Raw genomic sequence first — 232,097 nt, forward strand, 5'->3', positions numbered from 1 at the left:
GGTCACTGTAAAGAGTATTTTTGAGAAGTCAATAGACTGCCAACAGTAGAAGACACTCCTATGTTTTCTGCTATATTTGAATCTGAACCACGGATTCAAATTGAAAGTATAGGCCACGCGCAGGTTAAAATAAAATATATTTAGACATTAAAGTGTTTAAAGTTTAACAACACAACAGTGTTTAGAGATAGCGCTGTTTGTATTAGGACGTGTAATTGGCAGAGCAAGCCAGGACAGTAAAGGTTGTTACAATGTATAAAATAAGGAAACGTGATCCAATTCAGTTAATTATTTTAAACTTAAAGTAGGGACACATTTTCATTTCAATCGCCCTCCAGCAAGCTTTTATATATAAAGACAGTCCCGTAACTTTTCTTTGTTGAAACTATTTCAGTCATCTACCTGTCAGCGCATTCAGCAAAAAACAAAAAAAAACCAAAAAACGGAATTAGTTTGCCTCAATAATACAGTCTGTGACCTGTTCGCCTTTCTCAAATTTCTGTTGCTACAATTAAGCGGACTTACAAGCTGATTTACCGGTAATAATTGCCGTTGTAAACAACAAACACTCTAAGTCGCCAAAAGATCAACATACTTGAATTTGGTTCGAGTAGGCTCTTGAGTGCACGACTGTGTTCCCGATGTAAGGTATGTCTGAACCTTCCATGTCAATTCAGGAACGAGAAAGATAAGGATTATTTCAGGGGTAAACTTGGTCAAGTCGGCGAAATGTAAAAACAAATATAAAAGGGTTCGCACCAGTTTCTCTTCCTATTTCATACAAACCTATTAAAATTTGGCAGGTCAGGTTTTCCAATGGATTGAACACATTACCTTTAAGTCTGCACTGTAGTAAGTTATTTTCTGCCGGTTCTTGTGAATTTCCCCTGTATTGTGTTCACGCCACTCATTGTGTTTCATATGAAAAAAGAACTATATTCATCGCGTTCATTACTCTAATGCCTTCACAAATCACAGACTTGAACAGGGGAAGTATTATCTTAAAGTGGAATCACACCACGTTACGGTACGACATGATTTAGGGTAAAGGGCTGAGCTGTAGACAGGTGAGATTTAAAAATCACCAGTGAAGCTAACGTGAGTGGCGTATTATCACAGTCCCTATAGCAGATGGACTGTGATATACGATTTCCTTATTTTCTGTGATTCGATATGCCTCTTCATTGACCACAACACATAAACAAAGTTAAATTCGATGCGTACAAGTTCTACCAACTTTCATCAGTTCAAGGTAAAACTAGTGTATACTGTAAAGGTGCTGAAGAGGTTATGAAACATTAGATTTAGAGAAAACAAGTGTACACAGGTTACATTTAACATCTTTTGTATACCTGAACTTTGAAATGTGTGAAGAACAAGGACCTCTCTGACCACTTTATCATTCGTGCAATTGCAGTTTATGGTAGGCTATATATAAGTTAATGTCATATGACCGTAATATATTTGGTTTCTCAATAAATGAAACTGCGATCAACTTGGTGGTTTCTAGATACACTTGTCACATGTCACGTGTGTGACGGCTGTGGTGTTGACTGAATCAATTAATCCACTGATACGGACAGCTATATAGCAAGTTGGCAACGTTTGCGAAGCAATTACGGAGGTGTAAACACATGTTTGAGAGGAGATATGGACTTGTAGTAATAAAGAAAGCAGTCAGACGGTTTGGAGTCGAAATCTTTTTTTTAAATAGCACAGTCTGAATTAATAAAATCAAATAAGTATAGCGTTGCGTTGTCCCTACTGATTGTAATTTTTATCGGATTTAACTATTTGGTCTTTTCCTCCGTAATGAAAACGTTCTCCTGAAACCCATTGCAGTGTTGATGACAGCACGTGAATTATAAAGATGTAAAATGCGTATTCTGAGTTTTATCTCGTACTGAGGAAAGCCAGTCACAGAGACGTTCCACGTCTTCTTCTTGTTTTGCAACCCATTTCTTTGCGTAAGCTTTGGTAGTGTCTATAATAATTGTAAAATTTAGAAATTAAAATATCAAATCAAATATACTCAGATATATACAGCATTAAGTAATCGCTTCAACTACTGAATTTCATACCCGATGTTTTGTAAACACTGTTTTTATCTTACCTTTCTAGATTACAGAAGTATGGCAAATAAAGAAGCAGATAACCATTGTCTTCCATCGTCACCAGAAGACTGTGGTCACTTTCATCTTCCATTACTTCTACTGACTGAAGACATTGACAAAGGCTCAGTAGATTCGCGTTATAAAAGTATCTCAGAGCAACTTGTCAACGAAACTGGAGACTTCCGCCACTCTCTGTCCAACATGTTGGGGTTGATTGAATTCAAGAAGGGGGAGGCAACCAAAGCTTGTCAGAAATTCACGGAAATCTTAGAACAGGATCCGATCAATCTAAATGCTCTGGCCAACTTGGCGCACGTCTACGGTCGCATGAACCGAACAAGTAAAGCCGAGGAGTACAGCAGTAGACTTCGTGAAGTCTTTGAAGGGCACGGAAACATCTCTGAAGAAGAGAAACAAGTCGCTCTGATAAGATGTCTGGCAGAGCAAGGGTATTCTTTGGCTTTTGACTGTTACGACGAGAAGACCCGAATGCCACCAAAGTGTGACGAAGCTCATTCCCTGTACGCATTGGTTCTAAACGAGTCTGAAAATATTACACCATTGAAGAGCGAACGATTGAAGTGGATGATGTGCCTGGTAGTAAGTCGGTACCGTCAACTGAACAAAAAGTATCTTTGGAATAAAAGTGGTGAGGGAGACACCGACGTTATCGACGAGGCTGTGGCTCTACTTCAGCGCCTGAAGCATATCGTGGATCACTCTGAGGATGGATTCTATCAAGCCCAGTCCTGGTGTTACATAGGAATGCTGCTGATGAGGGGGAGATACTTGTTCAACCAACGGAAACCCGATGAACACCGATCAACGTTGGAGGAATTGGATCTGATAAATTGTCATGGAAACCCCATGCTCTGCTTTCAAGCTGCAGAGACATGTCACGAGCACAGCTGGAAGTTGATGGTCAACTCTGCCAAGGCGTTTATTGATGATAAGCGTTTTGACGATGCATTGAAGGTGATTGAAAAGTCTCTGTCCATGAATCCCAGTATGTCTAACTGGCATGCTTACCAACAGAGGGCTAATGTGTACATAAAAATGTACGACGAACAGGTACAGAAAGGCAGGAGAGTCGACAAAAAGTCTCTACGGCAAGCAGCAACTGACCTAGATCTGTGTCTATCATCATCGCTGGACTACAACCCAACGATAGTTGTAGAAATGGTCAAGGTACAAATCCGCTTAGGTGCAAAGCCAAGGAGGTGGCTTGCCTATGAAGTTGAAGATATGGATGCCATCGGAAAGGCCTTGGACCTACTTACAAAGTTACAAGATCAAGTCGAAGATGACTACAATAATTACCTGAAGCTATACGGAGATTGCTTGATGTACGTCGAGGAATATTCTGAGGCCGCTGTCAAGTATGAAAAAGCACTGCAAGCAGGCAATGTCAAGTTCATGCCGTACTCTAATTTCGCATGTCTGATCACATCCTTATTTTTTCGGCTTCGTCAATGTCAGCAAACCGGTGAATCCTCCGAAGATTGCAAGGCGGCCATTGTCACAAAATTCAAGCAATACCACGCCCCCTACGACAAAGGGCGAGTACAAAAAACCTTGGGGGACCTGTCAAAAAACTTCAGAAGAGAGTTTCCTGAAGTGGATGGATATGCGGTATGGGAAACCGGTATGAGCCTGCGCGATATTGCTGAGAGATCCGGAGCTTCCTAACAAAATACACTTATCCCACACTAATGAAGTTTATTATACAGATGGTCCAGCTATTTTAATTTGACTGTCTACCACAAAACAAAAAAATGACACATCAGCACAGATGAAGACAATTGAGTGCTAGCAACAAACTCAAATTTCCCATGAGGTACGACAACGACAAGAAGACGGCAGGAATAGAGAGCACACATGAATGAAAGAATAGAGGAAAATTTACAACCTAGATCAGAACATTGGAAATAATGTAATCGATGTATGTTTTGCGATGTGCGTGAAAGCTGTCGTCCAGAAATGATTGCCTGTAGTCGCCGATATTTGTTCAAAAATATAATATCCATTATTTCAGTTGGTGGCCACTTTATATCATGCAAACATTTTTCTTCGCTTTAAAATATCTAGTATACTACCATAACATTGGTCAACTTTTTTCAATTCAGTGCCATACATATATTTTGCTATATATACTGTTTTTTGTGTTGTTCCTTTTTTGTACAAATGATATACGAACAAGGTAATTTGAACTGAATGTGTACGAGATTTTAACATGTAAAACACGGCTACGACCATGATTCTACGAGTATGAATGGTAATGATTGTGTTTTTCTCAGAGCTTGTTAGTACATTACAAAAACAATGTATATATTTTATTTCATATAACCATAATTCGTTTGGGTCACTGACATAGGCACAACATTTAGTTTGAAAGCTTAGTTGTGAATCGAAGATTAATGTCATTTACTGTTTGTAAGAAAGCTGGTCATTTTTTTTTTGTTTTTTGTTTGTGAGAACTTGTGTTCGCCATCGAATGTCTTAATAACCATTATTTACAAATCTGACTAGTATATATTTGTGATATAACGTCTAAAGTACTAAAGTATATCTTGTTGTCTTTAAGAAGCACACCTGCTTAATCAATGTTAGAGAGATCAAACTCTCGCTGAATACAAATTAAAGCTATGCATCCGACAGATATATATTCACAGCAAGTATAATTTTGTTCTACCCATTATTACTCACCAATGTACACCGGTAGAAGACTTTCAAAGCAACATATAAGGCAATTTTTAGAAGGTATCAATACGTGCGAGTTGTGTGATTTCATGATATTTTGATTTCATGATATTTTGAAGTTTATTGATATAACGAATATATAACCATGTTTATAGGATTCCTTTATACACGTTTCTTCTATATAGGCCTATCCTCATCTGTATTTTAAGGAAATGAAAATGTTTATTTTAGGTGTCAAAGTTAAATTCCCGATACAATGTTTTGTTGAGTGATCAAATTGTGCTCTACGGACATGATGTGTAATCACGCTTTCGGATATCGGTATATGTAAGAAAATGAACTTTATTCACGAAGTAAGCTAAAGAATTGTGTTCTGCCACAGTAGCTTTGAAAACATCAACACTGGGCAGTAGCCTAGCTGGGTAGCTTTTTTAAATAAAATAAACAGATAATTTTTTTTGAGAGATTAAAACTTTGCGATCTATTTATGTCTACCGCAGAAGATTTAAGAAAGGATTGCTATGTCAGTTTGAATGATGTAATTAAAGTATGGATATTCAGAACTGATTTTCTTTCAGTGTTAGATATTATATTATATTATAGCTTTGTCAATACCGGTGAATTTTGTGACGTCATTCCCACAGAGTATTACTAATAATGTATCCGATTATCCAGAATTGTTGTCCTAATGTTTTCTACAATTGCAAAGTCACTGGCATTGCTTAATCTTTAAAGTAAAAGCAATTTATTATAATGTATCCCTTCCCGGCTCATATTGGACTCAAGTAAACTTTTTCACTTCATAATGACGTACAAAGTTTGCCTTCGACCATTTCGGGCGGGGAGCAAGTGCAGTCATAAGTATTGATATTAGGATCTGCAAACGAATTTATATATCTACGTCTATTACAATGACTGGTATTTGTCACTCTTGTTACATCTTATAATAAACGAAGAAGCAGTGATACTGTGCCTCTGTTGCTGGTATTACACATCCATGGCTTACACACATTGGATTTCACATTTGGGAAGGTACCAACTTTCAGTGAACGTGTGCGAAGTAATGCATTAGCATAATGTTTAAGACACTGTTGTCGGGCGAAAACATGACAATAACGGCAACCGTTTATTTTGTGCTTTGGTAAATAAATAAATAAGTTAATGAAACCTGAAATCACTTCACTGTTGGAATAGGGTGAATGCAAAACCACACGCCCATCGGTGTCTCGCTTACTTCTGAGCACACTCGGCAATGTGCTACCTGACTTGAAATGTCAAAGGTGAAAATCTCTGTCTTGTAAATATTTTATCTCAAAGCTCCCCGCACGTGGCCAAAGCTTGTGAAGATTGGTTCAAGACCATATGAGGAGATAGGAAATAGCGTCACACTTTTAACTAATTACTTAAAACTTGAATGAGAACAATCGAGAATGGGATATTCCCACGGTGTGATCTTGTTTAATTGTAAGAAGAATCGAAGACTGGCGGAAATTTCCATGTGATGACCATTGTTTAATGATGATAATTTTGTAGTTATGTATAAAAGTATAAAGCTTTGAAAAAAATTGTACAATGACGATCAGAATTTGAGACCCGGAACGTCACATTGCCATCTTTTAATAAAGATCTAAAGTGGTTCTACAGTCAACATCTTGGTGTATCAGCTTCTGTTACTGAAAGCATTACGATCCAGACTGGTACCTCACCTCGTAATTCCCTGACTGCTAGTGCGACAAATTGGTGGAGAATCCGGGTATACTGAAGCAGCACGGCTATAGGATTCTGAGATCTGGTAGAGTCAACATAGCGACGTGTACGAGAGTTGGCAGAAACAGCAAGAGGACCGATGAGCCAGCAACACGACCGAATCTATGGTAATATGTAGCTATAGATAGATAGACAGGCTATCAGGCATGCAGGCAGACGGACAGACAGGTAAGTAAGCATGCAGACTGTTGCCCATATTATAGTAATGGTAGGCTAAATGTCTTGATAAAAGAATGTGACAGTCCTGTGGAAATGATTATGAAGTATGAACAGATGTTACTTTGTGCTGATAGTGACGATTATGATTATCATCATAATGTCGACAACAGCGACGACGATGCTGGTGGTTGTGGTGATTCTTATCTAATAATGATGAAGATTTAGTAATGGTAGGTGCATAGAAAAGGTTTTGTGAGGAAAATGCATTCAAAAAAGCGATGTACAGATTTGGCCGGAGAGAGGAGAGAAATTAACAGAGACAGACAGACAGACATAAAGACAGACAGACAGACAGACAGAGGTTAGCGAGAATACAGCGATAAGCAGAAAGGTTGTTTAAATCATCTCAGAGAACAAAACTCAGTTTGCTGGCGATACCCGTATTTTTTTATTTATTTTTATTTTTTTGCACTTTTGCTTGTCTTGACAAGTTATAAACATTACATCCAAAATATACAATGCCCTTGTGACATGTATTGGTCATTCTTCGGGGAGGAAGTTGGTTCTAAGAAAATGAAAACACGTAATATGATGCTGGTGCTGTGCCTATGTTTCCAAACTTATATAGTGCAAAGGCGAAACTCATTGTGGGCATATGATATCAAAAATATCAGAATTTCTTGAAACAGCAGAACTTGAATGTGTGATATAATTAAGTTACGATAACGTCACTACATCGTTCACTATCGAGATAATTGTTTGGGGGAGAGCAACGTCATAAACCTTTGCTCAAAGTCCCCCATGGAAATGTTAAGTACCGCTTGTTTGGTAGAGATTTGTGAACTAACAGCCTACCGAATATTAATAATTGACACTGTGCACAGTGTATAGAAATCGCATGGCAGTAGCCTTAGAGCTACTTATAACACGCCACATGCTCATTCCTTGTCACGATTCGCCAGAATACATCACGTGACGAGAAAATAGATACATGTAGTCCCCAATGAATCGACAAAAGTGACGTCAGAGGGTATTTTTTGTTAGAAATGTCTTTCGCAGGCCAGTGTTCCGGAAGTGAGAACCACCATTAAAGGAGTTTTACAAGCCTGAAAGTCTACCCTTTAAACTGTTGATTACTGCGTGAAAATTGCCCCGAAACAAACTTTTGGCATGTATCTCCACGACTTGATTGTATCTTACTAGTAGGCCTCTTATCCCTAGGAACCTGCACAACGAAATTTAATCTATCGAGCATTTTCGGAAAAAATGAGTTTCGAGAAGGAAAAAAAAAGAAAATTGCCCCCAAACATATGAATATGTATATATCATCAAGATTTCATCAAATACGGCCAAGTTTTTTGAAAATTAGGTTTCGTTACAAATTGGGTTGATTGTTACAGATAGGGTTGACATGTTACCCCTATTTGTAATAATCAACCCAATTTGTAACAAAAGCAGTTCCGTAAAAATGAGTTTTGACAAGGAAAACAAAAGAAAATTGCCCAAAAACAGACAAATATGCATATTTTATTAATATTTCAACAAATACGGCAAAGTTTTTTTGAAAATTAAGTTTTGTTACAAATAGGGTGGATTGTTACAAATAGGGGTGATACACAAGCTGGCATTTGACTAAACCACGTTGACAATGACGGTTGAGGCATTTACATGTCTACTTTCAGTTTGATTTAAAATTTTTGGGCGAAGTAAACGATATGTGAAGTACAGCCATCTGTTGACGATAACGTTGATTGTGGTGATCGAATGGGGGCGTAGTGTTTGACCTGATTGACCTCGTACAGGTCACCGGTCTGTTCACCATTTATCAGTGCTGGTACTGGGATACAGAGGAATTAGCATATCTGCATTCAGTCTTCAAAGTGGAGCCCTTAGATAAATTTAAAGGTGAACGCCTGATGCATCGTTGCACACACAAGTGTGCAGCTGATGCCTTATAAAGGCTATGGGATTAACGTTTGAAATACTTTGTGAAGTATTATAAGAGTGATTAAAGGGAGGAACAGGGGAAGGGTTGACTTTAATACAGTTGAAAGGATTGACTACAACCAGGCAATTTGGTAGATAGAGCTGGTCTAAGTCTGCAATTGAAGTCATTCCTCGTGTATTGTAGATCATTTTCGCGAAATCGTATGAATGACGTTAATACGATTCATGAATCCAGGACTAATAATTTGGATTGCTTTCAGCTCAACTACACAGGATTTTTTGAAAAATTCGCAAAGAATTGTGCACTTATCATAACTGTACTCACAAACACCAGATATTTTTGTGTGGAATGTGCACATATACATACCACTAGAGATTTGAAAATGAACGTCATAAGTTACCCTCGCCCACTCACCCACAACAAAAACATGAAGCAGAGTTTCTATCACCTGGTGTTCCGTAACTGTTAATTCAGACACTTACTCTGCATTGAAGGTTGAATGAGCCTCGGGGGCAGATGTTTGGACTCAAACTTTTCCAATTCTTTTCTGATCTACATCTTGTAGGGGCTCATTTTGAAGCACTTTGAATAAGAAAAAACTTTCACCGTCTTAGTTTTTTGAAAATCAAAAATTATATTTTTCTCCATAGTGAAAACACAGGGATGGCGGCCATATTGAATTTCAACTACCGGTAAATCTTTGGCAATTTGATTCTCTTGTACCAAATTTGCACAGTGACCCCTTATTTTTTTTCTTGATTTTGAAAGTGAACGGTTGACAGAATCCTTGGGGAAATTTGAGCGAAGGTTTACTAGGCCTAAGTCTTTCACCTTCGACGCGCATACTACCTTAATATTGATACAAAAAGGAGACAGATTTTCCTGACTCTCAAGCACACACATAATAGTACAGTCATTATATGCGAATATATGCGGCTTACTTATTCTGAGTGTCTCGACCGAAATCGTTACTTAGAACCAGCGACAATTGAACACAACCTTCGTATCCGGTAGTGTTTCTATGATCTATCATCTGTCAATAAGGCTACAGTGATTATCAGTAGTTTACTAAAGAATCACCCTTCTCAATGCTTCATTATTGAGTTGAGAAGCTTTCAGACAGACATGCGCGCATGGGTATTGGAGATCTGCCTATGTTTTTTCAACCATGGCGCATCCGCTATGAGCGAAACAAGCCGTGTATGCAATCTCTTATCACACTGTAGTTTTGAATTGTGACATGTCTACTTCCTCATCGCTAGGTAACCTACAAGTGTAGTTTTGAAATGGGCGGGGTGTAACCTACGTGTGTCGGAAAAGTCGATGTGCTTTTAGTGCTTTTATCTAAACGTAACTAATTTCGGTTCTTCTGGACAGCACACGTAACGAAAATAGAGAGACGCGAAAGCTGGGGTACGAACGTGATAAACAACTGCTTGTACAGAATGACGTCATTCACATATAGCAGGCTACATCCCTAAACTCCGTATACGACTGGAGGTGTGTGGTGCCTCATGAGTTCGTTTACTGTTTTCTGATCACTGTGCGGTCTGTTGACGTATAATTCCTCAAGGCGAGATTGCACTAAACCGAATCTAGTCGACAATTCCGATTGAGGCATTTACATCCAGTTGGATGGAATAATTTTTGACAAAGCGGAGGATATTCGAAGTACAGCCATATGTTGACGATAGCGTTGTTGGTGGTGACCAGGATGGCGGTGTAGTGTTTGACCCGATTGACCTCGTTCAGGTCACCGTTCTGTTCGGCCTTTATCAGTGCTGATACTGAGATATGGAGGAATTTTAACACCTGAAATGTGTTGATAGTGTCTATGTTTATTAATACCACTAGACTGGAGCCGTTCAACATCGTAAAGTGATAAATTTGGGTTAACCCCTGATACATGCCGTGGTAGTAGCCTGACTGCTTATCACGGCTAAGGTTTATAATGCAAAAAAGCTGAAAGATTTACCAGCCTCGTACATGTACACACATGATCGCATAGTTATTGCACTAAGCTGATTATATGCGGATAACTAATCGTGAGTGTCTCTTGTATCATTCAAACATCATTACTTTGAATCAATGACAGTTTTGACACAACGTTTGCATTCTGTATTGTGACAGCGACCTTTCCTCTGTCAATAAAGCTACAAATCATGATTATAAATAGTTTACTAAAGAAATGCATGGATGTTGGATCTTCCCATCGCTTCATAACTCAGTTGAGAAGCTTTCAGAGAGATAGTAGGCATGCATGCATATTGGATCTGCCTATAGGCTTTTAAACCCAGCCGCTGCCGCAATTGGCTTAACGAGCCGTATTGCAACCCCTTATCAAACTACAGTTTTGAAATTAACGGCGGGTAACCTACATGTGTCTTCAATGACTATGTGCTTAGCCAGCTACAGACTGCTTATGTTGGTGCACTCATCATTGAAATACACAACTTTTGTTGTGTAAAAAATTAAAACCCGAAAATTTTAAATACAGCCGATTTCAATTTTACTGGATAGCATCTGCAACGAAAACAGAGAGCCGCGAATGTCGGGATCAGAACTCAATAACAATCAACGATGTAATAGCTGGCTACAGGTTTCCTTTAACCAACGGTACGACTTGAAGTGTAGAGTGCTTTATGAGCTCATTTATTTGGTTACTGTACAATCACTTTATTGACGTAGAAATCGAGGAGACAAGTTGTACTAAATCATGATCCCTCATAGAGGGACCGTGACTAAACCAAGCCGAGAATGCCGGTTGGATGGCAGATTTTTTTGTCAAAGTGAACGATATGTTAAGTAGAGTCATCTGTTGACGATAACGTTGTTGGTGGTGATCAGCATTGCCGTGCTGTGTTTGACCCGATTGACCTCGTTCAGGTCACCAGTCTGTTCAAACCTTTATCAGTACTGATACTGAGATACAGAGGAATGTGAACACCTGCATTCAATTAAAGATTTCTACGTGTGCCTAAGTACCGCCAGATTGGAGCTGTCAAACACCGTGAAGCCATCATTGCAGGAGTTATAGATTGATTCATCGTTGCACCAGCCTGACTGTTTATGGCGTCCAGGATTTTATATAAACAATGTTTGACAATTCCGTGAAGTATCATGAGAGTGTTAACAAAGAGAGAAACAGGAGATATTTAGACTCTGACATACTGTCGAAAGGATAACAAAAAAACAGCCACTACCGGCTATTTCAGTGGTAGTTCGCACAGATGTGGTTCAAGTTTAGATCGAATTCATTCCTCTAGTATTTTTGACCATTTGCTTGAAAATGTAGGAATGGGGTGAACAAGATACGTAAAAACTACTTGCATCGCTTTCAGCACCACTGCGCATGCTCTGGTTTGAAAAGTTAACCAAGATATGAATTGAAAAATGTTGCTCACGAACTCTATATTTTTTGTGTGAAATATGCAGATATACATAAATAAACAGCGATTTGAAAATGAACATTATTAATTACCAAGGTCCACTTCCCAACAACATAGTCATGTTACCCACTATGTGAAATAGTATGTGTTTGGTAACTTTACATTCTGACAATAATAGCCGTATTTACTCGTGAAGAGAAAAAATTATCTGACTTTTATATGTACACACATGACCACATAGTTATTCAACTAGGCAGAATATATGCTGACAACTTATCTTGAGTGTATCGTTGTTGAATTCCAAAATGATTACTTTATATCAATGACAGTTTGACACAACGTTTGTATTTCGTTGTGTTTCTGCGACCTATCGTTTGTCAATAACGCTACAAATTGTGATTAATTTTTTTTGTCAATGCTTCATAACTGAGTTGAGAAGCCTGTAGACAGACACGCGATAGAGAGAAAAAGCACTTGTAGCTCGCATAGATCATGTTCAAGTCTGGGATTTGAAGCCATTCTATATTTATTTGTGATCATTTGCATATAATGCACGAATGGGGCCAACACATACGCGATTCAAGGACTAAATAGTCGCGTCGCTTTCAGCTACACTATGCTGGCTATAGTTTGAAAAGTTTTTCCAACAATTGTATAGTGATAATAATTTTACTCAAGGGCACTTTTTATGTTACGCATGTAAATATGCAGATATACATAACGTCAGGAATTTGAAAGTGGACATAGTATGCGTCGACTTTCCAGTAATTAATATTTAAGTTTGGTTACTCTATATTCCGACACTTACTCTGTATTTACTTATGGAGACAAAAAGGAAAACGATCTACCTGACTCTCACATGTACAACCATTATCGCACAGTTACTACACCAGACAGAATATATTCGGATAGGTTACCCGGAGTATCTCGTTTCACATGCTAGTATTAATATCATTTCTTTGAATCATCATTCTGTATTGTTTCTTGCCCTATCCTCTGTCATAAAGTCACTCACAATGATTATCAGTACTTTACTAAAATTTCGTTTCTCAATGCTCTTATAAATGAGTTGACAAGCGTTCAGACAGACAGTGTGCATGCACATTAAAATTCTGCCTAGGTTTTTAACCCTGGCGCTGTCCCTACGAACGTATACAGCCATGATGGCAATCTCTTATCAACCTATAGTTTTGAATGTAGCGGCATGTAACCTAGATTTGTTTTAAAAATCGGTGTGCATAGTGCTTCCGTTGGTGTATTCATCATTGAAGTAAACAACTTTGTACTAAACCGAATCGAGAATGCCGGTTGAGGTATTTACAACATTCTCCTTCAGTTTAATGGAAAATTTTGGGGCAAAGTGAACGATATGCATAGTACAGTCATTTGTTGGCGGTAAAATTGCTGTTAGTGATCAGAATGACAGTGTATAGTGTTTGTCCCGATTGACCTCCTTCAGGTCACCCATCTGTTCGCCTTTTATCAGTATCGATACCGAGATACAGAGGAATTGGAATACCTGCATTTAGTCGACAAACTGGAGCCGTTAAACATCGTAAAGCGATAAATTTGGGAGTTAACGCCTGATACATGTCGTTGCATAGGTTTGATTAAAGCCTATGACAGCCTGGGTTTTATAAAAGCAAGGTTTACAATACTTCATTAAGTATCATGAATGTGATAATTACAAAAAGAGAAACAGGGATAGTTTGACTCTGAAAATGATGAAACGGATTCAGATAATACAATTAGGTTATTTGGTAGTTCTGGTTTCATCTGCGATATAAGGTATTTAGAGTGTATTTACGATGATTTGCTTGAAGATGTATGAGTAGGGTGAACGCGGTACATGAATCCGGGACTTCAAATAACATCACCTTTAGATCTACTGCGCATGCTCCAGTCTGCAAAGTTGCGAAGAATTATTTACTGAGAATAATTGTGCTCACGAGCGCCGGATTTTATTGTGTATGAAATTCGGAGATATACATTACAGGCGAAAAGGAACAACTGAGACGTATGTTTTCTTCACCGATTCAAGTAAGTCTACAGTCTGCATTTGTAGACTGATGGAGCGACCGTGATGACAGCTTAGTACCTCTTTCTCGATTTTACACCAGGTGACGACCTACCTCTGTCCGATTGTGTGCGCCGCATTAGGTACCTTGATTGCTGTTTTCAGACTGGCCATGGATCATTATACTAGGTAGCATGGTTTATCTTACCTAATACGTAAAAAGCATTGATTTTTTGTTGACTTTGTGCGTGATTTGCTTTCAAGACATTTCGAGATACTCCTACAATGTTTTCTACATTTAAACATGAAGAGACCTGTCCATTTAGCAAACACTTACCGAACAAAGCTTATGCACCATGAAAGAACGAAATGCAGCTACAGCAAGGGGGAAGCTTTATGGTACACCACAGTCTAAAAACAATAATAGACACTGGCATGGAGTTTGCAAGAGAGTTGTCAAATGTATTATGGAACCTTATATATACGTTTGACTGTTAAAAAATAGCATGTGGAAGAGGACATGTAAACTATATTGGCAGAGTCTCACGAAATATGTAATGAAATCATTCGAAAATTTGAAATCAACCATTTTTGAACAATAATCAACTTCCCCAAATGTTTAATATTGTAAGGCTGAAGTACATCGTCTTATTCTAGCCAAGTTTATACATGAACTTTCCGTTTCTAAGTATTTAAGTAAAGTCATGGTGACAAAGCCTGTGTTGTGGTCTGAACAATTGAATTCTCATTTAAAATTTCCCGAGCAAATTAGTCTCATCCTCTATCATACGATGTGCAGATTAATGCACCTTGGAAGCACCCTCGACATTGCTGTCATTCAAATCCTTCATTCTCATCTCGTATCACTGTGTATTGGGACTGAGAGATGAGTATTATTGAAACAATAGTCTTTATAAATCGTCTAATGATCACAAAGACGATGATGTTGCTGTTGTTGTTGTTGTTGATGATGATGATGATGATGATGAAGATGATGATGATGATGATGATGATGATGATGATGATGTTGTTGTTGTTGTTGTTGTTGTTGTTGTTGTTGTTGTTATTGTTGTTGTTGTCGTTGCTGATGATGATGATGATGATGATGATGGTGGTGGTGGTGGTGGTGATGGTGGTGGTGGTGATGGTGGTGGTGGTGGTGGTGATGGTGGTGGTGGTGGTGGATGATTTTGAGAGGAGGGGTCTCGGAGGGATGAAGAAATGTAGTGCAGCAAAGATTGACAATGGTAGAAAGAGAGTACATATTCATTGGTAATTAAAAATTATAGTTTTAATAGTCTCTGTTTAATATTAGACAGTATCACTGGGCAGATGAGTAAAAGGCGATCCATAAAAAATTGTGTCTAACACCTATAATGGTCAGTGCCCCATCCATTTTAGCTGTTACGTTTACAAAATGCACGTGCTCGAACATATTTAAAATTTAAACGAACAGAAGTGGTTTGTATGTAACACTATTGTAAACATGCTCGCATAAGAATGTGTTGGCTACAGACCCCATATTAGGGTGACGAATTGCGCCAAGTTGATCTGACAGTCTGTAGCCGCTGCGGTAATTCTCAAATTGACAATAAGATTCATTAACACGTTTCGTAAGATTTATTTTGCAGCTCCGATAACCTTTAATACTTGTGTCACAAATACCTTTATACTGCCAATTATGCACGCAAGCGCTGCAGTGTCGTTGGTTTTATACTAAAAATACAAAAGTTAATAATTAACAAGTGCCTTTGTCACGAGTCCTACAGCTCTAACACCGCTGGGTTTTTTTTTTGCGTTTCTCCCAGACGTTTCAGAGTTATCTTTGATCAGTATTACGCCATTGTAGAGTGCCTCGGCCACTATTCACCGTGAATTTAATTGGCGCAGACTCCGAGAAGGCATGGCAAGCTCTGACGCAAGACCAAGTTCTTCTGACAGCAGACGGGGTGTACATGCAGAACGCCTCAGATAGTAATGGCGGCCGACGTGGCAGTGCAACGGCAACGAAAACCAAAAGGTAAGCACTCCCGGAAAGCGCAACCGACGCTAAATAGTAAGGTAGTAGGCCAATACTCCGAGCTTTGCCAATTGAATCCAGGCGTATAGACAATTTACATTGCAGGACATAAATTTACTTGGGGTCGTAAACAATCGTGTGAAATACCTGAGAGCTGCAATACTTTACAAGCCAGGAGACATTATTGAACTATTTGGCTTGGCAGTTTCACAGCGACAGGTAAGGTGACACCACGCCCTCTATAGTTCGATGTGAAGAGAACAAAGATGCAATCTTATAAACACTTTCAATTGTTTAGTACTTTGTTATTCTAATACGAGCTTTACCAAGTGCTTCAAAAGCAACGGGGTGATTTGCTGTCTATCTTTGCGATCGATCGTTCACAAAAATAAAATGTTCACCGGATTTAAGTTGATGGCTGTGAAGTGTCACACCGCCTGACAGTAATTTATCGCCAGGTTCTGCTGAATTCTGGAACTTGATGATGATTTGTTCAAGTTACGAACTTTTACAACTATCTTTACTCTACATCTATAAACGACTTGTGTGTTATTCCGTTCGCTATAAAAGACTTGTAGATCACAAATTTGTTTATATTTTTGTTTTGTTCTGAAGTTAGCGCATGATTAAGGTATTGAACGATTACTTTGAAATTGGGTTGCAGAGATAGTGAAACAAAGAAAGAAAAATCGAGCCAACATTTTGCTGCTGTCATCTCCATATAAAACTCGGAATAGCGGCACTTTTCTTATTGTACTAATGAAAACTACGGAAATAAAGTGGTCAGCGAGACTTTTCAGCTTGCCAGGTCTGAATTACCACCGCGTCAGTAGGGTTAACAAAAGTGTAATGAAACGCGATACCCCGGATGTTCGATGTAACTGAGCGGAACATTGAATTTTATCCGAAGCCCTTTGATGTATCTCATTATAAAATATCAAGTTGACAAGATAAAGACAAGATAAGTTTCAGTGTAGGAAACACGTATTTAGGCAATGTGACATCGGACTGTGTTGGCACTTTTTGATGTTTTTCCTGTAACAGTAAGTATATTACAGAATTATATACATTTTGCAGCTCTGATGCGTTGCAATACACAGGGCAAGGTGTTTCGATATTAAAAACATGCAAAGATGGATGGGACAACAAAAACGTTTGCTTACCCTGTCATTAAATAAAATAATCATTAAATAAAAACGACACTTGTGTTTTGGTTGTCAGAAATATGGTAAAAAAGGCATTGATCGTAAGTGAACGATGGGGACCATCAATTCATGGAGGAGTCACCGATGGTCTTCATCTGGTTATCAGACTACTACAGGACATGGGAATATCTGTCCATTGTACTGCTCTACAAGCAACAAAGGAAGAGGAACGCGAAGCAGAAGAGCTCGGTGTCACCCTTGAACTTCCGACGAAGGAGGGCTTATTGGAATTCAGAGAGCCACATCGTGACTGGTTGATGTGCCCCGATGAATACTTTCCAAAGTTAGGAAAGTTGACAAATGTCAAATTCGTGTTTGGCTTCAGTGCCTTCACTTCAATACCTGCCTTTAAAATCCTGAGTAAGGTGTTTCCGAAGGCGTCTTGTTATCTGATCAACCTCTTTGATAAAGATGACATAACGCCTTTGATTGTAGGTTGTAGTAAGGAGGAACTGGAATTTCGAAAGCGAATCATGTCAGATGAATTTAAGAATGCAAAGTGTTCATTTTCAGTCGGAGAAAGAGTTTACGCACAGTACAGGGGACTTTACTATGATACTAACCAACGGCAGCTTTCTCCAGTGCTGTTCGAACAATACTTATCGTCTTCGAGATCAGAAAAGCCACCCATTCTCGAATACGAAGCATTCCAAATTCTATCCATCGTCCAAGAATACGAATTCGAAGATCCAGATAAACTTGATGTCATCATAAACGCCATTAACACAGTCGCTAAAAATCTCGACCAGTTTGACGAAACACCACCGGCATGGAAAATAATAGGAATACCACCAAGTAAGGAGGAAGATATCGTTGAAAAGCTGCAGAGAAGCCCCGCATTGAAGATCACGCCTACTTACGTGACAACTACTGAGGAATTTAATCGCGAGCTGTTCTCTTCTCATCTTGTACTAATACCGCCTTCTCCAACAAATTATACAAACCTCACTCTGGCAGCTATGTGCGCAGCAATACCTGTAGTCTACCCTGAGAGATCACACAGCCACGAAACAGTGAATAAACACATGGTATCATCGAAGCAAAAGAATGTGCCATAAACATGGATGGAGATCCGGCAGAGTTGTCCACGAGAATAACGTCCGCCATCCGGAAGAATCCTACGGCATTAAAACGTGCGAGGATGATAAGACAGCATATCATAGAAAAGGTTGCTGGGGATCTTCAGGGCATCAATGAAGATTTCATTGCAACTTTGACAACCGATATGCAAGACTCCTCTTCTGAAAAGAATGAAACTGTAAGGGAACCACAAACTCCTGTTCACCTCAAAGGTATGCGAACACAGACTTGAGTGCATGAGTAAGTGAGTGCGCGCACGCGTATGTGTATAGTATGGGCGTGTGTATATGTGTCCAGGCTGTCAAATAAGATTCAATTTTGCGAACAGTTGAGCGATAAAAGGAATGATACAGGCAGTCAGAAATTCAGGCAGTAAAGTGACATGATAAATAATAATCCGACATGTCGATTCTCGTATATTCTCCTCCAACCAGATCGTAAGTCATCGGCGGCAGAACACGAAGCAGGAACAGCAGGCAACAAGGAAAATAATTCTAGTTCGTCTGGCAATCAAGAAAGTAAAGGTAAGATATAAGGGACCACGACCTTGCATTACAAACAGCGGCATAGACTGGTTAACCGTCGTAAAATGTCCTAACAATAAAATGATCATAAATTATATTAACTTTCTCAATTTGTTCTCTTTGCAGAAAAACAAATATTTCTTCTTTCCAAAGCAAAGTAGGCATACGAATCTCAGACGCTCAAGTCTGAATCACCCCTATTTGTAACAATCAACCTATTTGTAACAAAACCTAATTTTCAAAAAAACTTTGCCGTATTTGTTGAAATCTTGATGAAATATGCACATTTGTATGTTTGGGGGTAATTTTCTTTTTGTTTCCTTGTCGAAACTCATTTTTTTGAAAATGCTTAAATTTCGTTGTGCAGGTTCCTAGGGATAAGAGGCCTACTCGTAAGATATAATTATGTCGTGCAGATACATGCCAAAAGTTTGTTTCGGGGCAATTTTCACCAATTTCGGTCAAAAATGTTAAGAAATCTTGTTTTCTGACAGAAATCATACTAACCCTATATGGGGTTAACTTTTGTTACAAAGTGGGTTGATTGTTACAAATAGGGGTGACGTGTCAACCCTATTTGTATCAACCCCCTATCAACATGATTTTTTCAACAGGTGACGAAGACACAGGTACAGAAATCCAAGAAAGCTCGACAACATATGAGCACGAGCACACTGGTCATGCCACATCCGACCAAGGGGGAACACCTGCCCTGAAGACGGAAGGTACTATTTGTGTGTGTGTCTGTGCGTGTGTGCATATATATACATACATATATATATATATATATATATATATATATATATATATATATATATATATATATATATATATATATATATATTATATATATATATATATACACATCCTTTGTTCCTTTGTTTGTCTAAATCGGATACGACTGTCTTTCATGAAAACATATGACTTAAAAACGAAGACGAGGGGTTGAGTAAATTGCAAACAAGAGCAAGGGAAAAGGAGTCAACCCTAATAACATAATTCTTAGTATATCCGTGTATCTTAATACGGCAAACTCACGCTACTACGATGGTTCGCTCACTTTCACTAACCATGGTAGAATTTGTGAAGTAGCATTCATTTGCCTTACATTTGGATGCGGTCCTGCCAACTGACTGTACATTGTACAAAATATCGATTGAAAAATGTTACAGCTTCTAAATATTAATCTTCAATTAGTTTAGCTTATAACGCCCTCTAATCTGTCTTTGGATTACTCATTTAGATTCCTCTAATCATCATGGTATTAAATCGTTAAATTAAGAAAATATAGTGAAAATAATCCTTTCCCTGTAATCCTGGCGCTGCTGGAAATATCCCGTTAGACATTATTTCATAAAACTTTCTTTCTTAGCGACATAAGTGAACCGGCAAAAAGGAAATAAGCGAAAGCAAACATAGATGGGTGGGTGGGTGAACCTAGGATTGTATTCGCATAAGTATATGTTTATTTGCATACGGTCATTTACAGATAAATTTCAAGTGTGTCAATGTTTTATTTTTTTGGATCCATAATTTGTTTTCCTTTTCTTTGATCCAGTTACTTATAGCGTTGTAAAAGGCACTTCTGGTGTTGTCGCTGGTCAAGAAAACACAGGCATGGCAGGTAAGAGAAATATATTTGGAAGAAAAGAAAACACAGTGTAGGTGCAGAGGCAGATGCAAAATACAGGTGTTTAAACATTAAAGTCACAAGTGTAGCCTGGATATCCTACACTCGGATGAAGAGGGTGCACTCTCACAGTAAATGTATCATTGAGTTGACAGTTCTTATCTGTTACAAAATTTAGTCTTGACCGTGCCAAGTTCAAATATTTGTTACGTTTATATTATACGCTAATGGATTATTTATCACGTATATCTAACTAAAATTGACATGATTGATTAATCGACCGACTAAAATCGCTTTGATATGCTTGAATTACTTGCCTCCATATTTCTAAATTGCACAAAGACATTCTGCGTAACAGGCATCAGGCATGCATCGCCACTGATTCATTGCTGTTGCATACACTTTCAGTAAATACACTTCTGATAAGTGAAACGAAAGTTTTCTACACGTAATCTTACATGTTACGACCACAGCAAAGCTCTTTTGTTAAAACGTTTCGCATTAACTTCTGATCTATCGTTAAAAACAAAGGCGATGGCTCTTCAAAAACCGAAGGGAAAAAACACAAAACCGTTTTGTAATTTCCATTACTTTGTGTCTCAAAACGATGATTTCAAATTTGATATTCACTGCTATGTTAACGTTTGCGATTCCATACATGAGGTTCGTTTGTAAGTTCAAGTACGGAGATGCTATATACAACACGATTGGAACTAATTTGGGAGCATAGGGTATTGTAGTAACGTTTGTTTACTCAGCAAATTTAAGCTGCTCTGCTTTTCTGTTTCTTTGCTATTCATTCGTTTTCACTACTTTTTTGTTAAATGGCAACTTTCAGCTATAGCTCCCCTAACACATTTGATAGATTTGAACAATTAAAAGACCATATTCTCCCCTAAACGTGTTATACGCCATTGCTCTGATTTTACAGCAAAAAGAGCAAAGACGTACGGAACATCGATTTATGCCAGCCCGAGCATTGGGCGATGGAGAAAGCGACGTGTCTCTCAGTTATAAAGAAACTACTGGACGAAAACGACGGCAAGGTGAGAGAGAGAGAGAGAGAGAGAGAGAGAAGAGAGAGAGAGAGAGAGAGAGAGAGAGAGAGAGAGAGAGAGAGAGAGAGAGAGAGAGAGAGAGAGAGAGAGAGAGAGAGAGAGAGAGTGTGTGTTACCGTATCAGTTAAACTCCGAATAATGAATTAACCAAATACTCTATTTCACTTTTGATATTACTACTTCTTCAGATGGTGCAAACAATGATGACAAGTCATGCACACGTAAAAATGGCGACGAACTAAAACTCGATCATGATGTAAAGCAAGCAAGAAAAGGAGAGGAACAGAGTACAGGTAATTACGATATGTTGAATACGCTTACGTACACCATTGCAACACATGCAGGACGTCAGACAATTTTAACTCAAAATATGAGATGAAAGTCCAAATATAACATTGTGCACGTGCGCATCGTCAATATGCCCTTGATTCTGTTGGATTATTCATATTGCAATCTCTATGATGGCATCATGTCAACATTCTTTTCAGTTATTGATTTTTCTTCAAAGGTCATTTTGTTATGAAAGTGCGGACGCTTACAACTTAAAATTGTCCACATCTGTAAATGAAAGGACAAGATATAGCATCCAATTATGTTGACTTTATAGAGCATAATATACACCACTGCGATAACGATCAATATGCTTTGTTGAAGAAATATCAACCAATATTTAGGGGGTAGATTTGTATTTCTTCAGCGAGACAGTCATCCTCGAACAATTAAGCACTGATTAGTACCATGGGAGTAAGGAGAGCCAGTAACGTGATTGAAACTAATTTATGAGAATAGGATATTGTAGAAATGTCGGTTTAATCAGCAAATTTAAGACTATCTATTGCAAATTTCAGCTACGGGGCATCTAACGAGATTGATAATTTTGAACAATTAAAAGATCCAATTCTCCCAAGTTAGTGCTAGTAGTGTACAGTTCATATACATTAGCCACTTGGCTGCTGTCATTTGTAAGAATCAAGTATTTGGAAAGAATAAGAAATAGATGCCAACACAATGTAATGAGCAGAGCAACACAAACATTCAGATACACTTAATACCATGAAATGCTTTGACACCTATATTTAAGTCGATGAAACCTAAGATCTCAGCTTATTCCTCCTACAGTTGATAATTTCGACCTAGAATCTGGTATGATTTATATTCTAATCAGATTGAAGAACTACCTAGGCATCTTAAGTAGACAGATGAGGCATTGTGAATACATCGATTGGCTCCGACAAAGAACCTACATACACAGATATGTAGGGGGTGTTGTAAAATCTTAGTAACAGCAATCTTTATTCTCATCAATTCAAAGCTGGAATTGAACTTAAATGTTTGTATTGTTTGGTCTATGCCTCTGACATAAAAAATGCACGTGTTTTCCAGGCAAACCGCCCGTCCAAAAAACTAAACGAAGGTCAAGAGACTCTCCTTATCACCAGCTTTGGTTGAAGAAAAACAAGAGGAAGCGCATGCCACGTAAGGATATAAAATTGTAAATGTTATCTAAAATATACTATAACGACAGCGTAAAATTCATAAGGGTACAAAGTGTAAGCAGCTTAAAAAATTAGTCGACTGGGTGAGATAATTATATAACTGTGTTGTATGATGTTTCCCTGTAAACCATAATTGTCAAATGTAATTATTCCCCACGGACACCGTCCGGGTGGACTTATAGGTTTGGTCATGTCCGTGCGTGCGTGCGTCCGCCTGTCCGTTCACGCAGATATCTCAGAGATGCCTGGAGTGACTTCATTCAAACTTAATACAAGGATTTCTTCATATGTCATACATAAACACGTCGATTTGTTTGTGATACGATCCAAAATGGCCGCCATGCGGCCCTTTTTTGTTACGATTTTTTCATGTACGGAACCATAACTCACCCACATCGCAACCGATTTTATTCAAAGTTGGTACAAGGACATTGACTTATATCATACATATGCACGTCAATTTGTTTCACGATATGATCCAATATGGCCGTATGGCGGCCATTTTGTTACAATTTTTTCATGTCCTTAGCCATAACTCAGGACACGTCTCAACCGATTTTATTGAACTTTGGTACAGGACATTGACCTATGTCATGCATATCCACATTGATTTTTTTATACGATCCAATATGGCCGCCTTGCGGCCATTTTGTATTTTTTCATGTACTGAGCCATAACCCAGGCACATCTCAACCGATTTATTAAAGTTGGTACAAGGACAATGACCAATGTCATAAATATGCATGTCAATTTGTTGCACGATCCGATGAAATATGGCTGCCTTGTGGCCATTTTGTTATGATTTTGTCATGTCCTGAGCCATAATTTGGATTTGTATCAACTGATTTTTTCAAAGTTGGTACAAGGACATTGACCTATCATGTCATAAATATGCATGTCTATTGGTTTCACAGTCCAATGCAATATAATGGCTGCCTGGTGGCCATTTTTGTTACGATTTTTTCATGTACAGAGCTATAACTCAGACATATTTCCACCAGTATCATTCAAAGTTGGCACAAGGACATTGACCTATGTCATACATATGCACATCAATTTGTTTAACGGCATGTAGCAGTATCATGTCAATTATTGAATTTTCGTAATTAGTCTGATATGTCAAGAAATACTGCATCAACTTTCATGAAACTTGGTACAGATGTTAAGCTCACATTGCTTTAACAGTGAAAAAGACATTTATCAGTGTCAAGTTAATTAATTTGTAATTGCATATGTAATGAACTTTCCTAATTAGAGTGATATATCCACAAATACTGCGTTAAAGTTGAAACTTGGTACAGATTTTGATCTCATAGTGTTGTAAATACAAATCAATGACACTTAGTGGTATCATTTATATATATAAATTAATTGCTAGTTTGCATTTACATAATGGATTTTTGTTTTAGGGTGAATGACCAAAATACTGAATCAAACTTTATTTAGGATAGGATGCACAAATGTTTGGCAGCATCCTGTCAATTAAGCGGTAATTGATTCATTTTATTACATTTTGTAATTAGTATGGCGGCTTACATTGGTTTTATGTTTTCACCACCATGGAACTCATTTTTGGCCACTAAGCACCATCTGTATTGCAGTATTTTTAATAACAGACCTAATTGATGAAGAGGACTCTTTCCTCCTAGAGGACTTGTAATTAAAGTACAAGTGGGGACTGTGTCATTGTTAATGACTTGTTAAAATTTAGAGTTGCATATGTAAGACGTTTATTCACAAAGTGTATTGAACAATTGCAAACGTCGATTATGGAGACATGTCCCATTACAAATTACATTCACAACAAAACAAAATGTGTGAAATAGGACTGGGTTCCCCTTTATTACTTGATATAAAATATTGAATAACTCAGCTGGATATGCATTGTCACAATGAGAAGATTTTTTTCAGCGTAGAAACCTTTGGGACCAACTGTCTGGCCTGATTATAGCTTCTATTTTGATACAAACAACAATTACGGGTATTGATTTTACCAAAAGAGCATCTTTTCGCCAAGTTCAAAATAGCTCTGCTTTGCCATTTCAGGCCAGATTGAAATAAAAGTCAGGCTGGATGGAATTATTCCAAAGGAGGGCAAGCGTGTGAGGGAAGTTGATGCCGCCTTCTACGCTAGCAAACGAACACAAGAAAATGCGATACTGGTTGGAAAACAACTAGATCAGCGCAGAAAAGGTACAGAGTTACACCAAACAGGTGAAGGAAGCATTTCCTATATCATGGATTGCCAGTCATTGGAAGCCCTGGAATCATTGATGGGTGACTATTCAAGTCGAAGTCTTCACAGGATGGTGAAGAGTACATTCCTGTCTGAGAGCCTGCTGGATGAGATTGGAGCTCTATACCTGTCCATAGGAACTTCGATAGATTATGAAGAGTATCTGCTATGTAGGGAGGAATTAGCAGACACTGAAGGTATGTCACGTTCTTATGACATACATGATCATAGTATGAAAGGGTATGGACAGCTAATGTTTTTGATGTAAGACCTCATTTATATTTACATTAATAGATAGGTCACGCGTCTGTCTCAATCTCTCAGTATGGGAGATTAGTAATTGTATTTGGTAATTGGATGTGTAAAGTAAGTGTTACTGATGCAGTAAGGTAGTGCCTAAATTGATGGACTGTTGTATTGTTGATAGATGTATAAATATTATATGTTATGGGGAAAAAAACGATATGCTGGTACACATACGACTTTAGATGATGTCACTTAAATAATTTTGGCATTGTAAATATAACTGATTTTCAACGAGAAACAAATGATCACTTGACATTTTTTATGTGAAAAATATGTTATCACCTAAACTTTTTATATGAAAATCATTGTGGCTATCCTTAATGCTCAGCAGAACTGTTCACCCTTAGCCGACATTTTAAAATACTGCAATTTAAATGTCATATGATATGATTAGACTCTTGCAGTCCCCTCTGAGGGGTCTTGTAGTTCACCAGGAAGCAACATTATGTTAGTTGTTTCAAACGTTTATTATAGTGTACCATTAACCTATCATTAATATCTGTATTTAGGTAAGGACATACACCAACAGCCTATTGAAGCCATCGAAGAGATGAATGAGAAACTCGAATCCGACATTAAAAGAAAGATGGCCGCTGTTACTATAGGGCAGGTAAAGACAAGAGAGAAAGCTAGAGACAGAGATATCCTAAGGGGAATGGAAGTGGAACAAGAGAGAGTTAGAAACTCTGAACTTGACGAACTCTGGCGTGAATGGGTCAAGATAAAGACAGAATTACAACAATTGAACAACACTCACTCTGAATTGGTTTTTGACCGAATGGAGTTCGTCCGAAATACAGGCGCTATAATCGATGAAGTAGATATTCCTCTAGAAATAAAACAAGAATTAATGATGGCATTCCAGAAGTCCCTGCCTTTAGGTCCAGACAAGACTGGCAAGCCTGATCAAAAGCTGGTGATAGAGGGCGATGTACTCATGGAGTATGTTGAGAACATCGTTCATGACTTTGACATTTCTACAGAAAGGAAACAAGATGTGATAGAGGGGTTCAGACAGTTGGTTCAGACAAAGTCAAGGAAGACGACCGCCAAAGCCAGTTTGACTGCAAAGCAAGATAGTCTACGGGAGCGTATCCAGGAAATCCTTGATAAGGCCGATATCCCTGATGAACAGAAAGAAATCTATCAACAGTTGATGCGGGTTGAAAGAGGTAGGTAATCCGTGTAACATTGACATGTTTGGAAAAGTGAAACAATTTTATCTTGTTCTTTTATCTTGTAAGCCATTAGAAAACTTACTACACAGATGTATCTAAGAGCGAGGGAGGGAATAAATTGTCGGTTGTGGGGTCCCGAAGCCTGTGTTTCTTTTGACGTTGGGGTCACTTGCTGTACTTAGGTAGTGTTCAGTTATTACGGCCGGGGGCGGTCCGGCAAAATCCAGAGGGGTCACCTTATATTTGTAAACTGCAAAGGGGATCGTATATTTTTCAAACATCACAGAGGGGGGTCTCTTTATTTTCATAAGTATCCATCCCGTCAAAGAGCAGTGTCAGTGTTCAAAAATATTCGGGGAAACAAGTCATCGTTGATGACACAGTCCCCGCTTGTCCATTTTGTTATAATCTTTGGTGTCTAGGTAGCTGTGGTCTAGGTAGCTGTGGAATGACATTGATGCAACGGGTACATCAGGCCCATGACTTGCATAATAAAGTAATCTGAGGAACGTTCAATAAATGACTCATCTCTGCCAGTAATGACCATTGAAGGAACTTTTGATTACATCACACATAACGATGCCCTTACTGCCTCCAGTGTCATGATGGCACATACTATACACATGGTTTGGTGGAATTTTCAAAATGGTATGGGATCGGTATGTTGTTGTAATCAGCCATTTCAGATCATATAGTGAAACAAATTAATGTGCACAAGAATGCAGCCATAGTATTTTATCTTCCTATCACGTTTGAACAAAATCAGTCCATGGAGGGACAGTGGCCTATGTTTATGTTTCAAAGACAGAAAAAAATCACACCAAAATTTTAATCAAATGGCTGTGTATTGACCATATGGATCATAGCACAAAATTACATGCATATGTATGCCTACTTTATCTTTGTACCAAGTCTCAACAACATTGGTTAAAGAATATTTGCATATGATTAAGCCTCAAAGACATGAAAAAATCCAAAAATGACCATCTGACAGCGATATTGGAAAAAAATGACAATCTGGCAGCCATATTGGAACATGTCACGAAGTAAATTGACATGTATATGTATGCCATAGTGCTTGATCTTTGTGCCAAGTTTGGACAAAATGGGTGTAATGACCTTTGAATTACGATTCAAAGACATGCAAAATTCCAACAAAATGGCAGTTCTGCAGCCATATTGGATCCTATCGCAAGCTTAATTGATACATGCATATGTATGCCATTGTGCTTTGCCTTTGTGCCAAGTTTGAACCAAATCGGTTCAAGGATGTTTGAGTTATGGTTCAAAGACATGAAAAAATCGCAAAAAAATGGCCGCCTGTTGGCCATATTGGATCATATCACGAAGTAAATTGGTGTTCATATGAAGGACATAATGTTTTGCTTTTGTGCCAAATTTGAACAGAATCGGTTCAAGGATGTCTGAGTTATGGTTCAAAGACATGAAAAATCGCAACAAAATGGCCGCCTCACGCCCATATTGGATCGTATCGCAATATAATTCGACATGCATATGTAGGACATAGTGTTATGCCTTTGTGTCAAGTTTGAACAGAATTGGTTCAAGGATCTTTGAGTTATGGTTCAAAGACACGAAAAATCGCAAACAAAATGGCCGCCTCGTGGCCATATTGGATTGTATCACAAAATAATTTGACATGCATATGTAGGCCATAGTGTTATACCTTTGTGGCAAGTTTGAACAGAATCTGTTCAAGGATGTCTGAGTTATGGTCCAAAGACATGAAAAATCGCAACAAAATGGCCGCCACGCGCCCATATTGAAACATATCGCGAAATAATTTGACATGGATATGAAAGCCATAGTGTTATGCCTTTGTGCCAAGTTTGAGCAGAATGTGCTCAAGGATGTCTGAGTTATGGTCCAAAGACATGAAAAATTGCAATAAAATGGCCGCCACGCGCCCATATTGGATCGTATCACAAAATAAATCAACGTGCATCTGTAGGTCATAGTGCTATGCCTTTGTGCCAAGTTTGAACAAAATTAGTTTAGCAGTGTCTGAGAAACTGTTGATGACGGACGGACGGACGGACGGACGGACGGACACACGGACGGGACCCAATCTATAAGTCCCCGCCGGACTTCGTCCGCGGGGACTAATAAAATTGTACGATTTGCTGCATGATTTAATTCTCTGAAGTCATTTCATTGTAAATGTGAATACAGTATAATTAACTGTCACATGAACATCTTGGCTTCTTGTAAATCGAGCTCACTAAGGGTAATGAACAATTCCTATTACTTTCATATTAGAGATATAGCAAGTTTTATCAGGAAAATTATTAAACAGTTACCTGTAGACTACCATGAAAAGGGAAATAATACTTTTAGGTTAAATTCAAATATCATAATTATTGTTCACATCTGAACTTTGAAACACCCTATTTGAATCAAGTTCATTTGTATCAATAATCAACGACTATAAAAGCACAGATTTAGCTAGTTTAGCATTGTAAAAAATATTCATAGTTTTCTCAGAGACTCAAATGTACAGTGAATCAACATTTCCGTGAAATAGCAAGTACAATAATGTCCACAATCCATCATCTATATATGCAAAAGTACAGCAATTTTGGCATTCAAAAAAGAACTTATTCAGAGTTTTGTCATAGACTACCATGTATAGTGAATCAACATTATCAATTAAATCCAAATATCAAATTTTTGTACACACATGCACTTTTTACCTGCCACTGCAAGCAAACTATACTTACATGAATCATCAAACATGTGTAAATGTACAGATATAGGTTGTTTTTATGGGAAAATGTTAATAGTTTGCCCAATAGACTCCCATGTACTATGATTTGATATTTTAGGACAAAGCACTATATCAGCCACATTTTGCCTTCTAATAGTTGTGCAAAAATGGTTGCCCTCCCAAAAGGCATGCATGAAATTTCATGATTCTTCAAAAATGCATGCGAGAAAAAAAATCGTGATCCACTTGTAATTTGTTTCCAATACTTTTAAGGAAGATTTAAAAACTATAGCATGTCAGAAGGGGAGATTTGAAGGTTAGAGCACTGTGAGTTTCTTAGGGGGGCCAATTGAAAAAATCTGAGTCTTTTTTTGAATTTCATTGCTCTCCCTCAGGAGGTGTTTGTGTGTGCAGCTTTACTCAAGCAATGAGGAGGGGGGGCATGATTTTCTTTGTCATCTGAAAAGGGGGTCATCAATTTTGTGGTTCAATGAGTAGGGGGTTCACTTATTTTGACTGATGCACAGGAAGAATTTGCCGGCCCACCCCAGCCATAATAACTGAGCGTTCCCTTACATAGAGCAAGCAGTAAGACAAGATACATACATCCAAAACACACATACATACATACATAAATATATATATATATATATATATATATATATATATATATATATATATATATATATATATATATATATATATATATAGATAGATAGATAGATAGATAGATAGATAGATAGATAGATAGATAGATAGATAGATACATGCATACATACATACATATATGCATTACATGTATACATACTTACATACACACATGCATGCATTCATGCATGCATGCATGCATACATACATACATACATACATACATACATACACATACATGAATGGTACAGGCGGACAGAAAGACAGACACACTGACGCCAGACAGATACACATCCCAAAAGCGCCAATAGACTATGTAGCTTAAAATTTTGGAACAGTAACAATGTCATTATTTTACGCATATTTATGACATTTTATTGCCTAGACATCACCCTAATTATAAAAATTCATCAAATATGCAAATTAGCAATTAATTTGTGCAATACTGACATATGTCAATGTGTGATATTAAAACTCTGTGTGAAAAACATCTGTACAAAGTTTCATCAAATTTGGCACAGTCGTACCAGAAACAGTGCTCTAATCCCAAATTATGCAAATTAGCACTAATTATGCATGCCACACCAATATAAATGGACCTGCATATGTATGCCATAGTGTAGTATCCTTGTACTAAGTTTAAAAAGAATTGGCACAGGCATATCTGAGATATCTGCATTCATCAGCCCCTATGCATTGACATAGCATTATTCTTTATTATCTCTTAATTGGCCATCCTTGAGCCCCTGTGGATGAATCCTGTAGACCCTGTGGATGGATATCAAATACAGGAAATAAAATGGCTGTCATCGGATCATTACACAAATCGGCGTGCGTATATATGATATAGGGATTAATATATGTACCAACTTTCAATGCAATCGCTCCCGGCATCGCTGAGAAATTTACGTGAATGGACGCAAGGTTATCAAATATAGGAAACAAAATGGCCGCCACGCGGACATTTTCGTTCAGATCTAAACAAAAAGCAATGTGCATATGCATAATATGTGGAGTAATCCATGTACCAAGTTTGAATGGAATCGCTCCCAGCATCACTGAGAAATTTGCGTGAACGGACGCACCAACATCAAATACAGGAAACAAAATGGCCACCAAGCAGCCATATTGGATTGGATCACAAAACAAATCGATGTGCATATGTATGACATAGATAATAATCCTTGTACCAAGTTTGAATGAAATCGCTCCAGGCATCTCTGAGATATCTGCGTGAACGGACGGATGCAGGACACACGGACGGACGCATGGACGGACGGACGGACACGACCAAACCTATAAGTGCCCCGGACGATGTTCATTGGGACTAACAAGGCATTAAGTAACTTTAGAAAATACTATAGAAGTCATGTTAATGATTTGATCTCCAGTCCTGGCATATTCAAGCTATATTTATAGTGATTATGTACAAAACACCTTGATTGGCTACTTGTATTTCAAAAAGATGGATATGTCTTGAACATTACAATGACCTTCTACTTCTAAGTAAAAGTAGTATACTAAGACATGAAAACTACAATGATGACCTCACTCATATCGCGTATAATGACATGCAGTGACATCATCATACAATTGTCAATATTGACTAAAAATGATGCATTTGAAGTATAATACATATCACAGCATATCTTCAGTAAAGTTGGGAGTGAACATGAGCCCTAACAGTTCATCTTGTATTAAGGTAATATGCACCTCGAAAGTGAAAGACTTAAACTTTTGCTCTAACTTTCCTCAAGGAATCTTTCAATCATTCTCTTTCAAAATCAAGAATAAAAATAGGGGGTCACCGCACAAATTTTGGTACTAGAGAAACAAATTACCCAAGATTTACCGATATTAGAAATTCAAAATGGCCGCCATCCCTGTGTTAACTCTATGGAGAAAAACAAAAATTTTCGAATTTCGAAAAACTAAGCCGATGAAAAGTTTTCTTTCACCAAGAGCTTTAAAATGAACCCCCACATGTGGTATATCAGAAGAGAATTGTAAAAGTTTGAGAGTCCGAATGTCTGTCCCCGAGGTGCGTTCTACCTTAATTAAGCATACAGAAAATCAGTATCTTGTATAACACACCTCATCTGCAGTCTGTGTTTTGGTCAATTGATAGTCATGTGAGATACCTTATTTTTGTGCTGATCCACGTAAACGATATCAGGCATCATTTGTTGCAACTGTTGCCTGCCAGGCAAAAATGTTTGCAAAATGATGCCCGTTGACTTCAAAAATGACATTTGCGCATGTGCAAACAGGAATGTAAACAATGATATCTACAGCCGAGCAAAACGATGTTCGAGAAATTTCTCGGTTTATCCTACTTTTTGAAGAAGAACTGAATGCTCTGGTTTCCAACAAGGACTCAAAACAAATGAAAATGATAATCAATGGTGCATTGAACATTTTGCAGAAGTATTGCGACACTGTCAGTAACAACTTTCATTGCCGAACCACTCCAACATATTACATTAGTGCATGGACGTAAAAAAGACTTCCATGATTAGAGTAGACTACATGTGACAAGTTTTGTGTATGCTATGTTTTCATACATGACTGCGGATGAGGTGTGTTATAAAACACATTGACTGGCCATGAGGGCAACAGCATACGTCTTTAACCCCTCAGGCAAGTGAGTCACCCCTCAGCCTCCGGAAACAGTCTGTTTTCTGGGGTGACTCACTGTTCCTCGGGGTACAGACGTATGCTATTGCCCTCATGGCCAGTCATTGTGTGTAAAGAGACACACGTATTGCAAATGATTTTCACAGAAAGAGACTTTGACCCTTTAAGACCTGCATGGAAAGTAGAAAAAACTAGGAAGTGGAGATAATAGGAAAACGAAAATGTACTGAAGTGACAGTTTGAGATTGTCAATTTCTCTATTCTGTATGTTTACATGTGAGGTACAGCTCTTCACTTTCTTTCCTCTCTATGATGGCATACACTGTCTCTTTAAAATGTACAATTGATCAATCTCATTTTACAGTGTGATTTTTTTCTTCAAAGCTATGAGGTTTTGATCACAAATGTCACCTTCATTAGAGCCATGAATAGTGGAATGTCTTTGGTTGTGAATGAGAGTGTCTTGATCAGAATATCAATCACTATCAGTTTCAAATGGTAGCAGTTGTCATTTATTCCTTGGTCGCCATCATCACTATACTGCCCTCTGAATCCATGAGAGTTTCAACTCCAGATTTATCATCACAATTTAATCAGAATATCCATCAGAAGCACCATAAGATTCAAGACTCTGGCGGCTAGCTGGCATTCTTTCCATGGTCACTATCATCAATACTGCCCTCAGAGTTCAAGTTGAATGTCTACTGCAGATTCATCATATATGGAGCAAGTATCAATGCATTCGTCTTTACTGTACTGCAATCATGTGCTCATTTCTCTGAAAGACAAACAAAATGTGGTTTAATAAAATTGTGCATAATGTATTACATAGTACACATAGTTTTATAATAGAAGAATTTCAAATCTCCAAAATTACACCTACTGCCCAAGTAAGGACAACAAACAACTCTCTGGCAGTAAATTGGAAGTACTTTATTAAGACTCCAACAAAGATGACAAGCAAAAGTACACGGTTTCGCTGTCACCTGTTCCAATTTTGCCACAGTTACCATGGCAAGAAAAATCTAACCAATCACAGATTTTAAGCAGGTGGCTGCATTTTAAAAATAGCGCCCTCACATGGGCATTTTGAATACCAAGGAACGCTCCTTTCAACATAAATGGGCATATTTCGATTACAGGTGACTGTATACCTTTAAGTAACAAGACAGGTAAAATAACAATACAGCGAGCGGTGGTACTTGAAAAAAATGATTGAGAAGGGGAGCTGTAGGTGGGCTTGAACAGGAGAAGGTGAGCGCCCTGATGGAGTATACAGCAACTCTGAGCAAAGAGGAATGACCATGCGCAATAATTTGATGACAGAGGGCTCACTACGCTTAGGTGGAATTAACTACAATGACACACTAATAATTTACACCTACTGCTCAAGTAAGGACAACGAACAACTCTCTGGCAGTAAATCGGAAGTACTTTATTAAGACTCCAACAAGCATAAAGAAAAACGGCCAGAGAGTTGAAAAAGAAAAAAGAGAAAGAAAGAGAAAGAAAGAAAGAAAAAAAAGATACAATGCACATGAACAAATTGGATTGAAACATTGAGAGAAAAACTGTAATGCAGCTTTGAAAGTGAAGTAAATAACAAGTGCGAAGACATTAAAAAGCACTGACAAAATGGCAAGGCGGTAAATAAAACATACTAAACTAAGTCTTCTGTCAAAAAAACCAATGCGGAAATAGAACGAGGGTTTAAGGCAAACTAGGGGTCTGATGAGAGTACCCAAGATCACAGTGAAAAATAAAAATACTGAGTAAATGTTTCTAAAACTTGGCAAAGTGGAGGCTGACCTCAAGGCAAGCAACAAATGATGTATATGAACGTTAACTGCAACAACAAGCGATTCATCGGCATTGAAAGGTGGTGACACTACTAATGACTGGCAATTTGGGCCATGCGCTGTGCACGTATGTTTTCGGCGTGAATTGAGTTTTGCGCATGCGTCAACCGATGCGCGCTTCAACGCTTCCATCATATGCAAATTACATAGCAACCACTCTTAGCAACAGTTCCCTGCCCTTACTTTAACCAATGGAATAAAGTTATCCGTATATGGTAAAGGTCATTTGAATACATAATGATGTTTACACACATGTCTTCTTATTGCTCAGAAAAAACGGGACGAAAATCGCATTTGCTGTTGATTTTACCGAGCGAAAATGGTGTAACGGTCATATTTTGAATTTTTTGAAAATTCATGAGTATCATCGGTAAATAAGTTCACGTTCTTGAGTTTTTGGAGATGAAGACATTGTGACCTTGGAAGTACGTACGACAGTGTTGCTGTCTCAACCAACCACATGCGCGGCTAATTTTTTCCTTCGCCGCTGCACCCCTTGAAGTTGGCGTATAATTTAGGTAAGCGAACAAGTCTTCGGTCTAATTGTTGTGCCTAGTCATCATTTTATCACGTAGAGCAACCCGTTTCTCTCGTTTTACGGGATGATTGCCTTCTCTTTTGGTTCAAAATAAGTCTATGATGCCATGCAGGCATGTCATGGATTGATGTCCAACACTGGGGTCACTCATTGGGCATGTCACCGACACATTAGTGCACGGTACGGCTTGGCGATCGAAAACCGGAAGTGATTATTCCTATCGTTTATTGGTAAAACTGTGACGGCTTCGGTCAACTGCCCTCTGTAAAGCGTTCAAACCTTCACTTTGTATTCTTCTCGGTATTTGAGAAGTAAAATATAGGGATTTTCTCATATTTTAGGCACTCGAAAATACGGGCTGCTCGAGTCAGATGCCTTCTATATTCTTGTAGATGTCCTCACTGTAACTCAGCACGTACGTAGTGACAGCAGGTCCCGTACGTTTTTCCACCATGGGTTAACGTGAGTACAAGCATCATGTTTTTATTTTAATACATGTTTTGGTCATGGTTTTCATCAACCTTGGAATGCAGTCGATATCAATTAGTTCAATTTGCCGTACAAGGGATATTAAATTGCAGTGCACCGGGGAAACTCAATTGAACATACATGTGTAGTACTAGTAGAAGCAATTCATATTGTAGAATGATCATCACGGCAAAGGGTCAAAACACAGACTTTCATATGATTTTTCTTTTTTTACAACTCGACCCCCTGACTTGCGCAATTCAGAAACGTTGCTGATATGGGATCAAGTTGACCAGTGTGTGTGTGTGTGGGGGGGGGGGGTTCAACTTACCTTTCACAGACCCTCCCAGATCTCCTGAAGGTGTGCATATGTGAGTGTTTGTGTGTGTGTGTGTGTGTGTGTGTGTGTGTGGTGAGGTGAGGCAGATGTATATCTGACTAGTTGAAATGACACGCTATGCACTTATTTTTTATAATGTGTTAAAGGGACAAGGTCGCCCATTTTTCATGAATTTTGTTTGATACAAGATACTACTTATATTGTTTGACATGTAGAAAGATACTGAATGAATGGTGACCATGCATATATTAGACCCCAGTTTTAGACACAGTACATGAAACCATCGCGAAAATGAATTAATGGTCATGACAATTAATTCATGTTCGCACTGGTTTCGTTTAATTTGTCTAAAACCAGGGTTGAACATATGCATGGTCACCTATTCATTCAGTATCTTTCAACATGTCAAACATGTACAATATAAGTAGTATCTCGTATCAAACAAAATTCATGAAAAATGGGCGACTTTGTCCCTTTAATGATTTGTCATATACAATCCTATCTCCACTAGCTTGGATGACATGCAACTCCCTGGTTATTTTAATCCTTGAGTGTAATTTTATAATGCATGATTGTACTATGTTCCATCATTGTGCAATCATGAATCATAAAATTACACCCAACAAAAATAACCAGGGAGTTGCTTGATATCCTAGCTAGTGGAGATGAGATTGTCATACACACATGTTTTTTGGGTTTTTTTTTATTTCAGGTGACAAGACTTGCATTGGATCGAACAACCAGCCTACTCGTTCTTGTTTGGTAGTTACTGTCAGCCAGTTATAGAGTTCAGAGGAGTTTCTGTGATATTTTACTATAGTCCTAGACTGTGGCTAAAGTACCAAAGAAATTGCTTTGAGCTCTTTGAGGGTAATTGTACTGAATATTGAATGGCAGAGTGCAAGTGTATAATCTGTATGGAATGGTTCATCGCAACGTCATCCAGCAGGTAAGTTACTCATCAACATTTATTGATATATTATAAGTCATTGTGATTCAGCCAAGTTCCGGTGGAATGAATAGAAAACAATGATATGTTTATTCCTATCACAGAAATAGATATTTGCATTATTATTTACAGAATTTGAACAAGAATTTTCAGTTATCAAGCTCTGGACCTGTTACACATTCATTTACAGTACCGGTAGTACAGTCAGATGATCATCACTGAGCTAGAACTAAAACTTCTTTGAAATTTTCTCTAAATCAACAAACAACATCCTCAACCATTCTACCGTAAGCACTACTTCTCCAGAAAAGAAGCCCTTTCTTTTGAGTTTCATCATTATGTTTACTTTTTAGTGCTTTCCGTACAGTTTTCGGCTTGTACTTCTGAGTCAATGGAGATACTTGCGTCCAATGTTCTTTCATCAGACACCTAGCTATTTCAAGGTCATCTCTCAACCCTCTAATGTTATATCTAATATTATTCAAATCAGAATGTACATGTTCTCCTCCTTGCTCCCCATGAAACCCACAGCCAAAGCCCCATCTGCGTATCCAGGGAACTGTGTGGTCCTCCAATATGTGCATTTTGGGAGACACTCTGGCACTAGGAAATTCCTCCCTGTAAAATGCCATCAGGCAATCAATGTTATTTTCTGAAACAAAAATGAAAACAAGTCTTTATCATTTATGTATTAAGCAAAGAAAACGTTGAATCTCAACTTTAGGTACAATTGTAGTCCAATGTGTAATTATTAAAGTATGCATGTTCTTATATTTGATCCAAATGTAACTGCCATCTAAGACATAAAGATGTATGAGATAAGTGAGCAGTGTACACATTTACTGATATCATTTTGAAAAAAAAAGTCTGAAATAATCATTGGACAACACCTTAAATTGTGTTATACTCAGATGCTTCTGTAAATTGACATACCCAACTCATTAATCTCTTCTGATTCCATGTAATCACATTTGCTGTAGCCAGCATGACATTTAGCAAACATCTTCATTAGCTTGTTGTACTTCGTACATATAGTAGTAACTTCATCTTGATAAGCAGGACTAACCAGTTTCACTTCTTCTATTGCAGCATTTGTTAAGAGGTCAATGTTACCTTCCTGCCAGAATGAAGACCATAGGTGATAAAGAAGGTAAGCTGTTTTGCATAATTTGCACATGTTTCACTGACTTGATATATAAGAGGTGAATGACTGCATGAGTGCTTGTTGTGCAGCACTTGTGTACTTGAAGACGTTGCTACTCACCTGCAAGCATTTATGGACATGATTTCCAACAAATGACTTGCCATGGTAGGCCTGCCTTTTGACATTCATCCTCTGTAAGGTTTTATCAAGGGTTTGTACTAGGTTTAGGTCACCACTTGCGTCTATTTTCTTCTGTAACTGTTCCACTTCATTCTCGAACATGTTGTAGAACCGTAAAAATATACCAAGATCCAGGTGTAAGCTTGGCACACATACCTAATTGTGAAAACCATCGAAGGTTTATGAAATTACAGAAATATTTGTACTTATAAAAGACTTGTTATCTGTCATCTTGATTAATGAGCTAGCTCTCAATATTTTTTTTCATAACCATATTAATGAAGAACAAAATGTTTTTTAACAGTGTGCCTTGTTTACCTGTGATATTGGGATGTCAAATATGACATTGTTGATAGCATTGTTGTACATCTTTGCATTTGCAAGTTTGCCTTTGCCTTCACTCAGAAAGTCAGCATGGTCTTTGATGAGGCCCTCTATTGATCTTGGTTGGGATGCTCGTAATTTTCGAGGAATCTGTGACTGGTCTTGGGTAATAAGGCACCACAAACAAAAGTGCCTCCCACCTGCACCACTCAGGCCATACATTTTACACAGATACTCGTAGTCTCCGAAGCCAAACAGACGGAAGGTTTTGTCTCTGACAGAACAACAGAAAAGAGGGAGTAGATAGATTAAATAAATATGATGAAATATTTAAGAAAGAGAAGGTCACTGATTGATTATCAATTGGAATAATGTATTATCTAGTCCAGTGTTTATGCACTACAAGGTAGGTACAAATGCCCCTAGAAGCCTAAATAAAGAAAATTCATGTAAGAAAATGTAAGTTAAGTGCTGGAAAGTCAACTTACTTCCAAGTCAGAGCCCTTAGTTCTTGTAGCTGCTCCCTAAATCTATCCAAAGCTGTACTTAGATTTTGGAAGGTATCTCCACTCTCAAAAAAGCAAAACACTACTGTGTTCTGTTTGGCATTTGGGTGGGGGACATTTCCGAGTTGAAACATAGCTTTGAAGCTCCCCCACCCTTATCCCCTCCAAGTTTCACCCATACTTCGTCCTGGGGGATCTTCCCTCCATGCCAAGACAGTAAGTTTAGTCTACAATAAAAAAGAACATTAAGGGTTGTGAAAGTTCTGAATACAGTGAATAAATCATAACTGCTAGCTAGACTGGTGAAGTCCAGAATTCAACATGGAAGCGGCTCAACAAAAGTTTTGGATATACCGGTAAATGTACAAGGAAACACGAGTCACACTGTACCAGTATGTGTTGATGCACATGTCACATGATTGTACAGTACACACATTCATTTTAGATTAGATCCATTACCAGAAACCAAAATAATTCTTATAAACTGTTTGGACATAAAGGTTACTTGCCTATCATTTTCATCTAGTTGTTGTAGCACTTTCCGTGGGAGACTGTCTGCGTAGACACAGGGAGCCAGTTTCTCAATTCTTCCTTTCTCCTCAGTGAACAAGAAAGGCAAATTTTTAGCCACCAAATTGTCACCTATAATGCTTTCTTTATCTCTTCTCATCTGCTGTTCTCCACCACTTCTGACTCCCCAGTGGTTGAACCATCTGGTTAGATAAAGAAGGTACATGTATTAAAGGGACATACCTGTAATTGTGGCCAGTGTTTTGGCATTCTGGTTCTGTGTATCAACTGCAATTTCTTAACCAACTCCTTACAGCGCACAAAATGCCCAGTATTCCGTGTGTCAACACAGCTTGCGTATGTATAATGACTGTTATTGTTGACAACATGAATTCTAGTCCAGGCTTGAATTCAATTTTCAACAATAATTATTCTCACTACACATATGCAGGCTGTACTGTTACACTTAATTCAGGGTGTTTCATTGTGCTTGAGGGATTCACACCAGAAACTGCAGTTGATACACAAAACAAAAATACTGAAAACATGGCCAAAAGTTGCAGCTAATGGAGTTTTAATAATACTGTTAGTGCAAACAATATTTCCTGTGTAATATCATTTGCAGATGTCATACATGTAACATTTCTTTTTTTTTTTCAGGCAAACATAATAACCATAACTAACCTCTTTAACTTTCTGTTTGAGTTCCAGGTAATACCGAGATCTGACTTTACAGCTAGTAATTCTTCACTACTGATAGAGACCCGGGGAATCTTTGCAAACAGTTGGTCTATGCGTTGCTGCTTTGCTGCTATTTTTATTTCATCCTGCTGCTGTGTGCCACATGACCCCATGCTAATTCTGTCTCTTTTTTGTTTTTGCAGATAATTGGAGCGTTTTCTTATGGTGCTTCTGGAGGCGGTAATGGTGGCGACACGTGGCTGGTGGCTCTGGACAACAACAAGTTTCTGAACAATCAAAGCATTTGTGTATTAGTAAATTACAAGCTGAGGATGCATGCCAATATGATTAGCTAATAAAATAATATACAACTATACAACGAATGCAAGTGATGTGCATTTGCAATTTAAGTGGAATAAAAAAACAACTTCTTGACAAAAGAATGTGTGTGGTCAGTTGCCATTCAAAATACTAGTTATCTGAAGATATAGTGTTAAACTTACCGGTCCACCTGTTTTATATATGGCAGTCTTACCATCTGCAGACTGGTTCAATTTAGTCTTGAGCAGGTGGGTTGCCATTTTTTCCAACTCAGGAGTAAGGGGTAACTCCAGCGGCCTCTCAAGAATATCAGATGATGCCTGCCTTGGTTGTGATGAACTTTCAGCATTTGACTTTGCCTGACCCGGTTGACATGTGTGTTCATTGAGGTGAAGGAAATTACAAATTTGCGCACATGTATGCATTGCATTGGCAGAGACCGTAAAATATTCAAAAAATAAAGTTTTGCTGGTTTGACTGAAAAACAAGAAATTGATTCTATACAACATGGGCAATTAACAAATAATTTATTTTCAGTTAAAAATACATTAATTATACAGTCACTGCAATAGATATGCTGGCAAGGAGTTTCCAGTGGCTTGGTAATAAAGGAAAGGCAAATACTGCATTTTATGTCACCCTCCACGTCAGGCATTGGACTAAAGCTCTTGGGCCAATCAAAACTGGGTGACTTTTTAGCCTGCTCCTGTAAAAACACTTTACCCTCCTCTGTTAGTATTGTCGCAATGGTTGTGTTATTCATATCATCAGTATGAGTTGCATGGTCTTGTTTTTTTGTTATGGGTCTGCCCCTTTTCGCCCTCCTAGGTCGACCCCCTTTACTCTGTTGTTCAAAATGGGAGCAAACATGGCATATTCCAACCCTTGGGTGGGGGGCCCATTCATTTTTGAAAGTCTCCGCAGAGTAGACACTTATATTGAGGAGACGTCGATAACACAAATAACATATGTGTTTGGGATGAACGTCTGCCTCATCAGCACCAATATCAATGCCAAATGTATAAGAAATCTGATCCCGGTAATCACTACACAGTTTGGGTTTCTTTTCCTGGAGGTCAGCCACTGAATTTTGGGCCCTAGACCCACAGACACGACAGAGTTTTCCGAGGCAACATTGGTGAAAATCAAAACCCGACATAATTTTTAGACAAAACAAAGGAAGATTGGCGAAAATATTAGGTAAGTGTTTGAAAAGAATGGAAAAAAATTGCCTAGATTACGCTGAGGTCGAAGTAATAAAATGAAATCGATACCCCAAAACAAATCGCGTACTTGTGAAAGTTGCCTAGCAACGAGAAAACTGTCGGCTGCACTGAACAATTTTTTTTCCAGAAATTCCTTTCAAAAAAATTAGCCTCACAGGAACTAGGTACGAGTGCAAAGTAGGTCACTTAGTCTAATTGTCTAGCTGTATGAAATTCGCTGAAAAACTCAAGAAAGTGAAAAAAATTGCTGTCTAAATTCTACCTCACGTCTGTCAACATCAGCTGTCACCGGGCAAGGCGTCTGTCTGGCTGCATCGCCGGCTTGGTCAAATTTTCGCGCCGATCATGTTTTGACGGCAAAAGGTCATTATTATTCATGACTTCACATTCTGAAGAACACTTTGACACAATATTGATATGTCTTTGATCGATTTTATTGGATAAAAACCGGTAGAAACGGATGGGGGACGGCTGGTTACTAGGGGGTCGCGTCTGTGTTTTGCATACAGTCACGAGGACACGACCTCTGATTTATGCTAATTTAACCTGCGCATGCGCACAACTCAATTCTCGTTATCGGGCAAATAAAACATACGTGTGTGACACTGACAGGCCCGCATGGACAAGAAGGGAACCTTAATATAGCGCTCCTATGCATCTGAACGCAAATCGCCATGTAGTTTAATCAGGTCTGTGGGAACCTATGCTGCATGGGCTGAGGGAGGCTCCACCCCTGCGTAAACTGTGCACTGAATGAAGGACACTATCATTGTTAACCCCTTGCAAAATTTTGCTCAGAGCTGATGAAAACGATGAGCAAGCCAGTGATACTAACTTCCCGTTACAAGGGTAAACAAAAGCTGGCATATCTCACGCAGCAGGTAATGAGGAGAGCATATGTGACTGCCAACACTGGGCAAAAAGGACTGCATGGAACAGCCGCTTATGGGATACATAAAGTATACGGATATGCTCGTGGTTAAAGTTTTGGACCAGCGCACTGCTGAGTGTTGAAGCATAACATGCTAATTGTGAACTACAATATCTTTCCTTGTAAGATGGTGATTGTGGTCAAAGGCTTGCTTAGATGGAGGAACATTAGATTAGATTTCCTCAGGAAAGCAAAGAAGTCAATCAAAATTGCACACCAAACAACTTGGTGAAACTGGCTGGAAAAATCAATGAAGGTGGCCATTTCTTTAAGCATTCGAATAGTAATAGGCAATCTTTACACTGCTTTTTCTAATGCCTACGCATTCAAATGCCTCAAGGCTATAACCGGTCAGAATATGCAGTGTTTTTACACCTGAAATATAATTGGAAATAGAAAAAGTACTGCGGAAAGACACTGCTCAGAAACTGGGCATACAGGGCTAAAACTGTAGAAGTCGTTGGTAGTGCTTGCAAACCGTAATGAAGGGAAAAGCTGAGGTAAGAGCAAAACTGAGTATGCAGATTCTTTCAGGTGCCAGGAGGAAATGCTGCCAGCCGAGAATTCTTGACCTCCTGACTAAGTACGTCCAAATCCTGTTGGATGGCTGTTGATAAATTAGAATGAATCATTCCGTGTGAACAAACAGTCAGGCACTGACACTTCCTGAAGTGGGGTGCTTCTTGTGAGCTCGTCAAATGAGTCCGAAAGATGCTGCTCAGATGCCAGCAGGACAAGCCATCTACAAGCTGATTGTGCGAGCCAGCAAGATGGTGCAGTTTAAACTCAAAGTGTTGAGTGGTTGCGATAACAAAAGCCCTGCGCCGCTGACGACAGGAAAGGGTTAATTGCGGCCCCTCCCTGCATTTAGGACACGTAACTGTGCTTGTATTGTCACTGTACACCGAAACACACAAGCCTTTCCATTTGTCGCCTCAATGGCGAACAGCCACTACAACCGCCAACATCTTAAGGCAGTATATTGGAAGACATTGCTGTAAAATAAAGTCTGGAAATGGTGTGTGGAAAAACTGTGATCTTGAAAATCTGCTGCAACCTGTAAGGCAAGTGTATATACAACACTGTTAGGGGAGGATCAGTCCATGTCTGGAATAACAGAAACCTCATTATATTGAAAGAAATTCACCAGTTTAAGTCTTTGTGGAACTGTGAGTTTAGTAAATATAATGATGTGCAGACTGAACAGAAGGAAGGGTGTCGAGCATGCGGCTGATAAAAAGGCGCCCTGCCCGGACACAGCAAGAAACAAATGAAAGATTGCCAATGAGGACTTGCAATTCATGCTGGGTTGCCTTCTTCTTGCTTGACCATGCAGCTGGAAAGAAGCTCAGAAATTTCTGTTAGTCTTTCTTCTCAATCTGATAAGGTCATTGTAACTGTGTTCACTTGTACACCTAAAAATGACAGATATGTTATAGGGGGACTGCTTTACTGGAAGCTTCCTCAAGGCCCAGTTCAAAGAGCAGAGACCAAAGGCCAGAAATTTAGGCAGACTGCGATAGTGCCGGTTTCTCTGCTCCACAAAAATCATTTAAAAAGTTGACTGCTCTAAAGCCTTAGCTTATGCATAGAAATAACCATGTTAGCTGTGGCATGGCCTGGAACACACGCTAAATGGTAAACGCAGGTCAATGAAAAGCAAGCCGCGCCAGGTGTATCTGAGCAGGTGAAAATCATGAGGATCGACAGGGAGCTGTCTGTACGCCCTCTGCAAACCAAGTTTGAAAAGATGACAACCAGGGCCCAAGTCTCTAATGAGGGACACTAAACTATCAATATGTGGATAGCGAAGTTTGAAAGGCTGTTTGAGGTAGGAGAATGAAGGGTATACCTGCATTGACTGAACTAAGTTTGGGAAAGCTAAGATCCATACTTGTTCGTCTGACTGATGATCCCTTCTTAGGAACAGATGAGAGAGCTCAGAGTTCAAGTTGAATTTCAACAGCAGATTCATCATAGTACCATTAAGTATCACTGCATTGATCTTTACTGTACTGCAATCAGATGGTCTCATCACTCTGAAAGATATAAATAAAATGTGGTTTAATAAATATAAGTTTTTTACTATAACCCAAACGGGATTCGAACCCCCACACACTCACGGCAACATCGCCTAGCTGATAGGCCTCACACAAAACCAGTCGGCCACTGCTTCTAACCCAAAAGAGTTGGTCACTGTAACCGACTTAGATGTTGCAATTCTGTGCGCGACCGAACAACACGGTGTGCGTGGAGCAGACGACACACAGACACAGTACACACACAGACACAGTACACACACATATAGTAATCGGAAAAATTATGCATGATGTATTACATAGTACATATGGTTTTTTGAAAGAAGAATTTCAAATTTCCATCTTCCAAGCAGTAAAATCAGTGTCCCCATTTCTGACAGCAGCATGCATGTCAAACCAATACTTTAATTAATTACTACAGTGAATATAGATGATAGTTACTTGTTAACAATGGTCTGCATCCAGTACATAACAGTGGTAAAGCCTTCATCAGTTGCAGAGTGGTACATGTACCACTTCTGTAATAATTCATAGTAATAATTTGATACAGACTCAAATATCGACACAAGGAACAGAAGATGGACAAGCAGCTTCTTCACCTGTTAATTACCAAATAAGACAAAGCTGTGACAAACTGCTCTACTGTCATGGCTGTTGGGACTTATAAATGTATAAATATGCAGCATACATATCTGTTGGTCAGTTTCTTTAATTTGACGGAAATGGTAAAAACCACTTAAATGTTCTCATTCATTGACAATATCACAAGGAAAATAAAAACTTCAAACACTTCTAGACTTAAAAGCATATCAGGCCAGCAGCATTCTTGAAAAATATATTCATTGATAAAAAAACAAATACGGGCCTAAGAACTCAAAATAGCATCGATGAGTAATGACACCATGCTCCCATTAATCAAGACATAAGTACGTTAAACATACCAAATATGAAAGCTCTCAGATCAATCATTGGTATAGATAATTTGGGTAAAAATAAGAAATGTGGCGAAGAAAATGTATATTTGCAAATTTCAGGAGGTATATATGACACACAGCCAGGCATCAAAAGGCATTCTTAGTGTAAACTGAATTGATACCATGTTCATTTGTGTCAGCAATTATGTAATTTGAATTCTCCATTTGATTTCCCCTTTGTCATAACTGATATAATAACAACAAGTTATATGTCAGTTCTGACAAAGTGATGAGATGTATGACCCCCTCCGTTCAAAAGTAAAATTGTACCTGTGTAGTGACAATGGAATAATCCTAACGAGAAAATAAGTACTTTTATTGCCTTCAAACATTTCAATTAATAATTAGTAAAAATCTATGGCAATGGTATTCTGAGTCAATACTGATATATTAATATAGCTTATTATTGCACGTATGGTTTATTGTCTCTTCACTTTTGATGCAAGGACCATTGGTCACTCGTAAGGTTGTCCTTAGGGAGCCAAATTTGAAGTATTGAAGTTAGGGGGCCGTAACTTACAAAGAAGCATATCTGATGAAAGCTTATAAAGTGGAGTTTCATAATATATCAAAATCTAAAAACTTATCTTTTTGTGTTAATGGACTCATATCATTTTTATGGATACTATTGGATAATTATTGTATTATCAGTCAGATCACAGCGTTACTATAGTGATGTCAGACTTTGTGCAAAATGTGTGCAGACACAAGTTGTAAGTCAAAACATGGAACCAAAGTCTGTGACATTTGTAAAACACCATGAGAGTGAAAGTGACAACAGCTACATGTATACAATTAAGGGCTCTGGCATTGTAAATGATTTTATCCCTTTGTTCCACTCCAAAAGATATTCAGCTGCTTATCATTTGTTTTATGAACACTACTTGGATATGCATCATGGTTATTATTCTTGACAATTGAATTCAATTTATCAATATCAATGTGGCTACATGCACAGGGGGTGTTATCAAGCTAAATATCGGTCATTTCTAAATTCTCAACCTTTGACCCAAATTTCCTCTGTACTTGGCCACTCTACCATAGCAACCAATGGAGTTGAATTAAAAGTGTGGTGGTGAACGCGTTGTAATGAAAGACAATGAAACTAGAGAGTGAACAAAAATACTGAAAAAAATGAAACATTGCAGATTCTTACAATTAAAATACATATTCTTCACTACACGTTATCAATTTGTATTAATTAATCAATTATACAGTCTACATCAACTTTTTACTGTGGTCAGAACAACAGACGCCAGGAGGGCAAATTGTCTGTTGCTGCAAGGGCACATAAACCCATGTATTCAGGCAATAATATTTTTATTACATGCCTCTTCATAGTTAGTTAATACTTGCAGGGCATTCTCAAACAATTTTACCATTATCGACCAGCATCAAACAGATTTTAAGAAAGTCAAAATAGCAGTGCATGCATTGATAATTTACATCTAGCGTTAAGCTTCTTTCTAGAGGGCGCTATTGTAATGGCGTACTGGTAGGATGTGCCTACACGTTGCTCCGGAGAACACTAAATTATTTCTGCTGAAAACTTAAACTTTCTCGAAAGTGTGCTACAAGCAGAGTGCATAAGTTCAAGAGACACCGACGAGTACAATTTTGACAGGATGGAGAGAGGAACTCTAGCTAAAAGCAAGGCATAAAAGGATAGAACTCCTGCCACAGGAAAAACAGATACGCAGCCATCAATTACGCAATACGTGGCAGTATGCGACGACGTGGAAGGTACAGGTGCAGTTGCAGACAATGAGCGCAGAGTGAAGAAGACTTTCGGAAATTCATGAGAGATGCCATTCTGAGAATGGACAACAACCTGAAGAGACTGGTAGGAGATATCGCTAACATGACAGAAAGAGTGGTTAGAGTGGAAAAAGAGTTAGAAGAAAGACAGGTAAACTTTGACGAGTTGGTAGAAACGCAAAAGCAAAGCGCCCATGCATTGACACAAAAGCTAACTGTGCTGACGTCAAGAGTGGAAACACTGGAGCGAGAAAACACAGAGTTGAAACAGAATATGCAGAAAATGAATGAAAAACAAAAGAGCATGGAAAGACACAGTAGAGGATACAACTTGCGCTTTGGTGGGCTAAAAGAGACGGAAAATGAAAATTGCAAACAGATAATCGAGGAATTGCTGGTTGATAAATTCAAGATGGCACCAGGTGTGGACAGAGTCGAGAACGCCCATCGAGTACGAGGCCAAAGGAAGAAAAATTCTCACAGATATATCATAGTGAGATTTTACAGCCAACCAGTGAAAGAGAAGATTAAAATACAAGCAAGAAAAGCGCTTAAAGAAACTGGTATTTTTGTAACGCAGGACTTAATACAAGAAGACTATCAAAAGAAGCGGTCTCTCGGCGAGGTCATGAAAAAGCGTACGCTGACGGGAAGAAGCCGTCTTTCCGGAATGGAAAACTGTATGTAAACGGACAAATGTACTCTGCTTGAACACTCAAAATATCCCGATAGTACTATCAACAGCATTTCAAGTTTTGTAAATTGAAAACTGAAATTTGTTCTCCGGAAAAACTTTCCGGCTGCCTGTTTTTTTTTTCTTGAATTCATTGTTTGGCAGCATTTTGTGTTCTATTTTGTGTTTTTTTTCTTTCTTGTTGAATGTCTGTAAAAATTGTTAGTCTTAATGTACGAGGTATAAGGGAATATACTGAACGAAAAGCTATTTTCAGATTTTGTCGAAGACAACAAGCAGATATTATCCTGCTGCAAGAAACCCATAGTACTTTGGAAGTTGAATGCAAATGGAAATCGGACTGGGGTGGTGATATAATTTATTCGCATGGGACAAATAATAGCTGTGGTACTGCTATTCTTTTTCATAGAAAGTTTAAGTTTCACCTCAACAGTGTTGTAAAGGATACTTTTGGTAGATTTGTATATGCTGAAATCGGTATTGAGGACTTTATGATTGTTATTGCAAGTTTTTATGTCCCAAACAAAGAACGTGAGCAAATTGAGTTTTTGGAAAGTGCATCAGCAGCTTTCCATGCAAATTTTCCTCACAGTAAAGTTATTGTAGGGGGTGATATTAATATTACGTTGGATCCAATAATGGACAAACGAGGAGAGACTCTTGACACTAGAAATGTTTTTAGAAGTGAGGTCCATAAATTTATTGACACTCTTAGCCTTGTAGATATTTTTAGAATACGCAATCCAAACGCTTATAGATTCACATGGAGAAGGGGCAACTCGGCATCCCGTTTAGACTACTTTTTTATACCTTCTTCAATTCAGAAGCAAGTAAAACAGTGTGATATTATTCCTAGCATCAAATCAGATCATGATGCAATAACGCTTACATTAGAGATCTCAACAAGCAGAAGAGGCCCAGGTTTTTGGAAATTTAATTGCAGTTTATTAGAAGATACACAATACACGCAAATGATGAATACACTGATTACAGAAACAATACATGAGAATGCAAACTTAAGTGATAGTGCTCTTTTTGATTTTTTAAAATATAAGATAAGGGATTCAACAATTACATATTCAAAAAAGAAAGCCAGAGACAGAAAAGATAAGGAAAGAGAACTTTATATAGAATTGCATAGATTGGAAGAAAGAATTGATGATAATCTTAATGAAGGGGTTCTGAATCAATATGAGTCTGTAAAAATAGAATTAGATAAGATAACAGATGTAAAGGTGAAGGGATCAGCTGTCAGATCTAGAGAACAGTGGTATAAAGAAGGTGAAAAGAGTTCGAAATATTTTTTAAATTTAGAAAAAAGAAACTATACTAAGAAAACAATAAGTCAACTGAGAGTGAGTAATCACCTTATTCAAGGTGAAAAACAGATTTTGCATGAGATAAAAACATTTTATTCCAACTTGTATTCTTCGTCATCCGTAGATTTGGATACATCTGATGATTATGGTTTTTTTCAATCATTCAAATATTCCAAAAGTGCCTCCAGATAAAGTTCATCTGTGTGAAGGTCCCCTGACAAAGGATGAGATCTTTAAAGCACTAAACGAGCTCCAAAAAATAAATCTCCTGGTAGTGATGGTCTACCTCCAGAGTTTTACTTGTTTTTCTGGGAAGTAATTAGTTTTGCCTTGTTAGCCTCTCTGAACTTTGCTTATAACAGAGGAATGCTCTCAAATTCACAAAAACAAGCTGTCATTACTTTATTACCAAAACCTGACAAAGACCTATCCCAGCTTCGTAATTGGAGACCAGTATCTCTGCTCAATACTGATTACAAGCTGGCTAGTAGATGTATTGCCAAAAGATTGGAAAATGTTTTGCCGTTAATTATTCATGAGGATCAGTCCGCATTTATCCCAGGAAGAAAAATTGTTGACAATATTCGCTTAATTTCAGATATTATAGATTTGTGTGAAAGCACTGGGCAACCAGCAGCAATGATGTTTATCGATTTCACTAAAGCGTTTGACACCTTAGAATGGAATTTTTTGAACAAAGCCATTGATTTATTTAATTTTGGAGATTCCTTTAAGAAATGGGTATCTGTATTTTACAATAATATTGAAAGCTGTGTTCTTAACAATGGTCACTCTACTGGTTGGTTCAAATTACAAAGGGGAATTAGACAAGGTTGTCCCCTGTCTACTGCACTTTTTGTGATAGCAATAGAGCTACTGGCTATAGCAGCTCGCTCCAATTGTAATTTAGAAGGTATAAGACTACCAAATGGGCAAAAACAAACCATTTCTGGATTTGCAGATGATACCACTTTAATTTTAAAAGATCAAAAATCTGTTAAAATTGCTTTGTCAATGCTTAGCCATTTTAAAGGCTTTTCAGGGTTGGAAGTTAACTTAGAGAAGACAGAATTATTGCTTTTGGGTACTTTGAAACATCAGTGGAAAGCGATGGATGAAATAACACCCACAAATGATCCAATAAGGTATTTAGGTATCTTTCTAGGCCACAATGTCTCAAAGAATTTATATCTTAACTTCAGTTGTAAAATTAAAAAAATGTGGGACAAGTTAAATATTTGGAAATCAAGAGATCTTTCTATTAGAGGAAAAGTGGTACTTTTAAAAGCTTTTGGAGTCTCAAACTTACTTTATGTTTTGAATTCGATTTCAATTCCAGATAAGGACATAAGTTGTACAAGGTCTCATTTGTTCAGCTTTTTGTGGAGGGGAAAGAAACACCATATAAAAAATGACTCGCTAATTGGAGGGTTGGAAGAGGGTGGACTACGTATGATTGACATTGAAATTCAAAATAGGCCTTCAAAGTAGCATGGGCCGTACGTATTGCTGAAAGTACTGCTTCATGGGGAATAATACCCAAATTTTATTTCCGTCCTTATGGGGGATTGAAATTTTATTGAAGTGTAATTACAATATTCATAGAATGCAAACCATCATCCCCTTGTTTTACAGGGATGTTCTGAGATTTTGGAAAGAGTTACAAAATTATAGTTTACCTACAACTCCTCAAGATGCTATCTCAGAGATAATTTGGAATAATGAGAATATTCTAGTTGAAGGTAAATCAGTTTGTTATAATAAGTGGATTAACAAGGGCATCGTATATATTCATAATCTTATTGATGATGATGGTAAATTCATGTCATATGCTAGCTTTATTAGTAAATATAGTGTTTCCACTGATTTTGTAACGTATTTGGGCATTATTAATGCCATACCAAGAGAATGAAAGATTTAATTTTTGCTTGTAACCACATTTCAAATGTAGATATTTGTGAGAGGATTGTTTGTGGATATTGGTAAAGGTAAATCACAGGACTTTTATAGTTACTAGTTAAAAGAAAATTTGTAAGACCTACTGCTGAGATTAAGTTTGAGCAAATGGACTATGTTAAAGATACAGAAGTAAACTGGAAACAAATTTGGCATCTTCCTTACAAAGTTACCAAGGAGGAAAAGCTTAGAGTTTTCCAGTTTAAGGTTCTTCATCGTATCATAGCAACAAATCTCTTCCTTTTCAAAAATAAAGTAAGAACTGATAATACTTGTGAACATTGTAGCCAGATTGAAACTGTAGAGCATTTTTTTGGCATTGTGAAATTGCACAAACGTTGTGGAAAGCTATAGAAAATTTTTTGAAGGTCTATGTAAGTGTGTCATTTTCATGTAAGACCATTATATTAGATTCTCCAAGTGATTCTAATGTACTGAATCATATCATACTTATGGGAAATATCTATTGTATGCAAGCAGATATACAAAAATTACACCATCTTTAATATCCTTCACTAAGAAGGTAAAAGAAATAATGGCCATTGAACAGAAAGTTTTAAGTGAAACGAAATTTAATACGAAATGGGGTATGTTTGTGCCCATAGTAATGTAAGCTTCTTTACCTCGTACACCTGTTTTTTCTGTGTTATGTATTGTTTTGTTGTCGTTTTGTGCGCTTTTTTTCTTCAAAGTAAATAAAAATTTAAAAAAAAAAAAAAAAAAGCTTCTTTCTACTTTACGTTGAAAACGTCGAAGGCTTTCACCAGACCGGGTAACTATGGAAACCAGTCCGTATATCTTTCACACAGCCCACTATCTCCCCGGATGTTCCCATTCAAATCAATGCACTGATTTTACTCAAATCGAGGTGGTAATAAAGAACTCTAGCTAATAGGTGCATGGACTGAGTAAGTTGAGGGAAATAATTTTCTTGATAACTGTTGCAGTTGTATGAAAGTGTTTGTGCGATAGGTAAAATCTGGAATTTGAATGAATCATGGTGCAAACAAAACCAGGTCCATAAATGCACTCAGAAATATATGTATTTCTAACATGCGTTGTACACATGGCCGAGTGTTAATTTTTAGGATAGTATTGACCAGTTCAGTGGTCTTACAGGAATAAAAATAATTTTTTGTAACATTAAAGGTTACACAGAGTTCAAATTTAGAAAAAAAAAAAAACTATTTTATTTTGCATTATCTATCTTTATTATAAAAGGCAGGGTGGAATGATTGAAATTCAAAAAAAGTTATTAAAATCATGATCAGCAGAATTAAAATGTCTCTTCTTCAAAATGTAAGACATTTGTTGCCAAAAATAGTCATTTTGTTATTTAAAGAACATAATGTGAAAATGTCAGAACATTTGACCCAGCCACAGTGGAATTACATTCTTTGGTAAATCTTGAAATTGGGAGAAAATACAAGCAAGGAAATCAGGTGATTGCATAAATTTACATAAACTTGATAAAGCTCCACTTATTTCTCATCCAACATACGACTGCTAAGTGCTTGATAAGCTTAAAAGGTGAACTCAGCCAATATTTAAATCTTGGGTAAGAAATGATTTCAAATTAAAAGGATCTAGCAAAAAAGTTATTTTGAGCAAAATACTTCAAGCAAATTACACTCAACCATTATTGAGAAAGGTGCAGCCTTATTACCTAAATTCATTAATTATGCAAATTACTAATTACTACAGAGACAAAATTCACAGGACAAAAGGCAATGACACTCCCATGACTTCAGAAACTATTCCACAAAGTTGTAACATTTTACACTGAACCATCATTGAGATAAAGCCTAATTACCTAGATTCATTAATTATTCAAATAAGTCATTATCGTAGAGAGAAATTTCACTGGACCAAAGCAAATGACATAACCATGTCTTCAGTGAAAATTCCACAAAATTATAGCATTTTACACTGAACCGTCATTGAGATACAGCCTAATTACCTAAATTCATTAATTATGCAAATTAGTAATTACTACCTAGAGAAAATTGACTGGACAAAATGCAATTATACTGCAACCAATACGGTAAACATTCCATTAAATTTTAGTATACTACATCAAACGGTCTTTGAGATACAGCCTAATTACCTAAATTCATTAATTATGCAAATTAGTAATTACAACAGAGATAAAATTCACTGGACAAATGCAATGATACTGCAACAGATACAGTAAAAATTCCATAAAATTGTAGCATACTACATCAAACCGTTATTAAGATACAGCCTAATTACTGAAATTCATTAATTATGCAAATTAGTAATTAAAACAGAGAGAAAATTTACTAGGCGAAAGGCAATGACACTGCCAAACACTGGCATCATTACTGATCAACGGATCAACAACAAACATTCATTGACAGCTGAAAAATACATTTACCAGCCTCAAAATATTGTTCATGGGTGAATTATAATTAATTATGCAAATTAATAAAATTTTTAGCATGTTAATTTGTCATTTCCAAAGAATTTTTCAAGAAATTGTCACCTTCATGTCAAAAAACCATGTTTCAATGGCAGTACTATTGTTTTATCAGCTGATGACCTTTGACCTACATTTGTAAATTGTTACCTTACACCTATAGGTACACCACTGTCCAACACTGTCAGGGTTTTATTGTCGAGAGATGGCAAGAAATCATCAGGAGAAGTCTTTGACCCATGGGGATTGACAATAAACCAGAATGGACATGTACTTGTCTGTGACATTGGACATGGCAGTGTGAAGACAGTAACAGCAGACACTGCACAGATTCTAACATCTGTCACAGTTCATGGCTTACCTCACAATTTCAAACCAAGAGACACAAAAATGGCAGACAATGGTGACTATTACACAGCGGATGTCGGCAACCAATGCATTGTAGTGAGTGATGCAAAGAGTGAAGTGAAACAAATAATAGCAATGGGTAAACTGAAACTCCCCACTGGTGTATTTGTTGATAAAGACAGAAATGTTTTCATAGCAGACTACGATGCAGACTGTGTAATCAAATGTAATGGAGATGGGGACATTATTTCAAGTCAACAACTCAGAAAGCCCAGGTCTCTGACCATGAATAGCAAATATCAACTCATAGTGTCATGTCCGGGTGAAAATTGTATCTATGTTTTGGACAGTAATCTTGAAATATTGAATCAATTTGGAAGTGATCACTTAGTGGAACCATATGGAGTTACAGTTGACAATGCAGACAATATTTATGTGGCAGATAGATGGAAGATAGTGAAATTTGATAGACAGGGTGAATACCAGGAAACTGTAACTGTAGATGGATACCCTTAGGACATTGCAGTGTTTACAGACGGTAGAATAGTTTATTCAGATTGGAGTGATTTCACTGTCAAGGTCATTTACAAGTAAGAAATCTGAGAAGACAGTCAATGCAAATATTGCAGCCAATACAGCTGTACAACTGAACAACATGCAAACACATCACCACCATAACTGACACAATTTTCCTGATTTTCTCCTCAAAACTCAATATTTGTCAGCCAAGTTTGGGTTAGAATTTCTCGTTATGATGTCAGGAAATGACTCCAAGTGGAATTGAAACCCTTGGATGAAATTTTGTATTTTTTTCAGAGTGAATTTTGTTGTAAAATGTGAAGAAATTGTAATCCGCTTTGTTTTGATGCCATGAACAATGTCAATAATTTCATTTTTCTCAGAAACTATTCACAATTTCCTAGTCATGTTGGGGTTAGAATTTCTCATCTTGATGTAAGGAATCCAATAATGTTAAAATTAAAGTCATTGGTTGAAATTTTGTATTATTTTCAGAGTCAACTTTTTGTAAAATGTGATGAAATTGTGATCACGTTTGTTTTGATGCAATTGTTTTGACACAGAGAATACAAATAATTTCATTTTTCTGAGAAATGTTCATAATTTCCTGGCCATGTTGGAGTTAGAATTTTACGTCTTGATGTAAAGAATTCGAAAATCATAAAATTGAAGTCATCGGTTGAATTTTTCATATTTTTTAAAAGAGATATTTGATATTCCTGTAGACTGAGTCATGTAATTTACAGTACTTCACATTCAGACTCAATCAAATTTTGACATGATTTTCATATTTCTTTGTTAATATTCAGATTTTCCTGGTCATGTTTGGGTTAGAATTTCACGTTTTTATGTAAATAAGTTCATAAAGTGGAAATCAAAGTGATCGGTTGAAATTTTCATATTTTTTTACAGAATACATTTGTTAATTCTGTACAGCATTGCAATGACAGTTGTATTCACTGTAAACATTCATCAAAGCATCGCTGTGAAATCTTCTCATATTTGTTTCGATTTCAAGAAAGAAACTCATCAGATCTTACCTGAACAATGTACGTACCTTGTGCTATTAATCCTGGTCAGGATAATTCCTTCCGATTTCTTGTAACATCGTCAGATTTATAAAATTCCAGGAGTAAATCCACACATGACTTCAGCTGGCAATCTGTCAGCTGTGTTTTGACTGTAGGCGAACGCTTTACTCATTAGATAACTTGGACCATAGAAAATGTAGTCCAGTACAAATTGTCACCGTTCAAATAAAAAATTTGTGAAAGCCTTGATTTATTATCACGGATTAGGAAACTGTGGTATTTCTTTCAGGACTTTTTAATTGACAGAATTCTCGGAGACTTTTGTATTTTTATGAGATGCACAACCAACCGGCTCACATCACTGTAGAACTCTTTGCGCGTTCACATTAGCCGCTGATAGGTGGCGCTATTGCAATTTCTGCCATCAGGCAGGCCAGGTAAATACAAATATCTGCTGCAGCGCAGGGGTACTGTACGTAAAATATTAGTATTTTGCACAATGAACTGTATTTCTTAGTTTGACATTTTTATCTCGATTCATAAAAATGCTGTGACTTAAGCGTATAGTAAAGTATTTTATTGGATTGTTGATTTTGGGGGGTTATATTTCAATTTAATTTTTAGTTGTGTTGCACAGCGAACTGTTTATATTCATCGTTACGAAGATATTGTGCATAGAAGTATTGTATTCAAAAATTAAACTTTTTTGGTCACATGTTTACCCGATATACTAAACCTGCACGTTGTCTCTACTGAACTTCGCCATGTTTATTTTAGAAATATTGAATTGTGTTTTAGTATTTGGTTTTTCTCATTACACACCAATTGGGCGGCGTGTACATACTCGTCTTTTTTAACGCAATTCTGGTTACTCGGTTACTCGAGCCAGGTTAATAGGTATACGATAGAGTTTGTAGGATTGTTTTAATCAGTGATAAAAAGTATCCGGAATCATCACAATATTATGACTCGATATTTTAAGTACAGCATTTATTTCCAAATATTGTAATTTTGGACTTTCATGTATTTTACGGACTGTATTATTATGATAGCCTTCTTCTGAATTTGTTCTCTTCGACTATCGAAAATGATTTGTTGAACTTCTCATCATTTTAAGACGTTCTCCAACTTTGCATTGTATTTTCCTGTTGTATTTTATTTTCAATCATGATAACACGTATGTGCCTTTTTCACCAATATATTTTTGTAGTTTGTATTTTTAACAAGTCAATCGCAATTTTGATTTCACAGCAATACTAGTGACTTTAGAAAGCGTAATGTTGAATTATTGAAAGAACGACAAGTAGCTTTGTTTCATTATCTCAGATATGAAGATGTAAAGTTTTAATGTTCTGGACTTAAACGTATTTTTGTATTTCTTAAAGTCAGGGCGTTTACACTTTCAAAGAATCAAATCAGCCATCTATACACATAAATACATTTTACTTCATATCCATTATCCATTGTTATCTGATTTTTCTTCCTTTTAAGAGTTTCATGTTCATGGTTAACACGCTAATTTTGAATTTTAACGAATATAGGCCTACTCAGTAGGCCAATTTATTAATTGTACTTGCCAATCAATCGTCATTCTACTATAGCTGGTTTTCGCATTTCTTTAAAAAGAGATCTTGTTTTTTCACAGCATATGTCACGTGACTGTAGAATGAATATAACTGCTTATAAGTGCAAAGTTAGACAGCTGTCTGTTTGATGTGTTTTATTATCGAAGTACGTTTCTGTATGCTATTTTATACACTCGCCATATTTTTAATGTAAGTCGGCAAGTAGGTCATGAAGATAACTTTTGACATTGTGGAAAAAGCAAGTTTGTTGAATTCCAATAAAATAGTAATTTTGCATGATTCTATCCAGGAAGTGAATTTTCTAGTCATTTGACGTCAATAAATGCAGGTCATAGCCTTGGGAGAACGGTATATAGCATGTGTAGTGGACAACGATGACGCCATAAAGTTTGAGGACCTATTCACACATACGCAGAGCTTATATGCAAATTTTGATGTTCGCCATGACAACGACTTTTCATCAGCACGTGTAAACATAACATGGCTAAAAATAGATTGGCTATGAATTTCAGGATGACAATTTGGTACAGTCATGTTCCCAATTTTTGGATATATTTTTCCACCATAGTACACTATCATGGGATGATCTCGTACACTTCGGAAAGCGTAATTTATGGATGGCCCGACAGCTTTTTCTTTGCAGTTTGAATCAACATCATGTCGCCCACTAAGTAATTTCATGGCTCAGGCTTTGGTAGTCCCTGTGGGCTACCATTTCATGGATTTTGGTAGCCCCAGGAAAAAGTTTGTAGTCTGTGGACGCGGGACTACTGCTAATTTCGAGCCCTGTATGGCCACTTAAGCCAAATAAATAAATAGATAAATAAATAGATAAATAAATAGATCAATCAATCAATCAATCAATCAATCAATCAATCAATCAATCAATCAATAAATAAATTGTGCTGTTCCGATAACATTGTTTTCAAAAATAGGGTAGGTAGGTCGGCAGGAATTGCTTTTCCAAAATATTTTTATTTTTAAATATGCATTTTTCAGGGGTTCAGGGCGGTCAAACACTGGCCACAACATTTCAAGAAAAATGTATCATACATATAAAAGGAAAAAAATGCCAAGTAACGAACACGTGATTTTACTGGGGTTTTTTTCTTTCTTTTTTCACGTCCGTGTTTACGTAGCTCTAAAAAGTTTAGGGTCGGCAGGTGAAAATAGGGTAGGTCGGGTTATCGGAACAGCACAATTATTTTCGTTCGGCCTTAGAGGAAAAACCTAAGCTTGATGGCAGACAGATTGTCTTCGATATTCAAGTATTTGTGTTTGATTTTTTTTTATAAAAATTGGAACTTTTAAGGAGCAAATATTGTACTGGCGACAGTGCCCTCTGTTGAAGTGCGCCCTCTATCATTTACGGACATAATTCATAGAGACAAGGTTATAATAATCCGGCAATTAAATTAGAATTAAAAAAATCTTGTGCACATATGGAGGATTACAGATGGTATCCGAATGTTTTTGTTCAGCATGTTTTGTCGTGTTATTCGACATTTAAGGTAGAATGTGCCCCGGGGAAAGCTGTTGGGAACACGTGTTTTTTTTTTACAAAACTTCTTGTGTAGACTTACTTTGAAGCCCGTTGACTAAGAGTTTACACACAAAGACGAAATCTAAAAATTTCCCTCATAGAGTTGACACAACGTACATCGCCATTTGTAATTCCAAATATCGGTGAATTTACGTTCATTTGTTTCTCTAGTCCAAAACTTTGTACAGTGCGTTGACCACCGTTTACATATGAAAGAGAATGGTTGTTAGTTTCGGCAAGAAATTTTCACACTCTATGGACGCGCGTTGCACCTTATCTACACAACTTTGCTGTGTCGGATATACCATCATTCTATAACTTCTGATTGCCACAAGTCTTCGTCTATCATGCATTTCAAAAAGATTTTTAAGGTTAATTATCCACAAGTGAGAGAAACAAAATTCTAGATTTGACAGCCTTGGTGGCATTGGTATATGGCACAAGACTACTAATTGATCTCCCATAGGCTATCACAGTAGCGTTGAGCTCAATTTTCCTATTTTAAAACATTCAGCGGCACGAATCCTCTTGACAGGTGTTAGGTCAATGTCAGCCTGACCACTGATGAAGTTTCGTGTGGGCAAGTCCACGGTAGTTTAGAGTCAGTCACGAAAACAGCGCCCTCAGTGGTGTTTTGCAGAAATTCATACCAATTGCTATGATTTCCATGGGCCTTTTAACTCCCTATAACCACAGAATGCAACATCTTTCACGACACATTGCATTTTAATTCGAGCAGACAATTCTTTGCCAAAAAAACTTCAAATCAAAATTTAAACCAAACAAGCATCAATGAAGATATTAAAACTAAAGGTCGGAACTAATTTCCACCTGAACTATCTTCGTGGTCTTGTGTACCATATCTATCCCACATCTACTGCCATTCAGGTAGAGTAACCCTCGGGAACAGATTCACGACTCTGTATTATGTCAAGACTGTTCTGGCCTACAGTTGCTGGGGGTCATTTTAAAGCTCTTTTGTAGTAAGAAAAAATTGACCGTCCTAGCTTTTCAAAAACTGAAACTTTCACCTGTCCCCCGAGAGTTGCCACTTTGAATTTAAATATCTATGAATGTTAGAGAATTTTCCTGGTAGCAAACTTCGCATCCTGACCCTCTATTTTTATTCATTGGGCATGAGAATGGTTGAAATTTTCACTGATGAAAGTTTGAGCAAAAGTTGAAGTCTCACTTTCAAAGTGCATGCTACTGTAATATATGGGGATTGTTTCAATAGAGAGATTTGCATACTTCGGAGAAAACACTGGTAAAAAGACTCCAACTTTGAGTGACTTATGTGAAGATACAGCCTCGTCTGTGTCCAAAACTCATCCTGCTACTAGCCTGGTAGCATCCTACACACCGTCCAGTATCTCAGCATGTGCATCAAATACAACTTACTTCTTTCATCACAGAAGAGCACAGGACAACTTTATGCAGGGAATGGGTTTGCAGATTTATTGAAAGCAAAATTGCCAAGATGAAGGGGTACAAAAAGAGAAGAAAAGCTGCCCCAAAAATTGACATCTGAGGTACAACTGTTGCAAAGACGCTCATTTTCTCTTGACGTAAATCCCACACAGATTGTTTTCTTTCAGCGGAAGCTCGGGATGGCGGAAGACACAAAATTGAACAGTAAATTAAAGTTGGGTTGTTTTTAAAAAGACAAGAACTTAAAAGTGTTGCAAAAGATATAATTGCTTGAAAACAAAGTTTAACATGTACCCTTTCCCTGCAAATTATTTTTTTATTTTTTTTCTGCTTTATTCCATTTTTCAGAATTCATCCTGACAGTGGAAGAAATGTTATTCTTGAGTCTTCTTCACCACAAGAGGGCGCTTCACAAATGCCACTTCTCGTGTTAAGAAGGATGCCATCAAAATGTGGTAACCCAAGGAGTGACTGGCATTTGTTGGATATTTTTGTTGGACAGGGTTGCGGATTTCTGGAAATAAGCTGCTAGAACAGCGCCCTCTTGAATTAAAACTAACAGATCACAATTTCAATTGACTTTCTTACAATCTTTTGAGGTGAGCTTCACACAAGACTTCAAAGAGCTATGCATGTTACTTCTTTTAAAGGCGCCCTTCTCAATCCCAGGTTCTCGCATTAGCAAATGTGTCAACAGCCCATTAACAGTTTGTCATTCTTTTGTTTTCCATTGAATATTTTATCAAGTAAATAATATTTATATTAGATAAATCTGATAATTGAGCGGGGGCTTTAAATCACAACACAGATCTTTGAATTAAAATAAAGTATTATCCTTTACAAGTAAACTTTCAATCAGTTGCATGTTTCTGCTCTTGGATGACACTGCTTTCTGTATCTTAGAGTGAAGTTACACTCAAGCATTGTAAGAAAGTAATCGAATATGAAGTGAATGCGTTTACACTGAACAAATGAAAACTGTCAGAATGAAGTCAAAAAGGAAATGCTGTGGTTGAGTTAAGAGACTGCTGCTCTTCTCCCAACCACAGCCTGAGGAAACATAATTTGCTAAAAAGCAAAATCAATAATGGTGATCTTGAAAACCTGTTTGCACATTGTCACCAAATCAGCTGCCTTTTGTTCTGAATACCATACATCCATGATTGAAAAAGCGACTTCCCATATATCAACCGTTCTGCAGCAGAACAATGCAAGCATCACATTGTTGCTGGCAAACATCAGTTGTAGCCTGACGGCCATGGAGAGATTTAATCCATTTTCTATTTTTATGGAACCACAGATGGTTCTCACAGTTACTTGATGGAAACATACAGATAGAACTGGAGGTACCACAATGATCATGTTAGTCTTGTCACCGTCAGTTGTTAGCCCAAGATGAATGCTGTCATTGGTAGAATCGGTTTTCACATGCACCAAAGAAGCAGAGGAACAGAGTTCTGGGTCTACACAAAGTCACATCAAACTCAAAACTCTCAAGGATTTTTTCAGCAAGTTTTGATAACCTTTTTAGGTCCTCCCCAAGATCATTTTCAAGATATCATTTTTACGATATCACAAGCGATCATCTTTTCATTTTTGAAAATTGCAGGTGGATTATCAATTTTCCAGGACTGTTTTGGAGTGCACAGACCCTGACAGTTGCATCAGGCATTTGATGTACGGAAAGGTGAACAATGACAGAATATGGCACACACTGTAGGCTTTGTACTGGGTCGTGGACTGAAAGAAATACAGCTGTACTCTTTTGCATTGCAATTTGAATTTGGATTTGCAATTTGAGAAAACTTAAATGTGATGTAATCTGGAACAACAGAAATTACTGCTTTCTGAAATAGGACAGAGCTCTTGTCAAAAGTTAAATTTAATTGGCCACTATGTCAATAATTTTATGGTCTAAATGTTGTACGTCATTAAACTTGGCTGTACTCATGTTTAATAAATCTGTGTTTATACTTTGATTGGATCAAAGTCTATTGAAGTCGTCCTATCTTAAAAGAATTATATAGCAAGAAGTAAATTCATTTTTCTCAGAATAATTCCGAACCCTCTTAAATTCATTAAATGGTCACAGCTCAAAGCCGGTGCTTCCTTCAATTTGCATCATCAAGGAAAATTGCAAAATACAACGGAATAAAATCAAAGGACTTCCACGAGGTCCTGCTTTCTTTTCATGGAATAAAGCAAGTAAATTTTGGTTAAATGTTTTCTCTATTTGAAATCTCCTGAAGATATTACAATCTGTGTTACCTTGTCAACAACTTGCAATAGTAATAATACCCATGCATGTGAAAACACCATCGATGCGAACAGAGTGGTTGATATATGAAATCAAATGAAGCAGGGGAAAGGACAGCTTGGACTTAAAAAATCTGCTGTATACTTGGGCATACTTTCATGACAATTCACGATAATCCCTGGGGGAAAACGGGGTTGCTACATTGCTGATTAATTTGGAATACTTTGCTGCTCAGATTAAAGGTATACTGTCACCTGTTCCAATTTGGCCACAGTTACCATGGAAAGAGAAAATCTAACCAATCACAGATTTTAAGCGGGTGGCCGCTTTTTAAAAACAGCGCCCTCACATGGACATTTTGAATAAGAAGGAAAGCCCCTTTGATCAAATATGGGCATATTTAGATTACAGATGACTGTATACCTTTAACACTGGAGTTATACGGTTTGGGTTTCTTTACGTAGGATACGTTACATGATATTGATTTCCGTGCACTGGGACAGGACTTGCCAAATGTTGCAATAACAAACATACAAATATATTTTCAGGCAGCTTTGCAAAACAGTACGTTTTCTGAAACCAAATTGTCAGTATCATCAGAGTTTTGGAAAAATTGGTATTTCCAGACTTGATAAACCTGTCTTGTCTGCTGAAACTCGTCCTCAAACATCAGTGTTATCATACTAACAGGCCGACTGGCACCATTTTACCTTGTTTGCATGCACTGTTATATTGTAATCACAAAGTTCTGGCTCTGATATGTACGAGAGGGAAAAGGACTCAGAGTACAGCAGACAGCCAGTCATCCAGTCTGGTCAAAAATTCCCATGAGGGACAATGTGCAAACAAGTTTGAACAGAAAGTATTTGAAAAGAAATCTGTAATAGGAAACAAAACACTGCATAAACTGAACATTGCTTTTGCAAGCCATTTGAAATATGTGTTTCTTGTGTAATCTTCTACAAGACCGTGACATCACCATATGGGGGGGGGGGGTCTGGGAGGGTGGCTGTCTAACAAGTAAGATTTGCAGTTTTCCTTCCTGCCTCAAGGCAATCTTTGATTCAATCTGCATCATATTCAATCTACCTAGTGTTTCCAAGATGAGAGACAAAGCTCACGACAGTGATAGGATTTTACTACAAAACTTTTTTAAACTTAAAAGGGCTGAATTCTTTAAAGTGTAGTATTTTCACATGGTGGCATGCAGTTTTACCTAGCACTGTTCAGTTTATGCAGTTCTCCTGCAACCTGGCAGTTAAAAGGAATGATAGCGTCTTGGCAAACAACAAACTTGTACTCATTAGTCTGTGGCCCCCTTTCTACCTCCAGAACAATCTCATCATTTGTATTCAGTATCACAACTCCACTATCACTGTGCTTCCATAGACAAGAGTTGTATTTTTGTGCAAACGCACACGGACCAATGTTTGAGGTCCCATGCACTCACTCCTACTTTTGAATTTCTCTCAAAATTACGTTTATTTAGTGATTTTACCCAAACTCGAGCCACCAGATTTTCAGCTCTTTCTACAATAACTTTGAATCAGCTCTGAAACAAAACTCCTGTACTTCATATACGAGGGCTGTCACTGGACTGATTTCTGACCTGGCAAAGACTCTTTGTGATTCAATATTGTCAATGTGCAGGCAATTATTGACAGCACGATAATGGCTTAGAGTCGAGTTGAAAACTGAATACACGTTAACCAGTGACGGTCAAATTTTTGCAGAATAAAGAGTGGCCGTCAACAATGAAGAGGTTGGTTGTTTGCCACGACAATTTCTGTATTTTTTTTTCCCATTTCTGATGCAAGGGGAAAACTAAACGGATGTTATTGCACCAGGTTTGCTTACTCATACAAACTTTCTACAGATCGAGATATTGTCATTTTTGAGTGAGCATACAACTTACCAATACAGCATACAGCAGGAGATATTTATCCTGTTTGACAGAATGCTTTGCTTGATACAAACGCACTCAACATGTATTCTGTGCCACAACAGGAGAAATGTCTCCCACTGTAAGCGTCTGTACCTTCATATTACATACCATGGCATAGATGAAAAAAACCAATGTGCCTCTCTTCAGTGTGCCTACCGAACACACAGAAAGACACGACATGTAAATTTTAGTACTCTTTGGATTAAGCTAATCCATGGACGTGCGCCTTGTGATGTCATATTTCGCAGTTGCTAGTGTCCTCCACATGGATAGTGTAAGGGCGGCGCAAGTCAAAGCTGGTCACTAGACTGCAGGCAATTCGAAGTGTGATGGACTTATTCCAACACTTGCAAATCATATTTGTCGTCTCCTTCATAATTTGCATTACATCTTTCTTCCATCTTCGTATAGCACTCCATATCTCTCAAGTTCTGTGTCAGACTTTTTTCTTTCACCTTCATCTCCACAGTGCACAATACTTGTTTTCCATGATACTGAGAGACATTCTTCCCTTCCACTAAAGGTTCACGTGGGTTGCCGTTTTTCAGTGCACACAGCAATCTCAACGCGGCATCTCTAGTAAGTCCCTTGTGTCGCCGCCATTTGGTAAAGTCTCAGATGAGCTGTGGATAAGCTTCAGTCTCCAATACTCTGCAGCTACCATACTCTTCTTGATTTGAGTGTATCTTTGAATCCACATGAAATTGCGTCCACATGGCACTTGCAATGGTCGACTAATTTCATTCCATTTGTAGCCACAGGTCTCGCAACAACCTTAACTATCTTTCTGACATTTTGATCACATGGATCAAATTTCAGTTTACTTGGACAAGTCATCGAAACATTCTCCACGAACATGCCACATGTTAGAGTCCAGTTCTTTTAAACCACTGAGGTCAAGAGAGTCGGCGTTTCTGTGTACGGAAGACTCTTGTCACAGTGGATCCTGAGACTGGTCAGGTTTCAACATCTGTCTGCATGTACTGTCCATTGCAGACACACTGTGGATGGCAGTCTGTGTGTATAAACCCCACCCACTCAGAAAGATTCAAATTCAGTCCATTTTTCTTGATCAAACATCCCCCCTGAAAAGCCCAACCCAATCCCAATGCCCCCCTTCCCTCATGAAACTCTCCCATCCCAGCCCTCACTCCCATCCCACCAACAGTAGACCCAACTCCCCCCATAAATGTCCCTAATTATAGAACCTGTCTAAAACCAGAGAAACTTTCTTGAAAAGTTTTCCCCAAAATATATATCGTTACATCCTGCTACTGCCATCTTGCTCTGAGAGTAAATTTGTCCCATTTGCCTTTACAAGACAGCAGTAAATACAGTTTGACATGAACAGAAAGATGACAACCTAACTTTCACACAATTGTACAGAAGTAACAGACCTTGATAAGAACGAAAATAAACATACTTCAAAATATATGTTCGCAGCTTGCCCATTTTCAAGCCAAGTGAGAGATGACAAGCCCCATATAGTCTTGTATGTACAGCGTGTGAGTGGAACCTAACCACAACACTGCTATTTTCCCTCAACCTTTGCACACTCCCTTCAAAAATTCTATCTATAAACTGTAAAGCAAGTCATAGTTCCCTGCGGAGAGGTTAGGCGCAAGACGAGTGAGTTGAGGGTCACCCATTCTACCACTCTATTATGAGGCACACAACCCCAATGATTTTGGGGAGAAACAAGTCTTGACCTCCTTACTTGGACTTGAGGGGTGAAAGGATTGAAATTGTTGATGGCATATTCCCTCCTATGTAGCGACAAATAAAACGACAAATTTCAACATTTGAGCTTATCATTAATGTTGAGCTTACACAGACTTCCATGACGAGCTGTAGCTCACGGTGCTTTAAATGGGAGTGTCTCAGGCTTGAAAAATTTGAAGATCTTACGGTTTACTCTTGTACACCCTAGATCCCGATTGCATCAAATAGTCACAGGGGTTACGACAGTTCTCTTGGACAACTCTCTCCGAATATGAAGTGGGAGTGGTTTCTTGTTTTGTTTTAAGTTTTGTGAGCCATGGACAAGAAACCTCAAACTTGAACTCCTCATCTTTATCTGTGACGAGTTGTCAAATTATACCGATTCCACAGTAACTGTCAAAAGTGGCTATTTGCTACAATCTAAAATTCTGATGCAAGACCTGCCAGACTTACAGATTTGCTAGAATTGTCCATATCAGACACTCCTTGTGGGCCACAGTGGTCGTTACAGTTGAAATGTTTTCCTGACATTTGTAAAATATCCAAATTAGATCATAGATTTTCTCAATATAAACGAACAGAGCATGCACATTTGCTTGTATTGGCCAGTAATCTCAGAACTGATTCTTTTGTATTCAAAGTCTCATTTTTCCATTCAAATTAGACAACTTCCTTTTTAAAATCCTGCTGGCCACTGGACAATTGGAAATATGCTGAATCTCACAGTGCTATATCGCATGCTGTATCAAAGTAGGAGGTAACGTCGCAGATTTGAAAGAAAGCTACGTTGGTGATGATTTTTAACATGACATGTAATTTGCATGGCTAGGTGACACTCAGAAGCACTAGCTAGCAAGCTGTTTATCATTTGCACTGATCACTTTTGAAGCTCTTATCTGGAAGTCTGTGAAAACTTGTGGCACGTCTCACAAAATGGACATAAAGCAAGATTAACATTTGATGGGAATGAACAATCCACTGCAAAAAACTTCTTTAAGCTCGAGAAAACATACTATCATATTTACACGGTCACTTTCGTTCGATTGCGACAACAGTGACCAAAAGACGTTTGTAAACAATGCTGTCGAGTGCAAAAGACAAAAAATGCAACCAGCCTGGGCTCTCCCGTCAAAATTTGACATGAAAAAATGGCACAATCCAGGGGAGTAATACATATGTTGACAGGAGAGACCACTGATTGCAAATTTTGATTTTTGTTTTGGCAGACACAGCACTTGATTCTCACTGAACTGATCTTGAGAAAGTCACATTTCAAACAGAAGTCATCTTTTTGTCCAACAACAAGGAAGCAATAATACTAAAACCTTTTTCTGACAGCGGGATTCTAGATATGCTATCTATTCTCATACTTTGGGAGAAGGCACTGTTGAAAATAAACATTTTCATGATCACGTTTCTTTTTTTAAGATTTTGAACTCTACAAGGTCAGCTCAGTGCGATCAGTGCATGGTTTCCACATCCTCAGCAGCCTATATCTTGTTCATCATAAATAAAAAAAATTTCCCAACCCCAGTCTTTTTCGGTAAGAATACACGTTTGTCGTCTTTTACCATCCCAACCCAAAACCTTTCTCCCTCTTAGATCACATAAGTGTTTTGCCATAGTGTCGTCCTAGTGGATTCCTGGCTGTGCGTTCGACTAGTCCAGGGGATCTATTTGCCATCTTGGGTTGGCTCTTCGTCCTGCTCTGCTGGGACAGAGTGATACTCGGCCACATACAGGCTCTTGTCGATACTGCCTGGGATTGGTTTGATCTCTGTTCCGAGCTCCCGCTCAATCTGGTACAGTGAAAATCTGTCCTCGTAGGTGATCAGGTTTATGGCGATGCCAAGATGGCCGTAACGGCCTGACCTGCCGATGCGGTGGAGGTACGTCTCAGCGTGTCTTGGGAAATCAAAGTTGATCACAACGTTGACAGCCTGGATATCGATACCTCGAGTGAAGAGATCTGTATGAAAAATTTCAGAAATCTTGTATGACAGATCTCTAAAGAAATGTTTTGCAAAATGCATATCCTTTGTTTCCATGTTGAATTTACAGTCCTATACCAACACTCCTAAAAGTATAACTTAAAGCAATCATCATTTTTTTTCCTTCTAACAACACAATGAACCACAAACTTTACCATGAATATTGAGCATTGGATGCGTAAATATTACAGCCTATAGTCTACAAAACATTTCATCACTTTGCTATGCGCAAGAGCATCATTTCATCCAGGATAGCATCAACAGCGTGCGTTTTCCCCTTTTTCCAGAATATTTGTTCTGCTTGTTACTCTAAGGTCTGACTGGCACCATTTCATGGGGGGGCCTGGTGTCCCCCCCCCTGACAAATTACTAGGGGGTGCCAACATGTCAATAGAGGGGGAATCCCCAATCCCCATGTCTAGATGAAACACTGCAACCGGCATTGAAATTTCCAACTGAATTGATATGAATTGTCACATGGATAAATTTGAATGATGGTAAATGAACATGAATTCAAGATCATCCCCAGGAAGCTGTTGAAGGCAACAAATGTATGTAACTGTGCAAAAGTTATCCCGAATCTCACACATGAGATGAAAAATATACCTTACAAGGCAGATACAGGGCATAGTGAAGTCTGTAAAAGCTCACCTGAACAAACAAGGTTTCTGCAGGCACCGTTACGGAAGTCATGGAATATTCTATTCCTGTGTTCCTGCCTCATTTTTGCATGGATGTAGAAGCAGGAATAACCGAGCTCTGTGATTTTCCTGGCAAGGAGCTCCACTCGCTGAGTTGAGTTGCAAAATATGATTGACTGGTTGATTTGGAGCTGAGAGAAAGAGAAAGAGAAACAAAGCCATTGAAACATTTCATAGTTTTAACTTGGGGCAATGTAAAGACAGACATAAAAACCGCGACTTGGGAGACGTACGTATCTTGGACAATAAACCTTTCTTGTAAATCATTGTACACTGTACTAGTGCTGGAATGAGAGACATTGTCAGAGGAATGTCTAAGCAACCATGTTATATGTGAGTGGATTGCCCCCCTTTCACCATCATGGTTTGTCAATAACCCACTGTTCTCCTTGGCGAGTGTGAACCTGTTTATAAGGAATTGGAGCTGAACAGGTTAAACAGAATGACTGGACATCTGCCCCATTTTTTTGTCAAAACAGATTTCACAAGCAAACAGATATGACAAAGATAGAACGTATACTGAAGTGCATTATGCTCTTACCTTAGAAAATAACGTGTTTAGACAATGTACTTTTTGTTTCTCCTGAACAAAGGCGTAATATTGTGTAATACCTTTCAAAGTCAGTTCATCCATGAGATTAATTTCATAGGGTTTGGTAAGATGTCGGGTCTGCAAAGAAAACAGTAATTTATAACATTAATGCGAGTCAAGACCAGCCAATAGCAAGATTCCACACATTCAATTTGAGCTGTATTACAAGAATTTAATCTCATCCAGAAATGTATTTCTGTTTTGGCAAAAGTGAATGTTTCTGTCCAAAATATCTCTTTTGGCCAAAATGAACATTTCAGTGTGGAACGTTGTTTTACATTAGTGAGTGTATTTCTGATATCGATGGCACTGAAGAGAACTTATCAAGTCAGATAGAATTTGTGGGAGATATAACAAACTTCACTTACACACAAACTTTGAACTACAGACATTTCCGACTAGCCACATGGTTGTGAGCTCAGGAGGATGAGAGCTGTCTTCTGGTTTGAGCTAATTTTTGACAAGCAGCTGTGACTTGTCTGGTCAACGGCTGGCGTATGAAAGTTACAGACATGGCAGCTTGGTACACTTACCATGAATTCTTGTACTGTCAATGGAAACGTTGCGGAAAACAGCATAATTTGTCTGTCATTCGGTAAGAAGTTGATGACCCTGTCCAACATATTCTTGAAATCCTGGGACAACAGTTTGTCAGCCTATAAAAAATAGATGTATTGAACACTTAGAAACATGCAAACAAATCTATGATTCACAGCTCAACCTGTTGATCCTTATTCCTTGTAAGCAGGTCCATACTCACTATCGTCACCAACTGGTTTGGGCCAAACCATAGTGTTGAAAGGGCTCCTGCCACCACCATGGCTTGGCCCCAAACACAATAGTTATCAAGGGCGAATGTGGACCCATTACAGGGAAATAGGCGATAAGCAGGTTTCACTTTGGTCACAGTATCAACTAAATATAAACAATAACCTTCACATTAGAAGGGACTGTAACCTTTGTTGTTTTTATTATCCTTGTTCAATAAAACCAGAACATTCTCTTATTTCCCTACCAACAATGATTTGAAATGCAAAGTGTTAGCCTTGCACACACACACACAGCACTGTGTATAGATGCAATTCTACTGTTGACACATGAACAGACTATCAGTTACAAACCACAATATTGGACATTATATGCACACAGGGTGTTTTGATGAGTTGAGCAACGGGCATTTCAACATGGGTCTGAATTTCACAGACATGGGAAAGATGATGATCAACACAGTATATAGATAATAGAGTTTTAAACAGTTCATTCCTATTTCTATGTATGAAGGTTGATCAGACCCATTGAAAACAATATTACATCACAAAAAATCCCAGGAAGGGCTTAATTTATGGCAAATTTCAAAGATAGTAAAAAAATTACAAATGGGTTTGTGCAAAATCAGAAATTTCCAACATTACACCTTTTTTCTCCCCCCCTCCTCTTTCCCCAGCTTTTTTGTATTGAAATGGGTATAAATGAGAGTTGTACTTACTTCATCTAATGTCAGTGTTCCGCATTTACTCATTTTGGCCACTCCTTTTTCCATTAAGTCCAGTATTCTCCCTGGAGTGGCTATTACAATGTGCACTGACAAAAACACAGAAGGGTCAAATTTGTGATACATTGCATTGTAATCTTGACTGGAGATAAAATTTTCCCATCAAATTTTATGACCGGCAGCTATCAGGTCATTACATGAGAGTAACACTTGCAGTTGCAATTTTTGATTTTTCCTTAGTTTTTGTAAATGTATGTCGATTGGAAGTGCTTGTTCTACTCCCTATAAAAACAACTTCAAAACGCCAACTAGTCAGCATGCCAACACGGCCAGTGTTCATACACGCATAACATATAGATGTTGTTTACATTTGAATTTCATTCTGGACGTGAACTCACTTGTCAGCAATAACAATGCAGTTTGAATATGTACAGACAGAGTTGACAAGCTGAATACTACGTATCTCAAAACACTTTAGCAAGTAGAACAAGAAACCATATTTGACACACAAAACAAAAATAGTGAAATGATCATCAAACGGGGCCGTTGGCCCTTTAATTGACTAAGCCTAACCCAAGTAGCATGTCCTTGACCTTGAGATTCATGAATGTTTTTTTTTTTAATTTTGAGTTTGCCATATACTAATTGCATACAACACAAAGTTAACACAAGGGATATAGAATATTGTGTAAGTGATGCACTAAAAGCAAGTGTTTCTGGAGGAATATTCAGAAAAGAAAATTCTGTATACAATGACTTACTACAAAACAGACCACAACAATGCACAAGGTTGCTGACACCACATGTTAATTTAATCACGCTGTAAATCATCTTGGGAGACTTGAATTTCTTAAGTACCACTTCCTTAAATTTAACCTGCCTGGAGATTCAGAGACTTACCTGGTTCATAAAGTCTCATAATATCGTCTTTGAGGCTGGTGCCACCAGTGGTCACCATGACTCTAGCACCCGTGTGTTTGGCTAGCTGCTTGCAAGTATGACTGGTCTGCAGGGCCAACTCTCTTGTAGGGACGAGTATCAAGGCTGAAACCGAAGACAACAGAATATGACAGTCATCCTGAGATACTGTGGCATTCAACTATCAACTTTACTTTTTTCACATTAAGGTCAACAGCACCTCCAGCATATATTCAGACTCTCAATCTTCTACAATTTTTTTCTGATAATTTTAAAGCTCTCTGAGTAAATACAATTTTCTGTCTTATTTTTGTGAAATGTTCAATATGTTAGAAGCCTACACAAAACCTTCACACTCCATTCATTTCAATTCAAACACAGTTGTTTAAACTGGAGGCAAATGCTATTAGATAGTCCTTCAACTGTATCATATCCTTCTGCAGACAGGAAGCTTTTATCACTTTACAGTGCCTACATGTGGTAGATTATATTAACTGTAAGATAATTACCCAATAAAACAACCCAAGCGACAGTAGACAACAAGGTTTTGACCAGTTCACGACCTATACGTACAAGCGATAGCCAGAGCGTATATGGAGTGAACTGGTCAAAATCGAGTGATATACCGTCGCTGGGTGTGATTTATTTCTATTATATCATAATAGTACAATGAAATGCTGGCTTGGAACGTGGTATATCACAAATATACCATGGCTCTTCTCACGTCTCCCCATCAATCAGATCGCTGTATTTGTGCCATCAATACACTGGTATGATATAATACATCACAGACAGTACTTAATCATGAAGTGAATGCTACAATCTCAAACCTAGTTGTCGCAGGGCCATCCTGTTATGCACTGGTGATTATTTGAGGGGGGATTCTGATTAGATAAAGGGGGATTCCCACAATTAATTGCCTGTCCTGGGGAAACCATTGAATGGCAGATGAAGCTATGTTACCAAACAAGGGCAGCTTTACGTTTCTTCTTAGTCTGTGTTACTGTGAGTATTTATCACTGCTGAGCATGTAAATATGGAAAGAACTGAGATCAAAACACAAATCTAACTGGTATCGCGTAAGGTATTTTGTAAAACAGACAATATTCTATGATTGGAGTTATGACAAGCAGACTACATGCTCCATTCCTGAACACATAAGCGTGAATGTTCATACCATGCGGCACAAACTAATACTTACCTTGAATGTGATCTTTTGAATTATCAATCCTTTCAAGCACCGGTATGAGATATGCTGCAGTTTTTCCTGTACCGTTCTTTGCTCTGGCTAAAATGTCTCGGCCTGAAAGTGCCACAGGAATGCTTTCTTCTTGTATGGGTGAGGGCCTTTCCCAGCCCATCTCGAAAATACCCATAAGTAGTTCTCGCTTCAAACAGTAATCCTCGAAATCATTGCCTTTGGTTCTTGTGACATCCTGGAAGATCAGGCCAGAAAATTTCAAAGATCAAGATATGCCAAAGCTTAGGACTCAAATATACAGAAAGAGGTTAAAAACCACAAACAACTTTATTACATGTCTCGATGCAGGAGTGCACTGATTTGAATAGGAACATCCGTGGAGTTAGCGGGGTGGTGAACGATGTACTGACCGGTTTCCATGGTTACCCGGGTCCAGTGAAGCCCTTTGACATTTTCGACGTCAAAGTAGACGCTTAACGCTAGATGTAAATATCCATCCGTGCACTGCTATTTTGATACTGGAGGACAATGGTAAAATTGTTTGAAAATGCCCTGCATGTAACTAAATGTCACATAGCATTAACTGTGAACACTGTGAAGAGGCATGTAATGAAAATATAATTGCCTGAATACAAGGGGTTTATGGGCCCTCGCAGCAGGTGGCAATTTGCCCTCCTGGCGTCGGGCAAATTGCCACCTGCTCTCGGGCACATAAACCCATCTATTCAGACAATAATTTATAGTGTTACTTTGAACACTGGCATTGCAATGTGGACTCTAATCAATTAGAAGGCAGTACACAAAGAGTATTCCCATACTAATAATCAAAGATCCAGAATTACAAACACTTTCACTTCCACCATATGAAGCGCCATTCTGGCAGATTTCCTTAGAAAGTGAAATTCAAATAGTAGGTGGTGCAAAGACAATGTTGACATACAAGTATTGAACTTCTAATTTGTGACTTTTATTTGTCAGCCATCATGATTCCGAATGCTGTTTGTCCACTGAACACTGCACTCTAAAGCTAGCTCCACAGTCATCAGATTTTACAAACTTAAGATTGTCGCTACTGTACACTAAGCATACTTGACTTCTATGGGGAAACTTGAAGACCATTTAACAGGCAACATGACACTTGGTTTTGACTGGTTCATTTATTTCCTCGATACACAAGACATGTCAGACAATTTGGCCCTCTCGCCAAAGTAGTCAACTTGCAAGAAAGCATAACACACCCCTTTCACAAGGTTAGCTTGGAAAGGCATAGAATTAGAAAACTTACAGAAGTTTGCACTCTTCTGTCACGGGGAGGTATTTTTAAACTTTTCTTCCAGTCCTCCTCTCTGTTGATGGTAAGAAAATAGATAATCAACAGATTAGTTCATGTTTGCATGTTTGTCAACAATATACTTGTTAGCACTCACTAAACCGCAATATACATCTGTTTACATTTATAGATATATGTATGTTTGCATAAACAACTATTCCACCAAGTAGTTCTTAAAATCCACTCCAGGTCTTCAAATTAAATAACACACTATGAAAGTCTTTATTTTGCAAGTCAGAACCAACTGTGATATTTTCAATTGCTCATACTGTTTAAGGTAAATTTATATTCATCAATGCAATGCACAAGGTTTTACTTTTAGTCAGGTTTTGTAGTCCTGCATTTTGTTTATCATTCGTTTTCCAAAGTTTGTCTATGGAAGCTGTAACCGGGTGAAAGCCTACATTCTCCTTTGACATAGAAACAAATAAGACCAAATCATTGCATAAAGCTCCATTAATGTAGCATGGGCTTGCTGTCAGTGTCCTTCTGTTAGTCAACTTTTCAAGGAAACAGTTTTGCCCAAACCTATTGTTATCAACTGTGATTGTTGACCTGTTTATAGGATATTTGGAGTGAATAGGTTAAGTTGGTAACTTACTGGCTGGATATTAATATGGTGTTGGAAGGTGGCAATATAACACATGAAATGTAGAATGTACATTTCACATATCCCCTCCAAAAAACACTGATAGTATTCAACAGTGCTGTATGACCTATATGCACAGAGATTGAGACGAATGGGTTTTAACTTTTGTAGACACTTACTTGGCAGGATTTGAATTCGGAACTGTCCCCGGCCTTGCTGAGCTTCCAGTGTGATTGGCCATTGGGCCATCTATCTTGGCAGCTGCCATTGCTACTCCTCTCTTCTTTGTTTAGGTTTTTTTACAAAAATCACAAATAAAAAATCTCTAATAAATCGCCCACTAAGGATAGGCTGAACAGTCTCTCTCTGTACAATATAGAAGTTCGATAAATCTTCAAAAAATGTGTGCGTAGAAATATAACTTTACAAATATCAGCAGAGTCCAATGAAAATCTCGCTTTGGTACTGCAAAGTCACTTTGGAAAATATTCTCGATCTGAAAGGAAAGAACAGAAATAATGATGACATTTATGTTGAATAATCTATATGACAGACACCTTCAGCAACTGGTATGGTATTTAGGATAGAAACTGTCCCCAGTTCTTAATATATTCAAAAGTCAACAACTCAGATGCACAGATGTAAGACTGTGTTTTTGTTAAGAGTAGCAGGTCAATGTTACCAGGGATTTCACAGTCATTTCACAAGGGTTCCCCCTTGGTATATCTAGCAAGAGATTACAGGTCGTCAGAAATGTTACCCTGTGCCAAAATCATTCAACAATGTTTCCCAATCTCAGGAAAAACACTGAAAGATGTCTGTCACTGTTATAACTGTTAGGATGCAATGTCAACCTTGGAATAATTTTTTGTACCATGTCTGGGACTTTTCTGGCCTACTCACTGATAAAAGTTTAAAACTGTCAAGAGTGGGCAAATCCAGTTGTTCTGCCTATTTTGGTAGTTTGGTGCTCAAACTTAGCAAAACGCTGATGATTGGACCAATACAGAAGTCATCAGAAGGCTACAGTGAAAGGGTTAAAACATGTACAGGAAAACAACTGGTGGGTGGTATTGGTCAGGTTGCAGATGATCAATGGGTTTGACCCTTCCTTAACATAAGTTCAGTAACTCTCCATCATTTTCTGATGCAAAGTTTGACCTCTATACTGGGAAATGGGGTAAAAGGGTCGGTGTCGGTACACAAACTCTAGGCTTATTCAGATGTCAACATGTAACATTACGCTGCCATACAAAAGATTCAAACAGATAACAACGGGAAAATGAAGGCAGTGATCTTGTCTCCTGTGATGATGTCCTGCTAATAAACAAACGCTTCTTCTGATTCAGGGATATTCAATCACATGTATTAGTCAGGGCTGAAAATTCAGGCACTCATTACACTGCTGAGTCAAGAGACCTTCTATTAACATGGTGGCATGCAGCATAGTTTTAGCTCACGGGACATAATCTCTTCAGTGGTTGGTGAAGTAGACTGATCATGCCATGTACAGTGATAGGATTAATATAAAGTGGTAAGAAAAAGGAGTGTATGTGAAGCGCGACTCAAACACTTGTCATCTGGGATTAGACACTTCTGATCTCTGACCTCAGCCACCATTGTAGTGAACAGATACGTCTCTGTAAGCAGCATTGATCACAGCAAGCGGCAGAGTGCCAAAACAGATGACACACACAAAGGCAAAGTGTTCCTTAAAATAGTGATTTTTCCAGATCAAAATCTTGCGAATATTTACAGGTCTAAATCTTGAGACTACAAGGGTGAATAAATTTAAACCTGAAGAGTAAGTTTATCCTGTTCATGGCTGGTTCTTTGTCACTATGAGGTCAAGTTCAGCAAGACCAACTACACAGAATCTAAGTGCCAACTTTATTTCTCATGCCCTGCGTCACATTCCTGATAACACTTGATACTATGAAAACCCCCAAAACATGCTGTTACATGGAATGATTTTTAACAACACTGTCTTGCTTACATTATTCATGATGACTTGAAATAATTCAGCTCTGATCACATTGATGTACAAAGGTGAAATATGGTACTGATTACCCTTTGAGAGCTGTAATTTTTCCCACCAAAATTTCAGTGTAACATTTTACCAATCTTTATGAATTTTTCTGTAATTTTTTTACAATTTTGGACCAAATGGATATAACATTTCAATGGCTGCAATTTTTGACCAAAATTTTGGGGAAAATCTGAAAAAACTTGTCTAGATCTGAAAAAAGTTGCTGGCTATGTCATATTCTATAAAGGCAACAAAAGTTGACTTTGGCACTCAAAAGGGTTAAAAAGAGCAGTTAATCACTGCTTGGAGAGAAACAACATGAGCCTGAACAATGGACAATCTGCACACATATTATAAAACACTTCATTAAAATGTGATTAGAGGTAAATTATTAAAGAAAATGTGAAGGATTATCCTGACCACACATATGTATGGCACAAATGTCATATGAGTAACTTAGTAAGCAAATACAGCAAGATTATGGAGGTCAGAAGGTCCAGATTACTTAAGCAAATTCTCTTCCTACAGCCGGACTCTCCTGTATGTATTTATTTTCATACAGATAATAATAACATGATAATAACATTTGGCTTAAGTTAAAGGAATCTTTTTCACAGTGATCCTTTTTTTCACATCTGAGGGTTCCATCTCTTACAAAACTGCAATCTTGGAAACGTCTGTCTTACATATCTAATCACAGTGACTCACACTTTACAGTTATACTGACAACAAATGTACTAGTCTGACAAAATAATTATACTACATCCCCCCCCCCCCAGCCTTCGGAAAAAGGAGGCACCAACCATTTGAATGTGAAGGGAAAAATCTTAAATTCACTTCTATATGGCATCTCAAATGAACTACAACTGCATACAACAAACTGTCAAATGAAGGTTGGGTATGTTGACAATGATTCAGTTTTGTTTATATATACTTCTTTCGATTTACCTTTCTCCATTTGAATATATCACACAAAGGTGAGCAGAACACTTGCCTAAACAATGTCAAGCGCCACAGGTAGTAGTAAACGGGGATTCTGTATCTTCAATGTGCTACTGAGTGCACAGTAGAAAAGTCACAATACACCCCATAGTTCTTACAGTTGTCTGAACCAACCCACCTTATCACTTTGCATTCAATAAAAGCAAAACATTGTCTGGACACTAAACTGCTCATGGTAACAGTCGCACTGCCACTAAAACAGTGATAGGGCAACTCGGGAGCGAAGAAGTGAATACTGTGTCAACATAACGGGATTCCCCGCTTCAATTGAGCCACAGAACTGTCTTCAAAACTATGATATAATTCCGTTCTGGCTCAACAATGTTACTTGTTAGGGTTGGACTTGGAGGATACGGAAACGGGTGCATCTTCCGGGATAGCAGTATTGACTGACTGAAGTCTATGCTTTATCTCATTTTAAACCAGGATGTTACATCAGAGGAAAGTTCGCAGAATTTTCGTCAAAAAAGACTGCTCTGCCTTCTCATACCAAACAATGGTTTCTATAAATAGTTTTGTGCTAGCTGTCGTCGACAGTTTGAAACCCTTTATTTTGGTGTAAGCCTGCCAAAGTTAAGACCAAAGACTGGAAATACAAATATGTTCCCATAACTAAATTTACACAATTTAAACTCCTGGAGTATTCTTAAAGTTGAGACAGTCACAAAACTTGATAGCCCCCATCGCTACATCTACTAAACACTGAACCGAAAGGGGACAGTCTTCAACAGGCACAAATGACAGTCTGCACGAGAAAACACGGTGAATAACATGAATTTGTAGAACTTTGTTACACATTTAGAGTGTCTGATAGCTAAGCTTGAAAATATCCTGTGTTCTTACGCGAATTAATGCGTAAGGACGTTCTATGAATGGAGTATTAAATAGCCTGCAAAATAATATCACCTGACGACATGCGACAAAGAAGCCATTTTGAAGGAGAGCTAGAGATGGTTGTCGTTCACGGTTTGTGTGACTTAGAACCGTGTTTACTTGGAGAATTAAAGACGTTTACAGACTATCAGAGCATCAAAACTTAGTTGAAAACAAAGTTAATAGCGTCAATTGTCTAACCACCAGAGAAAATATGAAAAATAATGAATACTTATGCAGATGAAAGTAGATGAAGTTAGTAAAAACATTACACTCACCGAGAACACAAAACCAATATGGCTGTCAATAATTTCAAAATACGGAAGTCAGAACGAGACTGCATAAATTATGCAAATACTCGATACATTATTTTTACCAATTTGTGCTTTTAAGTTCAACATGGATACAAGGGTTATTCTCAGAGTCTTATTTAGTTAAGGCAGTACAAATCGGGCATTTTACACGGTGCTTGATGGTATTCTTAGACAGGAATGCCCGACAGTTTCAAGGTCATCTGGAGTCAGAGGTCAAAGTGCACCGTATAAAATAATGTGAGCATTTCGGAAAAGCCACTCATCTGTCAGCGTGTAACATTTTATTAAAGAAAAAACAGGTAAGTCTTCTAAAGTCTTTATGTTGTATGTATTTGCTTTTGATTGACGCCATTTATTTTCGAATGTATTACTATCAAGGATTGTCCACGTTGTATTTTCACTCAGCACTGAACCGTGAGAAGCCAAAATGGTCGACTCGGCGACTAAGAAGACGCTCAGCAATATCCCGTTGTTGAAAACAAAAGCTGGACCAAGGGATAAAGATTTATGGCCCCAGAGGTTGAAAGAGGAGTATCAAGCGCTTATAAAGGTTTGTATTCTTTCCTCGATGTGAAGCCTTATGTTGTTGTTTTGCGATAATGAAGCGACATATGTGACACAGCTCCAGCCCTTGCTACACAGTCTATAGACACAGTACATAGCTCTGCGTGGCAGGCCTGTGCATGTTACCGGCGTTTTAATACGCTGGGAGGCCCTCTAAGTAACGCCCGTAACACGCAGCCCTGCCACGTTGAGCTATTGAGTTACAGTACTTTGGTCAGTTTATTCAGCCTGGGGGGGGGGGGAGGGGGGGAGGAGGCGACAAATACAAATAATATCGCATTGAGCACTGCAATTTCCCAAGACATCTGTATACTTTATATATATATATATATATATATATATATATATATATATATATATATATATATATATATATATATATATATATATATATATATATATATATATAATATGGCTCAAAATTAGCGGTAGTCCACAGTTGTGAGTGGAGTGATACGTACCGGCCGCCGCGTACTATGCATAGAATAATTTGAAGCCAATTATTCTATGCATAGTACGCAGCGGCCGGTACGTATCACTCCACTCGCAACTGTGAAGTAGTCCCACGTCCACAGACTACCAACTTTTCCCTTGGGCTACCAAAACGAATGAAATGGTAGCCCACACAGACTACCAAAGCCCGGGACATGAAATTACTTAGTGGGCGACATGATGTTGATCGCTGTGAGATGACCGATGCTCATACAGTCAACTCAGCTGGACACAGAAAGGACATGTCGACTTTGTTGCGACAAACTTTCAATAAAATATCATTATCTGAACTGATGTACTTGGATAACAGGCTCGGGAAATGATGGCCAATGAAAATTCATTTTCATAGTTATTTAATCACAATTTATCAATCACAATTAAACACAAAATTATTCAAACTGCAAAGAAAAAGCTGTCGGGCCATCCACAAATTTCGCTTTCCGAAGTGTACGAGATCATCCCATGATATGGTGGGGAAATATAATCAAAATTGCCACGAAAGTATTAGGAACATGACTGTACCAAGTTGTCATCCTGAAATTCATAGCCAATCTATTTTTAGCCATGTTATGTTTACACATGCTGAGTGAAAAGTCGTCATTGCGAACATCAAATTTGCACATAAGCTATGCGTATTTGTGAATAGATCGTCAATTTTTGTGGCGTCACCGTTGTCCACTGCATATGCTTTACCGTTCTCCTAAGGCTATGATCTGCAGGTATTGATATCAAATGACTAGAAAATTCACTTACTGGATAGAATCATGCAAAATAAATCGTTCATTGCCTAGATATAAATAAAATGGTAAATATATTCTTGACCCCGTGGAGTGACATCAGTTGGTGAAAAACATGTGAGTGAGGTGAACGAAAGATGAGACGATACTGAAGAGCGAGTGATACAGAAATTGTGTGAAAAAAGCAGACCTAAAAGTTATATCATAGATGTATATTGAAACTTTGAATATTGGATTTGTGGTTGAAAAATCTGAATTTCAGTGATTTGTGTTCACCACGCTGTGACGCAAAAATGACGTGGCCCCCACAAGGACCTGAATGGCCAGCAGTTAAGAATATATATAAATATATAAATATATAAATATATATATATATATATATATATATATATATATATATATATATATATATATATATTATATATATATATTTATTATATATTTTTATATATATATGTGTGTTTATATATATATATATATATATATATATATATATATATATATATATATTATATATATAAACATTCTTTGAACATTCAGTCATTCTGTTTTGATGAAATTGTTGACATGTCAGTTGTAGTAGGTAAATTCAAATTTTGAATGATTATGGTATTTTGAATACACGCTGTGAATATCTTTCACACTTTCTATGCATAACATAACAAGATGTCCATAACTGTTGCACATAAATTGATGTCACTCTCCAATATCAAGGAGAGAAAAGCAGTAAATCAAAAAATGGGTGGGTAATTAGACTGTTACCAGCCATCATGTCAAGTTTATACAACCGTGCTTGGCTCACCGAAAGTCTGTTTCTTTCTCATATGTGGGTGCACTCAAAGTTGTATGGGATCCCTACGACCAACGTAAACACTATCCAAGGTACGATGGTGATTGATGAAAGTTAAAACATGTCTGTCATAATCTACATCATATGATTTTAAATGTTGCAGCTATGAAGATGAGTTGCATTTAGATATCATGCATGAAATACAATTTTTGTAAACAAGAAACTCACACAGGAGCAGTTCCGACGACTGCTTCTTTTGATAATTTTGCATGATTTTTATTCTGTATATTAACGACAACAATGCCTAGGCTTCATTTTGTCAACCTAGCGTACATGTGTGTAAAATAGACATACAGGTCTAATAATCAATATCATTCGAAGGTAAATAAATTGCCAATACATAAATTTTGGTCTAGACTGAAAATTCCGTTTTTGCCTACACATATGCAGGCTATTTCAACAAGCTTAACACTGGGCATTGCAATGTACCTTTAACCCTTTAACCATCATGGTGGACCTCTACAGAGGAAAGTATTGGGAATTTTATGTATGAGAAACAGAATTGCACCAATTCCCTTCGTTGTCCAAACACAATGAGTTTTGTTCGTCATGTTGTGTTTTTGAGTCAATTGAAGAATTTCTCTGTGGTATGCGCCTTGCAAGACAAAGACTTAAACTTTTGCTCAAACTTTCCTCAATGAAATTTTCAACCATTCTTTTACAAAATGAGAATAAAAATCATGGGTCGACGTGCAAAGTTTGGTACTAGAGAGACAAGTAACTCAACGTTTACCTACATATGAAATTCAAAATGTCAGCCAACACTGTACAGTATTAATATGGAGAAAAATAAATTTTCAAGTTCAGAAAAACTAAGATGGTAAAAATTTTCCTTATTCCAAGAGCTTCTAAATGAGCCCCCACAAGTGGTATATCAGAAAAGAATTGTGAAAATTTGAGAATTCGAATATCTGTCCTGGACTCAGCCAAGATAAACAAACAAATTTAAGATAGGTATGCTTCAAAGTGGTTTGGGGGGCATACCTAAGGTTAAGATTAAGTTGAAATTCATAAAAACAAGTAATGAAAGCTAGTCGAAATTAAAAATTCTATCTTTAGCTTCAACATAACAGCTAGATTCTGTACAGCTGGAAAGCAAACGTTTACCAACACTTTTATAATGACTTTGACCTTTTTTGTTTCAGTACGTAGAAACAAACAAGGCAACAGACAATGACTGGTTCAGGTTGGAATCCAACAGAGATGGTACGAGGTGGTTTGGAAAATGCTGGCACATACAAGAACTTCTGAAGTACGAATTTGACATTGAATTTGATGTGAGTGTGGCTGTAGCCCATCAGACTCTATCACTGTATCAGTGATGTTATGCATTACAGTAGTTATTTGTAACATCAGTTCGTTTACCATGTACACAATGCATAATTTAGAACCCAGGGTGGGAGGGAAGGGGTGGCTACTGAGCTGCAGTAATTTCAGTAGCTTCTTGTAACATAGTTAACGTACAAAAAATCCTCATACAGTCTGTTAAATCATTATTGAAAATGTCTGTATTTTGTGAAATATAAAGGTGCTGGTTTTAAAGTATTAACCCTTTGAACGCCAAATTCAATTCTTGTTACCTTTATGAAATATATCCTGTCATTTTTTTTGATTTTTTACCAAAATTTTAATAAAAAGCTGTAGCCAATGAAACGTAATGTCCATCTGGTCAAAAATTGTCAAAAAATTAAAGAAAAAGTCACAAAATTTGCTAAAAAGTTGCACTAAAATTTTGGCGGGAAAAATTACAGCACTCAAAGGGCCAGTAACTGTAACTTTTGATGATTTTTTTACCATTTTTTGTACATCATTTGCATGTTCTGATTCTACTCGCCAAAGCATGTAGGAACACCTAATATTTAGCTCACCAATGCAGCATCTATACATGTGAAATGCACTGTTATTGTTTACATTTGAATTCAAGTCCGGACCCAAATTCACACATCAACAATATTGATGCAGTTTACATGTACAGGCTGGGTTGACAAGCTGAATACTGTGAATGTGAACAAGATATACTTTGGGGAGTAGAACGAGAAAACGTAGTTGACATTGAAAACAGAAATAGTGAAATAATCATCAAAAGTTACAGCTACTGGCTCATTAAAATTGACCTAGATAATGACTTTTGGGTTTATTTTTTTGCAATTCTGTGTAATTTGATGAAGAAATATTTCGTTGTACGGAGAAATTGATTATCTTTTATACAATCCTGAAACTGGTGAAAGGAGCATTCACAAAACACTTCTTCAACCAAGCTTACACGGAAATATAGATCAGAAATGTGGTCTGCTTATTAACTGATGCCAGTTCCACTGAATAGTGAAATTTGTCACAAAGTTCAGATGAGCATATTTCTGTAATGAACCAGTAGATTTTGTAGAAGAAAAGTTTGCTTACAATTGCAGCGGTATTGATATAGATATAAAAATACTTAAAAATATTCACCTATGGTCTTGCACAAATAGTTTACTGGGTTTTGAATTTTGTCCCATGTCACAAGTCATTCTCGCTTGTGTTCTGACGAAGATTGATTTCAACAAAATGTTGTCCGCACCGACACAGCAAACTATATTTTACATTCCTGATATCACACATTTATGTTATTGTAGGTCATTGCAGTTCACTTATTCTTGACACAGTAACTCAGTCCCTCTCCGTTGCTACCGACTCTATGATATGATGCACAAACTGCTTTTCAATGCTGTCTCATAGGGTAGTCATCTATTCATCCTTAGGTAGCCTTTCATACCCCCTAGGACAATGTTGAATTACAACATGGCTGGATGTTGTACCAGAGATCTCTATTCTTGTCTTGTCATTTCCCACAGATACCAGTAACCTATCCCAGCACAGCTCCAGAAATTGCAATTCCAGAACTCGATGGAAAGACAGCAAAGATGTTCAGAGGCGGAAAAATTTGTTTGACAGACCACTTTAAACCTCTTTGGGCGAAAAATGTACCAAAGTTTGGAATATCTCATGCTATGGCTTTAGGGGTGAGTTGATGTATCGGTAACAATGCATGGGAGATAATGGGAGTTATTTTCAACAATGTTTCTCATGTTGTTAATGTACTTTGGGTTTAAGATAATATGCCCCTCAAAAGTGAAAGGCTTACACTTTTGCTCAAAGTTTCATGAATGAAACTTTCAACCATTCTCTTACCAAATCAACAATAAAAATTGAGGGTCACCATGCAAAGTTTTGAACTAGAGAAACAAATTACCCAATATTTTGAGATATTTGAAATTCAAAATGGCCGCCATTCCTGTGTTACTCTATGGGGAAAAATTAAATTTTGGATTTTTGAAAAACTAAGCCGGTTTAAGTTTTTCTTTTTCCAAGAGCTTTAAAATGAGCCCCCAGAAGTGGTAGATCAGAAAGAATCTGATCATCTGTCCCCGAGGTGTTAAGATAGAATGTACCAGGTTGGAATGTCAGAATACAAAGGAGAAGCTCACGATATATGCTGTATTTTTTTCTCAGCATGTATAGTATGCAAATCAGTCTGGCAATCTCACAGTGTGTATTTTCGAGCCCTATTCAAATTGTTAATCAAAATCATGTAATTCTTTATTGGTCAACAGCCTATTTGGACTCATTTTAGAATTTATAGTAGAGACAATTAGATTTCTGTGATTGGACACTTGTGAAAAGTGAAATTTTCAGGTTTAATTTATGAGTTAATCTAGCAATCTTTTCAAAGACCATATCTCTACATATAGCTAGGTATTATTGAATGTGATAGGAATATTTCATATCCAGTTTGTATTGCAGTATCCTACAAATTCACACACAATCCAACACATGAAATATTGAATTTTAGGTAGCTGGGTATACTGCTTTGCTTGTATATCCATACTTGTTAAACACCGAGATATTAATCCAAATATCTTCATTATCTTCCGTGCAGCTTGGTCCCTGGTTAGCTGTGGAGATCCCTGATATGATCAGCAAGGGTCTAGTACAACACAAAGATCAAAAGGACAATGGACAATAAGGATACTGACAATTGAAACTCCAGAACAGGACTCAAAAAATTCAACCTCACTCCCCTATTTCTCAAGTTTATGGAACATCCTGAACTACAAGTCACCAGTGTAGACCAATCCAATATTCAAGAAGGATAGGGGTGTGCAGGGTTGAATATATGAACTCTAACAGGAATGAAATGAGTCAAGTGTATCGTCAAATAGTTCCATTTGTTCTTCAATGAAGTATGTATATTGTCAGTGTGTGAACTTTGCTCTGTAAATATATAAGTACCGGAAATGACAAAGATTTCATTTTTTGAAAGGGCCAATAGCTGTAATTTTTTAAATGATTTTTATCACAAATTTTGTTCTCTATGTCAATTGCAAGTTCTTGTTCCATCCCCCCCCCCAAAGCATGTCGAAACATCCGCTCATTTGTCACAATGGCGCCCATACAAGCAAAGTGCCTGTGCGTTTTTTTTTATTATTCACATGTGATTTCTTGTCCAAAATCACAGTTCACTCATCAACAATAACAATGCAGTCAATACATGTACATACTGAGTTGAGGAGCTGAATGCTATGTATCTAAACATACTTATGTTGTGGAGTAGAACAAGAAACTACCGTTGACATTATGAACAAAAATAGTGTAAAGATCATCAAAAGTTATAGTTATTGGCCTTTTAAATATAAGTTTTGCATGTATTTTTACCATGTATCAGAAGTTACCATATTTACGCTATTCTGTAGAGCAAGATGTGGCAAGTTTTGTTTATCAGCGACCTACTGATAGCTTGAAGTATGACATATTATCTCTACAATACCTGTATATCCTGTATGTGTCAAAAATCATGCCATACAAACATTTGTATGTATCGTCCACAAACAGGGTAACCACCAGCAAGTTTTCATTTTGGTAACCAAAACAACTCATACAATTTCAGTCATGGAACAAAAATCATGTAAATATTGCAATTTGGTCATGTAAATTTGAAATGCAGTTTATGTTTTTGCCATTCTTTTATGAAAGTGTTTAATCTGATACAAACTTACCAAATTACTCATTTGAAAGATAAATATCTAAGTCAGAATGAGAGGCAAGCAAAATACAAAATTTGAATGAGATAGTGCCATGCATGTTTTTGTATTCTGATTTATATATTTAACCCTTTAAGTGCCAAAGTCTATTTTTGTCCTTAGAAAATAAACTCCAGTCAATTTTTCGCATATTTTTGCTAAAATTTTGAGAAAAAACTGTAGGAAGTGAAATGTGATATCCATATGGTCCAAAATTATCAAAACATTACAGAAAAATTCATAAAAATTGGTAAAATTTTGCACTAAAATTTTTGGCGGGAGAAAATTACAGCGCTCAAAGGGTTAAAGAAGAGTTACAAGTAGCTGTAACATGTGAAAAGGTTTTCATGAATTCTTTTCAAAGAAACATTTTTGTTCTTCATCCTGATATTTCCAACCTCAAAGTACCGGTATTATTTTTGCGAAGAGAATTTATTGTACACAATATGCATAGTTAAAGCCCCATAAGCTGTATCTTTTTGCATGTTTTTAAAATGTACAAAATCAAATGCAATATATGTAAAAGTGCTAACCAAAGTGTGACCACTGTTTTTTTTCAAATTTTTGCGATAAATGCACAACAAAGATTTTAACAACTAAGTAATTTTCGAGTCGCAACTCAAATATAGCTGCAAAAAAAATGTGTTTTAGAGACCTGAATTTAGTGAACTAAATCCATCACGTAGGATTGTAATGTCAACATTTTCAACGACTATACAGCTTAATAATGAGAATTCAAAACATCTCTCATCTGATTGGATGATATATTTTGCCACCGTTAGCAAAATGCAGAAAGATGCAGCTAATGGGCTTTACTGTTGACAAATGAATTCTAGTTGGACCTAAATTCATCTGTCAACAATGTAAATAATATTGGACTTCACACACATACAGGCTGTGAAGTCAATAATATTTGAATAATATTGGACTTAACACACACAGAGGCTATGTAGACAACAATAGTGGACTTCACACGCATACAGGCTGTCAAGACAATAATATTGGACTTCACATACAGGCTTTGTAGACAATAATATTGAACTTCACACACACACACACACAGGCTGTGAAGACAATAATATTCACACAAATACAAGCTGTGAAGACAATAATATTGGAATAATATTGGACTTCACACACATACAGGCTGTGTAGACAATAATATTGGACTTCACACACATACAGGCTGTGTAGACAAGTTGAATATCAATATGATTTGGGAGTAGAACAAGAAACTATTTTTTCAGACAGAAAAAACATAATGTAGAAGACATACAATGTTACAGTTAATGGAGCGCTGCCTCTCCATCCGTCATGTCAACTTTTTGCAGATCAAGTATTTTATTTACAGAACAAAGTGCACATACTTGCAAACAAATTATCTGTGCCAAGATTTGGTGCATGAAATAAAATGCTTTTAAGTATAAATAAAGCAATTCTATGTCCCATTTTGTGTGTTTCTTTCTACTCTACTTTTATGCAGTAAACACATTAACAGTACGTACTGTATGTTTTAGAGCCTTGTTGGCCCCTTTTATATACTTTTAGTATATTGGACGCATCGGTTGGCCGCCCATGTCATACATAACTCATACACATACAGTGATTTTATTGAGTGCTGCTCTGCAGAAAGGAAGCTCAACCCTGATGAAATACTAACAAGGCTATGTGATATCAATATTTCATATTTATGATTAACTAATTTTGATAATTATGAAAATAATATCATATTTAAGACTATTCATTTCCAGTTCACCTGTGCGCCATTATGGTCACAGGTTTCTTTCGTATCCTTTTAGGAACACTGGTTTAATGAAGTAGATATCAGGCTCCATTTCAATTTTAGTCATATCTCAAGTTTCCTTCGATTGATATAAAATGTAATTCATATATGTTCAGTGATTTTATCAAGTATTGCTGAGCAGAAAGGAAACTCGAGATCTACCTGATGTAATACCAAAACGATTGTATTGATAATATTAATATTTCATAATTATGACATTAATATCTTATATCATAGACCCTCAGGTTTTTCTCGAGGGTCTATGCTTATATCAAGTACAATTTACTTGTAGTTCTGATAGCTGCTCTGCTTCTTTGTGTTGAGTTGGATTTCACCGTATATAGCTGTGGGTCTTTAAATTGGGTGGTGGTTTTCTGAAGGGTGTTTTGACTTTTACGCCCCCATAAAGTCGTCAAAGATAAAAATCAGCACAAAGACAAAAATCCAGCCATCAACAACCATTGTTGTGGACCCATGCACAGCTAACAGTCCAAGTGTTCTCAAGACCTTTTTTAAAAATGAACTGTCCAGGACTATTCCGATTTTCGTACCGAAAACGACGGTACTAAAATGTAAAAAAAGTTATTGTAATCGTACAAAAGTTGCATTCATCAGCTACACACATCACAAAACCACCACTGCCCCTTTCAAAGTTATTGAGTTTTCGATGTGGCGCCACCAACGTCCACGCACTCTGAGGTGAAAAGACGCCGCACATGCGCAGTTACTTCACACGTGTTGTACAGAAATATTGAACAGACATGAGGCCAGGTAGAGTATTCCTTCAAATTCAGTCACCATAACTTTTGCGATTGCAAGGTTTTAGCAATTTTATGGATTAAGGTTATTCTAAGGAGTAATTTTGTTATGGTTAAGTTACTAACCCTGTAGACATGCCACGTAGAAGTCTCTTTATGTTCGCCGTCGAGTCGCCTCCACACGGTTGTTTACGAACTGCTACGGATTGTAACCCCCTGCATTGTAACAGCATTTATGAAATGTCTACAAGCTTTTGGCAAAGGGTTTACTTTTGTAACTGCTTAGCCTACTGAAGTCACTGATGGACTCTCCTTTTCAAAGGCTTGTCTCAGATCATAAGTGTAATCGTTCGAACGGATGTCAGGTCACGAGTGCCATACCTGTGTTCATCGACTTTGTAGAAATTTGAATGAATGGTTTTTAGTTACCACAGTTCTCCACCAGCTATTCTGAGTAAGCCTTCGTGGTATTGCTACCCTGATGTTGGCAGACGTTGAATTTAGACCTAGCTAGACCTGAACCTAGCAGAATTTGCTCGCCACCCATCGCTTTACTGTAATTCACTAACAACAAACGGTTTTACTGTAGACAGCAGCTACCGTCTATGATTTTACAGATAGTTTACAACGACAACTTTGAATTTTGAGAAAGCTGTAGTATTGTACCTTACTGCGTAGCCCAAAATCTTCCTTGCAAGGGAGGGGAGTTGGATGTGTTGTGTTCTGGAGTGTCTTGAGCTTTATAATCAATTAAAGAGCTTCTTAGTGTATAGTATTTGCTGCCTTACCTTTGCTGTGTCTTGTGGTACCTCCATGCAGTGATCAACAAATTTTAGACACATTACAGCTGTCTACCTATAGACCCATTAGGGTCTATGGTCCAACACAATGCAACCGCAAGACTGACAGGGCTGCGGATCGCACCAATGACTCAGCCTGCTTCTTTCCCATGCACATCAATGTATTTGGAAGAAACGCCTGCTAAATTACTTTAGACAATTCTGAGGAAGCAAGCTGGAGTCCGGTCCAGCATCAGTATGGATTCGCTTTGGCCCTTTAAATCCTAAAACCTCCCTAGTTCTACATTCAAAACATGTACACAGGTATTTGACGAGATAAGCAAAGTATTCCCAATTCAAGTGACCTCCTCACACCCCCCCACCCCCCAAATGAACGTTCTTGTTGATTGTCTGATTATTAACTGTATGTCTTTCAATTTATTTCAGGATTTTCGCCAAGGGGAGGTAAGTCAAAGTAAAACTAGATACTTTAAAGAAAAAAAAGATAAATTAAACCATTCCGTTTCCTGAAACTCTGACTTCAAAAATGACAGTGTGTGTGTGTGTGTGTGTAAGTTTATACATTGCAGATGGTGTCATGCACTTAGGCAAATTTCAAAATTTGGCACGTATTGTACGTCTTTTTGAACTAAGCTTCTGCAGCCACATCAATACAGTTGATCCACACACTGGAGTTATTTATTGCGGAGAAAGAAAGCTAACAAGGAAGATGTCTGTATCATTGTTAGGTATTCTGTTATGCAGCCAGCAGTTTGAAATTCAGTGTTCAAGGTACATTATTCTAAAAGCGAACTCCAATTGAAACAGTTCAGAGTGTGTAATTTGGACAGTGTTTTTGCTAAGGGCGGTAAGCAGGTAAATGTTACCAGGGGTTCCCGGGGTACAATGCAATCAGGTTAGGGGACACAAGAAATGTTACCTGGGTTCCCAAACCATTCACCAGTCTTCCCAAACCTTAGCAAAAACACTGTTGGAACTGGGATGGTGTGGTATTGTACTGGCAAGATTGCTGTTTGTTAGTGCTATATGTTAACCCTTTGAGCATCAAAGTCAAATTTTTGCCACTTTATAGAATATACCCCAGTCATTTTTTTTTTCAGATCTTTGTTAAATTTTGATAAAAAACTGTACTCGCTGAAATGTTATATCCATTTGATCCAAAATTATAAAAAAAAATTACAGAAAAATTCATAAAAATTTGTAAAATGTTGCACTAAAATTTTGGGTGTGTAAAATTACAGCGCTCTAAGGGTTAACTTGCTGGGAACAGGTATTCAGAGAGCAAGAACTACTTTCATTAGTGACTGTGGTTTTGAAGAACTGTCATTTGATAAATTTTAACCCAGCTTGTTTTGATTCAATTTCATAGGCGGCCGCGGAGGCTTTGGTGGTAGGGGCGGTGGCCGTGGAGGCTTTGGCGGTCGAGGGGGTGGCCGTGGAGGTTTTGGCGGTCGAGGGGGTGGCCGAGGGGGGCCTGGCGGCAGGGGAGGCGGATTTGGCCGTGGAGGAAGAGGAGGTAGGGGTAGAGGAGGCCGTGGAGGCAGAGGGGGTAAGTAGTACTTTCTTGAAATTTACGATGATATACATGTACATTAGGGAAGAATAAAATATTTCAGACTTTATACTGCTCATGTCACTAGTGTTGCCATAGAGTCCTGTATTAGTGATTTTCATAACGTTGATCATTGAATTTTTAGAGTGTATGATTAATACTATATTTGTTTCTTTTCTCTTCTGATTTTTGCATGTTAGTGTCTGGTTCTCATTTGAAAGTTGGAAACTGTTTTAAAGAGTGTGTGTAATCGTCATAATCTTTTTGAAGGTTGGGTAGTAAGCATCTCAAAATTGAAAGATTTAAACTTTCCCTCAAAATACCCTCCGGGAAACTTTGAACCACTCTGTTTTGAAATCAAGAATCTAGTGTTATCTTGCAAATTTCGCTAACAAAACAGGATGATGAAACCTCAGAAATTCAGTTTTTTCGTTAAACCATGATTACAAACTTTTCTACATTCTGCTTTACTAGGTTTTGCTGGAGGAAAGCAAGTCACCATAGAACCACATAGACTTGCAGGTAGGTTCTGTCAAACTCAGAATTTTTTTCTCATATAACTGTTTATTCTCTCATGTTACAAATGTAAATGCGTGACACGTCTACCTTTAAAATTTTCTGACATATATCTGCATATATCTGCATATTAAGTGTTTCCATGAAAACTGCATTTGTGTCTGTTCTAAAAAAGTCTCGCATACTCACACTCTGTCAAAAATATTATGATATCTTTTATCAATGCAGTGAGGGACACGGATAAGTGAATCAAGCACTGGACAAACAAACACACTGCATTTCATCTCAAACACCCCCTCCCCAGGGTTTTCTCTCAACTGCGCAATTGTACAAATGGCACATTTCGAGCCATTTTCTGCCCTTTAAAAGTTACTGACAGTGGGAAAATCGCACACTAAACACAGCAAGCAAATACGCCCATATGATTGTGACCCAAGCGCAAAGTGTAGTGACCTGTGAATTTGCTGTTCTTTCTGCCCCCTAAAATGTCAAGTCTGCCCCCAAATTTTAATGAATTGGGGTCAGAAATTGCCCCTTTAGTGAACATGCAGAGAAAACACTGCCTCCCTCCAACGAATATTTAGTAGTGTGAAAATCCACTGACAAATTTATGACTTGAACTTGCCCCAAACATTTTCAATTGCTGAAAGAAATTTTTGTAAGTTTATACTTTAAATTCCTAACAGGTTTTCAATAACAAATATTTCAAAACAAAATATTAATAACGATTTAGTATACACTGTTTCCATGGTGTTTCCATGGCATAAAGTGGCATATACAAATATTTCATGAGATTTTAACTTCAAAGTACAACAGTGTGAAGCTATTAGGGTCAGTCTGAGCACATTTCCGTCAGGAAAACTACTTCTTTAAAGTTCTGAAATGTATTATTTCTGCCAAAGGTATTTGTAATTTTAGCTCTCCTCTTTGCTGATATAATCTGCTCTTTGTACATACATACAAATTTTACAAATACAGTATTTTGTTTATTTATTGATAATCTTTGTGTCTACACATCTCAGGTGTGTTTATCGCTAGAGGCAAAGAGGATGCCTTGGTGACCAAGAACATGGTACCCGGTGAATCAGTGTATGGAGAGAAGAGAATCTCAGTGGAGGTAAGATGTGTTTGTTGTGTTACTTGGAAACCATTTCTATAGATACATGCAAAGTTTGGATTTGGTGGTCTCTCTCCAATGAATTGTCTGCAATCGACTGCTTTAGATTATTTGCCTCTGATTGGCTATTATCTCAGTGGAGGTAAGATGTGTTTGTAGTGTTACTTGGAAACCGTTTCCATAGCTACATGCAAAGTTTGAATTCAGTAGTCTCTCTCTGATGAATTTTCTACACTCGACTGCTATAGGTTATTTGCCTCTGATTGGCTGTTTCGGGTTCAACTTTTACTTTGAAAACAGTCAGGTTGTTCCAAAATTTGCTGACGAAAGGTAAACCCTTTCATTACCATAGTTTTGCCCAAACCTATTGTTATCAAGGTGATGGTGGACCTATCTATAGGGAATTTGGGGGTGACAGATTAAATTTTAACAATTCTTCCACTCTCTTTGTGTATTACTTGTTGCCAAGCCATTGGTCTATCAGTCCACTACAACTTATTTTCACATCTTTTCCCATCCACATTTTTTAACATACTTTATTCCTGATCAACTCTCCAAAGGCTGAAGGTGAGAAGATTGAATACAGGGCCTGGAATCCTTTCCGATCAAAACTTGCAGCAGCCATCTTGGGCGGGGTTGACAAAATTCACATGCCAGTCGGAAGTAAAGTCTTGTACCTTGGCGCTGCATCTGGCACCACAGTGTCTCACGTCTCAGATGTTGTTGGACCGGTAAGTTAGCAAAGAGTGCTGATTACAAATGATGTAATTTTTGTATCATTAACAACAAAAATAAAATCTGTTTGAAATTTCCCGGAACAGCTTAGGAAATGCAGAGTTCTAAAAAAAAGTGACACCTCTACGTCACCAATATTGTACTTTAACTAACCCCTTTCACCAACATGGTTTCATGAAATCCCTGGATTGTTGACTGCCAATGTGGACCCGTTTACAGGGATGTAGGGGTGAACATGTCAAACAATAGAAACTCACCTTTCAAGGAATGTTACCAAAAGCCACATCAATGAACACTCTGGCTTAACCACCAAAATTATGTTTGTGCCAGAAACTGAACAACTAACTATTTTGTGGCTCAGCGTGGTGCAACTGAATGTTGAAATTAGAAAATGTCTCATGGACAGGGTAATGTTGTACCTTGAATGGATTTGATTATTTGGCCTGTTATGATGTCATGTGACATATTGCAATGTCGTTCACATGATGTTATGCATAGTATCTATTGTGCTAGCAATTCTTTTTAACTTTAATAGCTGAAGCAGTAGCACAGTCTACCAACTTTGTCGCATGATTGTTAGAAAACAAGTTTAAAATTACTGCAAAATCTGGAAAGAAGTACTCACCATGCCACCTTTGGTCAATATTATGAATACTCTATATTTTGAACATGAAATGTAGGCCTGCATTTGTGTGTCCAGAACAGACTGATATACAAAGTGGACACAATAATTGACAGAATGGCACAGGTATTTGATGTAGCGGTCTTCTCAGGACAGCATTGAGTTATCATTAGTAATTCCATAACATCCAAGTGCCCCCTCCCCCTGATAAAACCAGAACATCTGAACCCCCTCCAAGGCGTCCCATTCCAAGTCTCTGAATGTAGGATTTTATTCTTCCAGGATGGCGTTGTCTACGCCGTGGAGTTCTCCCACAGATCCGGGCGGGATCTGTTGAACGTTGCTAAGAAACGAGCCAACATTATCCCAATCATAGAGGATGCCAGACATCCACACAAATACAGGATGCTGGTCGGTAAGTCAGATTTGGGTCTTGACCATTCAAATCCCAGTGTCTGTATCAGACTTTCCCGTGAAAAGTACAAATATTGTGGGCTATACAGGAAAGGAAGGAGCAGAACGATTGGATGATTTCCAGGCATGCAGTTTTCAACCACTAATGCAACTTTTGGTCAACATTGAATGAAATCTTAAACGTGACTGGATAATGCTTTAGATGTAGACACAAGTGAAACTTGTGAACAAGGACTTCACAAATTATTCTATCTGCAAACTTGTGAAAAATTCACGTTGCTTCTCACCCTGTTTATAGGTATGGTTGATACGATATTTGCCGACGTAGCTCAGCCTGACCAGGCCAGAATTGTCGCCATCAATGCACACAATTTTCTGAGAAATGAAGGGCATTTTGTCATATCAATCAAGGTGAGTGACAAATCTAAGCGTGAAAACATAAATGTAATCAGTAGTGCAGGCAGTCTGGCTTTAGTAACTCACGACTATGAGGCCCTCTAGAGGTTTGTGAAGGAGAGTACATGCTCTGTACTCCCCAAGTCAGTAATGGAAATGTCTTTTTATTAGCGTGGACAGCATGTAATAATGATGATAGTGCAACTCCACAAAATAGGAATATTTTCGTGTCTGCTTATAAAATACCATGTAATACTAGTGTTTAAGTTAAAGTGTATTGGTAAAGGTCTGTGGATTTTCATTAAAACAAAAAATCACAATGTTGCTACCTAAATAGAATTTTCTATAAGGGTATTTACCTAGCATAAGTGAATTTGTATTCTCTCCCAGTTGTCTCATTTGTTGAATATTCCCATTGTATTCAGGCAAAACCTGACCAACAGCTTTGAAAGTTGAAAAGAAAAATCACCTTAACTTGATAATTTCTCTCATAATTTGTATTCTGGAAAACAAATAACTTCTCAGGTCTCTTCCCTGAAGTGTGTTGAAATGCAAACACTAGCCTTGCCAATACAGTACATTTGCATAATATGCAACATTATTATTGGCAAATTAATTCCTGTTTGAACGAAAATTCAGACGTCAATAATGACATTGAACGTGTGTCGACAAGTTGAAAACCAGACACTAGGACTTGATTTTGGGAGTACATCAAGAAACTGAATTTCACAAATAGAACACACTTACATAGACTGAAATATCCATCGCTTGAGGGCGCTCTCTACGCTCTCCCCCCCCCCCCCCCCCCCAGCGTAGAGAGAGCCCTCGAGCGACGGATCTTTCAGTCTAACAGACACACTGACATATAACAAAAATAATCAAAATCACATCAAAAGTTTCTGACAATGGTTTAACCTTTTCACCATTATGGTTTGACCCAAACCATTGTTATTAGTGGTGAGAATGGACCTGTTTACTGTTAATTTGGGGGTAAAAGGGGCAAACTGCTAAAAGAATTTTACACCATTAGTATAATTACCATTACTTTACTGTGTATTGTCCACTGTAGGCCAATTGCATAGATTCCACGGCGGCACCAGAGGCAGTGTTTGCTGGCGAGGTAAAGAAGTTACAGTCAGAGAGACTCAAACCACAGGAACAGCTGACATTAGAACCTTATGAAAGAGACCATGCCGTAGTTGTTGGAGTATACAGGTATGTTGTGAAAATGTTATGGACATAAACTTTTGTCAGTGCTCTGTCATAGTGTCACATTCACTCCCCTCTCTCTCTCTCTCTCTCTCTCTCTCTTTCTCTCTCTCACACACACACACACACACACACTAACTCTAATCATCTCATCTAATCTCTGCATTGCAGTTCATCCTCCAGTTCATAGTCCCTGGGTATACAATATCTACATTGAAATCAATTGCCCAAATTTCAGTCTTCATGTGAAGGTATCACCCCAGCTCTATGTGTAGAGGTTCAAATACCACAGAATATAATAAGATTGGGCCAAACCATTTCATGAAAGGATTTGCTTCACCGGTCAAGAGTATCAACATTGTGCACAGTCTCAGACCAAGCCACTGATAACCTTGACACTGGTTGATCCAACATGAACTCAGTCTCCCCCACTGTCCTGTATATGTGTCCAAACATTCATGTAAAACAAAACAGATCTACTTGAATTTGAAAGTGAGCTTTGGAACAAATACAAATGTCTTCACAGGATTCTGGCCCTCCTGGAAAGTCCTCCAAGAGTCCTTGAATTTTAATGTCTCTCAGAAAGTCTTTGAAAATCGAGAGGAGTCAGTGAAAAGTCCTGGAAAATTGAGGGGCCATTTGCAAATTATGACATGATGAGTCATGTCACTGTAAACATGATGTGAAAAATGACATTGTTAAGACGACTCTTGAAGTATTTGAAAATTTCTGAAAGAGCCCTTGAAGGTTCTTGAATCTGAAGTGACTTTCTTTGAGTGTGTGGACCCTGTCTTGAGAACGGTGTCAGCATCTGGTTTTGTTCACTGATACAGCAAGGGGGAACTGACAGAGGAAAATAAATGATAAAACCTGCCCTGGTCAATTGTACGTGAACACTGGTAACATATGAGTTTCCTTCCTCTTGATAAAATACACCAATCAGGGAAGTAGAATCAGGAAGTAGAGATTTGAATATTTAGTGTAGATACACTGTATCAATAATTATTATGAAAATGACCTGATAGCGTGAGTATTTATCATCAATTGTACAAATCTCATTTTGTGCATTTGTTCCCCCTTGCCTGCTATGTTCCTGCTATCTTCGTGCGTTGCTCTCTCAACAAGGACTTCTGTTCATCTTCTCCAATGCCATTTGATCACCAGATTCAAATCGTCAGTATCTGTATCTAACTGTTTTATTTGCTGTCTTTTCCTTCCAGACCTCAACCAAAGAAGAAGCCTGGGACATCATAGTCTGAATCAAAATGCACTTCTTCAGTCAGTTTCCGTTTTTTATGAACAAAACTCTATTTTATTTTGTAGAGGACATCTATCGAGTGATCATGTTTTGACATTTAAAATTTTAATGCCTCAATCTTCAAAATGTGTCATTTATTGTGGAATAAACTCTCTTATTAAAATCACCATCAGCCTCGCAGTTCCTCAGTGGTTGTGTGTGTCTGACAGATCCTAACCATTTCCGTCACTGTGATTGTGAAGTACCTTCCCAAAAAACGAAAGTGGTTATATGATGATGACATTGGTGGCGCACATTATGAAACTTGTTCTTTCACAATCACAGACACCAATACGCTGTAACCATAATATGATGGAAGTCGAAATAACAGAAAGACGGTTTAACATTTCAGATACCTCGAAAGTGAAAAAAATCTTTCATAGCTTCGTAACTTTTGCTTTCGTTTATTTACCTAAGAGTTTCAAGTGGAAAGTGAGGGGAAAAATGAATAAAGCTTCTTGCCAGACTGCACTTTGACCACATGGCTTGAGAAATACTTGCACAAATTTGACAATCTCAGACTTTAGTGTTGTTAATTGTATCAGGAAAAGTCTGATACGAAATTAGGAGTAGGAATTCAAAGGCTAACATATATGCAGGTCTCACAACAAGCCTCTTTTTCGTTTCCTCTGTCTTACGTAATTTCCGCTTATCTTTCTCATAAGTTTTTTGCCATCTCACATTTTCAGATACCGATTAAAATTGGGGGGATTGAGATCCCCAGTATTTCCGTTCAGTCCAAGTACAGTCATCCGGGAACTGTGGGTTTTGATGGGCGGTTGATTGACAGCTCCTTCTTCCCAGTGGGCGTAACTAATGACATCATCCTTCAAGCGAGAGCAATGATTGACAGTCGCTATAACAACCATGCCCTTTAGCCGCGTCATTCGTTGTCAGCATTTCCAATGCAGAGCGTATAGTCCGCCATTTTCTTTTTCAGAAATCTTCCGTCTGAAATCAAAATAAGCCAAGGACAAACATCTGCATCAGAATTAACCAATCGGTAATATCCACCGAGGTTGGAAGACAACGTCTCCGTCGTATGAGCACCTAACCCTGGAACTTTCTGTCCCATTACGACCAAGCGATTGGAATTTTTTGCTGACCTGCAAGTTGCTGAACATTTCATTTTCGCGCGCCATTTTGGGGTTGGTTGGCCGTCTTTGTTGCGATCAAAGGTAGCCCAATTAGGCTTGGCGACCCTGCAATACTACGGGACATCGTCGGTTAGAAGCAGTATTAATTTACCTGCTCGATGACAGCTGGAATTTTCAAGGTAAGCGCTGTTTTCTCCAGATTTTAAAGTATATAATCCGAAGATCGCGCATACCCAAGTCTCGGCGTGACCTTCGGCGCGGCCATGTGTGTTAGTTAGTCTGTGCTATTTACAATATTTGTTCTTCCGGGGATCGCACTATGGAGACAACCTTTGCATTATAAATTCAGAGACGTTTTGTAGGGGAAATTAAATATTTCAAAATTAAATAGAAGCCTCTAAGTTCATCTTTGAGCTGGAACATTTTCTATTTTTTCATTTTGATGCGATGGCGAATTTTTGGATAGAGCGAGTGGTGACTTGCTTTGAGTCATCGCGCGTTGCGTTGCTGGGTTTGGTTGAATGTTCTCTCGGACATGTCTTGTTTAAGGCACCTTACACATCAATTTTAGTGACTAATGATTGCCAGTGTTACAAACTCGGTCCCTCCATGCTTGTAAAATGGAACGACACCCTTAAAAAAAACACTGACGTCGCCACGAATGAAACAGCAGGGCCAGGTCCGTGTAGGAGTTCCAACTTTAGGGATTCATTTGTTCAGCAGCCCAAGAAAATAATATACAAATTAAGTCATGCTTTTGTGATATTTTCGCTATATCTTCAATAACCCTAAATATTAATGTCGCAGGGTTTCCTAAATTGAAGCCTCTTCCTATTTTCAATTGGATCTAGGGGCATCTGTGATCGCGACTACGTCGTTACACTCCAATGTTTTGATGTGATCAGCTGGTGAACCAGCTCATTTACATAAATATTGGTTCAGCAGCCGACACTACCCAGATATACCCCGACTTGCAGACGGATAATCACTGCAAAATGTGTCATCACTTACGTTAGTTAGCTATTTAAGTATGATTTTCATCCGTTTCACGTCTGTTTAAACTACATACTCGGTTGAATTCGTGGAACGATTTTCTTAATTCATAACTGCGTTTTGGTTGGCGATGTTATTCAAAATGGCCGCCATGTTCATGTCACTGCGAAAATTTCCAAGATTTTTCACGCTGTCTTTATCCGAATTCTAACAGTTTTCGAAACCTAGAAATGAAGTAAATGCTAATTTTGCAACACAGTGAAAAAAGCTAGTTCGGTCTGGAAGTTTTCAACGTCTTTAATAAAATACCATATACGTTTGAATTTTTATATCGGGACGGGCCCGGCCCAGAGTCGTATTTTTGAACCAGTGCTGGCTGTTACGTCTGTTGCTCAGTACGCCCTCTGGTGGGGACGACTCATATTCCTCTTCCAGGGTTAAACCCTATGCGATGCAATATCAATACATGATACATAATGGGTCATTGAGAAACAATCTCCACACATTTCAAAATAAGGATGGGCATTGAGTGACGTGTTAGATTGGGATGCACACTCCACCGTTGATCAGTAAATATTGGTACATGAGAAATTGTGGTGTGTGCCATACCACAGTTTCTCTTATAAGAGATAATTCATTGATGAAGCCATCTGAGGAAAGAACAAGTGAAATATTCCAATGACAATAATATGTGTGTAGGGTCTATATAAGAATGACGTAAAAATTCAAACACTACTTTGCTTTTGGTCTGTACAATTATTAGAAATGTGTCAAACACTCAAAGTGAGAGTGGATCTGGTTGCTTCATTGTGCGTTACTGCTCTGTATGTATGCTTTCGGCAGATTTTGTCCCCAAGAAGTTGACATTTTTCATTTTTGTTTTAATTTTTGCAATGATTTGTTTGGCACATCTTGCAAAATCTTTACCAAATTCTCTTTGTGTGAGGATGATTTTTTCAGTTTGTAAATAAATTTCATACTTACAGCTCTTATGTTTACTAATAATGGTACTACAACAACTTTCCTGGCCCCAGTATTTCCCAGTCTCAGTGGTCTATCAACGCTGGAAAGATGTTGTCATATACTGATAGGAACATTTGTCATGGTATGCTATATAATGATAGAAGTCAGATGACAACATTTTTGTGAATCGTAGAAATATTTTCTGTATTATCGTCCAAAGCAGTTTCATCCTTTTCATGGATTAGATAAGATTTGTCTAAGAGATAAAATTTATTTGAAATGTAAGTCTACAATACTCCTTGTGCAAGTCACTTTGAATTTAAATGATCCCGGTAGGTGCCGTACATTATTGAGACTAGCATTTTCGTCTGGTGCATCCAATTTCGGATGATAGTGTTGATATTTAGTAATATGTATTTTTCTGTTACTTTGTCTTAATTTTGTCTAGTTTTCCCCGTAAAGTTTTGGTTGGTACATTTGGTACATTCTTGCTGTTGAAAAGTCTTATATCTTATATCTGGTGCTCTGTACTGTCCTTGGCAAATAGATGTGCTACCAACTCAAGATTGGTTTCTGTGAAACGTGTGATTGCCCTTGGATTTTTGTGCAAGAGGCTTACACATCACAGAAAAAGTGTCTTTATGAGAGCAGAGAGGTCATTGCCCATGCTGTGAGTTTCAAGGTCCTGTTGCCTTGGTTATGTCTCATTGTCATGGTAACGTGTCTTGTTGTCTGACATGCAGACAGTTCGGGAGACTGGACAGATAGTGATTGTGTTTGGTAAAAATCAAGTGCCATGTTTGGTTGTATGCACAATAGCTTTATTAAACATCAAGGTTGTCCTGCAAATTCCCGGTTTCCTGTATGCAGTCAACGTGAACTGTGATTATGACCTATTTCCTCACTAACACTTGTTTATCGAACCTGGTTTGATGCTTTAAAACATCTCTTTATACTATGTGCATTGGGTGGCGGTTGGCACTACATTGAACTGTGTAATATAGCTTAGCAAACAATAGTAAAGGAAATGTTGAAATTGTTTGCATACAGCTATAAAATTATCCTAAAGAGTGTTTTGTTCAGTACAAGTAAACTTAGTTTCAATATTTTAAGAACAAAAGAACATCTTAATATGATTGTTTCCCAGTTTGGTAAAGTGTAGATTCAGTTCACAAGTCATGTTTTAAATTGATTCAAAAATGGCAACATCCTTAATGTTCTCGTTGACAGTGTCATTGACAGAGCAAGTAATCTTTACCAATTTGGTGGTTACATACATTGTTCAGTAATTTTGCTGGTCCCAAACACTATTACCAACTACACTTTGCACACAGGGTGTCTAGTCATCAAGTTCACTACCAAAAAGTAAAGTGCAAGTCTCGCACACTTTCTCCACCACACGAGTGTGTTTTATATGCATTCTTTTGTCCAATTATGTGGGTCTTGGCATAAAAATGTGGAAGTCAGTGAAGAAAACGTGCCCTACATTAAACTTTTCTACAAACTGCAATAATTCTAAGGGGACTGATTGCTTTGGAAAAAGCTACATGGGAAACCCCCTAAGAAAAACAAGCATTCTTTACATAATGAAGATGGCACCCGAGGGTTCTTCAAGTTCCTGCAACAGTTTGGGATCCTGCTTCCCTGTCAGTGAATTTCTGCTCGTCCACAGTAACAGATGTAGAAAATTCTAGTTACAACAAAAGTGACAAAAAAATTTCAAGTTTTGGCTGTAACACATAGTGTGCACCTTAAATTTTTGCCAAATATCCATACTTTTCATGAAACTGGTGTTTTCACAGTCAGCAAATTTTAGCTGACAGTCAGATTGTTTTTGCCCGCTGCGTGGTATTTACTACATCCACGCAATGAAGGGTAGTCAAGGTATTATATAATTTGTGAGTCATCTGATATGCTGTTCATGACCTTGACTTTTCTTTCCAATGACAATTTGATGTTAAATGTTGATGCTATTTTAAGTATATGCAAAGTGCCCATCAATTAACATACAATGTGAAGTACTGGTATTCATTTTTGCCTTGCTTGTCAATCAAGTGCAATTTTTTTCCAGCTTTTTTATTTCTTTCCACAAAAAAGTCTGATTAAAAATATCCCCCAATTTGTAAGCTTTCAATGTCCTGCCTACCTCCTACAACATTGGCCCCGGGATGACAGCCTGAATGTACATGTATATCATATGTTTACGTTTGTTTTGCAGAAACCATGGTGACCCACTTCAATAATGTCAACACGGTTTGAGATCATCTGTTTATTTGCCTGTGAATATTTTTATAGCCGGATAAAAAAAAATATCATTTCCGATCTGTGACAGAATTATCCTGATAAACTGAGCAAGCATACGAACGTAAGCACAAATCCTAAACAGATGGTCTGTGTCACTTTCCCACTGCTGTATGTGTGTTCCAGGCTTTGGGGAAACTTTCCACTGGGATGTGTTTTAAATTCGTTAAATGTTTCAATGCCCACCTGTTACAGCTTAGCTATAAATATGCCTTTTGTATATATACATAGGTCCTATTATTTACAGTGCAGCCAACGCAGTGCACCCAGTTTTTAGGTGCTGTTGTTCTGGCCAGGATGTTGGAAAACAAAGATGGGAGCATTAATTGGCAAAACTAAGCATTTCCAGTGTGAAATAGAATTCAGAAGATAGAGAATGGGACAGAAGGTTTGACTGCACTGTCTGTCTGTAGAGGACAACTGTTTCCCAAGGTGCCATGCACGACCTCTTTCAGCAACATAATTCAAATTAACTTGTGAAACATGAAGTCGATTAACTGGATAATATTGGGGGGGGGGAATAAGAGTTCTTTTATTCAGATTACTGCGTGTTGGAGGAAATTACTTTAAAGTTTAATATGGCAAGTGCATTGTTTTGACTTCCATCGATTGTCTACTAAGTCGCAGAGCTCTGCCAGAGTTGTGATATGTCCTAGGTTTGATCTGCATGGCCAGATAACTTACGCTGTACAATTAAACAATGAACTATATCCAAGTACCCATGACAAGTAACATAAAACAGGTAATATGGAAGGGGGCTACTTACAATGATCATATTCCAACAATTGCCAAGAAACTTAATTTATGCTAATTTATGCATTATCACTTCACATTAAGTTTCAACGATTAGCAGTAAAATTTCTGTTGAATAAAAAATAAAAAATATTACCACATAGATGTTACGGTGAGGAGCAACGTGTACAGATTTTAATTTCTTTTCGTTAGATTGATTATTGCTCCAAAATTGTGAGCGAGAGACAGCACAAATATTTTAAAATCCAAACATTGTTGAAGCATATTGAATGGGTTGTCATTTGAGAATACTTGCCTTGAGCTGCGAAATAACATACTTCTGATCCGTTTGGAGAAATAATTTTCTTGTATGCATCTACAGGGGACAATTTGATAATATATGAGATACTGTGTGCATGGTTTAGTTACATATCAGCCCACAGGGATGCAATGCTTTGTGTATGTATAGAGAGACAGGTGGATTACATTTTGAGTGCTTTTATTGAATTCTTTACCAGGTGAATTGTTTCGTCAGTTTATTTATTTTGTCTAGCTTTTCCCATTCATCAGAAACTTTCTAAATCTTTGAAAGTTATACGCCGTCTGTTGGCTTTTGCCCATCTCCTATTGATCACACTTTGCTGGCCGTTTCAAAAAAAAAAGAACTTACTTATTTTGAGAGTGCTCTTGTTTTGGACTATCAGTCATGTTCATGTTGACTTTATTTAACTTCCTATGTAATTGAATTGACCTGGAATGGTCCATCCCTGGAAATGTTGGGGTCAGGGTAATTGCAACGTAGAGCAGATTTTTGACACAAGTGGCAGCTACTGATCCCCTTTGACACATAATGTGTCTGTGCCAATTTTGGGGGATACGAAGAAGTACATGAGGACCTTCAAAAGCTTCCAATTCTAACCTTTTTGAATGCGACCTTCTGCCACCTACAAGCGGCAGATCTCCGCATGGCCCAGGGAGTGGGCTTGCTGGTGGTGAAGTTCTCTTTTCAAGTTCCTGGTTCCCTGTGTGACAGAAATTGGTGCCTTAGACATCTTTTCATTGACAAGGTCTCTGTGTGATTTGATGAGTTGCCCGTTTGTAGTTGATGAGAGTTGCTATTCATAGAGTGATTATAATCCCTCTATGGTCTGTGAGTGTTATGTCCAGGATTGTATCCGAAGCCTATCAGCATTTGTTATGCTATAAATGATCTATAGCAGTCTTCCATTGATGCAATATCACTCTCATCGTGAATAGGGCCATAAATATAAAGCCAGAAGTGTGTTTCAGAAATGTCAGATCCGGTGCCTTTTCCCAAGTGACCTGTATCTTCCATATTTATATGTCACAACACTGGTGTGTATTTTGCTAAAGGCATTAAAACACTGTATGTCACTTATACTGTATTTTCACTGATTTGCTGAGTCTCAGACTGTCATATGTGCTCAATAGACAATTGATGGTAACATGCAGGCTTCTCCACAAGGGGGTTTTGAGGGGATGCCACCCCTCTGTTTTTGGAGCAGTCTATTCATATGGTAATACCCAAAGAAGAGAATATATTTTCATAACAAAATATGCAAATGTGTTGTTACGTAAATACGCCATCCCTGTGTTGTTCCAAGCTGTCGAGAACACTGGCTAGCCCTTTGGGAACAGAAAAGGGGGATTTTTCGTTGACTTGTAAAGAGTCATCAATCATAAAGGCGGACACAGTAGAAATGGAATTACTTAGTTTTAGGGGGAGGGTTAAAGGTATACAGTCACATCTAAATATGCCCATATATGGTCAAAGGGTGTTCCTTGGTATTCAAAATGCCCATGCGAGGGTGCTGTTTTTAAAAAGTGGCCACCCGCCTAAAATCTGTGATTGGCTAGATTTTCTCTTTCTATGGTAACTGTGGCAAAATTGGAACAGGTGACAGTATACCTTTTTAGACCAACTCATTTTGCATGCATCAAAATCACGATAAGGATTCTGCTGTAAGAAAAATAGAAAAGAAACTAAAGACCGTGAAACAGTAACAACCGCGATATTTTATTAGCAACACATGAAATTGCTAAATGTATTGATCCTGAGTAATAAACTGTCTGTTAAGCAATTATGAAACACGTCTTTTCTGACACTCAATACATTTGTATCAAGAAAAATCATTATAGATTGACACTTCCTGAACTTTCTTCAGTGGTCAAACCACTCTGTTTGGTTGGTTGAAAACTTATAAAGTTTATTTTTATATATCAGAGAGTAACATGTGTATTAAAGACAGGTTGGTATTCAAGTCCTCCATACATCATATAGTTCAGTTTTCCTGAAACCAACTTTGCATGAATAAGGAATTTCGTTTTGAGGGGGAGGGGGCGATTTCCACAAAACGAAGGAATTATTTTTCTAATGCGTCAGCTTTTACAATTTACAACTCCCTCGTGTTGAAAGATTCATAGGCACTCCAAAGGAACATTGGACCAGGTCTTTGTTGATAAAGCATTCAGGTTTTCTAAGTTTCCTCCAATATATTTGTGAAGGAATGCACCTTCCAGGTTAACCTTTTGAATGAAAGTCAATTTTATAAAATATACCCAAATTTTTTTTCAAATTTTTGCCAAATTTTTGATAAAAAACTGTATTCAGTGAAATGTTACGTTCACTTCGTCCAAAATTATCGAAAGAATACAGAAAAGTTCATAAAAATTGGTAAAATGTCGCACTAAAGTTTTGATTTGAAAAATGACAGCACTCACAAGGTTAATGTCGGTATGTCAAATTGGTCATTGTAGGTGATGTATTCTTCATTATTGAAGATTTGTAAACATGGTTATTGCATGGCTGGCTTGACCTGATACCACCGTGCCACAAGAAATTGTCATGCACTGATTTGTGTACTGATTTTGAACAATTTGTACTTGAGAAGAGTAAAAAAAATATGTACCTCTTAACTTACCATAGTCCTGTACAGTCTATTTCAGAATTTCAAAGTTCCATTCTGATGGTGTTCTTAGTGTCTGAAAACGTTTTCAAATTTTCAGTCATACACACACACATTCAGTGTGAAACCAGTTACTTTGCAAAAACATCCAAGGAAATACCTTCTAACATCTAATCCCCAGGATATCACCAGAGTTACCAACATCCCCGCCTTGCCCCTAGGCATTATGGGGAAAATTTAAATAAATATTTTTCAAATTTCAACTTTCACAAGCAGCTCTCTTGCATGAGTGCAGGGCCTGCAGTGTCAGTGGGCGGATCTTGTGTGTTTTCTCATATTTCTAATATGAATAGTACTCTTGTTATTTATTTTGATATTTGTTATCGTATTATAAAAAAAGTGGTTGGGGCATCATTCTTGGAAATGTGAGTGGGTGTGTGGTGAAATCGTGCAACCAGCACAATATGAAAAGTTTGCTCAATCTCGTCCAATGTGTGGGAGGGAAATGATTGATGTGATATTTAGGTTTGAATGTTATTTAAATTTCTTTGACATTTTAAGGGAATTTAGTACCTATTCCGTGGTGAGCAGACGAGAAAAGAACAATTCCCTCATTTTCTGCCACCATAGTACGCTCACCTTTTGACTCGATGCAGAAGTTTTTTTCATGAGTTTTGTTGTACTTTCTGACTGAGAGCCTCGTTCATTGGCGCCGTTGGTGGTTCAGTGTTCTTCAATTGTCTCTCTGCAATAAACAGCAGTTCCATTTACTATGCTGTAGTCACATCGGGAGTGCACAAAGAAAGGTAAGCAGCCATTGCATGTTGGTCCACCAGCTGACGAATGAATACCTACCAGCGTTTTACCAAAATCTGCTGTTGGACGAGGTTTGTCTTGTTAAATTTAATCTAGTTTCCTGGTAAATCTGATACATGATGTCATAGGTCATTAGCAAGTCAGAGGTGATATCCCTAAATTCTGGCCGTTGTCTTTATTCTGACATGATAAAGAACTTGTGTAGTAATGTACTCCCCAATGCAATACCCTCCTCCAACCTAAGGCTTGCCACTCCATCCTCCCCCACTCCCACCCCCACCCCATCCCCCCTCACTAATTTCAAAGGAATCCAATGAGCAGCTACATCCTTACCAAAGTCTCTGTGACCCAAGGGAATTTTTGTTGAGCTCGTTTACCAGAAAAGGCCGAGTTTAAGTGATTCCAGTTTTGACTCCAAGGTGTGTGAAATTCAGAATGTCTAAATAAGTGAACAAACTTCTTGTATCAAAGAGTTTTCCAATGGCGCTGTTCACAAAAGATGTTATTGTTCTCTTATCAGTATGCAAAAATAAATATTTGTCAGTGTGTTTAATTTACATTTTTGGAAAGTATGCATTCAAGAATGACAAAAATACAATCCAGCACGCGACTGCTTATGTTACAGTGAACACTAAAAGACATATTTAAGGCTCAGACTACAGGTGACAAAATTTTTCAAAATTTCTATCAGCAGTGACCAATGTCACAAGCTTAAAGCAGCATTCAGTCACAAATCTGTAACGCTGAACAACGCTATTACTGTCTTGCATTTTGTGCATTATTCTTACCACTAAAAAGTATGGTCCACCTTTTTCAGAAGACAAAATATAAAAACACCAATTATGAAGAATCGTATTATCATGTAATTACAAGTCTGACAACAGAGTGGAGAAGAGAAACAAAACAAATGTATTGATAAATAAAAGCACACTGAAGCACAGAAAGCAAAAAGTGAAATTGTAAAAGATAAAATCAAAAGCCTGATGAATGAATTTAGAGGCTTTTCTGCTTTGAACTGGTCTGTGTTTGAAAGAAATAATGACAGCTTGCTTCTGATAATGAAATGAAAGACAGAGTTTGTATCTAAAGTTGAAGAGTCTGCCATGTTGTTACATTGTATCCAAACACTATCATGCATTGATAACCACACAAGACGAACTGCGATCGGCTCACTATTATCCTGACTTTTTTTTTACGACCGATACCAAGACAACGCTGAACGTGACGCAAGTTACGCCTGTTAGTATTCGAAACGCCTCCCCGACTCCTAATTACCCCCTTTCCTGACCCGGGTCCTAATAGCGTCTTTTTGCGTCACAGAGGCAACTATCTTCCGAGCAAGAGGTGACCCCTTAATAGCTACATTCGCACAAGAACAAAGCCGACGTTGGAAGTTAGTGATAGTGTGCGTCAGGACCTGACTGATAAGATGTTTGAATGTGTAGTGATATCAAACGCAGCTCTTTTAACACCCTTCAGATTAAATTACTGAACTTCTTTGGTCTGCTAAATTTTTATGTAAGCTCTCGATTTTTATCAAAGACGAGATTTTCCTTTCAATGCGGTAGCCAAGCTAAGTGTGTTTCATTGAGAAAGTTCTGATGCCATCACCAAATTTGGACTGACAATTCAATGAAACTTTGCATGCCAATGAAGAAAAATGGCAACAAAACAGATAGATGAGTTAGTTTCTTAGAAAAGTGAAAGTCACTTCCAACGCTGAATTGTACAAACAGCATGTGTTTGTCATCTTGTTCAGTGATTAAAATTAGTTTGTATGGCCAGCAGGGTAAAAAGAATGAAAAAAAATATTTGCAGTGAATTTACGGATAAATCATAGGGTTGTTTTCTGGACGCAAATTTTATGCATACGTATGCAAACAAACTCGAATAGGAGATGACAAGACCTGGTTGACAAAGATTGATCTCGTAAATAATTCTGCACCGTGTACTTATGGTCTTTACAGGTATTTATTGAAAGCCAAGACATTTCTCTCTTCCAACCAATGAAATTTAACAAGCATGTGAGAAGTCAGACCAATGAATAAAGTATTGAATACATTCTTTTGACGTGTCTAGTTTTCCAGTTTCCAGTGTGTTTTGGGAACTTTGTGACTCTTCATTGTTAAGTGGTTCTCAGTCATAAACACACTGAAAGTTGTGCGTTGTAGTTTAGATCTTTTCATTGTCAACGTACTTCGCAATGAAATGCAGACGGCTTATGACATGAAGGCAGTTTGTTCAAAAAGCAGGGAGGAATCATTACGACAACACAAACACCGAGGCAAAAACTTGTTACAGAATCTTCTGTGAGCAGTTTGACCCGAGGGAGGGAGCTCACTGATTAGCATAGCCTTTGTGGAAGGGGTTCACCCAAAGGTGCTTTTGTAACAAAGGCGTTCTTCAACAGCGTATAGTGTTCTCATTCTGGTAGCTGTGTGCTGGCTGTTTGGAGTAGCTCTTCAGTGCATCGTCTTTCATGCCAGGACATGATTTACTCCCAGGAATACCCGGTTGTTGTGGTCGGGTGGAAACAAGAGAATCGAAACTAAAATATCTGTTCTCAAAGTAGTGCCCCAAAGTAGATAAACAAACACAAAGTTTTACCCTGTGTTATATATTCCGTTGTTCCTGTAGGAAGTAAATTATCTTGACATTATGACCATTAGTTTCTGGAAATGAAGCTTAAACCTGTTAGTTTTTTTTGCTGACAAATTTTATTTCAGATTGACCTTCCTCTCCTTTTTTTGGAGGTCATCACAGTAACAAGATTCGAGGAAAAAATTTGTGTTGTTTCCCAAATACCTGATGAAGGCTCTAAGTAAACACAAACAATATGTTTCACTGTCTGCAAAGGTGTAGAAAAATGAAAAAAGTCAAAATTTTACTGAACTGACATAATTTACAGTTTCCAAATCGTAATATTTTTAGCAATTAATCGACCGAAAGAATAATTAAAGATTTTCATGAAAAAACAAAGCCAGAAAAAAATTTGTGCAAATTTCTTTTTCCAAAATGTAGTCAACTATCGATCAGCGGTATTCAGGTCAAAGAAATATGCTTACTGTCAGTTTTTCGTCTTGCGCTCAGTCAAGACACGCAGGAGGAATACATAAGGAGAGTGTGAGGTCAGAGTTCATCTGTCTAGACACTCAGACACTACTGATCATACTGATGTATGTAAAACGCATCGCAATGAATACAATCATAATATGATTATTTAGAAAGTCAGCTCTGCAGCCTTGTATTTGGATTTAATCTCCTTTCATGGGCCTATCAGTTTTTATTTCTGCTCAATAACAACACTTTCAAATTTATCCGTGAAGGTTTTTTATCAAAAAAAATTGAGAAGTGATTTCATAAAATTGTAAGTTGAGTTTGTTGGAATGAATTCCGGTGTTTGGTGAATATTGCTTGATTCTTATCCTAATCTGATAAAACACACTGCAACTGTATATGAATTTGCAATTTTTTTCTTCAAATCTCTTGTCTTTGGGAGAAGTCAATCAAGGGACGTGTTTATCTTGACTTGCTAGTACCTCTTGTAAGTATATGTGTTCGGAATAAGTATTGAGTACATGAACTCAATCTGCACAGTTGAAATGCTGTTGCGTTGCCGAGAAAAACAACTCACAAGATTGCTAACATTCGACAGTTGCGTGGTAGCGTGTACCACGGTCCGCCGTGTAAATACATGACTATGAATGACTCTTCTGTTTCTCTTTTTGTTTGGCGGGAAAATGTTCTTATCAATGGACAGCAATAGTAACCAAGTAGGTATGCAAATTTTGTAATAGTCTTGATTTAAACAAGTCACTTTATGCACAAACAATGTTTTTTTTTCTTTAATGACTGGACAGGTTTTCCTTTCCTGTTTTGAGATCATTTTGGCACTTTAAAAGCAACTTAATTTTTTCATGAGAATGAAGATAGCGGTTTTATTGTTGTGAGTGCCAGTCCGTTCCAACAGCAAGCGAGGTCTGTTTGTTGGACTCTGTCAGTATGCATTGGTTTCCAGGAAATATTGGCATGTTTTAAACAGTTGGTAGAAAAATAAAAAATGGTCTTTCAAACAATAATTTGATTCATTTCTGTGTACTATTTAGTTTGCTCCATACTAAATAATTATTAACAAGGAAAGGTGTTCAGCTCAAGTAGGTTTGGTGCAAGCTTTTGGTTTGAAAAATCAGGGGAAGATGTAAAATTTCTATGCATATCATTATGTGTGTCAAAAAATCTGCACACAATAGTATATAAATCTGTTTTTGAGTGAAAACATTTGTTGTTTTATGTGAAAATAATGTGGTACACAACCTATGTGTGTCTTTTTGTGGCCAGCATTATGACTGTTTACACATCAACTTGTCCTTTGGGAACATTTCTTGTACAAACCTTGCAATGTTGTGTGCTTGTATATCAGACACTTGGGTTAAATCATCCCGTGTTGGGCCTGTCACCTGCCATTCTGTGTAAGTTCATAAAAAGTGGTGCTGGGCTAAAAACCTATTTCCGGCTACTTTGCATATCTCATTGACGACTATGTAAGGTACTTGTTCAGTTTTAGCCCCCTGCCTGTAACATTTGAGCGTCCCCTAAAAGCCTACCAAAACGTGGTATGCATAACTGGATTATGAAGGTTTCTATAATTATTGTGACTTTCAGTGAATTTTACTGACTGGGTAAGGTTATGACAGCTGAATGCCAGCCTCTGAACATCATGAAAGTTTAGCAGTTTCCGCCGATCTAAAAGGATTAAGGTAGAACGCACCTCGGGGACAGATATTCGGACTCTCAAACTTTTTCAATTCTTTTCTGATCTACCACTTGTGGGGGTTCATTTTAAAGCTCTTGGTGTAAGAAAACTTTAACCGTCTTAGGTTTTTGAAAATCGAAAATTTCATTTGTTCTCCATAGAGGTAACACAGGGATGGCGGCCATTTTGAATTTCAAATATCGGTAAATCTTGAGTAATTTGTTTCTCTAGTACCAAAATTTGCATGGTGACCCCCGATTTTTATTCTTGATTTTGAAAGAGAATGGTTGAAATAATCTTTGAGGAAAGTTTGAGCAAAAGTTTAAGTCTTTCACTTTCGAGGTGCATACTACCGTAAGTTAATTTCAGCAAAGTTTCACTTTACAGTTATTTAGTACATTAATTGTACAACTTCATCGACCCATATTCTTGAAATAGCCTTACAAATATAAATAAAAATTTGGCTCATGCAAATTTCGTCATGATTTATATTGAAATACAGGTATCAGGCAGCTTTTCCATATTTTTTTTTCACTGAAAATATTGGAAGATATTTTTACTGTGTAACTTAGATGTACTCGACATGAAATTTGCTGATAGCAATATTCATAGCCATTGTTCCCCATAAAAGGTCAAGTTTGTTAATGGCATTGTTGATTGTGAATATATCATTAACACATAATTGCTCTTCTTTACAAAGTTGTGTAAGCCAGCTTTGCACAAATGTTGGAAAAAGTTTCCCTGTGGTCAGATATGAATAAAAATTAATGGTGAACAAATATTGAAAAAAAAGTCAATTCATTCTTTGTAACAGTGCACCTGTCTTGGTGAGTAGATACTTAAAAACATTGAAATCAAACTATGTGAGTTTTGAATTTGTAAAATGAAACAAAAAAATACAGGCTTATCATGGAGTAATAAAATAAACTGACTTCCGTTGTGTCATATAAAGAGGAAGTTTAATGTGACCCAATAGCTTTACCTGGAAGTAAATTTTGTAACTTTATGGAATATTATCTTGACCTTCTTGAAAATTCTATTGGAAAAGCGCGTGACTTGTGACCTCTGCTGCATTTCCACATCTAATTTTCAAAAATGGTTCCTCCACAGTGCGCCGTACATGAAAGGCTGTTTGCTCTTTCATCTGATAAACAGGAGTGCAGTATATTGAAACCCCAGAGTTATTTTATACTTTGCAAAATTAAGACTCTCTTTTCTTTGGGGGGGGGGGAGAGGGGGTTGGAGCATTTGAGTTACTTCTCTTACTTGAGTTACTTTTTAGTTGTTACAAATCTCAGCTTATTAAACAAGTTTTAGAAGATTGATTGAATCAATTGGATCTTGATTACTGGTACAGAGAATAATAGTTTGGAACTGAAAATGAACAAAATCATGTGACATGTAAGGGAAAAAACAATCTATTGGCAATGGGAAAAAACAATCTATTGGCAATAGAAAGTGGATGCACCAACACCTGCGTTCTTTGTATCACTGTCTGCAAAACATCAAGCAATCAGTGGCAACATCCTTTCTGGGTGATAACAGAATTCTCCTCCAGGCTAGTGTGTATGGGCATCTCCATGGCAACCGCATCCCATGTCTATTAACGTGGGAAAAAGTCACCAGCATTGGTGTGTTTTGTAAACTATAGTAATGGTCGTTGACCCCATACACACCTTGAAACTCATCTCATGTTGATTTCGCTCTTGATCTCAAGAGACAAGATGAGACCGACAGTTTCAGTTACAATTGTCCGTATTGTTGTCCAGCATGTTGCTGTTAAAACTCCATGTAAAATGTTATTTGATCATCAAAATTATGAAGTACGTTATCATTTTCTAATCCTTCAGTCTACGACGTTAAAAAATTCAAAATAGAGATGGATTTTCATGTTTCTAAGTCCCGCAAGCGGGGACTTTATGGGTTAGGTCATGTCCGTCCCGGCGTCCTTCCGTCCGTGCACCTGTCATCAACGATTTCTGTGGCATCTGTGAAGCGATCGTTTTGTAACTGGGCATAAATGTAGTACCATATGGTCTCTTGATGCACAGTCCTTATTATCTCAAAATAATTCAATTTAGTCACCAAAATTACTCTGATGTCTTTTATTCAGACTTTTTTTTCTCTGAATCCGAATCTGAAGCCAATGTTTGGATCATGTAAATACACTGATGACGTAAATCACCGGACTGTACGATTATTTATGGGGGAGACGCTAGCAAAGGTTGTAGTCGATTCCAAAAGGTATTTCGCAGGACTGGTGACGGTTTCGGTTGGTCAGTTTTAGGAGTTTTAGGCGTCAAGCGTTGTCTGTCGTGATGAACGAGAGCCACAGAAAGCTTTAGTAATTTGCAAAAAAAGTCATCTCGTCAGTTTTAAACGTCATCGTTGACAAGCACTACGGTTGTTTATGCGGGCTCCCGTAAAATAATGGTATGGTCAGACGATTTGAATCGCTGGTGATCACATGCAGTGAACACGTGCTGTGAAATGTGGCTGTTTGACAAAGTTACTATCTGTTTGGGATCAGACGGTCCGTCATGACGGGACGAAAAAATGAAGGCGGCGTTCGACGTCGACTGCATTGGCCACGAATGATGCCGTCCGCAAAGTAATGCAGTACCGAAAAACCGTCATTAATATTCAACTTTTTTCGCTACTCGGAAGTTGAAAGAACGGCTAGTACGGGATCGAAATAAAATACTCGAGAAAGAACGTCGACTTTCAAAGTCTGAAGGAGCCATGCTCTGCCCACAGTCCCTCCAGACCGTGCTCTGCCCGATGGCTATCCCTTGGTGTAGCGTAACGGTGTGAAGGCCCGCGCTGTTTTTGGAGTTTGGTGATGAATGCCGCAAATAACAACGTTGCAGACGGCTTGCTGAAGCAAACAATATTCGTTCGTATAGCCATGACATGCATGTTGATGATGCCGATCATTGACCAATGTAATTTTGTCTTTCATAGTCAGGATGCAAACCTTTCGATAATACAACCAATGTCCAGTCGACCATCGCAGAATTACGGACAGTGGTTAGATGTAAAGGAATCATGAATGCAACCTTTCGATAATACAACCAATGATACAGTCGACCATCGCAGAATTACGGACAGTGTTAGCATTGTAAAGGAATCATGAACGCGAGTTCAGAGAAGAAATCGAAGCCAACTACACGACCTGACATATGCTAATGAGAGCTGCGTCATCCGCTTTGCCTGTGCAAACTCGCGTCGACGCTTCATCGCGCCGAACATTTGATACAGCGAACGGAGGAGCGATTTCCTGCCAACTGTACTACATGTACTATATCCTATTGTGTCTTGAAAGTCATAAATGCAAGTAAATACCAGAGATTGACAATGAACTCCGTGACTACGGTATCGGGGCACTTGAAACTTCATCGATCATCTTGGATCAGACTACGTAAACCGTGAGCACTCACGGCAACGCGTTCAGAAAAGGACTTCAGACAAGCGAAGTTTACGCTGAGAACTCATGTCGTCATGTCATGTCGTTTGCTAATTCAAGAATATGCGGAAAGGTTTCCTGCAGTTCGACAATTGACATGTATTGCAGTAGTAATTCCTGTATCCTTGGTTGCATGCGAAAAGGGCTTCAGCTGCTAAAACAGGAGCCCGTAGTAGATTTTCGACGGCAATGTAGATAATTTGATGTTGCTCTCAATGGAAGGGCCGTGTGTTGCCGATTTCCCGTACGGCAGAGCAAGGGAGATATTTGCCTCGAGGGCTCGCAGAAACCCTAGGAATTCTTAGATGTTGAATGTTATTGACATGATACTCAGAATTCAACATTAACACAATTATCAGTAGTTTACAGCTACTAAACATTCCAAACAATGTAAACAGCGGGGACTGTGTCATCTTTCGATGACTTTTCATGTTTCTAAGAGTATGCCCTCAACAGTGCGACTAAATCTTTCTTGCATGTTCCTTTATCCCATCATGCATTGCTATGCATTTTTTTCCCTGGATGCATCTGCCAGGTGTGTGCATATCCACCGCATTGCATTCCAGTGCAGTTCTAGTGTGTGAAATGTTTGAGAATTTCCAATTTCTGAGGCACCATTTCTCTGTCATTTTCATGCTACCACGCCAACAGCAGTTGATACAGCTGTTGTCATAGCAACTGTTACCATGGTTTCATGCACCTCATGTGTAATCTTTACTGTACTGTATATGTTAGATGGTACTGGAGTTACAAGTTTAGTATTTGCATCTCAGCTTGCTGCTTGCAATTTCTAACTCCAGGGATATGGCAATTTTCATTTCCTTTATACAAGGCATCAAGTGAACACCAGGATTAGTCATTCTGTGGTTTCCAATGTCACTTTGACTGACATAGCATTGGATTACTCATCTTCAGAAATGATTGGATTTGTAGGGGATAAAAGTACATTGACTTTCGGTTCTGAAAGTGGGTTGTTCCTGTGTTTTTATGATCACTTGTATACTTAAACTTGTTGTCCTTGTTCTTTTTCTTAAATCATCACATACCCAAATGACAGGCATCTTGGAATAATCTCACATCATTGGTGTATTTTTTTGAATTACAAGTTTCATTTCCAACCCAAACTTCATGCACAATCACTCAGTCCCCTTTCCATTATTCGTTTAATGCAAACTACAGTTGGTATTGCCTGTCTAAGCAGTATTGCTGCCAGGTCTTACCAGCCACTTTTCACACTGGGGTGCATCATAGCCTGTTCCACAGAACTGAGCATGCTCAGTGAGTGGCTACTGACTCATACACACTTTTTTGCTTGGTCAGCGTTTTTAGGTGACACATCTTGACATTGATGTCGTTAATCATCAAATGAATCATGTGCTATAAAAATCAACACAAACAATCTGACTTTTTATAAGTCAGACTTTTTGACCCTCTGTGCCTACTTTACGTTTGATGCTATCTTCCTATCTCAGCGTATCTGACTCCGTCTCCACCATTGCAAACAGTTGGGCCATACCAATGACATGTGCTGAATAGGGTAATAAACCATATATCTAGAGAAAACTTTGTTTTTGACCCGAAAATAAAATAACATAAAATAAACATCACTTAAGTACCATTTAAATCTTTTAGTTGCGTGTTATTTTAGGTAAAATCCAATCAAATACATTAATATAGTTTTCATGATAGAAGGTTAGACATGAGTTCGGTCACAGTCATTTTCAATGTGAAATGCTCATGAGGGTGTTTCCTCGTTATGGTAGTATACGTCTTGAAAGTGAAAGACTTAAACTTTTGCGAAAATTTTCCTCAAGGAATATTTCAACCATTCTCTTTCAAAATCAAGAACAAAAATTGGGAATCACCGTGCAGATTTTCGTACTAGAGAAACAAATGGCTGCCATCCCCGTGTTAATTCTATGGAGAAAAAATCAAATTTTCGAATTTCGAAAAACTAAGCCAGTAAAAGTTTTCTTACCCTAAGAGCTTTAAAATGAGCCCCCACAAGTGGTAGATCAGAAAAGAACTATCTGTCTCCGAGGCGCATTCTACCTTAAGAAAATGCAAGCAGTGAGAGACAGAAAACAACCCAGCCACCCAGCAAGCAAATGATAAATAATGTGCAAATTTGTTGCACAGACTGTATAGATGAAATATTACATAACACCATATTTTGCTAATTTTGCACTCCGAACAAAGTCATTTAATTCAAAATAGAGAAAAATTTCAACCATTTTTTTGTCCAAATATAACAGTATTACCCAGATAGCCACTGCAGCCAGTCAAAAATCAAAACAAACGGCGATAAAACATTGATTTGTAAAAGATTAAAACACTGTGTTACTTTATAGTCTGTATTATTTCCTTGTTATACGTCTTTGTTATGCAAACATTTCACAGTTTCTTGGTTTCATGCATAAAAATACTGGTAGGGCTTGCATCACATGAATAAATTGATTTCATTTTCTCGACTTTTTCAATATCAGAATATTTTTTTTTCTGTTTATTTCATTTGCATAATTTCTCTTCCATAAATTTGGCCTTCTGTGGCGTTGATGGTTGCATATTAAATGATGCGAATGACTGGCCGGTCACTCACCTTTCCCGTATTGCGACAATTGACCATGATGGTATCGCTGTATTTTGTGGCTGCAGTACATTGTTGTCAAAATGAAAGGGATTTGACCTTCACAGTAGTGTTTGAGGTTTGGACATTGTATGCCTCAGTTTGTGAACCACAGCGGGGGTGGGGGGGTTGGGATGGGGGCACCTTTAAATAAATTGGAAATAAAGTATCTTTTCTCAAAAGGTTGGATGTCTTCTCTTTGTGTTATGTATTTTGCATTATTTTGCTGTTCAAGCTGTACCTTGTTAACTCATTGGCTATATCCGAATCAGTTCAGGGTGAGCAAATCCATTTTGAATCCAGTGGTCCCCGGACCAGTAGCAAAAACAATTCAGTGGTCCTGCAACTTGTCTGGTGGTCCGATCCTTCCCCCCATTTTTTTTGTAAATTGTAATAAATAAAATCACGAGCATAATCAACATTCGCTTTATTTTCAATAAAAATCAAGCGTAGTGATGTTGGGGTGATGTATTTCTATTGTCCTGATGCGCGTTGCGCTTCCGTTACACTGTTTATTCGCGTAAAGAGATTATATCGCAACTTGGTCTAACATTAGCATAAATGATGACACCATTTTTACCTAACATGCAATGAACTAAAGGACAATTCGCATGCGTACATAGGCTGTGTTTCGTATTTACACGTGCTGGTTGCGTTTGACTGGACTACACTTGCAGTCAATCTGATTAAAATCAGCTGTAGTGATGTGCTCGGTATTTTCGCCCTTACCGTTGTGGTTGTTTACTTTCGCGTAGCCTCGCCTCACTACGCGAAAGTAAACAACCACAACGGTAAGGGCGAAAATACCGAGCACATCACTACAGCTGATTTTAATCAGATTGACTTGCAGTCAACACCAATGTAATCATTACGACCATGATTTCATTTCTCTTGATGACAAGACATCGATTTCAACACCATTTCAGAGGAACAGAGTGAAGAGGTCTAAAGTGTTCCGATTGTATAACTTTAAGTTTAAGTTAAAACGAAGTTCACATGCCCCGTCCGTGAAAACGAGTGCATAAGTGCATGGAGCCAGCGGTTTTCGAGGACATAGGACATCGAAACAAAAATGACCTTCTTATGTAAATTTAATTTTCCTATTCGTAGCGGCATTGTTTTACAGCTACCGGGAGATCTGTGTGACACATCAAGCACATGGCTCGATAGGGCTTCATGACACGCCAGAAAAATCGCAATGGGGTTTGAATCAAAACAATATTTTTCACGTAAAATTCCCGCCAATGGATACGTTTGATCACAAAAATTGCGTCGTCAGTTTATTTTAAATAGTGTTACAAGTACCAAATCAAGAAAATCTACCTTAAAATACCATGTAGTACGCAAGGCACAGCGATAAGAAAAGATTTCAAAGAATCGATCATCGACTCTGCGAGGGTCCCCCAAAAAAATGGCTTTCGGCCGAGTTTGGGTCATCTGCTTTTCTATCCTTTATACTTTGATTTGCAGTTATTGAATCGCTAAAATAAGTTGAAATTGCTTTCAATCAGATAAATAGGTCCCAATCGAACTTATTTGACCAGTCATCAAAACGAAAAACCATGAATATTTCGCTCTTCACACAACGAGAATACAGATCGTCAGTGGACGCCATTTTCTAAATTGCGGAGCAAAGCATTACACAATAAACTATCAGTTTGCGTCTCATTATAAACCTTTATTCAAAAACTGGGTTCGTCAGTTTAATTTTATGTATACTTAATCACAAGAACAGACATCATAATGAAACAGACCGTCATAATTTTGCAGTGTAGAGCGAACAAAAATTCATGTTCTCCTGACACATTATGAAGACGCAATTCAATGAAAATGACCTAAACGCGATAGCGTAATCAAACGCCGATTTAGCGCTGAAAATCGATTAGGAATAAAAAATATCACCCACTTTCCTTATCAAGAAATATTGCTTATTGAGAATACACTGACGTTTCAAAGTAGCTGTATACTTTACGGCCGATTCAGGCTAGTTTCTTCGTCAAAGACGATACCACCGTACCCACTCTTTGAGGGGACGCGTACGCTACAGCTGGTGTGACGTCATCAACAGCGAACCTCCAGCGCAACGCGCATCCTACCAGCTAACCCCCTCGTTCGCAACATTTTGACAATAGCGTTTCCCGACCGATTGGTGAGGGACTGTGTTTCCACATTGTCGATGGACTATTTTGCCAGCTGTTTTCTGACAAAATCATATCTCAAAATGATTAGCTATAGTCATTCAAAGAACCTGCTCTTTATGCAGAACAAAGTTGACTCAATGCAGCAGACGATCGACCACTGCTGAGTGAGCTCTATTCACAGATTAATTTACTGTCTACAGAAACAGCATGATCGGCAACTACAAGTCAATTCAGCAATACTGGGTACCCCTATTGACCCTGTTGCGTGAAAGATGATGTAAGTGGCAGTGGAAGTCACCTGATACCAAATATGACCCGAGAATGATGGCAGTGCAGGACTGGCACCGTTGTGTACACGCTTGCGGGTATCGGATTGCGCACTTTGTTATCTTTTTGTATCTGTTATTTTTTTATTATCTACTGGTCCGTCGGACCAGACAAAGTGAAAAACTAATGGTCCGCGGCAAAAAATCGATGGTCCCGGACCCTCGGACCACTGGATTTGCTCACCCCTGCAGTTCCCCGAAAAGCAACGTAAATCAGGGTTTTACATGACGCGCATTTCTGCGTCCTTTACGCATAAAACCGGACGCAGGACCCCTCAAAAACTAAACCACGCGTCCTTGGGACGCAGCAATATCTGTTGCTGGTGTACACCTTGCGAAGCTGCTGAACACGTAAAACACATCCCAGTAAACCTTACCGACCCCGTACTTTAACCCTTAAAGTGCCGCGTCGGTTTATAAACCGACACGGCATTCTCGCTCTCAGCGCCACGTCGGTATATAAACCGACAGTGATTGCGTTCTATGCTTATGCCTAACTTAGCTATGCATTGCCGAACTCAGCCAGAAGGAGGGTATTCCTGACCCTTTGAACCCAGTTTAGTACCATATAAGGACTAAAATAATGACATCATGCAGCCTAACGATCGAAAATTCCAGTAATTTATGCGAACTTTCTTCAAAAGAGGTCAGCGGTTTTCATGAATATTTAATCAGGTCTGCAGTTTCACCCGTACGCGGATACGGCCACAGTGCATTGAACGAAACACGTACGTACGTTTTGAAAGCTTTACCATGCCGTAGACACGGAAGACAACTATATTATGCCAAGCTACTGCCCTCTGGGTGATAGAAATGATAGATTTTACAGTTTTTTTGAGAATATTTTATGGAAAAATGACGCGATTTGGTGACCAAATCGATCGCGATAGTGAACTTCGAACGTATCCGGCGGCCAAGATGGCGGCACTGTGTGATGCCTAACTCTCGACATGGAACCCGAGGTTAAGGTTTTCGAAGTCCAAAACATGCAAGATTGAGAAATTTGTAAGGATTCGGTTAAATTGAAGTGTATTTTGTGAATTTTCAAGCGTTTTGACTGCCAAAAAGCCCCTTTAAACTGTTGATATTTGACCCTCCGGCCGTCCTGAAGCGAGACGGCCATAACAGTCGACCCGGTTTGTAAATGAAATGTAGTTGTTTGAACTGTTTACATTGCGAGACATTTCCTACGTGTTACGCATTTTTTTAACTGAAATAAACCGGACATGAAACTTTTTTCTCGATACTTAGTGGTTTCTTTCCATTTTGTGGCGGATTTTGTGGCGTGCTTGTCAAAAAAATGTGATCAAACTTGGCGAACGGATTGACTAGTATGTATGGTAGTACGAGTCCGTGACTCGATAAGCCACAGATAGTTACACACGCGTACGTGAATTAAACTAATGTAAGTTGGGTCAAACACCAAATTAATCGATAAAAAGGTTAGTGAAATGTGTTTTTGTCTTCAACTCTTCATTATAGTTATACAGGCGGTTCAAACTATACAGAGTCAGTTGAATATGCCCTATAGTGTGTGCATGTGTTGCACAATAGTTACCCCTCCATGTACAATATGGAACCTTGTTGTCTCTGTGTATGCAAATTAATACTAATTGAACACAGTGAAGACCATGGCATTGATAAACTATAAAACATTTTTGTGAAATAAATTGGGACCCCATATTTTGATGTAGGACTCCCATTTTCTAACACCAGGAGTCCCAGGGACTCTCAAAAGTTAAAAGTGATGTAAAACCCTGGTACGATCTAATATGTACACCATGAATAGGAAAGTCAATATTATACTGCAGTATTACTTTCAAAATAGAACCTTGTGTGTAAGCTGACTGCATTATTTATTTATGGAACATCAGTTCGTATTCATTTAATTAGAACAATCAGTATCAAACCAAATCTCTGATTGACCAACACCCAGACAACCAAATGACTGGTGTGCACCACAGTTCTGAACTTTGAGTAAATCGGGAATATGATGAAATTTTCTGGGGAATTAATGCTTTACAAATATAAGTCAGGGTTCGCGGTAGAGGTCGCCACAGTCGCAAAATGCGACTAAAACTTGATTGTGGCGAACAAAAACCCATCGGCAATCGCCACGATCTCAAAAGCGTGGCGACAGCTGATTTCTATAGTCGAAATTGATATAAAAACTAAACAGTCCAAATCTTAATGCTTTTCCACTGATATGCTAAAGACAACATAAAAAACTCTTTATTTAAAGCACTTACTTGAAATTGTAAAGGAAGACAAAATACAGAAAACAGTTTACATTACTTCTCGCGATCTCGATCTCCATGAACTGGCATTCCGATCACGTTGATAAGATAGACAACCGTAGCCAAAAGCAGCAAAACTCAGCGACGATTCCAAGCTTTATTGACACAGTATTTCATATCGCAGTATCAAATCAAATGATTACACAATCCCTGGATCAGCGACATTTTAGTGAAATTTCCACATTAATCATAACTTGAAAAAAGTAAACGTGAAACAAAGACGTCGTGTATACTGTCGATCAACAGCATAGTGTGAACCGTAAACTAACTGGCATGGCATGCATTGACTGCACATAAAAGCAAGTCGATGTTGCAATATCAAACGGTCTACATCTTGTGAAAACAACGACATAGCAGTGAAAGTTGTAATAGTCACCGGTATACGCGGTAAAAACTCTTCACTGATGAAAGGATAATAGCGTCAAACAAATGAAATTGCATATTTAGAGAAGGAAAGCCAACGTCGCATCGTGGCCTTGAGTGAGAATAACAATGGCGGATGTGCGGAATGGGACTATTCTATTTAGGTAACGGGGGTACGGAGGGACACAGATTCATGAAGGTACTGGCAAAACGTGCCATTTTCCTAACAATGCTCTCGCGGGAACTTCAATGTCTCATTGTTGTAACACCTTTTTAATAGTTTTTCTGATCGGAAAAGTAATTTTACTAACTGTAATGATCTATTATACGCTCATCACCTTTCTGTATCGGGGTTTAACTTGGGTAGGCATGTAAAGTAAAGTGAAGTAAGCCTTTATTGAAATCCTATCCCAATTGGGGATCTTGATCATAAAGTGCAATACAGGTTTTGCAAAATCAACAACAAAAGAGTATATATAGATGAGGATGTAACATGTTCATCAATATTTTACTCTTTTTCATTTTTATTTTGGTCTGAGTTCAAACAATTTTCCCAAATCACATAATGAAGATTTGACTGTTCTTGAAAAATGTTTATAAGGTCTTGTGTATCTCTGAATGTGTTTTTACAAATGTTTAGTTGACTTAAAGATCACGTCTACTGTCTGTGTAGCCTTTGCAGTGAAAAAAGAAACGTATAGTCTCATGTATCTCATATATATATATATATATATATATTATATATATATATATATATATATATATATATATATATATATATATATATATATATATATATATATAAGTGTGTGTATGCATTTATGAATGTATCACATCAAAAACTTGAAGACTGAAGCATGTTTCTACCAGCATTTAGTATGTGTGGCTAATGAAAGTTGTGTGTGGCTAATAAAATTAGGACCAAATTAGCCACACTCAGTAAGTGTGGCTACTAACTTGAAAATCCTACCGCTAACCCTGTAAGTACCAGGTGAATATACAAATGTTTTTAAGTCAGGCAAAGGATGAGCACTCAAATTCCTGGTGCATCAAATTTGCCTCCAAGGCCACATGTAGGTGCAAGGTTCACCATGACGGGATCAGTCACCCCTCTGCAATCTTTTTTTGGATATTAACATCCGAGCAAAAGAATGTATTTTTATGTAAATTGGTCTCCCTTCTGATTTCCAAAGCTATGGAGAGCAATGTAGTTTACCTAAAGAACACTGGGTTCAGTTTTCATCATGAAAACAGTGGTGTTTACTAAAGGGGCTTTCATAATCTTCTTGGAGCAACTGGACTCCCTAGGATCACCATGTTGACCTGTAGAATAGTTCAATGCGAGTCCAGTCTTGTTCAGTCTTGCCAACAATTGTCAGAGGCTACATTTGCCAGCACTGAGTTGCACATATGGTGTAAAGTGGTCTGTTGGCATGGTAACAAGGTTATCAGCTGTTGCAAAAGCTACAGACAGCCATGCTAACGTTAGGTACAACCTGACTTCCCAAGCTGTATACTGTATACTAAAGCATCCACAAAATGATTTGCCCAAAGACATTAGTACCCTAAGATCTTACTCAAACAAGTAAGTGACATAGGTGATGCGCTCACAACTGACAACTCTCCCATCCGACTTACGTTAAGTGACATGATGCTGTATAATTTATTCACCCCTCTCCCTAGCCCTCTTCGACCCCCAACCCCCTCACTCCAAGCGCATGGTATTACGTCTTGCTGAAAACTGTACTTCATTCCACACGACTTCCGTACCTTCCACTGTATCCATGGCCAGATAGACCACATCGATACCAGGGACATCTCATTGTGTTACCTGTTTCAAAATAAGGCACATGGGAATTCATGTATTACATGTACTGTTGCAGAGCTGGTGCTGGTTTATTTCGAAAAATTTGTAAAGTCACAAGTAGATAGAGTCTGAGATCATGAGTCACAGAGGGCGCACTACTTGTAGACCCCCCTCCCTCTTCCCAATTACCTCACAAGGTGATGACTTCAACCACCAATGTCTGCCCTCCCTTCCTTCCATCACCATATTGGGCAACATGATCTGTGACTGACAGTGCCACCCTGTCCCATTTTCCTGGAGACAAATATTGTTTTATGTCAAGTGCATGCTGCTGTTGATGGTGATGGTGGCCAGGCTGTGTCAACAAGTAATTGACATCCAATAAACAATATAATTACCCTAGGGACCTGTGAACTTCTATAATAACTGCTATTACCACCCTACTGTGTCAGAGTGCTTTGATCAACATTGAACTAATAGTACCCAGTGCAGTCAACTTCCTAATCTCTATTAACCCTTTTATTGCTATTATTTTTCCCGCAAAAATTCTAGTGCAACATTTTGCCAATTTTTATTAATTTTTTCATAATTATCATAATAATTTTGAAGCAAATGGACATAACTTTTCATTGCCTACAATTTTTAACGAAATAGCGGGAAAAATCTGAAAAAAAATTGTCTTAATCAGGAAAAAAATTATCTGCATTATATTTTTTAGATGAAAAACATTGACTTTGGCATTCTGAGGGTTAAAGTGATATTACCTGTCAATTTCGTCATTTTTGTCCTTTTGAACCAAAAATATGTTCTGTTCCTTCTCTCCAGAATGCATGCATGATGAAATAGAAAATGTCACATGTCGTTATTTACCACAAGATCAAAGTGGTTGTTGACTAATGATATTCTCGTCAAGGCTCTGGCATTCAGCTTCCAATGATAACATTGGGCATTGCACCAAGTTCATACAGACTGTGTTTTACCAGCGGGAGACATTTGGCATTTTGTAGTAAATCATTTAGAGAGGAGGACAGGCAACAATATTTTACATAAAATGCAAATATGGTTGAAGATACACACTGAAAGTTACCGCCATCCAATGTTTGTAGAACGTAGCAGAGCAGGTAGCTGTCTTTAAAGCAATATTCAGTGTCCCTACGCTGCTTGAAAGTCCTTGAAATTTTATGCATCCTGAACAGTCCTGGAAAAGCCATGGAAAACTGATAATCCACCCACAGATTTCAAAAAAATCACCAAGATGATCAGTCATGATATCTTAAAAATGATATAAAAAAATTGATATTTCGTAAGGTGATATCTGAAAAATGATATTTTGAACCTCATTAAGTCCTTGAAAATTCCTGAAAAAAATTTTTTAAAATCCTTGAATTTTCAGCTTTGAGAATGGTAGTGTTTTGCCCCTTCATTGACAATATTTTGGTTTTCTATGGTGATATGTGTATAAAACCCATTGGCTAATTGAGGATTATATTTCTGGTGCTTGTCTGGTTGTGAACTTTATAGTGTTATAATTTATATACAAGGTATTTTTATGCTGGTAGGAATAGAGTGCCAAGCAAATACACAGCATGAACATAGTCTTGTAGTCAGTCATTTTAAAGCAAATGTGAATCATGTCATTTTTTTTAGGCCAAAGACACGCCTATTTTATACGTACGCTTTCAACAAGTTGCATCGTAAGAGCAATTTTGGCGTTTCAGAGATGAGCGCAAAACGTTCAGAATATTTGTGGACCATAGAATGAAAGACATATTGAAACAGGATAGAATTCAAGGGGGTGAGGGTGCCCACTAAGCTTGATGTATGCAACATTGACTAAGGAAACGTCTCTTTGATGCAGGAACAGTTTACAGATTGCACATACCTGGTATAGGGTTTGGGGAGAAAAGTTTCCAGAAATTAAGAAATGTCGGCACTGAGATTGTATGCCATGTGGGATATAGATTGAAATGTAACTGATTTGAACTTACAGTTTACTTTTGATTTGGTTCAGTACACCATGTGTGCACTGTTTTACCTGTTAGCAGAAAAGAAAATTTCATTTTTCAGCAAAGTTTGGTAGTTGTAAATTGTGTAAAGGTGAAGTCACTATTGGCAGTGATCAAGGACGGTCTCTCTCTCCCTCTCTCTCTCTCTCTCTCTCTCTCTCTCTCTCTCTCTCTCTCTCTCTCTCTCTCTCTCTCTCTCTCTCTCTCTCTCTCTCTCTCTCTCTCTCTCTCTCTCTCTCTCTCTCTCTCTCTCTCTCTCTCTCTCTCTCTCTCTCTCTCTTATGTCATCATCTGTGTACTGTACTGAACATCCTATAATCATATTCAACACACTGCACTCACTGTCAGCCTCGCAGAACACTTGCTATGGCGGAACTGATCAGTATCTGAAGTCTTGATGTCCCAGGACTCTGTGCCACATGACATGCACTCCTCTGACCTGTACAGTTCCTTACCAAGCTGGGGCTTCCATCAAACAAGGAAATCAGTGTGACTGAGCAATGAAGTGTGAAAAGGTCGGCATGACCTCCTTTGAGAACGAAACCCTGGTGACTGTTCATTGCAACCAGTCATGTGACAGTCTTTAGAGTTTGAAGCAGCTATGGAATTTTTTCAGTTCCATTCTTTCTCTATCAGTTGTGTACAATGGCTTGTTTCAGAAATAAATGTCATTCGGTATGTGATGTTTACATTGTCTTGCACAATTTGAAGCTGCGAACAGGGATGTAGAAAATTTTGGTTACATGTGACAAAAATAAAAGTATAGGCGGTTACAAGTGATGTGTGAGCGCACAAAGTTTGTGCAAAATATCTTGAATTTTTACCGAAACTAAATTTTCACAGCCGGCAAATTTTAGCTAACTGCCAGTTGTTTTTGCCGGCTGCGGATTATTTTCTACATCCATGGCTAACTGAATGCCGGCGGGACTGTTGAGTATGTCAGAAATGGAACCTTTAACTAGACTATTGACATAGACACTGTGTACATGTACAAGTAAATGTGAAACGTGACATAGCGGAATAAAGAGAATCAAAAATAACCCTGTGATGAATAGGAGCGGTACAGGTTATACTCATTCACAGCGACTAATTCATGTTGTAGGCAGGGAAAAGTGCAGTTACCTAGCCTTGATACGACCTTGGGAGAGGTCAAACTAAGCTTGTATGCCGGTACTGTGAATTGAATGAAATTATCGACCGCCGCATTTTCCTATGATGAGGCTCATAGTCAGAGGTGCACCTGTAATATCAGTGTTACCACCTTTTAAAAATTGTCTTTTTTTTAATGGCAATTTTCAGGCTTCCAGTTGTCCTGCTGTCATATGTCTTTGTAATCTGCAGTCTTGGCAGGTTTTTGGTGGTTTCCTATGGACCTGGCTTGCCCAGGTGAGGTATCAGCCATTTAAGTCGAGACATATTCCAGAATTTTTTATAGTACACTAAAAGAGTGGCAAATGCTCTCAGTTTCACTCTCTCTCCTTTGTCTCACCTCTGAATCCCGTCGTAAATTAACACCAATAAGCAGTCCACCATATGTGTGTACGTGCGTTTGCGTGGGTGTACGCTGCAGTGTGCAGTGATATCGAGGGCTGTAATTCCATTGACAGTGTGCCTGCAAGTACAGGGATTAGTTGAAATAACACCAACTCAATAAAAATGCCAGCGTTTGTATTGATTTCAAATCAAGGCTTAACAATGATGGGGTGGCGTCATCAAACTTTACGCCCTGAGATGTCAGAAATAGCGGTTTGTCGGTCGGTCATCTGTGCTCCATAGTGGTCCTAAACTGATAAAAATTTCATTTCAACATTTCAAGGTTCAGTTAAGGAACAATAGCAATTTTTAAGAATAGTTTGTTTGATAGTACCGTACGATATATTGTTCTGTAAAACAAGTCAATTTTCTTTGCCTTTCCTTCCCATGTTGAAATCCAAAGTACTTAGTTTCCTTGGAAATTCAATGGATATCAAGGTGGTGTACACTTCAAAAGTGAAAGACTAAAACTTTTATTCGAACTTTCCTCAAGGCATCTTTCAACCATACTCTTTTCAAAGTCAAGAATAAAAATCAGGGGTCACTGTGCAAATTTTGGTACTAGAGAAAAAAATTACCCAAGATTTACCGCTTTTTGAAATTCAAAATGGCTGCCATTTCTGTACTAACTCTGTTGAGAAAAATAAAACTTTTATATTTTTGAAAAATAAACACGGTGAAATTTTTTTTACACCAAGAGCTTTAAAATGAGCCCCACAAGTGGTAGATCAGAAAAGAATTGTAAAAGTTTTAAGAGGCCGAATATCTGTGCCTGAGGCACATTTTTACATAAATTAGGAGTATGACAAAAAATTTAATTTTACGTATAGGAAAGTGCTGGGTAAGAGTAAGACTTACTATAATGAGAGAGAGTTGAACTTAAAGTTCTGGATAGCTTGTCAGTGAAGATTGAAGTGATATTCATGAACATTTACTCAAAGTAATATGGAGGATGTTCTCATAGCTGCTCTCTATATCTGATCAAATACCTCACATTTATCAACAGTTCTTTCAATACTGTTCTCTTGTCTTTCCCTCCCCATGAGTAAAATCCAGGGACCTCCACTCAAATATGTGGTGAGGTAAACTATTTTGAATTTAGTACACCTTAAGGAATTATTCATTTTTGGTAAAACAATACGTTTTGTAGTCTATTTTAATTGTGATATTCAAATTACATCCCCAAAGAGCTGACACAGATGATAGAGCAACAAAAAATAGATTATTTTCCTTGAATTTGAAATCAGTTGACAGTTCCACTTCAAATTGCATAGGAAATGGAATATCGAGAAGCTCTTGTCGGCTTTTATTATCATTGTCTCCTTGGTCAAGTTAATCAGCCCCATGTAGGATTTTATTTTTGATCTGAAGATAATACCGTGCTGTTTTGCATAACAAAAGGTATGGCATTGTGCTGGCTGAACTGTGAAACAGGTCAACGACCCTTGTGTCATTGAATTATACAATAATCGAGCAACTGGGCCCTCCGAATCAGCCTCAGGCTTGTATTCAAATTCGTTGAGAACAACAAAACGTGAGGAATTCAGGCTTGGAGGGAAATAACAGGCCAGGTAGTGAGTTAGCACCTGTGAAATAGTATTCCATGGGATTCATTGAGGAATGAGTGTGTACTTCCTTGAAGAAAAAGAAATAAATCAGTAAAGTGAAAAACTATAGCGCTGGAAGACATAAACAGCAGTGTAAGTTTACACAGGCTGTTGTCTTAGCCCAGCTTTTAGAGTAAATATGTGTGATAATGAATAGACAATGATGTGATGTTGAATCGGATTGTGGATCAGTTACCGCTATACTTTGGCAAGGTTTTGCAGAAATGGTGAATAACATTTCCAGTAGTTGTGGAGGGTACGTTTCATGCAATAAATGAAAAGTTTCTGAAACTGCCGGCATAATTTAGGTAAACCAATGTTAACCAAGCACAAAGTATTGTCAAAGAATATATTGTTCAACAGGTTTTCATCATGTGACCTATCACACTCCCCATCATTGGTGTTTGTTTAATTAACCCCTACCACCCTCTTTCTTAGTAGGAGGGCCTGATGTAGCCACCTATAACTGCAGGGAGGGGAAGGGGGGGGGCTGCACCAAAGTATTGGTAGTGGATGGGTACAGTTGTCCTATTGGATGTGATTGACATACTGGTTTCTGTGTGTTGTTTTGACATTGATAGCCCTGAGACAGGTGGCCAAGTCCCTATAACAGGGCCAGCACTTGTGCGGTTATTTTCTGAGATTAGCGAAGTCAATGGGACAGGAAGAGATCCTTCTTGCCAGAGTGACACTCAGAAACTGCCCACTTGACGTAGCTTTGTTCTGTTTTGCCATGATTTTAACACTGTAACATCACATAATGTCCATGGGTAATGATATAGTGATATTTTATCAAAAACCGACTTCTCTCAAATGTAGATTTCACACACGCTCTGTCCAATAAAAATGTTTCCAGGGCATATATTTACCAATGCATATCCTGATTCAACCCCTATTTATTAGTGTTTTGACCCAAACGCATCATTGAAACTATTATACATGCCCCTTAGCTTGATGAAAAGAAAGTCCAACAGATCAAACTTTGTCTCTGTGTCTGCTAAAATACAAAATGATGATCTGTGGTCTTGTAGAAAATAATTGCCGTACAGCTGCTGCAGTAAATTTATTGCCATCTTTGACTTTTTCCGTATTCCTTGCTGAATCCACTTGCCAGCGCCCAAGTCATTCCTCTTTCACTGAACAATGAGAGCGAGTGTGTGTGCGTGTTTACCATGACAGGAAAACACTTGTAAATTACCCGTGATGGCATTTGTTGTCATTGGAAAAGAAAATTATCCCAAGTACCAATGGGTGACCGATGACTTGAAAAACAACTTTTAAAATGAACAGTGCCCACTGTGTCTTGAGGTGTCAGAGGGAAAGAAGAGTTTTATTTCGTGTATGAAAACATGGTGCCTGTTTACTCAAAGCTTCTGTCTCCTCACTCATTGCCAAGACTGTCCTTGACTGCACTCACCGCTGAGCTGTCCCTTGAAGGTCGGCGGAAGTCCTGAAACGAAATATCTGGCAAATGTTCCGATCATATGATAATGGCATAGTTATTGAAAATAGGAGGGAAAAAATTAGAATTCAATGTTAGGTCAGTGGTTGTTTACTGACAAAAATACGGCTCCCAGTGAAGAGCATGACCAGTAAACAGCCCTGAAAGTGCAAGGTCGTGCTTTGTTTTATGGGCCGACTTGATTGAATAATCTATCCACAACATTGCTTCGTTTTCCATGAACTGAATTTCCAGCATAGCTAGCAGTGGTTCTTTTTATTGCACAATTCTGAACAGCTGGAGTGAAGGTCTGTGCATAGGTTTATAGCCAAACATTAAGAGTGACCTAAATTTAAAATGCCAGTTGCTGTAAACTTTTGACAATTATTTTGCAATGTTTGTTTTGTATGTTAAATACAGTGTCATTATCTTGTTCTGCTCCCAAAACCATGCTGAGATACACAGTATTCAGCTTGTCAACACAGCCTGTACATGTGAAAACTGCATTGTTATTGTTGACAAGTGAATTCTGGTCCAGACTAGAATTCAAATGTAAACAATAACAGTTGCATTCTAAGTATAAATGCAGCGTTGACAAGCTAAACTGCTGGTGTTTCAACATGGCTTTGGGAATAGAACAAGAACTTGACCTACCATTTGATCTACAAAACAAAATAATAAGTCAGTAGACGTTACAGCTACTGGCTCTTTCAAACATGATAAAACATGCAGAAAAAGGGAGGTGAAATTAGTCCATACTCTTGCTGACCAATCACTGCACTGCGCTGTTCTGAAAGCCCCCAAACCACAGAATAACCTACCAGGTTTTGTAACTTAAGAAGGCCAAGTGGTTAAAAGCCTAGGAACTTCACCACTTGTATGTTATTCAGCATGTCAAATAGAGTTCCTAGGTGTACACCTCGTCCCTTGTCGAAATAACCAGTATTTTGCTTGACGATACCAAAAATACATGTCACACATGCAGTGTTATTACTATTTCAAACTGCCCTGGTGCAAGTACACTTTTAGATTTTACAGTCAGCCGCGTACAGGCAAAAAAATTTCTCATATTTGTTTTTAATCAGAGGTGAGATTTAAAGGGGCAGGGTTTCTTATCAGCTTTATCTCTGAGAAAATTGACTAACTGTTCACAAATTTCAAAAGATAACAAAGGACTAAAATGACATAAACGGTCAATGTCAACTACCACTGATGTGAGAACCAGGGATCGAAGACTGCCCGTTTCACTCATGTACATACAGTAAATGCAGGTCATGATTCGGTATAGGAATGATTTTGCGTGAGTAAAGTGAATATTCAAAGTTAACCTATCCAGACTTGAATTTTATTAACAATCAAAACACGTCGCAGGTACATACATACACAGTGTGTGTTGACAAGCTGAGTAGTCAGTACATGGTATTTTAACACCCTTTGTTGAGTTAGAGCAACAAACTGCCGTAAAACAAAGTGAATTTTAAAACATTGATAACGCACACCATTGTCTGCTACACTGGAAGTGCTTTTTATTCTGAGAATTGTATGTTTTATGTCTTTTTTAACGGAACTAAGTGGTTTGAGTTCTGTATTGCACTCGGTGAAAGGTGTCAAAGTACAGGGATCTTTACCAATCTGGTTGTTTCGTTCTTGTTTCAGTTATTTGCACATAAAATTGAAGAATTGCAATCTGTTGTTCCTGTTTTATGTGTCAATTGTATTGTCTATTTTTGCAAACTAATTTCACCCTTTACCGGTAAGTGCCAAAGTCAATTTTTGTCGCCTTTAAAAATATAGCGCAGACAATTTTTTACAGATTGAGACTTTTTTCTGATTTTTTCCAACATTTTGATCAAGAACTGTAGCATAATGAAAAGTTATGTCCATTCGGTCCAAATTTTCATAATGATTACAAAAAGATTTATAAAAATTGGCAAAATGTTGCACTAAAATTTTGGAGTGAAAAATTACAGCATTCAAAGGGTTAAAGGAACACAACTGTATGTACTGGGAAGGTATTTAGTGGAGTGCTTTATGATTTCACTTCCTTGTAAGTTGATCCAAGGGGTGAAATCAAAATCTTTCTTTCCATTCTCTCAACAACCTTTAAGGTAGTTTGCGCCTCAAAAGTGAAAGACAAACTTTTGCTCAAACTCTTGAGGAATCTTTCAACCGTTCTCTTTCAAAATCAAGATTAAAAATCGGGGATCACCGTGCAAATTTTGGTACTAGGGAAACAACATGAGATTTACCGATATTTTAATTCAAAATGACCGCCATCCCTGTGTTAACTCTATGGAGAAACGTAAAATTTTCGAATTTTCGAAAAACTAAGCTGGTGAAAAGTTTTCTTACAACAAGAGCTTTAAAATGAACCCCCACAAGTGGTACATCAGAAAAGAATTGTAAAAGTTTGAGAGTCCGAATATCTGTCACTGAGGTACATTCTACCTTAAGGTGAAAATTGATGACCAGTTGAGGTAGAGTAACCATAATGATAGCATCTGAATCACAGTCCTTCAGGGTACTGTGAAAACCCCTCTCTACTGAACCAGTCTTGATCACAAAAATAAGAATTTTTTCTCTGACACAATGTGCGTACCATTTAATATTGTACTTCCTATTTCTGCCTACATCGTATCAGCATTATAATTGGTTTAGAATGGTCTCTCTGACCTTTGAACTTTTGCAAAGTCGCACCCAGACACCAAATAATGCTCTATTGTTGCGAAGAGAGACCCAGAATTTGAATTTAGTTTCTGTTTCACTTTGAGCTGCAGGGTATGATCACCCTACGTTTTTTTTGTGGAGTTGTAGAAACGTTGTTTTGCTCCTAATCTGGTCGCAGTTTCAGTTCACAATGTTATTCGGTCATGTTGCCGGTAGCAATCAGCGTGATATTCATACCTCATTTTATTTTTAAGCAGCAAATTTGATACATATCTCACATTGGCTAGGCTATTTTTGCTTCACCAGGAGTTTTATTTTTATCATTTTGGTTACTGAGGCAGGTTTACATGTTGGCTATATCAGAAGCACAAAGTATGCGTGGTATATACATAGAATGTATGCGGAGTCATTGGTTGAATGACATTAAGATATAAATATTCAAATGGTGATTTTTTGAAGTCATTGTGGAGTTAAAAAGGTCAACAATGAATACTTTTCATCGAAGTATAAGAAGTTTGCCTGTTTCATGGTTAATCTTTCCTCCAGGACTTACAGAAATGCTTGCCAATTTGCTTTAAGAACAGTAAGATATGTACATCCTAGTATAAAATATGTATCATTAATGAAAATTAATTAATATATTATTGAAACTCTTTACCAAGAAACAACTGAAAGAAGATATTTCACCACTGAAAGTAATTGCATTTTGAAATAAACTTAAAAATTTTCATTTGAAAATATTATCAGCAAGGAGAATAATCCCATATTGTGTCCTTCATTTGCTTGTGATCAGTGTTACCCTGGATTTCAGACATAAGTGCAAAAATGTCCAGCTCAGCTGTGTGTGTCTGTTGACTCAAATCAGCGAGCAAACACGTAATTGTCCTGAGAATTTGCTCAACAAGTTTACCAAGTGAAAATAGGGGATGATAACAGAAGCTGGCAGAATTTACGTTATTTATATTTTTCATCTGACATGCTGGTCAAAATCTTTGCGCAGAAGGTCGGTGACTTGTGTTTGGTGATACAGATAAAAAAGCGTCGCAGCAACTTCATCACATAAAAGGGAAAACTTATTGATGGCCTGAGGTACTGTCACATGAGTCGCAGTAGATCAAAAACCCCTCCCCTCCCTACTGCTCCCCTTACCTCACGTAAATGAAAAAAGTGCAGTGTTGGTGTCAACCCACAGTGTGTGTAAAATGTAATAATTTTACGGAGCTTTTTTGGCACTAAATCCCTGGCCATGTGGCATTATCAGGTAAATCTGTGTTACCATGGAGCTCTGTTTCATTGCTTTTAACTCCATACAATATTCAGCAACTAAAACTAGGGAAAACTCTAAAAAAGGAAAAATTGCAGTCACCATAATAAGCGCCATAGTTGAAATCACTTATCGAACTAAGATCAACCCCCCTCCCCCCTTACTGGAAGAAAAGGATTTTGCTGTTTGAATTTCTGCAGCAGTTAGAGATTGTTCCGAAGGAAGAGTTCTTGAATTTTGAACATTTTGTGTCCGACTTGTAAAACCATTGGTGAAATGCTTACAGCGTATATGAGAGTGATTTAGAATTTTTATTTCTCTCTCTCTCTCTCTCTCTCTCTCTCTCTCTCTCTCTCTCTCTCTCTCTCTCTCTCTCTCTCTCTCTCACACACACAACACACACACACACACACAGGTGTATGATCTGATTTGTTGCATTTTAATGGACATTAAGGTGGGAAATAACTGCTCTCTAAGTTATTTAAGTTTCAATAGCCATAAACAAAAGTGGCTGTCAAGGCTGATGTCAAGGTCACTATTCAACTGACATACCAAGCCATTCATAACAAACTATGCACACAACTATGTGGGCTTTGATGAACTAAAAACACCACACTGTCCTATTTCTATAGCAGCCTTTGTTTGACATGTTTTAAATCTTTCCTTGAACTCAATAGTTTGAAAAAAAAATCTGGACTTTGCCGGTAGTTAATACGATTCACTTTTCAGTGCTGAAGTAATTTTCTTCTTAACTTGTTCAGAGTTGATCATGGAGAGGCAAGCAGAATATTTTCGAAAGTTTGAAAATACACTTGCCACACCTTTTGGGCGGGGGAGAGCTTAAAATATGGCATGACAGTGTTGCTGTTTGTGGGGAAAAAAATGCACCACCGATGAGTAATACTTGTCAAAATTATAGCATTATACTAGCGGTGAAAATTTTACAGTTTTGAACTGAAATGGTTTCTGTGAAGTTCAGGCAAATAATATGAACCCAAAGATGTTTTCTTGATGCAAATAAGTACGAGTTTGACAAACAATCAGTCCAACTATAAAAATTTAAGTTGTCATTGGAGCGCTGGAGATCACTGCAAAACTAATCATAAACAGAGGGTTTTGTGAACAAAGGAGGCTGCGTTCAAGAGCGTGAACTTAGACACTTAATTATTATCAGAAAACACCGGTGTTTCAGCAACTTACTTGTTGCCTTCTTTTAACCCTTTCACCACCATGGTTTGTCCCAAATCCATTGTTTTCTATGGTAAAGTTGGACCTGTATACAGGGAACTGGGGGGTGAAAGGGTTAAACCATGTCATTGCTGTCGCTTCCATGGGTGAAGTCCACCTTTACCATTTCAAGGGCTTCACCACGACGAAGTAGGACGTAAAATTTGGAAATCACTCACATCCATGTGGCGACCATCATTGCTTAATATGTGACATGAACAAAAGCATGTTTAGTTAAAAAAATGTTTTAAAAAATATGTGTTTTCACCCCTTTTGGAAAGAATCCATGACCTGGAACAATTTCTTTAAAGTTTAATGACATAAACCTCTGTTTTTTGAAAATCAACATTATGAAAAATGTTACATTAGCCTGACTTTACTTTGTACTAACTTTGCCCTCGGTCTCGATTATAACCTTTTACCCCTTCCATTCCTTTTGTAGGTCCGACCTGTCCATTGATAATTACAGGGTTCTACCAATGACTGGTTGTTAAAAGGGGTAAGTCATAAATTTCAAGGTCTTTTATCTCCTACTCTTTTGCCAGCCTTTTCTCCTATCTGCCCCTAAAAATAACTCTGACATTTTTCATGTTCCTCTTTGTGCAAAGCCAGGAATTCATCAAATGCCATGGCCACTTTTGTCAAGGAAATAATTTGGATTCTTTTGTAGAGGGAAGAAAAAACAATAGAAAAAAAATGTGAATTTTTAATTTTCAAAAACCCTCAAAATTTTTTAGCCTATTGCTGTGAAGCACCAGACAAAAAAAAAACAAATATGACTAGGCTTTTGTTTTAAATTTTAGCTATTTAATGGCGATAAAAAAAAGAGAACTTGATAATAAGTACATCAAGAGAATTGATTGCTTATATAAGTCTTTATCATGGGAAGTAAAGAGTATATAGAAATTGATTGTGCTCAGAGAAAAAAGTTGCAGTAATGACTGTCTACTTAGGAGAATTGTAGTTGGTGATCCTGTGGTATGAATTCTGCCGTTTATTACTGGCAGTGTTGTTTGTTTTTGTTTCTGAAATTTTGAGCAAATGTGAAATGTCTGGGAGTTGATGTCTCATTGCCCTGTGTTTTGGGTGTTGTCGGTGAGATTGCCGTTTTTTGCATTTTTTGGAGGGAGTGGTCGGTGTTGTGAGATTGATAGACCTAGATAATGTTATGTATTATGCTCAACCACTCCAAATCGGAGAGACAAGCCCCGCCCACTTCTACTCAGGGGCCATTACGTATGGCAGGCTGAGTGATGGGAAAGACAGGTCAGCTGATAGCAGTCATGACCTTGCAACAGCAACCCTGGTTGGCTGGCCTGGCCAGGCGCTCTATTCAGGAACCCACCAGCCAACCAATCATGTGCGTCGTATGGCGGTGTTGGTCGGAATGATTAGAGCACTATGTATGTAATGCAGTCTTAGGCGTGCTGTCGAACACAGTAGGATTTTTTCCCCTCTATCACTGCCTTTGCCCGGTCTCCATAACTTGGTATGAAGAGTTGTATCGTCACTGCCACTCGGCCCGCAAATGGGTTCCGGATCCTAGTGCCAGGAATGGACAGCTAGAACATCTTCCTCCCGGCAGCCTGTCCTTCTCCCAGGAATTATATATATATACTCTCAGGATTTTTGGGTTTTTTTTTACACTGGGAGTGTGTTTGTGGTCCTTCTTCTCCGCTGACAAGTCCGAGAGGAAACGCACACACACACATACGGACAAGGCGATTGTGTTCCGAGGGGGTTTTTGCCGTACCTCGATGGTCTTCCAGCAGCAGATAGACACCCAGGATATGTCTTCCAGTTGCAGAGTCCTGTGGGTCAAACGTGATATGGTTCCCTATATTCCTGAAGACAAGAATGCCAGCAAACAGAGAGTCATGAAACGTAGGTGACAGCTTTATCTCTTACATGTTTTCTTTTCAATATACCCTGTCCTTACCCGTGTAGTGGGTGCGCAGTCCCAGTTGTTTGATCATGGGGTTCTTCTATTGAGTGGTGGGTTCACTGTCTGATCCGTACAGACTGTGCACTTCGACAGATTAACCCCACAAAAACAAACCAAATTCAGTCCCGTCAGCTCGTCATTCCAGCTCCATTTGAAAGCTAGCATGCCAAAGATCGTTGCTTGGGGGGTGTAAGTCTCACCACGTTCTCCACAAGCAGGGTAACCATCAAAACAAGCACATACTGTGTCATCTATGATCTACGCAGACAGTGGATCATGGCCGGCCGGCTTGTCAACAATAGTGTCTGCGCAGTCTATCACGTCCTTAGTTTACATTCCCTCACGATGTCTACAACATCTACATCTATGTCTGTCTGACTTTTAAATTTGACACAGCCTTAAAATTTCGAATGCAATTCTCTTGCCCCCTTTTTTTGCTACATTTTACCTCAATTGATGGCAGACTATGTTTGGTTTGCATTTTGTTACATTGTGACAACATACCCTCTGTCTGGTAACAGGCCAGCCACAGGAACTATGCTTTGATACTCAGAGTGTTGTGTATCCCTTCATTTAAAAGTCGCTTTGCCATTCATTACCGCTGACCCCCAGTGTTCGTCTGCCCTAACCCTATTATGTGAACACAACTTTTGTACAAGAGATTACTACTGCTCCACAGGGTAAACAACCCATGAATGGAAGGGGCTTCTGCGACCTTTTTCAGTGGGTGTTGACTGTTAGAGTGGCGCAAAAAAAAAGGAAAAATGTAGTTCATTATATAACTTTATTTGTATTTTCTCTGAACTGTTAGTTTATAAGTAGGATAAAAACACTCATTCCTTTGTTGTTTTGGAATTCAGAGTCAGTGATTGCTGTTTTTGGTGAAGTTGTTATTTTTTTGTTTTTGTTTCTGTGCTTACATTTTGTAAACGACATGTGAAGTAAACACAGCCTGTCTGTCTAGGCGGAACTTGTATGTGCTGAAGCGAGACATGGCCCTCTCTCTGTCCCCAGTTGATCATAATCCGTATGTTGGGGGGAGGGAGGGGATAGTGGGATATAACAAAAGACAGAAATATCCTATCATGGTATTTTACTTGTTGCATCATCCATACATGCTTCCTTCTCTTACATAATGTGGGATTTAGAAAATATACCTTTAAAAAGCAGCAGTCGTCAATCTCAGCTCTGATGCGTGCATCATTTGACATTCACGGTTCCTGTTATTTTTGCTCTCCTTTGAAAGTTAAGTTGCACTCAGTTTGTAAATTTGCTCAGAGATAAATCTGATTAAAAAAACCCTGGCCCTTTTAACATAATGCAGTATCTTCTGTGTTTCCTCTGGTTTCTGAAATTTTTTAGTAAATTTACGAATTTGGTATTGAAACTTTTTGTAAATTTTGAAATTTATAAGTAAACTCAACCGTTCCAATACGGAATATCATTCAATCAAATTCTAATTAAGTACCACTGTGCTTAGAACTATTTTGAGGTTTGGGGGCCTTCAGCTCTCAATCAACTAGCTGCTTCCTTGCATTCGTATATTTACGAATCAACAATGAAAAAAATTAGTAAATCATCTAAAAAATTAGTAATTTTACGAATTTGAGAGTGGCAGCGGAAACACAGTAAGTTGCACTCAGTTTGTAAATTTGCTCAGAGATAAATCTGATTAAAAAAACCCTGGCCCTTTAACATAACTCAGTACCTTATGATAGTCACTCTGAAAATATCAAGAAGTGGCCGTCTATCTGTTGATCGGTGGACGGAGTTCCGTTGTCCTGATCACATCCACAGTGCCTGGTTACAGTGGACCCACAGCTGGGCAACAGGCTGTCACTGCTGTATTCAGACTGAAAGAAAATTATGCAAAGGTCTTGACAGAAAGTGGGTCTCATAAGTACATTATGAAAACTAAGTAGGGATTATTCTGTGATCACAATATGTGTGACACCTTGTTAATTATTGTATGTTTCCTTTTTAATTAGCAAGTCCTTTGTATTTTGGAAATGCTGTTCGCTCATGTTTGTTTATGTTTTATATTTTTAGCAAATTCGAATTTTTTGATCAAATATTTTGATAAATCTAGGATTATTATAATATATTGAATGCATATGTGACAGTATAATTATAGATACCATTTTGTGAGGACATTTTGATGAATATCAGATTGAATTGAGGTTGACAAATTTGGGGTTCAGAATTCCGTTTTTAGAAATAACACCAAAACACAATATTCCAACATTTACTGCCTCCTACCACATTGGTGGTGGTGACATTGTGTTTGAAGGTCACAGTGACATCATTTGTCATTGTGGCCATTCTGAAAAAGTTCCAAAAAAACTTGGAAACAAAGCGATACCAAGGCTGTAAATTGCCAAATTTTAGAATACAATGTCAGCACATTACGCATTTGTTCCAGTACATCCCAAAATTATTTTTAAAAAAATACTGATTTCATTCAAATGAAAAACACCTTCAATATCCCTCCTGTTTTGTCCTTGATAGTGTGTTTAACCGTTCGAGTGCCAAAGTCAATTTTTGTCGTCTTTACAGAATATACCCCAGTAAAAAAATTTCAGATTTTTACCCAAATTTTGATTAAAAATTATCAAAATAATGACAGAAAAATTCATAAAAATTGGTAAAATGTTGTACTGAAATTTTGATGGGAAATATTATAGCACGTAAAGGGTTAAAGAAGGACACACAGTAGAAAGTGTCTTTAATTTACCAGAATTATTGCATGCTGGAGCAACAACAAACCAAATAAAATACATACCGAACAAAGTATGGTAAATAGCAGACAAATAGCAGCTATATGAGACCTCTTGTCAGATAGAAATAACCTTCATTTTCTATAAATATGGCCCAGCATGGATATGAATAGCGCTGCTGTCTCTCACCTGACCTTATGTTTCAATCTGGCCCTTATGTCTGCCCGGAGGCTACATTATTCAGTCAGCTCAAGTACGCAGTGTCTGCCGTCCACTGAAATATGCCACGTTTTATTGCCCTTTAAAAAAGTCAGGCTTGCGCCAGCCCCATTGAGTCCCTCATAGCCTCTAGCCTGTGTTTTTCAAAAAGAAAGCCAGCCCGTGTCGAATGACCCACTGATATACATATCCGTAGCAAGAGTTTTGCCGTTGTTCAAACAAAATAGGATGACTTCCACAATCTTTCCTAGGGTATGCTGCTAAAAAATACCTGTTTATCATAAATGAGATGTGGCCTTACTTCAACTCTGATGGAAACACACCACCCCACCCTTACACGACCTACAATGGTATCACCTACTTGAGCATCAAAATACAAAGCTATTGCTTTGAAGTATGGCGATAAATTGCAGATAACACAAAGTTTGAAAAAAACATTACAAATTTAGATTGATTCTCTTCACTACATAACAAGCTGGTCTGCAGACTTTCAGAATCCTACTGAAATCAATATAAAAACTTAAACAAAAATTTGTTCAAACTTGTCATTTAGTATGTGCACAGATGTGCCCAACCTTTCTAGTCAGTCGGGCAGTGTGATTTTTCCTGACATTTCATACAAGATGGGCCGTCATCACATATTTTACAATTAAAGCTTGGTCAAGCAAGTCATAAAAAAATCGTCTGCAACCTTCAGAAATGTTAAGTATCCTCATCACGAGTTTAAAATGGCTTAAATACATTATTTAAATTAAAAAAAAAAACGGTCCAACGTGGAAACATTTTCAATCACCATGTACAGATGACCTGGAGTTCATAGCACAGCAGAAAGATCTTAAGAACATAGGACTTATGAATACTGAAGCCTGAGCGGCTATTAAAAAAACAGCAAAGCAGTAGGTTTTGAGTCAGCATGGGTGCAGAGCTTAAAGTGTATGAGAGCCCCTATCTAATACCCTACATATAGACATAGACATGTGCACACATATAGACATGTACTCAGTCAAATGCACAGACACACTATTAAGTATTATTGTCACATCTAAGAAAATTTGAACAGATGTCCCTATGGCTGATGTATTATCTTTTAAAAGATGAATTATGAAGCAATTAAATCACCCCAAAAAACGATAAGAAAATAGCCAGTAAAGCTGCCTCAGCTGTTACCCATGGCTCAAACAGAGTTCCGTTATTAAATATATCCTGTATTCATTTCACGGAAAATGCCTCTTTTGTTCGTAAACTGCGGCCTTCACATCTCACCGGGCAGTCGATAGCTGCACAAACCTATCAGTGGTGAAGATATCGGCCATGGTGAGATGTTGAGGATTGCTATCAAACTGAGGACGTTGCTATAAAGATTATGGCAAGAAAATGTGATGTCCTCGTGCAAATTATTATCCACATGATTTTCAATTTATATTTTGTGCCCATCAGCACCTGTCAGTGAGTGAACCCCTCTCACCCCCTGTCCACCTACGATGTATTCAGCCACCTTATTGAAAAGAAAAGGGTTGAACCAAAAGAGGTGTGTGTGGGGGGGGGTTGATGTCAGACTGGTAGCATTCAAGTCACAGTATACAAGTTTTCTGTCGTTGCAAAGCAGGAAACATTCCTAGAAACAGTGGTATCTCAGTGTTTGCTTATTGGGAATAAAGGATGTAAAGCCATACAGTTGCCAGGGAATTTTTCTAAAAAAAATATCATAAATTCCTAAACATGCTTTGTTGCATATTTGTTTTGTCAACAGGGTCATAATGATTATTGTGTATTTACTGCCTATAATTACGATAATTTTGGAAAACCTGTTCTTTGTCAGCAAGTTTTTTTGTAATGGTGAATTCTGATGCTAAACACTAAAACAAGTGTGTATCTCTGAATACAAGGGATCAGCAAAGTGTGTTGTTGGCTAGAGTTCATCAGGACCGATAATTACCCAGCTCGGCTGTATATGCTTGTCCAATGGTACTGCTGTTGTTTTGGTAGTCCTGAGTTACATGCTCTATGAGCCATACCTGAACATCAGTGGACCCGTTTTCCTGATGGTATCAATCACTGCCAGTCAAAGTGTGCCTGTGGAGATAAATAAAGGTACCCCATAGGACAGTGTAGAGATGTATTGTAGCTGAGCATTGGGCCTAGCGTAATTCAGTCTTGCCAGTTGGGTGGTAGTGGATTTGTGTGCATTAGTCTGAAGGACATGAAAAAATTGGAAATTTTAGGTCAAAGCAACAAAGTGGATGTCCTGGATCATTCAGTTTGTTCACCCCATCATCAGCATCTTCCTTATGAATTAGACCACCCCTGTCAAATAGAGAAATAAATGGGCTATACCATATCATACTATAGCATGGAGCGGGGGTAGATTCATGGATATGATGTTAAACACGTCTATGTTAAATTATGATTGAAAACATCACTCATAGTACGGATGAGTGATGGGTCCAGAAGGCAAAAAAATTCACACTCATTCTAGAAAAATAAAAAGAACAAGCGCAGAAAAACTGGATCACATTTTGGTTTTCTGATTTTCTTTCAAAGTATTGTTCCCAAGCTCACTCACACCGTTTTCAACATTTTATGCATCGTTTTGAAAAGAGGAAAGGCTAAATTTAGCGCTGTAATTAGCATCCATTGAACAGATATAAGTAATAGCTTTTATTTTTAGATTGAGTCCTTTTGCCTTTATTATTGTTTAATTCCGGTGTTGTACACGTGGCCAATACAACACCGTTGATGTATGGCAGAGATAACACCCTGTCCCTGTGCGTTTTATTTTTAGATAGGACTTCAATGTTTTGTTGTGTTGCTGATTGTCGTGATCGGACTGATACCAGCAATAACAAGAAAAATCTTTAACCTGCACGTACTATAACTGTCCGATATCTCAGTGAGATTGTCGTGTTGGGGAGAGATCTGCCTTTAGTTGTCAGAGGTCAGGAATATCTGCAATATTCAGTTTACAATTTAAGTTCCGGTAACGTGAACTCAGGCATAAATTTCAGTTAACATCTAGAAGTACCAGAAAGAAAAGTTTGTGCTTCTATTCAATCAACTTACAGATTCTGCAAAGTATTTTTCACGCCAGACCAGCAAGAACATATTCCCATTTTTTTTTTTTTTTTTTTTTTTTTTTTTTATAAGAATTTGAATATTTTCCGCCAGTTTTCTCAACTTTGAAGGGCACATCATCTACGCATCAATAATAGCCAGTGAAATTTTCAGGATGCTACGTACAGTTCAATTATAAATAAACACCTTTTTTGGCTTTGATATGGTTGCACATAGCAAAGAGGTCAGTTTGATGTATTTATTACAATGGCTTACGTCAATATGCCTTCCCAAAATATGTCAGTATTTTTCATGCACACACACACATATACTCTCACAGAGTTCCTAGAAAGTTGTGTATGGCCATTTTTAGGTCACAGGGGACCTTTGACCTGGTAATGACCTGCAGGGGTCAAGGTTGAACTTGAAGTGATGGATGGAACATGCAGCTGACTCATATTTCTGACAGGAATATTTAAAAAGGAGGGATTGGACGCTTTTAATTGATTTGTTGAATTGAGGGTTACATTTAATGAAAATGCATACACTTCCTCCCCTTTAAAAAAAAAAATACATGAAAAAGTCTTCATATTTACAATATTGAAACTAGTTTTTAATGGCTTTTTGGAAAGGAAGTTATTCCGTTATGTGGCAATACAAAGAAGTCCTTTGAATCAGCATGTAATGAACTGGAAAATATGAGTACAGGAAGAGATTGATCATATAAAAAAAGAGCGAAATAATACTCTAAGACAATCACCAGTTGGTAAATTATCATTGGAGAGGATGAATAACAACAATCCTTGCAATACATAAAAAGTGGGTGAAATTCGAATTCGATATGAATTTCCATCGATATGATACAGGATAACCGCGTATGTCAGCCTGTACCGGCTGGCCAGCCAAATCCCTTACGCAGTTTGCTACATCAGGTGGTGGGCTATTTATAGTAACGCTGACTTGTCATGCGTCGGCCCACTCTGTTCTAGACAGTAAAGGGGCCAGCGTAGGGTTATGCTGTCGGCGGGGGAAAAAAATACCCACAAAATATCATGTTTTGTGAAATATTTCTAGTCTGCTGTCATAGTTTGTCGTCATTTCTTGAAAATTTGGCAGTCAGTATGACCCTTCACAAAGTGCGTGAAGGTCGAATCTCTCTGTTCAATTGTTTTAGGGTAATTTAATTGAATAAGTTTGTCTCTGTCGAGTCTCTGAGGTTATTTGAACAAAACTGCCTCTTCATGTTTTGCTATTTTTAAAGTCATCTCCAGGGCTCTCCATCTTTCACACCACCATAACAAAAAAATACATGTTACAAAACTGAAAATTTGATAAGTGGAAGGACGAAGCTGAGTCTTTTTGTGTGATGCAATATTCAAGTGTCATGTGAAACTTGAACCAATGAGCGAAAAATGTACTAGCCGTTATCGCAGTACAAACGTAGGCAGACATCTGCGTCACAGCCCGTATCAGACCCCGAACTTTGCCTCTCTCAGATCAGCTGAGACGAGCCACAACACTCTTTAAAAATCTATCGCACGGCAATATCACCATGGCAGGCGTTCTCAATTTTTATGGCAAATTGAAAATGCCTTCATAAAAGCGTAATGTCAGCTGTTTGAATTAATGATAGATAAGATATGACGTTGTACGGCAGTGTATGTATTTCTGTAGATAGCTAGACTTTCATGAAGACTTGTCAACGAAAGTAGTCGGTAATTGTCAACATAAAGTACTTAACATGTTGCAGTCACGGTTGACATTTTCCTGTTTCTTATATATTTGATGACATTGTTACCATAAATGTAGCTATCTATACCCGAGATGAAGAAGTCTTCACCGGGATATTTAGGCATACAAATACCATCTGCTGAGTTTCACTTTCTGCACACGTAGCAAGTCATCATGGTAACAAAATTTTGCGTGGGTTTCACAGTTGTCTCGGAAAAAGGTTAGACCAGACAGGAGCGTTTTTCGGTGTGTGGGTGTATTCAAACTCTGTGTAGGATGAGTTGATTTGGCTAGCCCGATCAAAGCCTCCATTGAAACGCTCTGAACTCTGACTGTCAATCAAAGTGTGATTGACAGCTGTCATGTTCATTTCCCCTCAGATTTTTGACTGTCGTATTAAATTTTCTTATCGTGGGATATAATACTTTCAAGAGACATAAAAAAGGCGAGAATTTCAATAACGATCGATCTGTTTCACAGAAAGAGACTTGGGCAATATTAGAAAACTTAATTTCAGTAATTTTGTTATTAAAACATTTTTTTGTGACAGGGTGCTGTATAGAAAACATTATACAACAAGATTTGGAGAAATGTTTCGACATGTTCCCTTTATTAATAGTAGCTGCTATTGAATTGAACAAAATAGTGATATTGATGTCATTGTTGACATGCACGAGTGATTGAAAGGGATATTGTAGAGCAGGCTTTGTGACTTTTCATGGCCGATTTTAACTGGAATTGCGCATTCATATGGTAATTAGTCTTTTGTTGGGTGATACTGAAATTCCATATCGTGTGGACACTTATGCGATGCGTAGCAATGCCGACTGCAAAGCGGAGGTTTTATCTATGTCATTTGTCAGAAGTATGTAGATATCTGGTGAGACAAAATAATTGTAGTATTTCGATAGTGTCGGTATAATGTCACTGAGACGCTCCAGTTTTTATGCTTATTGTACATTTTTGTATTCGGTTAAGAGTCTTATTTGTTGTAGGTGTTGTTTTAAATAATTGTTATTTACATCGTAATGAACTTAAGAAAGATAAACATCAACACCTCATGTGAAATGAAGTTGTTTATGAATTTATTTTGATGTAAACAAAGAAAGAAATCTTCTTGACTCAAAATTTTTCATGAAGTTCAATAATCGCATTCCATTGTTCAAAATGACATTTGAATTTGGTCATCATTAATCTATTCAGGCCTGACTTTCTGCTAACTTATAAGAGCAACCCACACATATCTATATATAATATATATATATATATATATATATAATATATATATAATATATATATATATATATTATATATATATATATATATATATATATATATATATATATATATGGATGTGTGTGTATATATACATATATATACATGATATACCCCCTCCCCCTGAATGTAACAAGTTGCGTCTGTCATCCGCATTTTAAATTAACATTTTGAACGGCCGAAAGACTTTCAGTTTTCACGCAGTCTCTGTATCCACACAAGTACATCTTCTCTGTATCCACACAAGTACATCTTCTTTGAAAAGCAAATTTTGGAGAGGAAGATTCCGGTTGCTCTATGATTTCCTCAAATGCAGCCTGTCGGATAAAGAAAGCTTGTTTGATGACGCTGTGCAGGTGTGGAATCTCACAGAAATCCTGAAGATGAATGACGGACAGTCACGGTGGATGAACATGATGTCTTTCAAAACTGTCTCCGGTAACAGGTGTTTGTTGATTTTTGTCATTTAAAAAAAAAGCCTGCTATCACAGCAGCACTTCCTCAGCAATTATGGAAGTTGTCACGGAATGACACCTGCCCAAAAAAGGAAGAGTTATTGGCCGTAGTTGTTCCGTGTGGGCAGTGATTTAGTAATGATGATAATGTGGACATAAATTATGAAGGACAAGGAACAATATCAAAAATCATGCGACATTTGAAATACACCTGTTAGCAGCTAAATGGAGCATTTGGTCTGTCTGCTGTGGAAATTGGGTCTTAGTAAGTGTGAAGTATCGGTGTTAAAAAAATTTTTTCGCTGACATTTGCTGTGAATTTATACAAATTGTAGCAAATTGACGTGGCCTTCCTGTTAATCAAGATAATAGCTAATGAATCTGCTCATGGTTTTCTCGTTTTCTGGATGTGAGAACAGTTTTGATTGACAAGATGATGTGAATCCTGTGTGTTATGATGTGTATACAACGATGCTCTTATCACATAAACTCGTCAATGACTGACGTAGATCATTGGCGGCCTGTCACTATGGGTCCTGTATTACGAGTCGTAAGCTTCTCAGTACAAATTTCAATGTATTATTTTTTGACACAGAAGATGTTTAAACGCTCAAGAGTGACATATAGCACGACTTTGCCCAGGAAAGCTTGTCGGTTGAAACTGTCGTAAATTAATTCATAGTGTCATAGCGTAGTCTGTTCATCTGAAATGGTGCACATTGATGAATTGCGATGTAAAGTTTCCTCTCTCTGCCATTAATCAGTCAGCTTTTTCTCTGTCATCGTCAGGCCAGGTTGGTTGCTGTTTGATGATGATATAGCCCCATCGGGACTTCATCAACCAGTATAGAGGAAATAAGCCTGTACATAGAGTCCAGTGCCGTTGTCTACCATGCAGCAATGGTACAGATCACATTTTTCTGAAATAGTTGGCGGCATATGTGTATTTAAAAAATAAAATTGAGGTTACATATCGTTCAAATCTGCTCAGCTCGTGTTGAAAAATTCATCATTGCTTCTTCAAGTTAGCATACAGTTGAGTAGCTTCCAGGGAGAAAAACTTCATTGGCTTACCACGGGATCTGGTACTTGGCAAACAGAAATGTCAAAGCTGTGCTGAACATCTGTTTCATTGCTAATTTGCATGTTTTATGGACCAATTACAAATCTCAGTAATAATTCGTAGCAACTTTGCTCAAAGACAGGGTGCAAGTTGGAATTTTCAAGCTGCTATTGACCTGGACATGCATTGACAGAATCGGTCTTTCAGTGAGACGTACCAAATGTAACATGTAGAAAAAAGGTTTCATTTTTTCGCAGCTTGGTAACCCAGCCACGATATGATCTCATGGTTTTACATCACTTTTTACTTTTGAGAGTCCCTGGGACCCCTGGTGTTAGAAAATGGGAGTCTACATCAAAATATGGGGGTCCCAATTTATTTCAAAAGAATATTTTATTGTTTATCCATGCCATGGTCTTCACTGTGTTCAATTAGTGTTATAACACACGGCAAATGGTTGCGCATTTCTTAAAATTATTCTTACATGAAAATTCTAGTTCATACTGAGGTCCCTCATTGATCAATTCAAAGAACACTATTCATAATTGAAATGATCTTATAACTTTAATGACAAGTTCACAAAGTTGTGAAATTTGAACAAGTATTCAAATTTGTCAAATTGACAAGAAGGTAATTTCATACTCTGAAATGGCATTCACCTAGCAAGTCCAGTAGGTTGAGTTCACACTCTGCCAGCAGCTCCTTCAGCAAATAACCTAGCATTGTTTATGAAGTCAAAATCATCTGTGATGGGGCCAACCAGTTTGATGAACATTAGTCTATTAAGCCTTTGAGGATTGAGTCTATTTCGTGCCCACTGTTTGATGGCATTTTGTACTGAAAAGCCCCTTTCACATGGGGCAGAGGACACTGGTATAACAAGAGCAATTTTAGCAAGAATGGCAAGATCGGGATACTCCTCTGTAAAATCAGTTAGCAACAGCTTGATATACATATCAAAATTCAGTGCGTCCGTGTGAGATCTTGTGAAGTGTTTGTAAACAAGAAAGTGTGCCCTAGCTCTATCAGCATCAATACCTGGTGTATTGTTATGATGATTCAACAGTTGATCAAGCTGGTTGACCCCATAGTCAGGTAGGTTGGCCAAATTTTCAGGATATCTGTGTGGGTTTAGAATTACATCAAAACATTCCAGAATATTCATCTCATCATCTGGAAATCTGCAATCTAAATTCTGCAGTAGTTTGTTGATATAATTTTCTCGTACACTACAGAAGCTCTGTCTGAGTGGCTGATTGTAAGTGATTTGAATGTTTTTGTATGTGTTTTCTGACCATTGCCAGGAACATCACCCAAAGCATTAAAGACTTCTCTGACAGTGTGTGAATCATTAGTCATTGTATTCAATGTGTCCCTAGTAGACTGAACACTTTTTTTGATATGGGATAGGTTGACAGAATCTTTCTGAAATGTAAGGCTCAAAATTCCAATCACAGTAAGGACATCAATCAATAAGGCAGTGAATAGCAGAAACAATGAATTGGAGACAAATTTCAACAACCCATCAGCCTTTCCCCCTTTTTTGTCACTTGCAAGTGCCAAGGCAATTGGCTCAAAACTGATGAAATCATCTTGACAGCTGATTCAACCGACAACCAGCGAACAGATGTAGGCTCAGTTATTTGTTTTGCCTTCCCATTCAACAGAGTTTGAATTTCTCTAAGTTTGTCATATCTCACACTAGAGTCATTAAAGTATTTATACAATGAATGGATTATATTATGATATTCTTTGCAATATTCAATATCTCATTCTCTGCCTGCTTGAGAAGCAGCAAGATTCAATCGATGTGCAACACAATGCACTTGAACAAGGTTGGGATTTCTGGCTTTTAATTTTGCACCCAACCCGTTCAAACGACCGGTCATTACGGCCGCCCCGTCTGTTCCCAGTCCATATATTTTGTCTACGGCCGCGTCACAGATTTCTTTCCTAGTCAAAAATTCAATCAAGGCGTTTTCGATCCCTGCAGCAGTGGCAATTTGCTGGTTACCGAGGAAAGAAACATTCGCCTCGCCATTCTGAATATATCGAACATATATGGCAAGTTTCTTATGAACGGTTATGTCACAAGTCTCATCCAACATATACCGATGAAATCACTTGCAAGTTGCATGTATGCTATGAATCAGGGACTTCTCGATCACACGTTGAATACACTCTTCAAACTCCATAACTATCTGAGGACGTTTGTAATATTCAATGTCTAAGCCGTTCAGATTCTGTAGATGCATGATGTCAGTGAATACATCGCACGGAAGGTCACGTTTAGCAATCAGGTAAACAGTACGTAATTGTGCAGCGTACGCCTCGAGTTCGTTACTCATACCCTGCACCTAGGTACCTGCCGGTCCTCTGCAGATTTGCGAGCAGTAGTAAATTGTGACCTCAAGCTTAGGATTTTAGCACTTGTGAGATGACTTTTCGAGTCCTGATGACGAGTGAGAGTTGAATGTTGAAAATTAGAACAACCTTCCGTGAATGGGCATGTAACATTCGATTTCAAACATGCATCGCATTCCATGACGTTTCGCTCTTCAGAATATCGAAGCCATTTAAATCTATCGGGCCAACTTCTGTTGAATGTTCGTAATTTTGCTGACTTGGCCGGGGGATCTGATGTATCAGTATCGCATGGCGTAGCTGCTGTTTCGGCCTCGACCGAACCTACATCGTGCTGGTTGCTGCGGCCGTCGAAAAACTTTCGCAGATCGGCTTGTTTTGGTTATTTGACACGACCCGCCATAATGCATAAATTATGCATTGATCGCCGCAAACAAGAAATCGACCAATTAAGAATCAGTTTACATTTGAAAGTCACTTTTTACGATAGTAAAATTTGTTTCCGCGGGTACCATTGGTCATCAAACAGTGGAGGCCAATGCACTACGGAGCATTCTATTAAAGTATGGGGTCGGTAAGGTTTACTGGATGTGTTTTACGTGTTCAGCAGCTTCGCGAGATATACACCAGGAACAGATATTTGTGCGTCCGAAGGGACGCGTAGTTTAGTTTTTGAGGGGTCCTGGGTCCGGTTTTATGCGTAAAGGACGCAGAAATGCGCGTCATGTAAAACCCTGTGATCTCATGCCACCGTTTTACAGATTTGAACTTCTTTCCACGTCCTGTATTTATTTTGAAATATCCTGGTACGAGCGATTCCCTGTTGTTTTATAGGTCACCACTTGTACGTCATGTCAATGACCAAACCGAAACAAATAATTTAGCCACAAGGACTTTTTATCGGAATTCCATTGCCGCATAGGGGAAATGTTAACGTGCAAGAGAAATTTTGTCCGTCCAGGTGATTGTAACCAAGGACAATAACCTTTGACCACTTGATCACATCACCGAACTGAAACTGAACAGTAAATCACCTACAGGGAGTTTGTCTTGCATGTCTTTTCAATCAACTTTAAAAGTTTGGAATGTAGGGGAATTGGTTTGTAATGAAAAATTACAAGCTTATTTTTAGGGGGCACGCTGGGGGGTGGGGGGGGGAGGAATTATCTTCCTGCCATGAATTTGCTTCAGACAACAGATTATTTTTGAATGGTACATGTTATGTATTGAGTGCATGTGATTGAATAAAGCAATTGGAAGAGAACTTTTTTTTGAGAAACGGCTTTTTTACTCACTCTGAAGCCACCATAGCTGCAAGTGAAATCCTGACATCTGTCTGTTGACATCTATGTGAATAGGAGTAAAATTATGTAAACAAAGTGTAAATAAAATGAGGAATGGGTATGTTTCTACACAATAATATTTTTCATGTGGCCGTGGAAAAATCACCAGCTGTTGTACTGACATATCTTCAAACTTTTTGCTATCGTTTATGTAGTTCCTTCACTTGGAATTATAGGGTGTTTGAAATTTTTTGGTTGTCATGAAACAAGGAACATGTCTTGAAGAGGATTTCTTGCTTGCATTAATTTATTTAATTGTAATAAAATGATCAATTTAGAGGTTCTCCACAGCTTTCAAAACACAGAATAATGAATAATGTACAAACAATACACAATTAGCATATTCCTTTGAGAAAAATAATTCTTTGTATTGTTATTAGCATATGAATGGATGGCTTAAAAAACATAATATAACAATACACAATTTGTGTATTCCTTTGAGAAAAATAATTCTTTGCATTGTTATTAATATATGAATGAATGGCTAAAAAATCGCTCTAAATCCCCGTGTGGAACATCTTTCTGAAGTTTGTACATGAAATTTTCATTTCATATTCTGATGACCAAGTAAGGTGACATATGAAATGAGAATGTTAAATTGTAATCATATCAAAACAAAATGACTTGTTGATTTGCTGTTATGATTTATCGTTAATCGTGAAGGAGCTAGATAGATATATGACTGTACAATGACATTGTGTAGTTAAGATTTGCACGGATTCAAACATGGCTGGTTCAAATTGCCATTACATCGCACACAGCTCAGATGGAGCGAACAGCTGCCATTATAAACAGATAGTGTTTCTCTATTTTGAGCATGTTGCTGTGGCAACAAGACAACCACAGCTCGGAGAGATGGATGCGAGGAGGCGTAATTGAGTTCTGGTGGTCGCGGTGTGTGTAGCGCGTGATGGTTATTGCCTCCAGCCCTCAGGCTATGGCTAGCGTACATCTGAGGCAAAAAAAAAAGAGATACTCAGTGACACCACCGGGGTGACTGCCCTGGCAAACCAAACTACCAGCCTGCGTCTATGAATACGGCGACGCCAGTCTAGCCCACATGAATAGAATATTGTTGGCGGAGATAAATTAATTGCAGTGAAGTGGGGGATTGTAGCGGCATGTTTCATCTAGTCTCTGTTCGGGAGGTGACGTCTGGTTCAGTGAGAACTGTCAGCGTTTAATGCTCACCACAAGCCGCATTGTGTAACTTCAATTGACAAGTCGGTAGTCACTAATTGTCTCCGTTGTTTCAAACAAAATAAAGTTGCTCATCTCTTTCGTGTTTATCCCTTTTCTATGTATTTGGAGTAATGAGGATTTTTTTTGGTTGGGTGAATCATTTTAACTCATCAGTTCCTTCAAAATATAATCTCATCTATTTTTTAATATTGTAAATTTGGCAATTCAACTCACATTGAGATGACAAGTATGTTTGGAAGGTAGTAGGCAGATTTTTGCAAAGCTGCAGAAAATGTGAATTTATAGGCTTGTCCCAATGTGATTAGTCCAAACATTACAATGTCCCTCTCTCTGGTTGGCTTGTGTGCACGCAGAGGTTGGGAGACCAGGCTCAAGCAGCCAATCATGATGATCGTACTTCCCCCTTCAGGACTTCTCTCCCCGTGCAGCTCTTGGAACTTGAAGAGACGATTGGTTATCATCCAGACAGACACACCAAGATTGCTTTATACACCATAAATAAATAGCTAATGAGGCATGGCTTTCGCCTCTGCTACGACACGTGGCCCTGATAATCTCAGCCAGACATCAGAAAGACATTAAAATATCTGTCTGTCCTTGAAAAGAAGAAAAAAAAAACATTAGGAGCTCAGCCATGCCACATTACAACTGATCGGTTGACCTTGAAGAAAATCCTATAACTCAAGTAGACCAGTGGGCAACAGTCTGCTCAAGTGACCCCCAAAAATTCATGAACAATTCAACCCTATCTTGTTGTAACTCTGCCGGTCCAGCCATGCAGATAAATAGCTAGATACGTATATATTACAACTGAGCTACAGTGTACTTTGCCACAACTCATCAACAACTATGGAGAGAGAGAAAATCTGAAAATCAATCATGTTACATGCCTACCACTCACGAAGTACAAACATCTTTTTAACAACTAGCTATGAGTAGACAGAAGAGGTAGCATGTACTCCTGCCCCCCTCCCCCTCCAAAAAAAAAAATCAGGAATAAAAAGAAGAAAATAATAAAAATTTGATCAATACACCTAAACCCTCTCATGAAAAATATTTTTTTTTGAACAAAACCATAGTTCTGTTTACAGTAAAACATGAAACATGCTTCAGATTTTTTTATGTTTTTCCCAGATTCAGCAAGTTCAACAAGTGCAGACTTTTTTTTCTAAAACCCTTATACCCTAATGGTTTGGTCCAAACCCCATACAACCTAATGGTTTGGTCATGACGGTATTGTTATGTTATCAATGGTGAGTGTGGACCAGCTCAGGGAGAGTTGACGATAAACAGTTTATTCCAGGAAGTTAGTTATACTGCTTACTTTAATATCAAGTTGAATTAAATTGACCATATGCCTCGTTTTCATCGCACTTGTGGTTCCAAAGTCAATTTTTATCGCCTTTATGAAACATGACCCCAACATTTTCTATCAGATCCTTCAATTTTTTCCCCAGATTTTTCAGATCCAGATCCAGATTTTTGATCAAAAACTGTAGCCATTGTAAAGTGATGTCCATTTGATCCAGAATTATCAAAAAAATTCACACAAATTTAAAAATGTTGCTCTGAAATAATTTAATTTTAGTGGGAAAATTGCAGCACTCAAAAGGTTAATGCCCACCAAATAGTCTGTGTATTAATAGTTTACTTTTGGAGTAGAAAGTTTACTCACTCTTTGGGCTGTTTTGAATGTTTTTGAGTATCTTGTGGGAAGAAAACAGACCTACAAATATTGGACTTGGTTAATTTTGACCGGCCAGACAGGTCGTCTGGGAGAACACTGCAACCTATCATGTCTGACAGGTTGACACGGTGTGTGCCCAGCCTTTGTCAAGTCATTAACACATCAAACAAGACCCCCTAAGTGTTATGCAGTTACAAAATAGACAGCTTCAGAGACCAACCCCCTGAAGATCTTAATGATACTCCAAGGTCGTGACCTTAACTGTTGGTTGGCGGGGTCGATTGATGCCCAGTTGTGTATGGCTGCCTTGATTTGAAATATTGTTTCTCATTTGAATGTTAATAATCTCCATGAATCGTTTCTTGTCCTACTGCGTAATTCATATCATTTGCTGGCAGGAGTCTACGGCTCTGAAATTTCAATAATTTGCTGCGTGTGTGTATAATCTTGTGTGCCGAACCATCAACAATGGTAGACAGTAACTTGATGTGGATTTTGAACTTTAACCCTGTGAACTCTGACCTCCGCAAATTGGACACCGTCTGGTACATCATTTGAAAAAATTTTCACTCTTTACGATTCAACTTCATTAAACAAGCAAAACTGATATCAGCTAATTTACATTTCAGCAAACAGTGTACAAAATTATCTCATTCCACCAAAAATTGAAGAACTCTACTGTCCCTGCCCAATAAACGATTGACATTTCCTGTTCTGTGTGTTTTTACTCTCATCACAAATGCGTGTGCAACAGAATTTCAGTAAATAAAGGAACACATCTTGTGTGCCCCTGTACTCTCCCATCCTGTCCCATGCAAATCCCCCTCCTCCAAGATGAAATGTGATGTTCCCATATTCTTTCACTGTCAAGTAGACTATACCACATGGAATACTAGGGGCTGACGGGTTCAGATCAGGACAGTGATTGTGATCCTGTTTCCTCACCTAATTAGGACATGACCAGGGTATCTAAGTCTCCCTATCTGTCCGGCACTCACTCTTTTTCTCTTGAAAGTGGAATTCCGGGAATTCCAAATAGTGGAAAAAAACGGATGCGCCATTCCAATGGCATCATTGAAATTCCGCCATATCTGTCCCATTCCACGGATTTGCTGTTCTCAGATTTCATTTCTACTCATAATATCCTGGCATGGAGGCCATTCAGTCAGTTCCTTAGTATTTGTGTGTGCGTGTTGTATGCCTATGCCAAACAAAAACTTTAAGATGACCGACCAAACTCGTTTCAACATTTTCTGTAAAAATGGTTGTCGTTACATTCTGAAATTCTTTATTAAAACTTTCTAAAGAGGTGTCTTCTTTTCAGCTTATGCACTTTTAAAGTCAGAGGTTTTTTGATTGAGCTTAACGTAAGGTATGTCTTTATTCCTAAGATTTCAGTTCATTCCCATGTTCATTAACGTAATAGGATGGAATTCTGTAGGGTTCAAAGGTCAAAGGGAAAAGGTCATGCGTTCTTGGTCAATGTTTTCTGCTGTGTACTCAGAGGAACTCTCAGTATGTGACTGCTATAGTTTTACAATAAAGCCCCTTTCCTCTTTTCCATCTCATATTGCTGTTGCCTCACTCACAGATTGTAACCCTTTCTTTTATGGAACATGCTTGTACCATATGTAAGGTACGGGGAAAAACATGATTTTTTAGACTAGATGAAAAAAAATACGCAATTTGCATCAGCAAAGAGATAATAGTTTTGAGTTAGAGAAGTGAACAAGATAGTTTGTGTCAGAATGTATAAAAAGTCTGTGATATGTGCTTTTCAAAACACTGTCTTAGTTGAGGATACGATGTTTCAAGTGGCTATCTGAAAGCCACACACCTCTGCCAAGCTAACACCTTCACTGGCAAGTTATAATAGTTGTATTAAGACAATAACAATGTCACACAACAAAATTGCAAACAAAAACAAAGACAATAGTTCCGGGATCAATAACAAAGTCATTTTATGCAAATTATGTTTGATGATGTTACTTTCATAAATGACATGAGAGTCGGTGTGCTCTCTTAGCCCGATATGACTTGCCATGACACAAATAAATTGCTTGTGCACAAGCAAATTTTTTTGTATTTCTGTTCATATGTGAAGATACAGGCTGAAGCACAAGCAAATTTTTTTGTATTTCTGTTCATATGTGAAGATACAGGGCTGAAGCAAAGAATTTTCCACTTTTTGCCAAATTGATGCAAATTTTTCAGAAAGACATATTTTTTACGGTGCAAACTGATGAGAGTGATTCGATTTCCATGTACAACATCTACATTTCCTTGACAGGAATAGCTTAAAAAAGAGACAAAATCATGAAAAAGTTTAAAATTTAGTATTTATTATTCAGGGATTTATAGCTTCAAATTGTTAATAGGCGGCAAGGAGATCTGTCTTTGTCGTGTGCAGGGATCAATTGTTACAAGGTTGAACTTTCCCTATTCTGAGTATGATCCTGTCAGTGTTGAAGCATCTTCCACAGTACTTGTCTCTCTAGTGATTTGCCACTGAATCTAATCAGGCAGACAGACAGCCTGCCTTGGGGCCATTTTAGGATTACAGCGGAGCGTCTGGCAGAAAATTGACAAGCGTTTATACGAGTTGCCCGGTGTCAGTGACACATGGACAGTCGCTCTGATAGGGATGATTGAACAGACTCTGGAGATATGGCTGCCAAGTTTGCCCTCATGGGGGATGATTGAAAAGAGGGAGAGAGAAAGAGAGGGGGGACGGGGAGGGGGAGACAGACAAACAGACAGTCAGGCAGGCAGACAGACATCTGAAGGATTGGAAAGGGCTCGACCCCTTTGAGTGCCAAAGTCGTTTTTTGTTGCATTTATACTATACAACGCCAACAATTTTTTTCAGATCTAGACAATTTTTTTCAGATTTTTTTCAAAATTTTGGTCAAAAAGTGCAACCCATAAAAATTTATGTTCATTTGGTCCAAAATCATGGGAAAAAATACAGAAAAGTTCGTAAAAATTGATAAAATGTTGCCCTGATATTTGGAGGGGGGGATTACAGTGCTCAAAGGGTAAAGTCATGTGGTGGAACAGTCGCCATTTCAGATTCAGATTGAGTCACAGAATCCCAATCCCAAAGAGAAGATGTTTCAGGGGAGATAAGGAGACAAGTGGTATTATGTATTGTATCTTCACCACAATACTCTCAGAGAGTGTTGTTATCATGGATTATTGGATATTTTACAACGTTTTACGGAAAATTTATCACAAGTGGTGAGGGCGTCACTCGGATGATGTCTTATTTAGTTTGGGTTTCCATGTGGAGTACAGGTATATAAGTGATTTGAATGCAGAACTTCTAACACTGTTTGATAAAGACAATAACGTGATACCTCGTATCGTCCCCACATACAGGTAAAACTACATGTAGTTTGGATCAAAAACTGAACTTCTTCTCTGAGTATGTAGTTGTTTGGTTGGGCATGGCATACACGATGGATATCATCGTAACTTAGCCATTGGTTCTTAAACGTGTTTATGAGTTTTTAGCTTCCTTGTATATTAAACCTATTATGCTCAGAATCACCCTTAATAACTGTGAAATGTGATTTCATATAATTCATTAATATTCATTTATTGACCAGAAAAAAAAAGTTTTAGTGCAGAGTGTTCTTGCTGTTGTCATTGCATTATAGTCTACATATTTAAAAAAGAAGAGAATAAAGAAAATATATTTTCAAGTCATTATTGTGTCATAAATGTGTGGAAAAGATGGAAAGTTTGGAAATAATTGAAAGCAAGTGGTAGCAAATGTGTACTAACAGGATAAGACCACCATTCCATAGTCAGTCGGAATATTTGGCATAGTGAATTATGTACAGTGATTTGTGTCGGACGTTATTCTTGTCCTGTCATCCATAGACAACGATGTAAAATTAATATTTGTCATAATCCTAACACCCAGCTACTCCTGTGTGATTCACCTCTCAGACGATGTGAAGGAATTTCTCCAGTTTATTTGCGGACATTTCCCTCCTTCCCAGGGAGACATAACATTCTGCAGTGCCCATCCGCGCATCCTGAATCGATTGGGCTGAACCATTGCGGATATAGGGGTGAGGGTCAGATTCAGTCATTGACATTATCACTGCATGGTTAAACAAGATACAGAGCAGAATTTAGCTGGATGGAATCATTTGATATTCAGAATTGACAGAAAATAATTAAGTGTAGAGATTAGGTGGAACGTAAACTTTATCTATTAAGGGTTTTATCCAGAATTTTTTAGCGGGATAACGATGTGCATGATGGATGGTGGCTTGTGTTAGAGGTGACGGTTTAAATTCAACGGATATGATTAATGGATCTGATTTGTGGGGAAGATCGAGGCCCCTGCAAGTCTACGGCTGCACTCTCCTCCATCCATGGCAATATTGGCAGATGCACATCAAGTGTGCCAGGACGCCGCCGACATAACATTATCTGGGTTGCTGTGACCCCGTACCCCTTAGCTTTGTACATGTATATTGTCCAACGTCTGCGGAAAACGAGTCTGACACACTGTGGAGGATTTAATGACACAGAGTACCTTTTTCATCAATAGGACACAGATGCAGGGGAACATGGTTCTTTTTTTCCCTCGTTAGCCTGGAATTGAGCTAAAAGGATTAAACGTTATGATCAAGTCATCCAAGGGAATAAAAAAGAGATTTACATTCTGCACTATTTTGGCTTGTTTTAGAGCTGTTAGACTGTTCAATATATGAAATCTGTGAATTTTATGGCCTGAGATTTGTCGAGTTTTGAATAGAAAATTTGTCAGGGTTTTAGAGCCTGCATCTAAAGTTATTGTAGGACTTTCTCCAGTTTTACTTCAAGTCGTAATGTCACCCCTCTTCCGTACCATTTCACAACTAAGTGTATTTGAGATGATTTCAGATTATTCGTCATTTGCTCGGAAAAGTTGGCTATGCAAGTCACATTTCATTCTTGATAACGTTATTCCGTAGCCAGTCTTCAATAGATGTGACCATGACAAACACCGCTAAATTTATCATCAAATTTTGAAAAATGTCTGTGAATCACCAAGTCACTGTGGCGGTTCAACCTTGTTGGGTCATGGTTTGGCTCTAACGTCGTTTTAGAAAATACCTTGGATGACAAGACTGGATGTAGTGAATCCAAGGTACATCGCAGGCACGCCTCAGTCATGCCATGAGCTTGCTTGTTGGCTATAGAAGTTTCACTCAGTACTGTAATGGTGAAACCGTCCTTCAGTGTAAACCTTGCAGTGTTCGAAATAATCGGTGGCAATGGTGGCATTTGCCACCAAAAACTGTCAATCTGCCACCAAAATTTTTTTCTGGTGGTATTTTTCTGCCACTAAATTTTGGGTCATCATGTCATCGATCCTACGGCTTGAATGAAGGAACACTGATAGAACACACGTTGTCTGACGGCGGAAAAACTCATTAGCAAAAAAACCGAACTAATTGCGACATTTTGGCATGAATGAAAACGTAGCGTGAATCCAAACTTGGGATTGGCTAATATCCATATCGATGACAGCAGCTTTTGTACACTTGACATGTTGTTGCCCTCTGTGATAGCCGCATATGCAGTCATACGGCACAAGATAAAAGCATGTTGTGACATTTTGAAAACAAAGCCAAACCCTGCATGAAATAAATACTTGCAATTCATTAGCCAGTACAGGGCTCCAAAATTCATATCGCCCGACGCCCGTGGCTAGTGAATTTTGCGTTCGGGCAAGTAAAATCAATATGGTTCCCGTCCGACGGGCAAGTGCACCAGCGGTTGAATTAACTAAGCTCTGGACAATTCAAGCTTGAAAACGTATTTCATTATTCCTGTACACGCCTACAATCATTGTAAGTCCTTCAACTCTCAGAAGTTTTTTCTGGAAACCCTTGAAAATCTGCCCGACATCGCAAAATAATCGTTCTTGCTGTTGTAAAACACAAAAAGTCGTAAAAATAGATTTTGCGACATGTTCTCTCCGACGACACGGAGTGAACTCACTGTTTTGTATGTGTATGCCGTAAAGTGGTATGCTCTTGACAGTAGTTGTTATTCTTTTTGTGCAAGTGTGTGAGTCGTATTACAGTCGATCGGCTTCACGCGATAGTGTAATTGCACCATGTGCTTGGTAAATGGATGTAAACTTATTCGAAGCCATGGATCTCGGCAATGCTTACTGTTGAACGTAAATCAACACCCAGTTGAAAAAGTACAAGTTTACATCGTAGTCGAAACGGGCTCAGTCGACCAAGGAGGCCACATATTGCAGCTACGTAGTGCGTGAGATGCAGACAGTTTCAAATTACGTGACCTTGGTTGTTAGGGATCGGCTCTCACTTACAGAAAACAAATCTGCACTGAGGAGTAATGAAAACGAAACTTGAATCTTATCTGCTCTCTTGACGAATACATTTACCAAAATAAATCTTTGAAAGACTGCTGTGTTAGATGAGCAAACATGTAAACAGGTAAAAGGGTTGCAGATGTACATGTGCGTATGCATTGGCCCCGGTGGTGGCAGTCCCCGGGTTGGTGGGTACGTTACCAATTCACGGAAAAGGGGGTGTTTTTCTTCAGTCATCTCGGAGATTCTAGGTCCGTGAAATCGAGAAAAAGGGGTACTTTTTCAGAGTAACCTCCGAGATTAGGGGTAGTCCTTTCATAATCTCCCTAGGACACTAAATCTGGTCTAGTCTCACTCACAAAGAAAATGAAAAACAGTACCGTACGTTTGTATGTACATATGACAATGATTGTGTATGAATGTGACTAAAATCAGGTGAGGACAAACATTTGTGATGTATGTACATGTATACAAAGTCAACCTCCAGGGTCAACCCTGGAAGTCAACATACTAACCGCCTAGATTTCGAATATGTTTTTTACAGTTAATTTCTCCCAGATTTGCCACAAATAGGGGGTGTTTTTCTCAGAAATATTCTAGGAAACGGGGTACTTTTCAAACTTGGGTAACAAGCATGGGTACCCACCAACCCGGGGACTGCCACCGCCGGGGCATTGGCAGATAAACACTGTAGCAGAGCAGTTGTTTGTGATCTCAGCTTGATAATAAAGAGCAGCAGCCAGCCATGCACATTGTAAATCACACAATCTTATTACTCGTATGCAAAGATTTTAGTTTGGATTAGCTTGTGGAAAAATTCCAAATTCAAAGATGTTTTCTAGATGGCCAAATCTACAGAAAAGACTAAAGTATTCTCACATTTCTTCTGCGACATTTCAGATTTGGTAATAGTCCTTCATTTTAACAAGATGTACATGTAGTTCATGTTTGAATGTTTTTTCCCTCTTTGAATTCACTTCATATGGCCAAACTCTTGCTCTCTGTTACAAATTACTGGTACAGTTATTAGAAATTTAGGGCAAGTAATTTTTCCTCTCGGCCAAGTAAAAATGAAATTCATGTGTCCCACGGTAAGTAAGTTTGAAAATTTTTTTTTCGAGGCCTGCAGTATGGGTTGACTTTTTGTGACGTGTACTCACCATATTTTCAAGAATTTATAAATTAGAATGAGTATGTGGCAATGACAAAATGTTGTATTATACCGATCACATGATGTGTTAAACTGCCACCAGATTTTTCATAATTGCCACCTGATTTTATATCCGGTGGCAAACTTTTGCCACAAGAAATAAAAAAGTATTTCTATCCCTGGTAAACCTTGCAGACTTTGCAAGCCATCAGGTTGATGATGACATATGTGTGCCGGCCTGCTAAAAAGATTTACTTTGCTTCGATAGTAATCTTTCCAGATCCAAAATCATACACTTCTCAGTCTGACTATCTCGTTGCCTCACCTGCCAAATCAGTGTCCATGACAACTCTGACATTTTGCAGCATGCCAGTATTGTGCTGTGCGCGACACCTCCGTGTGAAGTGACGCCTTAATGTCGGTAAGTTTCCTTGATAAAATGCCCTGTGACCACCCTACCTCGTCGCGTCACGATCCCATCACACCAGCCCCGTGCACACGACCATCGACCATTGCATCTGTAGCATCATCAATCTACTATCCCTGTCACCGCACTCCTCATGCGTTCTGCCTGGCAACACTTCATTAGCTTGATCGGATCATTGGAGGGGGAGGGGGGGTGAGGGGTCACCTGTCAGCAGGCAGAAAAAAAAATGTTGTTTCCTCTGTTGTGTTTTCGCACCAGTGATGTTAAGAGGAACCACTCATCCATCCATAAATGCCGTAACCCATCCAATCAGTGTTTTCCACCAAGCATATCTTTGGTATGTTCCTGTCTGCAAACACCCCCCAAGCATTACTCCCGCTCAGTGAAGTATGCTCCTCAGCGATTTAAACGTATACTCAAACCTTCCCCAGAAAACTTGAAACAATGATCTTTACTTGTTTACCACATAATGAAGAATGAAAATCAGGGTCACCATTATACAAAGTTTAGGATCAGAGAAACATATTACAATAGATTTCCCAATATTTGAAATCAAAGAATTGCTGCTGTTGGTGCATTTGTTGAATCTTGAGGGGGAAAATCATATTTACGATTTTCACAAACACAAAATGAGTGAAACTTCATGTACTCCACAAATGAGCCACCAGGCAGCATATCATAACTTTAAGAGTTAGAATATCATTTCAACCACAGCGTTTGCATTTACCCTACAATGTAGCATGTATAGAGATGCTTAACATTAGCGTCATCAACACTGTCTCCATACCGTTCACTATTCTAAAGAAGTGACATTATATTATGCTTCATTTGTCTCAGCTGAGTGTCAAGGCAAATTCACCACAAAAAAAAATGAAAAACACAGTGGACCTGATCCCTAGGCTAAAGCAGTGATTTATGGAAAAGTTCCCCTTTTTTCATGGTCTCAATGTATTTGATACAGTGACTGATACTGCCTACTGCCAGAAAACAATTTTACATCCCCACAGTGTTTCGTCGTCTTGATGCACAATTCAACAATGTGTCGTACTTCCAACAGATGCTTCCTTTGCACTCTTGCTCAACAAGTTTTGTGTCTTCCCTACTTGTTTGCCACACAATGACATGATAGTCCACCCTAGTTAAGTTGAGATGCAGTCTTGTCATTGGTTTACATCAATCAGTTCTCAAAGCAGGTGTCTTGAAAATGACAAAGAAGAAGAAGATGGACATTGTTGGTGTAGAGGTCAAAGGTCGTAGCACCTGATGTGGGGTTTTATGTTCGACCCTGTATGCTAATACAGAGGACACACAACTCTTCAATGGCGTGAACACATCCTCTATTAGTGATTTATATGAACTTGGCATACCTTTAACCCCATTCTTACTTTTACAATAGAACCGCCAACCTGTTAGATTGACACCATGTCAGACAAAAACAACACTACGTGACTGACACGGAAGGTACACAGTATTCTTTTCTTGCTGGTGATCATTTAGCATTACCTCTTCACATCTGTGTTCTCTGTTGGTGGGGTTTTTTTTCACAATACAGACGGTAGAAGGGTCTATGTTCACAGTTGATTTCTTTCAGAGAGGGCATACCTCTAAGTCAGAGTGGCCAGAGAGTAAAAACATGGGTCATGATCTGTAGTTGTTAATCATAGGCAACACACCTGGGGGAGGTAGAGACCGTTGCTGTCTGCATCTCACTGCTTTTCAATCAGTGTGATTTCAAGATTTGCCTGTAAAATTTCCATGTACCTCAGGGTGACATCTGGATGCTCAGTTCTCAGGTTTTTTCCCCTATACATTTATCATGTGCATCTTGTCAGACTCACTTTGACACCTGTTAAGGAAATGAAGTTAAGTTCAAATCCAAATTTATGTGTTTCCACCATGGGTATAGCTGCCTTTTTGGATTAGAAATCTTGGTAAATTTTCATTAGGTAGTTTGTTTCTGTAATTCCAAAGTTTGCATGGCTGCTGCTGATTTTTACGGTTGATTTAAAGAAGAGGATGGTGTGAAAGTTTCCTCATGGAAAGCATGGGTTAAATTTGTGTTTGCTTGGACTGTGAATTACCAGGTGAATTTGTTATCTTTTACATTAAAAAGTCAACAAACTTCTCTAGCAACTTTCATAACTTATCATCGTAGTTTCCAACTTCTGACATTGTTGAAATTTATTCTGTTCTCCAGCGAGCAAAAGCAGAGGTTGCTGTCGTAAGGTCTAGGATGTTTATCAGACGTGAAATGCACTTGTTTGATTGTTCACATAAACTATATTTCAATGTGTTCTCGTGGCACATAATCATAGCTTTGGCAACACAACCAACCATTAGCAAGTCTTAAAAGACATGGTAGTTACAGCCCATGAATGGGTTACTGTGACACTTTGGAGATTTATACTGACAATAGACACTGATTAAATACCTCAGAGTCCTTGGCGTGCGTGGGTTGTGCATGCTTTAAATTGATGGTCCAGAAAAATGGTTACTGTACAATGGAGCGGGTTCTTTGAGGTTATTGCCCAGAGGGGGTGTTACTGAGAGTAGTAGACAAAAAAAAAAAGAGTTGGTGTTGTGCTGTTACTGAGGACTTGTGTATTGATTTGATGTAACAGTATAGCTATTAGAAACGATTAGCTGTTAGAAACGTTTATGGGGAAGCTAATCATTGTAATTGTACAAAGAGTGGCGGGGCGTTTTAGTTATGGTCGATGATCACTGCCTACCTGATTTGAGACCACGGCTTGCCTGATTTGAGATCACTGTCACCTGATTTTAGATCACAGCTTGCATGATTTGAGATCACTTCTTACCTGTTTTGAGATCACCACTTGAGTGATTTGAGATCACTGCCTGCCTGATTTGAGATCACCACTGCGTAATTGAGATCACTGCTCACCTAATCTGAGATCACCACCTATTTGAGATCACTGCCTATCTGATTTGAGATCACTGTGTACCTGATTTGAGCAACTGCTGCTCAAATTAGCATCAGTGTATTTTTTTTGTACGTTTTGATGCCAGAGTGTGCTGCAGTCTGCAGACTCTATATTTACTTGAGTTGAGATGTGCTGATGCAGTACTGGGGACTCCAAAAGAAAACTGCGTAAGAATCACCCCCACCCCCTTTCTGGTAGAAATCAGTGCTTGTCTCTAGATGCCTATGATGAGGAGTATGATCAGACACATGTATCTAAGATACAACCCCATTTCCCAAGATAGAGGTCTAACTATACTACAGAAAACTAAGTGAATCCAAATCTAACGGAAGGTTGGTTCACAAATCAATCAACCAGTCTTGCTTCTCTCACACACACAAAACACACACACATAAACGTACACATATTCATACACAAACACACTATCTCACACATACTCACTTATTATACACTTCACCAGCTTAGAGAAGAGGGTTCAATTTTTGCAAACACTGGTTAGGCAAAAATTATTGCTATGTACACCATACGGTAACTCTTGATAAACAATGCATGTGCTTATAAATAACATCCATGTCCAGGAATGAAAGGTGGAGTATATTAATGATTTATCCATTGTGAAGGAAGACAGAACTCTTTATGAATTGAAAGGATATATATTGTAGAAGTAATACCCGTAGAAATAGTTTTCCTTTTCTGAAGTTACCAGGAAGAGACAAAAGTGTTGAGTTTTATGGGAAATCATAATTTATAGAGGAATGAAATAGAACAAATCAACAACCTCCGTGACAGTAGCATGTTGAATATATTGGTATAGTCGCTGCAACGTATTTCAAATATACTTTTGGCTGTTTCCAATCTAGTTGACGTGAAGTATGTAATTACTCATCAACTAAAATGTCTTTCATTGCAGCCAGTCATGCATGTACGAAATCATCAAGTCCTGGATTGGTTGCCTGGTATTCAGCGCATTGCTGTCATAATTCCGGTTAAAAAAAAACTGAATGACTTTTTGACAGGTCATAGAGAGGTGGTAGCTGTTCATTGCACTCTTTGACCTCACAAATTTAGATTAAACCAGCAGACAGAACTTTCACTGATGTGCTAATAATTCTCTGCTGGGCTGCTCGTCAGCCAGATATGGACAATTACATTTTAAACATTGTCCAGTATTGTATTTCACTATTATCCCGATTAGCAGTCTCTGGAGAGTTGAGGACCAAAATTGTTTTCAGGTGTATCAAAGTTTTGAATATTTTATAAATATGTGCATATATTATGCTAAAGTACAATCAATATGCAAATTCAGCTTAAATATTCATATCATCGTGTTCAAAACTGTTTAGTTTTGGTTTTTGCAACATTGGTGAAAAATATTGAATTGGTCTGAAATTTTTTATGTTAACACGTCTAAAATATCACATGCACTTAATATAAGGAGATCGTTATTTAATTGAAAAGCACTTGTTCACAATCATCGTACTGGTTACAAGTAATGTTCAGAAACTTTGAAGTGAGTTATTCACCTTGATGGGCATAAACAACTGAGCGTTTGGCCCTGCCCTATATCACAGTCACTCCATAAACACGCATACTAGGGTTTTTATCAGCGCTGCACAAACATGGGACAGTCAGCATTAAGTCAGGGGCCAGCTGTGGCCAGCCACAGCCTTTGAATAATACCCTGGTATCTGCTCTCTCCATGAGAGTAGGGATGGCAGAGGTCACCCTGAAAGTACATTGAAAGTCCAATGAGCATTTGTTATTTTCCTTGTATACGCCTATAAGCAGGAACATGACACACTTATGAAGTTTACAACTGACCACAGAGGTATATCTGTGAAAAAAATTCAATGGAGCACTTTATTCTGATATAGTATTGCTGAACACGTAATACAGACTTTTACATGGTGAGTGACCATTGCTGAATGTGAAAAAAATGTCTTGACTACCAGAGGCCAACAAATGTACAAACAGGTTTTTAGCTATAATAGACTCGTAGTCAATTAAGGCTATTTGGATGGGTGTCTATCAGGTGTAATTCTGTATGTATTTTTCTTTTGCAAAAAATCCTTTTATTTCCTTAGTGTAGCATTCTTAACGTCAACAGTCTCATGGGGGTTTTTTGCTTTAAAAATTCCATACAAATGAATTGCAAACAGCAAAAATTGGAAAGTATCAAAGCGTTTAGGAAACAAGAACTACCACAATACAGGCAGTGGTACAAATTTTAAATGGCAAGGTGGAATCCCTCACTGCCACAAATGAGCTCAGAATAAAAACCACTGTATAATAATCCCCCTTGAAATGATCAATTTAATGCCCCCTCCAACCGGAGGGAAATGCCTCTAGCCTTTCAATTTATTGATAACTAGTTGGGAAACACCAAGGCTAACATCCTTCAGATGCTTGACAAATGTGTGAATCCTGATTGTGATTAGCGTGGCATTAATTGGTTTTGGCCCCCAACAAGATCCGCTGGTGTCTAGACATCATTAAACGTAATTTCAATGCAAAAAATGTCTCCCCCAGACAATTAACAGGAGTTAGTTAATTTATGCGGCTTTGATCAATCAGGAATGATGTTCTTTTATTTCCGTAATTAGCCGTAATCAAAAGCAGGTTAAATTGTTTCGCTGTTGAAAGAGATGGACACTATTGATTTTGAAAGGATAGCAGTCCCAGTGGTTGGAAAACACCTCCCGGGTGGAATTGCCAGCTAGAATGGTGTCTTGAAACGGCAGATCTGATTGGCTGACTGCCATTTAAACTGACTCCAACCGCCAATCAGAAAGTACGTATGTCCGATTTTCACTCAGCTCTTAATTGGATAGAGGACCTGTGCCACATATTTGAAATTAAAGATTCATGTCTGTTTTTTGTCTCAGAGGAATTCCACAGATTATGGAGACTTCACAGAAAAGAAATGAGTTTGTTTCACAGACTGCTTTTTCTGAATAAAATTTGCTTTCATCAGCTACATACGAGGTGTCAGAACAGACAATTTAAGATATTACGCTGCACTTCTGTGTCACATATACATTCAGCTCAGACCACTGGCTTGTCATTGTCAAGGTTTGTTCAAAGTGCAAGAAACTACAGATAGATTGGTGATGAGTGGGGTGGGGAGGTCAGTGACCTCTGGCAAAGGTGCGCACTAGTGTTTTAAAGTACTCCATGAAAGTCCCCATCTCCTCAGTGTGCGTGGTTCGTTCCATCTCTTCCCCTATCCCTTTTCAATACTGCCGGCTGAATCTCTGTTTGCCGATCAGCTTGCTATGTCAGCCACAATTGCTTACATCTCCCAGCCACACAATACAGACCCTCTAAACAACCCTTCCCTATTTGATTCCCGCTCAAGTACTACTTAACCTCCCCTCCCACTGCGAAAATAATCCCCCCAATCCAGGGCAAAGTCCCGGTAATCTGGCGAAAGCTTTGTGTTGCCATGAATACATGGCTGTGCAAATCCAGACTTCTGTTTGTGGAATCAGTCAGAGGCAGCACCAGGGGAATGTGTTCTGATACCCTTTGCAAGTGATTCATGGTGCAAAAAGGCGCTGTCAGATTTTAGTCCTTGCAAAGAAAAGACGTATGTTCTGTCAGACATTTAGACAGCAGAGAAGGATTTGGGTTCGGAGTGAGCAGAATCCAAAATAATGGTTCAGCTGTTAGTTTCATTTCAGTGCTCCCAGTCATGTGTTTAGTTGTCATTTTGTCAACATGTATTTTCACTACACAATGAATGCTATATATAGTATGACAAAAATTACAACATCCAAAGAAAGCAGTGTTGTCCCCCCTTATTAATATGATTAAGAGGGCTGCATTTGATATCAATTATCATGATGTGGATCAATCTATGAAATAGCTGCCATACAAAGTCCATATATAAGTTGATAGATATAGTCTAGAATAGACCGTGGTAGTTCTGTTGTGGTAATAAATTGAGCAGATCATGACTATAGACCATTACAGATGGGGTTTGTCCAGGGTGCCGATATAGTACTCAAAGTATCACTCAATACGCCATTGGCAAACTCCATTGGTACTTCCAAACTGTACTGTCATGTTTTACACTAGTCAGCGTTTTGCCTTGAGTGGTTGCACTTTCATTTGTCGTACCGCAGTAATTACCTGCATCATGTATTGTCAGTGAATTTGTATGGCGAGTGACGGGAACAGGACGCTTTAGGGATCTTGCATACAAAAAAAAGTGTTTTACTGTAAAATATCACCAGACAGAGGTGTGTGCCAAAGTCTCAAAATTCACGGATCATGAGAGACTTTTACTAATTTTTAGGTGCGATTGCTATGTGAAGGAGAATGGTTGTAGAGGTGCATTCCTTTATGTCTCATCGCTAATTTAGCAACACAAGAAGAAGCGTTAGTTGCGTGTTTTGCAAAAACAATAAGGTGAGGCGTCCTTTGATGACAAAAGGCCGCTTTGTCCAACACCAGTTCCTATCTCTACACAATGGCCAAGCCAGCATTCTTTTAGAAAGATAGAGGTGACAGTACCCCCTAGCTATGTAACAGTTTAGCTGCCGCTGATAAACACTTGTGAATACAATGCCTTATATTCCTGTCATAATACTGGAATCACTCATCCGTACTCTCTGCATGTGTCGGAATGTATAAAGGAATTCAGAGTGTAATACACCTGTCCTGGCTTTATTTTCTAAATTGTGATTTGGTCCCCCTGAGCGGTGCTGGGTACGACTGTTTTAAGGCAAATGAACATTTTTTTTTCACCAGGCTGGAAATGCTGTCCAGTTGTGCACCATTGTGTCCGTTCTGTTGACTAGTTATTTTAGCAGACGATAGGTCAGAAAGTGTAGTCGCCTGAAGGCTACCACCCTGGATGTTATGTAGGTGATTTTAGTCGATGGTGAACTGCCACATTAACATTACCTTTACTTTATTGTCATAACACTTGTCATACCTATTCTAGGGTGGGCAATGGTTGTTACATGACAAAAAGTGATCAAAAAGAGACAAAACTGATAACAAAACAAAAGCAGAACCATAATACATTACTGTATCAAGCCAAAAGAACAACACACACATCCATCATTATCAAATGTACCTTCCAATTTCAACCCTGCCAACACTATGGTTTGATCCAAAGCTATTGTTACACTATGGTGATTGTGGAGCTGTTTTACGGGGAATAGGGGTTACAAGGTGAAGATTTGAGCATTTCTTAAAATTACCGGAGGTCAGCCCTGTACCAATACAGGTAATTTGCAAAATCTTCCTAAGTGCAATTTAGAAAAATATTTTGAGGTCAGTTGTTTGTTAATTTGCCTTTGGGAAACATGGCTGTTGTATTTGACACTTTAAGGTATTTAAATCTGGCCAACCAGATCATGAGAAGGTTTATCGCTAGAGGGTTGGGCTATAGCCTTCCACTGGGTGAGAGGAAAGGTACAGCCTTGCCTGGAGCGGCGGATCTTCCAGTCTACTGGCCAACATGACAGCCACCAATGAAAGAACGTGTTTGTAGAAAGTGTGGATCTGGGATGCATTGCTTCCTTCCCTTTGCACTGCCCTCCTTGTAAGACTGACATCAAGACAGACGGCACACAGTGTCAAACAGATTTAAATCCCGCACTCCTCCTAGTACATACACCATATACAGAAACCCATTGATTTGCCAACAGCTTAGGTCTAGGTGGTTCAGTACTCAGGCACGCAGTACAAGACACATACAGGTACATGTAGCCTACTCACTCCATACAGGCAGCCATCATCTTCCACACTATTAGTAGTACCCCACCGATATTGACCAGATCACATCAAATGAATGTCCTCTGACATGTAAGGGTGTCAAGGTATGCTGTGCCCCGCGTCTCCATATGTACAGCATTGGATCAGACCAAAGTACAGAGTCAGGGAGGCGCAGGGAGTGTATGGTGACACTGAAACGCTTGAATTTTCTCAAAAGGCAGCCATTGAAATACCATCCCAGTCACCAGGTACACAGATAGTGTGTCACCTTGTTACAGAATGTACGAGTCACTTACCATTTTGATCGGTGTAGGTATAAATTTGTAACACCAATGCCCTTATGCTACACACTGGCTGTACTTGACATTGTGAAAGGTCTCATAAAATAGGACATTTATTGGCTGCGGAAATATATCATTGATTGCAAGTCATCGCTTGAATCCAAGTGGTGTGTCAACTCTATAAAATATGGGAAAGTAGATCACCAGGCTGTTTACATCTCTCCTGGATATGGGTCAGCGATGTGTCTGTTGATTCTATCATGGAAAATGCCATACCCGCATCACTAATGATTTTTGTCAATCAAATAATGTAAAATTTAAAAATATCTAGAGTTGGTTTGAGGTAGAACGGGCCTCGGGGACAGATAGTTGGACTCTCAAATTTCTACAATTCTTTTCTGATCTACCACTTGTGGGGGCTCATTTTAAAGCTCTCGGAGAAAGAAAAACTTTCACCGTCTTAGTTTTTCAAAAATCCAAAATTTTCTTTTTTCCCTTATAGAGTTAACACAGGAATGTCAGCCATTTTGAATTTCAATTATCGCAAAATGTCTGGTAATTTGTTTCGTTAGTTCCAAACTTTACACGGTGACCCCCCGATTTTTATTGTTGATTTGGTAAGAGAATGGTTGAAAGTTTCATTCAGGAATGTTTGAGCAAAAGTTTAAGTCTTTCACTTTCGAGGCGCATACTACCTTATTAGTAAGCCCATGGCTTGCTGTAGTGTGTTCATATTGGCAGCCCTGCAATATGGACACATGTTGCTAAAGTTACAAGATGTTGATCAGGGTTTACGTGTAATTCATACGATGCAGGAGATTTCTCTCGCAAGGTGTGTGGTACTGTGGAACAGCTAGAGCAGATGTATCGCTTGGGTTTACAAGCTGATACTTTGTATGGCCACAGTGTTACACAGTATCTCAATGGATGTCAAACCGAAAATTTCCCTTTCTAAAGCCTTCCCTCTCAATAGACTTGTACCAGTTAATGAATTTTGACTTTTTAACAAGCAGGGTCAATGGGCGCCATCGGAGGCTGTGACTTGATCCAACAAAGACAGGCAGTAGTAAACACTTTGTCAGGCTCATTATCAGAGAGTAGCACAGCTAATTACCAGCATGCGAACTTGGCAAACATTTAAATTGGCAACAGTCAAAATGAGAGAGGGTGTACGTATTCCCCCTAGAAGTGTTGCAGATAATCATGTAAATTCGTGTCCCATCATACAGTTTCTTCTGACGCTTTTCGATTTGTTTAATGAAACAAAAATAAAAATATTGCGTAACAGCAGTCGTCTGGATGCACAGGGGGCAAACCCATTACAATGTTGTGCCGCTTGGCCCCGGCGTGCAGTGACCGGACATAATTTGATACTAGACTTGGTACAAATGAACCTCACCAGGCGTAAAATTGCAGATTTGAAGTCTTTCTGATAATTCATGTTGAAAGAAGTAGCTTAATTACAACTGCTATTTCCTTAATTTAAAGCGAATATTAAAAGTCCAAGGCGTCATGTTTTTTTTTCCTTTTTCCAGTAACATGGTTTGAAATGAAAAGCAGCGTATGTTAATTAAAAATATGTACTGAAGTGTGACTGCAGGATGTTTTGCAAACATTGGCAACAAATGTACGATGCATATTTTTAACAACTTATTAATTTTCAAGTTAAATATTGCTGATGCGAGCGAGTACACAAAAACACTGAACAGTCAGCGGAATCTGGAAAATAGTGAACTTCTCAAAGACAGTATGACTTCATATCAGGAATCAGAAAAGATCTTTCATGAGATTGGATGGCATTTTCTTGGTAAGCAAAATGCAAAGAGATACAGGTAAATGGGACTTGAAAGCTTGCAAATATCATCTTGTTCTGAAGGGGGAGGCAATAAAACTGTTCGTGTCAAGAAACAAAACTCTATTACTCGTTTCAATTAAAGCACCATTTCCTGTGCATCATACTTCTGTATCGCCCTCATTCTTGTACTTCAACAGCCCACAGTATTGAAAGTCAACAGGTCAATATAAATGCATTGGTGCCATATATTATCAAGAAACCAATATTCCTACCAAGAAGTTTGCCCTGAGCTGCAGAATGCTGGTCCAGTATTTTACATTACATTGTAATAAACATTATCCCCACAAAACATTTCTAAAATAATTTTATCACTTTTCAACACCCCCCCCCCCCCCTCCATGTTGTTTAGGTGCAACAAGAGGATTAAGAATCTGAAACAAGATTATCTTGTCAAATTTCAAACATAGTTCTTGCCAATTTTAGTATCTAGCGTAAAGCCTGCTTTTCAAAACTGAAAACTATTGGTTTGAAACAAGGGCCAGACACCAGGTTTACTATTAGGTTGATAGAGTTGACAGTCAACCCCACCCTTGTAATAAATTGATACAGTGACTGTGCTGTCTAAAATAAACAATGATCCGGGATAACACCCTTTTGCTTTGGTCATAGCTGACCTTCAGAAAAACAGTTTGCATATATGAAACTGGAAACAAACCAGTTTCACTCATTTCAACCATCAGTTTTCACATATTTTTCCCATCCACGTAAAAGGGGTGGGATTTGGGGGAGAGGGGAGGAGATATGCTTGGTGCATTCCTCTTACTCCTTACACGCTATAAATTCACTCTTTGACACCTTTTAGCACAAAAAAAAGGTTTTGAATACCCAGAGTATGCAAGTTTTGTCCTAAAATAAATAGTGACAAGCAGGTTTTTGTACAGGTTTAGGATTCACAGTATGTTTGGTTTTGAATTGTGATTGTCAAAACCAAAGCAGTGAGTCATTGCTTTGTTTACATGTGATTTCTCTGACCTAACCACTCCCTGTAAACTATGTCACTCTTTGTCCAGTATGGACCCAGTGTCTTTACTTTGAATTCCAGGCATAATTACCTCTAAAGATGTGCAACAGTTATAAAAATGTTTTTCTTTTCCCCTACGATGTCTTTTTGCTGGAGAATTCAGAAAGCTGAGAGGGTTGAGGTTGAGTGTTTCTTTTTCTGTTCATCATCCTGCATTATGAGAGGAAATTACAGAATGTTTTTAAATGATATACTGTAGTTTTACGGTAGGTATCTGTTGCTCTGGCATTTATTTATTTATTTATTTTATTTATTTAATTATCTATACATCATAATAAATGTGTATGAACAAAACATTAGCAAGCAATGGTGAAAATGGCTTCAGATTGTTCTGAATATCATTGGCACACATTATTTCACAATGTATGTCTACAGGAACTAGTCTGTTCTTTCCGAAAACTATTTTAAAACCCCCTTGGCAAGATGGTCATTGTGTGGTGAGACAGGTGAGAGTTGAGGAAGAGTTTTTGTGTTGTAACACTCCAATTATCTGTCGCTGTATTTCCTTGTTCTTTTCTTGCAAGAGTCAGATTCTGTCGTCTATCATTGTTGTGTTTTGGAATCCATTGCAATGACAAATGCCCGACGCCAATTATCCAACAGTCGTAGCCAAATTAATGTGGACATGACCGTGAGAAAAAAGTCAGATAAAGAAGGGCATTTAGATTAAATCTGTATTTACAAGGCCATAAGGGTGCTCTGCATTTGTGTAAGCCATTGTCATTGATGTCTCATTCATGCAGACATACAGAGGGCGGTATTTGTCTCACGTTATTATCTTGTATTAAACTGTTTTCAAGAGTAGTAATGCATTGTTACATGCCTGCCTGTACAGTGCAAAGTTGGTGAAAAAAACATTAGGATAAAATTGTTTTTAAAATTTAACTGTTACTTAAAAATGGGGGTTGCCACTATTTGAAGTGCCCAACATTTAATGAGTACTTGTAGTAGTTGACTAATGATACAAATAGCAAATTTCAGAAATCTTCATTTGCAGGTCCCTGGATATTTTCCATCGCTGAAAAAGTCAATTAAGTCAATTTAACCTATGTTATCCCTACCCCTAAATCTAAACTGCACCCCAGAAATTGTCAATTTTGCCAGAAAATGAAACTTCAAAATCACAAGTCTCAATCTTGGTGTTTGTTGTAGTTCTCTTCTCTCAAGGACAAGGTTTTATCTTCTATCTTATGAACTACAACTGAAATTAAATGCTTGAGACAACAACAACAACAACAACAATATATATATATATATATATATATATATATATATATATATATATATATATATATATATATATATATATATATATATATATATATATATATATATATATATATACATATACATATACACATTGAAGTATACAGATGTCCTCGTGGGAAATTACAGTGCTCGATGCGGAAAACAGAGCGTTATAAATAATAACAAAAATTACTTCAAGTACAAAGTAATAATATCTGTTACTTAAGTTTCATGCATCCTGCAATCTTCAGACAGAAGATTGCAGGATGCATGAAACTTGTAGTTGAAGTAATTTGCATTATTATACATTAATAATTAATTAATTAATTAATTTGCATTATTATATGTTTCAATATATATATATGTATTTGAGACATTGAAATTTACCGGTACCATTTGGGTGGTCTCAATCGTGAAAAGCTTGGTTAATGAGAACATATGTACTCTTGAAAACAATGTTACAAAAAAATAAACGTAAATAAAGTTGACCAAATTTCAATGCAATCGAATGCGAAGAGAAGAGTTGGTTCTTTCAAGTTTGAAGGAAGTATTTGTGAAGTTTCAGATACGCACGAGTGTTTTACAGAAGAAATCAATTAAAGAAAGGAGTTAGAAAGTCAAAATGGGGGCTTGAAATCAAAAGGAAATAATTTATTGATCTGTTTCTGCGTTTGTAGTAAATTCCTTGAATTCCATCACAGGCATGTTTGTGTCACGGCACACATGGCTGTCCACAGTCACTGTGAGCACGTGGGAGACAGTAGCGTCTGCCACTGCTCCACAACAAAAAGTGACCACCGGATGGTGTTTTGGCGGGAGTCTGCCGGACAGATAATCCCGGGCCCCTTGAGAGACAGCCAGCGTTGGGTTTTTTATTGTTGGGCGCCAATTTTGAATAGGCCAAAGAGGGAGCTGGGTGGGAGGAACCAGTGAGATCACATTTTTTTCCCAGGATAGGCAGGGCCATTGTGTGAGCGGCATTAATCAGGTGGCTCTTTGTGCGGCCATTGTCCCGTCTTCCCGCCAAATCTCAAGGAGTGTTTGTTTAAGGTTGATTCATTGACTAGTCTGTGAGATCCGACTGACCATTCACGGTGCTGGCTGGCGGTGCCAGTGTACATAGCTGTAGCAGCATGGGGATGAGTAATGCTCTGGCTCTGCTACGTCTCCCAGAAACAGGTAAAAAAACTCAAATTTTTCTTCTCAATACTTTCCAGAATTTATCTCAATTTTGTGAGGAATATTTTTGTGGATTTTTTGGTGATTTTCATGAGGGTTTGGTCCATGTGACAGGGGTGTGTAGGGGTTATAGTTTATGCAAGGTCACAAGCTTGTTTTCAGGAAGGCGTGTGTGTGTGTGTTTTTAGGAAGTCACCGTGATTTTACCTCAGAGTTGCCATGGTAGCTCCCGCGCTAACTCAAAAAAGTCAACATTCGCCGCGATTACACTGGTTGCGAAAAACCAATGCTGCACCAATTTTAACTGTGTTTGTGCTTTAACTTGAAAGGCAGTTGTAACAATCCCTTGACCAAAACTGTAAGTGTGTTGTCGGTCAGATACACCGTATGAGCAGCACCGTAGACAGTACAAGCCATGACAGGTAGTTGCTGTGATTTTACAAGTTAACCTTGACAGATTTCAGAGAAGACATGTACCGCCGCCGTTGTTCGTTCAGGTCAGTAGTGGGGCAAACTCATTAAAATACCCCTGATTTCTCACCGAAGCGTAACTGTGGTCAAGTTCAGTCAGTGCTGCCTGCACTACACTGGCTGTACAGCCATTGCCCCACATTCCGATACACTCTTCCCAGGACAATGATGGACATGTGTATCAAGGGAGTTTACAAACTCGCCTGGCAGGGGTCATCAGCCACCATACTTCATATAATCTGCAGGGCATTTCCAAGCAGAGCAGCCTGGTCTGTGTGTGTGTGTGTGTGTCACTGGTAGCCGCTTACATTACAGTTACACCACCCTAAAGTGTCAGATTTACCGATGGATATCTTTTGACCCACATTCTTGAGTGATGTAATGTCTTGCATAACACGGACTGGAGCATGGCCTCTTCACACTTGAAAGCTCACGCTTTGGTGCAGTCACTGTTTCCTCCGCAGATAATCTGATCTTTTCCGTCCTGATCCAGACCTAATCCGTCATTCACAACAACTCAGGTCTGTTGACCAGACAAGACCACTGTGTTCTTGTCAAAGGCAAGGGTTTCTGTGTGTGTTCAACTCTATTTACTGCTAACATGTGTAAGAAAGGAAAAACTCCCCTCAATTACCACCTCTTTAACTCACACATACACTGAGCAAACAAACCACTGTTTGTGGTGCTATTCGCATATAACTGCAATAAGCTCAGACATTCTGTAATGGCTGGCATTTATAAAATTTAATGTGCTCAAATTAAATATAGGGGAGGGCCATATATTACATGTAAAGTGATTTCCCCCAATAAATGAAACTTTTAGACTTCAGTGTGTGACGCCCCTCTCATACAAATTCTTGTGGAATAATTATCCTTGCCCTGGCACAAGGAATTATCTACAAGAAATATGTTTTGTTTGCCTGCCAATTTTCTTGGCAAGTCTGAACCAAGGTAGATACTATTTTGGGCCTATGTTAAACCAATGATCAGTAGAATATTTGGAAGATAAATTAAAAAAAAAAAACTGGTTCTAAGTTTACAAGTTCCAGGAGAATGGAAATTGGTAGTTAAATCCACATTTCCTTCTGTGATCGGTATTTTATGGCCTCTTAACACCCCCTCTCCCTCAACTTCTGTGATCAGTATTTTAGGGCCTCTTAACATCCCCTCCTCCCCTTCCAACTTCTGTCCTCAGTATTTTACAAACTCTTGACAATCTATCCCCCTCCCCGAAATTTCATAGTGGAAGTCTCCCTATGGCATTGACAATGGTGGGGTTGTACCTAAGTTTTGATGATGTAAGGTTTATAATTATGTAAAGATTTTGTATTTTGTAATTTTGCGTGTTGTTGACTGTTCATTGCTGGAGGTGAAGTGGCTGTTAACCCAAGACGGCATTAGTTAGGCTAATTGTAGGCTTTTGGTTTTTATGAGATCATTGGGGCAAGTTGTTCCTTACATAAATTTTTACTTTATGTTGCTCACAACACTCGCGCTTTAAATTTACAAATTACATCAGGGTTGTTTTATGATACGTCACATGGTCTTGCTAATCACTACGCCGTTGTGGCAAGGTCCCCTTCATCCGTGGTAATGTGTCGGTAAATTGCACCCATCATTTTGTCAGGATGAAGTTTTAATTCAAATGGAAACATTGCAGTGTGGTGTCATCATAGACTGTGCATGAATTAATCAAAACACAGTCCAAACATTGCTTAGTGCGTAGTCATTTCAAGTGTGAGAAAATAAATATGTGCTGTCATTTTCGCTGATTTGTACGCCACACCTCGTCACTCAACGGCATCGTAAAATATCCATAATAGACACACCCCATTCATACACATGAGTGTTTTACACCATGAGAAAAAAATCTGAGAAATCAATACGTCTGGAGTCAGTTTTTATGCCTTCATAAACTCATTGACGGGGGACTCCATTGGGGGTCCTGTGTGGTGACGCTCCCAGCAGACTGATCTCATTGACAGTGGCCTGGACTAGGGACTAAGCTACGTACGGGACTTGATTTGATGTATGTTACTGTCAGTTGAGATGAAAGCACAGACAGATAGGGATGAAATAAGAGACTTCAAGTAAGAGAGAAAAAAAAGGCAATAAAAAGCTGTCGGTGTTGTCACCGCCAATAGTTTGGTCAGTGTTATCTTGTCGAAGAGCTATCACTTTTTGAAAGGCACGCCGTCAAACCTCACATTTACGGCTATAGAATCAGAAAGCTAATTGACAAGGCGATTCTGTTTGCTGCAGATTTTACACCAAAATAAGAAATGAAGTCATCAACATCTCTCAATGTCAAAGGCAGTTCTCGTATATTTCATCAAAAGTTCTGTAACTGAACTTGTCTTGGATGGCAAAGATTGTAAAAACTCAACTGTTCTATCGCACAGACACTGAAAACTATAGATGGTAATGTGCCAAGTGGAAAATCTATCTCTTTGAACAAATAGTGTAAAAAATAACCTTCCTGAAGTGAAAATATGTAAGCTCTTCCTGTGAGGATTCTCATTAAAATTGAAATGTCTATCAACACAAATTATTGGTGTATTGCCAGCACTCAGTAGCAGCACCCATGTTACAGTTCCCATGTTGCCATAGGAATGGTTTCTATATCAATGTTGCCATAGAAACAGTTTCTGTACTAGTCCTAGAGATGGAATGATGGTAAAAGAGATCCAAGTGCCATCCCTTCACAGATACTGAGGAAAGTGTAGTCTGTGGCCATAATTTAGTCCTTTAACCTCAATGGTTCAGCCCAAACGTGTTGTTATCAATGGTTATCGTGGACCTGTGTACAGGAGATAGGGGTGAACAGGTTGAGTGATGAGGACCTTTCCGATTTTGTAACAGAAAGAGTGAACACCTATGATCCGATCGGTGCATGCCAATCCCATGCAGGTTGTACACTGAGTGAAAGAGTGAAATTTGTTTCAAGTTAATGACCAATCAGGTTTGAACACCAAGGAATTAGACCAATGAAATGGTGGATATGGTGACAGGTTGGGAGAAGTTGACCAATGAGCAACAGATACTATTTTGTTGATTTTGATCAATTCTGTGATTACTGATTTAAGTAGGTCTAGCTTGACTGATCAACATCACTGGCCTTCACAGCCTAGTGTCTCCAGATACGTACCATTCAACAAACAGTTTGTGAAGGACCACGTAACCTTGCCTAAATAACCTTGCCTTTTACAAGACGTCTTCACAGCTACTGCCAACCTCCTTCATATTTTTAGTAATTCCTCAGATGAAATCTCCATGGTACAATGTTGCAGATATGACATAGCCTATTAGTAGGGACTGCCACTGTCTTGCCGAGAGTAAACTCAGTTTGTTCAACGTGAATAGGCTTTAAGATGCTATTTAAGAGTTATCGTGTGTGGTTTTCAAGTGGTATAGTTCCGTGCACAAGTAGTTTAGGACAGTAAAACATGCAGTGTTGAATTGAGTGTCAATAGACAGATTGTATATTGTAAGAAGTGTATAATTGATATGCCTTAAAACAGGCACCATAGTCAATGTGTCAGTTCATTTCTGCCCCATCTTGTCTTTAAAATGCAGAGAGTGCAAAAGCTTGGCATGTAGGCATAACTCTCTGCCAAAATGCCCCGTATGATAAGGATAAATGAAGTTGAACTACTGGAAACAGCAAACACGGCCCTTCACTTGAAGAGGCCCTGTCTGATAGTCTGGTGATATGCCGTACATGCATTTTCTGTTGGTACTAGCAGTCTCACAAAACTAGACTGACCCGCTGAGAGACGTGTGTACGTGTTGGAAGGGTCCATTGCATTAACAATAGGGGTGTTTGGTTAAATGGATGGCTTTGTTGATAATTGAAGTATGTTGTAAATTGTGGGAAAATGTATCACTTTTAAGTTTTGTGTGGGTAGGGACTTCGTCGAAGACTTGGTCATTGGTGCTATGGAGGGCCTTTGATCTACTGATATGATTATAACTGTTTTGCCGTTTCTCCTGTATAAAGTGACATTCTTTTGTGTGATCATTTGCTAACCTTTGATAAACTTGGCTTCCAACATCAATGTATCTTATCAGCTTCAGATTGGCAAGATCAAACACGTCCATAGCTAACTGTTCATTCCATTGTGCAGTCCATCCACCCACAACCTTTCATTCAGAAACTGTTAGAACCATGAACGAGTGGCATTCAGCAGTCACTTTGTCAACCTTGTTTATGTAATGTAATATTTTACCTCCCTCCTGCCTCCTTACCCTTTCACACCCCCTCATAAACCATCAATTTCCCCTCTCAGCCTGCATTCTAAATCAGTTTCTATCCTAAGTTTTTGACCATCAAATTAAACTTTTGGTTCATTCTTGTCATCTGCAGTTAGGTTGTCTGGAACATCACCGTGGTTTGAGTACAGTACCAGAAACTTATGGTTACCATACCAGAACTACGGCCGGATTTCTAGACAAGCATTTGGGATAAGAGGCTGTAAATGCACAGAAATATTGCATGTGAATATGTTAAAAAGTGAGCTAAACACAGATCTAATCTATGTCACTCTCAGTTGGCTGTATCGGGGAAGGGTAAGCGAAACAAAGACACAACACCGCACTTCATACATGCCATCATTCTATCAAACATTGAAACATCATTTCCTGTCAGCATTTATTCTTTTCAATAACTCTTGTTTCCCCATCTTCCCTATACTGCGAGAGTTCTGTCACGCTTCATCCCTGATTCTGCCAACACTGGTGTCAATCAGTTAACAGGTGCACCCATCAGCTGTATGTGTGACAGCACAGTCATCTCCAGTTTCTGTCCTCTTTACTGGACAAACAACATCATAATATTGCCTTCCCCATTGTCTCTTCAAGCTGTTTAGTGTGTGTCTTTTCTTCACTTTTTACTTGCCTATTCCGTGATTTTCGATCAGGTCAATCATGAACAAGGCTTTCCTGTTATAGAATTGGTGTGTTACTAATTCCACACTGAGAACAAAGTATGTGTATGTGCCCAGGTACATCTGGAATATTTTGCTCTCGTCAATGAGAATATCAATCAGATTACTTGTTAGGCGTGTTGTGGTTCCCTAACCCAGCTGAGTTGCTGTACATGTTTTGTATCCAAATGAACGGAAACCAGACAATAGTCATTTCCTGCCATTACATATAACTGTTCTGAGAACTGCCGGTGGAGATTTATCTGCTCTGTGCCCACACATGTATGTCCTGTGTCAGGGCAGATCCAAGCCTTGGGCAAAGCTGACCTCCAGCACCTCGTATACGTAATTTTCCCCCAGACCTTTAAAAGATTTGCAAAACGAGCACCACCGTTCAAAGTTCAAGGGTGATGTCATAGTTGAGGAATTCGATTGTCGGCTAATTGCATTGTTTGGACACTGAATTCCTAAAGATATTTGTAATCAAGCCTTTGTGGATAGCAGTTGTCGTAGCAATTCTATCTTTCCATTGATAAAGGTTATCTCTTCAGAGAGAGGTAACTGATAAAAATGTGTAACAAGTGTGTTCTGTACATGTGACACTATGTACCCTATAGATATTAGAGCTACACCCTGCCCCCTCCCTCTCCAATAGATACTTGGAGCTACACCTTGCCCCCTCCCCTCCAATAGATACTTGGAGCTACACCTTGCCCCCTCCCCTCCAATAGATATTTGGAGCTACATCCTCTCCCCATACCCTCCCCCTCTGAGTCCAAGTGCCACACTAAGTCATTACCAGGGAATGATGTTTCCAATAATATACAAATATTTGTTTTCACCCCAGTAGGGCTGTTCACATTTGACGTCATTGTTCTCTCATTAATATGCAAAAGAAATATTCGTCCGCATTTTAGATTACGCTTTTAAAAATTGCGCATGCAAGAGTGAAGAAAAAAGATCTTTGTAGCTGACTGCTAATGTTAACAATGTTATTCACGACTCAGAGTACAAGCTGCAAAAACAGCTATGTATGCAACTTTGATTACATTCGTTCGCATTTCAAGCTGCAGTGTCCGATGTCACACGCATACAGCTATATTTAGTAACAAACCTGTAACCATGAACAGCGCCATTGGTTGCGTCACGGTCCCTCCGTGGTTGCGTATTTAAGTTTTCACTCTGTAATGGCAGATGTATCTCACATCCACCATGGTGATTTTATCACAACTAAAAATCTGACAAGAATGTCCGAGAGGTGGGGCCGACTGATATCTGGGATTATACCTGAAGTTGATATCAGCCATTAGCAGTACCTGATAGTCATAAATCTGCCATGCTCATTAATATTGCGCCTGGTGGGCAGTCATAAAAGTCAACACTCCCTGTACTTCCCTCAGTGATAGATATTTGAATTGATATCACCTTTATGTAGCGGCTTGAAATTTTTCAAGAATACTACAATTTAATGGCGATTAATTCAGAATGTGTCACCTCTGTTTGACATCTGTTGGAATTTCAGCCCCACTTATAGTATACTTTGTACAGGTAAGGATTCATACAACTGTGGAAATAGCTGAACCCAAGTGTGAACATATAGTCAAAATAATTCTATGGTATCTTAATTTGGGTTACCATACCAGGTTTTAGGCCAGCAAAAGTTCACTGCGGCTGAATATGGATCACTAATATAGATTAGTCATCCCTGTTCAGTGCTGAATTTCAAAAATAAAAGCAAAAGTTTAAAGATTATGTCTTCTTGTTTCTATACTTGCCACCTCAGGTCAAGGGTCTAAGGTCATTACAAAGGTCACCAGTAAACATTTGTCTTGTTCATGGTAGTTTCAGCATATGTTTCTAATCTATGCAAATCACCAACTCTGATTTTGATGATTCCTGGGAGAAACTTCACCAATTCTATATCCCATACTTCAGCTTCTTTGTCTTGTGTTGCAAAACTTTGTATTTTAGATCCAGGCTGACCCATTAAAGAGCATTTTTGTCGCTTTTTTTTTTTTGTGGTATTCATTGGTCATTTTATTCATTCATACCTGTATCTGACCTGGGACATATCTGTCAAGGGTGTACCTGTACTTTTGAAGAAAACCCCATAAGTCACTATTCATTGCCAGGTTATTATCATGCAAATTACAATCACAGACCATTGAATGAAGCCACCCTTTTGACATGGCTGACTCGCTCGGCTACTTAACCCCTCCTGTATTTTGCAAAACTTTTAACAATTTCAATTTTGCCAACCTACACTTGGAGGCGCACAATCTGTGTCAAGGTGGTAGATATGTCGAAACTTGTAACCCCAAGGGGTGCTGTGGGGGGAGGGGGGTTTGACTGCGGAGACGAACAAGTGGCTACATGCTTGATTTACTGTGCAGAGAGAAGGCTGTCCCTTTGTGCTTGTAATTCACACCTATTATAGGTTACATGCAGGCGCTATTGTTCGTCCCGGCCAGAGCTGCTCTGACATGCACAGAGCCGTAGTCTGTTGCTATGGAGTGCCATGTCCGGTTGCTCCTCAAGTCCGCCGGTTGCTGCGTCCGGAGGTATTTGCTCACAGAAAATCCAGACTAAAGGGGGATAACAAGGCTGCAACTTGTCGCTACAAGTTAATCCGTGCACAACTTGTAAGACGGGTACTGCTGACGGACGATTTTTAAAAGCTGTGCAACTCTGAGCCAGGGTGCCAAGCCCCGGTTTGCTGCTCAGCCTACGGAAAATTTCCCACCACTTCTGTTGTTACATATCTGGTCGCAGGAAGTGTTTGCAGATTGCGTTCTCTTCATCGGTCTGGAGATCTGTGTCACCCGTTCAGCGAGATCTGCGTATTCCGACTTCAGTGTGATTTTAGGACCTCGGGTGTGTTGACTGTTTTTCTCTCTACTATGCGAGACAAGGGACCTGTGTGTATTGATCAGTTTCTGTCCACTTGGAGTGTTCATCGGCCAGCTGAGCCCCAACTCAAAGGTAAAACGCCAAGCTCTCCACTCTAAGCGGTCTTACATTGTGATTCATCTGTCAAGCGTGTCACTGTTTCAGGGTCGCCTGACATTGGGAACCACTTCATGTCCAGGCATTGTGGTTCAAAATCCAAGTTTTGAGATGTTTAATTTGTTCGTTTTTTTCACGCGTATGAGTGTATGAACTGCTTTGGCAAAATACATGTACCTGAAGCCATTGAGGATCTGTTACCTGTATGTGACCTTTGACCCTGTATCAAACAAGCTGAATATTCTCCTGTCAACTTAATTGAGTCGAGTCAAATGCGTGGCATTTTACTCAGCAAAATTTATAGCAATTTTTAACTAACACTGTATTGTACAAGATGCAGTGCCAATATTTACAACTATACCAATTAGCCAACAGCTACCAGTTTAACCTCCCACGCTTTTCAGACAGTACTTTAACCCAAAGTGCCCACACCAACAGAAATCCCCCATTGTTCAACTCAAAGCTGGATTGTTCTATTCAGATGAAAAGAGGGGGGGTTACTGGGTCAAACCGCTTTCTCACAAAGTACAAAGTGATATGTCCTTGCCAAGCCCTGTTGTGAACTGTCCACGAACATCTCATAGCTTTCACTTCTTGTAAACAACTGACAGCAACACCCCTACTCTCACAATTATGCTTAAAAATTGTAAAGTGTCTCTGTGTTTCATTTTCAACACTTCTCACGGTTTTTGAATGGGAGGCGTGTCGGATTGAAGAATGGTAATGGATGGAGAAGCCTGCATCTATGTTTTTGCACACGCTGTCTTTCTGTTAGCTTAGCAATCCGCCAATGATATTTATAGACGTCTTGAATATGTTGTAATTGTGTCCACACCATTAGTTGCCACCGGCCAGAATTTGGACAAATATTGTCTGTTTCGTTGGTATTGTAGCTTGTTCTAGGTATTGGTGATCAATCAACACATCAGTGGTCACAAAATACAGTTTTCATAATTCATGCGCAAAACATTTTTTGAAAGCAAATTATTTGGTTTTTTAGTGTCTTCATAGTGTCCTTGTGTCTTCAAAGTGGTCACAACTGTCTCAAATATACCATTCTTGAGGTTCCTCAAAACGTCAGGATTTTACACTCATCATCATATAGTACGGTCATTGGCATATGAAGAGACACAGGGTCTTTCTGATTTAAACATTGTTGCAAATAAACCAGGCACAGTTCCTAGTATCCTTCTAACACAAATTTAAGATCAGTATGCGACAGTTTCAGTTTCACTGTCGCCTAGCAGAGCTTGAGAATTCTCTGAGCAACAGAATTAATGGAACATCACTGAACTGAACACATCTCTTTGCCCTGCAGTCAATCGCCCTTCCCCACCTCAATCCAAGTTTAATGTCAACTTTTGATGAAATGTTGTTCAGCTTGTCCTCCCATATCCATCTCCTCAAACCTCCCCTCCCCCCCAAAAAAAAGAACAAACACATTCAGAATATCAAGTAAGGTCAGATGAGTTTGAAAAATTGACAGTGAGACACCCATAAGATCAGCTTTTCCATGAGAACAACAGCCACAAGTGTTTCCATGGGGTCAGAAATTTGTGTCAAACCGCAGAAACGTATACCTTAAGCTAATAATACATGTTCTGGATGACCCCCAGTGATATCAGAAAAACACTTCGACATCTGAGGGCTGGTAGCTATCTGTCTTTGTGTACACCATGGTAATATTATGCCTGATATTGATACCTCATAAAACTCACATTGAACTGTCTGATCTGGGTGTCCTCACCTCCAAGCTAGCTAGTGGGGTTAGCTGACACGTGTGCGCGTTGTCTGGGTCATGGCTTGGAATGGACAACTCAGTGTGGGTGATTCCCCCATCAGACAGTTGTCTGTTTTGATATGATGCTCTACAGTCACCCACTTCTGATATTGTCACACACATATCTTAATGTAGTTTATGTAGGACTCTGTAAACTGCAAACAGACTTCTTCTGCTCTTACCTGTTGTATCAACATTTAGAGCTGTTCAAACTGATACATTTACACAGATATTCACGTAACAAACAACGCCTCCGTGAACTTATCAACACAGAGTGCTGAATACGGGCAGTATTATGAATTCAGGCTGGCATGCCATATCTATACCGTGTTCCGTGTAGTTCAGTCGGACATGACGGGCAAAACTACCAGAAATGCCGGTGTACCAGGTTTTTGTAAATTCACAATCATGTTGGGTGTGAAAGAACATGAAAGCTGCGAGTTGTCAAATCAGTGACCTACATTTTCATTTTCAGTCCACACATTTTAATATTTCACGTTATGAAACACTGCGGTAGTGCTTTCCTTGTCTACTGTGTATGGCCAGTCAGGACTGGCAGAAAACATTCTCTCTGTCACTTCTACTCTCAGTCTCGGCGATGCCTAGTGATCAAGAAATGCAAACATTGGACGGTAGAAGTGTCAAGGAAAAATGCAAACACTATCATATCCGCTTTAGGAGGACTAGTGTTTGAACTGGATCGTGAAACTTGTTCCTACATGCTACAGATGATATATGGACCTCCAACAGAAGCTATGGAGTTGATTGTGTTTGTTTCCATGCGGATGTGTATATATATATGGATGTGTCAATGTATGATGTGTGCATATATCCCAATACAGCACAATGTGCTTTGAGTGTGTATCATACTCATAGTACTCACTCTGTCAGTGTGTGTGTGTGTGTGTGTGTGTGTGTGTGTGTGTGTGTGTATATGTATATATATATAATATATATATATAATATATATATATATATATATATATATATATATATATATATATATATATATATATATATATATATATATAAACATGCATCCTGCAGGAGTGAAAGAATTCTTAGCTACACTCATCTATATCTTTGGGACGTACTATGTAGGTGGTGTTAAAATTAAATAAATGATATTTGTTTTGGTGGCGACAATTGAAACCAACTCAGAGCGTACATATATAGGAAAAGTACATCGGGGGTCATAAAATGTTTTCTATAAGCTGATAATGAAAAGCTGTGGCTGACCAGCAAGATAACTCAATGAGAGCTGACAGTTATACTGTAATATGATGATATTTTAATGGTGACCACTTAGTCTTCCCCAGACTACAAAAAGGAAGTGCTTTAGACAAATTATATTGAGGTCATAAAAAAGCCATGTTGATTAATATTGCTATTCATATTTTATTGGTTATGGGATTCAACAAGGGACAATACCGAGAACAAGGCGGCGGAGAGAAGCTTGACAAACTTGCAGTGAACTATATTACCTACTGCGTACATGTGTGTTACCAGTTTTCATGAAATGTGGAGTTTTGATCAATTAAACCCTCCCACCCCCCACCCCCACCCCACCCGGTAATCCCACTTCCACTGTTATTAATTTAGTTCTCTAAAAATCCGCATGACAAAACGTCAATGTTCACTCAGTGTATAAAATCTGTGTTTGCCTATGGTGATCTTATTTTCACTGTTTACATCAATGTGGTCATTTGAACAATGATGCCATGCATCGTACATTGTCAGCTCATGTGAAGAACCTTGTTCCGTGGCCAGTTGCCCCATGAGTCGTTGAAATCTATACTTGTGAGAAAGCCTTAATGACATACGACTATTAAAATTACACTCACCCCTTTTAAAACTAAACGTGATGGCACTGTTTATATGATGACGCTATAAAAAAGTATGTTTGTTTGGTATCAGAGGGCGTGGTGAAGTTTCTGTCAAGGCAATGCAGTTCAGAAAGGTCTGAAAGCTCACATCACAATCATGTAACAGTGCTTGGTTTGTTGGACCATGGATGCAGTGTGTAATGTAGTTGATAGGGGAAAAGCTTAAACAGGGTTGCCTGGTATTGACCAAGTTCTTGATTTACCCCACTGGCCATCTTTTTGTCTTTGTACATTATCAGCAACACATGCGCCAGTTATCGTCTGTACATGAACTCCCTGCAGGCTGTACATTCAGCTTACTCCCACTAGGTTATCATCGATTTCAGCGTGCCTCGAAGGGAGTGCATCTTTCTGCTCAGGCTGTGGCAAGTCTGAGTTGTCAATTTCATGTCTCAGTGAACAGGGGCTTTCACAGCTGATGTCAGTTGCATGTCCCACCTGTAGTCTAGTTATGTACAATTCATCGTCAGTTTCAAAGAAGGCAACACCAGGACTTGAATTATTGTTGTAATTCGGTAAATGTATCATGCCAAGGCATGTGTGACAATGCCAAAAATCAACTCAAATTTACAGCAGAATGGGGACGGATTTTCAGACTTAAAGCTTCACCAACAAAGAATTGGGCACAGTATGAAAATATATTCATCATGTTTCTCCACAGCTTACAGTGCATCAAATTTTGAGGTGTGATGAAAATGTTAACTTTTTCAAGTTGCTTTGATGAATTTAAAGTTATTCCTCAAGGGGAACGAAAAGAATTGAAGAAAAATTTACAGCACCTGCTAATATACAAATAAAAAACGTGATCTGCAATTCAACGCGAGGTAAAGTTGATCAAATGTCAGTCAGTATTTGGGCATCACACGTCAAGCAAAAAGATCCATATTGTTTCTTGTTCATAAGATAAGACAGATGACATTTTCCCAGTTCTTTCGTAATCAGCGTCATTATTAATTTCAACGTTCGGGGACCAGGTGCTGTACACTATGATGAATCATTTGAGAAATAAATTATGAAATTTGTTTTTCGTATTGTATGTGCGAAAATTAATTTACTTATCAAGGCCAATTTCGTTGTAAATTTCAGCCCCAGTGTGCCAGATGTACATTTCACTTCATTTGCAGTTAATGAATCATCATTGCGGAGTAATGAACGTTAACCCTGGTGTTGATAATTTCAATATTGATTCTATTGAGAGCTGGACAAGGGGTGAAACTTCATGGAAGTACCAATGAATATTTAAGTGGATGAAGTCACAGCCGTGATCTTGTAAAATTAAGTTTCCTTTCTTCAGCGGAATTGTTTTACAAGTCAGAAGTTAATTAAATTGAAAAATCGTGGCGAATACAGGTTTTTTTGTATTGGGGATATGTTTATGCTTGTTGTCAATGTCGATTAGATCATAGATGTAGATTGATGTGTGTGTCAGTGAAAAGTTCAAGGTTACCATGCTCCACCTTGTCAAACTGTACTTTCTGATCTCTCAGTCGATGTACATGCAAAGACTAGTGATATTTGAGATGTGGAAAGTCTTTAATTATTCCAAGCTCACCATGAACAAAGTCTTTGATTGTCATCCAGTGTTCCAGTCTCATTTCAATTTGGAATAGTCGTTGCAGAGTTGGCACTGCTTCACCATCAAATTTTGGTACAGTCCTGTTGTGTTGCGTTGCCAGTTGGACCTCAGTATTTTGGATATAGGGGTGGCAGGGTGCACTCAAAACTGCAAATTGTCAATCTTTTTTAGCACATCAATCCACAGATTTGCCAGGGCAGGGAGGATACAGATAGAGCTCTCTCAGTGTTCTTCACAGTTTGGACAATCCAGGGGGTGATAATTTTACATAACAATGCATTATTTGCATATTCTATTGTTGTGGAAAATATATATTCTTTTATATAGGTATTGACATATGAATAGATTGCCCCCCCCAAAAGGGGATAGCCCAACTAAAAATGTGCAAGTGGGGGACCCTGACATTGCAATGAAATGTCCTAGACCTGGTCTAGGGAACAGAAAAGTTTAGAAATTTAGTTTTATGATCCACTTAAGGATTATTGTTATTGTCTAATTCTGAATCTAATCGTGCCTTCTTTTGTTTTTTTGTCTTCTGACAGGTTCATTTCAAAAGAGATATGTCTTTTCACAGCCTGCAAATCTCAGCATTGAATTGACCATGGCAGGACCGAAGGCCAACTACCAGCAGCTCACAGCAGACCAAGTACAGCAACTACAGGAACAGCAGTTCCAGCAGCAACACCAGCAAGAGATGGCTGCGCTGCAGAGTCGCATACCACAGACGTTCCGAGACGCCTCACTGGCCCCACTTCGGAAGCTGAGCGTGGACCTAATTAAAACGTACAAGCATATTAACGAGGTAATACGCCTAGAGATTTTGTATTTCATAATTGAAAACATCAGACAGGTACTTTGTAAATAGTCTGAACTCTTCATGTACTATTTAACCGTCTATTTACATATTTATAAATCAACCCCTTGAGCACCAAAGTCTGTTTTTGTTGCCGTTACAAATTATACCCGTCTTTTTTTTTTTCAAATTTTTCCCAAAATTTTGACGAAAACTGTAGCCATTAAAATGTGAAGTCCATTTGGTCCACAATTACCTTTAAAAATGACAGAATAATTCATTAAAATTGGAAAAATGTTTTACCAAAATTTTAGAGGGTAAAATTCCAGCACTTAGAGGGTTAATTTATTCAGTGTTCCTTTCCTGCCTTGTTTTCAATTGCACACTTGTTGATTCAGTATGGATAGATAATAATTTCATGTTTTCATGCACAATTGCTTTCGCATATACCAAGTTTATGTGTGCCTCATTGTAACCTCACATGGATTGAAGTATATTCTATGTGTGTTAAAAAAAAAATGACCATAACAAATTTTAAAATTATTAATATTTGCCATGTTGGTGCTGATTTCAATGAAGGAAAATTGGACAAGGAAAAAATCACTCTAAGTTCTTTTTTCAGATTAGTTGTCATGACCCCTTAATGCTCCATAAGTTCAAACTTTTTATGGGATTTTGCAATATTTTCCGTTTATGAAGTGCAGTTTTCTGCTTCACTCCTTATTCCTTATTCACGTTGAAATATGTTGTGTTCAACTTGACAATGCAGTCTGTTCTGAGGTCCAATGTTGTTGTTGACACTGAATTTTGATCCCACACTTGTGTTCGATCACCAACGATTACAGTGTTATCGATGAGTAACACAGCACAATGTCAGCAAAGCTTTTGATTGCGTATCTCAGGAAAACTGGATATATCACTGAAAGAATTCACTTTCAGCGGCAGCACCAGCAGGTGTTATTTCTGGAACAGAAAACGAAATAAGTAATTTTTCGTAATCCTTCAAATATTGGGAAAACCATGCTTTGGGCGTAAAAAAGACCTGAAACAAGAAGTAGGCAATTTTATTTGTAAGTCTGGTCTCGTGAATTGTTTCAGGGGTCACTGCACTGCAGAAACAGTAGACATTTAATTGCTACTGGTTGTGCCTCAGCATCAGCAATTCTTGCTGTATCTACTGTCAGGCATAGTTAATGATGAATGGAGTCATTCTGCCCTGATTCTGCATCTGAAGATAATTACATATTACTGCCACGGTTCATCGTGATCTCAATTGTACACTGATAATCGTTTGACAAAAAACTTCGAGATAAAACCCCACAGCAATTATAGTTGTATTGTATGCTGGGTTCTTTTTACAATTACAGTAAGGGCATTCTATTTATTTGTTGAAAAGAAAAATTATAGATACCTGAATTTTCATCAAAATGGACTTTTTGAGAATTCGTGGTCACAGTGTTCAAATTGTATGTTTATATCATATGACAAAGAGAGCTGAGAGTTAAATGTAGTTTTGTTCATGATCAGCAAACCACACTCTCTATTAAAGTCATTCATGCGGACATTACCCCACTGCGTAAGGAAGATCTATTATAATAATCTCTGTAGTTATCTTGTACTGACAAAGAGGAGTACACAGACACCAGACAACACACCACACTGGGGTCATTCACCTTTCTAGCTAAACAAAGGGGAGTGCCGAGCTTGCAGTACCAGCCTTTCTTGTTGTCAGATCCTCTAGTGATAATTCTATTGATGTGGAAGTTGTTTCATCCGCTTGCATAATACACACCCCCCCCCCCCCAATCTACCCTCACCTCAACAGCTTTCCCCTTTCACCTCCACTTCAAGCTTATCATGTGATGGTATTGTTCAACCGGGGAGTAGGGTTGTTTGTGCCAACGAATTTCTAAAACTTTAAACCACAGGTTTTCCGCAAGTCTTTCATATTCTACTATCTTATTAACCCTTTGAGTGCTGTAATTTTTTTTAGTGCAACATTTTACCAATTTTTATGAATTTTTCTGTAATTTTTTTGATAATTTTGGACCAAATGGACATCACATTTCATAGGCTACACTTTCTTATCAAAATTTTGGCAAAATCTGAAAAAAAAATTTGAATGGGCTATATATTACTAGAAAGGCGACAAAAATTGACTTTGGCGCTGAAAGGGTTAAGTTCACAAGGTACGCCAGTGTGAGTGGTGATTGGTTTCTTGAAAAAGTGTGTCACACTAAACAAATTGCACATGACTCTTTTATATTTTGCGGTAGTCTTTTTTTTCCCTTCCAAATTAACAAAAAAAGACCTGTTCATCGGGTGTCAAGGATATGTGTTCAACGCATTCATTTTGAGAACAAATAATAACTTTTTTCAGACAGAAGTTTGTTTTATATTCCAATATGTTTGTCAAAGACTACAGCACAAAACAGATAACAAGCTGGAAAGTTTTCACAGGTGTTAAAGCATATGGCAGCCATATGTTGTGTGTTTTGTGTTCATTATTTAAGTGCAACAACACCAAGTGTCGTTGAGATCACAATATCTTGCGACAAGGTGATGCAAATTGTATGTTAAAGCGGTCTATGTCTATATATAGCTCTATTGTTAAGGCATTGCCGACAGTTTTGCTTTTGGTGTACTCTTTTCACCCTGTTTCTCTTTACAGAAGTCCAAATTTGCCATTGAAAACAATAGGAGTGTTCCAAACTCTTATTGGTGAAGGGGAGGTCAAGTCCTCATGCAATGATCTAACAGATCGTCGGATCACTGCACTTGAAATGTAGAGGGCTTGTTTTTCAAATATTTTTTGTACAGAGCAAATCAGACATTTCATATCCATCGTTATTCTCTGTTCGGTAGGTGTACTATGCCAAGAAGAAGAGGCGGGCTAAGGAGGCTCAGGACGGTGAGACGACGACCAAGAAACCGACGCGTGTTTACAATGATGGGTATGACGATGACAATTACGATTACATCGTGAAAAATGGAGAGAAATGGAACGACCGATACGAAATTGATTCGCTTATAGGAAAAGGCTCGTTTGGACAGGTATGCGTTTGTTTGAGACAGTGGAAGTTCAGAGAAATAGTTACAGTTTTGCAAAAAGAAACGTTCAGATGTGTATGAGAAAAACGTGTCCATGTGTAAGCTCATTGGGCTCTGCAGCCCCTGTCTTTGAGTGTTCAATCTGGGTATCAACATGAAACAAGGATGAACGCACAAAGGGTTTTCCTGTTCATCTTAGCAATGTTCTGGACAACAGACTTTAAGGTAGGATGTGCCTCAGGGACAGATTTTACAATACGTTTCTGATCTACCACTTGTGGGGGCTCATTTTAAAGCTCTTGGAGGTAGGAAACAATTTCACTGTTTTAATTTTTCGAAAATTGAAAATTTCATTTTTTCTCTTAAAGTTAATGACACAGGGATGGCAGCCATTTGAATTTCAAATATCAGTAAATGTTAGGTAGTTAGTTTCTCTAGTTCCAAACTTTGCATAGTGACCGCCGATTTTTATTCTTGATTTGGTAAGACAATGGTTTAAAGTTTCTTGGAGAGGAGAGTTTGAGCAAACTACTAAGTCCTTCACTTTCAAGGCGCATACCACCTTACGAAACTGTACCACCCAGGTACGGGAATTGACAGTTCAAACTATTACAGATTGGGCAGATCGTCCATGTAGCCGACACGAACACGAAGTGTCTGTTACCGGCTACCAAAAAACTATGAAAAATAGTAAAGAATGAGCTACAAAATCACTATCAGTTTAAGTTGCAGGTAGAATAAGTCTGTGCCTTTGTAAAAAATACTATAAAAATAGTAGAAGTGAAGAACCAGCTGAAAGTTAGTTGAGGAGACCTTAACCGCATATCATTTGCATCTCATTGTCGGCTACATGGACTGTGGCCACAGATTGATGTGTTACTTTCTTCCTCACTGGGCGTTTTGTTTTGACTTTCTGATCACAGGTCGTAAAAGCATACGATCATGAGGAGCAAGAGTACGTAGCCATCAAGATTATTAAAAACAAGAAGCCGTTCTTGAATCAGGCCCAGATTGAAGTGCGATTGCTGGAACTCATGAATAAATACGATTCAGAAAGTAAATATTATATAGGTAAGTCTGCAAGAGCAACTTTGTCTATGATTGGTCGATTTGGCCATGTACATCATTTGTCCATATTTTTCCACCAATCATGTGAAGCCTTCCATAATCATGTTGAAACATGTTTCCTCGTTACAGTTCGATTAAAAAGGCACTTTGTGTTCCGCAATCACCTATGCTTAGTGTTTGAGCTCCTCTCCTACAACCTCTACGACCTTCTGAGGAATACCAACTTTCGCGGCGTCTCGCTCAACCTGACACGCAAGTTTGCCCAGCAGATGTGCACGGCGCTGCTGTTCCTGGCGACGCCGGAACTCAACATCATCCACTGTGATCTCAAACCTGAAAACATTCTACTGTGCAATCCTAAAAGAAGTGCAATCAAAATTGTGGACTTCGGAAGTTCATGTCAACTAGGGCAAAGGGTGAGTACACACCGATTCCTCCTACCCATCACCACCCCCTCCCACCCCTCATCATACCCTCCCACCCCTCACCATCCCCTCCCACCCTCATCATCCCCTCCCACCCCTCATACCCTCCCACCCCTCACCCCCTCCCACCCCTCACCATCCCCTCCCACCCCTCATCATCCCCTCCCACCCCTCATCATCCCCTCACCACCCCCTCCCGCCCCTCATCATTCCCCCCATTCCCTAATTCCTGGTGTCTACAAAATGTCTTGGATCTGATGCATTTTCTTTGTATAAGGATGCATGCCGAGTGAACAGGCACATGCCACACAGTTCACTGAAATCTGCATATGCTCCTGAAATCTAATTGCAACAGAAGGTGTTCACTACATAGATATAGCCTTACATTTTACCAAGATTTCATCCTGTACCGACAAAGATTAATCAACACTTGTTTGAAAGAGAAATCTCTGCTAAGGGTTCAATTTTCTCCAGACATGCCATGTTGAATGGCGCCTATCTTCCTAAATTTTTATCTTTCCCCAGTAGGACTACCGGGAATGAGATTTACAGCCCTTTGCAACCACATGTTCCCAGGCTATACACTTGTTGTTCCCTCTTTTTCAAAAAGACAATACCCCGTCGGTCAAAATAAAAAACCCTCGTAATATTAACAAATACCTGTAAGGGGCAGGGTCCCACTTTTGATTAAAGTTGGTCATAAAATTGCAGAGTGGATCTTCACAATCCAAATATCTGGCTTTGTTTCCCCATACCTTCCCATTCAGCAGTTAGAACAACACACAGGTACTTCAAAGAGATGAAAAGAGCACACAGGTTGCCACGTCCTTGTCATAAAAAAATAAGATTTTACGAGTTTGACTAGTTTCAGTTTCTGTGATCACAGCCAGTAACTCAGATTTTAATCCCATTGGGATTATTTTGTTGTCTTGCGGCTCTTTCCACTATCAAAATTTTTTAGTGGGCTTTCCGTTGTGTCTCGAGACTTCTACACTTTGGGCGACTCCCTTGCAATGTCAGTCCCTGACAGTCTATGAAATTGCTGGCGTTACTTTGGCACACATTGCAGTCCATTTATGTTAGTCAAGAGGGAAGTTACCCTGCCTAATTCTCCGTGAATACATTAAATTTGCACGATGCTGAACTTTCCAGCTTTCAAACCATCTCAAACCCGGTTTCCCAGTATACAGGTGTAAGTCTGCCACCTACTGAATCAGGACTCACTTGAAATGTTGGTATGGAAAGTTCTTCGTACAAATGCAGCATATCAACATGAAATTTAAACCTTCCCCTTTTACTACCATGACTTGGTACATTCCTATTGTTCAGTGGGGCAAGTTTAGACCATATGGGGTTGACTACATTAGCTCTACAGGTGTTGGTTAATTTAGGTTTTGGTGCAGTCACGCTAACTGCTACATAAATTTTGTTAGGAATAACTCTGCAAGACTAGCAATTGACAGAACTTTGTAGAACCCTTGTTAGCAACAAATGGGTAACCTTGTACTGTGTATTGTTTTCCTTGTTTTCCAGATCTACCAGTATATCCAGAGTAGATTTTACCGATCGCCGGAAGTCTTGTTGGGTATTCCCTACGACTTAGCCATCGACATGTGGAGTTTAGGCTGTATACTGGTCGAGATGCATACGGGGGAGCCACTCTTCAGTGGATCAAATGAGGTGAGTGACCCCCTATTCCATCCATATCTGGCATGGTACAGGAATTTGGAATGTTATTCATGTTACAAACGCGAAGCATATTGAATAGGCATCCTGACATCTTTGTACAGTTGTCAGGTAGAAGAGAAATACCAGAAACATCATGTTAAATCTACCATCGTATTTTAACCCTTTCACCACCATGGTTTGGCCCAGAGCCGTTGTTGTCAATGGTGATTGTGGACCTGTCTACACTGAATTAGGGATGAACAGGTTATGTGCAACATTCATAGCATCTTTAATGGATATGCACATGGATATGTGGAAATGCTATTGTCATTTAATAGGAAAAGTCTCAATTTTATTATGATTTTCTCAAATCAAAGAAACCGAAACTTAACTCTGTCATTGAAGCACTCTTTTTTAAGGGTGAGAATTTGGCTGAGCGGTTTTCACTGTGATGTCTTCACTAGATGACTGGGTGCCGTACGTTGTGAACACGATGTGCATCACTTACAATGTTGACACCAAATGGAAATCAATTCTTTGAAAATTTATACATAAATTCAGGCATTTTCATTGGTTGAACCATTTATCTTCACCAGGTGGATCAAATGAACAAAGTTGTAGAAGTGTTAGGATTGCCTCCCAAGCACTTACTTGATCAAGCACCCAAGGCCAGGAAATTCTTCGATAAACTACCTGATGGAACATACATACTGAAAAAGGCCAGAGACGGTAAAAAGGTAGGTCAGAACTGGCAGTGAATCTAAGAATTTCATGTCATTTTTTGATAAAAATTTTAATATTTCTATTGCTGTAGGTGGAGCATTTGTAAGTGTAATAAATACACCAGCTTGCCCTGTTTAAAGTTTTATGTCACTTTTTACACCACTATTTCGTTTCATTAATTTTTTTTTTTCGTCTTCTTGTCATCAATTTTATTACAGTATAAAAGTCCAGGCACTCGTAAACTACACGACATCATTGGTGCTGAGACTGGTGGCCCTGGAGGCAGAAGGGCCGGTGAACATGGGCACACGCTCTCAGATTATTTGAAATTTAAAGATCTTATACTAAGGTAGGTGAAAAGGAAAAAAAATCAGCAAAGTAGGAAAAAAAGAATTCTATAAATTAGTGAATCACATGATTTATTGGAGCCTTTCGGTCGAATTACCCACAATGCACCACTGGAGCTCATGCCCACAAGAGGGCGCTCACACAATTCTGTAGCATTTTCCATGTAGAATGGAAGCTCCTACAGGAAGATCTCCAGACACACATGTAGGTATATATATTCCTCAGCATTTCGCATGATGCCATTACACTTTCTAAATTTACTAGTCTTGTCAAGTTGCAACAAACTTTTGTTGTTGTTGATTGTACATTTGCTGACTTTTACTTTTGTCTATGCTTTTAGGATGTTGGATTTTGACCCGACAACTAGGATAAAGCCATATCACGCTCTACAGCATTCTTTTTTCAAGCGAACTACCGATGAAGGAACGAACACTTCTAACAGCACGTCCACCAGTCCAGCCATTGAACAGCAGGCTGGCGTTGGGGGCTCATCATCAGCCTCTTCGGCGTCAAGCTCTGGTGGATCAAGAGGTCAGTATGGCAAATGCTTCCTGTCACTTCTACATTTGAAATCATGTTTGTAGACCTGCGAGGTGAAGTATCTGTCCCAGTTATCTGGCATTTAACTCTTTGAACCTGGCTCGGAAAAAAATGTCCGCATGATGTCATAGGTCACCACTGGGTCAGGGTGCAATGGGTTGAAACAGTACTAGTCTTGCTCATCCAGCAAGTTTGATAAATCATATGTTGACTTGCTTTAGCCCTTTGAGCGTCAAAGTCTATTTTTATCGCCTCTATAAAATAAACCCCAGTCAAATTATTTTAAAGTTTTGCCAAAATTTTGATTAAAAACTGTAGCCATTGAAATTTAATGTCCATTTGATCCAAAATTATCAAAAATATTACAGAAAAATTCATAAAAATTTGTAAAATGTTGCACGAAAATTTTTGTGGGAAACACTACAGCACTCAAAGGGTTAAAGACAGAGCTTGGTCCAGACAGCAAAATGAAGAACTTTCAACAGTAACGTTGTCAATATCTCACCAGCAGTCTTGATAAGCTTTCTCAGAACTGTTTACACATTGTCAACACAATTTGTTTGATTAATGAGGTATCAACAATCAGGCTAGTGAATATCTGTATTGAGAGAGGTCAAATATTGATGAATAACACCTTGTTCATTATCTTCTGCACTTGAACACATTTACATACTCTAAGATACTCGTCCCATACAGGAAAAATCTCGCTATATGATTTGGTTCCCTTGATACCCCACAAATATTGTTCAGAGATCTATGTTTGCTGCTGAACTCATCGTGGCTAACTCCGTCACAGCCCGTATGTTGGCATAACTTTTTTCAAATTCAAAATGTTGTGGACATCTTTTGGGGGGAAGTACATAAGTGACAGTGGATCATTGATGTGTCTGATCTTTACTCAAACCCATCACTCTGTGATGAGAGTTCATGCTACTAGACACAAAGTATATCCACATGCATGGGGATGGAGGGGACAGACAGACAGACAGACAGAGACAGACAGACAGAGACAGATAATTAATATCAGATAAGTGTCAGTGTCTCTTATTTAGGTGCATTATTTTCTAAAGGCATAATTTCTCTGTTTGTTGCATGATCTTTTTAGATCCCAATTTTCTGTGTGTATGTTTTTGGCTCCCATTGTGGTAGAAGTCATTCACTCAGTCTTTCAATTGGTCTTACAGTTTATCCTTACACAAATAATCGTATATATTGTTTATGCCAATAACATATATAATGTACATATATTCATCTGTGCTTCAGTTCCGTGTATGAATCAGTTACCAAAAGTTCCTATCATGCAAATTTGTATGTCAGCAGGAAATGTGTCGTGCAAACCTACGTCACCATCAGCCCTTTCTAATCCCTTATGTTGACTCACCTGTGGTAAAGAGATAACAAATGCTGACTGTACTGATTCTGTTTCAGGTGGGGCATCTTCCGGAGGTAGGGCAAGGTCAGACCCAACTCAACAACACACACAGGTGCATTCACAGGGAAATCCCGGCCACCACGTGACCGCCGTGGGAGCCAACACATCCACAATGGAATACGAAGCTGCAGCCCAACAACTGCAGCAGCAGCAACAGCAGCAACAACACCACCACCACCAGGGACACCCGCCGCAGGCCGCGCATCAAATGTGGGCGGCACCGGGCGGTGACGTGGGTACATCCCACCTGAACAGTTCTGTAGTACACCCCAGTACTAGCACTCATGGACATGGCCATAGCCATTCGCACAGGTCGCGGAAGCACCACCACCACCACCAGTCGCCGTTAGCGTCCTCCTCCACCTCGTCGTCGTCATCTGCGCTCAGTAGCAACCCCCACGGACATCCGCAGCCAGTTCTGGTGCCAGCAGCTGACCCTAGCAATTTACATGCTGTGTCTTCCACGATTCAAAGCATTGACCCTGGACAAATTTATTACCAACAGTTGCACCTGCATGCGCCCCAGCCGGGCGTTGTGTACGCCCAACCGCCGCCTCATGGACACTTGGAATGCACTCAGACCGGGAGCCTAAATATGCAGCTTGGCGGTTACCACGGCAACCAGTATCAACTCCATACTTCAATTTCACATGAACCTAGTCAAACTGGAAATTTACATATAGCGCCGGCGTACGCACCTGCGCCAGGCTTCGCATTACCTTACACAATTGCACAGACTGCGACAACTGTCGGTCAAAGCATAGTGACACAGCAGCCGACACAGAGACAGGCAGTTGAGAGAGGGGAGGAGTCCCCGATGGTCGGGGTGTGTGTACAACAAAGCCCTGTCGCTAGTCATTGACGAGGACTTCGTAACAGTAGTTCATTAGATTGTAGACTCGCCAGAGATATAAAGCAAAAAAAAGAAAGTTATCGTAAATATTGATCACTGAATTCTGTACTCCAGTCTCGGAACTATGCTCTGTGGAATTCGTTTATCTGCAGGCTCGGACTAAATCATGTAAAGTGAATCAAATGTAAAAAGGATGAAAACACAAACTGAAAAAAAAAGACTGCAAAAAAAAAAGCACTGGACCTGTACATTTGTGTCTAAGCTTTACAATTTTTTTCCTTCAACTTCTATGGCAAAGTCAAAAGGTTCGACCAACAAGAATGCTGTGTGAAGACTTTTACGGGGAATTCCCTTCGGGATAACTAAATGTGTGCTGTTGATACTGTATATTTCCGTTTTTTGTCGTCACTGCACTCAACAGGGGTTTTTGTTTCTTTTCCCATGAAGATAAGGAGTACAAAATAGGAAAGGTCAAGGAACATTGCATTATGATTGGCTGCCTTCCACGTTGTACCCCTCAGCGTGTGTCTGAAATGATGTTTGCAGGACAAAGAGAAGAAAACACAAATATGACATATGGGTGGATACAATATGCAACTTTGGTCAGTAAAACAACAATTGTTGAAGGAACATTTCATGTTCAAACACGATAAAAGGTGCACATAATTTTTTTTTCTTCTGCAAGTGTAGGGTAAACATAGTTGAGAGAGAGAATTCAATGCAACGTGCATGCCTGATTTCTTGTGCCTACACCCCCTGTCTCTGAATGGTATGGTCTTAACTTTCTATGGCATGGAGTTCTTACAAGACAGGGAAAATATATTCAGGGGAGGGGAGACATGGTTCACTCAGAGGACTTGCATTTTTTTATCTGAAAAAAAAAATACGGATGAGGGGCTCTGAGGAGTGACGTTGTTGTTTGTGATGTTTCAGTGTAGTTGATGTGGATGATCTGTTCACGTGTTGCAAAAAAAAACTACTGTCAGCGTTAGGGTAAGGGTAACAATTGGCTTGAGAAGTGTGTTACTTGATGTTTGTTTGTGTGTATCCCACCTTGCTGTCTCTCCTCCAATAGCCACAGGATCACGCGTGCCAGCTTTGCTGTCACCGTGGCAACACAGCTCACTGCCTTGTACCGTATCCGTCTCTACCACCCCAATCCCTATTTTCACCCTGACATGATGTAATGTTAAAGTGTTCAACGCCTGCCCAAAACCAAAGATTCGAAATATTGAAGGGGGGGAAAAGGAGAAGTTTAGGAAAAAAAGATATTGTCTGTCTGGTCAGATTTGTTCAGATTTGTTTTTGCTTCTATGAACTGCTTTTTTGGCGTATTTATTGTATTGTGTTTGTGAAAGACAGGACAGTGTAGGTAAGACTCTACCAGAATGTCTGTGCCCCAAAATTTTATTCCCACACGGAGTGAACTGGATGAAAATTCTTGTCTTTTTAATTTGTAGAATTATAAATCCAACACTTGTAACGAAAATGAACTTTTTTTAAGTCCGTAGGGCCTTTTTTTAGAACAGATTTTTTCATTATTTGTACTTTTTAGAGCAGTTTCGTTTTATTACTCTTTCTCAATTCTGAACAAAACAGCATTACGTTAAGAGCAGAGAGTTATTGGAGAAGACTCGGAGACCATCAGCTCCCAGTTCCTTGAGGGGGGTCACGCGTTTGACCTGATGCATGTGTTTGTCTGTCTCCGTGTGTGTGTCTGTGTGTGTCTATCCGTCTGTCTGTCTGAGGGTACACAACAGTGGTTACTTTTGTGCAGAGTGTCGTCGGTGTACTATGGCTTTCAGAAAGCTCCATCGTAGTCGGAAAGTTCACAACATGTAGTGCACATCTGGATGCAAGTTTTCTGTTTCTGTAAAAGTGTCGTCTTCTTTTTAACTTTCCCCAAAGGAGCAGTTTGGTTTTTTTTTTGGAGGAAAAAAGGAATGGTTTCTGAAGGAAACGCATGTATATTAAATTGTGGTAACAGAAAGCATTAAGGGTAAAAAACTGAACTTCTCTCTCTCGTCTCTCTCTTGAAAGTTTTTAATTTTACCTGGTTTTTATTTTTTATGGGAAAAAACCAATATTTCAAGTCTGAACCTGTCTCCAAAGACTGTATTTTGTAAAATAAAACTCCTTTGAGCTGTAGATTTTAGCTAGTACCTTTTTTGTAGATTTAGCTGAGACTGTGTAGTCTTAATTATAATCTGTAAAACAAAAAAGTTTAAAAAAGGACAAAAAGTGGAAAAAAAAATATGGAACAATTGAAATTGTTTGTGTGTTAAAAGTCATTTTATATATGAAAGGGATCACCTTTTCCTGTATGATAACACAAAATGCATTCTGTCATTCACTTGATCTGTTTAGAATTTAACAAGTATTAACCAGTGCTTGTATTTTCCTGATTCTGTGTAGTAATGATTAGTAGAGAGTAGTTAACCTCATAGTGGGAGGGGGGTTAGTACCCGAGTAGTGTAGCTTAATTTTTAAAAACTGCTAGTTAAGACTCGTCATTGATTCCTGGGAAAACCTGATTCAAGTCGCTGGTGAGGTAACAATCCCAAGCCGTTTGTAGAACTAATTTCTGATTGCGGTTGGGTTTTTTTTCAAAGCCATCAGATCTGGTCAGAATAAGGTTCCAGGGCTGGCTTGGTCGATCACCTTGCATGTCGCTCTTTCAACTAGTGAGCTCCGATTAAATAATAGTTACAAGAACTGGTTAATGCTTGTTAATTGATTTCTGTGTCCTAATTAGTGGTAGGTAGTCATAGTAATTGATGACTTTTATCAACTGTCAAAATAAATTGCCAATTACTGAATTGGCCTCAATTTCGATCATTGACAGAAGTAATTAAAAGAGATTGTTATTACCGACATTATTTAGTGTGATGTCTTTATTTGATGATCTTCGAGTGTGTGTGCAAATAAGTGAGAATCACATTATTTTGTAAGGAGGTGGTTGTATGTGGGATATGGATCTGTACATAGATCAGAGTCCATACTCTCTTTGAAAATCCCGGAATTTCAAAGCCTCCCTGAAAAGTCCTGGAAAACAAAATGGAGTCATGGACAGTCCTGGAAATTGATCATTCACTCACAATTTTCAAAAATGATAACATACAAATGATATTTCAAGTGATATATAAAAATGATCTACTGTGAAAATGATTTATGGAAAACAGTATTTTGCATCTGACAAAATCCAAGAAAATTGCCAGTAAAAGCCCTTGAATTTTAGTGGACTCATGGACCCTGTAGCTATGTGTGTGTGTGTGTGTGTGTGTGTGTTGAGTGTATGGACCCTGTATGTGCGTGCATGTGTGTGTGTGGTGTGTGTTGCTGTGTGGTGGACAATGTAGAGACCATGGCCATGGATAATTTAACATGTGCATATGACAAATGAAACACTGCTTTAGGAGAGGAAGGGGTTTTTAACTCCAGGGTCCATATGCTCCTGGAAAGTTTTTGAATTTTAAAGCTTCCTGGAAAAGTCCTTGACAGTGAAATATTCTGTCCTAAAAAATTGATAACACACCCACAAAGTTCAAAACTGATAAGACGATCAACTGTGACATCATAAGAATATGCAAAATCATATTAAAAAATGATAAATGTTAAAATGATATCTTTAACATGGTATTTTGGAGTTCTGTTTTGATTTTCTTGTGCAACTTTGCACTGACCATACATAAACATGTACCATGGTTGCGCCTTGGAAAGAGTTTTCGCATGTGTGTGATACTCATACGGCTCAGTCTGGATCTAAGGTCAAACACTATGAGTTAACTTTACCTACATTTATGTGCGGGTTTAAATTATCCTCAGTCCCTTGTAATGTCTTCAACTGTGAATAGAAGTTTCTATATGATGTGGAAGTTTATTTCTGTTTCTTGACCTGCAGATCTTGATCAGCCGGAGTAATGAAATTCTTTGTATTACTTCCCTATGTGCAAGGTTTTTGAGTTTTACATGAAAAAAGCCCAATGTATTTGATAGGGAAACAATCGAGTATAAATAAAACTTTTTGTGTGTAAAATTTTCTTTGTTTTTGGAACACTACTTTTGAAAATTTTGTGTACACACAAAGCAAATGATTTAATTACTCTGTCCTTGTTGGCATTCTGGATTAGAAACGGACAGCTAGGTTCCAGATTGACTGGAAGGTCTGTTGTACAAGGGAGCCCTCACACTCATGAAGGGAAGCAGGGAGCGCCCTCATCCCACAGACCATCCTACATCCTTCTTGACCGATTTGTCAGTCTCACAACTAACATTTAAATCAATATTTCCATTTATCTGGATCTGTATATTTCTACAGGTGGCATCTGTGTGTGCTTGTATGTCTGTTTAGGGGACCACCATTTGATTTCGGGGGGGGGGGGGTATGGAGGATTTTGAGAAAAAAAAAATTGTCGCCAGGTGAGATAGAAGAAAACAAAATTGATCCTGTCATGGCCTGAGAAAAAAAAATGTCATAACAGACAGAAGTGAAAAAAAAATTGTCACAATGCACCAGAAATTAGCAAAATTTGGAAATCTATTCTCATATATTCTTTGCCGGCGCGCCGCCATAGGCGGCGCAAATGTTTTTACCACAAGCAATTCTTATGTTTTTTCCCAGCACTTATGATATAAGCATGCACTACATAGGTCTACTTTACACCTCAGTACACTCAATGTTTCCTTCCCTTTTCTGACCCAAGAAATCATATTTCAGGATTTCTGTTGCAATATCTCAATGGCATAGGCACTATCTAAAGGGGACTTTTTGACTTCTGTAAATTGTGAAAATTTTAAAACACAAGACAGGAGTCAATAAACTAGTGTTAAAATCAATATATTATTCTCTCAATATAAATATATTAGGAAGATGTACAAGTTGACCATGAAAAATGAGGAACAACAAATATTATGAAATACAAGGGAGGGGGTCATGCACTAAAAAAATTGAAAACTTCAGGGAGGCGTTACTCAAAATGTGGAGAGGAAGAAGGGGGTGGGGTTACTCAATTTTTTTTGGCGAAATAAATTGAAACACATCTCAGATTGCACCATTGCACACATCCATTTCTCAAAATTTTCAATGCGAGAGGGGGGCACCCCCTCTCGTGCTCTCCCCCCCTTGGGTCTTCTAACAGTTTTACTGGTAAAAGACAAATTTAAAATACCTATCGGATTGCACTACACTGCACCGTGGCGCACATCAATTTCTCAAAATTTTCACAGGATCTAGGACAAAACTGAACTGTTGTGAATTCATCCTTTATTATCACAGAGACATGTTTCATTTACCTCAGTTCAATGACCATTTGACAGTTAAACATACCATATTCATGCTTTTCATTAGAAGCTGGCAGCTGGAGAAATGACACAAGAAGGTCACAGATTTTCCATTCCTGTATATTTATTTATCTTCAGTCTCTGGCAAACAGAACTGTTTTTCACGAATTGTATTGTCATTGTTGGCTGTTGAATATTGTGACACAAACACTGGTCATGCATAAAATGTAAAAAAATATTGCAGTGTTCAATGTCATTTCAAACAATTTTACCGAGTGCAAAATAAACTGAAACTCCTCTCAGATTGCACCATTAAACACATCAATTTCCCAAAATTTCCAATACGAGAGGGGAAACCCCCTCTCGTGCTCTCCCCCTTGAGGTGTTATAACAGTTTCACATAGTAAAAAAAATTAAAAAACACCTCTCAGATTGCACCAGACTGCACCATTGCACACGTGAATATCTTAAAACTTTCCATGCAAGATAGGGGAAAGCCCCTGTGACTCTTTCCCCCTAAGCCTCTCGCATGTTCCCCCTGTACTTTCAAATTCCGCTCGGTCAGATATCCTAGTGAAAACCCTGTCATAATACCCATCCAAATTAAACAATATACTATATGGTTAGATACTACGTGAGCTTTTATATCTTTATTTTATTGTGACTTGCAATTTCATTTTGATGGGTTCACCTTTTTTGAACCATCATGAGATAACTGATGATAGTCTAGCAGAGTACATCAGGATTTCAAAGGTCTTTACTGTTGCTGTATTTTGTAAATTTTACAAATACATGTATTTGTATTTAACTTTTCTAAGTGGGCGGGATCAGTCAAAATTTTAGAGTTAGAGAGGGGAGTTACTCAAATTCATCATGGTTGAGGGGGGGGGGGCGTCACTCAAAATTTCTGAGTTTCAGGCCGTAAATAATGACAACGCATCACAAACTTGATGACAAAGAAAAAAAAATTTGCATTGCTACTCCATTTGAAAAAAAAAAATTGACGCACCTCTGACAGTAGAAAAAAAAAATTGCTGTCACTGTGACAGGAAAAAAAAATTTGCTCCCATACCCATTTCCTCCATACCCCCCCCCCAAAAAAAAAATCAAATGGTTCTCCCCTTATATTTCAGTTGTGGATTTGTGGCTTTGTGCAACACTTCATCTTCAGCAGCATGTTTAAAACTCATACACTCCCTTCCCATGGCATGCACATTTCATCAACTATACACATCGTTTGTTTGTTTGTATCTCAAGCAAATCAGGAATGACAAGACAACCACAGTCCTGTACTCCAGGCAGTGGCCTTGCTGTCATTGTTACAGCGCCACCACTGCCTGTAAAGGATGTACCCATCTTCCCCATACTCTGCGCAAAAATCAATGCTACGCAGGCGTCTAAAAAAATAAGAAATGACTTTCTAGTCAATGATCAGTATGTTTTGCATTGCCCCATGTGTTAGAGGGAGAGTGTGTTCTCAGGTCTCACTCAACGATGGTGTCACGTGATGGTTGAATAAACTAACTAGGACTTGAACCCCGGGAGGGGTACTCCTGATATTTTCATACGAGGGAATGCCGCTCCCCGGTGCCGCTAAAGTCGAAAACATCAACCCATGTATATTCCAAAAGTATGACCCATTGTTAGGGATTTGCTTGACAGACTTGGGGAATTTCCACCTTTACTCTATTGCATGTGAACGTTTTCCTGAAGCATGGGACATTTGTTTTGTGATCGACCAATGCTTGGTTTTTCGGATGAAAAATCGACCCGCGTTTAGGGATTTTTTCGGTGAAAAAAGTGACCCATTCGGGCGGCACATACCCGTATACCCTTTCTATAGGAGTACCCCTATACTGCAGCGTAGGGATTCGTGACGCCTTCTGAAACTTCAAGTCAACCGATTTGACAGTCATAACAGAATAAACTTTTATGGATTTACGGTGTCTGTACGACATAAATTGTTTCCTAATCAGCAACAATGAGTTAAAGTATCGGACTCAATGAATAAAGTAAAGCTAAGTTGTTACACGACCGTCCCTCGCTATCACACAGAGACTTTGAGCCTGAATGAGCGGTAGATTTATGTACGGTTGTCCATGACTGATGAAGGCGAGTAGAATTAAAATAACCGATATTTTTTGTCGATTTTGATGATAAATGTTTTTATCTTTTTAATTTTGCAATTCCTAGAAATTCTTTGATCGGTAATCTCTGGTAAATGAGAGCTGTTTTCACCATTTTCAAATGTATTGTCATTGTTGGATTGTTGAATATTGTTAATATGGAACTAATCATGAAAAAAATGAAATAAAAATATCATTGTCGAATGTCATTTTCAAACAATCTTACTTGATACAATACAATTTGAAACACCTCTCAGATTACACCATTGCACACATCAATTACTCAAAATTTTCGATGCGAAAAGGGGACCTCTCGTGCTCTCCCCCTTGGCCTTTTGCGCGTTCCCCCCCCCCCTGTACTTTCAAATTCTTCCCTGAGAGATATCCTATAGTGAAAACCCTGAGTAATTACGCGTTCTCGTCCCTCTCGTACGGCAAATTCGATCGAGACCCTATGATACTTTGATATTGGTGTTACATTTACAGTGACAGCCTGAGAAGGTTTTCGAATGAAATGCAGTCTGATCTGCACAGAGCGTTTGGATCTATCATTTGTCTGCTGCAGATTCGAGTGTCTCTGAAAGACGAAATGCAGATTTGTGGAGCTCTTGGCTGATCGATCAACTGCAGTCGTTACGCAGCTCAAAATCGTTGCAGGTAAAACTTTGTTGGCACTGACCTACGCTTGTCACAGCGCGATGGCAGCTCGAACAGCTCTACACAGCTCACTAGCAGCAAAAAAAGAGCAGAGGTATATCTGAGATGGGCTCATAAATTAGACGGTTAGGTATTTATTGAGTTCATCCCATTTTTAAATGAAATTTCCATGCGTCTGACTTGCGATGTCGGCTCAGACAATTGATCGTCTAGTACGTGTACCGTGTATCCTATGTACATGTATGCACACATAACGCAGGGAAAGTCCTGTGCGTCAATGAGAAGTTTTCACGGCTGCCCTATCAATAAATCAAAGGTCGTGTTTTCCTCAGTATCATTGTTCATTCGATGTTAGTGTTTTGAAAACTTTGTTCCGTTTTTATATCTTTGTTAGGCCTATTTGTAGGTCCGAGCAAACTAATCTTATAACACACCTCATCCGCAGTCTGTGTTCTAATTCGTCAATTGATAGTCACAAGGGAAGCGTTCTTTTTGTGCTGATCCACGTAAACGAAGTCACCTGGCATCATTTTTCGGAACTGTTGCCTGCCAGCCATAAGTTCGGAAAAATGATGCCCGCTGACGTCCAAACCGACAGTTGCGCATGCGCGAAATGGAATGCAAACAGAGATGTCGTCTGCGGCAGAGCGAAACGATAGTCGAAAAAAATTCTCGGTTTATCCTACTTTCTGAAGAAGAACTGAATTCTCTGGTTTCCAACAAGGACTCAAGACGGACAAAAACGATAATCAAAGGTGTCTTGAACGTTTTGCAGAAGTATTGCGACGCAGCCGGGAAAGAAAATTTTCTTGCCGAACCGCCTAGCCCCACGGTTAGGCCTACATGCGACATGTTTTGTGTATGGTACGCTCTTATGCATAACTTTGGATGAGGTATGTTATAAAACACACATTGAAGTGTTTTCTCCACATGTTCATTGAAAAGGGCACTTTCTGCCCCATTCATCAAAATTAGGGGGCAGACTTAACATTCTAGTGGGCAGTCAGTTTTGATATTGATATGATTCTGCCTTCCTCGGAAGCGCTTCCCCGATATCATTAGGCCTACGATCGTCAACCAGTTCGGTCGTGTCGTCTATGTCGCATGCGCATCCGTACTAACATCGACATCATGATGTTTGTTAGCTTGTGATGTGCTCGGCTGCTGTCCATCTTCTGTCGATTCATCATCCGCAAGTTTCCCCTCAGAATTTGACGCATTTGTTCCCTTTGACACGATTCAGTCCGAATTTAGCGGTTTAGGCTAAATCCATGAAAATAAGCTTATGCACCGATCCATGTGCGCTGATCATACCCTCATATATCAGTGTAAGCTTATGTGGACGTCTTTGCTTGTTGTGTTTTGTGCGCGATTTCCACGTTGTCAGTAACTTTTTCAGGGAAGACGATAGCTCAGACTGGAAGATCCGTCGCTCGAGGGCGCTCTCTACCCTACCAGTAGAGGAGGAAAGCGAAAGGTTTTGGGGCTGGGAGTTTTAAAAACCGCACTGATTCAGTGGAAGGGGTCGATTTTTCAAACAAGGTTTTACATATCTTGGGAGTTTGGTTTGGAAACAGTAGCACATCTAGAGAAAACCGGAAAGCAGTGATGGAGAAATTTACGGACTGCCTTAAGATCTAGAATACTAGAAATCTGTCCTTAAAGGCAGGGCAATAGTAGCTAATATGCTGGCTGCATCAAAATTATGGCACCTGGCATCATTTTAATCACGTACCTAAGGAAATTATTAATGAAGCAAATAGTAACTCATGGAATTTTATTTGGAGAGGCAAACGAGAAGTTAGAAAAGGAAGCATTTTTATTCAGAGATATGATGACTGTGGCAAAAAAGTTGTCGACATTGAAGAAAAATTAATGCATTCCAATTAAAGTGATTATGAAATTATTTGTGAAAAATCCAGATAACGGGACCCCTAACTGGGCCAGTTTATCAAAGTATTTCATTGCGAATTTTGACATAAACTGAATAGTTATTATCACTGTCTCCATCTCAATTTCAAAGTCAACAACAACCGTACCCAAATGGTGTATGGGAAATTATGTTAAATACCCGGAAGTCACTTAGACTTACAAGAGTGAATTTACCAACATCAAAACAGAACCTTCTTAGTGAAGTTCTGTGGTATAATGACAATATTAAGAATGAAGGATGTGTTCTCTTTATAAAAAAAATGGTCAAAGAATAGACTTTTAAGATTAAAGACATCTGGAATGATAACAGAAATAACTGGCTTCAACAATGGGAAGTAAGTTCTCAAGTTGGCACAGGCCTCCACCAACTTACCTCTTTATTTGTAAGGTTAATGGAAATACGTAAATTTGCAACTCGGCACAGGCCCCCACTACCTCAGCTCAGTGAAAGGTGGAAGTAAGTAAGTTCGCAAGTTGGCACAGGCCCCCACTACCTCAGCTCAGTGAAAGGTTGAAAGTAAATAAGTTTGCAAGTTGCACCACAGCCCCCACTACCTCTGCTCACTGAAAGGTTGGAAGTAAGTATGTTCGCAAGTCGGCACAGGCCCCAACCACCTTCCCTGTGTGAAAGGTTGGAAGTTACTGTAGTTCGCAAGTCGGCACACGCCCCCACCACCTTCCCTGTGTGAAAGGTTGGAAGTAAGTAAGTTCACAAGTCGGCCCCCACTACCTCAGCTCAGTGAAAGGTTGGAAGTACATGTAAGTATGTTCGCAAGTTGGCACAGGCCCCCACCACCTTCCCTGTGTGATAGGTTTAAAGTTAGTAAGTTCACAAGTCGGCACAGGCCCCCACTACCTCAGCTCAGTGAAAGGTTGGAAGTAAGTTCGCAAGTTGGCACAGGCCCCCACCACCTTAGCTTTGTGAAAAGTTCGAAATAAGTAAGTTCGCAAGTCGGCAAAGGCCGCTACCATCTTAACTCTGTTAAATGTTGGAAGTAAGTAAGTTCACAAGTTGGCATAGGTGCACATCAGCTTGAAAGGTCGGAAGTAGGTAAGTTCGCAAGTTAGCACAGGCGCCCACCACCTTCCCCGTGTGAAAGGTTGGAAGTAAGTAAGTTCGCAAGTCGGCACAGGCCCCCACAGCCTTCTCTCTTTGAAAGTCGGAAGTAGGTAAGTTCGCATGTCGACACAGGCCCCACCAACTTCGCTGTGTGAAGGTTTGAAGTAAGAAGGTTCGCAAGTTGGCACAGGCCCCCACCACCTTCAAGTCCCTGTGTGAAAAGTTCGAAGTAAGTAAGTTCGGAAGTTGGCAAAGGCCCCTACCACCTTAACTCTGTGAAAGGTTGGAAGGAAAGAAGTTCGCACATTGACTATTGATTTGACTTTACTGTCAGTGTACTTGAAATGCTGAATGCTATACAGCATCCCAAGATCCAAATTATCTTATCAATGACCAACTTATGGACACAGGTGTACTGAGCAGATTTGAAAAGGTTCAAGATGATGTAGCGAGAAGAGAAGCAATACACAATTTAGCCTTTAAATGGTGATGCCTAAACATAGTAGCTATGATAACAGTCTAGAACCTTATCATATCAAACAATATGACGTTTAACGCTAATGTTTTATGCTGCTTGTGAAGTGGAGGTACTCTTTAGGTGAGAACAAAGGGAGTAACTAAACACTACATGTACATGTATGGTGATAAAATGATCTAGCCAGCTATGAAAATATTAGGGTATAGGGTAAATTTTGTGCGGGCAGCAATGAAAATAATATGTCAGGCAATACTCAATGCTTTACCCTGGGTATTGTACTAGTGAACTATTCTACATCAAACACAATAGCATCATCATTATCGCTAGTATTACACTTGGAAAAATCGTTATGCTAAACTAGCGCTTCTAATGCTAAAAGAGTGCCTGTAATACTAAACCAGAGCTTGTAATGCTAAACCAGAGCCTGTAATGCTAAAAGAGTGCCTGTAATACTAAACCAGAGCTTGTAATGCTAAACCAGACCCTGAAATGCTAAACACTGACTGCAGTGCTAAACCAGTGCCTGTAATGCTAAACCAGTGCCTGTAATGCATACCAGAGCCTGTAATGCTAAACCAGTGCCTGTAATGCAAACCAGAGCCTGTAATGCAAACCAGAGCCTGTAATGCTAAACCAGTGCCTGTAATGCTAAACCAGAGCCTGTAATGCAAACCAGAGCCTGTAATGCTAAACCAGAGCCTGTAATGCAAACCAGTGCCTGTAATGCTAAACCAGAGCCTGTAATGCTAAACCAGAGCCTGTAATGCTAAACCAGAGCCTGTAATGCTAAACCAGTGCCTGTAATGCTAAACCAGTGCCTGTAATGCATACCAGAGCCTGTAATGCTAAACCAGAGCCTGTAATGCTAAACCAGAGCCTGTAATGCTAAACCAGAGCCTGTAATGCTAAACCAGAGCCTGTAATGCTAAACCAGAGCCTGTAATGCATACCAGAGCCTGTAATGCTAAACAGTGCCTGTAATGCAAACCAGAGCCTGTAATGCTAAACCAGAGCCTGTAATGCTAAACCAGTGCCTGTAATGCTAAACCAGAGCCTGTAATGCTAAACCAGTGCCTGTAATGCTAAACCAGTGCCTGTAATGCATACCAGAGCCTGTAATGCTAAACCAGAGCCTGTAATGCTAAACCAGAGCCTGTAATGCAAACCAGAGCCTGTAATGCAACCAGAGCCTGTAATGCTAAACCAGAGCCTGTAATGCTAAACCAGAGCCTGTAATGCTAAACAGTGCCTGTAATGCTAAACCAGTGCCTGTAATGCTAACCAGTGCCTGTAATGCTAAACCAGAACCTGTAATGCTAAATCAGAGCCTGTAATGCTAAACCAGAACCTGTAATGCTAATCAGTGCCTGTAATGCTAAACCAGAACCTGTAATGCTAAACGAATTCATGTAATGCTAAACCAGAGCCTGTAATGGTAAACCAGAGCCTGTAATGCTATACCAAATCATGTAATGCTAAACCAGAGCCTGTAATGCTAAACCAGAGCCTGTAATGCTAAACAGTGCCTGTAATGCTAAACCAGAGCCTGTATTGCTAAACCAGAACCTGTAATGCTAAACCATAACCTGTAATGCTAAACCAGTGTCTGTAATGCTAAACCAGTGACTGTAATGCTAAACCAGAGCCAGTAATGCTAAACCAGTGCCTGTAATGCAAACCCGAGTCTGTAATGCAAACCAGAGCCTGTAATGCTAAACCAGTGCCTGTAATGCTAAACCAGAGCCTGTAATGCTAAACCAGAGCCTGTAATGCTAAACCAGTGCCTGTAATGCTAAACCAGAGCCTGTAATGCTAAACTAGAGCCTGTATTGCTATTCCGGTGCCTGTAATCATGCTAAACCAGTGCCTGTAATGCTAAACCAGTGCCTGTAATGCATACCAGAGCCTGTAATGCTAAACCAGAGCCTGTAATGCTAAACCAGAGCCTGTAATGCAAACCCAAGTCTGTAATGCAACCAGAGCCTGTAATGCTAAACCAGAGCCTGTAATGCTAAACAAGAGCCTGTAATGTTAAACAGTGCCTGTAATGCTAAACCAGTGCCTGAAATGCTAATCAGTGCCTGTAATGCTAAACCATAACCTGTAATGCTAAACCAGTGTCTGTAATGCTAAACCAGTGACTGTAATGCTAAACCAGAGCCAGTAATGCTAAACCAGTGCCTGTAATGCAAACCCGAGTCTGTAATGCAACCAGAGCCTGTAATGCTAAACCAGTGCCTGTAATGCTAAACCAGAGCCTGTAATGCTAAACCAGAGCCTGTAATGCTAAACCAGAGCCTGTAATGCTAAACCAGAGCCTGTAATGCTAAACCAGAGCCTGTAATGCTATTCCGGTGCCTGTAATTCTAAACCAGAGCCTGTAATGCTAAACCAGTGCTTGTCAAGCAGATCAAGTATGGTTCATACTTGTATCAGAGAAACTAACAAAAATGCCATTACAAGAACAACGGGCATCAACTGTTTGCCATTGATTCAAAATTAATACATGAAGCTGAATCTATAAATCATTTTAATGAAAATTTATTTCTGAATTAAAATCTTATGATAATGATATTATCAATGAGCAATGTCCATCAACCTCACATCTTGTATTGTATATTGGTTCCATTTTTGTACATTTGCTTTGCATGCGATTTTATAGTATAAATTCTACAACAGTAAATTATCATCACGTTTACATTCACTTTGGCAGAAGGTCTGATGAAATCAACCTGTAATGCTGAGCTTTTTAGCTTCCGGGTGGCAATATTGTTACACTCGCGACAAAATTTATACATAAAAATATGCGCGAGTGCTATCAGTATTATAAGATACGACGTCGGACAACCTTCGGAAAGCCGAAAAAAGTCGACTGGAGAGGGTTCGGGGATACGCCAACATTGCATTTTCCTTTTGCCATGTTTAATAATCGCGCGCACTAAACGATAAAATAAATAAACATAACTGTTCTACAGACCATCAACGGTATTTCTGTGATTTTGCAACATGGGCGTTTCACCAGACCTTTAATATTCCTTCACAAATACCGTCTGGGCCCATAGATTCCATCAGAGCAACTATTTTGTTTTTTTCCATATTACCATCACCAATGCAAGCCTTGCAAGTCACAAAAAACTCCTACAGACACTGTCACACATCAGTGCTAAGCATATAGATACTTCTTGCCTGTGAAAGTGATTCTCCTGAGGGCCTGGGAGTGATACCTTCAGAGTTGTTTGGACTTGATATCATGGATATTGACCCGACTTTCTTGGCCCAATATTAAATAAATAATAAATAATATTTATTTCTTTAAAGCGCACTACACATACGTCTCAGTGCGCTTTACACATTTAAAATTGATAAAACACCAGCAAAGCATGACAAACTAAAATGTTAAAACAATCAAATTAGGCTAAAAACATAAATGGTTAAAAATGATGAAAATTTCTGCAGAGTAAAAACAGTCAAAATACAAAAAAACATTATTAAAATTATACAGAGTAAGTAGCAGAAAACGTAAAATAAATCAAGCATCAGCGGTTCCGGTAAAATGGTGACCTTCCAAAACATTAGTAATAGTGCTTTGCAAAAAGGTGAGTCTTTAAAACGCGCTTAAAACAGTCAACGGAGCTGGCATTACGAATATCAGGAGGCAATGAGTTCCATAGAGAAGGTGCGCAGACAGAGAAAGCTCTCTGCCCATATGCCTTGTTGAACATTCCACGCGGTGGCACAAAGCGTAACGAATTACTCGATCTGAGATCTCTGGTAGGGTGTATATCTCGATCAGATCCATGAGATAAAGTGGAGCAGCACGATGAACTATTTTAAAGGTCGTCAACAAGATTTTGAATTTAATTCTAGCTTCTACTGGCAGCCAGTGTAGATCAATGAAAACGGGTGTAATATTCACCTTCTTCCGCTCTCTTTCAGGAAACAAAGGCTGCACGTAAGGACTGTCTTTTATCAGTGAAGATCTCCTGGAAATAGCCTTTCCATTGATTCATTCGTCATGAAATTTATATTAGTTGAAGGAGTTTCATTTCGGTATTGTCAACTATTTCACTTGTACATGACAGTGCACTCGAGAAACTGAGTTGTTTGGAATTTATAACCAATCTCGCAACTGGCCACTCAGTGCAGTTACTGTGATACACAGGCCGGTGTTGTGCGCTGTCGATTAACTGTAAGGTGACAAATTGTAGTGCGCAAGCGTAATATTTACATGTCATTTGCATATCACTGTCACCGGCAGACTTGGCCGCCGGCAATGTTGCCTGCCGACGACGTTGACGCGATGGACGTGATGTTACGTTACCTCAGCCTGAATAGGAAACGGAGCTGATCCCCTCGTCGTGGCTTCTCCTTGATTCTTGCGTTTGGTATATCAAAATTCGTAGAATATGCGTGGGAGCCGTCATTATTTACGGCTGGACTGGACCCCAAGTTTGTGGTGTGTCTAAAGCTGACTATATCAAGAGGCCAGGTGAGTAATTATTCTAAATCATAGTTGGTCGGGGGATTTTCATCAATCTTTTGACAGTTTGTTATAATTCTCATCACCGTGTACGAGTTTAGTGTCTGTCTCTGTCTGCTGTGTCAATCGCAGAGGTATAGGTCTACCAATGATGAAAGTTTAATGTACTCTGTTCCTCTGTTTGAGGAAGTGGATAATTAAGGTAGTTTGTGCCTCAATGCCTCAAAAGTGAAAGACTTAAACTTTTGCCCAAACTTTCCTGGAGCAGATTTTCAATCATGCTCTTTCAAAATCAAGAATACAAAATGTTGTCATTGTGAAAATTTAGCAAAAGAGAAACAAATCTAACATTATCGCCCCTTCAAATTCAAAATGGTCACAATCCCTGTGTTAAATCTAATATGAGATTTTCGCAAAAATAAGCCTGTGAAAACTTAAATTACTCCATGAGCTTCAAATGAGCCTAGAAAGCATTGTCAAAGTTTGAGAGTCCGAATATCTGTCCCCGAGATACATTCTACTTTAAAGGTATACTGTCACCTGATCCAATTTTGCCACAGTTACCATGGAAAGAGAAAATCTAACCATTCACAGATTTTAAGCGGGTGGCCGTTTTTTAAAAAACAGCGCCCTCACATGGGCATTTTGAATACCAAGGAACGCCCCTCTGACTATATATGGGCATATTTAGATTACAGGTGACTGTATACCTTTGAGATGTGCATGACAAACAAACACCTCTGCGTATCCTGTAGATACAAATTTGGAACCAGGAATATCAAACAGAGAAATCATGATTTTAACTTCACTTTGACTGATTCCTGAAAAAGTTGTTGTAAGTTTGAGCCGTTGACAGATTCTTGAACAACAAACATTTTATAATTAAAAACTGAATGGGAATTCTGTATCTGATATTGCAGTCGTGTTACCGTAATGTACTCTCATTTGAAACAGAGCAAACCTCTCCTAACAATGATGAATTTCATTTTGTTTTATTCATTTATTTTTATCGGTTTTTTAAAAAAATCTCGCGAATTATAAATGACGAAAATAGCTTTTCCGGGGTAAGTGACCACAAAGCTAGCACATATGTAAAAAATCATCCTTGGAGAACTTCCCCTTTCAATTTGTCGGATCAAAAATTTGGAATAATAAAATCCAAAGGAGATAAGAGATATACGTGTTAGACACAGGTTCAAAATAGCATACAGAAATTTTCTTCTGCCACGATACTGATATTGTATTTTATTATTTTGTTTTGTCGTCAGTGTATTCTGTTCGAATTCATTTTCTCTGCTTTGTGAGAATTTCATTTGTTGACATAACCACGTTCGTCTGCAGCGATATATTTCTATTTCATAGAAATTATTACTGGCGAGGTTTAGCTGGATTACTTGGATCACAAATATTTTTCAACCTCATACCTACATACTTTGCTGTTGATTGTAGTTTCCACTGTATATATACTGGTTTGTTGTTGTTGTTTCTGTCGTTGTTGTATTTTTATTTGTTTATTGTAGGAATAAACTAAACTAAAAACTTAACTTGTCAAGGGAACGTCTACGGTCTACACGTGTAGATGCACTTTTATTGGGTATATTTGTATTCTGGTTAGGACCAGAATGTACTTGTCAGCTAGTATCAATGCAGGCAGAGTTTACAGTCTTAGCATTGTAGATCTCAAGTACTATAAAACGTAGTGAAACGTTGAAAAAAAGTAGGAGGTTCCATATCTGCATGTTATTATCATTATTATTACAAATTTTTCGTTTTGTTTTTCATTTTTCATTTTGGATCCTGTAAATGAGACTCACTACAGTTGTTCCTTCATTGAAGTAAGACAAAACAAAAGAGTGCAAAAACTTAATCGTCATTTACACATGCAATATGTGTTGTGTGATCAGACGGCTCTGGAGTTTAGGTGCTTTAATTTGCATGATTTATATGAATATACAGTATAATGCAAGTTTTCAAAATACTAATCATTCTACAGTTAATTAACATTCGTCCTCATTTTCGTTTTAGTATGAGAAAGAATTTCAGTCTGTAGGAGAGTTTGATTATGAAGAGGCAATACCATAAAATACAATACAAACCGGCTGACTATACAAGATATATATTTGATATATTGAAATCATTGTGGTAGTGGAAACAATTACCTGTAAACGGAGGCAGTCGGCGGAACGCTGCTCAAAGGTTGCCAGGGACCCTTACGACCGATGTCAACGCTGTATCTAGGGTACATACGTTGACGATTGACGAAAGTTAAAACATGTTTTTTAGTAATGAAGATCATAAAATTTAAATGTTGCAGTTAAGTTGACGTGATGCATCTAGATATCATGCATGAAATACATTGTTTGTGAACAAGAAAGTCGCACACGACTGCCCCCATCCCTTTAATAAACGATGTACTGTAAAATGGTTTAAAAGATACAGCCAGAGACAAATTTATAATTATCCTGTATATACTGACATGGATATCATCAAAATCAGATTTATACGTATTTTTCAGCATGGTCAAATTCATAACTTCAGTCTTTCAACCGCCATCTCTGCCACCCTCTTGCGGGAGATCTTCCCGCTCTCTGTAGTAGGGAAGCTATCAAAGAAAAGAATATGCTTTGGAAGGCGACGTTTGTCAAGCTTTTCCTTCAAGATGCCCATTATTTCTTCTTCCGTACACATCGCGTCCGGTCTCGGTACCACGCACAGACAAACTTCATTCAGAAATTTCTCGTCTGGGACAGCGACTACTTGGCACAGCTTTACTGTAGGGTGACCGATTAGATGCCGTTCTATTTCTATGGGATAGATTTTCAAGGCGTCTCTCTTGATACAGTCATCTTTTCTTCCAAGATGCCTGATTCTACCGTCATCCATCATGACTCCAACATCTCCAGTCTTAAACCATCCCGTTGGAGTTTTTGCCGCCGATGTCTTATCTTCGTCATCATGGTAGTATTTGAATATGTAAGGGCCACGGATGCAGATTTCTCCCTCGGTGTTGACCGGTACAATTTGGAAGTTTTCATCAACCAGTTTAATTTCGGAATGTGGAAAAGGTCGCCCGACAGTTTCGACTCTTCCATCGACCGGGTCGGTGGGAACGTGAGACGTCACGAATAACGCTTCTGTCATTCCAAATGTATTTTGTATGTTTGGTGTCAGTACTGTCTTTAATTTCTCGAGAACGGGCCGGGGTATAATATTTCCACCGATGAGTGCTAATTTCAAAGACGACAAATCGTGCTCTTCAGTAAGATTGATAATTTCAAATGCATAAGATGGATAAAGAACGGTAGATGTGCAACGTTCTTTCTGCAAGGTATAAAGAAATGTCTGCACATCAACCGATTCAGGCAAAACGAGCCTGTCTCCAGCCGTTAACACTGGTGCAAACAAAGCTTCACCAGAAACTGGGTACATGTGAACTACGAATTGATGGCAGCCAGGTTGCCCCTCATTTACCTGTGCATGAATTTCGGATATGGAGATTGAACATTCGACGATGGCGCTGTGACTGTGAACTGCAGCTTTCCACTTTCCAGTACTGCCGGAGGTAAAAAAGATTACAGCAGGGTCATCTGGCTGAATTTCGTTTTCCAAACTCTGCAGTTCAGAGCCTCCATCGGACGAGCTGATGAGTTCTTTTAAGGATAAGCAAGCCCCCTTCTTTTCTATGGAATCAATGTTGATGAAACAGCGAACACTCGGAAGAGGCTGAAGACAACATGGAATACTGGCTTCTTCGACTCCTGGAACGGTAGCACGGATAACGGCTAGAGCATCGCCGTCGATGACAATCGCTGAACAGCTAACTTTGTTTATTTGATGTACCAGTTGATCGGCTCTCAAGAAAGGAAAATGTCAGACGGCGACAAGACCTACCTTTACAGCTCCCAAGTAAGCCACGATGTACTCATATCTTCTGCCAACTACTATTCCCAACTTTTCACCTTTCTGTAGGCCAAGTTTTACCAGCCCCCTGGCAAAGCCATCGATTTGATGTCTCAGTTCACGGAAGCTTATGCGTATGACGTCACCATTCTTTGGGTAGTAAGTTATTGCTTCTCTTTCTGGATATCTGTCGCTGGTCATATCGAATACTTGACCAATGGTCTAGCCACAGAAGGGTCGTTGACATGGTGTATGACAATAACTGTACTTCAGTTTTGTGGTTGCTGCCAGAATTTGCGCTGCCATTGTCTGTCTCGAAGAGGTCCCTCAAGTATGAATGCTAAAAATAAAGAGTTAAGAGAATATTGGTACTACGTGACAGTTTCGGTATATTTTGTATAATGCATGAATTAATATTTCATTTGAGCATTGTCTACTTTTTGTGCACGTGATATTTGATTATTCGGTTTATTTTTTTTGGTCAAAGAGTCATTTTCCTTGCAATCGCTCGTCCAATCGCTTTGAAACTTGGTATGCATGTTTCCCAGGATACTTACTCTGGCCTGCCACATCGAACTGAATGTGAGCCAAGTGTCATTGACGCTATGTTGTTTTTTTACTTTTTCAGCAGCCTGAGCGACATGCGAGTCAGAGCATAGCAATTTTACCATAATATGTAAGTTGGTAGTAGTTTAGAAAAAAATATCGTAGTTTTCTCTTCGCTAATAAAAATGGTAGCACTCTGACAAACAAATAACACCAACTTTACGCCAGGGGAACAATTTAAATGCTTAACCCACTAATTAACCTTTTGTAAATTTTGACATAAAGATATTTGGGCAAAAGCGGCAGTGAACGATATTCTTTGCTATAGTGTTTGTGGATGTTCTCACCAATAACGTCAATGCTACTACTATTCACCGTGCGTCTGTAACCTATGAATTTTATCCAACGTCCAATAACGGCACCGTTAAGCTGACACGCTGAACGCATACCGGGTCTGAAACCTGCGCAGAAGGGGAAATGTTTTATTTGTTTGAATGTACTTCTTACAGTTCGATCTGCAAAGCGGGGAGGGCATCATTGGTATAAATGTACATATACTACTACAAAGCACAAACTCCATAATTATCCTATGGTTCGTAGATCAAAAGGCTACGATTTGACCAAACTACTGGCATAAAAATCTTTATTTTAAGATTTGCATATTATGGCGGCTTAGACGGACGTGTGCTCAGCTCAATATCAGTGAAAACCATTGGCACAAGACAATTGATTACATCAACGCCACGCTTGTAACAGAATGTAACCCATGGTAGCCGGATAGAAGCCATATGGGTCGTACAAAGACCGAAAGACCAAGACAGAAGTCTTCAAGTATTTCCACTGGTAATGTGGACATGAAAACGTCAGTACTACGAACGACGTGGATATAATGCAACAGGTGGCTGAGGACAAATTTTCTCAACTCAATTCCCCTGAACTAACAGAACAAAATACAGCGCCAACTGTCAAGATGGGAGCAATGAAAAACTTCAATTGAATTTAACCATGAAAGATGTTAGCGAGCTACGAGGTAAAGTCAAGGACTTGGAACGGAGCCATGAACACCTGTATTCAGAGTTGGATTCTTTGCGTGAACAATTGAAAAGTGAACGCCGTGAACGAAGAATCGCTTGAGGTACAATTACCATTGATAGCTGCCCTATTTTATCAAAGTGTCTTGCACTTAGAGTCAAAGGCTATATCATTCATGAAGACAAGACAGCGTTTATTCATGGTCGGACAACATCCGTAGGCTCTTGGATATTATAAAATGTTATGAGCAAGAAAACAAACCTGGTTTGGTTTTCATAGCCGATTTTGAGAAAGCGTTTGACAACGTGAGATGGAACTTGATTATAAAGACTGTGACTGGTCCTTTGTTTGTTGCCTTGTGGTTACATCTTGTTACATTATAAATTATGGTCACGTTTCTGATATAAACGTGTTTTCTTTGTTGCGGTATTCGACAAGACTGTCCATTATCGTCATACTTATTTGTTACTGCCGTATTCAAAGTCTTAAAAATGTCAGTCAGCAGGCCCAGATGGTTTAGTGAACGAATGTTCTTTCTCAATGTTTCTGTGATCTTTTCAATGTCATTTTAAGGACAGGTATGTTTCCTTCTGGTTGGGGAGGGGGAGTATTTAACCGTTTCATAAAAAGGGTACTTATGATGAATAGATGTAAATAACTTTCGTGGCATTTCTTGACTGTCCTGTATGAGTAAAATCTGTATTAAAATATGAAATAATCGTTTGGTCGACTGATCAAACGAAGTTGATGTAATGAGTGAAGCACAAGCTGGTTTTCGCGAAAGATATTGTGCAATGGATAATATTTTTACTTTACAATCCTTAGTCCAAAAATGCATTTATCTGGTAAAAAGGTAGGCTATACTGTGCATTTATCGATTTTCAAAGGCATTTGATCGTTTCTCACATAAGCACCTTTGGTACAGATTGTTATCATATGGTATACATATAATATTTTGAGAGTCATCAGATCCATGTACGTACATTGAGGTGAGTCGTGTGTGTTATGTAATGGCGGCCTTGCAGATTATTTTCATTGTAAGATAGGCACTAGGCAAGATTGTATGCTTAGTCCTCTGCTTTTCGGTTTGTTTATGAACGAACTCGAGTCTTAAATGAGTGAAAATATACATATATTGACGAAAATTTGGAAAATATTGGTATTCTTATGTATTCCGAAGATGCAACCCACGTGGCAGACCTTCCCATAAAATTGCAGAGAAAAGTGAATCACCGTTTTGTGAACTCTGGTGCATATCTGTCAGCTTCGACAAGTCAAAAATTATTGTTTTCAGAAATGGGGTATTCTAAAAAATTATGCCAAATTACATGCATTCACCGGTAAATGTCGTCAAACATTAAAACTGTCTTGGAATTGTCTTTTCTTGCCGTTTATCTTGGTCACCCACGAAAGAAAATGTTGTGATCAAGGGGACCAAAGCCATGTATCAGATACAGATTGTTTTAAAGAAACTGGGTCAATTTACTTTTACTTCAAGCATAGTAAAATTCGATGCGTCTGTTGTACCAGTTATTTGTTATTGTCAGAAATATGGGGCTGTGAATTTTCCTAAATTATAGAGAGTACAGCTTAATTTTTGTAGATATATTTTAGGTGAGAACTCGAGTGTAAAGTCAGAGGTACTTGGTACTGTTAGGAGAGTGTGGAAGATTCCCACTCTCTTGCTTGTATATGAAACGCTGTATTGCATATTGGATAAAATTTGACAAAAATGGATAACTCACGTTACCCAAGGGCCTTCCATGAAATGCTCAGAACTTTGAATTAATTTGGGAAAGTCACTTTGGCAACTGAAATACGTGAATTACTTTTCAGATACGGGTTTGACGTAGTGTGGATAGAGCAGCAGGTCTGAAATTCAGAAACGTTTCTTTCTTGATTTCACAATAGGAAGGAATGGTTAGCTTCCTTACGTGAATATCCTGGATTGCGTTCTTTAGTGAAGTGTAAGGTAATACTGGAGCCTGAACCTTGTACCTTTCAAACATTAACATCTGGAAATTTAAATGTGCTTTGTCAAAGCACAGAGTAATATCATAGACAGAGTGGCAACACTTGCATGCCTTTTGTTCCATGGTCGTCTCGGTAGACTATTGGCTTTTCATATTAAAATGAGCTTAAAAGGTGTTAAACTTTTTGGAGGCTTGGTTTGTGGTTGATAATTACACGAGATTATGCGAACATACGACGAGATGGCATCGTACTGCCAGTCGCGTAGCAACCATAGTTACTTTGTGAGCTCTCAGGCCAGAAACACTGCCTCACGCCAATCAAAACATAACACGCCAGCAGTTTCATAAACATGTCCTTTCTTGGCGCACGTGTAAAAGACGGTATGACTGACCGTAAACCATTGAGTAAAACCAGACAGTATCGATAAAAGAACTTTCAAATTTGGTTCACAACACACTCATTATATATTCATAAAAATGAGAGGAATTTTTAAAACGGTAAAACCCACTTTCCTGAAGCTCAAAACACTCCCGTTTTCGCCAGCACATCAATTCCGATCAGCACACACACGACAACAACAACACAAGCTTTGTCGAACATACTTTCGCTTAACAATTGGTGAAAATCCGAAAATTACCGAAGGGTGCATGGTCGGCACTCTTCGGAAAAGAGAGCCAAGAGCTTCGCGAGGCGAGGCAAACATGGATTGCTTACGTAACCGCTTCACGCCTTAAACAATAGCTGTTGCCACTCTGTCTGATACTACTCTGTGGTCAAAGTTAGGGACCGTCTCAGATTGTCGCAGAAGTTCAAGAAACGAAATTTCTTCGTTTAGATCAAAACCCCCTCCCCCTCCCCCTAAACGAAACTTCAAAAGTGCGAAATGTTCATGTCTGCCTGAGAGTACAATGTTGCATTTTGCTATAGCTACTAAAGACGTATTCCCCTTGCCACATTACAATTAAAGTAATCGATCAGATTTGAGTACTAACAGGGCATTTTACCGCATAAAAGTTTCATTTTATTTTACTTTCCCTTTTGCATCTCTTGTGCTGTTGTTTGTCTTTGTGAACACGCAATTTGTACTTGGTAGGGGCGGTAAATAAGCGAGAAACTTTGACAAGGGGGCCCAGGCATGTTCAATCATATTGAAACGACTATGACCAGGTGCATAGCAAGTGAGAATAAAGACATCTAGTGGTTAGAGCAGACGCTTATAAATAGCACATTTTTAAAAAAATGATACTTTTTGTCTTTGTATAATTTGATGAATGAAATGTTTAGGATACAATGTTCCTATCAGTAAATTGTGTTTGGGGCACAAACGAGATGGAAACAGTTACAAATTTGTTGGCACGAGTGTGCAGTTTTTTTTTAATTTAAAATAAACACACGAAAACTTGTGATCACAAAATAAAAGTGCGAAAGTGAAGTTCACTAATTGAATGGAGGTCAAACCCCCTCCCCCCCCTAAACGAATAAATTTCGCTTTTTGAACTTCTGCGACAATCTGAGACGGTCCCTTAAGCTTGATCGTCGCACATCGCATTCAAGTCGGAACGCTCAGCTGTGATTGCATAGAATAGTTAGAACTACAATCGTCGTCTAACAGCGCTAGCGTTAACATCTCATAATCGTCATATAGCAAAGCTAAATCGGCAAAGGGCGCGTACCCAGACGGATTTTTGCACGTGAACGTGTACGCCTACACCAGCGTGGATTATAGGCGTTCACCTGTACCTGTCTCATGTCGACATGAAATACACCTCCAGATATTCACACCAGGTATTCACAGTTCGTACACTTACCTAAATCGCACAAAAAATTAGCTCAAACGTGTAACTATGATGGAATGAAGAGACGCACAGGATGACACGTACTGCCAATGTTTTAACTCTTTTAACTGTACCTCCTCGCTCTCGCCGATTCGTGACCTGATTAAAGGATCTTCACCAACACTCGCACAAACTCGATTATTTTGCATAAAGGAGCCTTCAGTAATTACAGGGGGTGGGCCAGGGGAATTGGGGGAGAGTCACTTTTAGAAAACAGTCCAAGGGGGAGGGTCACTTTTTATAAACCTATATGTATCTTGGGGGAGGGTCACTTTTAACAGAAGATGATTTTATGGCCAAAACTTTGATTGTCCAGTGATATTTCCTGAATAGAAAATCACCAACAAAATACGTAATAATTTTGTACTGAAAAAAAATTATTCATAGTTTCATCATAGACCGCTATGCATAGTGAATCAACATTTCAGTGAAATTCCAAAATCAAATTTCTTGAACAACCATGGACTTGTAACCACTCTAGTCTAATCAAGAACAATAATCTAATAATCCAGCATACATAAAGTGCACAGATTTATCTAATTTTGTACTGAAAAAAATTATTCATTTCATCATAGACCGCCATGCATAGTGAATCGACATTTTGGTGAAATTCCAAAATCAAATTTCTTGCACAACCATGGACTTGTAACCACTCTAGTCTAATCAAGAACATTAATATCAATAATCAAGAGTACACAAATGCAAAGATTTACCTATTTTTGTATTGGAAAAAACTATTCATAATTTCATCATAGACACCATGGATAGTGAACCAACTTTTTAGATGAAATTCAGAAATCAATTTCTTTTACACAAATGTTCATTTCACTTCCCTATTCAAGCAACGTACATTTAAATACATTATCAAACATGTATAAAATACGGATATAGCATGTTTTGTGTGGGTAAATTGTCAATAATTTGCCTGATAGACTCCATGTATTATGATTTGTTATTTTTGGATGAAGCACTAAATCAGCCACATCTTTCTTTCTTGTAGGTGCACAAAATATGGTGACCCTCCCTAAACTGTATGAAATACCATATCTCTTCAAAAATTCTTGCGTGATAAATTGCGACTGTCCCTCCAAAAACACCAGCCCTCCCCTCTGTAATTTGTCCCTAACATAACAATTGAACCAACTGTTATGTAAATTAGCTGATACTTTTTTAGTTATTCCAGGGGAGAATACTGCAGTAGTTGGGGGGGGGGGTAAAGTTTTAGAATGTCGGACAAGGGGAAGGTCACATTTTAGACAGGAGGATAGCGGGGTGGGTCTAATTTTATGGTACAGGAGTGCGCGAAATTCCCGCGCCCACCCCCCTGATTACTGAAGGCTCCCTAAACGAACGGCCCACGTCTTAGGGCACCTTCACGGTTCTGTAGAGAGTAGCTGCAATAATTACAGCCCACGGGCCTCCCTCCTCTACTGTCTATGGTTTGCCGTGTTGGCTATTCACAAAACAGCAAACAAAGGCTCGTGGGCTACAATTACTACAGCTATGTATGGGGCAGTGTTACAATACCAGCGTGCGATCAGTCCTCTGGATCAGTATGACCTGATTATTCCCAAAAACCATTGTTTTCTCTTGCAGCTCTCTACTGACCCCTTTTCACTGCAGAGTCTGTAAGATTTTCCTGACAAGAATTCAAGGTCCATTCAACACCAATACTCAATACAACATTACACTTTGTTACGGTACGCTGAGTCAGATTGCCACACCTGCATACTCAATGGTCAAACATTTCTGCACACCACCCCACCACGGCTGGTCTGATATGATATGATAGTTATTGCACTCATTTCCACTCACGACTCTACCCGCATTAAGGGGCGGCATTGTGTTTTATCGTTTATAGAAAGTTTGGCTAAAAGTTTAGACAGCTAAATTAGAAGTCCCAAAGTCTAAACTTAGAACGTTTAGCTAGAAGTTTGGAAAGCTAAATTAGAAGTATCGAAATCTAAATCTAAACTTACAAAGTTTAGCTACAATTAGCTTGTTCTAAATATCGTTCTAAACTTTCTAAACTTTCTAAATTAGCTGAAGTTTAGAACGTTCTTCGATGGGTGACATTTTCTTTCATGGTGATATATCGGATAAAAACGATAAATATCACGTTGTATATAGCGTTCTAAATTTATAATAAGCTGAAGTTTAGAAAGTCGGGCTTGAAGTGAAAAAACTTTTCCAAGGATGTATCGGATAAAATGATAATTATCGCTTTATAAATAGTTGGAGATGGCAGCTTATCTGGCGTCACGTTTGATGAGACTATCAAATGGTCATTTGAACTGTGGCAGTATGCAATAGTTAGTTATTTACATTCGTCTTCACATCTCACAGTTGTTTATTTGTCAAAAACAGTACCGGAGGCTATGACTTTAAATCGCAAAAGTCGAAGAAATTTCAATGACTATATTACTTTGCTTGCCGTCAATAAATCGACAAAAATGATGCCACGGAAAGTGGAAAATAGTGGATCAAACTGAACATGTGACATTTAAGAAATTCATCTTTCCTAGCAATGTGCATGTGGTGAGTTCTTCGGCTAATGCGCACTGTGATTTGATATATGTTTTAAATTACGTTTGAATACCAACTAAAGCCCATGCAGTTCAGATAAGTTCTCAAGAAGCTGGCTATACTATTTTTGCTATAGTGGCGTGATCCGGGGGCGTGATCTACACTTGGTCATGAGAAACACTGACCCCGGTGGTGACTGTTGGGGAAATGGGTATCCATGCGTAGGCGTGTTCCTAAAATCACGGGGAAGGGAGTGTTTTTTATTCCCTATCACGGGTCCGTGAAATCGAAAAAAGGGGTATCTTTCCACAAACCTGGCCTGAGAAAAGTTTGAAATATCCAAGGAAATACCTATCAGACACTCAAATTCACCAACAGTTTCATAGTGCGCTTCCTATGCTTTGTAAAACTGTGATTCTAAATCTAATGAATTTAAGAGTTTGACACTATTGTTCCAAAGTTAACAGTTTCTTTCAGACTCTGTTTAATATGTGTGAAAACAATATCATAATTCAGCATTGACCTGACTCTAATATTACGTCCCCCTCTCCTGGATTTTGTAAGTAAGGGGTATTTTAGGTCTTATTGTCTCCTATGTTTCTCAAAGAAGGGTGTCTTTTTGTTGAAAAATCCCAGATATATGGGTAATTTCAAATTTTGTGGAACAAGCGCATGGATGCCCATGCTCTCTGAGAGCGTCACAACCGGGACACTGACAGTAAAATTGAACTTGTCTATGCTAGAGGGAACAGAAATTAACGTTACTGTACCGGGTATTTTGTGTACAGGGATTATCGCAGGAAGGAAGGAAACTTGTCTTGG

General features: G+C 38.5%; 8 protein-coding genes and 1 long non-coding RNA gene across 14 annotated transcripts; 6 read left to right on the forward strand and 3 right to left on the reverse strand.

Annotated features, from left to right (window-relative positions):
• Positions 1-2,125: 2,125 nt before the first annotated feature.
• Positions 2,126-6,404, forward strand: LOC139129880 (tetratricopeptide repeat protein 22-like). Its single transcript, XM_070695568.1, has one exon. The coding sequence runs from the start codon at positions 2,133-2,135 to the stop codon at positions 3,801-3,803; it is 1,671 nt and encodes a 556-aa protein (XP_070551669.1). The 5' UTR covers positions 2,126-2,132; the 3' UTR covers positions 3,804-6,404.
• A 12,427-nt stretch (positions 6,405-18,831) lies between these two features.
• On the forward strand, positions 18,832-20,547 carry LOC139126351 (uncharacterized). The gene is made up of 3 exons (XR_011550546.1): positions 18,832-18,923; positions 19,538-19,648; positions 20,482-20,547. It is a non-coding gene; the product is annotated as an uncharacterized lncRNA (long non-coding RNA).
• A 945-nt stretch (positions 20,548-21,492) lies between these two features.
• Positions 21,493-56,047, forward strand: LOC139129887 (uncharacterized). Its single transcript, XM_070695572.1, has 6 exons — positions 21,493-21,599; positions 21,800-21,904; positions 22,995-23,087; positions 25,154-25,540; positions 26,159-26,821; positions 54,161-56,047. Exons 1-6 carry the CDS (start codon positions 21,518-21,520, stop codon positions 54,859-54,861), a joined length of 2,031 nt encoding a protein of 676 aa, XP_070551673.1. The 5' UTR covers positions 21,493-21,517; the 3' UTR covers positions 54,862-56,047.
• Positions 37,252-42,485, reverse strand: LOC139130249 (uncharacterized). Its single transcript, XM_070695999.1, has 8 exons — positions 40,843-42,485; positions 40,343-40,626; positions 39,658-39,861; positions 39,131-39,375; positions 38,637-38,916; positions 38,259-38,474; positions 37,928-38,111; positions 37,252-37,646 (listed from the first exon to the last, which is right to left on the reverse strand). The coding sequence occupies exons 4-8, from the start codon at positions 39,280-39,282 to the stop codon at positions 37,252-37,254; spliced, it is 1,227 nt and encodes a 408-aa protein (XP_070552100.1). The 5' UTR covers positions 39,283-39,375; positions 39,658-39,861; positions 40,343-40,626; positions 40,843-42,485.
• Positions 56,048-65,907: 9,860 nt separating the features above from the next.
• On the reverse strand, positions 65,908-79,423 carry LOC139129888 (probable ATP-dependent RNA helicase ddx6). Its single transcript, XM_070695573.1, has 10 exons — positions 79,376-79,423; positions 75,373-75,689; positions 74,560-74,620; positions 73,275-73,509; positions 72,056-72,199; positions 71,150-71,244; positions 70,197-70,319; positions 69,613-69,741; positions 69,022-69,202; positions 65,908-68,348 (listed from the first exon to the last, which is right to left on the reverse strand). The coding sequence occupies exons 2-10, from the start codon at positions 75,459-75,461 to the stop codon at positions 68,053-68,055; spliced, it is 1,353 nt and encodes a 450-aa protein (XP_070551674.1). The 5' UTR covers positions 75,462-75,689; positions 79,376-79,423; the 3' UTR covers positions 65,908-68,052.
• A 39-nt stretch (positions 79,424-79,462) lies between these two features.
• Positions 79,463-88,557, forward strand: LOC139129889 (ubiquitin-fold modifier-conjugating enzyme 1). The gene is made up of 5 exons (XM_070695574.1): positions 79,463-79,710; positions 79,817-79,961; positions 83,200-83,331; positions 84,886-85,053; positions 85,971-88,557. The coding sequence occupies exons 2-5, from the start codon at positions 79,839-79,841 to the stop codon at positions 86,055-86,057; spliced, it is 510 nt and encodes a 169-aa protein (XP_070551675.1). The 5' UTR covers positions 79,463-79,710; positions 79,817-79,838; the 3' UTR covers positions 86,058-88,557.
• Positions 88,558-89,609: 1,052 nt separating this feature from the next.
• Positions 89,610-98,437, forward strand: LOC139129891 (rRNA 2'-O-methyltransferase fibrillarin-like). The gene is made up of 10 exons (XM_070695582.1): positions 89,610-89,665; positions 90,879-90,896; positions 91,822-92,001; positions 92,479-92,526; positions 93,543-93,637; positions 94,198-94,368; positions 95,277-95,409; positions 95,707-95,819; positions 96,874-97,019; positions 98,234-98,437. Exons 1-10 carry the CDS (start codon positions 89,656-89,658, stop codon positions 98,265-98,267), a joined length of 948 nt encoding a protein of 315 aa, XP_070551683.1. The 5' UTR covers positions 89,610-89,655; the 3' UTR covers positions 98,268-98,437.
• A 721-nt stretch (positions 98,438-99,158) lies between these two features.
• LOC139129890 (dual specificity tyrosine-phosphorylation-regulated kinase 1A-like) lies at positions 99,159-206,325 on the forward strand. Of its 6 annotated transcripts, XM_070695578.1 has the most exons (11): positions 99,159-99,586; positions 138,106-138,162; positions 193,091-193,350; positions 196,207-196,395; positions 197,316-197,463; positions 197,590-197,876; positions 199,419-199,565; positions 200,150-200,290; positions 200,495-200,625; positions 200,965-201,155; positions 202,593-206,325. In XM_070695578.1, the coding sequence occupies exons 3-11, from the start codon at positions 193,150-193,152 to the stop codon at positions 203,456-203,458; spliced, it is 2,301 nt and encodes a 766-aa protein (XP_070551679.1). In that variant the 5' UTR covers positions 99,159-99,586; positions 138,106-138,162; positions 193,091-193,149; the 3' UTR covers positions 203,459-206,325. The 6 variants fall into 6 exon arrangements, with proteins under 6 accessions (XP_070551679.1, XP_070551681.1, XP_070551682.1 ...); XM_070695580.1 differs by lacking the exon at positions 138,106-138,162 and having other exon boundaries at positions 99,209-99,586; XM_070695581.1 differs by lacking the exons at positions 99,159-99,586; positions 138,106-138,162 and adding an exon at positions 139,078-139,547.
• A 15,663-nt stretch (positions 206,326-221,988) lies between these two features.
• LOC139129237 (medium-chain acyl-CoA ligase ACSF2, mitochondrial-like) lies at positions 221,989-223,563 on the reverse strand. The gene is made up of 2 exons (XM_070694880.1): positions 223,354-223,563; positions 221,989-223,185 (listed from the first exon to the last, which is right to left on the reverse strand). Exons 1-2 carry the CDS (start codon positions 223,561-223,563, stop codon positions 221,989-221,991), a joined length of 1,407 nt encoding a protein of 468 aa, XP_070550981.1.
• Between the last annotated feature and the right edge of the window lie 8,534 nt (positions 223,564-232,097).

The sequence above is a fragment of the Ptychodera flava genome, chromosome 3 (assembly GCF_041260155.1).
Source record: "Ptychodera flava strain L36383 chromosome 3, AS_Pfla_20210202, whole genome shotgun sequence".
NCBI lineage: Eukaryota > Metazoa > Hemichordata > Enteropneusta > Ptychoderidae > Ptychodera > Ptychodera flava.

Coding starts and splice junctions, on each gene's coding strand:
- LOC139129880 (XM_070695568.1), top strand. CDS start 2,133: ATGGCAAATAAAGAAGCAGATAACCATTGTCTTCCATCGTCACCAGAA.
- LOC139129887 (XM_070695572.1), top strand. CDS start 21,518: ATGCCAGCCCGAGCATTGGGCGATGGAGAAAGCGACGTGTCTCTCAGT. Junction 23,088..25,153: donor CAAGAGGAAGCGCATGCCAC/GTAAGGATATAA, acceptor TTGCCATTTCAG/GCCAGATTGAAATAAAAGTC. Junction 26,822..54,160: donor GTTGATGCGGGTTGAAAGAG/GTAGGTAATCCG, acceptor TTACACCTATAG/GTACACCACTGTCCAACACT.
- LOC139130249 (XM_070695999.1), bottom strand. CDS start 39,282: ATGTTTCAACTCGGAAATGTCCCCCACCCAAATGCCAAACAGAACACA. Junction 38,475..38,636: donor TTGACATCCCAATATCACAG/GTAAACAAGGCA, acceptor TTTCACAATTAG/GTATGTGTGCCAAGCTTACA. Junction 38,112..38,258: donor ATGTCCATAAATGCTTGCAG/GTGAGTAGCAAC, acceptor TCATTCTGGCAG/GAAGGTAACATTGACCTCTT.
- LOC139129888 (XM_070695573.1), bottom strand. CDS start 75,461: ATGGCAGCTGCCAAGATAGATGGCCCAATGGCCAATCACACTGGAAGC. Junction 71,245..72,055: donor TATGAGACTTTATGAACCAG/GTAAGTCTCTGA, acceptor TGTTTTTGTCAG/TGCACATTGTAATAGCCACT. Junction 70,320..71,149: donor GAACACTGACATTAGATGAA/GTAAGTACAACT, acceptor TATTTTTTATAG/GCTGACAAACTGTTGTCCCA.
- LOC139129889 (XM_070695574.1), top strand. CDS start 79,839: ATGGTCGACTCGGCGACTAAGAAGACGCTCAGCAATATCCCGTTGTTG. Junction 79,962..83,199: donor AGTATCAAGCGCTTATAAAG/GTTTGTATTCTT, acceptor TTTTTGTTTCAG/TACGTAGAAACAAACAAGGC. Junction 83,332..84,885: donor AATTTGACATTGAATTTGAT/GTGAGTGTGGCT, acceptor CATTTCCCACAG/ATACCAGTAACCTATCCCAG.
- LOC139129891 (XM_070695582.1), top strand. Junction 95,410..95,706: donor CAAATACAGGATGCTGGTCG/GTAAGTCAGATT, acceptor CCCTGTTTATAG/GTATGGTTGATACGATATTT. Junction 95,820..96,873: donor ATTTTGTCATATCAATCAAG/GTGAGTGACAAA, acceptor TGTCCACTGTAG/GCCAATTGCATAGATTCCAC.
- LOC139129890 (XM_070695581.1), top strand. CDS start 139,421: ATGGTCTTCCAGCAGCAGATAGACACCCAGGATATGTCTTCCAGTTGC. Junction 197,877..199,418: donor CATGTCAACTAGGGCAAAGG/GTGAGTACACAC, acceptor CTTGTTTTCCAG/ATCTACCAGTATATCCAGAG. Junction 201,156..202,592: donor AAGCTCTGGTGGATCAAGAG/GTCAGTATGGCA, acceptor ATTCTGTTTCAG/GTGGGGCATCTTCCGGAGGT.
- LOC139129237 (XM_070694880.1), bottom strand. CDS start 223,563: ATGACCAGCGACAGATATCCAGAAAGAGAAGCAATAACTTACTACCCA. Junction 223,186..223,353: donor CTTACTTGGGAGCTGTAAAG/GTAGGTCTTGTC, acceptor TGTTGTCTTCAG/CCTCTTCCGAGTGTTCGCTG.